Here is a 243313-nt window from a genome sequence, read left to right as displayed (position 1 = left end):
TTTTATAGCGCCACAATTACGTACCATTCGTTTCAGCCTTATCTTCTGAGTCCAACACACTTCAAGATGTGTTTCCAAATAAGGCTATACAATGAAATTCTACCTACATGCCTAACAATTACTTTGCAGGAAACAATAAAATGATGACGTGTTTGTTGATGAACGGTTTGCATTGGTCAATAATTTGTTAAAAAATAACCATGTGGAGACTGATCTATAGTTTCAAAGTATATAAATGTTTTTTGATTAAACATTTTGTTTCGGCCTCACACTAGTGACATACACATACACCACAATGTATGTGCTGCATATATTTAGGCGTAAGCATACAAACAACACCACCAAACACTTCCCTGCCCTGAGTCCCTCCTCTCCAGCATATGCTGGTTTCTGAACGAGCAGGATCAGTAACAAAACACAACAAATCCAGCAGAACCTTGCTGGATTTGTTGTGGTTTGGTACTGGGTTCGCGGGTACAGAAACCAGCACATGCTTGATTTCTTAGCAGGGATGTTTTTTTAAATTTTTTTTTATGTCTACTAATACAGTGATTGGTAGCGTCTATAATAAAGTGTTAGATGCTAAATAATAGATTTTTTTTTTTAAGTCACAAGAAGCACACAGTAGTCAAATAAGTACAATTTTGTGTTAACAGTGAGGAGGATATTTTCTTATAATCATGTATAATTGTAACCGGGTCGGGCAAGGCAAGCCCCTTGGTAACAAATAAAACAGGTCTGGCAAAATTAATGAGGCAGATGTGGTGGCAACAATGAACAATTTATTTTGGTTTGGTGAATTTCTTTTAACAAATCATTAATAAAAAAACACTTTAATTCAAACGTCATAAAAATCAGTGAATATTTGGAAAAATACAAAATCACTGCAAACAACTCAAGTGAAAATACCCCAAATCAAGAAAGGCAAAACAAAGGAAAATTCCAACTAAAGTTATACGCCGAGTTAAATTCTTTAAAACGATTTGATTGGCAAAAATGGAACTTAATTAAACAGAGAAAAAGGGAACTCAATTAAACACTGGGAAAAGGGAACTCAATTAAACAGCAGTTGACAAACTCCTCACTCCCGGTGGCAACTGCTCAGCACAGAAAAATGTTAATACATTCAACACAATTTAGCGCCAGAAATGTAAAAGTACCTCATCCTCGGCCAGCTCCCCTCACAAACTGGTTCTCAGCCGGTCTCAAGTCTTCCTGGACAAACGGCAAACAACCAGGCTCATGCACAGGTGCTGAGCATGAGCTAATTTATAGTGCCTGCTGGAGGAGTGGCAGTCAATTGATCATGATGCATTTGAGACTGAGGAAAATTGGGCACCCCAACTTTCCACCTTGTTACATCCCCCCCCCCCCCAAATAAATCGGTGTCCCACCGATTCGCAAACTACTTACGACCAGGGACGAAAGATGTCACTAACTGAGCTGCTAGTGCGCTGAATCCAAGAGGCCGCAGCCCCATTCCCCTCACTGTGGACGGATACAGGAAGGTGATGAGGATTGGAATGCTTGCCAGCGGTTTTGCGAGTTGATTTTCTTGGGGCAGGACCAGCACTCTCAGATGTGACTCTGGCAACAGGGGGAGTCTGTACGATGGAACGTTCTTGACTAGCAGGCTCTGTGGGTGTGGATGATACACTGGCCGCTTCCCTGACCAACAACAGAGCTCCACCACCCAACTCTTCTTCCTCATCATTATCATCAAGGTCACAGGGGTGATTGACTGATTCGCCATCAGGCCGAACAACCTGGTCCACTTCTGCAGCAGGAAGGACAGGTTTCAGGGCAGTTCGATGTACTTGCTTCACCTGATGGAGCCTGTCTGCTGGGGCAATGGAGTAGACTACACCGCCTGGACCAGGAACCTTCACCACCTTGTAGATGATTGAACTGTAGGCATCTTGAATTTTTCTGCGGCCGACACCTACGTCACGCAGATACACTTGTTGACCTTCCTTTAATGGTTCGCACAGGGGCTTGCTGTCATGCCTGTCCTTCCTCTGCTTGGCTGCAGCCTCCAATCGGTGCTGGGCGACACCCATGGCCAAGTGTAAGCGTCGTCGATGCTCTGCTACCCAGTCGGACACTCTCCCTGCTTCCAGTGGTGGTAGGCTCCCTAAAAGAAAGTCAACAGGTAAGTTGGGCTCTTGTCCAAACATGAGCAGATGGGGTGACTCGCCAGTCGACTGATGAGAGGTGGCATTATAATGAAACACCAACTGTGGAAGGTGATTGGGCCAATTCCTCTTCTCATCAGGCGGAAGGGTGCGCAGCAGATTGTGCAGGGTGCGGTTGAACCTTTCACATTGGCCGTTGCCCTCTGGGTGATAGGGTGTGGTGCGACTCTTCGCAATGCCATAGAGGGCACACAGCTGTTGGACCAATGCGCTCTCAAAGTTTCTCCCTTGGTCAGAGTGTATTCGTGCTGGGACGCCAAATCGATAGAACCACTCTCTGACCAATGTCTTTGCCACCGTGTGGGCTTTCTGATCACGGGTGGGCACCGCCTGTGTGAACTTTGAGAAGACGTCTGTCATGATCATCACCAGCTCCCGTCCATCATGGGCTGGTTCCAGCAATGTAAAGTCAATTGCGAGCACTTGATTTGGTCTGGCTGCCATTAGATGGCCCAGGGGAGCATGGATTTTGGGCTGGGTGTTCTTAGCCACTGCATAGCGCTCACAGTTCTGGCACCATTGCGTAATGGTGTGATCCATCCCTGGCCAATAGCAACGCTGCCGCACCACCTCGGTTGTCCGTTGAATCCCTTGATGGCCATGGTTCTGGTGCAGCTCCCGCAACACCTCTTCCTGCAGGCTGTCCGGTAACAACAGCTGGAAGACTTCTTCCCCTCCATCTGGCCTCAGCAGGCGACGATACAGCAGTCCCTCCCTCTGCACAATCCTCTGCCACTGCTTCACGAGACCCCGTGCTTGAGGAGTCAACTTCTCCTGCTCTGCTCGACTTGGCACTCTTTGCTGGCTCCAGTAAGTTAGGAACGCCGCAATGGAAGGGTCTGATTTCTGAAGCATGCTTAAGTCCTCTAGGCTGCGGGATGGGAGGGCAATGATGGCCAACTGGGTGGCCTCTGGTAGCTGCTGACCCACATGCTCTATGAGGGACTCCGGAAGCTGGGTGCCAGGTAGGTAGTGCTCTAGCTGGCTTTCGACTGGAAAAGCACTGCGTTGTCTGGAAAGAGCATCTGCGTTCTTATTAATACGGCCTGGACGGTACCTCACCGTGTAGTCAAAGATTGACAGTTCGGCAATCCAGCGCTGCTCAGTCGCTCCGAGTTTGGCAGTTTCTAAGTGGCTCAGAGGATTGTTATCGGTCCACACGATGCAGTGATGGCCCCAGAGGTAATCTTTAAACTTCTCTGCCATTGCCCACTTCATGGCAGCCATTTCCAATTTCATGGAGCTGTAGTTTTTCTCAGCATGATGGAGACTGCGACTTGCATAGGCCACAGGCCTTATTTTTCCTCCCTGTTCTTGTGAGAGGACTGCTCCAAATCCCCAGTGGCTGGCATCTACTTCAAGAATAAAGGGCAGAGAAAAGTCAGCAAAAGCAAGGATAGGTGCACTTACTAGACGAGACTTAAGTTCCTGGAAGCTCCTCTCACATTCCTCTGACCAGGCATCACTCAGCTCGAGCCTGGGTCTCCGTCTCCCCTGCCTGTTGGAGCCAGACAGCTCTGCGACCACTCTGTGGAGGGGGGCAGCCATCTTCGCAAAGCCATCCACAAACCGTCGGTAGTAGCTGGCAAAGCCAATGAAAGACCGCAGCTCTGTCACCGTGGTAGGGTGGGGCCAATTTGAAACTGCAGATATCTTTTCAGGGTCGGTTGACACACCTTTCCTTGAAATGCGATGTCCCAAATATTGCACTTCCTTTTTAAAGAACTCGCATTTTTCCAACTTTACTTTTAGTCTCTCTTGCTTCAGGCGGCTTAAAACAACCTCTAGCCGCTTTAAGTGTTCATCAACGGTGGAAGAGAAGACTATAATATCATCTAAATAAAGCAACAAGGACTGCCCGTGCTGTGCGCCAAACATTCGCTCCATGAGCCTCTGGAAAGTTCCGGGCGCATTACACAATCCAAAGGGCATTCGATTAAATTCGAATAAGCCAAAGGGGGTGCAGAAAGCAGTCTTTTGCTTATCGCTTTCTGTCACTGGCACTTGATTGTAGCCACAGGCCAAGTCCAGGGTGGTGAACCACTGAGCCCCTGATAGAGAGTCCAATGATTCCTCAATGCGGGGCAGCGGAAACGCATCCTTCCTTGTTTTTTTATTCAGCTGACGATAATCTACACACAAGCGCAGGCTGCCATCTTTCTTGCGTACGATGACAATGGGGGAAGCGTAGGGGCTGCTGCTCTCCCGGATCACCTGTGCATCTAGCAGCCGATTTATATGGGCTTTAACAGACTCATACTCAGATGGCGGAATTCGTCTTTAACGCTGACGCACGGGTACATTATCCAAAAGAGGGATATCATGAGATATAAGCCCAGTACAACCGAGGTCACCATCAAATGCGGAAAAGACTGATTCATACTTTGTCACTAATGACCTGACTTTTAACTGCTCTGCTGCTGGTAATACTGACAAATCGAGCCCCTCTATTTTCTCCCGTACTGAACCCTCTGCTGTATGCGATTGAACGGTAGCAACTACTGAAACGCGATCGTCGGGTACTTCTTGCAATCCTGAGGGTAAACTCACTACCTCCACTGGGCTTACTAAGGCCAGGGGACAACGAGATTTTAACGTAACAGGAAAGGCACCGATATTTACTACTGGAACATAAGCAGTCCCTCGGACAACATTTACCAAAGAGGGCGCCACCGCCAGCCCAGACGGAAGATTAAAACCATTGCCCAAGGGCTCAGCGAAAGTAGCTCCCGAAGAGGTCATCATGGGGCAAGTGGCTGCCACCATTTTAGTACTGCTAGGGGGAATTACAACCGATCGGCGACCACGAACTTTTACCAAAGCGTTTTTTGGACTTTTTACCTCAGCCTTTTGGCATAACTGAAAAGCAGGTAACCAGGGAGTCAGGGTGCCCAATATGCCTGTGTGAAACAAATGTAAACCATATTGTTGCAAAAGTTGCTCATACACTGCTTTTATCACGTTCATGCCTAATATACCTGGCGTGGAGGTTGTGTTGGCCTGTCCTTGCGGCTCTTTCACGACTAAAATTCCCCTTTTTGGGATTACTTTCCCACCCACTTCTATATCAGGCTCAAGGTAACCAAGATAAGGAATAGCTAGCCCATTAGCAGCCCTCAATGCTAACCAATGGCAATGCTTTAATTTGTCCTGGAAATGTTGCCTGAAGAAAGATTCTGAAATAGTTGACACCATTGACCCAGTATCTAAAAGACACTGAATAGGAACACCAGCCAATTTAACTAACACTTGAGGGCAAGGAGCTACCAAACTTTCGATTGCTTCATGCACCATGGGACCTATTGAGCCTGACCCCTGCCCTACTGTCTGGCTCATGACAATAGGGGGCGGTAGTTTTCCGATGGCTGCATGCTAGTGGTGGGTACGACCTGGGATGACTGAGCAGGTTTTGGCCTAGGCCGCAAACGGGTTTTACAATGGCGCGCAATATGGCCTGGTTGCTGACAGCGGTAGCAAACCTCAGAATCTGGGTGTGAAAGCTGCGGTGAGGGTGACTGCAAAGCGGCCAGGGCCTGTGTAATCTGTGCTAGCTGTTCCTGTTGTTTTTGTACTATAGCAGTGAGGGCTGCTAACTGGGTGGCCGTATCAGTAGGACATGTGCTCGTCAATGGTAAATTTGCGCTTTGAGTAGCACATAATGTAGGCACTGAATGGAAATTTGCCCTACTCTCCACACCTCCCTCACGTTCCCAGTTAATGGCTGCCGCCCGAACATCCAACAAAGTACAATTCGGGTCTTCTCGAACTAAACGTTTTAGCTCTCTTCTCAGGTTAGCATTGTACACATTTTCAACAAATTGATCTCGAAGTAACACAGGCGAATTTGTAACTCTATATGGAGCACTGGCAACAACTTTTTCCATTAAACAAAAAAGTGCATGTGAAAACTCTTGTAATGTTTCACCCTCTAATTGCTTTCTAGAAAAAAAGTCTTCCTGTAACAAAATATAAGGTTTTTGGCATCCATAAAGTTCTTTTAAAATAGTGAACACAGTCTCAGGGTCCTCACGTTCAGCAACAGTTCTGTATTTAATTTCATCCCGCGCTTCACCCTCCAAATGATCAAAGATAAACCCGGCCTGGTCTACTGGCCCAACATGTCTTACACGCATGCTTGCACGGATCTCCTCGACCCACTCATCAATGCCAATACCGTGCGTTCCTCGAAAGATGGGGCACTTCCTCTCTCGAGGCAGGTAGATGATGCGGTCAAGGGTCCCGGTGTGCTCTGCTCGTCCACCTCTGCTCGGTCCTGCTTGGGCTGCATCTCGCTCAGCCTCCAACTCGCGGACTCGTTCCCGCAGCTGCTGCAGTTCCTCTGCCATGGCCAGGATCGGGGTGGATACCGGAACTCAACGTGCCGCCAAAAGCCAGGGGTCTCGAGCGGTGTCCCACGGCGTGCCAACTACTGTTTAATAAAGCTCCCTTACACTACCACTGTCAACTCAAACTGTGCTAATAAAAAAAATAAATTGCGTTCTATCCTTAAATGAAGCCACACTCTGCTTTGTTTGCCGGTCCTGCCAACAACGCCACTTTGTAACCGGGTCGGGCAAGGCAAGCCCCTTGGTAACAAATAAAACAGGTCTGGCAAAATTAATGAGGCAGATGTGGTGGCAACAATGAACAATTTATTTTGGTTTGGTGAATTTCTTTTAACAAATCATTAATAAAAAAACACTTTAATTCAAACGTCATAAAAATCAGTGAATATTTGGAAAAAAACAAAATCACTGCAAACAACTCAAGTGAAAATACCCCAAATCAAGAAAGGCAAAACAAAGGAAAATTCCAACTAAAGTTATACGCCGAGTTAAATTCTTTAAAACGATTTGATTGGCAAAAATGGAACTTAATTAAACAGAGAAAAAGGGAACTCAATTAAACACTGGGAAAAGGGAACTCAATTAAACAGCAGTTGACAAACTCCTCACTCCCGGTGGCAACTGCTCAGCACAGAAAAATGTTAATACATTCAACACAATTTAGCGCCAGAAATGTAAAAGTACCTCATCCTCGGCCAGCTCCCCTCACAAACTGGTTCTCAGCCGGTCTCAAGTCTTCCTGGACAAACGGCAAACAACCAGGCTCATGCACAGGTGCTGAGCATGAGCTAATTTATAGTGCCTGCTGGAGGAGTGGCAGTCAATTGATCATGATGCATTTGAGACTGAGGAAAATTGGGCACCCCAACTTTCCACCTTGTTACATAATTATACGTCTTTATTCAATTTATTCATTGCTGTTCTTTTACTGTCTTCACAAATTGCCAGTTCTCCTTTCTGTAAACATTTGAAGTCTCCTCCTCAAAGATATGATCAAGGGGGACATAGGAATGTATTAATTACACTTTGTATCTTTCCACCGCGTATGACTCCATGGTTCAGATGAACATACTCATTTGCATAGGAATAATACAGGGTGGGGCAGAGCAACATGCTTATTTAAATGTGGCGCCCTGAAGCGATGGTTGCTCTGAGGGTGGTAAGGATGGACTTATTTGAGAGGGTGGGGCTTAAAGTTTGGTTCTTAACCTGCGTTATTTATTTTGTGTTTATTTTTCAGGAACCACAGTGAGCATCATGGAGTGGATGAAGTTGGAACACAGTTTCGCTGTTGAGGCATTTTTTTCAATTGGTCGCTCAACCGTCGCAACGCAACATGCATTCCGTAGATGTTTGTGTTCCTGGCCGGCAGTTGATTATTTCATGGGTAAACAAATTCAGGGAAACAGGTGACGTAAAGAAAAAGAAACCTGGCCTCCCACGAACAGCAAGGACACCCCAAGACACTGACGCGATGAGACAATCTGTTTTGAGATCTCCCCGACGGTCTGCCCGCAAACACTCATCTGCTCTTGGGTTATCTGCTCGTTCTGTGAGACGAATCCTCCATCAATTATTAAAATTTCATCCCTACAAATTAGCTATGGTGAAGGAACTTAATCCATGTAATTTTATTGCACGTGAAAATGCATGTGAGGTGCTTCTGGGCCAGCCTGGCAACACACTTATTTTCTTCAGTGCTGACGCTCACTTCCATCAATATTGAAATGTCTACGGACTGCACGTTGGGTTGCGATGATTGAGCGACCGCTTGAAAAAAATGCCTCAACAGCGAAAATGCGTTCCAACTTCGTCTTTTCCATGATCCTCACTGGGGTTCCTGAAAAATAAACACAAAATAAATAACGCATGTTAAGAACCAAAGCTTAAGCCCCACCCTCTCATAAAAGTCCATCCCTTCCTTCCTTCAGAGCAACCGTCACTTCAGGGCACCAAATTTAAATAAGCAAGTTGCTCTGCCCCACCATGTATTAACTCCCTGCCCCGCTCGTCGTTCTGGGCCCTCCCGTCCTCTGACCTCTGATTGGGGGCGAGTTCCGGGCTGCTTTACAATTGGACTTTCTAAAATGATTCTTTCCTGTCTTTTTGTCCTTAACAATTTTGAGACTTTATTGCATGTTTTATTTATTATTAGTATTGTTGCCATGGGCGTTGCCAGACATATTTCACTGGGGCACGTGCACTAGTATAAATTTCACTGGTTGAAAAAAAAAAAAAAAAAATTGAATAATTTAGAGTTTTAGGTCCACATAACATAATCTACAGAATGTGCCTATTTTATATGGTCATATTACTCTATTCACTCCATATACACAATCTGCACATGGCTCCTTAATATGGTTTATGCTCATAACTTTGGCTGTGGTAGGCATAGAAGTAACCACGTCCACGAAGCACCTTTGGGAGATATGCTGTGTTCATGTATGTCGGGAGATCTTAGCTCCCAAATTGGAAAATCATTCTGATGTGCTGTGAAGTCGTAATGTAGGATAAAAACATTGTTGCTACAAAGAAGGGTAGCCTATTTTAATGCTCAAACGATATATCACAAGTCGAGTGACTGTTTGGCACTCTTTATAAACCGTGTAATACAGAATCATTTTTACAATTACTCCAACAACATATGAATTTAGCATCAATATTACGGGGCATGTGGCAATCATACATTCTGCAGTTCAAATTACATCTTCCCACCTGCTTTAGAGGTTAGTGCCAGATAAACTGCCCATCCTTGTTGTTCGTTTTTGCCTCTGTGTTCATGTCTGTTTGGTCGCCTGTTCCCATGAATTGTGAATTCAAATGGTTCAACTTTCCTCTTTACGTATCAGGCAGTTAACTGCGGTAAACTAATCTGGTTGCGAATTGAAGTAACAGATTAGCTGCTGTGAATACATTGACGATTAAATGCGATTTGAGTGAGAGGCTGCCACTCAAGAGCTTTGTCTAATATTGTGCTAATATGACATGGAATTTGAACTGCATCAATACTGATACTATTTTTTGCTATTTGTTTAGATGACCAAAATGAATAGAATCAACCTATATTAATTAATTGCTTTGGGACATACATAACCTCTAACACTTTTGTATGTGTGCTCATCATCATTTCCAGCTGTTTCACAAGCATTTTATTTGTTACTGCAGTCCCTGTTTTCACCAAAAACTCTTTTTACTTGTAGTTGAGTACATTTTTTGGACGACTACTTTTACTTGAGTAATATTATTTTGAAGTAACGCTACTGTTACTTGAGTAAAATTTCTGGCTACTCTACCCACCTCTGTTGATGCTGAAAAAAAAAACTTAGTTTTTTACAGAAACTTGTATTTTGTTTTCATCATATATATTTTAAAGCGCTATTTCTGACTATTTATGATCAAAGCAGACCCGTGCCGCTCATAAGGCGATTTAGGCGACCGCCTATGGGCGCACCAGCGTCCATAAAGGCGTCAAGAAAAATATTTAAATAATATTTAATGATAGCAGTATTCAAAAAATTATATAAAACAATGAAACAAAAGAACAACAAAACCGTTCATAATAAGTCTTTAAATAGTAATGAAATCATTTTTCTAGTGTGCCTTCTGCCCGTTTCACTTTTTCCTGTGATGCGATAATTTCACTACAGACCCTTGTCTCACTCACCACCCAGCAGACCAGCGAGCTACCTGAACGTGCTATTTTTAGCCTCCGCAATTGAGCGACATGACGGTGACAAGTCAACTTCATGAAAAGACAAAAGCCCTCCGGGACCAAGAAGAAAAAGAAAGAAGACAGCAAAGACGTGAAGAAAAACAGAGGTTGTTTTGATTATTTTTTTCAACAGCATAAGCACGTAAATTTAGCGCAACTGCAAGCTAGCGGTTATTTACATAGAGCTTATACGGGTTAGTGCTAAAGCAAAATTATACTGTATCATTAGCCAGGCTGTTGTTTTAGAAATATTTTCAGTATTCAGCCAGCTGTGGATTAGTTTCAGTTAAATTTACTCCCCCTCCAATTTTAGAGAAATTTGAACAAAGTGTATGGGAGACTAAAATTGTCTTGCTTATTTTCATGTGATGTGAACCACTTTTACCTTGTGTTAAATTGTGCTTTTCAAATAAATTTGCCTTGCCTAAAAGTGCCAAGGTTAATTAAATAAATCCATTAAATATGGAATTAATAATTTCAAAGTTCTGTGGTATGAGGGACTAAAAGTGCCACGGACTTAAATACAAACATTGGTTATTAAATGTGTCATTAATTCATTAAAATGGTGATCACGTTCATGTAAAAACATATTCAATTTATTTATTTTTTTTGCTATCATATATTATTTAATTAATTATTATTGGATAGTCCTGTGTAGTTGACGTGCTTCAAGAATTTATTTTCTTTTAATTACGCCCATCAAAGATAGTGGCCGGATCCAATAGACAGGTACAGTAGGCTGCATGAATTTAGGCGCTATTATGGTTATGTCATGCTGGTTTCACAATCAACAGCTATTTGACTAATATAATGTAACATTCCACTTTCTTCTCTTTGTAGATGCTCTTCTGAAATATTTTCCTTCCACCCCTGTACATCCTGGGCCATCTTTTAAAGCAAACTTATCCACATCAGCACCAAGTCCAAGTCCAGGAAAAAAGTGCACCTTCCAAAACAACTGTCATGTGAAAGTGTAATAGATGCTTTTGCATCAGTGAAGCCAAGGTAAGGTTATAGGTCAAGGTGCAAAAAAAAGTTTCATTTTAAAGTGTTCCGTGTGTCTTTATATAGGTTTGTGTGGGTGGGTGTTAATCATATTGTAATAACAATTGTAATTTATTTAATGCATTTGTTTTTTAAGGGTTTTATTTGTGCTTTTGAATAGTTATTACAACATTTTTATTTTTATTTATGCACTTGTTCGTTTTCTTTTTTTATATAATAAATTACAAAGAGATAATGTGCTTTTTCAGTGTGAGTGTTTAAATATGTTGTGAAAATGGGGGGGGGGGGGGGGCAACAAATGTGTTGCCTAGGGCAGGGGTCCCCAACGACCGGGTCGCGGACCGGTACCGGTCCGTGGCGCATTTGGTACCGGGCCGCGCAGAAATAATAAATAATTTATTTACGACTGCATTCTGGCCAATTGACTTTGGCCTGTGCCGCTTAACACACCAATATCCCTGTCTACTCTACTACAACTACAGGATAGGAGGTCGTCATAGAAATGCATTGATTGGGCTGTTAGCACTAAATCTCGTTTTGTATATCTATGCGCGCTTGGACTCGATAATAACGTATGACGTAGGTCGTCGCCAATCACATTTCTTCCCGGAAATAATTAGCCCCCACACTAGAATGACTGAATAACAGACGTCTTTGGACAGACTTTTTATGAGGAAAAGGGAACCTGACGAGCCAGATTATGTGCCTACAACCTCGAAGAAAACAAAATTTATGCTACTTCCCAATCACTAAAGACCCACGAACTGCGAAGGAGTGAATTCGTGACCCGTATGTGAATAAACCGAGTGATTCGAGCATGTCTGTGGAACAGGAATATCAGCTTGTAGAGATCGCAAATCACGGTGACTTAAACGTACATTTGAGACAACAACTCTACCGAAGTTCTGGATTAAAGTCATTTCAGAATATCCTGACATCGCTAGGAGTGCGCTAAAAACTGTTTTCCACAATTCCACAACAATTTCCAACATTGTGTATTTGTGATGCTAGCTTCTCTCACTCTCCCATCTCGGGACCATCTCGTCTCAACGAAACAAACTCAGGCCTCCCACGGATTCAGCGGGTGAGTTGTATTTTTTTCCCCTTCACTTAACACGACGGGGCTAAAAACAAATGCTATTTTATATTTGCTGTATTTTCCTGCCGCACATTGCCGGTCTTCTGACAAAGTTGGCATGCGCTTAACGTTAAAAAGGACAGCGAATGCAGCGATTCCAAAGTACACACTACAAACTTTCTTTAAAGATAGGAATATTAACTTACGTTTGCCATGTTAGGTGCACACATCAACTGCACGTAGCCCACTCACTTAACAACATGTCGTTAAGCATTAATTTACTCCATTTCCGTGTTGCACATGTATGTTTATGATGTAAATAGTTTTTTAGCACCATTGGATAACATTGAGAGTCCAACTGAATATAAAAGAGGGCTTTTTTCACCGCCACAAAAGCTTTGGGTGCAAAATTTTATAAGGGTGCAAAATTTGACAGGATACCGGTCCGTGAAAAAAAGACTCAAATCACACCGGTCGGTGGTGCAAAAAAGGTTGGTTACCACTGGCCTAGGGCACCAAATTGGTCAGGAACGGCCCTGGAGTGCTATAAACTTTTTTTTGGGTCGCTCTCCAGTCCCCCAGAACTGTATTAGGTCTATTGACGCCCCTGCTCCAACAGTATCATTAGTGACAACATTGGAGTTAGTCTGGAGCCCAAAAACAACCGTGGAAAAATGTACTGCAGTTGAAATAACTTGGTACACTAGTCCGACACTGGTAAGACAGTCGTGCACTTACTAGTGTGCCCAAGTTGTTTTAAACAAGTGCGTTAAATGGTGTTATTTGTAGGGACAACGCATACTAGACTTGTACCTAGAGCAGCGGTCTCAAACCGACTCCACAAAGGGCCGCAGTGGGTCCTGGTTTTTGTTCCAACAGATCCAGCACAAACACTTCAACCAATGAGGTTTCTACTAACATAAGCAGCACCTGATTGCAATCAACTGATTACACTTGTAAGAAACCAGATTGGTGAAAAGGTATTTGTCTCGTTTGGTTGGAATGAAATCCAGTACCCCCTGCGGCCCTTTGAGGACCGGTTTGAGACCACTGACCTAGAGAATGTTCGTAGGTTACAAAATACAAGACGCCTACCGACACGCTTTTGCCTGACGACATCGTTTCAAAATAAACAATAGGAGTGTCGTGTTTTATGGCATTATGTCGCGCACCTTTATCTTGTTTTGAAAATTACTACAGGAAGTTGTATTGTACTGTGGTTACTAACTTGTACCTTGACAGTAGGGCACTAGCTTTTCTAGTCGCCTCGCCTCTTAAGGAAGTGGATGGAGCCCCGATGGAGGGGGCTGTCGGCTCGGGCTAGTTCCGATGCGTGATTAGGGAAAGAAGCCGCATACCGGAAGGCCGGGGGTAGTCTTCCTGACTGAAAACAAAAACACCATGGACTGCTAAAAATCACGGGACAGCCCCTGAAGAACATGGAGCCGACAGCGGGAGAGAGTAGCATTACAAGTAGCGTCGTCTAGTTCGGTTCCTCTACCATAAGTGGACCTGAATTGTTGAATATTAGTACGCGTCGGCACCGCGGAACCTTTGTTCGTGTATTTTTTTTCCTTTTTCATAGACAGAACAGGGCTTCTCCTGCTCTTCGTCGTAGTTTTTAAAACGTGACAGCACCCTCGCTGGCTCTTCTGGACTGGCAGCCGAAGACTTGGCCTCAAATGGACTCCCATCAACTGTTTTCCCTCTTCTCCTGAGTGCGTGGCGGCCGCAGCAATCATGTTTGCCGTACGCATCGTCACCGCAGACTACTACCTGGCAAGTCCCATTAAAGACCTGGATGTGTGTTATTCTGAGTTCAGGGAAAGAAACGTGAGCAAGGTGCCGGTGGTGCGGATATTCGGAGCAACACCCGCAGGTTAGTCAATGAATTGTGCAATCTTTTGTTGTTTGTCGATGAAGCCACGGTGCTGCTGCATTCGCTGTGCTCCACGCGGCGCGAGATCATGCTGTATGTTGCACGCCCGCTCGCTCACCGGACTGCCAACATCATAACGAGAGTTGCACAGTTAAACTGCTACAATATGACATAATGACATGGCAATGAGGGTGATTTAAGTGCGTGGTCACACGCGTGGAGCACCGTTGCTAACCCACGCATGCCGTTTCCTGCAGCGGAGAGAAACCCCCTCCCTTCCCCCTTTTAGACCAGACTGCTTTATGGAGGCTCCCACAGCACCAACATGGCGTGGCGATGGCGATCACCTTAGCTCCCGGGTATCGACGATATTCAGTCCCATTAGGAGCGTTGACAATCCATTTATGACGTTTGTGTATTTTCAAAACCTATCGAAATGCTCATGTATTCTAGTCTCGTACATAAAACTATTTAAATTGAATTAAGAATGTCAATTGTTGAATGGTGATCATGCAACTTGGATTAAATGGCAGTGCATTCAGAAAACATGAGAAAATGCTCATGAATGTATCTTCTACAAGTGCATTTCAGGTCGAGGAGTGGCAGCCACATCAAATAGAAATGCCCAATAAATATTGATACCTTTTCTTTCCTTGTTGCTAAACAATAGCGTTGTTTCCTGCTCAATTAGCTTCATCCCAAATGGATTTAATGTCTGCCGCACCCTCTCTGTAAGTGTAAAACCAGGTTTAACAGGCGGAGGACTGTATTTTGTTCTAGTCTGAGTCAGTTGGTTAATACAGGGCATCAATATGTATCTCAGCGCTCTTCCTCCCAGAATGATCCTACATGTTGGCTTCTTAGGGATTAGATATTAAGCAGGGCTCCACAACCCCCGGTGCGTGGGTCACAGGCCACAAAGGGAAATAACCTCGGTTGAGTGAGATTTATCACAACTGATGAATCAGAAGCGTTTCACTTCACTCAATTTGTGTAATATGCAGTGAGGTTAATGTGACATGAGAAAGGTTTGCGCCACAATTAAATGAGTCACCATGCATTATTTTTGAAAGGAAAAAAACATGTCAACATAGGCTATGTTCAGATCGCAGCTTGAAATGACCCCAATCCGATATGATGATGATTTTTTTGTCTTTAAGGGCTCCAGACTGCAACCAAATGGTAGCATTTAGCGACTGAAATTGGAGCCAGTGCGAGTATTTTTTTTTTTTTTACTCGCAACAGCGCGTCCAGTAACATTTTGTTGATTTTGTTGTTGTTGTTGTTGCTGACAAATTACTCAACGCATAGGCGGAGTTTGACTTTTGTGGCAGAAGAGGGGCAAAACATGTTGATGACATGTTAAAAAAAAATTTTTACTTACAAGATAAAGCAGTACTTCGACATACGATCACTTCGAAATACGATCTTTTCGACATCCAACGTAAAATTTGACTCGCCATATGTTTTTACATCCGACGACATGCTCGAAATACGACGACATGGCAGCACCGCAGACGCTTACCTTCTAAATGAAGATGCAAATTACAGAAAAATTTGAGCGTGGGGTGGGCATCTGTGAAATGCCTTAACAATACATCTCCACGGTCCTCCTCCGATGATCGTTCGCCAGTATAAGCCGACAATTCTTATTGTGGTAACATCTCCAAAGAAATCGCCAGCTTCGCCACGTTTTTATCATTTATTTCACAACTTATTCAACAAAAAACGCCTACTCTCTGCCGCAATTGACGGTGTTCTCAAAAAACATTGAATGTGAAAGTGAAACCCTCAAGCTCACCGCTCTGTTTTTTAGGGAAATTCTAAATCAGGCTTCTTAGGACAGCTATGCTTTTGGCCATCTTTGTCTTGGCCACTCCGATACGTGCATTTTGTTCTGCATGTTGTTGCAGCATCCATCCTCTTTTTAGCTTCAATTGTCTGACAGACGACCTCAGGTTTTCCTGCAAAACATCCTGATTAACTTTTGAATTCATTTGTCCATTAATGATTGCAAGTTCTCCAGGCCATGAGGTAGCAAAACGGCCCCAAATCATGATGCTCCCACCACCATGCTTCACGGTGGGGATGAGGTGTTGATGTTGGTAGCGGTGCAACGGTTTGCGGTTCAAAGCCGAACCGTTCGGTTCGCCCTGCACGGTTCAATACGCCTTTATGAACCGCGCCTTTTCGGTTTTGCAATTAATGTATTCCGAACGCTTATGGAATGAATTGATCAAGCTCTGTGTGCCTGTGTGTGACGTGAAGCACCGCTGTGGAGAAATTCCCGCCCCGCAAGTAAATGTCTGATCGCTGTCAAGCACCTGTGTAATAGAAGCCGAGTAACGCCCTCTCTCGCTTACGAGCGAAGTGAAAGTGAAACAAGAAAGAAAACAAATAGCTATGGCGAGCGGAGGAGTGGAGAAACCAAATTTTGAGGAAGCACCGGCTTCTTTCAAATCAGCGGTGTGGCAACATTTTAGTTTCCCCGTGGATTACAATGCGCAGGGAGAGAAAATAATGAAGAAAAAAATGCAAGCATTGCTCAGTGCTTGTTCCCCATGCTAATGGCAACACTTTTATAACATGACTCCGGCACCTCAGCCAGCATCACCAACAGCTATCACTTTCACAGGGTAGGACAACCCCGAAGATGACACCAGTGAAAACACACGGCGGGCTTCGTTAATTTATTTGCAACGCTTGACCGCATTACATTGTTCCCTCGCGGACATATTTCTCCAACAAGGTAATCCCCGACATTTATGAAATGGCACGCAAAGCCATCGAAGATGATTTCGCTTAAGCACATAGTTTCGCCCTGACCACTGATAGTTGGAAGTTGGACGTCCCGTGCTACAGAGTGCTACTACCTAACTGTGACCGTCCGCTATAGTTCATACCTGCCAAATTGTACGTCTCGTCGTAATTTGTACAAGTGAGCACTCATTTTTGAATGCGTACGCTGTACACTACGTTCAAAATCTGCACGTTTTTCGTGCATCACATTTTTTTTTTTTCATCCGTTCGGATTTGGTCACCATTTCTGCAATGAGACAACGCGTTGCTTGAATGACGCGAGAAAAGTCAGAGACTCGGAGAGGGAAGAGTGTTTGTTGAGACGCTGTAGCAAACCCGATGCTAGGCTAGGTGGCTCCAATATTATCTGACTTAGCCGACAACATACAATCTACGCCTAGATGTCTCATGCATATAGAACTACATGCGAAATGACAGACTCGGTAGCGTTAGTAAACAGCCGCCATTTTAGAGCAGTAAACTTCTCAGAAAGGCTCTGTTGTAGTAAACCTTACGAGTGAACCTAAGCAACTTTTTATCTAAAATACTCCTAAATCGGCAATTTCTTGACTTAATTCTATCTTTAAAGGATGAAACAGTTTTAAAATTTTCACTTGTCGAAAGTAGACCGAAGGGAACTAATGCAAAAACGGGAGCAATTTTATCAACTTTAACAGTTGATTCACAACATTAAATGACCTCCAAACATAGCAAAGGTTACTATGTTTTTGGTTTGCTTTTGTTTTGTTTTGTTTTTTATAAATGAAGAAAAAAAAAACATGAAAGGTATCACCAGTTACTTTGCCAAGTAACTTTTTTACTACTGTGTGTGTATTTCAGTAGTCAGTCACTACACTAGCCAAAGAGCTAACAGGCATTTTAACAGTCGAAAATGTTTACATTTTAAGTGTTTATTTCATTTTTTTAAAAGCAAAATAAAGGCAGTTAAAAAATAAGGAGAAAAAAAAAAAAAAAGGAATACGCAAACCAAAACCGAACCAAAACCGTGATCCCAAAACCGAGGTTCAAACCGAACCGTGGGCTAACTGAACCGTTGCACCCCTAGATGTTGGTGAGCTGTTCCATCTTTCCTCCACACATGACGTTGTGTGTTACTCCCAAACAATTCACCCTTGGTTTCATCAGTTATAGTTTTACATATATTTGATGTGTGCACAGAGATATTGGACTGTGCCAATGATTTCTGTAAGTCTTTAGCAAACACTCTCGGGTTCTTTTTTACCTCTCTGAGTATTCTGCACTGAACTCTAGTCATCATCGTTGGTGGACGGCCACTCCTTGGGAGTGAAGCAACAGTGCCAAACTATTTTCATTTGTAGACAACTTCTCTGACTGTCGAGTGATGAACATCCAGACTTTTAGAGATGGTTTTGTATACTTTCCCAGCTTTATACAAATAAACAATCCTTGATCGTAGGTCTTCAGACAGCTCTTTTGACTGAGCCATGATGCACATCAGACAATGCTTCTCATCATGACAATTCTTACCAGGTGTGTGTTTTATAGTGGGCAGGGCAGTCTTAAAACACTGATCAGTGATTTGGCACACACCTGACTTAAATTGTTTGGTAAAAAATGGTTTCAATTGCTCTTTCAGTCTCCTTAGGCTGAGGGTTCACTTTTCCCCACTTCTGTCATTGTTTGCATGCTATCCTAATTAAAATATGAAAACCGAAAAGTGTTTGGGTGGTTTTAGTTGAAGCAGACACTGTTTTTACATCTGTGTGATTTTGACAAAGATCAGATCACATTTGATGGTGATTTTATGCAGAAATATGAGACATTACAAAAGGTTCAAATACTTTTTCATTCCACTGTAAAAGGAATTAGGGCATCGTTTCTTGAAAATACTTAAGTTTATTTCTTTATTGTAAGTAGAAGTAGTGTGCAACTGCTCCAACTACATGGAACAGTGATCCATATTGTAGATGAAATCTGGCCATATCAACTCTGGCAAGTTTTGTTGCCTTTCATAGCCTATTTTATCTCATCATATCGTTTGTGAAGGACTGTTTTTGACATTGCTGCTTATTGCTTAAACCCCCCATAGTGCGTGACACTCTGATCCGGCCAGAATTACATTGTGGCACGTTTAAAATGAGTTCCAGTCCCACATGAGATGATTAAAGGCTTTCACTGATTAAACATAATGACAAATTGCACTAGTGTAAACAATTGACTGTTTTTTCTGTGTTTTCAATCAAACGTATGTTCTATGAAGTTGTTTTCATGTTGAAATAACACTGTGGTGTGCTGCATGATGTCATGGGTTATATATATATATATTTTTTTTTTCTTTAAATACGATTGGAGTCACTAAACGTGTTAACATTATTATACTGTTTGTCAGTTTTCCTTTTCTAAGGGGCCTGAAGCTATTTCCAAAACATAAGCGCTTGAATTTTATGTTAACTTTTATGTCATCTGTACTCTCTTTGTGGTGCATCTGCTCTGTACCACGTGGCTTTGGCTCCAATCCCAGACCTCGTACTCCCTGTCCTTCCATGACCTAAGCCATGAACACTCCCACCAGTCAGTCAGCTCTGTGTAATTCAATGCCTGCTTCCGTTTTTTCCTTTTTTTTGAGGTGTTTTTTTTTTTTTTTTTTTTTTTTAAACTAGCATTTAGTGTGTGTGGCCAGTCTGAACATGCTGACTTTATAGATGCTGGTCTGACATGAATGACAAATGAAAATAGTAATGGATCAGATGCATAGATAATCTCTCTCAACCTATGATAGCAGGAGGTAACCTGTTTTCGTTGTTAAAATGTGCAAAACAAGACAGTGAGAGGAAGTGAATGGCCAGCAGAGAAAGGAATGAAGTGGAGGGGCCCCCTTCACCCCAGGTTTAGTTCTCCCCCGGGGAACCACTAATGCCATCTAAAGGAATTCCTCTTGGATTCATTAATAGGATAAGTGGAAGTTTTAAAAGGACTCCTCTGCTCATTAGGAAGGCCATTAGAATTTTTAAACCTCAAATTTCAGTTTGCAGTCATCTTCTTCACACTGATATGTGTGCTCAAGGTAAGATTAAGAGGTAGGTAGCAAGTAGCTACCTATAGCATTTACTAAAGATAAACAATAATATCGGTAACTGATAATTATTGGCCGATAAGGGCAATTATGACGTCACACAGATAATCCAGATATGAAAAAATTCAACCGATAATGTAATCCGATAATTATATACTTGATTTAGCTTCCAAATGTGCACGATCGATGCAATTTTGTCCAATTCTGCGCAGGCGCATCAGTGCTTACTTCGTTGCAGTCATGAAGTTGTCGTCTATCTTGCCTACAATGCATTTACGTATCTTTCGTTCTTCACTCAGGGCTCACATATGTATTCGCTCGATTCCAGAGACAATTCACGAATGTCCAGATGTGTGTTGGTACTATGTGTAGCTTAACAATGTGAGTGTGAATGCTATGCTAACGCTAGGAGTTACATTTAGCATCTGATGATCACACAGCACAGACGTTTAACATGTAGCGCAGCCTAGCTTTAGACGCATCCTAAACTCCGGTGAGGGGAGTAAGGGAGAGTTGCAGTATATATCACATGAGTGACACGACCCAAACACTGCTACTATGCAAGCTGATGTATTCCACGTACAATGTGAAAATGTCACACATTGTGAACATATGACATAAACGATGTTGCATATTCGTCTCATTGTCGTCTCATCAGACGGAAACTGACATTTGACCCGTTGTATTCTAATCTCCCGAGCCACGTTTTTAGCTATGTCATCGTCATGAAAAAATGGTTCGTCGACAAAATATTTTCGTTATCGTCATTGTTGACAAAAACAGCAATGCTTTCTAATCATTTTAATCCTAGTATGATAAATATATATGCAATGTAAATATATGCTCAATTCAAAGTTCCAATTGGTCATTGTCAACGTAAAATGTATTTTAACATCATATACGTCGTACCTGAGTAGAACTCATAGACCCAGTCAAAAAAGCGCAATCTATAGTATGAAAAATACAGTAATTATGAATGTATATTAACATGCCGAAATTAATAGAAAACTTAATGTCCAGGCTGTGCAATGTTGTGCTCTCAGATGGTGCCTGGGCCATTTTTTTTAACAGGGTGCCATTTGGACGTAACAGAGTGAACATTTTGTGCTTAAGTTAGCCCTCAGCCTAGCTTTACTAGCACAATAGCTAACATGACTTTGGATGGATACTTGATGAGTAATCTATAATTTTACAAATAAACCTTTTGAAACGATTCAATTCAATTTTTGTTTTGCTGTACAACTTTAATACAGGGGACACATTATGAATAACCACACTGAATGTATTTTATAAAACTGCAAAATCTGATAAAAAATTTTTTTTTATTAAATAAAAAATAGAATTGCTTAGCACAGTTGAATTTCCCACCACTGGTGTAATGTTTATCGCAGGAGAGGGATGTCATTAATAAATGGGGAATTTTCTTTAAGGGACACTAACACAATTTGACAGTTAACAGTGACACTGGGGATTAACAGAAAACCTTTATTTATTAGTTTTTTTTTTTTTTTACTTTAAAACAGCACATAATTAAAGCTAGTTTATCCAGGAAAATAAAATCATAAATAATCTTTAAAAATTTTCTCCCTATATTAGTTTTTATATCGACTCAGTTTTAACGAAACATACTGTGGACATAGCAAAATTCCATAACAACCTTTTACCAGGAGTAAATTAAATAAAAAAATTAAAAAATAATGCTGCAAAGATTAATCGATTACCTCATGTTATTCAATTCACAAAAAGAAAAATCAGATTTTGCTGCTTTGAGGATTCGATTAATTAGAGTGGCGTTGTAATTGTTTGTTTTAAAAATGTTTTCATTTAGTTTTATTGATTTGGGTGGATACACTCCCCTCCAGTGGCAAGAGTGAATATGACATAAAATAGCTGGCTCCAGCTGCTCCCTGTTAAGACCATCATTGAGTTGTAAGTTTTTGTTTGACCTAATATTGTTGTGTATGCATTCGTAATTTAGTTTAGAAGTATATTTGGCTTTTTTTTTTTTTTTTTTTTTGTGGGAATATAAATTCAAACGATTTGTTAAGAGCATTGTAAAAAAAAAAAAGTTAGCATTTTATAGCATTAAATCTATCAGACTTTTGCTATGCAAGTTAGCCAATTGTTCTTTTGTTGTAATTCGACCCTCATTCGTTCATTTTTTTTATATTGTTTGAAGCTAAGTTCAGGTGTTTTAGTTTATTTGAAAATTCATTTATTGATTTTGTGAAATCAATATGCAGTTCCGCATGGTTTGAAAAAAACACTTGGAAATTTTATCTTGTATTTGTAACTAATACTCATTAATTAATGACTGATTTTTAAAGTGCAGTCTAAGCAAGCCTTTGTTTTACATCTCCTAAAATGTATTCTGCAACACATTAAATGTTCCTAATCCGATTACCCGAGTATTTGAATTAAATAATTGATAGATTAATCGATTTCTTAATTAATCGATAGATTCACCCCTAAAAAATATAATTAGGAGCCTTCAACCTTAAATTTTTTATAGACGACAATTGATAATGCACAAAATAATAAGTTCAATGAGTATTTGTCCAACTTTAGTGAAAATTTTATTTATACTGAGGACACAACTGGCACCATATAAAAAAATGACCTGCCTCTGATTGTCCAAATATGGTTGAAATATGGCCCTGTGTGGTTTAATGAGAGATGGACAGATTGGGTCATTTTTTTAGGGCCATCATCTTATTTCTGTGGCCTTCTTGCACCATTGTCAACACACACATAGATAGCACAGGCACCATCTTTTGTCCGCCAAGCCCATGACAGAGTGTGACTACTTATCCTGTGCTCCTTCACAAGAGTTCTGTGGCGTTTCAAGACAGATTAAGTCCTTGAATATAAGAGAATGAAGGACTCTAATGGACTGAGGAAAGCTTGAATCACTGCTGGAATAGGCTGAATACTTGGATGAAGCCTTGCTGTGTGATTTTGTGATGAGTAATGATGTGTTTGTGTTGTATATTCCCGTTAACTTAGACAAAAAAAACAAACACTTCCTCTCAAAGGGTTTGTGAATTTGTTATTATTTCTTAAAAATATAACTAGATTGGTCCCATTGACAGCTTTTATCCCAAAAGCGTAGTTTTGTCTTCCACCGCATCCTCATTATCTCGGAGTATGGTCATTACTTTTCCTTTAAAAATAAAAACTGCACGGCCAAACTTATGTCTGCAAATACCACATTTGGTCTGAGACTGCAGTGCAGACCTAAGGGTCTTTTTGATCAATTTTTAATTCCATTGCAGCATGCAGTCAGTGTGAGGTAGGCTTATTACAAACTAGGAGGGGAGGGGATTCTCTCTTCCAAAAATAGCATGGCTGTTCTGTGTTTCTGTGTATTCATTTATACATTAAATTCAGCTTGTATATGCACTGCATTGCTTGACAGGTCATATGCACTTGCCATTGGGAAGATGTATTGGAGACATTTGCCAGATTATAATCATTAGAATTAAAACCTTTTGAGTACATTCTCACAAAAAAATAACTAGTCTGCAATTTAGTGCCTTCCTGTTTTATGACTGTCCGTATATGCACTGGGTTTGGTGTACTGTAACTTCTTATGATTCTGACCTGACAATGCACCGACGGCATCATGTTTTTCACTCTCTGTCTGGTGTGTGTGTTTCTATTTGTCTTCATTCCGTCATGGGTACATTGATCTGTGGACTCTAAATATGAAGTTCCCATAAGGGAAGCCATTTTAAATTGATATACCAACTACGACTGAACAACAGGGTTGGGTCCGTTTTCTTGCATAGTACACTGTACACATGGTCCTTTAAAATTTCCTTAAAGGGATCCACGGATAGAAAGGCTTGTCGTTCTTAAACGTTATTATGAGTAATAATTTGATCTTGAAACTAGAGCTTTCCCGACTAGTCGACGTCATCGATGACGTAAATGCGTCAACGAGCACAACATCCCGTCGACTGTTATTGAGGGGTTAAAAAATATATGCGTGTAGAGTTGAGAATGTCGGACGCTCGGTATGCAAGCAGGGAAAGCGACACAAAGACAAAAATGCGCACCAGAGTGGCCAAAACATTGACTAATTTCAACTAAAAAAATGAGGGTACACTGTTGTGTCCTGTCTCTTCAATTCCAAGTTTGCATATCAGGCTGCACGTGGGCTGTGAATGAACACCTAAAGCACCGTCACTCAGTTGTAATTTTGGAAGACGTCAGGAGGCAACAAGCTGGCAGATCGTAAGTCCATCTAACTAGCTAACTAACTAACTAACTAACTAACTACATGTTTTATTGAAGTTGTTAAGCCTGTCACGAAATGCAGTGAGTCCATTTATTGCACGGTAAATAAAAATGAGGGCGGTAATTTTCACGGCTGCGTTTTATGGCCGCGTGCGTGCATACATTTCTGCGTGCGTGTTGATGGCATATGAGACTCCAGTTCCTTTCACAGATATTTATTGGTCATCAACATCATCATCATTGGTAGAATTAAAGCTCAGACAAACAAAATAAGGAAACACATCTATATTAAAGACTGTAAACGTTAGGATTGCTACATTGAGGCTAATGGGGAAAAAAAGACAACCTACTTTAGCCTGCTATAAAACATTGGCAGTCTTCTCCAAAATGCAAACTTGCGGTTAAAAGATTAAACTTCTAACATGAAAAATTGCTGGTTAACAACATTTGCAAAAGAAAAAATCTCTTATTGACACCACATCCAATGACAAAAAGTTCTTTTTTCGTGAAGTGTAAAGCTTACATTTAGCGGTTTAGTGAACGTGCGTCCGGTGCACATTTCAAAATAAAAGCAAGTTATGTTCGTCATATAAATAATGATTTCTGGAGTTAATCCCACATACTTCAGAATTCAGATTCTACATTAAGAACAGCTTTCATATGACACCCTTTATATATATATATATATATATAAAAAAAATCTGATTGGTATTGAGTATTATAATTATTATAATACTATTATATATATATTAGTATTAACATTAATGCTAGATGTTTTTTTAAAGAATTGTTTTGAATCATGTTGGAAAGGCGAAGTCAGTGTTTTGAATCTAGAGCAGGCCTGGGCTATATGACAAAAATTGTCATCACGATAAAAATTTTGAAGTCAGATTTTTCCCCTGAGTGAAAGTTGCCAAAACGAGATGCTGCTTTAACCAACATTTAATGTCAGAACAAAGATGCATGGTGACAAACTACGACGCAGCGTTTCACAAATATGAGGAACATTGCACAAAATTAAAAGTTAACAGAATGCAGAACATTGCACATGAGGTAATCATAATGCACAACATTGCACAAAATCTGAGGTAGACATGCGATCCCCCAAAATTAAATAACAATAGACACTCATTTCAAATTTCACTCAGCAACACGTTAAAGCCTTTTGTGCATGAAGTCTTAAGGTGTCTAAAAACATCAACAAAATAGGCAAAAGGAAATGTTCAGTTCAAAAAATGTTGCAAATAAATAAACATGATAGCCATTGCTTTAAAGGTTACAGGCCAGAAAAACAAGTCTGTTCACAGTATCAGGGTTTAATGTAATGTTATGCCATGTTCTGTCCTGTACTGAATACCCTCTTAGAGCTAGCGTTCACGTCGCATCAGCGCCCCCCCTTTCTCCGGTGTTCGGATGGTGTACTTACAGTTTAAATCGACATTTATCGAATGTTATTATTATTTATGTGGACAAAAATTATATGACGATAATTATCGTTTTATTGCCCAGGGTTAAATCCAAGTGATCATATGTCACTGATAGCTGATGTCATTTCAAAATGTTGAATTGGGAAATAATTGTGCCCTGAAGGCTTTTCTGCGTCTCGCTCCAGACAATGGTGCAAAGTAAACACACCTTGCCGATGTGGCTAACAGATAGTTAACCAAATTACACAGCTCCTGAAGCCAACTTGGTAGGTAAAGACCTCAAAGAATGTAAGAAAGTATGTTGCCAAAACCTTTATATTCTGCAAGTAGTCATCAGAACCTATTAACTCATTCACTCCCAGCCATTTTCACCAGAGCAAGGGCCTTCGCTCCCGGCCGTTTTTCTAGATTTTGACTGATTTTGCAAGGCCCACAGAAAATTCTGTTCTATTGCTATATAAACATGGAACCCACCAAAAGAAATATTAGAGTCTCTTCTTTCAGCAGAAAAAAAAGTAAGTTCATATCTTTTTCCATTCTTTAGAAATCATCATTAGAAAATAGCTTAATTTGAGCAATTTTCCAATTTCTGATGAAAAAACGGAGAAAATGAGCTTTTTGTAAACGCATACATTTCAAACATAACTTTGACTTTAACAAAGCTATTTTTTGCATTAGTTACATCCCAAACATCTGAATAATGTTTTCCTTTTACTAAATACCATGAACAACCAAACAAATAGAACCTTTGATAGCAAAGTAACAACTTATTCACACATGACTACTGAGAGATGACGGTTTGACGCCGAGATGACGCCGTTGTCGCCACGTCAGCCGTGGAAACTTTTCCCTCATCGTTGTCTGTCTCACAAAGATGGATTATTTTTGCGTTTATGCGGGGTCTGCTCGGCGAGCCGCTGCACTGGGGGTCCCACTCGTTTTGCTTGGTCGTCCAGCGCCTGGCCTCCCTGGCGTCCTCTCGGTTGTTTTGTTCGGTCGGGGCGCCGCCTGGCATCATGCCGCCAGCGCTCCGACCATACTGCCCGGCCATTCATTGCTGTTGAATCTGGTTGCCTGGTCTTACAAAATGCGCTACTGCCCTCCAGTGGCCAGTTTTATTGCTTTTAAAATGGGTTTGGAGCTTTTTTCTTTGTTTCTCAGATAGAGCGGAAGCTATATATGCTTCTTATTTAAAAAAAAAAACAAAAAAAAACGCAAAAGACGTATAAATACGTTTTTGGAACAATGAAGCATTTAAAAATAGAACGTATTTATACGTTTCTAAGAGCAAATGAGTGGTTCTAACTTTTATCACAATGCCATTTTAGTAATCACCGAAAGACGTGCTCTGTGCACCTTCTTCTGTCAAGACTTTATTTACAAGGAAGGTCTAGTGGTGACATGTGAGTGGTTGTAGGTTAAAACTGGGCTCAATACGCCTGCCACCAGGATAGAACTGTGGTCAGTCAATATGATTAGGCAGCCTTGGGGTGTTGTCAAGAGTTATGAATCCTGACCAGGGGTCGCGTTAACCGAATATTTTCCGTCGTTGACTGGTTTTTCAAAACGGTGACGGAAAAAACTGAAGTTCATCTGTCATTTTGACAGGTTGCAATTCACACCCCAGACCACAGGGTGGCGAGTGAGCATATTAATTTGCTATTGTCTCTCTTAATGCATGACGTCGTCGGCCTTACTCGGAAAAATGTCAAGGCAACTGAGTGTCCGAACTAAGTCGTCTGTCCGAGGCAGAAGTCCAAAACCTCATGACAATAGCCTCTGAAGGAATCCCACTTGAGATATTTGATTATGCACAAGCGGGCACGCAATTCAAGTCCATGCGCACCAGGAGGAAGACTGCGTTCAGGCCACAGCAGGTGAACTGTTAATTTCATTGTTCCATATGTAGCCTACCTACTGGGGCCACAGACAGCTGTTTTTGTCACTGCGGAGAAAAAAATTACATATTCATATGCTTGATGGCACGGTGTGGATTCTGTTAAGCTTGTTCGGACAGAATTTTGTAGCGTCACCGGGGTCTGGCGGCGGCACCGTGATTGACACATCAACGCGAGGTTCTTATTGGTGCACCCGGTGTGCGTCATCTGGACTAGATTGCCGCCTGTGTATATATTTGCCTCTTTTTCTTTGGGGGCGGAGTTATTGTTTTGTTGGTGTTGCTGGTGGTAAGCAGAGTAAAAAGAGGGAGAAAAATACCACGACTTCCGTGTCTTAATTTTTCGCCGCCAAGTAAGCATTACAATATTAACTAGGCCTGCAAGCAGGACTGAACGGGCCCTCGCAATCTAGCGCAACTCGGACGTCACGCAACTCGGACTGTGTGCAGGTCAGGGTGGTGGCAGATCCTCCTCTCTAATCATCTCATTAGAACCTAACATGCTCGAAAGTCGCCTATTTACATTCCCACACCCAAGAGATAAAAACCCCTATTGGAGAGAGTACTACAAAAAAGGAGCCACTACTGAGCTGTGCAGCCAAGCCCTTATTCAAAACCAAAATTAATCTTCTAACTGGGCCAATTCGACCAAGTGTGCCAACTATTGTGGCTCTATAAGCTCCCTGAGTCTCTGAAAAAAAATATTTCCTTTAAATGGCGAACAAAGGGTCGTCACGGCAACAGACAGAGACACGTGGACATGGGCCGTAAAAAAGTATTTTAATAGGTCTTGAAACTACAATGACCAACATGAAAAGAACTGGACATGTTTTGGAAAAACGAGTGACTTTCTATCGCCACTAGTTGGCGCTGTAGGGTTGATGCAAATGACCCCTACAAGGCCCTTCAGGGTATGACTCTCAACAAGCACGGGAAGTTTGGCGCAGATATCTTGTATATCTGCCGAGTTATGACTGTTTAAAGTTTTTGGAGAGAAAAATTGTTGACAGTCATTTTCACTTTCCTGTTTGGACCCCTCCGCTTCAACGAAACTTCAATATTTTTCATCAGGCACCTGAAGACAGGTCTTAAGGTTTCCCTTATGCAGGTTTGAGGTAGATTGATTTTTTCCCTTTAGAGGAGGAGTGTGTCCCGTAAAAAAGGGCATTTCCTGTTCCCACTAGGAGGCGCCAGGCACAAATGGTAAATTTTCAATCCAGTCCTGCTCAGGCTGGTATACCTCACACACATGCCAGATTTAAAATAGATTGAACGTTGTATGAGGGAGTTATCAGTCATTTTCCGAATTCGGTGTTTTGGCGAAAAAATGGAAGAATTTGGCGCCCCGCCCAGGTCAGGCCCATGAATGAAAACACACCATTTTTATAACTTAAGATTTCATATGCCTCATGAACAGTCTCACCAATTTTGAGAATGATCAAACTAATTCCCTAGGTGCCAAGGTGTAAAATGTGCACACTGTAAATCGATAAAAAGTTCACATTCAATCCAAAATACCCGATTTCCTGTAGGATTTGGAATGTGTGTGCAAGAGACTTTTTGGAGCAGTTTTGCACAAAGTTTTGACTCTCCAAATTTCATCACTCTATGTTAGAAAAACCTAAATGGAGAGACCTTTTTGAAAATTTCAAGGGGGCGCCACTGAGCCATTTTGTTAAATTTTTTCGTAACGTTGCAAGATTATCGAACGTTATCCAAAGCCGCATGTATGTGCAAATTTTGGTGAGTTTTTATGCATGTTCAAGCCTCCAAATGTAAACTCCTACTGTGAACCGATAAAAATTTCACATTCGATCAAAAATACCCGATTTCCTGTTGGATTTGGAATACGGGTGCAAGAGACTTTTTGGAGCAGTTTTGCACAAGGTATCGACTCCCCAAATTTCATCACTCTCTGTTAAAAAAACCTAATAGGAAACGCCTTTTTGAAAAATTCAAGGGGGCGCCACTGAGGCATTTTGCTACATTTTTTTCGTAACATTGCAAGATTATCGAACGTTATCTAAAGCCGCATGTATGTGCAAATTTTTACGAGTTTTTGTGAATATTCAAGCCTCCAAATGTAAACTCCTACTGTGAACCCATGAAAATTTCACATTCGATCCAAAATACCCGATTTCCTGTTGGATTTGGAATATGGGTGCAAGAGACTTTTTGGAGCAGTTTTGCATAAGGTATCTACTCCCCAAATTTCCTTGCTCTATGTTGAAAAAACCCAATAGGAAAGGCCTTTTTTAAAACTTCTTTCTGTCGCCACTAGTTGGCACTGTAGAGTTGATGCAAATGACCCCTACAAGAACCTTCAGGGTATGACTCTCAACAAACACGGGAAGTTTGGCGCAGATATGTTGTATATCTGCCGAGTTATGACTGTTCAAAGTTTTTTGCGTGACAAATTGTTGAAGTTCATTTTCACTTTCCTGTTTGGACCCCTCCGCCTCAACGAAACCTCAATATTTTTCATCAGGCATCTGAACACAGGTCTTAAGGCTCCCCTGATGCAGGTTTGAGGTCAACAGATTTTTTTCCCTTGGAGGAGGAACCTGTCTCGTAAAAAAAGGCATTTCCTGTTCTCACTAGGGGGCGCTAGACCTAATGGGTAATATTTCAATGCACTCGTGTTAAGGGTGGGATACCGCATATACATGGCAGATATGAAAAAGATTGAAAGTTGTGTCAAGGAATTATTAGCCATTTACTGAATTCGGTGTTTTGCCGAAAAAATGGCCGACTTTGGCACCACGCCCAGGTCAGACCCGTGAATGAAAACACACCATTTTAGAAACTTAAGATCTCATATGTCTCCTGAACAGTCTCACCAATTTTGAAGATGATCCAACTAACTCCCTCGGCGAAAAGGTCTCAAATGTGCACCCTGTAAATCGATAAAAATTTCATATTTGATCCAAAATAACCGATTTCCTGTTGGGTTTGGAATATGCGTGTAAATGCTTTTTTGGAGCGGTTTTGGACAAGGTATAGACCCCCCAAATTTCATTGCTCTACGCTGACAGACCCTAATGTTATAGGCCAATTTTAAAATTTCAAGGGGGCGCCACTGAGCCATTTTGTTATATTTTTTTGCAACGTTGCAAAATTATCGAAATTTACAATTTTCCGGACGTATGTGCAAATTTTGGTGACTTTTCGTGCATGTTCAGGCCTCCAAATTGGCCGTTTTCATTTGCCCTGAAAAAAAAAAATTAAAAAAAAAAAAAAAACTAGGCCTGCAAGCAGGACTGAACGGGCCCTCGCAATCTAGCGCAACTCGGACGTCACGCAACTCGGACTGTGTGCAGGTCAGGGTGGTGGCAGATGCTCCTCTCTAATCATCTCATTAGAACATAACATGCTCGAAAGTCGCCTATTTACATTCCCACACCCAAGAGATAAAAACCCCTATTGGAGAGAGTACTACAAAAAAGGAGCCACTACTGAGCTGTGCAGCCAAGCCCTTATTCAAAACCAAAATTAATCTTCTAACTGGGCCAATTCGACGAAGTGTGCCAAATATTGTGGCTATATAAGCTGCCTGAGTCTTTGAAAAAAAATATTTCCTTTAAATGGCGGATAAAGGGTCGTCACGGCAACAGACAGAGACACGTGGACATGGGCCGTAAATAAGTATTACAATAGGTCTTCAAATTACAATGACCAACATGAAAAGAACTGGACATGTATTGGAAAAACGAGTGACTTTCTATTGCCACTAGTTGGCGCTGTAGGGTTGATGCAAATGATCTCTACAAGGCCCTTCAGGGTATGACTCTCAACAAGCACGGGAAGTTTGGCGCAGATATGTTGTATATCTGCCGAGTTATGACTGTTCAAAGTTTTTGGAGAGAAAAATTGTTGACAGTCATTTTCACTTTCCTGTTTGGACCCCTCCGCTTCAACGAAACTTCAATATTTTTCATCAGGCACCTGAAGACAGGTCTTAAGCCTTCCCTTATGCAGGTTTGAGGTCAACAGATTTTTTTTCCTTGGAGGAGGAACCTGTCTCGTAAAAAAAGGCATTTCCTGTTCTCACTAGGGGGCGCTAGGCCTAATGGGTAATATTTCAATGCACTCGTGTTAAGGGTGGGATGTCGCACATACATGCCAGATATGAAAAAGATGGAACGTTGTGTGAAGGAACTATTAGTCATTTACTGAATTTGTCATTTTGCCGAAAAAATGGCCGACTTTGGCACCCCGCCCAGGTCAGGCCCGTGAATGAAAACACACCATTTTGATAACTTAAGATTTCATATGCCTCATGAACAGTCTCGCCAATTTTGAGAATGATCAAACTAATTCCCTAGGTGCCAAGGTGTAAAATGTGCACACTGTAAATCGATAAAAATTTCACATTCAATCCAAAATACCCGATTTCCTGTTGGGTTTGGAATATGCATGCAAGAGACTTTTTGGAGCAGTTTTGTACAAGGTATCGACTCTCCGAATTTCATCCCTTTACGTTGAAAAAACCTAAATGGAGAGGCCTTTTTGAAAATTTCAAGGGGGCGCCACTGAGCCATTTTGTTACATGTTTTCGTAACGTTGCAAGATTATTGAACGTTATGCAAAGCCACATGTATGTCCAAATTTTTGTGAGTTTTCGTGCATGTTCAAGCCTCCAAATGTAAACTCCTACTGTGAACCGATAAAAATTTCACATTCGATCCAAAATACCGGATTTCCTGTTGGATTTGGAATACGGGTGCAAGAGACTTTTTGGAGCAGTTTTGCACAAGGTATCGACTCCCCAAATTTCATCACTCTATGTTAAAAAAACCTAATAGGAAACGCCTTTTTGAAAAATTCAAGGGGGCGCCACTGAGGCATTTTGTTACATTTTTTCGTAACATTGCAAGATTATCGAACGTTATCCAAAGCCGCATGTATGTGCAAATTTTTACGAGTTTTTGTGCATATTCAAGCCTCCAAATGTAAACTCCTACTGTGAACCCATGAAAATTTCACATTCGATCCAAAATACCCGATTTCCTGTTGGATTTGGAATACGGGTGCAAGAGACTTTTTGGAGCAGTTTTGCATAAGGTATCTACTCCCCAAATTTCCTTGCTCTATGTTGAAAAAACCCAATAGGAAAGGCCTTTTTTAAAACTTCTTTCTGTCGCCACTAGTTGGCACTGTAGAGTTGATGCAAATGACCCCTACAAGAACCTTCAGGGTATGACTCTCAACAAACACGGAAAGTTTGGCGCAGATATGTTGTATATCTGCCGAGTTATGACTGTTCAAAGTTTTTTGCGTGACAAATTGTTGACGTTCATTTTCACTTTCCTGTTTGGACCCCTCCGCCTCAACGAAACCTCAATATTTTTCATCAGGCACCTGAACACAGGTCTTAAGGCTCCCCTGATGCAGGTTTGAGGTCAACAGATTTTTTTCCCTTGGAGGAGGAACCTGTCTCGTAAAAAAAGGCATTTCCTGTTCTCACTAGGGGGCGCTAGACCTAATGGGTAATATTTCAATGCACTCGTGTTAAGGGTGGGATACCACACATACATGCCAAATATGAAAAAGATTGAACGTTGTGTCAAGGAACTATTAGTCATTTACTGAATTTGTCATTTTGCCGAAAAAATGGTCGACTTTGGCACCACGCCCAGGTCAGACCCGTGAATGAAAACACACCATTTTCAAAACTTAAGATTTCATATGTCTCCTGAACAGTCTCACCAATTTTGAAGATGATCCAACTAACTCCCTCGGCGAAAAGGTCTCAAATGTGCACCCTGTGAATCGATAAAAATTTCATATTTGATCCAAAATAACCGATTTCCTGTTGGGTTTGGAATATGCGTGTAAATGCTTTTTTGGAGCGGTTTTGGACAAGGTATAGACCCCCCAAATTTCATTGCTCTACGCTGACATACCCTAATGTTATAGGCCAATTTTAAAATTTCAAGGGGGCGCCACTGAGCCATTTTGTTATATTTTTTTGCAACGTTGCAAAATTATCGAAATTTACAATTTTCCGGACGTATGTGCAAATTTTGGTGACTTTTCGTGCATGTTCAGGCCTCCAAATTGGCCGTTTTCATTTGCCCTGAAAAAAAAAAAAATAAATAAAAAAAATAAAAATAATCCTTTGCAAAACAATAGGGCCTTCGCACGTCTAGTGCTCGGGCCCTAATAATAATCCTTTGCAAAACAATAGGGCCTTCGCACGCTTAGTGCTCGGGCCCTAATTAAAAATGAATGAAAATTAAATACTATTGAATATGTCATTATTATCATTTTAAAAATTTAAGTGACAGGTAAAAATAGATTATGACCGGATTTTTATGACCCTGTCAGTCAAAATGACAGACAACGAAAAAGTCTAGCGCAACCTCTGATCCTGACAGAGTCACAAATAAGGGAAAAAAAAGACAAGTCATTATATTAATAGGACATCGCATGTTGAAAATAAGGTTACAAAAATCTACCACTTTACAAGTCTTATTCAAAATGCAAACAAAAGGCAAGGAACATCAATGTAGGGCTGCAGCTGTCAATTATTTAGGTATTCAATTAATCTATCATTTACTTAGTTCGAATAATCGAGTAATCGGATTATGAAAATTTAATGCGTTTCAGAATAAATTTTAGGACATGTAAAACAAAGAAATGTTTATACTTGTAATAGAATTTATTTTGGCTTGCTAAGATGATACTTTCAAAAGAGCATTAAATGTGACTACAAAATAAAATTCCTGTTTTTTCAAACTATGCAGAATGACTATGATTTCACGAGAGCAATAAATGCATTTACAAATAAAATACCTGAGCCTTGCCTCAAACAATATATATATTTAAAAAATGGGTATCTAAGTACAACAAAAGAACAAATGGCTTGCATGGCAAAAGTCTGTGCAAAGTTTTTTTTTTTTTTAATTTTTTTTTTTTTTTTTTACAATGCTCTTAACAAATTTTTCAAACATATTCCAGCAAAAACTGCTAAATATACTTCTAAACTAAATAACGAATGCATTAACAAACATATTAGCCCAAACAAAAACATATCTTATGTTGGTCTTAACATAGACAGCTGGATTCAGCCAGGTTAGCGAGTTATGGCATATTCACTGTTGCAACTAGAAACAGAGTATCCACCCAAATCAATAAAACTATATGCAACACTTTCAACACAAACCATTACAACGTCCCTCTCATTAAACAAATCCTCAAAGCAGCAAAATTTGATTCGAAGCTTTTTTTCAAATCGAATTACTTGAGTTAATCGATGTAGCACTACATCAGTGAGACTAATGAGATAATTTGAACAACATTTTGTAACTTATCCTAATTTATGCTAGCTCTTGCAATGCATACACACAAGCTTGATGGCTAAATGCACACAGATAGTGGTACTCAATTAAAAAAAAATCTCCTACAGTGCAGCTCAGATACATTATGGCTGGTCAGCTAGCTGTTTCGCAGTGTGTGATTGCACAAAGCCCAGATAGTAAGTTATGAACGCAGAAGTTGCGGTTGTGCCGAAAAGCTACTGTTGGAGCTTAGTGCATACACTGCAATTTATAACGTCTTAATACAAATATTTTTCTTAAATATAGTCCAAAAATTTCTCCATCTTGTTTTCAGTATTAAAGACTAGTTAACAGAATAATGTGTAAGATTATTCCACTTACTTTAAGTAATATTACTCTTTGTTCTTATTAAGCCCATACAGCTGAATTTTTTTTTCCACCTACAGCAAATCAAGAAAAAACTGCTTACAAATAATGTTTTGTACAATATCTGTTCTTGGATTTAGAACATTTCTGACATTTCATCTTTTTTAAGATTAGATGTTAGGGATGTCCTGATTGCATATTTCTGCACCTGAGTCACCTGATTTTGAGAATCTGCCGATACCGGGGAAAAAAAAAAGCGATCCCAGAACTGTGATCTGGACCTTCTAACTGTGAATTATTTTTAATCAAGAATAACACAGAAAAATGCTTGTCTTTATTATATGCATTCATTGAGTGACTCCACTCAAATCCACTCACGCTGCTGAGAACAGCCTCTCACTTGCACAATGAGTTGCCACAGCACACTTGTGCTAGTTTAACAATGACTGACACATTTGTGCCTTTGATCATTGAGCTACAAAGCTTCTCTGGCAAGATTAAAGCTACAAACCTGTCAATCATCGTTACCTTTAAGTACCAAACGGAAGCTGGACTACACAGTTTGGCTGCACTTTTCAGCAGGAGGTAGGTTGAGAAGCTGTGGCACTGTACGAGCATAAAGCAGAAAAACATAAATGTCATTTTTTAAATCAAAAACCCAGATTTTCAGAATAACAGCGCGATCAGCCCGATTTCCGATCACGTGATGTCATTGGGACATCCCTATTAGATGTACTAATTTATTGCTTAAAACAAGTCTGCTCAACATATTTTCAGATAGCTATTTTTCTGATTTCTAGAAATCTGAGTAAAATTTAATTGAAGCACTGGTAGATAATTTAGCTTATTTCTAGTAGATTTACACTAAGAACAAGGCAACTTAACAGATTTTAGGGAGGTGTGTTTTTGCTGTGTAATTGTCAGACAGGCGGTCAGAAACCAAAGGTTTTGCTGACATCAGCTAATCCCTTGCAGGATATTTCAGACAAGCTTAATTCTGATTATCAACAAAAGGACACAACACCTACAGTGAAACATGGTAGTGGCAGCAATGCATTTCAGGGCTGTTTTTCTTCTAGACAAGGTGGAGGGAGTTATTAACGGTTCAAAATAGCAGTATTGTTAGGAAAACCTTGGCAGAACATCTGAAATTTGTGTGGCGTTGTCTGGCATTTTGAAAGCTGAATTTATTAGAAGCTAACAAAAGATGTCGTCCATTTGCCCGTGGGCAGTGCTTGGCCTATATGGCTTAGTCTGATGCTTCATTTATGCCCAGTCCTCTGGATGAACAACGTTTTTGTCAATTTCCCTGCTTCTTTGTGTCTGCTCTGAGAAGTTCAGTTGAGGTAACAGAAACGATTTGTTCGAAGGGCACAGGGTTCTCCATGTAAACACTCTAATTTTCACTCTCACCGGCTGCTCATATCTTTTTACTGCTTGCACTTCCTCTCCCTCCAGCTAAATTCTTGTGCTCTTGTCTCTCATTTCCACTATAGTCACTGGTCTGTTACCGTCCATTCAGGGATATATCATTACTTTTCCCCTTTCTATTCTGGCCTATTTTGCTTTTCAGTCCTCTTATAGCCTCTCCATGGTATTGAAAGGTTCAGTTTTTTTGTCGGATAGACAATGTGTGCTTTTTGGAATTAGAAAAGGTATTTCATGGGGTCCTCTGGTGATTTCTCTTGGGAGATACAGTGCTTTAGCAGCACTGTGCTACAAACCCCGATTTTGACTGTTTTAACTACGGCAGCCGGTGACTATTATTTAGGTAATCGATTAATCTATCGATTAGTTGGTTTGAATAATCGAGTAATCGGTTTAGGAACATTTAATGAGTTGCAGAATAAATTTTAGAAGATGAAAAAAAGTGTTTATGCCCGCAATAACAATTGTTTTGGCTTGCTAAGATTGCACTTTCAAAAGAGCATTAAATGCAAATACAAATTAACATTTCCTGAGTTTCTTCAAACTATGCAGAATTACACTTTCATTTCAAAAGAGCAATATTGGTACATGCATTTAAAACTACCCCCCCCCCCCCCACACACACACACACACACACACAGATCTAACAAAAGAATGGGAACTTTGATGCTAAAGACAGGGGAACCATCAATGCTAAAGATCGAGCTAATGGGAAATAGATGAGTGTTGCGTAAAAGCATCATCCCCAATAAGATCAGGGATGAGGTGAGGTTCACCACTTGGTGAAAAACTGCATGAGCAAACATTGTTCTCTTTTCTACATACCATATTTCAATATTCAATGGTCAAATTGCCACATGACGGGAGATAATAGAATATGAATTGTTGGTTGGTTGAAGTAATTTGCTCCCTGCAACTCAATATTGTTCGACGAACAATTTTTTCATGACGGTGATGTCATGATGAGGAACGGAAAACAGTACAACAGAGTACAACATAACGAGACAAATGCCAGTTTTTGTCCTACGAGACGAAAACTGGACATAGTTTCTGTCATGTTCACAATGCATGACATTTTCATATCTACGTGGAGTACGTCAGCTTAGCAACGTAGCAGTGTTTGGGTCGTGTCACTCATGTGAGATGTCCTGTGCCTCTCACTCACTCTCCTCACCAGAGTTAACGATGTGTCTGAAGCTAGGCTGCGCTCCATCTTGCTTGTTTGGAAACACGGTACGATTTGTTTTCCTATCTTGGGAAGAGAGACTATGCAATGCTGCTTTAGCCTTTAAATGTCTGTGCTGAGAGATCATCAGACGCTAAATGTAAGGCCTAGCGAGCGTAGCATTCGCGTTCGCATTAGCTTCAGAATGTCGAGAGTCCTCTTAAAACACTGGCCAGTCTAAAGCAGAGCCACTTGGCTTTTCTGGTAGGTAAATCTAAGAGAGCCAATTGGTGAAATGGCATTAAGCGATTAGCCCACTTGAGCTGTTTTGTTTGATAAATGAGCCTAACCAAAACGAGCATTTGTAGGAGGAGATTCCGTCGACTTTCCGACGTTTGACATTTTCATCAGCAAAAGCTAGACGAAGACGAACACATTTTGAAATGACTAAAATATTACTTAGAACAAGTATTTGTGTCCAAAAAACTGACTAAAACAAAAAAGGGCTGCCAAAAACAAAACTGCTGCAATTCCTCTCGAATGAGGAAAAAAAACTGGAGAACAGCAGTGGAAGCATATATGCTTAAGCAGATACAATGTGTGTAGCCGATTTGGAAATATTTGAAAACACACCGAAATCCTTATCTTTGTTGACTTTTACGAGAGCAACTCAGCAGTGAAATGTGTATTCCGAAAAACCCTGCGCTTGTTGTTGTAAAATTTAATGTTCCTGTTGAGAATTTGAGCTGGCCACCTAGAAATTCCCCAACATCTGCATTTCTTTAGAAGAACAGCAAATTTGTATCCATCCTGTACACTCACACTTTCCTCTTTGTGATTTTCTCTATGATTGTAGTGTTTGAAGGTTTGTGCTTTCTGGGTCTTGCTTGAGTTTTCCATTTGTCACTTTGTCCTGTGTGGAATTTGACTCATACGGAATAAATAGTATAGCATCCGTAACAATTGGTGGCGAATTGAAAATACAATTTTCTTGGACCTCTTACACTTTTTGATTTTGAGAATAGTTAGAACATTTGTCACCCTAACTGACATTTACCAGGATGTGAAAATAGAATGGTCCTGGCTCGTAGATATTTTATAACTCCATGCTGGCACCATTGGAATTGTAGCAGCGGCTGAATGAATGGTGCCAGCATTGCTGACTCAGCCTGAGGGCAAACACATAATTTGTTGCCTCCTTGCTGTACAGTCAAATGTGTTTTGAACATTTAGAGGGGGAAAATGTCACACTGATTAAAAATCTTCTCACCAATGCAAAAATCCAATACTTGTAGTGTAATACATATTTTATCAGCCAGAAAGTCAATTGGCACAATGCTAATATGCATCATTTGCTAGCATAAGTAGTCCTACAAAGCTGAAGCTGCTTCTAATCCAATATGTATCGGATGCCTGCTGTTACAAGTGTGGCACTATAGTAAAAGGATTGGAAAGTAAATATGGTCTAAATAGGCTACATTTGAGGTAACGTATGCCAAATAATTGACCGGCTGTGTGGGCTTCCCTCATTTAAATCGATAGGTTGGACAGTAAGTTCCGGCTAACTAAACGTGACCTGGCAAAGCAAAATGTGTCAGTGTGACCCATTTTTTAAAATGAAGGTTTTAGTATTGTCAAAAAGAGAATTTTAGCTTTACAATGACCATGTGAACCATTTTGCTCCAATATTAATCTCCCTATCGTAATTTTCGGACTATAAGCCGTTTTTTTCTAGCAGATTTTTTTTTTTTTTTTAACTATGAATTTCTGTAAACAAACACATTTATAAATTAAAGTGTGATACTGGGCGCAAATGATGAATGATCAGTAATCATAATAGTTAATGGTTGATTTATTTTGTAAGACTCCCCCTTGTGATAATGCCTCCAAAATGATACTAGAATCCCTATTCAATGCTAGACCTTTTTACAAATCCCCACAAAGGGTGGTAGATCAGAAAACTGCATGCTCTAAATTTAAAACTCATTTCTTTTAAGTTCTGGTTCACTTCATCAATAAATCTGTGAATTCATGCTAATTACTATGAGGTTTGTTTGGGTTCCAAACTGGCCTTTTCAAATTGTTTTGTCCAGGGAAAACACTGACTTAAGTGAACCAATTACTTTTTTCTATAACTGAGGACTGAACATGTACAGACAAGTCTGGAAAAGAGTCAAATTGCTACTCAGCACTGCCTCCTACTGTATAACTCTCTGCCAGCTATCTAAGAACTGTGATCTGAGGAACCAATGGTTTCCTTTTCTTTGCACCTCCCCACGTCGAGCATATTGTTTTAATTTTGAGACTGGACTGGTGCTGTGTTAAACCACAGAGAACGTCATGTACCTCTGACTGTACAATGTACCAGGAATAGGATCAATAGTGCGGGGTCTGCAACAGAGCTCACCCCAGATGAGTTCTCAGCAATGTTTACGACGGAGTCATGTTGCGAATCCTCTCCTCTTTTGAACTAGCTAAAACCTCACTTCATTTGATTAACTGAGAAACTTTACTGTTGTTCCTCCTCTATAGCTACTGCTTTTAACTCTTAATATCGTATACTTGGTGAAAAGTGACTTTGTCACATTTTCTTTCTGCACAGTGTTTTATGACTCACCATATTATGTTTATTCTCGTCCACTGAGAATGGCCAATGGAAATATGAGCTTTGACGGTCTAATTGAAGATGAATAATGATAGCCTATTCCCAAAAGAAAGCCCAATTGAGCTATCTATGATTGTGCAAGACACATATTGATGTCTAAGCTATAATATTGTCAGGACTGTCATGCTCATAATGTATTAAAATTCAATAGAGGTCGACCGATAGGGGATTTTCAAATGCCGATACTGATATCTAAAAAAAAATTTCAGCCAATTGCCGATATATAAAGCAGATTTTGTAAACCGATAATTGAGGCTGATATATATATATTTTAAAAGCACATAGATTATGAGGAATTAAAAAATGCTTCAACAGCTTCAAATTTACAATGACCACAGACAAATTTGATCCAGTGCTACCAAACCAATGAATGCTGCACTTCTTTTTATGATACACACACAGCCAGAACAGTACGTTATTTTCAAATAATTACCGTATTTTTCGGACTATAAGTCGTTTTTTTTCATAGTTTGGCTGGGGGTGCGACTTACACTCAGGAGCGAGTTATGTGTTAAATTATTAACACATGATATCATTTCACATGTTATTTTGGTGTTTTGGAGTGATACTGATGGTTTGGTAAACTTGTTAGCATGTTCTTTATGCTATAGTTATCTGAATAACTTAATAGCTATGGCCACGTTCATGTTCTGCCTTAGGCAATGTGTGTTCAATTGTATTATTGACTTTTTTATATTGAAATGCATGCTTTTAGTTTGTGGCGCTTTCACGCCCACGTGGGGGCGCACTCGCACTTGTTTACGCGAAGAAGAGTGCTCACACGCCAGAAGAAGACAGACAGCTACGCCGCGTCTCTGGGCGAGAGAGAGAGCGAGAGAGACACGGCTGCGAACCTATGTTCATTGTTTATGCTTGTAAAATATCTCTACAGAGATACAGCCTGTGTGTGTCATCTTTCCTGTTGTTGTTGTGTGTTTTCCACCCGCGATCGGACACTTGGAGCCAGTTGTGTGGTTGTTTGAATGATGTGCTAATGCTAGCGAAAGCATACTAACCGCTTGTGTCATTGCTGTAATAGCACCTAATTATCATTTATTTACGTTGATGCAAACCTGTCTGGTGTCGAGGACAAAATTGATTCAGCAAATTATACGGACGTCCAGCGTCATCATTTGGGAGTTTACCTCGCTGTGTAGCCTGGACTGAGCCGTAGCGTCCTGGTGAGGACAGTATATTCGCGTTTCATTGTTCATGCATCTTGTAAAATCATACTGTACACTTATTCAGCATGTTGTTCTCTTTTGTATTTTTATATTAAATTGCCTTTCAAGATGACGTATCTGTTCTATGTGTTGGATTTTATCGAGTAAATTTCCCCCCAAAATGCGACTTATACTCCGGTGCGACTTATATATGTTTTTTTCCCTCTTCGTTGGGCATTTTATGGCTGGTGCGACTTATACTCAAGTGCGACTTATAGTCCGAAAAATACGGTAAACCCACCAGGACGTCCCATCGATATGTAAACAAGTGAGAGTTTCAGAGGACGCTTGCCATGATAAAGCTAACGCGAATGCTTCGCTAATGCTGCGAGTTACTACAGCTACAGGTAGTCCCCGGATTAAGAACAAGTTCCGTTCCTGCGCTGGCGATGTAAACCGGATTTCAGTGTAAGTCAGAATTAACCCCTTTAAATGCCTGGAATTAATAATAATAATATAAACTATCCAAAAACATGTATTATACGTCATTGTACTGTCCTCGCCAAGACGTTGGAGCTACAGTGGGGAGAACAAGTATTTGATACACTGCCGATTTTGCTGGTTTTCCCACTTGCAAAGCATGTAGAGGTCTGTAATTTGTATCATAAGTTCTCTTCAACTGTGAGGGACGGAATCTTACACAAAAAAACAGAAAATCACGTTGTATGATTTTTAAATAATAAATTTGCATTTAATTGCATGATATAAGTATTTGATACATCACAAAAATCGAACTGAATATTTGGTACAGAAACGTTTGTTTGCTATTACAGACGCCAAACGTTTCCTGTAGTCCTTGACAAGGTTTGCACACACTCCTCCATGCAGATCTTCTCCAGAGCCTTCAGGTTTTGGGGCTGCTGCCGGGCAACACTGACTTTCAGCTCCCTCCATAGATTTTCTATCGGGTTCAGATCTGGTGACTGGCTAGGCCACTCCAGGACCTTATAATGCTTCTTACGGAGCCACTCTTTAGTTACCTTGGCTGTGTGCTTTGTGTCGTTGTCATGCTGGAAGACCCAGCCACGACCCATCTTCAGGGCTCTCACTGAAGGAAGGAGGTTGTCAGCCAACATCTGGCGATAGATAGCCCCATCCATCCTCCCCTCAATACGGTGCAGTCGTCCTGTACCCTTGGCAGAGAAGCAGCCCCAAAAAATGATGTTTCCTCCTCCATGTTTCACGGTTGGGATGGTGTTCTTGGGGTTGTACTAAACCTTCTTTTTCCTCCAAACACGACAAGCCGAGTTTAGACCAAAAAGTTCAATTTTGGTCTCATCCGACCACATGACCTTCTCCCATTGCTCCTCTGGATCATCCAGATGGTCAGTGGCAAACTTCAGACGTGTCTAGACATGCACTGGCTTCAGCAGCGGGACCTTGCGTGCGCTGTAGAATTTTAATCTATGACGGCGTAATGTGTTTCTGATGGTTTTCTTCGAGACTGTGGTTCCAGCTCTCTTCAGGTCATTGACCCTGTCCTGCCGTGTAGTTCTGGGCTGATTCCTCACCTTCCTCATGATCAGTGATGCCCCACGAGGTGAGATCTTGCATGGAACCCCAGAACGAGGCAGATTGACCGTCAACTTGAACTTCTTCCATTTTCTAATAATCGCTCCAACAGTTGTTACTTTCTCACCAAGCTGCTTGCTTATTTTCCTGTAGCCCATACCAACCTTGTGTAGGTCTATTATTTTATCCCTGATGTCCTTACACAGCTCTTTGGTCTTGGCCATTGTGGAGAGGTTGGAGTTTGTTTGAGCATGTGAACAGGTGTCTTTTATACAGGTAACAAGTTCAAACAGGTGCAGTTACTTCCGGTAATGAGTGGAGAACAGTTATAATCATTTGTTTCGGATGTACTGTATATATGTTCTGTATAAAATTAATTTGGTGTTCAAAAAGTCTTTTTTTCAAACCTGAGCCTTGAAAAAGAGGGGGTCGTCTTATAATCAGGGCCGTGTTATATTCGGGCCAATACGGTATTTAGAATTACACTACTGTTCAAAAGTCACCCAGACAGTTTTGTGTTTTCCTTCAAAAGTCACACTTTTATTTTTCAAATCAGTATCAAAATGAATAGAAAATATAGTCAAGACATTGACAAGGTTAGAAATAAGAATTTTTACTTGAAATAATTTTCTCGTTCAAACTTCTTTTATCAAAGAATACTCCCTTATCAACAATTACAGCTTTGCAGACCAATGACATACTAGCTGTTAATTTGTTGAGGTAATCTGGAGAAACTTCACTCCACGCTTCCAGGAGCACTTCCCGCAAGTTGGATTGGCTTGATGGGCACTTCTTGCGTACAATACAATCAATCTGCTCCCATAATAGCTCAATGGGTTTGAGATCTGTTGGCTGTGTTGGCCACTCCATTACAGATAGAATACCAGCTGCCTGCTTCTTTCCTAAATAGTTCTTGCATAATTTGGAGGTGTGGTTTGGGTCATTGTCATGTTGTAGGATGAAATTGACTCCAATTGAGCGTTGTCCACAGGGTATGGCATGGCGTTGCAAAACGGAGTGATAGCCTTCCTTATTTAAAATCCTGCTGACCTTGTACAAATCTCCCACTTAACCAGCACCAAAGCAACCCCAGACATCACATTACCTTCACCATGGTTGACAGATGACATCAGGCACTCTTCCAGCATCTTTTCAGTCGTTCTGCATCTCACAATTTTCTTCTCTTTGAGCCAAAGTCCAAACACCTCAAACTTTGATTTGTTTTTTTGCCACGCTGCTCTGAAACCCAGCATCCCAGAGTCGTCTCTTCACTGTCGACATAGACACTGACGTTTTACGGGTACTATTTAATGAAGCTGCTAGATTAGGACCTGCGAGGCATTATTCATTATTTCTCAAACTAGAGACTCTTATGTACTTGTCTTCTTGCTCGGATGTGCAGCGTGGCCTCCCGCTTCGCTTTCTACTCTGGTTAGATCTTGTTTGTGCTGCTCTCTGAAGGGAGTGGTACACAGCATTATAGGAAATATTCTATTTCTCATATGGACTAACCTTAATTTCTAAGATTGTCAAGTTTCACGTGAAAGTTTTCCTTTTCTGGCCATTTTGAGAGTTTAATCAAACCCACAAACGTGATGCTCCAGATACCCAACTAGCTCAAAAGAAGATCAGTTTTATTGCTTTTATAACCACCTAAACTGTTTTGAACTTTGCCAACATAATTGCACAAGGTTTTCTAATCATCTATTATCCTTCTAAGGCAAGTACAATGTACCATTAGAACGCTGGAGTGATGTTTGCTGTAAATGGGCATCTTTACAAAACTACGTAGATATTGCATTAAAACCGGACGTTTCCAGCTAGAATAGTCATTTGCCACATTAATAATGTATAGAGTGTTTTTCTGATTAGTTTAATGTTATTTCCATTGAAAAAAAATGTGGTTTTCTTTCAAAAAGGAGGAAATATCTAAGTGACCCCAGACCCCAAACTTTTGAACGGTGGTGTACTTAGAATTACTGTAAATACCTGACGGTAGAAAAACCAGGAGCATATGTGAAATAATGCTAAGGTTTAAAGTACAAATGGATGTTCTGTTGACAAAATAATATGTTGCAACTGAAAGTGTGATGTCTAAACATGTAAATCTAATCGAATCAATATAATATTTTTAGTGTGCATGTTCAATCAGTTTGAATCTGAACAGATAAATAAAAAAGTCTATGTAATCGTAGCCACTGATAGATTCGAACATAGATTCATGCGACACTGAATATATTTGACATCTTGAGGAAGGTTTTTTTTCTATCTATGATACTGTCATTTGTTTGGCTAAAATAGTACCAACAGTGATAAAGTGGCTGCTCGCTCCAAGAGTGCCCACTTCCTGGAATTATTTGTTAATTTTTCTCCTTTATACCTCAGAAAAATTAAATTCTGTGTTTTTTTTTCCCAACAAGATTCTTCTTCCACTTGATAAAGATGTTTTATTTTCCCTTTAAAGAAACACGTAATTTTGGGAGTCATTTTAAAAAGAAAATTTACAGCAATGTTATCTGTTTATATTTGATCTGTGTGATTCTAATGACCTAATGCTGAACATTTTTTCATGTTGCAGGTCAAAAGACGTGTCTTCACCTTCATGGCGTGTTCCCGTACATCTATATTCCATATGATGGTCATGGACAGCAACCAGAATCATATCTGCGTCTGGTGGCCTTTAGCATCGACAGAGCAGTCAATGTTGCGATGGGAAACCCCGCCTCTGATGTCCAGCACATATTTAAGGTGGTGCTGGTGTCTGGCATGTAAGTGTCCATTTGCTTTGTTTAGTTGTCCTGAATAACATGGTGAAATAGAAATTTAGAGTCCTTAAAAGAAAATAATGATATATTTGGGATGGGCTGTCTTCCAGGCCGTTCTATGGCTACCATGCCAAGGAGAAACACTTTATGAAGATCTATTTGTACAATCCTCAGATGGTTAAACGGTAAGATGTGAGGCTATGTTGGGAATTGTGTGTTTGCATCGTAACGAAACCTTGTGAAATCGTACAAATTTTCTGAATGTTGAGAGCCTGTGACATGGCTGAACTGTATGAAAATACTGTAAATCTTGACACATTATCAATCACTGTTTGTATTTTAGGCTATTTTTTAGATTATAACGCGCACTAGAGTAAAAGGCGCATTATTGCATCAATGTACTGCATTTATCATTTCTTAATCTTTTAAAACTGGAATGATTGTTTTTAGTGCTGGAACGATTAATTGATTAACTCAAGTGATCCGTCTAGAAAAAAGCAAATTAAATTTTGCTGCTTCGAGTATTCGTTTAATTACAGTGGTGTTGCGATGGTTTGTTTTGAAAGTGTTTGCATTTAGTTTTATTGATTTGGATGGATACGCTGCCTTCTAGTAGCAACAGTGAGTATGACATAATTCATCTAACATCGCTGAATCCAGCTGCTCCCTGTTTAGACCAACATTAGATAAGTTTTTGTTTGCGCTTATGTTTCATTATACATTTGTAATTTTGTTCATAGGTATATTTAGCCCTTTTTTGTGGGAATATGTGTTTCAACGATTTGTTAAGAGCATTGTAAAAACAAAAAGGTTAGCATTTTATAGCAATTAAGCTAGTGGTCTTTTGCTATGCAAGTTTGCAAATTGGTCTTTTGTTGTATTTATAGCCTCATTTATTTAATTTTAATACCGTTTTAAGTCAAGCTCAGGTATTTTAATTTATTTTTAAATGAAAATACAATTCTGCATCGTTTGAAGAAACACTCAGGAATTTTATTTTGTATTCGCGTTGAATGCTCTTTTGAAAGTGCAATCTTAGCAAGCCTTTGTTTTACATCTCCTTAAATTCATTCTGCAACGCATTAAATGTTCCTAATCCGATTACTTGATTAGTCGAACTATCTAGTTGATAGATTAATCGACTACTTAAATAATCGATAGGTGCAGCCCTAACTGTGTTATTTATTGAATTATATATTGTTTTAGTTATGGGTTTAATTGTGTGTCTTGAGCACTTAACTGGAACAGCTATGCTCCAACAAAATAGGTTCAAGGGCATTAAGCACAACCCATAGACTTCATAATTATATTGATGGGTCACACCGGTCATACACTGTGCCACGCCTTCAAGTAGGGGGTCTGCCCACTTCAAGGGATCTAGTCTCAAACACATACACGCAGCGATCTAACGCCGGATTTAGGTTGAAAAAGTACGAAACATACAAACAGGAAGGCTTGTCTCAGGAGTTATTTGTTCGAGGATTTAAGGTAATTATTATATTTGTCGTACCATGCATGCATTTTGAAACGTGAAAAAAATCAACTGGAGAAATTAGCCGCGACAGCATTGGCGTCTTTGTTCGCAGTATTTACTTAAAAAAAAAATGCTAACTGCACAGTTTTTTTGCTTTTAACCAAGAATCGAGACGGTTTTACGTCCACGTCTAGAAAGAATTCAGGGATTTGAGCATTTATTCACAAAAATTTTCAACGGAAAAAGCGCTTTGTGGTGATAAGGCGGCACTACTTTGGCTTAAAGACTAGCAGCACATTCGACATATTTACGTAAAATAAATGCTAACTACCCGTTTTTGCTTTTAACTAAGAATCGAGCCTGTTTTAAGTCCACAGCTATAAAAAAAAAACTCAGGGATTTAAGCTGTTATTCACAAGAATTTAACGTAAAATGCTCTTTGTGGTGACGAGGCGGCACTACAATGGCTTAAAGACTAGCAGCACATTCGACATATTTACGTAAAATAAATGCTAACAGCCAGTTGTTTATTTTTTTATTTTTTTATTTTTTTGCTTTTAACCAAGAATCGAGAGTGTTTTACGTCCATATCTATAAAGGATTCAGGGATTTAAGCATTTATTCACAAACATTTTCAACGTAAAAAGCTCTTTGTGTTTCCACTCGGTCAGCTTTGACAGAGATAGGCCCCCTATTAATCGATGCTGCGTCCCGTGTTTCGTCAATATCATTATAAAGTCAATGCACCACTGTAATTCATATATAGAGCACATCAAATTACAAGGTATGCTGTTAATTGTTGGTTAAATTGAAGGGTTTTATGTCTGCTTTATAGTCCCAAAAATACAGTTTATTGATGAAGGAATAGGTATGATGATTAAGAACGGCTGTACAATACACTTCATGGTTCAAGTTACACTGAAATGCAGCATAAATGTGTAAAAAGAGAAAATAAATAAATCAAACACCGGAAATGTATATAAATATCAGATATCTACCAATGTGACAGTGCGAGGTACTGCTGGGGATGAGGCTGAGAATTTTTAATCCACTATATAACACGTCAATTAGTCAATATTTTAAGCTAACTTTAATTGTGTTTTTTTTTTTTTTTTTACTCACATAAGCAGATCAAATATTGTAACATCCCATTTCTTGCAGTGTGTGTGAGCTGTTGCAGAGCGGAGCAGTGATGAACAAGATTTACCAGCCCCACGAAGGCCATATCCCATACCTGCTTCAACTGTTCATCGACTACAACCTTTACGGCATGAACCTGCTAAACCTTGCAGCAGTCAAGTTCCGGAGGGGCAAATCAAGAGGTAGGGGGCATGGATTAGGATGTGTGTTGTGCATGTGTGTGGGTGTGTTTTTAATTTTATTTTCCAGATTACTGTTGCTTTATATGAAAGAAAATACTGCCCTCTTAACTACAGTATGTTTCAAAGCAACACATCTCATTGTCTAAAATTATTCCCAGGATTGAATAAATGTCATACTTTTCCTGACTCATTAGTTTTAGGACTCTTCTGGTGGAATTTTTCAGGAGAGTGAGAATCTTAATTTATGATTGTCTGTAAAGGACTACTACAATCAAAATAATTTCCATCTTTTTCTGTACAGTGCCTTGCAAAAGTATTCGGCCCCCTTGAATCTTGCAACCTTTCGCCACATTTCAGGCTTCAAACATAAAGATATGAAATTTAATTTTTTTGTCAAGAATCAACAACAAGTGGGACACAATCGTGAAGTGGAACAACATTTGTTGGATAATTTAAACTTTTTTAACAAATAAAAAACTGAAAAGTGGGGCGTGCAATATTATTCGGCCCCTTTACTTTCAGTGCAGCAAACTCACTCCAGAAGTTCAATGAGGATCTCTGAATGATCCAATGTTGTCCTAAATGACCGATGATGATAAATAGAATCCACCTGTGTGTAATCAAGTCTCCGTATAAATGCACCTCCTCTGTGATAGTCTCAGGGTTCTGTTTAAAGTGCAGAGAGCATTATGAAAACCAAGGAACACACCAGGCAGGTCCGAGATACTGTTGTGGAGAAGTTTAAAGCCGGATTTGGATACAAAAAGATTTCCCAAGCTTTAAACATCTCAAGGAGCACTGTGCAAGCTATCATATTGAAATGGAAGGAGCATCAGACCACTGCAAATCTACTAAGACTCGGCCGTCCTTCCAAACTTTCTTCTCAAACAAGGAGAAAAATGATCAGAGATGCAGCCAAGAGGCCCATGATCACTATGGATGAACTGCAGAGATGTACAGCTGAGGTGGGAGAGTCTGTCCATAGGACAACAATCAGTCGTACACTGCACAAATCTGGCCTTTATGGAAGAGTGGCAAGAAGAAAGCCATTTATCAAAGATATCCATAAAAAGTCTCGTTTAAAGTTTGCCACAAGCCACCTGGGAGACACACCAAACATGTGGAAGAAGGTGCTCTGGTCAGATGAAACCAAAATTGAACTTTTTGGCCACAATGCAAAACGATATGTTTGGCGTAAAAGCAACACAGCTCATCTTCCTGAACACACCATCCCCACTGTCAAACATGATGGTGGCAGCATCATGGTTTGGGTCTGCTTTTCTTCAGCAGGGACAGGGAAGATGGTTAAAATTGACGGGAAGATGGATGCAGCCAAATACAGGAACATTCTGGAAGAAAACCTGTTGGTATCTGCACAAGACCTGAGACTGGGACGGAGATTTATCTTCCAACAGGACAATGATCCAAAACATAAAGCCAAATCTACAATGGAATGGTTCAAAAATAAACGTATCCAGGTGTTAGAATGGCCAAGTCAAAGTCCAGACCTGAATCCAATCGAGAATCTGTGGAAAGAGCTGAAGACTGCTGTTCACAAACACTCTCCATCCAACCTCACTGAGCTCGAGCTGTTTTGCAAGGAAGAATGGGCAAGAATGTCAGTCTCTCGATGTGCAAAACTGATAGAAACATACCCCAAGCGACTTGCAGCTGTAATTGGAGCAAAGGTGGCGCTACAAAGTATTAACGCAAGGGGGCCGAATAATATTGCACGCCCCACTTTTCAGTTTTTTATTATTAAAAAAGTAAATTTTGTTCCACTTCACGATTGTGTCCCACTTGTTGTTGATTCTTGACAAAAAATTAAAATTTTATATCTTTATGTTTGAAGCCTGAAATGTGGCGGAAGGTTGCAAGGTTCAAGGGGGCCGAATACTTTTGCAAGGCACTGTATATGAGAAACTACATTCAGGGGTAGATATTTGTGCACCTAAAAAAATGGAGGACGGACCAGGATCCACACATTTGCTTACCAAGACATACTGAAGGTTTGCTACGAGCATGAATGTCAAGTCAGACTTTTCAGTGATGACACTCAAGAGCCAACTTCAAAATAAAAGCCAAACTAGGTATTGTAGCAAACTACAAAAGTTACTTGTGGGACTTTTAAATTTTTTTTACAATTAATCATGGAGACCCGAGTAAGACATAAAAAAAAAAAAAACCTCTACAGATTATAAAATCAATGGGATCTTCAGGAACGCAGACCCGCTCTTCAAATCTCACACCAGAGTTCCAATCAATCTAACTTTTGCACCATCCAGTGAGCACCTATCACAAACTATAGCATTCCACCCTTGGCTTTAATAAAGTTCTATCACGCTTGACTTGTCCCAGACAAAGGTAGGGTTCAAGGGCCACCCTAATCTCTGATGTAGTTTAGTGGAAAATGCTCTCAATAGGCCTAAGCCATGCGACAAAGAACCACAATAGGTACAACAGTTTATCTCCTTTGCATTTAAATTTCAAATCTGTGGTTCTTAATACAGGATGAAGTGAGGGGAAAAAAGAGGAAATGATGAAAGGGACTAGATTAGTATGTTCTTTGAATTTAAAGAAACGCACCTTAAAGGGCAACTGAAGAGCTTTTCGGATTTCGTTCTTGAGTGTTTTACTTGGTTGAATTGTATTTAATGCATCATTCGCTGTCTTAAAAAGTCACATGAAAAATAATAATAATTATAATTGACGAAGTGTGGAAAGGTACAAAAATAGTCTGCAAAATATCCTAGAGAAAATTATCTGTCTCATTGCATGGGTATTGCACATTATTATCAAGTAGTATGCCATGTATCAGCCTACGGTGAATCTACTTAATTAGTTGTGCATTCCACACAGTACACGTTTTTGTTGACGAATATTTTCCTGGGCTGAATTTTGTTCCACGTATTCATATGTTGTACTTTGGATTATTCAAAGGAGCTAATGAGAAGTATCTTGGAATTGGAGGTGGAGTGCCGTCCTCTTCACAAGGGGATGATTTCCCCAAATGTACAATTCAAGGTAATGCTTGGCAATATCGTGTACATAGTTAAGAGATCAAGAATCAAGTAAGATGCACATAAGGTTACAATTTTAATACATTTTTACAAAAATATGGGCCCCTTGGTATTATTTTGCTTAGGGCCCCCAAATGGCCTGGGCCGGCCCTGGTTGTAATTAACAATGAAGACAAAATGGATGACTAATTTCGTCAAAAATATTTAATTACAGCTTCCTGACTTAACTGTAGTCTACTGTTTTAAATACATGGAACTTTTTAGTTTTTAATAAAGGTTCTGAGTAGAAAACATAATTACATGACATTTCTCAATACACGAAATTACGGTGGCCCGGAAGTACAAAACACAACAACAAATTCAAAAACACAACGGCAAATCAGAAAAAACAACGGCAGATAATATAACAAAAATACAGATAAAAAAAACTATACGCCAAATCACATAACAAAAAAATAAATTCAAAAACATAACGGCAGATAACATAACAAAAATACATATTATAAAAACAAAACGCCAAATCACATAACAAAAAACAAAAAACACAGCAGCAAATTCAAAAACACAACAGCAAATCACATAAAAAATACAAATAAAAAACAAAACAAAATGGGAAATCACTTAACCCAAAAAATAAAAAAATAAAAAAACATCAAATTCAAAAACACAACCGCTAATCACATAACAAAAATACAAATTAAAAAACAAGACGGCAAATCACATAACAAAAATACTAATTAAAAAACAAGACGGCAAATCACATAACAAAAATACACATTAAAAAACAAGACGCCAAATAACATAACAATCAAAAAACAAATTCAAAAGGATAATGGCAAATTCAAAGACAACAATGGCAAATCACATAGCAAAAAAGCAAATATAAAAACACAACGACAAATCCAAAAACTAAATTACATTAAGGAACTGGAAGAGGTAGGTCCTAGTCAAAAAGTAGACTCATCGCTGATTGGAGGAATCTACCATCAATGGTAGGTACTGATAAACTAGGAACTTATTCCGTGTCTGGTGTAGTAGTTGGAAATGAGCGTTACCAAAGATGCGAATGTGGCTTCCGCCATAAATTCATCCACACATCTTCAATCGCTTTGAATATTTTTATTTGGGACATACCTATGAAGTAAAATACCGTATTGGCCCGAATATAAAACAGTGTTTTTTGCATTGAAATAAGCCTGAAAAAGAGTGGGTCGTCTTATATTCGGGGTCTAGACAATATACCCATTCACGACGCAAGATGGCGCCAGATATCATCAAAGCGATGTTCTGTCATGACAGATCTCAGCTACTCACCCCATTTACAACGCTAGATGGCGCCAGATATCATTGAAGTGATGTTCTGTCATTATAGATCTCAGCTCCTCTCATTATTTTATTGCAATGTTTTTCCTTATTCAGATTTGTTTCAAGACTACAGTTACAGTTAGACTTCAGTTTGATGGTTAATGCAGTTATTGCAATTTTATTGTTTTATCACAATAGATTGGTTTATTTACATTTCAAAAACAAAAAGCAATTCATTTACGAATGTGATTGCACTTTAGTTTACATATTTAAATGTTCATATATTAAGATTTGAATGAGGCAAAATAACATAGCTTTTTCTCTCAAATATATTGTTATAATCATTTGTTTCGGATGTACTGTAATTATGTTCCGTTTAAAAATTAATTTGGTGTTCAAAAAGTCTTTTATCAAACTTGAGTCTTGAAAAAGAGGGGGTCGTCTTATAATCAGGGCGGTCTTATATTCGGGCCAACAGGGTATGCTGGCGCTGCGATAGTGTGTCAGTGCAACTTTCCTATTGGTGTGTTCGATGTGCCAACGCGACGCTCCCATTGGCTGTAAATAGTGGTGTCAGTTAATACAGAGTGTGCCTGCGAATCCAACCAATGGGAGCGTCATGTTGTTGTGTACTGTGTGATGTCATGATTGCGCACTGAAGCTCTGCACGACAAGTTTCTAACGGAATCATGTTTTTTTAAGTTGATAATGAAAATCATATTTAAATAGAAAAAGACAAAACCCGTATGCGCTACCATTTTTGGATGTGTGTCCCCATAGCACCAGAGCGCTAACCCAAAATGCGATAACCCTTTGTCCACTTGTGATTGGTTGGTTCTAACCAGGAAACAGCCTGTACTTTCTGTCAGGGGTTCAAACTGTGGAAATAAGCCTTGTGGCTTGTAACAGAGGTGCATTTGCATTGTTTGTGGTGGTATCACGAGGTGGTTTAATTCACATAAGTTGGCTGTGAATTCCAGGTACCAAAAGTGTGGCCCACAATTGGTATAAGACTGGCATTAAATGTTTCTTTCAGAGGGTTTGCCAGTTAGCCTGGACAAGCAGACCCCGAGCAGCCATTCCAGCACTAGTCCCTGGAAGAGCCCGTGCACGTCCAAACTCAACGACAGCACCCTTGGAGGTACTTTTGTCCGCTGGGAAGAGAACGCCATTCCGTGGTGAGTCCTAACTGCGATGAAACCACTTCAGTAAAAAGTCATTGAGAGACTTACTAGTTCATTTGTTATATTTTCTGTTTTAGAACCATCCTGTGGTTGCATTTGTTTGTTACTGCAGTTATTGTTCTTTTTGCCACCCTTTTTTATTAGGTTGCATTTGCAAATTCAAATTAACATGTAAAAGGTTCATATAACAATGCCACCAATGGCATACCGCACGCATGCTATTTTTAGACAATGACGTCGGATCGTAAAGCGGAAGTCATGCAGAAGTGGGACATTATAGACCCGCCCTCGCATAGAAACCATGTTAATTCTGCTACTTTTCTCCGGTAATCTTTGAAAAACGAACATGCCGATCAGACATTGCGTTTTTGGAACTTGTAGAAACGACTCAAGACATTACAACATATGAAGGATGTTTTTTTCATACGTTTCCCGAAACCCAAAACTCGGAGGAAAAAATGTGAAGAATTAATCAACTTGTGCGGACTTTTAACGCAGCTCGGTGAATCAATTCATATTTCATATGAAGTAAACATTTTGTTGGGTTGGCATGGTCTTTCAGAGGAAAAAGAGGTAAGCCATTTTGATATTTTTAAACTTATTTTTTAGCGTGACGTTGTGCCGTGCTGCTTCTGTCTGACAATGAATGACCTGAAAATAATTAAAACTGTATCTGACTGCCGCTGTTGTTACCCTTTTCTGTCGTAAAAAACAACTTTAGTTGGGGGGAAGTGTAAATAAATGATAGAATTAGAAGATTTGCTATTAATTAAAAAAATTTTTAAAGTGTTCGTTGGCTGTCACCGAGTAGCATTTGCGGTCGCTACACAAATATAGCAATTTAAATTACCCACAAGAACGGTCAGACTTTGGACAACCAGAGGATATAATATATAAGAAAGACAGGGCTGGTGGTAAAGGATACCTTGTTGAAACAGGAGAATGTCATTGTCAGTTGCGTAAGAAAAAAGTGTTGATAAAAAAACTAACGCTATGCTTAGGTCGGCTTGTTTTTTTCGTTTTTTTCTGCCCTCGACACTCAAGCCATCTCTTTAACTGAACATTTTTATGTTCTTCCACATCTTTGCCATTGCATTTGGCACCAGGGACATCATTTTCGGATAGAATTGGTAGGTTTAGCTCTGTAAACATCTCCTTCGTACACAATTTCCATTCATTTCCTATTGGGGACAAGCTCCCGTTTGTCCCCCACTTAGCAACAGTAGCTAACATCATGAATATTAATGAGCGTAAGTTATGTGTTGCTTGCGGTACGCCATTGTTAAACACAGGCTTAAAATTTTTTGTTCTTGTTATTTTATTTATTAGTAATCTTGGCTTTTTTTCCTATGTAGATTTAATTAATTGTTCCCTTGAGGGATTGCTGGTTTAGTCACCAACTAATTTTTGTGTGATGCACCAGTTTATTCCGCGGGCATCTATCGTGTTTGGAATGCTGCAACCCTTTGGAAAGTGGCTTAGCTGAGCCAGTTACACCTTTGGGCAGTGTTGCTTCTTAAATAATCCTCTTTTGGGAATGTGGGAGAAAGCCAAAGTACTTGAAGAAAACCTCAACAGCTCGGGTAGAATATGTGAGAAGCCTTAAGGATTCAAACATAGAACCTATCAACAGTGATGCCAATCTGATTACCAATATTACTCCTGACTACAACTCCAATGAAAAACAATTAGATCTTTGTTTGTTGTAATCCGAAATCAGGATGTCAAGATGCCGATTTTTTTTGACAACCAATTCGATTTTATTTTTCTTTCGAGATCTGTTTTGCTGATACCAGTCCGATACATATTGGATGCCGATACTCACTGTATATTATCCTAGTATCGGATCAGGGAATCTCCAATTTGAAACAATGAAAACTGATTGCTGTTTCTCGTGTTCTGCCTGTTTTTCTGCAGCTCCCTTGTCCTAGATGAGGTGGAGAGGAAAAGCACCTGTGAGCTGGAGGTTGATGCTGTTTCTGTAGATGTTCTCAACCGTCTCGAGATTGAAAGTAAGATGCTCAGAAAACTCCAAATTGCTCTTAGTCATTCAGAATACCCATGAAAGCATTAGATAGGTACATATCTTCTCAAGCACATATGTCCTGACCGATGAGCGAGACAGAGCTTATATTGTTCCTGTGCAAATGAGAAAGTTCATCCTAGTAAGCCTGAACGATATTGGAAAAAAACTATCATTGCGATTTTTGGGGGGTATGCGATATATTACGATACTATATTGCGATATTAAAACTACAATTTTCACCAGATAACTTGAATAGATTGATTAGATTGAATTGAAGGATTATAAATGATTATATGAAAATATATTCCTCTAAAATGTATAACCGTCCACAGGTGTCTAATGTAAGCCTTGTTATCACCAGTTTTTTGGTCATCATGCTGCAGTCAGCAGCAGGAACTTTCATTTTATCATTACCTTGTAGTAAATTGTGTGCACCCTCTTCAGACAGACATGCTATTTGTCTGCTTTGTGCTGCACATTTCAGACATTTTGTTCTGTTGTCATTTTCTCAGATCAGATTGGAAGGAACCCCGGCCTACAAGCAATCTGGGAGGATGAGAAGCAGCGGAGGAGAGAACAAAACAAAGACTCTCAGATTGAAACCCCGGAGTCTCAAGGTCAACAATTGTTAATATCAAGGTTTTGTTATAAAAATGCCTGACTCTTAATTTCTAGCATTTGACCAACATTGATTTTGCATGTACAGTATTTAAGCGTATGACCTCTGGAAAAGTAAGCACTTGTTTTCTTGCGATTTCCAGACCGTGAATTTGTCTCTTCAACTGAGAGTGAGCAGTTCTTCATGAAACGATTCAAGGAGATTTTGAAGGATAATGAGTTTGATGTGTAAGTTGCACACTTGGATGAAAAGCAATATTTTGGGATTTATTTTTAACACTACTGTAGGTACGTCATTATTTTCCATCTAACCTAAATTATGCCTTGTAATTGACTGGCAACCAGTGTATGAAAAAACTCACTTCTTCACCAAAATATTCAGGATAGGCTTAAAGTTATCGATGACAAAATGTGTAGCCTTTCCTAAAATGTAGTGTTATATATTTTTAATCCGAATGCATTTTCTGTTACCCCATGCCTTCAAGTTTCTTGAGACAACATAAAAACATCGATAACAAAATCCTGGAAAGTGATGACAAATGTCTTGTAAATTTCCTAGATTACACAGAGTAATGCGGTACCTCTATTTACGAACATCTCTACTAGGGATGTCCCGATCCAGGTTTTTGCACTTTCGATCCGATACCGATATTATTTTGCACTTCCAATCAGATACCGATACTGGCCGATACCGGCCTATCTAAGCATGTGTTAAAGTTTAAAGTTATTTAGCCTTTTTACTTAGTTGTCAGACTCATGTTGAAAAAGTTTTTAGTACTCTTGATAACAACTCGCCAGCTGAATTAGGTGAGTTTGAATAACACACAACGGTTGGTAACAAGAAAGTGACCTGTTTATTCAGTGACAAACACAAAACATTATAAATAACAAACAGAAATAGCATAGTCAGTCAGTAAAACGTGCAAATAATATTGTAAACTGTCTTAAAAAAGCAAAACACACAAACAACCTCAGTGGACAATCCCACAAACCCCCCAAGCTATTAGATGCTTTTAATGTTTCGTGCATTATTTACAAAAATTGTATAAAAAGCCTCTCAGGTTTAAATAAACGACTATTTCAGTATCAAGTTAACATTTTAAAACAGTAAATAAAATACGTAAGGCCCCATTCTGTATCAACCGCTTTAAACTACATTCAATTGATTTAATTTTGCGAATCAACTGTTAAAGTTGTTAAAATCCCGTTATTCCATAATTTCCCTTCTGTCTACTTTCCACATGTGAAAGTTTTAAAACTGTTTTGAAGATAGATTCAAGTCATGATTTTGCCGATTTAGGAGTATTTTAGATAAAAAGTCAATTAGGTTCGCTTGGAAGGTTCACAACAGCCTACTAGGGAAGTCTCCTGCTTTAAGATGGCGGCTGTTTACTAACGCAACTAGTTTTCACTACTTCAATGTTGCTAACGCTGTCGAGTCTGTCATTTTGCATCTAGTTCTATATACATATGATATCTATTATCTACAGTAAAACGATGTTGACGTAGTTTGTAGCGGCTGTCAGCAGCAGTCAGGTATTCTTGTGTTTTTTATCCAGCGGCATGAGTTGATCTAAAGCCATGAGTTGAGCATTGGCATTACCCGGGTCTATGACAAGCATGTTTACTCTCGGGACGCAATGCGGTCAGTTTCTCATTGCGTCCCAAAGAATATTGTATATTACATACATCACATTATTATATTGTATATAGTGTGCGCTTTACTTGACATATTTCAATAATCGGAATTTGGATGTTTGTGAATCGTTCTCGAATCTTCCACGGCCGAATCGCTCAAGGATGTAATGACGGCTGAGCATGTTGTACCTTGGTTCTAAGTGTTGGATGGTGCGTCTTTACTCACGAGAGATAATGGCTCGTCATCCAGAATTAATTCTTCGGCAATGACTCTTGTTATTCCCTGGGCTTTGGGACTGTCGAGTGCCAGTTTGTCACGCATAGCAAAAGTTTCTGCCAGTGTTAGTTGCGTAGGATCTTTCTTTTTGTCTTCGGTTTTCTTAACATACTCCTCATATTGTTTGTGGTGGTATTTCGCTAAATGCTTGATTAGGTTGGTTGTATTAAAACTTCTTACAGCTTTACCACCACGCTTGACTTTATTGTGGCATATGTTGCACTGTTCCTCTTCGTCTTTGTCGTCCTTTAAGGTGAAATGATCCCACACAGCTGACATTTTTACCGATAAAGTCTCTCGGTAAATTGGGAGACGGTAATGTAAATGTAGTGAGTTGAAGGTGTGCCATAAAATGAGGAATTTTTTAGGTTAAGACACGCCTCAACGGGAAAATATTTCCTCTTGTTATGAAATAATTTTCTGGATACGAAAGGCAAAAAATACAGCATGGGCTGCTACTCTCAGCTCCGAGTTTACTGTACATAACATACTTATAGCTGCTCTGCCATTGACTATTGCCTAGCATCTTCCTGGCATACATTTGGATAAGAGGGACTTCTACCGTATGTGTATACATGTATCCCAGCGTCCTCTTCATTCGCCCCTCGTGTTCCGACAACTTTGTATTAACTTTTATTCTTTCTTCGTTTTTTTACATTATGCACAACTCTTATTTTATCATTATTGTATGTACATTAACCTAATTGGAACATGTATTTGTTACGTGTTTTGATTTATTTTTATGCTTTATGAAAGATTTATGTCTGAATTTTGGGGTGCTTGGAACTGATTAGGGCATTTACATGGAAAACGCGTCTCTACTTACGGAATTTTCGCTTTATGAAACCAACTAATTTCGTAAGCAGAGGTACCACTGTAAAGCCCTTGTTGAATTTAAATGGATATAAATACAATAATAATCCAAAATAATGAAAAATGGAGCCTAACGTTCGATTGCAAGATTTTGTGGGTGCTCGGTTATTAGCCCTCTAGCTGTCAAACACGTACATCCCTCGCCCCTCCCCCGCTCCTCGTCAGCAATGCTAAGCTTACCGGCCGATAGAGGCAGTCTGTTTGGTGGCCAGGCACACTCCACTCAGAACAATATATATCTGTTATATAATTCGGTGGGCTATCAGTGTAGTACCCGACTGATGCACCCAGTGTCAGCCACTGCTGCATTCCTCTTCTATTACAGGGTTTATGAAGGTCATTAAAAAGCATTTAATGGAAGTCATTTAATGGATTTTGTCAAAATGTAGGCCTTAAAAAGCATTCAACCAAATTTTCGAGGCATTAGAAATTATTTAAACTTGACGGTTAAAAAAACTTCTTTGAACACAATTTGAGTTGTCCGGTATTAACAGGTAGCAGATAATATCGGCCGATAAAAGCATTTTAAAATGATTTCGGATAATATCAACATCGGTTTTGGGCCAATAAGCGTGTTGCCTTCAAAGTAAATGTAGAAACATTCTGCCTTTGTACAAGGGCTGGTCACAGCTTAGCACAACAGTTATGCTTATTGATCATTAGATGTCTCCAAACCAAGATGCTTGAAATTTGTTATGTGAGCAGACCATTTGCATGCATGGTGCAAAAAATAAATGAACACTAAATGATTGAAAAATAATGAATTATAAACGCAATACCAGTGTTGTGTTTGGCAGCCCTTTTCATTTTCGTGTTAGTCTTTTGGATGTAAATACTTATTAGTCTTAGTCATATTTTAGTCATTTGAGAATGTGTTCGTCTTCGTCTAGTTTTAGTCAACAAAAACGCAAAATGTTTTCGTCCATGAATAAATAAATAAATGGTTTCCAACATTTTTGAATGCGCATTGACTGGCTACCACATAATTGTAGAGTGTACAAGGACTTCACCATCTTCGTGATGATATTGCACACTAAGCAAGAAAACTGGACGTTATTTTCAATTAATTAAACTTACCTGGACGCTATAAATTGTATGTAAAAAGTTTTCCTAGAGTTTAAGATGACACTCACCACACAAAATGCTAATGCTAACGCGAAAGCTATGCTAATGTTACAAGTTACATTTAGTGTGTGATGACACAACATGGCATATCTAGCCTAGATAAGACAACAAAACTTAGCAAGCAGCACCTGACACGTTTCACAAAAAGAACCTGGAGTGGACACAAGCTTACTCACCGGTCGGTGCAAGTCATATAAGTGACACGACCAAACACTGCTACGTTGTGTGCCAACTACTCATACGATAGGAAAATATCACACATTTGTGAACTTTTGACTGACACTAAGGCAAATTTTCGTCTCGTTCTTGTCTCGTCAGACGAAAACTGGCATCCATCTCTTTATGTTTTAGTCCCCCAAGACATGTTTTTAGCTCGTCATCGACATGGGGAAAACAAATGTTCGCTGACGAAATATTTTCTTTATCGTCATTGTTGACAAAAACAACATTGCTCAGTACATACTTTATTCACTGTACTGAAAGCTGTGTGCCTTTGTTGTTATCTTGAGCCAGAAACACTGTGTCAGCCGTATGTAATATGGCAGTGCCTTATTGGCACTTTGCACTTGCATTGATAAAAAAAAAACCAAAAAAAACTGATGTTTGCACTATTTTGAGTTTAACAATAAATATTGTGATGCAATATACTGTAGGCATGTTTTCCCATAACTTTTAAACTTGTTCTCTTATTTTTCACAGAATGTTTATTGGAAAACATTGAAGTTGTTGTCATAATATGTTAAGTCCACGACCATATATATCGGTATCTGTTTGATATAGGTATCAGATTTTTGGATTTGGGCAATACCGGTTATTAGTTAAAAAGTAATTATCAGACAACTGCTTACAATTTGTGTGTGTGAAAATAACTGCAGTTGGGCATGGACATTAAATTAGTAAAGTGGTATTAAAAAAAAGTATTTAAAAAGCATTATATGAGATTTGCTGATACCTGTGTAAACCTTGTACTATGTGTTGCATATTTTCGTGTTTGCAAAATGAAGCCTGGAAAGCCATAGAAATGGGCAAGGCTTAATAGCAGTACATGTTAATCACTCAAGTAATCTCTTGACACCTAGCAGTCTTCCTCCCTTGACATTTTTCTCGTCACTAAGCAGTCTAATTAAGAGACAGCCAGACAGCGGCACGTGCACTAACTCTCTGGAGCCCTTCCTCATAAGGCTTGGCAGTATTTTGAATGACAATGAGGCTTAAGTACAATTTCACTATTAAATTTCATCAAATGTATTTATTTCCCTGTTTTTCGTTGCACAAAATAATCCCTGGTACCAAATTATTAAATTTGGTACCAGGGAGCTTCATAGACTAATGTAGTCTGAAATGTCTCAGGCTAATTGGAAAACAAAGTGCAAAATATACTGTATATTTCACTTTTACAAAGGCATTGGGTTTTTTCCACACATTTGCAGTTTTTTATTCACACAATTATTATCAGTGTCTGTATTCTCTATTTATAGCTTATGTGTTCCTCTTCTATTTAGGACGCAGGACTCCCCTGTTGGTGATGTAGAGGATTTCAGTGATCTCACCATCCATTCATCTCTTCATTTAACACCAGAGGAATTGCCGTGCACGCCTGCTTCAGCTGTAGAGGTGCACAGGGACTCCGAGCCAGGTCAAGATTGATGAGAATTTCAATTTTTGCTAAAAAAAAAAACAAAAAACATTGATTTTAATGACAAAGCCATATGCACAGTAGAGGCATAGACTTCGTAATGTATTGACGGGACACGGGGTATGGGGCCGATAAATAGGGGGCCTGCATTGTTGGCGAGGCCGTCAAAGCTGACCGAGTGGAATCATAGACAAATAGCTTTTTTCGTTGAAAATTCTTGTGAATAAATGCTTAAATCCCTGAACTCTTTATACATATTGACGTAAAACGGTCTCGATTCTTGGTTAAAAGCAAAAAAAAACGTGCAGTTAGCATTTATTTTACATAAGTATGAAAAAGTACAATGCTAGTCTGTTAGTAAATGTAGCTACCGGCCACTATATGTAAACAGAGCTTTTCCGGTGAAATTCATGTGAATAAATGCTTAAATAATTAAATTCTTCATAGATATGGACGTAAAACTGTCTCGGTTCTTGGTTAAAAGCAAAATGGACAGTTAGCCTTTACTTTACGAAAATATATTGAAGAATGATGCGAGTCCGTAGCGGTTAATTTCTCCCATTGATTTTTTTCACAATGGTTCAAAATGCATGCATGTTACGAAAAATATAACAATGACCTTGAATCCTCGAACAAATCACTCCTGACACGATCTTTCCTGTTTGTATGCGGTAGAGCTTTCATACTTTTTCAATCCTAAATCAAGCGTTGGATACATGCATGTGTTGACTCTGCGACCGACTGCGAATAACTGACGCGGACTGTAGGGCGGCCCCCAACTTAAAGGCATTGCTTAGTGCAGGTGGAATCTGACCGGTCAATCATTATGAAGTCTATGGTAGAGGTACAGTGTGAAAGAAAAAGTCTTAAGAGTCGTTTCTTTTCAACGTTATTTATGACCTTTAGTTTAACAAGTGCTAGTGTTCTACTACAGGCTGAAGGCTGTGATGAAGAGGGTTCATGTCCTCTACTGGCTAACTCCTAACCTAATGCAACAATTGGCCCGCAATGAATTAATTAGCACTGATACATAAAATAATAAATCTGGTTTCAAAGACCAATGCATATAAAATCCCTAGAATATACCTACAAAATTTTTGTGTGATCCATCCATGAGTAGCAAAGGGGTAAAAAAAGATAGTGTACATACCCCCAACAACATCATAAGCAGCGAATTTACAGAACTTTAGCCTGTAAAAATGTAGTTGCATAACAGCTATTGTGGTTCCTTTTGATGTATAAGTTTGCCTTATGTAAACGTCTTCTAAAACTTCATGTATGAGACGAGATGTTTTAACTCGAAAATATCATTTGTAAGATTTAAGATATAAATCTCCCATTCTTCAGAATCTCAATTGTATTTTATATTATGGAGGCCTCATTGCAACCTTATACCAGCATAGCATATAACTAGGTCAGAGCTCGCCGTCCTTTGTAATGTTTTATGCCTCTGAGATGCTAACTATGACTTTCCTCTGTTTCCTTAGAATTTGTGACTAGTAGATGTAAAACCCCAGATGAGGCTGTTGTTGATGAGGAGGCCATTTTGTGTGTCCTGGAAAACAGTCAGAACTTCCTGCCACCCTCACAGACATCCAAACACTCACCATTATTAGGTAAGTAAAGTAGTCATGGATTGTTACAAAATAATATTTACTTGTTGTATAAACCCATTAAATGTTGTACTCCAGCGTGTTTTTCTAAATAAAGTGTTTGTGTTGAACAGCAAAATGTTACAATTGCTTATAATAATAAATATACTTTTTAAGAAAAAAAAATTGTTTTTGATAAACACTTAGGCTTACTAAATTTATGTATTTGGTCAGTCATTGTGGTGTTACATGCAGAGGAGCAATAAGTATTAGGGATGTACCGAAAGCAAAATTCTTGCCCGAAACCAAAAACCGAATATCGAAACAAAACCAAAAGGCTGAAAAATACACATCCATATTATGGGTGTGTCATCTTAGGCACCCCACGATTTGATTTGATTACAATTCAGGGTGTTACAATTCGATTATTGAATGATGATCGATGCATCGTACATTAATAATTAATAAAGAAGCCAATCAAATTTATGTCCATTATTTATTTAAAATATGCTAATGATTCAACTGGAACAATGGAAAAATGTCCATACAACAAACACCTGCCCATAAACTGCATTTTTTTTTTTTTTTAATAAACAGAAGAAAGTGCAAAAACATTGGCTATTTTAAAGGCAGTACTTATTTCTCTCAACAATACAATAAAATTTACATTGGTGGAGTGAATTCCACATTTTATGGAAACAAAGTGTCTTTAGAAATAAGACTTCTTTTAACCAATATACAGTACTTTGCTTTCACAGATTTCTGTACTATTTTGCGTGTTTGTAGTGTTATCGCTGTACTTAATGCTGGTTTTAAACGTTCTGGATCTGGAGTATTTTATGTACACCACCAAACAACTCACAACTTGACAAGTCGCTAATTAGCATAGCACTCGGCGCTAGCTAGTAGCAGCTCAAAAACAACAACAATAAAGGCCAAATAGTACAAGAGGGTTGGTGTATTCACCCTCTGATAGACGGACATGGGACTAATCAAAACACTAGGGACTTTCCAGTTAACACGACTTGAACCTACTGCTGGACAAATGAAAGACAAGGAGCAACGAACTATCTCTCTTCCCCTCTCGCTCTAAAAAATAACTTGCGCACAGAAGAGCGACCGCCGGGTCCCTGCCTGTCTCATACAAAATTTATTTTCCAGTCTTTTGGGAAGGAGTAAATCTCTCGCTCAGTAACCGACAGCATCCATCATAACGTTGGCGTGCGTCCGTTAAAGGTGTCTGGGCGGCAGACGTGCCTTGAATTTCTTTCCGCTATGAGCGACTGTTATAAATGTATTAGGGAAAATATTCGTTTTTGAACATTTATGAATGATAATAGAATCGTCACGTGTCGAATTGTGATGCATCTAATAATCTATTTTTTTGGGCACTCACTTAATGCATATAATTCATTATTTATTTTTAATTATTATTTTATTTCATTATTTTCCGATTAATTCACTTTGCCTTGGCATTGGTTCTACAACCCCGGAGGCTCGAGGAATTTAGTTTGAAAGATGCCCATTCTGAAACCCTATGTGAGGGTGTGTTCCCGGCGGCAGCGAGTGTTTTGTGGCAAACTCTGAATGCACCCTATAGCAGAGGTGCTGGCGTCGTCATAGCATTCAAAGACACAGGCGTCATGGCCAATGAAACCATGATAAATGCGATTTCTTGGGAGTTTGTGACACTCGAAAATTGGGTCTCACTCCTCCAACTGCTAAGCTAAGTGAGATATCGATGGTAAATGGTGTTATACTTGTTTAGCACCTCTCCACCTTTTAACCCTTTCACTACAGATTTTTTTTCCCTGAAAAAAAATTGATATAAATAAAAATATTATGAACAAAATTAAAATGCTACGATTCCTATATCCACTGCGATTTTTTTTTAAAATCTGTGGGACGCATTGTCCCAGCGGGAGTTTAGAGAGTTAACCCTATAATTAAGGCACTTAAATGCGCTTTAATCACTATATCATCAATTACCTACTGGTGACGCAGCACCCGGAGCAACATAGGGTTTAGTATCTTGCTCAGTGATACTTAGATGAGTTCTTGAGGGCGTATAATCAAACCCACAACCTCTGGGAAGGGGAAAGACTGAGCCACGCTGCCCCTGCAGCCGCGCCAGTCATGCCGCCCCTGTACGTACAGTGTAGATTTGTGTGGAACTGTAGCTCAAAACAACAAGAAAAAAAACTATTCTGTTCTCGTCGGTTTCGGTAGTGAACGGTCTTTTAACCGAAAATGCAATTTTAGCTATTTTCTGCTGAACTTTCAGGTTCATCTCTAATAAGTGGTCGAGGTGGGACTTGGTGTAAACGGTTTCAGCATATGTTACTAAAAGAATATGCTTCAATGTGTTTAAGGTAATTGTCTTTTTATTCCATGCAGACAGCAGCCAAGACTGCTCCATGATTAATCTTCTGGCAGGTTTGGCAGATGAGTGCAGGACTCCTGGTTTGCACAGCTCACAGTCCCAGTCCCTACCAGGTACACAGAACTGCCCCTATAACAGTGACGATGAGGAGGCAAGGCCAGAGTTAGACAAGGAAGAAGCGGCGCTCAGTATGACGATGTCACAACGATGGGACAGTGAGCCCCTTGAAAACTTGAGGTCATTTTTTTTTTGTATTTTTTTCTCTTTCACAATGACAGTATTGATTTGTATAAGTGATCTCCGAAGTTTGTCCAGCTTGCCATATCTGTTCTTGATATATAGTCCGGTTGCGTGCAGATCTGGTGTGAAGGAAACACAGGAGAGCTTTAGTGACGGACATCAGGACTCCTCTGATGACGACATGGAGTGGAGCGGAAACAATTCTTTATTTGCTAACATGTCCATACCCCAGCTTGATGGGGCAGCAGATGAGAGCAGCGGTAAGACTTAAAGATCCCCTAAACACATTTTCATGATTTGATTCTAAATACATGAAATATGTTTGACGACAAGTGCTGAAAACATATGTAGGCCAAGAACAATTTAGTGCTGAATTGCTAATTTAACTTTTTTTTTTTTTTAAACTCCTCAGCCAATTTTATGGGGTGGGTCTAAAGCCTAGGTTATGCTTCTGCGTTGCGGTGACGGAGTAGCGACTGAGTACACCGTACGTCGTCATGGGCATTCTAAGTTCTGCGTCAAGCGAGCGTGTTGCTCTGCGTTCACCGCCAAGCCACTAGCCGGTTAGACAACAATGACAACGGAATGGAATACTTAAATGTGGAGCTTCAGCTCATCAACATTGAACAGCAAATGTTGATCATGCAAAAGTTGAGGCGCAGGCGACGCATAAGACTGCTGCGGAGGTGGTCTGTCCGACTGTTGATGCCGCTCAGAGACTGGCAGTCACATTATGAATTCTAGCATCGGCTGGAAGCCAGCAAGCTGCGTTGTCCAGCAGTTTCTCAGATTTCTTTGCCGTGTCTTACAACCAGCCAGTGGGAAGCCATAGCAGATTTCTGGCGGCTATTGAACTTCCCAGACTGCATTGGAAGCCTTGATGGTAAACAGGTTATCGTAAAAGCACCGAGGGACTCTCAATCAGTGAGGATGTATCAAGTGTGTGAACTGTATATTATAGAAAATTAAACATCAAAACAACTTTTGACACCAAACCTGTGATTTATTCTTCATATACTTGAAGTGTAAAATGTAAATAAGTCCCAGACTTACATCAAACATATGTACAAAATAAATGATAAAGTGCACCAACCAAAAATATGACATAAAGTGATAAAATGCTGGCAGTTTTTGGCCAGCTGGGTCAACGCTTCGAGTGGCTATTCGCTTCCGAACACATACATACTTCCGTCTACACGTCTCGGAGGTTCTTCCATTTTTTATGCATTCGCTGACCTCCTTCCACGAATTGCTTGCCTTTTGGCAATGTTTATAATGCCTTGACGAAACATTGTACAGGTGGTCGTTCTTGCGGGCCTTTATAATGATCCTCTCGTCAGCTTGGTCCATTTTTGAGTGTAGCGCAAGTATGTTTGTAAATGGCGGTGATTTTGTGCTGAAGCTGAAACAACAGTCTGAGTGGACGAATCACAGTCCATTTGCGTCACGTCAGCACGCGTTGATGTGACGTGTAGTCAGGATTTTGTGAAGGTGCACTTTAGGCAACGGCGGAGGGTCGTAAATTGGGTCTGCCTTGACGGCTTAGGTCCGCCGCAGAAGCATAAACCAGCCTTAAAGAGGATATCTACTGATATCAGTCAAAACCTAGAATTCTGACTAGCCCCTTCAGCTATATATTCATCAGGCGCCTTCAGGGGCTATTTGCGGCAATTGCAACTTCCTCATTCACTTGGCCATTAAACTATGCCAACAAGTCAGAATATCCTTTGCCAGAATATACTATAATCATCCCTCAGTTGTTGTATTCTATGCTATTTGGGCTTTGTGAAATAACAGGAGCCTGTGCAGTAGATGAACTACCATCAACTGCAATTTTGCCAAGGGCCTGCTGAATTTCTATAGTTAAATCCAGAAGTTGAAGAGTGCGTGAATTGTGGCCAGGGAGAGACTATGTTGAAGTTGGCTCCACCTTTGATGAGAGCATGACTGTAGAGCCAACCTCAATGTCATCCGACTGGTGGTTCTCCTAGAGCACGCGCTGGCATGGAGGTTCGAGCGATGTGTGCCGGAAATGTGTTTAACAGATACCTCTCCCAGCGTAACCCCTCAAAAAGGCTTACTGGCATGGTAGATAATTTGTGTACTGTAGACCTAGGAAATAAGCTAGACAAACTAGCATCCATTATCCACATTGTAACAAGTAGTGGTAGTTGAGTGACTGTTGGCACTTGAGCAGGGTGTGGTTTAAGTACAGTCAGCAGAAAGGCCTGAAATAACAGCACTTTGTCATTTTAAAACTCATTTATAAATAATTTTTTAAAATTTTGAACTCACTAAAAATTCTTGGGAGTTTTTTTTTTTAATTTTTTAAATTGACAACCCCCCCCCCCCTTTTTTTTTTTTTTTTAATTTATTTTTTTTTGTTTGTATTCCTAGACTCATCTTTAACAGACAGTGGTTCCAGAACACAGTCCTCCCTCATCGTCACTGAGAAGATTATAATGAAAACAAATCATTTCCCTGGAGAGACTATCCACCTTGAACCCCCATCCTCAGCGAAGATCTTTCTGGAGTGTAAGCACCCAGAGCACAGTCCAGTTCATGTGATGGACACGGAACAACCTCTTGACAAACAATTTCAGTCGAAGAGCAGTCAGGACAGCAGTTGTGAATGTTCGACAGGTTTAAAGGTCAATAAAAAGATTCCTTACATTCCACCAGTAAAACACCCTATTCCCTGCAAAACAGTCAGTCAGTCGGAGGTATCTGCCATCTGTGTGGACAAAGAAGACATCTGCCCAATATACAGCTATGACAAGAAAACATCTTTAGCATTGGATAGGACCGATCTTGAAAGTTTTCAATTTAACAACAGTAAGGTCACAAAAAGAAGAAAGAGCCTGAAGAACGTAGAAACAAACTGTCTGTCCATCCTTCAGAACCACAGGGCCTTCTCCCTCTGTTACTCGGAGCTGAGGAACTGCTCAACCAAGAAAGACTTGAGCCAGATGGATAGACATAGCCCCCTCTTGAGGAATATTTCATCCTCAGCACCTCCAACTCTTGAAAGTGGGGCATTTCTTAACCCTCAGGAGGGTGAGATGAGTAAAGATGGAGATGAGGGAGATGTTGGTGAGCTCAAAATCAGGTATGAGGACTATCAGGAAAACAAGACCGAAAAGACGATTGTAGCGCAACAGGAAGCACACTACAAGTTTTTCCCTAGTGTAATTCTGTCCAACTGCCTAAACCGGAAGAAAACAGTTTGCAAAAAACTGCCAGAATCATGCAGCAAGCTAGAACAAACTCAGAATCGGCGGTTGAGACTAAAAGTAAATAAGAAAAAATTGTCAGGACCAAAAAACAAATTAAACATGGATGAAAGCTGTTCCTCTGACAGCCAGGTTAGCATTGGTTGCACCTCTGTAACTCCTGATCATCCAGGAATTGGGGACACAGAAATGCTAGTTTGTGATGACAACTCAGTGAAGACGGAGTCCATCTTAGATGAGTCTCCCGAAAAGGGAGTGTCACCTACAATAGAAGAACCAGAAAAGACATCTATTAAAGAAGAGCCAAAATTAATTCCCGTAGTCACTGCCATTACACCCTGTAGTTCAGAAGAAACTCAAGATACACCAGATGACAATATAAGCCTCTTGCAAGATTTAGCCACTAAAGTAACATGTACAAAAGCCTCATCCCTGCCTGGTAGTAAATACACTCTGAGGACCAAACGGAAGATGCTGTATGACAGTGATGGAGAATACTCATGTTCTACGCGGTCTAAAAACCCACCTAAAGGCAAGGAACATCTCAAAGACTCCAATGCGCACAGTGGACAGGAGCTAAAATCCCAGAAACGACGCAAGAAGGAACCTCCAATCATCATCAAGTACATTATCATCAACAGGTTCAAAGGAGAGAAAAACATGTTGGTGAAAATGGGGAAAGTCGATGCAGAGGAGCAACGGGTAACACTGACAAAAGAGAAGTTGAATCAGTACAATAAACTCGCCCCACTAAAGGATTTCTGGCCTAAAGTGCCAGAGTCTGCTGCCACTGAGTTTCCTGTCACTGAGTCAAAGGCTAAAAAACAAAACAAACGGAAATCTAAAGTCAACCCGTTGAATAAAAAAACAATTGACAGTGTCTCTAAACATCAAGTTGGACATGGTGAAAGGGTCAAACGAACTAAGGGCTGTGAAAGGCGACGATGTTTACCCTCTCTACCACCTCCTCGGCCATGTTACTGTGAGTTGGCAGATGACCGAAACAGTGACTATAATGATGTTATGTTCGATTTAGGCTATCTCTCTGATAGAGCGCAGAGCCCAATAGACTCAACACCCCCTCGCTGTTGGTCGCCAACAGAGCCTGTTATGAATAGGAGTGTTTCAAAACACTTAAAAAACAAATTAAGTGACCCAAATCTTAATTTTGCACAAAAAAATCCACAGTCTTCGACCAAAGGAGCTCAAAATGGGCGTAAAGCAAACAGAAGTAGGAAACCAAAAGACGCTAAAAGGACAGATACAACGACTACTTTGATTGAGCCTCCTGATCTGAAAAAACAAAATTTATTTCAAAGCAGCAAAGCTCCTCCAAGACAAAGGAAAAAAGCTGTGGGTACAGCTGAACAAATCAAAACCTCAACACTCATGTCTAAACCTGGCCGGTCATACAAAAAGAAGGCCGTAGACACTGAAAATATTGGTTCAGAAAAGCTGACAAATATGGAAAACAATCAAGACCAGACTACATCTAAACCAGCATTCCAGTCACTTCAAACAAAGTGTGAAGATGGAGAGATTTCTATCATGGAAGCCAACCGAACCATGTCGCCACGAGTTCAGATGAAACAGCAAGGTTGTCAGACGACAGTTGTAAAGGAAGAACTCTGTACGGAGGAGTTAAAAATTTCAACACCTTTTCTATCGCAGACGTCTTCACAGGAACATACAAAAGTCAATGCCTTAGTAAAACCCTCCCGTCAGCGGGGCCTTAAGAAAAATGTTGATCCCAGTCTCTCTCAGACGCCATGCAGCTTGTCTGTCCTCAAGAAACTTTATCAAAAGAGTAAGCATGGCCAGACACAAGTGGGTGCTCCCAACGATTCAATTCCTGTAGCTATGTCTAGAGTGTCACTTGATCCTGCAGCTAAACAAGCCAAATCCAGAAAAACCTCAACTACACCAAGGAAACCTAGGGCCCCCAAATCTACCAACCTTAAAGATACGAAATGCGGGATCAGAAAAAGCAAATCAAAAAACACTCAGCCTTGTTTGTCAGAAAAGCAGGAGGCCAACATGTCGAATGACTTACTTTTTCCAACTGACACAGACATGGACAGTTGCAACTTCATAGAAGATGGCTTATCCCCAGAGCTCCCAAATAACTATTCCTTTGATATAAATGCCATTGATCAGACTCAGTTCTCCAGCCCATACAGTGGCAATCAGTTTGTCTTGACTGATCAAATTTTACCAGCCAAGTTCTTGAGTGATGCTAGTCAGGAAGCAATCCCTAGTCAGACATTGCTCTTTGAGAAGAAACTAGATAGACTATCAGGTTACGGAGAGGAGCTGAAACAGGTCTCTGACTGGCATAAAGTGAAGCCTGCCAGGCCTGATCTCTTCGACAGACCTGAGCATGGCGCATCGACATCAAACCATCTCACATTAATTGACTCTGACAAATTCCAGAACAGAGATTCTGACTCTTCAGGCAATGTTCATACACTCAGTCCCTTTCAAGACTTTCACTGCGAAGGAAAAGACCTCTTATTTTCAGCCTATGAACCTGTTCTACCATTGCCTTTGAGCTCTACTTGTTTTATCAGCCACGAGGGCTCGCCATCAGGCGAGCTCCTGGAAGGCATCGATGCAATGACGTCCACTACTCCGAGCAGCTCTCCTTGCTCAGTCAGCTCACTCTCTCAGGTGAGAGCAAGCCAGATGCTTCGCGGACCAGGTGGAGGAGCCCACATTTTGAAGCCCCTCATGTGCCCTCCAAGCAGGGAGGAGATCCTCAGCACTCTGCAGGACTTGGAGATATCAGAGGCCACGTTCCAGGAACCCTTCTGCAGTGACCCCTCTGATGCTCCAGGAAAACCAATGTGAGAATATAATGACCGACTGCATGCACCGACACAATAACTTGCTTTCTCTATAATAGGAACCAATATGAGAATGTTTTATTGGATCTAGGGTGCTTTCAGACCTGTGGTCCGTTTGTTTTTTCCGATTCATGGGCTTAATTGACACAGTTGTCTCCTTTTCCTTTGGGGGCGTTTGTGTTCTCAAGGCAACAGTCTGTACTGTCTTAAAGGGAACAAATATCCGCGAAACAACTGTAGTCCTATTGGTCAGGAGTTATTCCAGAAGTTGTTCCCTACCCTAGTTCCTTGGTTATACCATGAACTGTCAAAAAAAAAAAAAAAAAAAAGTAATTCTAAACTAGGAAGTAAGCCTGCATCTGATGCATCAATTCTGATCTCACTGAACGAACCTTTCCCGAACTCTAGTGGAAGTGAGCCGAGACCATTTTATCTAAACAATCTCGGTTTAGTAGTTTTGTTCCACATCCGAGCACTGTTGCAATGTTCACATGCCAAACAAACTGACCCTAGGTACAAGGGCGTAGGTTTGCATAGGGACTAAGGGACATAACACTATCAACTTTTTAGGATGCTCAAATTGTCACCACCAATTTTTAAGGAACCTTATTTGCATTATATAATGAGTTCATTTATATAGGTCATTTATATGATCTTCCCATATGCTGTAAGGATAGAATTGAGCCTACCATTATTAAGTGAATTATTTTCATTATGTTCAGACTTACATTAACCCCCTGTTACTTGCTAAATGTGCTGGTTCGTATTCCCCCCCTAAAACGCACGTTTGATTGGCTGATGAATAGCCTCCCCCCACACCCCCACACATGCGCACACTCACAAAACCCTGACTGAAATGCATGTCAACATGCCTCCTCCTCCACCCCCTTCGAATAGGAGGGATATTAGAAGGTTTTTTTTCCGCCAGCAGAAGCAGCCATTGTAAGTTATGTAAAAAGTAGGGCTGTCAAACCATTAAAATTTTTAATCAAGTTGATCGCAGCTTATAAATTAATTAATCGTAATTAATCGCAATTCAAACCATCGCTAAAATATGCCATATTTTTCTGTAAATTGTTGTTGGAATGGAAAGATAAGACACAAGACGGACATAAACATCCAACATACTGTACGTAAGTACTGTATTTGTTTATTATAACAATAAATCCACAAGATGGCATTAACATTATTAACATTCTTTCTGTTAAAGGGATCCACCGATAGAAAGACGTAGTTCTTAAAAGATAAATTTGAGTACGTTATAGTAATTTTATATTAAAACCCCTCTTAATGTTTTCGTTTTAATAACATTTGTAAAATTTTCAATCAAAAAACTAATAGCTCGCCATTGTTGATGTCGGCGAGTGTTGACGTCACATCGGGCTCTCTGCCGTTCTTCCACAGAGTCTTTGATAACGTAAGGTAGCTTACAATACACCAAAAGGTGTCAATGGCGAGTTTTAAAGTAGAGATCTAGCCAAGGCAAAGTCTGTGTAAGTTTTATGTGTATTCTGCATAGCGATTTTGATTGGGAATGCCAGTTCTCTTTGAGTGCTTTTCTTTTCGTGAACATTATTTTTTTTCGAGAGATAGGAATATTATTTTTGTTTTGCTTTCACCAAATGATACTGTAGCGACTTAACTATTCCGCCCAAATGCATGATGGGAAGTTGGGCAACCATGACTGTCGGTGGTGGCTGCAAATGGTATACAGTACGTTCTGTGTTGTGTTCAATTAGGCGTGTTTAGGAAAAGAACTTATTCTGCTCTGTCCAAATGCATGATTGGAAGTTGGGCAACCATGACTGTCAGTGGTGGCTGCAAATGGTATACAGTATGATCTGTATTGTGTTCAATTAAGCGTGTTAAGAAAAAGATCGTCTCTTGCTCCGCCCAATGCATGATGGGACGTTGGGCAACCATGACTGTTAGAAGTAGCTGCCAAAGTTTAAGCCAATAAAAGGCACGGTCCAATGAACGCCTGTGTTCACTCGCATTTCTCTGCCTTTTTGCTCTCAATGTGCTAAAACGGCGTCATTGTAAACAGTTTGAGGCAATGCATGAACGGGTCATTCCGTGCATGCGTTAATTGCGTCAAGTATTTTAATGTGACTAAGAAAATTAATTACCGCCCAATAACGCGATAAATTTGACAGCCTTAGTAAAAAGATGTCAATGGAATGGAGGGAGGGGACACGCCACTAATTTTGCTACTGAAAGTCCGACCTGCATCAGAGTTGGCAAGTGTTCACATGGTTTAATGTTATGCTAACCTGCAAAACTCGAATGGGAAGCTGCTTAGAAGTGTCTTCCTGTATGTTTCTACTGTTAACATTAATTAAACTGTAAGAAATGTAGTGAACTATGCTCGAATCTATAGAACTAGCATAACGTGAGCAAGAAGCTGTTTAAAGAGAAAGCTCCCAGTCTGTGGTTCACAGGACAGTGTTGACAGTCAAAAAAAAAAACAAATGCTGCTGCTTTTCTTTTTGTAAACTGCCTGATTTAGAAGGAAAGAAGGGTAGAGCGTGTTGTGACTTTATACTTTTGAAACCAAATACCCTGACCCCTGTTCCCGTATTTGTTTGGTTTTATTAACATCTTGTCCCCAGTAAAAAGTATGTTATGCTGGTATAACGTCCGTACCAATGTTGATACCAACGTACGCCCTTGCGTAGGTATGTTTCAGAACGAATCTCAACAAAGGAGACAGGTCTGAACGCACCCTAAAACCCACCTGTGAATATGCTAAGTATTTGTGAAAATAGGTACAAACTATTATAGTACATTAGCCTCCTGCTGGATTCGTCCTAAGGATGGGTATTCGCCTGAAATGTTTACATCAATGTTCATGGAAATTGATTAATTTGTTGTTGTTTTGTTTTTCTTTTTTTCTCTGGGACAAAGAGATTCTCTTTGGATGGTTTATAATTTTTGCAGTCAATAACCAAAGCTGCTAGTAGTTTAACCCTTTAACACCTAAGCCTATTTTGGCCGAATTTGCATGCATTTGATGTTGCCTTTATATTTCAAAGAAAAAAATGTTTAGAATGGCCAAGTTGGGTCCCTTTTTTCAGGACACCTTGAACTTCATGTCCAAACTGTCGTTTTCTTCACTGACCAATTATAATCCACATTTTGGACCCAAAAAGACAAAAAAAAATCCCAAAATCTTTTTTCAAAATTTGTAATGTTGATGTCCCATTGACAACCAAACATGCTCGACCAACCGTTTTGAAGCTTGATAATATTGATTCAACTTGTTAGGATAAACATTCAATAGAAAAAAATAAGATTGAATAGTTTTATGTTTGACAATTCGACACAAACAGCAGGTATGGTCATATGCGTTTTTGGCCTTTACACATACTATGGTCAAAACAGGTTATATACAGTGCAAAATAGTGAGAAAAAATATTATATATATCATCTAACACACAAAGGGTTTGGATGATATCCCTTTTTGAAGTTAGGTGTACCCATCACCTTATCAAAAGTATATAGCCTTCGTACATGCAATCAAGCTTCTCGAACACACATCTACATACAATTGCAAAGATTATAATGAAGAAAAAATATATATAACATTGAAAAAAAGTATTTTAAAAAATATTGTCAAGTAGTTCAGTTCAATTCAAATTTTTAAGGCATACGACCCAATAAAGTTTTTGTTTTTTTTCCTGCGCACTCAATAAGGCTGCTTCTTGAACACGTCACGGAGCTGCGTCACACACAATGTCACACAGCCTACTCTTTCGCCGTTTGCGCGCTGCTGTCACTTCTACTCGCCGAGACGGCGACTCATCCAAAGAAAACAAGTATAAATACGGCTCATCTTCTTCCTTGAGTTAATGAAATAATGCATTAGCTTGCGCTAAATGTAGTTTTAGATTCATTCTGCACGTTTCAAAGTCGCTCGTTCAAACCAACCGGCCGTTGCTCGCTTCGCATGCCTCCCTTTCATTAGTTGGCGCCTCGCTCGGAAATTAAAAATGATCACATTCGGTTCGTCCTTCTTGACATCACAACGGCTCTTGGGATATGTAGTCTTTAGTGCAGCTTTTGGGTTTGAAAAAGGACAAGAAATGATGCAAATATGGAGATCGATACATGGTCCATGCAGCGTTTTAATGCATATTTATGAGTGCAATAAAAATATAAAATTCAAATGACATTATCTCCCGTTTTTCTTGATCGATTGACTTCAAATAAAAACTGGTGTGGACATCAACTTCCGCACTTTCAAATGAGACCAACCAGCGGCACGTGGGAGATGTAATTACAGCGTGACGATGCTTCAAAGACGATATGCGTAAACGCGTCGCTGCCGACACGTTCGGTGTTAAAGGGTTAATCTACATGTGTTGGTGAATAAAACCATTTGGTTAGGTATTTATTTGCTATAGTTACCAAAACTTTGAATATGAAACTAGTTGTGTTACTGACACTAGTTTGAGGTAGTGGTTGTACAATGCTATCTTGTTGTCTTCAACTAACTGAGTTTGTATTTTTCCCACATCTCTTTAGGGAGGTTGGTGGCCGTAAGCTCGCGGTGGAAACAAGACTAGTCAAGGAGTTGAAGGAGTTCAGTGGAGGACTGTCTTTAGAGGGACTGCATTTGTGGAAGACAGCCTTCTCAGCCATGACACATTATTCCACCACCCCGATACCGTCTGTGCCAGCCCAGGGAGCACAAACGAGTCAAGATCAGGCTTTGACTGACCCGTGTTCGACCAGTGACAAGCAGGTAGTCCTTCTGCCCTGCAAAAGTGCACCAACCCGGGAACGTGTGCAGCTATGGTTGGAAGCCAGGAGGCAGTATGAGACTTTACAAAAGGGGATTAGAGATGCAGAGTTGCTAAAGAAGGACGAGCTGAATGTACACAAGGAGAGCAACCGGGATACTACCGAGACAGCTGGTCCCAGCTGTTCCAGTTCAAACGTCAACATGTATGGGAAAATTGGCATCAGAACTCAAAGGAGAGGAAAGCGTAACCTGTCACCAATATCATCTCTTGCAAAGAGTCCAGGCAATCAGTGTGACTCGACAGAAACAAGTCCAATTTCAGATGAAGGTTCTGTTCGGCTTGAAGATGATAAAAGAACAGAGGATGATAAAACTAGCCCTCCGGGTTCTCCAGAGCTGCCTTCATGGCAGCAGCCTAGCAGCGTCTTAGCTATTGAGGAGTTGAACCAAACAAGACGGAGTGAAAACTCTCCTGAAGCTCTATCCCCTGGACTCTCCTTTGAAAGAGTTTGTGGAAATCGTAGCCCCCGTGTCAGTAACAAAGAAGAGATGAGTCCTCACCACCTTCAGAGCACACCCTTTTTAAAGAGACATCTAAGAAGCACTGAAAATTTGGAACCTGTGTGCAGCACGCCCATATCTAAAGGTAAGAAGCCATTTCGTTGTATACATTTTTTGGTCTAAATTGTTCATTTTTCACATTGGTGTTGGAATCGCCACTGCAGGAGACCCAGTTGCGCAGAGAATCCAGCATAGGCGGGGAAGCCAAGCAGAACCCCTAAGAAGAGTGTTACTTAACACACAGATGAAGGTTAGACCATAGATTGTCCTTTAAAACTTAAAAAAATTAAATTTATATTTTAAGAATAAACCTCCATTCATTCAAATATAATTACCTATACAAGTAGTTATGACGTACCCGACTGCATAACAGTTGCCCCTTTCAGACCTATATCCCGCTAAATTCATGTTTGTTGTCTGCATTGCTGCAGAGATTGAAGAGGTGGGGGTTCAGCCTATTAGTGCTCAGACCACACGCCGCACTCTACATCAAATTGGTGTGCATGGCTGTCACCCCAGGAGGAAGCCTCTTTTGAAGATGGTACACAAGAAAGCCCGCCCGTCTCATGTGACCATAGGACATGGTTCCAGTAATCCACGTGCTTTGTTGACATGTCTTCGCAAACTGTTTGCGGGCTTTCTTGTGTACCGTCTTCAGAAGAGGCTTCCCGCTGGGGTGACAGCCATGCACACCAATTTGATGTAGAGTACGGCCTCTTCAACCACCTTTTCAATCTCTGCAGCAATGCTGACAGGACTCCTGTAATGAGTCACATGACATTTTGGAGGGAAAATGACAAGCAGTACTCAATTTGGAAATTTAGGGATGTATGTATTTACTAAGGGGTGTACTCACTTTTGTTGTCAGGGGTTTAGATATTAATGGCTATATTTTTAGTTATTTTGAGGGGAAAATAAATTAATTCTATTATAGAAACTGCACACATACAGTGGGGAGAACAAGTTTGATACATATTGGCAGTGTATCAAATACTTGTTCTCCCCACTGCACTACCTTTCATTGTGTCAAAGTGTCATTTCTTCAGTGTTGTCCCATGAAAAGATATAGTTAAATATCTGTAAAAATGCGAAGGGTTTACTCACTTTTGTGATACACTGTAAATATAATTCTTGTCCTCGTTGCTCTGGGATCGTGTATCATCATCTAATTGTTCTTCCTCCGACTATCTTTGCCCTGACTTTTTTTCTTCAATATCAATTATCCAGAAGGTTTTGCCCACTTCATTTTCATATATGCAATGTTATGATACGATGTACAGTACTTGTATTTGTCTTCCACAGAACCATTTTGCTGCTTTGAACACTCCAAAGAGAGAGAATTCTCAGATAGAAGGTCCCAGCATAGCCAACTCCTACGGGTTTAAAGTAAGCATGCATAACCTGCAAGATGCCAAAGCTATGCACGAGGTAAGGAAGGCCTTCTCGTCACCCACAAATAACTAAATGTACTTTTTTTTGTATTTTACTGTAAATGTAATTTAATCAAAACTATATTTTCAGCTCTATAAGGCGCACCGTCAATGAATGGGTTATTTAAAAATTGTTTTCATATACAGGTAGTTACGAATGAGTTCCGTTCCTACGCTGGCGACGTAACCCGGATTTCCGTGTAATGATGAGTGTTAAATACCCCTACAAAATAACTATTCAAAAAGTCTAAAAGTATTGTATTTTGTTGAATGATGGATGCCCTCTGGTGTCAGAGTTGTGTCTGGCTGGACTGTGACCGACGAGCAGACTCCTCTGACATCCTCTGACATGGATAAAGTATAACTGCACTTGGCCCACGTAAGGCTGTAAGTTGTTTCAGCTAACATATTGAATGCAGTGTGTGCATTTATTAAGTTTAGAGCTACAGTTTGTGGAGTTATGTGTGAGCAATTTGCTAAGAGAATTGTAAATACGTTAGCATTCGTAGCATTTAAGCAAGTGAACTTTTGTTAGGCAAATTAGGCTAATTTAATCGACTAAATTTACATATACATCAGACTAGATGGACGTTTGAACACCAATTGTTTTGTGTCAACTGTTTAATCGTTAAAATGTGTGTCTTTTTTAACATAACTGTACATACAGAGGTATGAAAAATTATGCATAAAATCTCCATCAAATGTGACCTAACCTTTGTCAAAAAAAACTGTCTGCTTTAACTAAGATCACCCAAACATTTATAGGTTTTCATATTTTAATGAGGATAGTATGCAAACAATGACAGAAGGGGGGAAAAGAAGTAAGTGAATCATCACATTTAATACTTTGTTCCCCCTCCGTAGCTGCAGATCAGTCTGGCACATCGATCAGGACTAATCTTGGCCCATTCTTCTCTACAAAACTGCTGTAGTTCAGTCAGATTCCTGGGATGTCTGGCATGACACATCATCTCAATGTGTTTTAAGTCTGGATTTTGACTTGGCTACTCCAGAACCCGTATTTTGTTCTTCTGAACGAGACTCCTGCGTCGTAAAGTCGAAATCGCGCAAGTCAAGTATGTCGTAACCCGGGGACTACCTGTATAGGGCACACAGCATTATAAGATGCAATAGTAGTAGTTGTGGTAGTGGTAGTAGTTGTGGTAGTGGTTGCGTTATGCATCCACTAGATGGAGCTGCGCTAAAGGGAATATCATGCCATGATTAACCAATATTGATGCAACTATAAATCGTCTCAGATTACAGGCCGCACTGTCGGTTTTTGAGAAAATTTTAAGCTTTTAGGTGCGGTTTATAGTGCGGAAAATATGGTAGATATTTTCTGTTTGTGCAGTTGTTGAAAACTTTGCTTCTGAACATTTTGAATACTTCTATCCAGAAAGTTTAAAGTTGTATTCAGTATAATAGAGCTAGTTAGCCTTAGCTTAGCTTAAAAGCTAATAGGATCAAAACATGGCTGTCACTATGGAACTTGTCTTAACTGTCTTAACCAAAATAGACATTCTTTCATTATAGACGAAATGCTATTCATGTGTTTGCCTTACTGATGTTTAACTGATCTCATTGTCTTTTTGTGTCAGGTTCAGCACCTTACATTAATGGGGATGGAGCTTCATGCACGAACCCGACGCGACCTCGAAGCCGACCCTGAGTTTGACCCCATATGTGCCTTATTCTACTGCTTGACTTCTGATTCTCCTTTGTCGAATGTAGACAGCCGCCAGTTGACAGGTGCCATTGTGGTGCATCAAGACCACGAGAGTTGTAACCAAGGTAAAGCTCAATTACAGTATGTATTGCTTTGTTCCTGAAAACCCATTTGGTTATTGCTAATATGCAATGAATAATTTAATTCATGTGCTCCAAAAACTGGCATCACATTGTGGTATATAACTGTTAAACTACCGTATAAATGTTAAGATTTATATTTACAAAAGAAAAAATATAAACACTTAGTCATATGGTTTTTGTATGCTGCGGAAAAACAAGTCAAGTTACATTAATGACGATCTATTACAGTTGGATCACTAAACCCTGTGCTGAAAATGCTTTGTTTTTATCACACTCAGCAGGCCAAAGAGGAACAGCGCCCCTGCTGGTCAGGTCTGGTATTTCTGGGCTGCAGGTGAAGTACACTACAGATGAGAAGATGCTGTTTCAAGAACTGGTTGCCATCATGAGAAAGTTTGTGACAAAATAATCACTATTTTAATTTTAAAAAATAGTACGCCTGTTATGTTCAACAAAGTTGTATTTCTGCGATTTGGCAGGTTTGACCCGGATATTCTGTTTGGGTATGAGGTTCAGATGCACTCGTGGGGATACCTTCTCCAAAGGGCTGCAGTTGTTGGGGTAGATCTCTGTCAAGAACTGTCACGCATACCAGGTAAGACGAACTTCATTTAGTACTAATATAGGGCTGCAACTAATGACTATTTTCATAATCATAGTCATCTGTCAATTTTCTCAAAAAGAGTCCAATGTTGTTGGTTGTGAAGATGTTTATTATTACACTTCCGGTGATTGTGAAGCTAAACACGCATAACAAAGAAAATTCTACATATTGCCCTAAAATACAGAATACAGGGTGTCTTCGGGTTACAGGTCCTCGACCTACAACGTTTCGACTTTACGACACTCGTGCCTCATCTGCCATTAAGCCTAGCAAGTAGAGGAGTTCCAAAAAAATCGATTATTACATGCATCGCGAATCGACACCTGACTATTCAGTTACTATTCATATAGGTTCAAAAACGATGATTTTCGCTCGCAGCGGAACGAAATTCAAGACACGTCTGCCGCCCGGAGACCGTTAACGGACGCACGCACAACGTTATTGTTGTCCCGGTTTCTGGGAGAGAGATTTACTCCTTTTTAAAAGACTGGAAAATAAATTTGTGTATGAGACAGGCGGCAACAGGAGCGTGACCCGGCGGTCGCGCTTTTGTGCGCAAGTTATTTTTTAGAGCGAGAGGGGAAGAGAGAGAGTTCGTTGCTCCTTGACTTTCAGATGTCCAGCAGTAGTTTTAAGGCATTTCAATTGAAAAATGTCCTGAGTGTGTTGCTAAGACCTGTGTGTGTCTATAAGAGGTGAGTACACGAACCCTCTTGTACTGTTTAGCGTTTATTGTTGTTGTTTTTGAGATGTTAATAGTTAGCGCTGAGTACTAAGCTAATTCGCTAACGTGGATTCCATATGCAGAACGTGTAAAACCATGATTAAGTACAGCGGTAACATTACAAACAATCTGTTGTTGCAAGTGCTGCCTGGGAGCAGACAGGCGTGTGTGCGCGTGGGCGGGCAGGGAGAGAAGAAAGTGCGCGCGCTGTAATGAGTGTGTGCTGGTGATGTTGGAGGCTGCCGGACTTTTTTATGTGCTCGGCAATAAACGCCACAAGTTAAAAGTGATGAAGAGCAGTTGTGATTTCCACCTGTTACACAAGGGAGGTAACACTGTGAAAACAAAGTATATTGGTTAAAAAAAAAAAAAGTCTTCTTTCTAAAGACACTTTGTTTGTGTCCAGAAAATGTGGAATTCATTCCACCAGTGTAAATTTTAATGTATTGTTGAGAGAAATAAGTACTCCCTTTAAAGTGGTTAATGTTTTTGCACTTTCTTGTAAAAAATAAATAAATAAAAAAGCAGCTTAAGGGCATATTTTTGTTGTATGGGCATGTCTCCATCATTCCTGTTGAATCATAAAAATATTTTAAATAAATAATGGACATAAATTTGTTTGGACCCCGGACTAAGCGGAAGATAATGGATGGATGGATAATGTGTGATGCATCGATAATCGTGATAATCACGATAACAGTGATCATCGTCAATACCATAATCATCGTTCAAAAATCGAATCGTAGCACCCTGAATCGTAATCGAATCGAATCGTGGGGTGCCTAAGATAGCACATCCCTACTAGCTAGTGCATAGTACTCGCCTATGTTTGTGCGCTGGGAGGATCGTTGCCTTTTTCGCCCTCCTGTTTTCACATTATGGCCCCAAAGAAGAAATCTGGGTCGTCTAGGGTCAGCCAAATGAATAGCAATTATCATGGAAACAAAGATTAACACCATAAAAAGAACTGAGAAAGGAGAGACACAACAATGCACATTGGTAAAGATATCCTGCTTCCAGACCAAAATTAAACTGTCGTGCGAAAACGTCTTGTTCATCACCAAATGCAGTTTTGTGTTGACAGAGACTTTATTTCACCAACATCAAATCAAACAACTTCTGGTTCACGTAACCTAAAAATATGGACAGTAATGTAACTAATCTGATTGCATGCATGCCTCCTGTTGGAATGTTGATGTGTTGAGTGTGGTGTTTTCTGGGCTATCCCCAAATGCACCGCGTGTCTGTCTGGAGTGAGGGAGGGCGGGGTGGATGAGTTGGCAAGATGGTTTTGTTGGCGTTGGATACGGTCTACAGAAGTCGTGTTCCATGCTATCAGTTGCAAATAAACCATTGAAAAGCCTAACTCTCCATCCACCTTTCAGTAATGGTAAGTACTAGGGTTGTAACAAAAACCGACACTTCGGTACCAAGTCAGTACTAAGATTCTGAAAATGTGACGGTATTGCCTTTGTTGCAATACTCAAAGTATCATCGGCACTGTGGCGGCAGACCTGTGGCCTATACTATGTAGCCGGTTTTCTGGCTTAGCAGGGTAACTTCGAGAGTAACTTTATCACGTGCGACGTAAGTTCGCGACTATGCGAGACTACGAAAGGTGGATATGTTGGAACCGAGAAGTGTTGCCATGGCAACACACGCCAAACCTGGTCGTGTCAGAGTTAGATCTTGCTTAACATCAGGATTCCAATTAACCACGCTCTATTTAAACACCACTCCTCCGCGGACGTGTCCTCCTGACAATGACAGCGTACTTGGACGACCCATACGACATTGGCGCGCGGATTGTGAGGGGCTCTCTCCGGAGGGCACGGGTATTTCGAGACCGCCAGAATCCGCTGGCGTACCCGGAAGATGTTCTCCATGAAAGACATATTTTCAACTGAGGGAATTCTTTACCTATGCCAACTGATCGAGGCGGACGTCACTAATGTAACCCGCCGAGTCAGGCCCTCACAACCGCGCAGCTTGTGTGCCTGTCCGTGTGCTCTTTTGCCAGGGGACAATATATGTATTCCATGATTCCATCGGTGATGCTGAATATCTGCGTAAGAACACTGTATGCCGTGCGATTTGGAGTGGGGTATGGAAACGCTTCAAATTGATTGTTGAAATCGCTGAATGTAAACGAATGCGGAGCTTTGCTCTCATACAAGAAATATATTTAACGGACTTTCCAGCGTTATTTCGTTGTGTAAATGTATTTATAATAATCATAGAAATATGTAGACTATTTAAACATTGAGAAAACTTGCGTTTTTTTCTGCCAACTCGAAGAGATTAAATTGTCAAATCCACTGATAGGACAGACGCACAAATATAAAAGATATAAATGTTTATTGAATATGCATCTTACAGTCTTGTTTGTCAGCGAAAATTCGTTGCTTTAATTTACGCAACAACGCATGGCATCCCCGCATTTTCTTCTTCTCCTGAGTCCTCACAAATATAACATAAAATTTTGGGAGGGGGGGTCGGGCTTGGGCCTGAAAATCAAGTTGATTGATCGGACTCGGGTCGGGTCGAGCTGGATTTTTTAGGCCCAAACTAAAAAAAAGAACATACGTATTCATACAGTCAAGGAGACTAAACATACAATCATCCTGCTTCATGTGGTGATGCGCGATAAATTATTTCTTACTGTTAACGTACCAAATCTTCTTTTATTGTCCTGACAGCAGGCTTTATTTCTTTTCATGGACATAAGTAAACTGGCATATTGACGCATTCACAAATCACACGATCTGTAAATTCGCTGTCAACAGACCCGTCGCGCTCAACTCGCCGAATCGGTGTTTGATTTCGCGGTGAGGGTGGATTTTAATCATCGCGCATTCCTCCTCTGTGAAGTAAGGTGCCCGTGCCATCGTCACAAGTAGTGTTTGACTCTGCTCTCCGCCCCCTTTTATGTGAACGCGCAGTAACTCTGACTGGGTTGACACAGGTTCGACTAATCAACCTCATAATCAGCGTCGTAGTACCGATTGATCACAAACTAGACAACCAGGTTTTGTCAACTCCGGTTACCCGCTGGTAAACTGGATTACTTCTGGGGAGGTTGAACTCGGTTCGTAGTATAGGCCACTGGCCGCCACCTTTGTGTTGTTTTGTTTGTTGTACTGGGTGACACAAGTTGCCAGATAATGTCATTTACACCGGTTTTAAATGAGCGGTTTAGAGGTGCATCGATTAATCGACAACTAATCGATTAGCAAATTAATCGACAACTATTTTTTTAACCAATTAATCGTTTAGGACCTTGTTCACCTTAAACTTGTCTAAGTTCTTGAAATTATAACATATATATATATATATAACTTTTCATTCTTAGTTGTAAATATCCGATTTCTTAGTTATATTTTTGTTAAGTCATAGTAGCACATGAACTAAAATCTGGTTTTCCTCTGGAAAACAACAATTCACATTTTTGCCAATTTTCGGACATCTTGTGGTCCAAACTAGCTTAATAAGGCTGCAACAGCTAATCAATTAAAATCGAATAATAAATTAGTTGCCAATGAATTAGATAATTGATTTTTGCCAGCAGCTATGAGCAGTCTCGATTGGGTCCTTGTTTGTGTGTAATGTGAGGTTGGGTGCACATGTCGGTGATTAAAGCAAGAGAGAGAGAGTTCACTGCTTCACTCAGGTTGGGTTGCTGAATTAATAATATTACTAAGTGTCAAGCGTTCGATTGTCTTTAGTGTGGTTAGATCCAGTGTGCTTTTGTTAGAAGTGAGTCAATGAAGCTAATTGTATTAATTGTATTCTTTGTTGATGAGACGTTACTACTTAGCATTGAGCACTAAGCTAAGCTAGTTAGCGATTCGGCTAATCAGTGTCTTTATTGTCTGTTTGTATTGTGTAATGGAGAAGCATATTAGCACCCGAGTTGTTAGACTACTAAATTTCTGGTATCGTGACATCCCTAGTAAGTACAGCATTTTATTTTTAATTTGAATGTATTTTACTGTTTCTATATCAGTATTTTAATGTAAATTTAGACTTTAACAGAGAAATTCGGGTTACGCCGCCAGCTTAGGAACAGAACTGGTTCATAATTCGAGGACTCTGGGCATTTATTCATTTGAGCGCCTGCTAGCCTAATGCTAAAATACCGTAAACACCAGGGGTCCTCAAATACAAATCTTGAAGGTCCGCTATTATTTTTTTCATACAAGCATGGGTCCATTTATTAATGTTGGTCAAGTACAAGGCAGGTCGAAGGTGGTAAAGTTGGTTTTCTTTTGACAAACAAAAATACTAAATAATTGACAAGATCTGTCATTGAGGTGCAAACAATAACTATTGACAGTACATTTTGTAACTGTAAAACCCTTGCTGTCATCACTTCATACACTCTTTTATTATTTCTCCATCAGAGAACGGCTTCTTATGTTTGTCATTCCATTCTTCATTGAAAGGGCAATTTTCATTGTCCAGTTTTCTTCACTTGGTCAACGTTGAGCATGCCATTTTGTTAGATTCAGTCTTCTACTGGTGGCACGAGTGGTGTTAGTGAACATTGATTAAACGTTGTGATCTTCGACTGGTGGCATGTGTGGTGTTAGCGAACGTTGCTTAACGTTGTGGTCTTGAACCTTGCCCGCATGCAGCGAGAGTGCCGGGGTAACACGGGGAAATAAATAAATAAATCATGTTTGCTCACAGTATGACTCACGTTCTTGAATGAAAAATAAAGTACACGTCAGCATGTACAAACACATTGCAAACTGCCGGGTGCGACTCGTGTTTGAGGTTGCAGACACTGCTGCGGTCCGTCCACGCTAGCTAGTAGCATGCAGGGTCTCTCAGCCAATCAGCGCATCCATGCACGCTCTCTCAGCCAATCAGTGCATCCACGCAGGCTCTCTCAGCCAACCAGCACATCGTTGTCATAGCGATGACAACAGAAGTGAAAACATGTAAGATATTTGACTGAAAATCAAACACAATTTAGCGATGAATAGTAGCGCATAGCGATAGATCGGCGATTCATACAAATGATGTATGTTGAAAAAAAGTTGGGTTTTTATCTTTCGTTTTTTCGTACGTCCGTGGGTCCGCAGAGAGGTGTGCCACGGTCCGGTTGCGTACCGCGGTCCGCTAATTGAGGACCACAGGTATACACCATAGACCAGGGGTGTCCAAACGTTTTGCAAAGAGGGCCAGATTTGGTGTGGTAAAAATGTGGGGGGCCGACCTTGGGTGACCTCCTTTACGTAGAACAATATATTAGTTTATTATACTCTTGGTCCGTTCCTCATTGCGTCCCGAAGACCGCGCTGACTGTGTTTTATTTCCGCTTTGCCTGGTATAATTCAATAATCGGAATTTGGATGTTTGTGAATCCTTCTCGAATCTTTCACGGCCAAATCGCGAATAATCTAAGAATCGGAAATTTTGCACGCCTCTAATCGGCTCACATTGAACTCTTTAAAAACAGCGACTGTCTCTTTGCAAATGAGGCAGACACAGTTGTTGCGTATTTTAGTGAAGAAATAGTCCAATTTCCACCTATCCTTGAAGCGTCGGCCGTCGCAGTCAACTTTTGTTGTTGTTGATTGTCGCCATTTTAGAAAATTGGAAGTAAAAGGTCACACGGGGTAATGTTGCTTAGAGTGCTGCTGCCTTTCAGTGGGTAAATGAGGAGCACCATTTAGTGTATAGGTTAGTTCATATGCTGGTAGCAGTACTGCTAACCAATTTATTAAGTCTGTGTGCCGGCCAGACGTTATTGATTTTATGACGGAGGCTGGGGGCCGGATGAAGTTTGACCACGGGCCGCATTTGGCCCCCGGGCCGGACTTTGGACATATTTGCCATAGACCATATACAGTACCTAATAGCCTACTACCGTACCTACTACCATAGACCATAGCCTAATGCTGACATATACAACATATACCATAGAGACCGTCGTATAAAAACTAAGTTATTATATTTTTGGGGAGGTTGGGGGGGGCTCTGTTGTAGGACCACCTTAATTTTCCTAATTTTTCCCCTCACAGTGCATTTTTTTTAAAGTTAATTTTACAATTATACATTCAGGTTTAAGGAAATTTAAAACCACAATTCATATATGATTTTGCTTGTTTGTTTAGCTAAAGTGCAAATGGCTTCACCCACTATATGTTGATTTGGTATGCACATGACTATCGGAATGTTTTATTGCTAGAGAAAATAAATGTAATGCAGTATGAGGGAGTACCCGTATATTTTCTAGCATCACTCCTCAGTGTCCGTGACTGAATGAGCTATTGGTATTCAGTACTAGTTATGTCAAATCAAGTCCTGGTATCACAATGCCACAGTGTTTTAGTGAGTGCATGATAGTAAAGATGTGAGTCAAAGCAAGTGAAATGGTGTCTTACTTCACAAGCCCAATGCAAAGCCTCTAGTAATTGAATGCCTTATGTGGCTCTGTGCGTGTCCTCAGATGACTCAAGAGACAACCGCTTTGCTGCAGAAAGGGATGAGTATGGAGCAGACACAATGACTGAGATCAACATCGTTGGACGCATATTACTCAACCTGTGGAGGGTGATGAAAACAGAGGTAGATGTCCCAAGATGACCTCCCTTTCTACCTTGCCTTAAGTTATAATTTGCTTCCTTTTCAAAACTCACCACCTGAGCAATTGTTTGATCTCATTCATATTCCCTCTTGGCCTCCTCCCAGGTGACACTGAACAACTACAGTTTTGAGAATGTGGCCTTTCATGTTCTCCACCAGCGCTTCCCATTGTACAGCCCACGCACGTTGTCTGACTGGTTTGATCACAACACTGACCTCTACAGGTTTGTTTTCAGCATTGCACATGCTGCATATACAATTTTTGCAAATCCATGTGACATGACAAAAAAAATAGCATTATTATTCGAATTAAAATCATATTTTGAGATGATTTGACTATATACAACAATTTGGCAAAGAGCAGATGACGAGAAATGTGCCTTTAAATCTGCCGTTTAGTTCCGCCTTTCATTATAGCACTCTGGGGCCTCCATTTTGGTGATGATGTCAGGGAATGATTGATTTCAGCGGATTTGGCATTGAGCCCAATGGAGGAGGAAGCATTTTTCAGCGATTCTGGTTCAAGTGTGGATTTTTTTTTTAACGCTATTGTCGATCCAGAGGAAGTATGTGACATACTATCATATATGTTTGAGTCGTATTTGGAGGAGGAGGAAGATTCAGAATGAGAAAAAGGCGACAGAGGCAATAAATACGAGGCTGATGACTAGAGCAGACTGCAAAATGTCATCATTGTTCATGCCAGGGCCCCAAGCAACTGCCTGGTTTGCCTGTGCGCTAACCCCGCCTCTGCATATTCAATGTTGTTTTCATAATTTTCTGCGGGATCTAAAGTGGGCCGCAATATGGACACTCCTGCATCAGAGATTGTGTGGGATAACACTTATCTGATGTATACTTATGTCAGGTGGAAAATGGTGGACCATTATGTGAGCAGAGTGCGGGGTACCATGCAGCTTCTACAGCAGCATGACATTATCGGCAGAACCAGTGAGCTGGCCAGAGTGTTTGGGATCCAGTTCTTCCACGTTCTCACTCGAGGGTCACAGGTATTTCATCTCGATTATAAAATGAGATGGTCTATATTCATTGAAGTTAAGTATTTTATGGTTCTTCTAAGACTCTGATTATTCATGATTTGGAAGAAAACTCATGAAGCAGACAAATTGGATGGTGCTAAACCTATGCAATGAAAATGTTCTTTTTGCAGTACCGTGTCGAGTCCATGATGTTGCGTGTAGCCAAGCCACTCAACTACATCCCAGTAACACCCAGCATCCAGCAGCGAGCGCAGCAGAGAGCACCTCAGTGTCTGCCGCTAGTGATGGAACCGGAGTCGCGCTTTTACAGCAACTCTGTTGTCGTCCTGGACTTCCAGTCGCTCTATCCCTCCATCGTCATCGCGTACAATTACTGCTACTCCACTTGCCTCGGTCATGTGGACAGCCTGGGAACGTAAGAAAAAAACAAGCTTGCCTATGACATGTCCTTATTAGAATTAACGGGGGAAGGAGTTGATTTTGCTATTGACTTTTAAAGTGTATAAATGTGGATGTTTTGAATAGGGATGTCCCAGATCACGTCATTTTTAAAAGATCGGAATCTGGTGAAAAAGATAGTGTTCTTAAATTGTATTTATTTTTTTTATTTTTCAGTATTAACTCATTGGTTGCCATTGATTACAATAAACGTCCAATCCCTTTTGATTGGGACGAGTTGGCAACGATTGTTCGAAACATGATCACTCAATGCTAGTCTTCCCAGTTCAAATAAACTTAACGTCAGTCGCAAAGAAATAATCCTAAGGTATAAAAGATTAGGTATGTTCTCGATCCGATCACGTGATCGGAAATTGGACCTGAGCACCTTATTTCTAAAAGATCGGAATTGGGTGGGAAAAGATGTTTTCTGCCACCTCCGGCCTAAAGCGTAACAGCACGAACATAAAGCAACGATCATTTGGCCCATAAAATCTGCACCAGAAACGTAAAAACGGCAAACGTGATTGTTTACTGTTTGTAGAAAGTCTTAAGTGGGTTAGAAAAGTGTTTGTGCCAAGCAGAGACTACACTCAGAACTCTGAACACTCTATTGAAGGGAAGAAATAGGGCTTTTGGGGCAGTCTCAGTTATAATGTCAGGACTCTGTGCACTCATCATGGTATAAAAAAGTTAAATTAACACTTTAACTTAACACATTTAAAGGGCTACAAAGCAACAAAAGATGCACAAGGATAATGTCAAAAGAAACAAAGTATGTTTTGTACTACGGAACATTTTTAGAAGATCGGCATCAGGTGGAAAAAGATTGTGTTTTTAAGGTTTCTTTTTTTAAAGGCCACAAAGCATACTGTCAAGAGACAAAAATATCTTTTAATAAATTAATGAATAAATTAATAAATTCCCGAGGTATCTAATCTGTACTCGGTATCAGCAGATCCCAAAAATCGAGTGACTCGGACATGAACTTGGGTGCAAAAATACATGATTGGGACAACTCTAGTTTTGAAACAGTTCTTCTTTATTTTTAGAAGGTTAAGAGAATGTGTCTCCACATGTGTGTTTTTTAGGACAGATGAGTTTAAGTTTGGCTGCACCTCCCTGCGGGTTCCCCCGGAGCTCCTCTATCAGCTCCGAAATGATATCACTGTGTCACCGAATGGCATCGCCTTCGTCAAGGTAGGCCAACAATATGTATTGAAAACAATAGCAATTACTGTAAATACATGACATACATTACATAAAAATGGTCATTGCAGCTGAAGTATGAATAACATATTGTACAGGTAGTTAAACCTGAATCAGCCTTAAGTGACTATTGAAGAAGGAAAAAAGTAAAAAAAGATTGTCAACTTTCTCCTTTTACAGGTTTACGACGCACAATTCAGGAGCAAAAAGAAAGCAATAAACACTAAAGCTAAATACATTTAGTCCTAAATCAGTGCTTCTCAATTATTTTCTGTCACGAGTTATATTCAAGGTGTGGTCATCACGAAGCACAGACCTTTAAAGGCTAAAGCAACATTGCATATTCTTTCCGGCCAAGATAAGAAAACAAATCTTACCGTGTGTACAAGCCTGCATGGAGAATGGAGACAACACACTGGTGAGTCGGGGAGGGTGGTGCGCAGCACGTCACATGAGCGACGAGAAACAGACAATGCTTCGATGCAGGCTAACTACACAAATAATGTCATACATTGTGAACATGTGACGGAAACTGGAGCATTTTCATCGCGTCTCGTTATGTTTTTGTCTCCCAAAACTGTTTTTAGCTCGTTATCGTCTCGTCGTCGTCATGAAAGTGTTTGTTGACAAAATATTTTCGCTAGCTTCATCGTTGATGAAAACAATGCACCTCTGCATAACATTGTTTACTTGTTAACATAAAAAAAAATATATATATATATATCAGCTTACAATAAAGTATAACTTTATTGACATTGTTTTTGAAAAGACAAAGCGCATCAATTTGCCTGATTAGAAACACTCGAGGCACATTTTTTTACTATTTGATACTGAAAAATAAAATTTAACTAAATCAATGTATAATAATAAATTCAAATGGATTAGCAACATTGACTCAGAAAACAATATGCCAAACAAAAATTAATAAAACAAAAACAAGGGTCATTGCACAGAGGGACCGTTTCTATTTTTGCAAGTACTTATATCGTTCAGCATGAACGAGATCATGTCTAATGCTGCAGGCGGTATCAGCTCCTCTGCTATGGTATGGTTTTTTCTTTTTTTTTTCTTCACTGAGCAACTAGTTATGCCACCTTGTATGATGCTAACAGTGCTTGTGAGTTTACTGATGTACCACTCACAAATCGGGATGATTGTTGGCAATATTCAGCAAGTTTTCAATGAAAAAAATTCAAACGGTTTATCGATGTAATTGGGGTCTCATATCTTTAGGTGACGTCCTTATTGATTTCGCTTCATGCTGTCCGCTGCCAACATTTTTGGGGACGGTTAACATACCGGTCTTTCCTCGTCTCCCACTGTATTAAAAGTGAAGCTAAACGCTACGTACGCTTTGGCGTATTTCCTCATCTTAGCTTTCAGGAGACTTGTGATATCCTGTTTTTTGCTGTGTGCGCTTGTTTAATGCAAAAATACTGCGCAAACTCTGAAAACGAGAGCGACACTGCCAACCACTGAGTGGATGTGCAATTACACGTTATTCTACTACGGCAAAAAAAAAAGGATTTTTTGCAAGGTCACATGCGCCCGGCATTGTTTTGCACCGCCCAGGGTGGCGTACCCCACTATTTGAGAAGTACTGATTTAGAGTAACAATAAGTTTTAAAAACAATAACAATGTATTCCAAAAAACTAATTGCAGCTGTAGTATGAATAACATGTAACAATAAGTTTTAAAAACAATAACAATGTATTCCAAAAAACTAATTGCAGCTGTAGTATGAATAACATGTAATGGACAAGTATTTAAACCTAAAGCAACCTTAAATGAATATCAAATACCAGCCGCGTCAAGTGTAAAACCGCGAAGTAGTGTCACCCCTCCATTTTTTTACATACATTTTTTGTGTGTCTATACAGTATCAATAAGTGTATATAAAACCTTATAGATGCATATGTTATCATTAGAACATTGAATAATAGTTTAGACCATGTAAATAAAATATTAATAGTATTAATAATATTGATGAACTGAGGGCACAAAAGTTGAGCTGCGAAGTAGCGAGGTATCGTTGTAGTGGTCTTCTCTTTTTATACGTTTTTTAAAATTCTCTTAAATGATCAGATGACAACAGACAATTCATGAACAAAAGAAAGCAATAAACACTAAAGCTAAATACATTTAGACATTAATCATCATTAATTAATTAGTCAATGAGCTATTAAAAGTACGCCGCCCTAGACCTCGGTTCTTGAGTGCACCATGATGTCTTCGAGAAGATTCGGTCCTGGCCTTCCTCCATCATACTTTTGCATGTGTCTGCTCACAAATTAACCCCCTCGAGGTCATTCTGTCAGCCTCACCAGTGGAAATTCTTAGCTGCACGATGGAAAAATACAAAGTATAAGCAATAAATTCCTATCCCTTATAATATCTTAGAGGAGGAGAGTTCAATTTGTTTACAAATTACTTATGCATAAGTTGAAGCACAGCAATAGAAAAGCAATGAACAAATACGTATAATTCAATATATTCCTTCAATATCACTTTAGCATACAGTATATAAGCATGATACTGCTTTCACGTCCGATTCAGATCCACATCTTCTAAACTATGTTGTTTTTGTAGTCCTCAGTGCGTAAAGGTGTCCTCCCCAACATGCTTGAGCAAATCCTCAACACGCGCATTATGGTGAAGCAGTCAATGAAAGCCTACAAGCAGGAAAAAACCCTGATGAAACTGCTGGACGCGCGTCAGCTGGGACTCAAGCTCATCGCCAACGTCACCTTTGGCTACACCGCGGCCAACTACTCTGGACGCATGCCAAGTGTGGAGGTGAGCTACTCCGGAGTTCCGACTGTGACGGTGAGAACGTGTGAAATATCGGATATTCTACAGTTGAAATTGCTCGCTATTTTGTCGCGTATGCAGGTTGGTGACAGCATTGTCCACAAAGCCCGAGAAACATTGGAGAGAGCCATCAAGCTGGTTAATGACACCAAAAAATGGGGAGCTCGTGTTGTGTATGGAGACACGGACAGGTAGTATCATTTCTTCACCTTTGTTTTGGCTCATTTTATGTGAGCAGTGTAGTAGAGTAACAGTTTTGTATATGAGGTTAATGGTTGGTGAGAGACTGAGACAAGAGTCAGATTTACAAATCATTTTCCAGACTATAAGTCGCACAGGCCTTAAAATATATAATTACAAAGAAAAAAAAAACATAAAAGTCACACAGGAGTATGACTAGCATTTTTATAGAGAAATTTAATTTATAATATCCAACCACAGGATTAGTCATTTCATCTTGAAGTGCAAGTGATGTGGGCACTGACCTTGGAGCCGGGCCTTTTTTTCACTGGCTGCTCTTGTGTCTCATACACCGCACGACTCCAAGCAACAACGCGCTCTATTGAACACAACACACAGACAGGTCATTATTGAAGAATCCTCAGTAACTGTGCTGTAACAAATTACCTATCAACCTTTCCGGGTGGAACAGACCAATTAGAACAGTCACTACAGTCATTACAATAAAAATAGAAAAGAACATAAGGCTGACTTAAGCCCCTTTCACACACACCGAAATACCGTGAAAAAATCACGGGATTTAAACTGGTATCCCTTACGTGTGCAAACAATTTCCCGGGTCGACTGACACAGAGATTACGCGTACATTTCAAGGGTCGCGTCTTAGTGTAATGTCCGGGACTTTCTGGGAAGCGGTGTGTGTGAAAGCAGGTGTTAAATTCCCGGGTCACAACACGATGGCTGATAAAATATCATGGCGGGCCGATTGTCACTTCCTCTTTTTTCGTAGTAAGACGAAAAGCATTAAACATGGCAATTATCTCATTTGCTCCCAAAAACGTATAATTACGTTATATTTTTAATTGTTTCAGTGTCCCAAAGACGTATTTATACGTATTTTATGTTTTTGTTTTGTTTTTTTTTTTTTGTTGTTTTTTTGTTTTTTTTTTACAAGAGACATCTCTGGGTTCTGATTCAATTTAGCTCTAAAGCACAAAGTTGAAAATCCATTTTAAAGCAATATAACTGGCCACTGGAGGGCAGTAGCGCATTTGGTAAGACCCGCAACCCGATTCTATGGCAACGAATGCCGGCGGAAGACGACCGAATGGAAAACAACCTAGAGGACGCCCGAGAAGCCAGGCGCTGGACGTCCGAGCAGAACGACCGGGACCACCAGTGCAGCGGACGATGCCGTTGAGTCTGTGCTGCTCGCTGAGCAGACCCCACAGACTAAAAAAAAAAACATCTTTATGAGACAGGCGATGAGGGAAAAGTATACCCGGCTGTCGTGGCCACGACAGCGTCATCCCTCAGTTAGTTACGTGTAAATAAATAGTTACTTTGCTATCAAAAGCTCTATTTGTCTTGTTGTTTGTTATTTTTAGGGCTGTCAAACGATTAAATTTTTTTATCGGGTTAATCACAGCTTAAAAATTAATTAAATGTAATTAATCTCAATTCAAACCATCTATAAAATATGCCATATTTTTGTAAATTATTGTTGGAATAGAAAGATAAGACACAAGACGGATATATACATACAACATACTGTACTTAAGTACTGTATTTGTTTATTATAACAATAAATCAACAAGATGGCATTAACATTAACATTCTATTAAAGCGATCCATAGATAGAAAGACTTGTAGTTCTTAAAAGATAAATGTTAGTACAAGTTATATAATTTTTATATTAAAACCCCTCCTTAATGTTTGTGTTTTAATAAAATTTGTAAAATTTTTAATCAAAAAATAAACTAGTAACTCGCCATTGTTGATGTCAATAATTACACAATGCTCATGGTGCTTAAACCCATAAAATCAGTCGCACCCAAGCGCCAGCAGAGGGCGACAAAACTCCAAAAAACACAAGTAACAAGTGGCCATGACTTGTGCTGTCATTTTAATCTGTTTGTGCGGGGCATGTGCGTTATTTTGCGTCAAATATTTTAACGTGATTAATTGAAAAAATTAACTACCGCCCGTTAACGCAATAATTTTGACAGCCCTAGTTATTTTGTAAAAGTAAAACATTATTCAGATGTTTGGGATGTACCTAAAGCAAAAAAATAGCTGTGTTAAAGTCAAAGTTATGTTTGAAAAGTATGCTTTCACAAAAGCTCAATTTCTCTGTTTTTTTCATCAGAAATTGGAAAATTCTTCAAACTAAGCTATTTTCTAATGCTGATTTCTAAAGAATGGAAAAAGATTATGAACTTACTTTTTTTCCTGCTGAAAGAAGAGTCTAATCTTTTGGTGGGTTACATGTTTATATAGCAATAGAACAGAATTTACTGTGGGCCTTGCAAAATCAGTCATAATCCAGTAAAACGGCCGGTAGCGAAGGGGGCTGCACCGGTGAAAATGGCTGGGAGTGAATAAGTTAAACTGAAAACATAACAAAATTAAATTGCTACGGCATCGTAGAGCTGAGGAAGAGAGTCCAACGTCATCTTTGGAAATGTGTGGTTTATTTTGTTGCCGATGTTCGTGTCCGCTACTGCGGAAACAAGGTTGTGCTTCAAAGCAGAAAACAACGGAGGGACGCGTTCAAGGGTTTATTAAATACAAACAAAAGTACACACGATCGCGGAAAAGGGGGAATAACACAATGGGTCTGTGACAGTAGGTCGACGGGGATCAATAATACTAACCTAAGCGGTAGGCAGTGAGTCGATTAGACAACAAAACAAATACAGTGCTCTCAAATACCAGCACAACGCAGAGGATTTCAAAACAAGGCCGTCAGAGGTGTCGAATGGCGCCAGCACGTAATATCTCGATATTCTTCTCTTGAATCGCCTGGGCTTAAATACAGTCTTGATTAGCTTGAATTGGCTGCAGTTACGACATTGGGAATGCTCACTGTGGAGCAAACACGATTTAACCAACATTGTGACAGCCAATGACGACTAAAAATAACGTAATGTCCAGGTGATAAAATTGCGCCAGCAACCCTCCCCGCGCAGAGAGCGCCAGTGGGCAACACAGGACAAGTCCTGTGAAAGTGTCCAACGCACGTGATTCTCGGGACATCTCTACATGTGTGAAAGCAATGATGCGATTAAATCCCACGTCACCTTACACAAGAATTTCCCTTGATATTTGTGTGAAAAGGGCTTATGTGAGCAGCGTAAGCGGGTTTGAGTGGACTCACTCAGTGAAACATTTAATATCCCATTTTTGGTGGGACAGTAACATTTTTAAAACTTAACATAATTATTACATTTGAAGTGCCTAAAAACCATTTATTAAAGTACTGTAATTTTCGGACTCTAAGCCGCTACTTTTTTCCTTCATTTTGAATCCTGCGGCTTATAGTCCAGTGCGACTTATTTGTTGATTTTTTGGGGGTTTATCGGTAACACTTTATTTGACAGCGGCGTTATAAGACTGTCATAAGGCTGTCATAATTATGACATGACACTATCATGGGCATTACTGAATTCTTTTGACTGATGTCATTCAGTGTCATCTGGCAAATTATGTCACTAACTCCATTTATGTCCAGGTTGGATATTTTACATGCATTCAAAAGTGAGATAATTTGCTGGATAACACTAAATGACATATGTTATAAGCATTCATTAATGCTAATGACAGTGTCATGTCATAATTATGATTGTCTAATGACAGTCTTATGGCACCACTGTCAATTTAAGTGTTACTAAATACGATAACAAGCAATTAATGAAACAACTGGAACAGTAAGTGAAGAAATAATTAGCACAGAACATGAATTTTGATTGTTATTTACATCTGTAGTGCTGCAATGCATGCAAGGATTCATGTTGGACAACAACAGTGTTGAAAGCAGGTGGCAGCAGAGGTTGACTGTCTCCCACAAGGGAGGAGTGATGGCCAAATGAAGCATTTTACAGCATGAATGAATGGTGGTTAATTTGGTCTTATGACAGTTGTATGATGCCGCTGTCAAATAAAGTGTTACCGGTTAATATTTTTCGGTGTAAATATCCCATAATACAGTGAGGACAGCTGTGGCTTATAGTCCAGTGCGGCATATCTATTAACAAATGCCTTTTTCGTGCCAAATTTGGTGGGTGGCGGCTTATAGTGAGGTGCGTCTTATAGTGCAAAAATTACGGTGTATATATATATATATATATATATATATATATATATATATATATATATATATATATATATACACATGCATAAAAGTTGAAAAAAGGGAGAAAATTGGGGGGGGGGGGGGGGACATGTCTTATATGTATCTCTTTCCAATGCTAAAGCTAAATAAATACATTGAACACACAAAAAACAATTTTTTTTTTTAAATTGGTTTGTGCTTTTCACTTATCACGGCAGGTTCTGGTCCCCGTTAACCGCAAAAAACGAGGGATCACTGTACTTTATTTTAACAATATATAAGGTAGCACCTGAGTAAAAATCACACACACAGCCAAATTTTACAAAAAAAAAAAAGTGTGACTTGTAGTCCAGAAAATTTGGTGATTAATTTTAAACTTTAGGACATAAATACTCTATATAGTCATTAGAAATATATGTTTATAGACATTTTTCACAATGGGATCTTTTCTTTCAGCCCAATCTAAATAAATATACAGTATGTAGAGCTTTAATTTTGGTATTGTGATACTGAAATATTTCTGCTCTAATTTATCATATGTCAGAATATGGTGATCATGATGTTGTGAAAAGATTATAATCTTTTGCAGTTTCTTAGCTAGGGGTGTGACAAAATATCGAAATGGTGATATATCGTGATACTTTGTATCCCAAAAGGTTATCGATATGCTCCTGCCAAGAATCGAGATATCTTTTTAAAAAGGTGTCAATGTCTTTTAAAAAAAAAAAAAAAATGAACCAACAAGTTGCTACCTAAATCTTCCACCATAATAGTGTTTCAGTTAACTTTAAAGCTACATTGACGGTGCTCCACGTCCAATCCATTTTGACTGGGAACGTTCGTTCATTCGAAACCAGAGCATTCACAGTCATTCTGTCCGATTTTCAGGGCATGTACAGGTCACTTGCTGTTCATTTCAGGGCATTTACAGGTCATTTTCTGTTGAGTTTTAGTCACTGCCTATTCATTTGGGTGATTCCCAGGTCATTTCCTGTTCTGTAACTCAAGGTAAACAGGAACAGACCCATAAAATACCCCAAAATGAACAGGAAGTAACTCAAAATGAACAGGTAAATTACCTTAAATGGTCCAAAATTACCTCATTGCCTGGCATTGACTGCCACTACCGGCCATAGACGTTCAATCCATTTGAAGTGGATGGCAGCGAATGAACCCTCCACCCTCCCAGTTCAAATGGATTGGACGTCTACTAGTGATAAACTCATTCCAATTCACAGCAGAAGCTTGTTTTTCTGTTTATTAGTTGTTTGTAGACTATCCTAGAATGATTTACCCATAATCGTTGTATCGCCATATCGTCAGATCATCGTTATCGTGAGCTCTGTATTGCAAATCGTATCGTATCGTGAGGTACCAAGAGGTTCCCACTCCTATTCTTAGCAAGATGCTTTCTGTTTTGCAGCATGTTCGTTTTGTTGAAAGGAGCCACCAAAGAGCAGGCCTTTAAGATCGGCAATGAGATCGCAGAGGCCGTGACGGCGACCAACCCAAAGCCAGTGAAGCTCAAATTTGAGAAGGTAATTGTGAAGAAAGAACCGACAGGACACACTAGATCCATACCTCCATGAAGTTACCCTCCCCATTAGACACGCATTTATACTGTATAAAAATGATGTCAATCGTTTGTGGTACATTTATGCAGAAAGAAATACAGTATTTACAGTTTTTAGATAGGTCAATCTGAGGTCGACTGGCCCCCCATTTTGATCTAAAACGGCTAAAAATAGTGTCAGTCATTGTGCTTTGTTCGTAATGTAAAAATGTTCATTTTTGCTACAACGGTTTTTTAGATATTCTGCTTTTAATTTGCAGCGTTGACGTCACTAAGCCCCTTATCTAAGGTGGAATGAAACTACAATGGTGCCGTTTGTTTGTGCTATGTTTGTGCTGCTAAAAGTTTTGTTTGTGCTGCAATGGTTTTGCAGTTATTACAAATAATCACTTTTACGTCATTCAGAGTTCACTCAGCACCCTATAGCAGTGCTTCTCAGTTATTTTTCTTATGCCCCCTCTCCAGGAAGAGGTAAACGTTTCGCGCCCCCCCAACTCTCTGCCGCCACTGTAAATAGTATCATTTGTCTATAAAATTGTTATTAGAACTACACCTCTGCATAACATGGTGTTCTTTTTAATATTAAAGAAAAAAGATAATATAGATCAACTTAGAATAAAATGTAACTTTATTAACTCATTTGCTCCCAAAAATGTATGAATACCTTCTATTTTTAATTGTTTCAGTGTCCCAAAGACGTATTTATACGTCTTTTACATTTTTTTTTCCAAAAAAGACATCTCTGGGCCGTGATTCAATTTAGTTCCAAAGCACAAAGCTGAAAATCCATTTTAAAGCAACAAAACTGGCCACTGGAGGGCAGTAGCGCATTTGGTAAGACCCGCAACCCGATTCAACGGCGACGAACGGCCAAGCTGCACGGCCAGGGGCCGGCGGAAGACGACCAAATGGATGCCAAGCGGCAGATGACCGAGCAGAACAACTGGTAGGACACCCGGGATGCCAGGCGATGGACGACCGAGCACAACGACCGGGACCACTAGATGCTGTACAGTCCGTGCTGGTCGCGAGCAGAGCCCGCAGAGAATCGAAAAAATTCATCTTTATGAGACAGACGGCGATAAGGGAAAAATTTACCCGGCTGTCGCGGCCAGAACACAGTCATCTTTCAGTTATGTGTAAATAATTGTTACTTTGCTATCAAAAGCTCTATTTGTCTTGTTGATTATCATATTTTGTGAAAGCAAAACATTATTAAGGTGTTTGGGATGTAACGAAAGCAAAAAATAGCTGTGTATAAGTCAAAGTTATGTTTGAAATGTATGCTTTCACGAAAAGCTCAATTTCTCAGTTTTTTTTATCAGAAATTGGAAAATTGCTCAAACTAAGCTATTTTCTAATGCTGATTTCTAAAGAATTGATAAAGATATGAACAAACTTTTTTTTCTGCTGAAAGAAGAGAGTCTAATCTTTCTTTTGGTGGGTTCCATATTTATATAACAATAGAACAGAATTTTCTGTGGGCCTTGCAAAATCAGTCAAAATCCAGTAAAACGGCCGGGAACGAAGGGCCTTGCTCCGGTGAAAATGGCTGGGAGTGAATGGGTTAACAATGCTTGTAATAGAAAAGACAAAGCACATCAATTTACCGGAATTAAACAAAAAAGGCACATTCAAACTATAAAAAAATACACTCAAGGTACTTTTTTTTTTTTTTTAACTCATAAGGATAATATGCCAAACAATTTGACAAAAAAACACAAATAATTAGAACAAAAGGACAGAGTCATTGAACAGGACAGTTTTTATTTTGCTGCAGGCACTATCAGCTCCTTTGCTATGGTGTGGGGTTATTTTGCACAGAGCAACTTTGTATGACACCTTTTATGATGTTAACAGTGCTCGTTAGTTTACTGATGTAACACTGACGAAGCAGGACGATTATTGGCAATAATCTGCATGTTTTCGCTGAAAAAAAATTAAGAGGCTCATCAATGGTCTAATATCTTTAAGTGACGTCTGAATCGATTTGGCTTCCTGCTGTCTGCTGCAAACATTTTTAGCCACAGTAAACAGACTGGTCTTTCCTCCTCTCACACTGTACTAAAAGTCAAAGCCACACGCTAGATACGCTTCGTCATATTTCCTCATATTAGCTCTTCTCACACTGTATTAAAAGTCAGTCAAATGCCAGATATGCTTCGTCATATTTCCTCATCTTAGCTTTTCATACTGTATCTCCAGTGCTCGTTGCTGTGTGCTCTTGTTTGGTTCAAAAATACTCCACATGCTCTGAAAATGAGGGCACCCCTGCCACCCGCTGAGTGGATGTGCATTTACACTTTATTCTAGTACGGCAAAAAAAGGATGTTCCCCGAGGTCACATGCGCCACACCCGGCATCGCACTGCGGGGGGGGGTCGGTCCCCAGTTGTGCCCCACTATTTGAGAAGTACTGCCCTATACACTGGATTGAAAACCTTGTTTTTGGTGGTCACAGCATCAGTAAAAAAAAAAAAAGTACCATATTGGCCCGAATATGAGACGGCCCTGATTATAAGACGACCCCCTCTTTTTCAAGACTCAAGTTTGAAAAAAGACTTTTTGAACACCAAATTAATTTTTATAAAGAAAATAATTACAGTGCATCTAAAACGAATGATTATAACAATATATTTGTGAGAAAAAGCATGTTATTTTGCCTCATTCAAATCATAATAACTGAACATTTAAATATGTAAACTAAAGTTCACATTCGTAAATGAATGGCTTCTGGTTTTTGAAATGTAAATAAACCAATCTATTGTGATAAAACAACAAAATTGCATTAACCATCAAAGTGAAGTCTAACTGTAACTGATTTTGAAACAAATCGGAATACAGAAAAACGTTGCAATAAAATAATGCAAACTGGTTAAACTTGAGAGAAGCTGAGATCTGTCATGACAGAACATCGCTTCAGTGATATCTGGTGCCATCTAGCGTCGTGAATGGGTATAATGTCTAGACCGCGAATATAAGACGACCCCCACTTTTTCAGTCTTATTCCGATGCAAAAAACACCGTCTTATATTCGGGCCAATACGGTATATCTGTAAAACCGTAGCAGCACAAACGACTGTAAAAGTACCTGTTCCAGGTCAATATCAGTGTGTGTGTGTGTGGGGGGGGGGGCTCTATGTGGACTCTAGATGACCTTAAAAAAAAAAAGCATTATTTTCCATCATTATAACTAAAACCTTAGAAGTACAAACAAAAGTTTTTACAGCACAAACCTACACAAACATAGGGCACAATTGTAGTACCATTGTGCTGTAGATCGGCGGCAATGTGATGTCATTTTTACAAGTTAAAAGTTACAAAACTGTTGTAAGCACATATGATTGAAAACGTTTTTACCCAGTTTAGATCAGAATAGGGGGCTGATTGACCTCAGATTGACCTATAAAATAATTGTACATTTCGCAAAAACAATAGCAGCACAAACAAAACGTTTTACAGCACAAAAGTATCACAAATGATTGACATCATTTTAATATAAATTTGCGTCTGATGGGGAAACTTCACGGAGGTTGTAATCATCGCTCTCCAATGTACATGTAGTTAGACAATGGAACTATGTGTATCTCAGGTGTACCTGCCCTGCGTTCTCCAGACAAAGAAGCGTTATGTAGGTTACATGTACGAAAGCCTCGACCAAAAGGAGCCTGTTTTTGACGCCAAAGGTATTGAGACAGTGCGGCGTGATGGCTGCCCTGCTGTTTCCAAGGTAACGGGCAAACTGTTTCTACGACGCACCCCTTCCAAACTCAATAATGTGCGTCTTCCTTAGATTTTGGAACGCTCAATCAAGCTTCTCTTTGAGACGCGGGACATCAGCCAGGTGAAGCTGTTTGTTCAGCGTCAGTGCGTGAAGGTCCTGGACGGCAGGGCCAGCATGCAAGATCTCACCTTCGCAAAGGAATACAGAGGCGGCTCCTCGTACCGGCCCGGAGCCTGCGTCCCTGCGCTGGAGCTCACCAGGTGTGTTTGGGTGCACGTCTGGAGAACGAATAACATTTTGTAGTTTGTACTACTAGAGTTTCAACAATTAATCGATTAACTCGAGTAATTCAGTTGGAAATAAGCTTCAAATCAAATTTCGCTACTTCTAGGACTCGTTTAATTAGAATGGTGTACTAATGGTTTGTTTTGAAAGTTTTTTTTTTATTAAGTTTTATTGATTTGGGTGGATACACTGCACTTCCAGTGGCAACAGTGACATAACTCATTTAACATGGCTGAATTCAGCTGCTCCATGTTAAGACCAACATAAGTTAAGGTGTTTTATTTCTTTTAATGCATTCACAATTTAGATTATAGGTCTGTCTTTGTATATTTAGATTACTATTATAGGAATATTTTGCGTTTTTTTGTGGGATTATGTGTTCAAGCAATTTGTTAAGAGCACTGTAAAAAAATAAATAAATAAAATGTTTGCATTTTATAGCATTATTTAAGCTAGCAGACTTTTTGCCATGCAAGTTAGCCAATTGTTTTTTTGTTGTACTTAGGTCCTCATTTAATGATTTTTTTTTTTTTTATATCGTTTGAGGCTAATCTCAGGTATTTTAACTTATTTTGAAAGGCATTTATTGCTCTTGTAAAATGCAAGTGCAATTCTCCATAGTTTGAAGAAACACTGAGGAATTTTATTTTGTATTCGCAATTAATGTTCTTTTGAAAGTGCAGTCTTAGCAAGCCTTTGTTTTACATCTTGAATCACGCCAGCCGAACTGCAAGAACCTAGCCCAATTCCAACGACCCAGGCCGGCGTAATCCTGACCTTAGTCTTAACCCCTTGTACTGACTCCATTTTAAAAGCTGGAAAAAGGCTTCAAAACACATATTGACAATTTATTCCAAGTCTGCAGCAATCATACAGCTCAAAGAGACCCAGGCGAGGAGGCAAACTGAATCCAGGGTCACCATATCACAATTCAACAAAAGATTCCCGAGAAAAGGCAACGATAGTTAAACATTCAGTCTTTTAAAGGCTCTGTTGAAGCGGGCTGTGGTCCGGAAGAGGGGGGTGTTTGGGCATTGTTTAGGATTATTGTCTGCTGTGGATTGGACAGGAGAATTTGGGCGTGACTGTTGTCAGGGCAATGAGACAGCGCCACGTGAGTGCTGAGTGTTCACTTTTCGGTCGCGGGTTCCTCCGTAGCAGACCTTCCTTGTGGCAAGACAAGATGTCCCGCCATTTGTTCTGGATTGTCCAGATAAGCTGATTACGGGATTTGGTGGTGCAGACGTGGGCTTTTAGATGTCATGCCTATCACCTGGTTGTCACCGTCACTCTTGCTCAGTCACCTGCATGACGTTCACGTTGGGCTTCCGTGGTCAGGACTCAGAAGGCGTCCTGTATCTGTTCTGCCCTTATCCGCCCGTTGTCTTGGCGCTGCAAATTCTAATCATTTCAAGTCAAACTGTTCATAATATCAAATATATTCTGCTTGCTTTTCCTAAACTATGATATGAATATTTATTTTATATTGGGAGTGTTAGAGTAATATAAACAGTCAAACATTAAATATGAGAAAAAATACTATTCCCTTTCATTTCCTAAAATTTATTCTCCAATGCGTTATTAGTTCCTAATCTGATGACTCGATTATTCGAACGAACTACTGGTAGTTGATGGATTAATCGATGACTTAAATAATTGATTGCTGCAGCCGTATACTGTACGTTGTTGTCTGATGCTGCTTCACTCAATCCTCCTGCTGCTCATCGTCTGGCTGAACATGTACAGTAGACGAGGCTGTTGCCTAGCAACCTGGTTTATAAGGGCTAAAGCAATTCACGTGCAAGGCTCAAATTACACTGCAGTGTCCAATTAAATCCAGACTGTAAAAATGGTGCTTTTCACCCTCTAATGCAGATGTGTCCAAATCACATCGTAGTTCTAAATGCCAATTACCGGTAAGCCTGCTATGAAAAATTAAAAACTAATTGATTATTAAATGAGTGGATGCCAGTTGAGTAGACTTTGTTGAGTTAAAAATGGTGTTAAAAAAAAAATTTTTTTTTTTTTGGGTGTAGAGTTGGTAACCTCTGATACCTCATGGTACGATTTGCGATGGAAGGCTTACAATAACAATAGTATAGCGATACAACAGTTATTGATGCACGGGTCAGGAAATCATTCTACAACTTAAACGGCAATTTCTTGAGAAATTACTATAGGGCTTTCCTGTGGGGAGATACAGATCTTAGCTCCGCCCAGGGGACAATATCAGGGCACTTCCTGTTGATTTGGACAATATCAGGGAACTTCCTGTTGATTTGGAGATATTTAGAGGACATGTCCTGGTCATATCTGGTTCTTCCTGTTGATTTGGGGAAATTTGGGGGACGTGTCCTATTGATATCAGGTCTCTTCCTGTTGGTTTGGTGACATTTCAGGGACACGTCTTATTGATATCTGGTCATTTTCTGTTGATTTGGGGACATTGTTTTTTGTTTTTTGCCATTGAAAATGAATGGGAAATTTGGACGTCCATGGCCATCAATGGCATCGTCTTACATATGCATCGGTGGAATGCAAGTACATTGGCATAAATAGAATCGACATACACGGGCATCAATGGCATTAACCGAAGTAAATGCCATTGGAAATGAATGGGAAATTTGGACGTTCATGGCCGTCAATGGCATCAACTTCCATATGTGTCAATGGAATCCAAGTACATTGGCATCGATTGAATTGACATACATGGATTCAATGGCATCTGTGTACATGGGCTTCAATGCAATGCAAATGCCATTGAAAATGAATGGGAAATTTGGACGTACATGGTTGTCAGTGGCATCCACTTACAGATGCGTCAATGGAATCCAATTACATTGGCATCAATAGAATCGATATACATGGCTGTCAATGGCACTGACGTGCATCGTCCTCATTGGCATCTGTTTACATGGGCGTCAGTGCAAAATAAATGGCATTGCAAATGAATGGGAAATTTGGACTCAAAAGTCTTTTAATGGCAACCCATTAGAAATTAATGGGACAGTTTTTGGCGAATTTCTCTGGAACCGTAAGGTTTTTTTTTGTTTTGTTTTTTTATCGTTGAGGCACTTACTGTTCAGTTTTTGTTCATTTAGGTCAATTTCTGTTGAGTTTGAGTCACTGCCTATTCATTTGGGGTTAGGTTGAGTGACTAAAAATCAACAGCCAATGGCCTATAATGCGCCCAAATTAAACTCATTGGCTGCCATTGACCGCCATAGACGCCCAATCCATTTGAAGTGGGATTCGCTGCCACCCTTCCAGCTCAAACGGATTGGACGTCTACCAGTCATAAACTCATTCCAATTCAAAGCAGAAGGATGAAAATAGCTTGCTTTGTTTGTTAATTAGTTGTTTTCTAGAATATCTTAGAATGATTTCCTGACCAATGTATCGATAATCGTCGTACCGTGTATCGTGAGTAGGCATGTGCCGTGTATGATATTCTGAATGTATGATAACCTTAAGCCAAAATATCATGGTATTGCATTACAGCTCTAAAATGTGTTACTTTAAGATATCTGATCACTTTTTTCCAATGAAGAGGATTTTTATTTTTCAAAACGTATTAGCAAATTTAAACATAAGTATAATGTTAAGTTCAGATAAATAAAAAATTAAAAAACTAAATTTTTTTATTTATTTATTTATTTTTTAAATGCAGTCCTTTAGATGAGCTTAAACCCACAGTTCAACATGAAGGAATCTGACCTTTTAGCCAGACTGCCGGAATCGCGCCAGCTGAACCGCCGGACCTGCGTTGGTGCAGCTCCAACGACCTGGGCAGGCGGGATGCCGACAGCCCGGCCAAAAGGCCAAACTCTGTGCATTCATCTAAGTCTTAACTAGGGGTGTGACAAAATAACGAAATGGTGATATATCGTGATACTTTGTATCCCAAAAGGTTATCGATATGCTCCTGCCAAGAATCAAGACGTTTTAAAAAGGTGTCAATGTCGAAAAAATAAAACAGAACCAAGTTGCTACCAAAATCTTCCACCATAATAGTGTCTCAGTTAACTCTAAGGGTGCATCGATGGTGCACGACGCCTAATACATTTAGACTGGGAACGTTCGTTCATTCGAAACTAGAGCATTCAGTCATTCTGTCCGATTTTCAGGGCATTTACAGGTCACTTAGGGTTCATTTTAGGGCATTTACAGGTCATTTCCTGTTGAGTTTGAGTCACTGCCTATTCATTTGGGTGATTCCCAGGTCGCTTCCTGTTCTGTAACTCAAACTAAACATGAAGTGACCCATAAAATACCCCAAAATCAACAGGAAGTAACTGAAAATCAACAGGTAAATGGCCCAAAATTACCTCATTGCTTGGCATTGGCTGCCACTGACAGCCATAGACGTTCAATCCGTTAGAAGTGGGAGGGATGGCAGCGAATGAACATTCGTTCATTCGCTGCCACCCTCCCAGTTCAAATGGATTGGACGTCTACTAGTGATAAACTCATTCCAATTCACAGCAGAAGCTTGGTTTTCTGTTTATTAGTTGCTTGTGGAATATCCTAGAATGATTTCCTGACCAATGTATTGATATTCGTTGTATCACGATATCGCCAGATCGTTATCGTGAGCTTTCTATCGCAAGTCGTATCGTATCGTGATGTACCAAGAGGTTCTAACTCCTAGTCTTAACCCTTTGTACTGACTCCATTTTGAAAGGTTTAAAGAAGGCTCACCGAAAACAAGTTGACAATTTATTCAGGTCGAGAGTAATCAAACAGCAAGGCGAAACAGAAACAGACTCAGGCGGGGAGACAAGGTCACCCTATCACAAGTCAACAAAAGGTTCCCGAGAAAAATGACCACACTTAGTAAAACATTCAGTCTTTTGAAGGCTGCGGGGAGACAAGGTCACCCTATCACCCTTCAAGTCTTTTGAAGTCTGCGGTGGGGTGGGCCAGGCGAAGGGTGTTGTTTTAGGATAATTCTTCTGTTGCGGGTTTGGGCGGTCAAGTTCGTGTGTCACCTTTGGTTGCTGGGACGTGGTTGCTAAGGCAACTGAGGTGGGAGGTTGGGCCTGCCTTGACGTCTGAGAGGCGCCGAGCTCTCAAACTTAGTTCTTTCTGTTCTCGGGTGTTGCTTTGGTAGGCCGGGGTGTCTTGGCCCCATCGAAGAGATGACGATGGCGTCATTTTCCTTTGCTTATCTACAGCCCTGGCCTCCTGCTTTGTGAGGAGTGCGTCTGTATATTATAATTTCTATTATAATTCTTATAATATTAAACTATGGTTAAATGTCTTTTCTATTATATTGAGTGTGTTAGAATAATTGAAACAGATGGTGCCTACGAGAAAAGGTACTATCTACCTCAAACATTATTACAATTAGAACAAAAATAATTGAATTATTTTTCAATCAAAGCACATATGTATGACTCGTATCATGTTTACATTATACACACATTCTCTTCTAAACACAGACAGTTGCCAGAGAGAAAAAAAAACACGTTTTACAACCGCTAGACCCACTAAACACACTGGAGTTAACTCTCGTAGCTGGTGGGAAACGTTCATGACAGTGTTTACAAACCTTTAATTTTGTATAGATGTGAAATCACATTGGAGGTATTGCCTCCTAAGCGGCCACCCTCCGCAAACATGTCTTACATGTCGGTTGGCCCTCCTCTAAGCCGTGGCCGTCTGTAACTTTTCTGTAGCTTAAGTATTCCCATACCAGCAATTTCGTTTTTTTAAAGGGGGGGAAAAGTTCAGGAGTTTCACTTCCCTCAGTCATCATGTAGCACAGCTGACACAGTGACACTAAGCAACAACCAGTGGGGGAGGGTTGAGCCTGGCAGCTGCAAGCAAGGGATTTCTCGATGCATTTTTGAGACATAAAAAATGACTAATACCTTAAGGACGGTATGAAGGAAAATTTTTGCGGTTTTGAAACCTTAATGTTTTAATACCATGGTATACCTTGAAACCGGTACATGTCTAATCGTGAGGTACCAAGAGGTTCCCACCCCTAATGTCTGTGGCGGTCAAAGGCAGCCATTGAGTTCATTTCAGGACATTTCAAGTCATTTGGTGTCATTGACGGTGCTAGACGTCCAATCCATTTTGACTGGGAGGGTTGAATTAACTACTGTTCGTTCGGGAAGTTACGCGTCACGTGTTAATTTTGGAGCATATATGGATGTCCAATCCATTTTGACTGGGAGGGGAAAATGAACGAGAGTTTGTTGTAACATTTACGGGTCATTTACTCTTGATTTTTGGTCACTTCATGTTGATTTTGGGGCATTTCAGGGTCACTTGCTATTAATTTGGGGGGATTTACAGGTCATTTGCTGTTAATTTTGGGTTTTGAACAGGAAGACTGTGAATGGTCTGGTTTTAGGGCAGCTATCGATTATTTTAGTAGTCGATTAATCGAGCAACTAGTTAGTTCGAGTAATCGGATTAGGAACATTTAATGCATTGCAGAATAAATTTTAGGCTGTAAAACAAAGGCTTGCTGGGATTGCACTTCCAAAATTCCTGAGTGTTTCTTCAAACTGTGCAAAATTGCCTTTTCATTTAAAAATAAATGAAAATACCTGAGCTCAGCCACAAATGGTTTAAAAAAAAAAAAAAAAAAAAAAAAAAAGGATCTAAGTCCAACAAAAGGACAATTGGCTAACTTGCATAGCAAAAGTCCGCTAGCTTAAATGCTATAAATTGCTAACGTTTTTTTAACCATGCTCTCAACAAATTGTTCAAACACATATTCCCACAAAAAAACAGCTAAATATAAACTAAATTACAAATGCATTAAAAAAAAAAATAGCTCAAACTAACTCTTATCTTATGTTGGTCTTAACAGGGAGCAGCTGTATTCAGCCATGTTAAATGAGTTGTCATATTCACTGCCAAATCAATAAAACTAATTGCAAACACTTTCAAAACTAATCATTATAATGCTAGTCTAATTAAATGAATACTCAAAGAAGCAAAATTTGATTCTAAGCTTTTTTCTAATCGAATTACTGGAGTTATTCAATTAATCGTTGCTGCACTACCTGGTGAAAGTGCTATTGCCTGCACACGATGTCCAGTCCGTTTTGACTGGGAGGTGCAAATGAACGAATGTTCATTGTGGCATTTACGGGTTATTTCCTGTTGATTTTAGGGCATTCGTGGGTCATTTCTAGTTGACGTTGGGTTATTTAGCAGGAAGTGACCCAGGAATGTCCCCCAATGAAACGGAATTACCTCAAAATTGACAGGAAGTGACCTGTAAATGCCCTAAAATGAACCAAAAGTGACCCAAAAATGCCCCCAAATCAGGAAGACTAGCTTTCAATGCTCTGGTTTCAGTGCTACTGGTGGCACAAGATGCCCAATTCATTTTAACTGGGTGAGGCAAATGAGCGAATGTTCTTTGGGGCATTTACAGGTCTTTTTCTGTTGATTTTGGGTCACTCTTTGTTGGTTTTGGGGCATTTACAGGTATTTTTCTGTTGATTTTAGGTTAATGAACAGGAAATGACCCAGGAAAGTCTCCAAATTAATGCAAAGTGTCTCAGAATTTGAATGAATTTATTACGATTTGGACCATTGGTCGTCACCCTCGTTGCATCAAATGTGATTGAGTGGTTGCTCCTCATCCCGCAGGCGTATGATGTCATACGACCGTCGCTTGGAACCCCGCGTAGGCGAACGCGTGCCCTACGTGGTGGTGTACGGATCGCCCGGGGTGCCCCTCATCCAGCTGGTCCGCCGGCCCTTGGAAGTGTTGCGGGATCCCGGTCTCCGCCTCAACGCCACCTATTACATCACCAAGCAGATCCTGCCTCCCCTAGGCCGCATGTTCCAGTTAATTGGAGTCGACGTGCTCAGCTGGTACCAGGAGCTTCCCAGGGTGAGCGTTTGACGTCTTTTCGCCGTCAGTGATATGAAAATGAGTTATCGGTGATGAAGAACAAAGGAGGGCTGCTGTTTAATGAAGAGCATACACGCCCTCTGCTGGTGAAGCTGCACGGCACTATGCATTACTATTAATTTCAATGAACATAATGATAAATAAAATCAACGATAACAAATGAGAGAGAATTCCATGTAGTGGATGCCCATCCTGGCACAGCAAGTGAGCGGGAATCGAACCCTGATCAACACAAACACAAAACCACAGTGCTAACACCATGATACCCACTTATGAATCATCACGGAATAAATAAAAATGGAATTAAATATGTACTGAAATAAAGAATTCAAAAAAGTCAATAAATAAATACCCAAAGGTTCCCACTCCTAATCTATATATTTTTCTAATTCTGGTAATCCTAGCCCTCTACAATAAAGATTATGTGCGTGTATAAAGTGTGTTTGTGTACACACATACACAAATTTGCTGATAAAGTCCCTTTTGCAGATCCAGAAGGCCACCGGTTCCACGGGCACAGGCGGCGACGACGTGGCCAGGAAAGGCACCATTTCGCAGTACTTCACCACGCTCCACTGCCCCGTCTGCGACGAGCTCACCCAGCTTGGTGTGTGCGCGCGATGCCGTGCTTCACCACAGCGCGTGGCCGTCACCCTCCACCAGGACATGAGGCAGCTGGAGCGAGAACAAGAACAGCTTCTCAAGGTAATACCATAGCGTCGCACCCAGGGGCATCACTAGACCATATACGACGCTGGGGCACTACTGTGTGAGCAAACTTTTTTTAATCATTTATCTACAGCGCCTTGCAAAAGTATTCGGCCCCCTTGAATCTTGCAAGCTTTTGCCACATTTCAGGCTTCAAACATAGAGATATGAAATTTAATTTTTTTGTCAAGAATCAACAACAAGTGGGACACAATCGTGAAGTGGAACAACATTTATTGGATAATTTCAACTTTTTTAACAAATAAAAAACTGAAAAGTGGGGCGTGCAATATTATTCGGCCCCTTTACTTTCAGTGCAGCAAACTCACTCCAGAAGTTCAGTGAGGATCTCTGAATGATCCAATGTTGTCCTAAATGACCGATGATGATAAATAGAATCCACCTGTGTGTAATCAAGTCTCCGTATAAATGCACCTGCTCTGTGATAGTCTCAGGGTTCTGTTTCAAGTGCAGAGAGCATTATGAAAACCAAGGAACACACCAGGCAGGTCTGAGATACTGTTGTGGAGAAGTTTAAAGCTGGATTTGGATGCAAAAAGATTTCCCAAGCTTTAAACATCTCAAGGAGCACTGTGCAAGACATCATATTGAAATGGAAGGAGCATCAGACCACTGAAAATCTACCAAGACCCGGCCGTCCTTCCAAACTTTCTTCTCAAACAAGGAGAAAACTGATCAGAGATGCAGCCAAGAGGCCCATGATCACTCTGGATGAACTGCAGAGATCTACAGCTGAGGTGGGAGAGTCTGTCCAAAGGACACTGCACAAATCTGGCCTTTATGGAAGAGTGGCAAGAAGAAAGCCATTTCTCAAAGATATCCATAAAAAGTCTCGTTGAAAGTTTGCCACAAGCCACCTGGGAGACACCCCAAACATGTGGAAGAAGGTGCTGTGGTCAGATGAAACCAAAATTGAACTTTTTGGCCACAATGCAAAACAATATGTTTGGCGTAAAAGCAACACAGCTCATCACCCTGAACACACTATCCCCACTGTCAAACATGGTGGTGGGCCTGCTTTTCTTCAGCAGGGACAGGGAAGATGGTTAAAATTGACAGGAAGATGGATGCAGCCAAATACAGGAACATTCTGGAAGAAAACCTGTTGGTATCTGCACAAGACCTGAGACTGGGACGGAGATTTATCTTCCAACAGGACAATGATCCAAAACATAAAGCCAAATCTACAATGGAATGGTTCAAAAATAAACGTATCCAGGTGTTAGAATGGCCAAGTCAAAGTCCAGACCTGAATCCAATCGAGAATCTGTGGAAAGAGCTGAAGACTGCTGTTCACAAACACTCTCCATCCAACCTCACTGAGCTCGAGCTGTTTTGCAAGGAAGAATGGGCAAGAATGTCAGTCTCTCGATGTGCAAAACTGATAGAAACATACCCCAAGCGACTTGCAGCTGTAATTGGAGCAAAAGGTGGCGCTACAAAGTATTAACGCAAGGGGGCCGAATAATATTGCACGCCCCACTTTTCAGTTTTTTATTTTTTAAAAAAGTTTAAATTATCCAATAAATTTTGTTCCACTTCACGATTGTGTCCCACTTGTTGTTGATTCGTGACAAAAAAATTTAAATTTTATATCTTTATGTTTGAAGCCTGAAATGTGGCGAAAGGTTGGAAGGTTCAAGGGGGCCGAATACTTTTGCAAGGCACTGTATAATAAAATGTCAGGAATAGCGCTTTAAACCATGTATATGGCGGAAAACACAGATAAGACTGAAAAAGTAGTTTGTGCTCTTGCACTCCTCTTTAAAAGAAACTGTTGTATTTCAAGCCAAAACAACTATTGTGTTTGATAGAACAATGTCTATATGCTGCCATAGCAGAGTCATGGCGCATTAAGCCCCCGAACTATTTTTAATTTGTCCGTTTTACCCTGAAAACCTCCATTTACAAACGTCGCGCAACCGCTTTTGTTTCAACCCAGCCATAAAACGAAGGTAATTAATTAGATTTATTATTCAAAATGTCTGTCATTTTTAGGTTTGAATCATTCATTGATGTCTCATATTTCGTAAAAAAAAAAAAAAGACTTTTAAAAATTATTCACTCACATATTTTAAACAAATTATGTCACAATAAAAAAAATGGCGTCTGTAAAAAAGTCACGGATATCTACCTCATACCTGTCGCTTAATTTTATTTTTTTTGTTACTGTCACATTTGCTCCGATATGTTAGATGAAAAATAATCGATCGAAACAAAGAAAAATTGAGGAAAAAAAACATTTAAAAGGGTAAATATATGAAAATGAAAATCTCGACCACTCCTTGATGTCTGCGATTTCTGCATCATGACCCTTGTTATATTACCATGTTTCACCCATAAAATTCCCCCAAAAATCCAGCTGTGGCCATTCACAGCTGTGTCTTGACACTCAGTGATACATGCTACATGGAATTTTTGGATCGAAACAAGGCGATAATATCTCGTTAAAGTCATGGCGTCTGTAATTCTGCTCTCGCGTGCTCTCACCTCCAGATAGGGTTTTGCTCTTTACAAAACATATATATATATTTTTAAATGCCCTTCTGTTCAAAATTTTTCTTCCCCCAGAAAATGGAGATTTTATGCTTTCCAATGATGTATCACACATGCATATCGGACAATTTTGAAATTTGGCCAAATTGGGGGAAAAAAAGTGCCATGTTTTGTTTTTCAGCCATCAGTATTCCAAAACAAAATTGGGACATCCTTTCTTGATAGTCAATTCACCTCTGCTCATGCTCATCAACTTCCATCTGTCCTTCGCCTCTTCCTACACTGTGCTGCTCTACAGTCCCTGACAAAAGTCTTGTCGCTTATCCATTTTGCAGAAACAATTGCTAATAACCTGGCTTTTAATTATTCAATTGGTTTGAGAAATGGCTCATATGAAAGCTAAGACCCTCCCAATTGATGTTGAATGTACAAAAATATATTTGTTTGACTGAAAAAAGATTTATCATTTAATGAAGACATAAAGGTCAAATTTTGGCTAGATAAAAGTTTTGTCGCCTACAGAAAGTAGTGTGAAAATTGAACAAAAAATGTACTTGAAATAGAAAAATGTTACATAGCATAAGTGAATTAAAGTGATCCTCGATCTGTAAGACAAGTAATTCTTAAAAGATAAATGTCGGTATGAGTTGTAATAATTTGATATAAAAACTAGGGCTGTCAAACGATTAAAATTTTTAATCGAGTTAATTACAGCTTAAAAATTAATTAATTCAATTCAAACCATCTATAAAATATGCCATATTTTTCTGTAAATTATATATATATTCTGTAAAATAAATTGTTGGAATGGAAAGATAAGACACAAGATGGATATATACATTCAACATACAGTACATAAGGACTGTATTTGTTTATTATAACAATAAATCAAGATGGCACTAACATTATTAACACAATAATGAAGTAAATCAAGTTTATTTGAGACGCCATGTATTTTTTTCTCATACAGTGAATTATCTTTGTTGTGCTATGTTTTTATATTGACGATCAGCAAAGGATGTAACTAAAAAAAGGCAGTTTACAGTGTGGTCAATAACGCAGCCGTTGTTTTTCTACTATTTGATCGCTTATAGGAAGGTAGGTTCGCTGGAGGTCAAAATGTCTTTGGATGGCCAAAATAAAAAACACCTCGTTGCAATCAGCCATCTTTGTTGTTTACATTTGCTTGGAACGCTTTGAGGTCGGAACTGGTACCATCCGAGTGGGATAAATCCGACTTACCACTTCTCTGGAATGCAGCATAAAAGTGTTGGATGGTGCATCTTTACTCATGAGAGATAATGGCTCGTCATCCAGAATGAATTCTTCGGCAATGACTCTTGTTATTCCCTGGGCTTTGGGACTGTCAAGTGCCAGTTTGTCACGCATAGCAAGTTTCTGCCAGTGTTCGTTGCGTTGGACCTTTGTTTTTGTCTTCGGTTTTCTTAACATACTGCTTATACTGTTTGTGGTGGTATGTCGCTAAATGCTTGATTAGGTTGGTTGTATTAAAACTTCTTACAGCTTTACCACCACGCTTGACTTTATTGTAGCATATGTTGCACTCTGCCTCTTCGTCTTTTTCGTCCTTTAAGGTGAAATGATCCCACACAGCTGACATTTTTACCGATAAAGTCTCTCGGTAAATTGGGAGACGGTAATGTAGTGTGTTGAAGGAGTGCGGTAAAATGCGGACCGGATTATAGGGAAACCGAAGCAAAAACTGGAATGGATTATGTATATCAGTGCGCTGAAAAACCCGGACCGGATTTAAAAAAAAAAAAAAAACTGGATCAGAAGTCTGGATCGGAATTTTCCCGTGTTGGCCGATCAGATACCGATGCGCATTTTTTTGCCCATATCGGCGTCCGATCCGATCCAAATATCGGATCGGGACATCTCTAAGCTGAATTGCAGCCATTAAAAGAGATGATAGAAATTGCCAAAAGTGCTACATACAATTATAACAAAAGTCACTGTTGAATTTTAGTTATCATGATGTAGCTGAAGATATTGAGTCCACCAGGTTATATGAGACAATATTACCAATAAATTCATATTATTTTAAGAATTGTTTTATTTTTGTTTCATATTGCAAACTACGTATATAAAACGTAAGATTAGTCACCAATTTGTAAGGGCATATGTCACTATTTGTAAGATTGCCAACGGCCTTGGGTTGACAGGTATGAAACTGCCCATTGTTGTTGTTCGTTTTTACCTCTGTGTTGATGTTTCTTTGTTCGCCTATTGAAGTAGCAGATAAGCTGCCATCTTTTAGCTAACTGGCTATGAATTCAATGACAATAAATGCGATTTGAGTGAAAGGCTCTCAAGAGCTTAGTCAAATATTGTTATAATATGATATGTGGCATTCATCTGTATCAATACTGGTGCTATTGATTGCTATTTGTTTATATGACCAAAATGAATGGAATCAATCTGTATTAATTCATTGCCTACCTTTGGGCTATAACCTTCTAACTATTTTGCATATGTGCTCATCCTCATTTCCAGTTGTTTTACAAGCATTTTGTCCCAGTAATCTGTAAGAAGATGTAGTTCTATTTGACTCAAAACACCATTACTCTTGCAAATGGATATTAGAAAGTTACTTGCTTGCAGCAAGGAATGAGAGAGGTAAGCTAGGTAACCCACCTAAGCAACATAAACCACTTTTAGGTCACAACTAGAGATGTCCCAATTGATGGGCATCCCGATCGATCGGGTCCAGTCACGTCATTTTCAAAGTATCGGAATCGGCAAAAAAATATCGGACATGCCTTTTTTAAAAAAAAATTTTTTTTGGGGGGGGGGGGGGGGGGAATAAATCGTTTTCTTATTGTATTTAACGTTACAGACATAATATGTTACACTCATCCAGAGTCTTTATTATAGGCTTAAGGTAGGGATATCAAATTTATCCCGTTAACGGCAGTAATTAAATTTTTTTTTTTAATTTATCACGTATATTTTAACGCAATTAATGCATGCGCTGCACGGCCCACTCACGCATTGTCGCGTTGAATCTGTAATGGCACCGTTTTACCTATACATAGCGCTAAAAGGCAGCTTAAAATGAGTAGAGTGAATTTTGGCAGCCTTTGGAGCCTTTTTTTAATTGGCCTTACAATTGCCGTACAATCCCTCTCCCTACGATTAGAAACATCGTAGGAAGCAATGTGGGGAAGAAAGGTAGTAATTGATCTTTTTCTTAACACCCTATGTTATTTCCCAACACAGAGAAGATATATCAATTGGTACCACTACGCACAGTCATGGGTGCACTTCCCATCATGCATTTGGGCAGAACAGATGGCTACATCATTTACTGAAAGCTCAACAAATACACTAGATGACAATATTTAGTCACAATATACAAAGTCACATTTATCCTTTAAGAATTACAAGTCTTTCTATCCATGGATCCCTTTCACAGAAAGAATGTTAATAATGTAAATGCCATCTTGAGGATTTATTGTCATAATAAACAAATACAGTACTTATGTACGGTATGTTGAATGTATATATTCGTCCGAGTTTTATTCATTTTTTTCTTAATGCATTGCCAAAATGTATATGATCGGGAAAAATGATCGGGAATGATTGGAATTGAATCGGGAGCAAAAAAAAAGCAATCGGATCGGGAAATATCGGGATCGGCAGATACTCAAACTAAAACGATCGGGATCGGATCGGGAGCAAAAAAACATGATCGGAACAACCCTAGTCACAACCTACCTCTTTAGAAAAACTAACTAATTGCAGATAAGTGCTTAAAAATTGTTGCTCGCTTGCCAGTGCTCTAGTATTGTTAGGTCTGGGTTACACCTATGGTCACGCAGACTTCGCGATGGCATACGTAACGCTTACAGTTGTCGTTTTGTCGTACAGATCTGCAAGAACTGCAGCGGCTGTGCCGAACGCCACGTTCCGTGCATCTCGCTGGACTGTCCCGTTCTCTACAAGCTGAATCGAGTGAGCGGCCGGCTCTCCAAGGCGCCGTACCTACGAAAACTGCTCGACGACTTGTAATCGACGTCGCGGCTCCTCCGGTGCTAACGGCCGCCGTCGTCTCGGGTTTGAAATATTTCAAAGGTGCTTCGCCTGAACCCTGTTGGGTTGTCATCGTGTCTCATTAACTAATAGTATTTGTTATACAAGTATCGTCCGCTTCAGCCTCCCTCATAGGGCATGTGTATGTCTTTTCATGCTTATTTTTTACGGCTGCTGCGGCCAGACTGAAAAAAAATACAACCTCATAATTAAAAGGTACTCATCTGGTTAAGTTTTCTGTACGACATCATCAGACTTGGGATTTCTCGTTTCATGTAAATAAAGCATCAGTACACGATGACGTATTAGCATAAAGCCAATTGCATTTCCGGCCGTGAATGCCGTTTTTTTTTTCTTTTTCTATACATTCTATTGAGGGATGTCATTTTAACCTTGATTGTATTCATGACCGTTCGAGCTTTTACCGCTCATCCAGTGTGCAAATGGGTCTTTGTTTTTTGTTTTTTTAAACCTGGGACTGTTGCAATACTGTGTTTTGATAACTCGTGTGTATTATTTGTTCGTTGCTGGTTTGGTGTACGTTTTAAAACTATGCTGTTATCGCACCGTGTCGAGATTTCAATCTGTGCTTTGTAAAGATGTCAAAGAAAAAAATAAAAAGTTGGTTCATTTCTTTGCATTCAATGGATATTGCTGTGGGTTGAAATTGCTTTAATAAAAAGTCAAATGTATTGTAATGGTTTTCTAATCAGTGATATTTAAGACAAAACATTGCACACAATCGGTTCACAAAAAAGTGCAAATTAACCATTTTTACAGCAAGATGCTTATTTAAACTCATTGGCTGCCATTGACGGTGCTAGACGTCCAATCCATTTTTGACTGGAAAATGAATTGGACATCTACTGCCGTCAACGGCTTTGAAACGAGCTTTCACAGTCCAGTTTTAAAAATATTTGATTGTTACATTTATTCATAAAAATCATCTAAATTACAATAACGATTAAAATATCCTAAGCGAGACATGGAATCCACATATTTGGAGATCACATTTTGGGTAGGCCACACTTGTATACCAAAGGATGCAAAATAAGTCATTTGCTGCAGGTACTTGTGATTTGACAAACATCAATCTGCTGAATTTTTTTTGTGCAAGGCACTGATTTTTCCATCAGCCAAAGTTGCCTTCAATGGTTCACTGCCTGGCCCCAAAAAGCCCCAAATTTGATCAATTTTAGCAAAATCTTTGTTTTCCTTCCATTATATTGTAATCAAATATTGAGAAGGGAGGAAACAAATTATGAAAAGTATCTCTACAAAAGCATTAGAAATGCTTAGATTGGCAGGATTAGTCGTTGGGTTGCTTGTTCTTTTGAATGTTTATATTGATAAGCTAGCACGAAGATTGTATTTCTCTAGCTAGTCGATGTTATCAATGGTAACATTAAGTTCAGAAGTCAACAAATCAAACATCGCATTGTCAGATTTGAATCAATTGTCATGTATAGTAAAAAATGATTTATAGGTCAGCTGACACCAGCTATACAAGGGGTTAGCAACACACAGCTCCTGTGAACTATGCGGCTGTTTTATATTAAATAAATTTGAATTATTTGATTTTCCTTCAGTAGGCAGATCAAATCAGGCTCACTGTATTGTGGATCTGTTTATTAACTGAACTCTCACCATCCATCCATCCATCTTCAACTTTCGGGCAACAGATTTTGATTTATAATGTCCTGGTATTTCAAAGCGTTCATGATGCCATGCACCCTAACAAGGTTCCCAGGGCCTTTGGAAGCGAAACAGCCCCACAGCATCACTGACCCACCCCCATACTTCACAGTGGGTATGAGGTGCTTTTCAGCATGCGCATCTTGGTCTCATCTGACCAAAGCATACGGTCCCAGTTGAAGCCCAAATACCGCTTGCCGAACTCCAGACGTTTATGATTGTGAGTGAGGAAAGGTTTTCTCCGTGCATGCCTCCCAAACAGCTTGTTGGCGTGTAGACAGCACCTCATACCCACTGTGAAGTATTGGGGTGGGTCAGTTTTGCTTCCAAAAGCCCTGGGAACCTTGTTAGGGTGCATGGCATCATGAATGCTTTGAAATACCAGGACATTTTAAATCAAAATCTGTTGCCCTCTGCCCGAAAGCCGAAGATGGGTCGTATTGAAGGTTGGATTTTTTTTTCCATTAAGGTCCCATATTATTTAGGGGGAAAAAATTATTAGAAGCTAAAAAACACATAATTATTATAAATCCAATAATTATGGAGGGCACTGTATATATACATATTAATATACAGTCTGGCTGATAGAGTAATTACAAACTTTACCATTTGCATCCAGCTCCGAGTGTGGGCCTTTCTGTGGAAACTGATTTCAAATCGCTCCATGAGTGATACAAGTTGCCCGCCCCTAGGGTGACCATATTTTGATTTCCAAAAAAGAGGACATTTTGCCCGGCCTCGAGATACTTGAATTTTACTCGAAGTTCACTCAAAGATGCCTGTATCACTTTAATAAATTTAAAGTGTGCCTCCTCCGTCTGGACAGAAAAATTCAGTTTTATTTAAAAATAAAAAAGCCAAATAGTATATATTATATACTATATTGAAATAAGTTTTTTTGCTCTACAGGCTTAATTTTTACTAAAACATAAACAAAACAAAACAAAAATTAAATAGTGACCAAAAAAAATATCATGCAGACCCGTGGAAATATAGTACAGGCAATACAGCCCCACGGTAGGCTTGTGCTACATAAATATTTTTATAAATTATTATCACTACAATTGTCATTGAAAAATTGTTATTCCCACTCAATTTTTATTCTCATTCAATGTTCTAGATTGCACGCAAACAATAACTAAAATAAACTGACAAACTATTCAACTGGCATGTTTCCAAACGCAGCAGTTCAAAACTACGTTTCCCATAATGCGTAGTGCGGCTTAGTTAGCTCACTGATAGCTACCCTATTAGCGAGTACCGGGAGACGAGGCAAAATCAAACTTTGCTATATAAATTCACAATCATCTGTAGCACAACGATGCGACATCAAACGGGATTTTACAGATCACGCTAGTACAAAACTCCAACAGAAGTCAACCGTTGTCATTATATACGTATTTATCGTGAAAAACTTAACAACTGTGCAGGTGCTCCCACTTAGAATATAATACTAACATTCAACCAAATACACGAATGCAGAACAATTAATACAAGACTCATACAACATACTGCATCTCTTTGTACCCATATATTGTATAGTATATAACAGAAGACACATGAGCGACATTAACAGAAGATAAACTTACAGAAAGGTGTACGGAGCACTATAAACGTCTCTTACAACTACTCCTTAGTGTAGTCTGTAACTGCCTGTTTTCTTGCCAAACCGTCAACCCAGTAGATGGCGGTAATGCCCCATAATACAAGGGGTAAACTGTACTCCTTCTCCCTCCCCTACTAGTAGGAGCCACGACGACGCAGGCAAGCGCTGCGATTCTCTTCAAACTGGTGCCGTGGAAGATCATAAAAACCGGACATTTTCATGAATTTATAAAACCCGGCCGGATGAAGAGGACACGACGTGAAAAGTGGACATGTCCGGGCAAAAGAGGACGTTTGGTCACCCTACCCACCCCTGCACTATAACTGCTAGCCTTGAGGCAGCCGTTTTAGCTAATGCAAGCTATCCTCACATCAAAATAGTATCTCTTCACATGTTCACCCCTCATGTTAAATGGTGCTTTTAAATGGGACACCATTACGTGTGTCAAAGTGGAATCTTGCTCAATAAACTAAAAGAGAAAGTAAATTTTGCTCGTGTAATGTAAAGTGTAATGCAAGTGTAATAGTACAGACAGTATTTACCAGAAATGACCATTTTTTAAAGTGTTTTGCAGACATTTTTAAATTCCGGTATTATTTCAACCCAGTCAAATACAAGTTTCGCAGATTGTCCAACCTACTTGAGATGTCAGTAACACCCATTGTTTTATGCGCATACATTAGGGTGACCAAACGTCCTCTTTTGCCCGGACAAGTCCTACTTTCACGTAGTATCCTCGTCGTCCGGGCGGGTTTTATAATTTCATAAAAATGTCTGGTTTTTATGATTTTTCACGGGACCAATTTAAAGAGAATCCCTCCAGCCCCTGGGTGGCAACAGTTGACATGGATCCTACTAGAAGGGAGGGAAAGAGTAGTTCTTGTTTTTGTTGGCAGTTTACCCCTATCATGAGGCATTACCGCCATCTACTGGGTTGACGTTTTGGCCACAACGCCTGCCCCATTGTTAAGTTTTTTACGATAAATACGTATATAATGGGAACTGTAGACTTCTGTCGTTGCTTTGACTGTAAAATCCCATTTGGTGTCGCATCGTTACGCTGCCGATGATTGTAAACTTTTATAGCAAAGTTTGATTTTTACCTCAGCTAACTATTAGTAAGCTAAACCACGCTAGGCAACATGGGAAACGTAGTTTTGAACTGCAACGTTTGGAAACATGCTGGTTGAATAGTTTGTCAGTTTTTTTCGGTTATTGTTTGTGTGCAATCTAGAACATTAAATGAGAATATCAATTGAATGGGAATAACAATTTGTCAAGGACAATAGTCTCTATAGTAATTTATAAAAATGTTTAGTTGACACATAGCCTACTGTGTGTATGTGTATTGACTGGACTACATTTCAATGGGTCTGCATTATATATATATATATATATATATATATATATATATATTTTCCCCCCCAAAATGTATTTTTCCATCCAGAGTGAGGGGGCACACTTTAAATTAGGGCTGTCAAAATTATCGCGTTAACGCGCGGTAATTTTTTTTAATTAATCACGTTAAAATATTTGACGCAATTAACGCACATGTCCCGCTCAGAAGGTATTCTGCCTTTTGGTAAGTTTTACAGCAAGGCTTTTTATGCTGTCCAACAGCGAAGTCTTGTGGTCGCTTTGCGACATGGTTTATTGTTTTCTTACCAGTTCATTATGGCTGCACGACGTCTCGGGCTGATAATGCTGTGCTTATATGATCCTTGGACAAGATTTGTCCGTAAGTATGGTTGATGTAAAGAATGTACATATTATGTTAGTAAGCCAAATGTTATATTTTTTGTATGAGACGCTTTTTGTTTATGTTTAGTGAACCTGTATAGCGTGCTAAGCTAACGTTGTTGCTAATGCAATGCTTGTGTACTTTTATTTTGTAGTTTTACGACGGTCTAAAGAGGACAATGGTTTGAGGCCATTTTATCAATAAATCAGATGAAAAAGGAAGAAGAATTATTAAGGCGTCGTTCACTAGCTGTCTAGCTTTGGAAAAAGTAGACGCTTCGGAGTGAGGACAGCATAGACAGATTTAAATGACAGTAGAGTGAAATGCCCACTACAGTCCTTATGTACCGTATGTTGAATGTATATATCCATCTTGTGTCTTATCTTTCCATTCCAACAATTTATTTTACAGAATATATATATAATTTACAGAAAAATATGGCATATTTTATAGACGGTTTGAATTGCGATTAACTGCGATTAATTACGATTAATTAATTTTTAAGCTGTAATTAACTCGATTAAAAATTTTAATCGTTTGACAGCCCTACTTTAAATATATTAAAGTGATATAGGCATCTTGAGTGAACTTCGTGTAAAATTCAAGTATCTTAAGGCCGGGCTGAGTGTCCTCTTTTTTGGAAATCAAAATATGGTCACCCTAGCATACATACAGAACAGTTTACATGCGAGTCTTCATTTCAATATCCGTTTTTCAAGCAAAATCCGTCTATAAAACAAAAGCAGAATTCAGTGTCAGTATGCCACGAGGCATAATTGATGTGCAGAGAACTAAGATGTGAAATGAGCTTCGACTGTTCCTCACCTGGAGAAAAAGACAGTGACAGATTGAACATTTACAGTTAACTTTAGTGTGTACCAATTTTTTTTTTAGCTACTTTGTACACGTGTGTGTAACTGATGGCAAAGCAATGTTTGTACTAATAATTTCATTTTTGTGTGTGTTTAACTAAACTTTTCCCCCTCCAAGAAATTCTTGATTTGCATACATAAGTATTTTGAGCAATCGTCTTTCACGTGAATTGTCATTTATGCTAGCTGCGGTCTTCCTTTGAAAGCAAGATTTAAAGCCAGGCAGTGAATTACCTTCTTGTGCAAATCAGCATTTAAAGCAGGGGTACCCAAACCGGTCAAGGGCAGCTGAGTGTCCTGGTTTTTGTTCCTACTGATCGAGCACAGGCCACTGAGGGATCTGCTAAAACAAGCAGCGTCTGACTGCAATCAACTGATAACATTTATAAGACACCAGATTGGTGAAAAGGTGTCATCCTGTTTTGTTGGAAATAAATTCTGCACCCACTGCAGCCCGATGTGGAATAGTTTGGGGACCCCTGATTTCAAGGGACAGACAACACCTTGAACATGTGCATTCCAATGGAAAAAAAAAAAAAATTCATAAATAGTCAAATTTCGCTTTTCCTGACATGTAATAATTAAGAAAACGTAAATAACAGTAAACATCTTAAGTAGTGGCAAACATTTTTAAATGTATTGTTTAAAGCAGGGGTGTCCAAACTTTTTGCAAAGGGGGCCAGATTTGGTGTGGTAAAAATGTGGGGGGCCGACCTTGGCTGACAACCTTTACATAGAACAATGTATTTACGCAAATTTTAGCAAGCCATTCTGTGTGTCACATACCTCATTATCTTTTTTAATTACAGTATTGGCCCTAATATAAGACGGTGTTTTTTGCATTGAAATAAGACTGAAAAAGTGGGGGTCGTCTTATATTCGCGGGCTAGACGTTATACCCATTCACGATGCTAGATGGCGCCAGCTATCATTGAAGCGCTGTTCTGTCATGATAGATCTAAGCAACTCTCAAGTTTAACCAGTTTGCATTATTTTTTTTCCAATGTTTTTCCTTTCAGTTTCAAGCAGTGGCACCTCCAGAAATGTTTCATAGGGGTGGCCAGATGGGGCCAGTTAAAATCTTGGGGTGGCACACCAAAACTAAAAGCCATAATTTCAGGTTTTCATTATATTATTGCAGTAAAAAGGTCAGGGGAAAACTATCAGAAAGACTTAAGGACTACTGATATACTTTGGTGTATTGTGTAATATTTGATGTTACTAATGATTTAATGTGCATAGTCCATAACTGTCCAGTCAACATTTTAAGTTACACAACAATTCTGTTTTATTGTGTTATGTATATATTAGGCATAAGGTGTACATTTAACTAGGGCTGTCAAACGATTAAAAATTTTAATCGAGTTAATCAAAGCTTAAAAATTAATTAAACGTAAATAATCACAATTCAAACCATCTCTAAAATATGCCATATTTTTCTGTAAATTATTGTTGGAATGGAAAGATAAGACGGATATATACATTCAACATACTGTACATAAGTACTGTATTTGTTTATTATAACAATAAATCCACAAGATGGCATTAACATTATTAACATTCTTTCTGTGAAACGGATCCACGAATAGAAAGACTTGTAATTCTTAAAGGATAAATGTGAGTTTGTATATTGTGACTAAATATTGCCATCTAGTGTGTTTGTTGAGCTTTCAGTAAATGATACTGTAGCGACTTAACTGTTCTGCCCAAAGCATGATGGGAAGTGGTGCAACCATGAGTGTGTGTGGTGGCTGCAAATGCTACATCTTCTCTGCGTTGGGTACACTACAGGGTGTTAAGAAAAAGATCAACTCCTGTCATTCTTCCCCACGTCGCTTCCCACAATATTTATAGTTGCTGTGGGAGAGATGACAAAGCTTTTGCCAATTAAAAGCACGGCCCCAATGAATGCTTGTATCTACTCCACTCACTTGACACTGCCACTTATCTCTGTAAATGAGTAAAACGGCGCCATTGTAGGCTGTTGGTGGCAATGCGTGAATGAGTCGTACTGCGAATGCATTAATTGTGATATTTTCACGTGATTAATTTTTTTTTTTTAATTACCGCCCGTTAACGCAATAAATTTTACAGCCCTACATTTAACAAAACAAAATAAATGCATTCATTTGGGATGAAATCCATAACTGATGCTACAACAATCTAACGATATACTGGCGAGCGGGGTGGCCAACCAATTTATAGGGGTGGCCGTGGCCACCCCTGGCCACCAAAGTTACAGTTAAGACTTCACTTTGATGGTTAATGCAGTTATTGCAATTTTGTTGTTTTATCACAATAGATTGGTTTATTTACATTTCAAAAACCAGAAGCCATTCATTTACGAATGTGATTGCACTTTAGAGTACATATTTAAATGTTCAGATATTAAGATTTGAATGGGGCAAAATAACATGCTTTTTCTCTCAAATTTGTTATAATCATTTGTTTCAGATGTACTGTAATTATTTTCTGTATAAAAATTAATTTGGTGTTCAAAAAGTTTTTATTCAAACTTGAGTCTTGAAAAAGCGGGGGTCGTCTTATAATCAGGGCTGTCTTATATTCGGGCCAAGACGGTAATAATTTCTCGCAACTAGCCTTGTGGCTTTCTCTCTCGGGCTCTTGCGAAATACTGCTGCTGTGAAATTAAACTAGCTTCAAGTTGCTTCAATTTCTCGCTGCCTGTAATGTCGTCGTACAAGTCAGCGTGTCTTGTTTGGTAATATCGCCTCACATTGAACTCTTTAAAAACAGAGACTGTCTCTTTGCAAATGAGGCAGACACGGTTGTTGCGTATTTTAGTTAACGAATAGTCCAATTTTCACCTACCCTTGAAGCGTCGGCCGTCGCAGTCAACTTTTTTTGTTGATTGTCGCCATTTTAGAAAATTGGGAGTAAAGGGTCACACGGGGTAATGTTGCTTAGAGTGCTGCTGCCTTTTAGTGGGTAAATGAGGAGCAGCATTTAGTGTGTAAGCTACTTCATATGCTGGTGGCAGTACTGCTGACCAATTTATTAAGTCTGTGTGCGGTCCAGATGTTATTGATTTTATGACAGAGGCTGGGGGCCGGATGAAATTTGACCACGGGCTGCATTTGGCCCCCGGGCCGGACTTTGGACATGTATGGTTTAAGCCGATCAAATGCGAGTATCCCTGATTGCCCGCACTTTTCGGTGACATCAGTATTACCCATTGTTCAATGCACCAATGCTCTAGTCTTTTTGAGCTTAACGGATGTCACAAAATGGCTTTTGGGTTCACATAGTTTTGTCCATTATCGGAGGGCAATAAAATTTGCGATTTATATATTTAATCTCCGAGTAACCACGTATGTAGACTTCACATTTTGGGTCATGCAGGCCACACAAGAATACGAAAAGTTAGTGTTAGGGGTGGGAAACTCCGGGTTGCTCGATGCGATACAAGGCTCACGATACTTATCTATTGAATTTGCGATACAGCAATTGTCAAGACACGGGTCAGGAAATCATTCTACAATGTTCTACAATACGACTAATAAACCGAATAGAAAACAAGCTCTTTTAATGTTTCTGCCGTGAATTGAAATGAGTTTATTACTAGTAGATGTCCAATCCGTTTGAACTGGAAGGGTGGCAGAAAATGAACAAATTCGTTCATTCACTGCCACTAGGGTTTGGCATCGTTTGAATTTGAACAGTTCCGATTCTCAATTCCGATTCTTAATAGACAGGGTCAAAAATTTACATGGTTTATATCAATTTCTTAACTTCTCATATTATTCTTTAAAATTATATGAACTTTGAATTAACTTTGCTATGAATTTCTCACAGGGCTATTTTTAACTTGTACATAAATATCAGTCTTTGAATTTGAATATGATGAAGTTTGTTTCCACAAGAGTGCACTTCCACAAAGATGTTTTTCAAAAGCTCACGGAGAAAACATTTACACATATTATTTTGCCTATGTTTTAGAGTGTCTTATGCTGCAGGCATTTATTGTATTGCATCGTTTGTTTTAGGTGGTATTTCTAGAAGTTAGTTAAGGGCTGGCATCTTGCAGATGTGACGCGGGGAGTGTTCTGTCCCTTGATCTTGACTACTTTTTAAGTTTGATTTTTTTTCTAAACTAATATATTGTTCATCGTTCACAAGATGTCACTATTGTAACTCCGGACTCTACAGTTTTTTTGTTTTGTTTTGTTTTGCTATGTGCGCTTGGCTTCCCCTAGTGGTGACTTAATAAAAGGAGCAGGCAAAAAGAACTGACTACTCTAGTTGGAAAAGAATCCTTGAGGTGTACAGACACAACACACCTCACCCTAAACCCAAACCCTACCCCAAACGCTAACCTGAGACATAAAACAACCAGAGGATATAACATATAAGAAAGACAGGGTATACGATGGTAAGGATAGCTTGTTGAAACAGGAGAATGTAATTATCAGTGGCGTAAGGCAATGCACACAAGAAAAAGGTGTTGATAAAAAAAGCTACCTCTGGAACAGGTCGGCTCTTTTTCCCCGTCTTTTTCAGCCCTCGCCACTGAAGCCGTCTCTTGAATTAAACATTTGTATGCTCTTCCACATCTTTACCAGTGAATTTGGCAACAGGGACTTCACTTTCGGACAGAATTGTAGGGTTTAGCTCAGTAAACATCTCGTTCGTACACCATTTACATCCATCTAGCATGAGTGACAAACAAGAGTTTGACCCCCCTAGCAACAGTTGCCAATGTCATGAATATTAATGAGCAAAGGTGACATGTTACGTGCCGTACGCTATTGGATGTCTAAAGCCACAAATAGCAGCCAGTGAGCTAACGTAGGCACTATTCTAAGTCGGTTCCTTTATTTATTTTTTTTTAACTAACACCTTTTTCAAACGGTATATTGATTCTTGGTGGGAGCATATCGATAACCTTTTGGGCGACAAAGTATTGTGAAATACTTTGAGCAACTTTCTTCTACGTGATGGTTTATTCGAAGTGCTGTCTGTCCCTTTAAATCATTAGACAGTAGTTACAGGCTCTGGACAAATCAAGGTTCTTCGGATGTTGAGAAAATGAAAAATGACGTTTTAGTCTCTCTTAACTCTGTCAGGGAAAAGCAGCAGTTTGCGTTTAGGTGAATCTCCCACTAGGGAGATGGTGTCTGACGATGAGGAACCCTTTGCAGGTTCCGTCAGCTGGGCGCCGGAGGTCAATAAGCCGCTATCGCTACCGATATCCGGCGGAGAACCGTCTTTACCGGGTGAACTTATAAGGCTTGCGGCGTCGTCCATTTCAATGACTTCAAAGTCTGCGTCGTTCCACTGATCCGCCTCGTTCTCCTCCTCTTCTTCCTCGTCCAGCTCTCCGGAATCCAGCAGCGCCTGTCGGTATTCGCTGTCGTCAGCATTAAGCCGCCCGATCCCGTGTCGTTTCCTAATCGGACCGGCGGATACAGAAGCTAACTTGTACATGACTGGGAAAATGATTGCGGTGAAGGTAGCAGTGATCAGCGCCAGGTACATGAGCAGGGGGTGTCCGTGAATTTTCCCGAGTAGGAACCCGACGAGACCGGGCAACACCATCTCGCCCAGAGCGGCGCCCACCACAAACACGGCCGCTGAACGGCCCGTCACGGTGGTGTATTGCTCCAACCAGGAAATTCCGCTAGGGAAGGTGGAGGACATGGAAGCGCCGTATAGAGCGGTACACACCCACAGCATGATTTTATCCTTGCTGAAGAGGCAGAGAAAGAGTGAGGACAACGTGGTGCCAACCAGGCTGAGTAGTATCATGGTACCCGGGTACATGCAGGAAGCGAAGAAGATAGCCAAGCCCCGACAAGCGGCAAACGTCGCCCAGAATAAGGAATTGAGCCCTGCCGCTTGCGCCTGATTCATTTGAGCATAATCCTTGGCGAAGGTGAAAATAAAGGAGCCGTAGGCCACTTCGGCGCCGACGTAGGCGAAGAAGAAGAAGAAGAGCAGGACGACCAGCGCCGTGTGGTGTCTGGCCACCGGGTGCTTCGCCGATGACGCGCGGGCTTTGTCGTGTGACGTGCCGCCGCGAACGCAAAGAACGAAGAACGGGAAGGAAGTGAGGAGGACAAACAATCCGATTACAATGTAAGCCCACATGGATTTGAGGTTGTCGCCGCTGCCGTGGATGAACTGGATGAGGGTGTGGTCGTCGGTGGCGATAGGCAACGCCACGGGGGAGTTCGTAGAGTTTTTTGGCATGATGTCCACGCCGTGGCCGCCGGCCGTGTTGTGCCCGAACAGAAGTTTGGCTATGATTGGTGACACAAAGGCACCCGCTGCAAAGCTGAAGTGGAGAGCCTGCATGTGAGGTCCAGCCTGAGCTCCCCACGTATTCAGTATGAGGACATTCCCACCTGCCACATAAAACAAAGTCTTTTATTCACTCACTCGTACAACTTTTTTAACAATTATATCTAACATTTTTTTTTACTTTGGTAACACTACAGGTGGGTAGAGGAGCCAAAAATTAGAGTAGTGTTATGTCAAAATAATATTACTCAATTAAAAGTAGTCATCCAAAAATATTACTCAAGTACAAGTAAAAAATATATTCCGTGACAAAATACTCAAGGACAGTTACTCCCCGGGTTACGACGTACTCGACTGACGTGATTTCGACTTTACGAAGCCGGAACGTCGCCCGCCATTTTGTCTCCAATCGTTTTTTTTTTTTTTTTTTTTTTTTTATTTTAGTGCCATAAACAGTACCTTATTGTACCTCACAGTATCTAATATTTTTTATTAATATGACGTGATCTGTCTTCACTAAACGTGAAGTTGTTCAGCTTGACAAACAAGGCAATTGTGCTTTTAGGAGCTTTTAACTTCCTCCACTTTTGACAATTTTTTTTTTTTTTTCTTTTAAACCGTCCCTGTTCGGCTCTTTGACACGGAGAATGGAATTCTAAGTGTTTGGTTGGTCTGAACAGTTTTAATGTTTCACATTGAGAGTATGACATACTCCCACTGTGATCATTCAACATACCTCATTTATTATGACAAAGCAGCGAACAGGAAGAGGTTATGGGGGAACAGAAAAAAAGAAACACAAGAAAAGAAAGAAGAGAAAAGCAACAACAGGAAATACATTGAACGCCCATACTAACTATTAATATGTTGGTGCTATCGTCAGCTAGATGTATTTCCGGTTGACACCATGTAGGGGGGAGGGGCTGTTGACCAGGGAAAGAAGGGGAGGAGGGGTGGGGGACACTATAAGCTAAGTGATTGGGAGGGGTAGATTGTACACAAATCAGCACTGCGATCTAGAACCCAGTAATCGTGTGAATCCTTTGAGTGTAATCCAGTTGGCAACTGACCCTAAGCCGCCCCACCGCCAATCCCAGCACCTGGACCCACCACCCGAGCGCGCCGAATCACAACAAGCCACACGCGGGCCCAACCAAACACGCGACAGCCAAGCAGACGAGGGGAAACGCCGTGCCAATTTGTAAAGCTGTAACACACATAACACATGTTCAAAACGACACGCATTTTAAAAATTAAACACTTGACACAAATTGGTGTTCAAACATCCAACTAGTCTGATAAATATGTAAATTTAGTGGTTTAAATTAGCCCAATTTGCCGAACAAAGATCCGCTTGCTTAAATGCTACGAATGCTAACGTATTTACAATTCTCATAATAAATCGTGAATAAATCGTAATAAATCACACGTAAATCCGCAAACTGTAGCTGTTAACTTAATTACAAATGCATACACAAACATATTAGCTGAAACAACTTAGCTTATGTAGGCGAGCGTCTGCACCTCAGTCATAAGGCAACACTCCAGCCAGACCAAACGTTGCCATGAGAGGGCAGTGTATCCTCCGCCATGAAACAAAATACAATACTTTTGGACTTTTTGGATAGTTATTTTGGGTTAGTTGAAGGGTTAATTCTGACTTCCGCGGAAATTCGGTTTATGTCGTAGAAACGGAACTCGTTCCTCATAACCCGGGGATTACCTGAAATGAGTTACAATTGTAACAGTTACAGTAACAAAAGTGCTTAGACTTGCAGATTTTTTGCAGGGTTTCTACATCAGCAAATCTCATTAAATACCTTTTAATGCCACTTTAAACGATTTTAATGCCCATGCCCAGCTGCAGATAGTTTCACACACACACATTGTAAGTAGAGTTGTCCAATAATGACTTTTTAACCGATATTGTCCAACTCCAAAAATCCGAAACAGATATCAAACAGATATTATATATATACATGGCTAATTGTATTGTGATGCCCCACTGGATACTTTAATAATGATAAATGTAACAACTTCAAGGTTTTCCAATAAACATTTCATGAAAAATAATGGAACAACTGAAATGATGGGAAAAGTGCCTATATTGTACCACTATTTATTGTTTATTGTTGTCACCAAAATAGTGCAAAACATCAGTTTTTTTTTAGATCAAGTACAAGTGCAAAGTGCCAAAAATAAGGCACTTCCATATCACATATGGCTCAAACAGTGGTTCAGGCTCAAAATAACACTTAAGTCAAACAGTTTCAGTACAGTGAATGTGGTATGTAATGAGTTCATAATTTATTATTTTCAATCATTTATTGTTCATTTAATTTTTGCACCATGAATGCAAATGGTCTGCTCACATAACAAATCCCAAGTATCTTAGTTTAGAGACATCTAATGGTCAATAAGCATAACTGCTGTGCTTGTCAATCGGAAACCATCAGTCAGAACGAACCAAATTCACGTGTGGAGTTCCTCAAGGGTCAATTCTTGGACCACTCTTATTTAACATCTATATGCTTCCTTTAGCTCAGATAATGGAACAGTATGACATCTCCTATCACGCCTTTGCAGATGACACACAACTGTACATTTCTGTGTCCCCACATGATTATAGTCCCTTAGTCTCCCTGAGCAAATGCATTCATCAAATCAATGAATGGATGTGCCAGAATTTTCTCCAGTTAAATGTGGAGAAGACAGAGGTGATCATTTTTGGGCCAAAAAAGGAAAGGTCAAAAATAAGCAGGCAACTTAGCTCAATGTCACTTACAGCTACAAATCAAGTCAGAAACCTTGGCGTAATTATTGACTCAGACCTAAAATGTGATAGCCATCTAAAGTCCGTCACTAAATCCGCTTATTACCACCTAAAAAATATAACCAGAATTAAGGGGCTTCTGACTAAACAAGACATGGAAAAACTTATGCATGCATTCATTTTCAGCAGATTGGACTATTGCAACGGTATATTTACGGGTCTTGATAAAAAATCAGTCAGGAAGCTGCAGCTAGTACAGAATGCTGCAGCCAGAGTCCTCACAAATACAAGGAAGCTGGACCACATTACACCGGTTTTGAAATCGCTACACTGGCTTCCAGTGAGTCAAAGGTTAGACTATAAAATACTACTGCTTGTGTACAAAACACTTAATGGCCTTGGACCAAAATACATGCTTGATTTGTTAGATTCCTATGAGACATCTAGACCCCTAAGGTCGTCTGGAACTGGTCTTCTGCATGTTCCAAGAACAAGAACCAAGCAGGGTGAGGCAGCATTTAGTTATTATGCTCCTCACCTCTGGAACAAGTTACCTGAACGTCTGAAGTATGTTCAAACTGTTAGCTCTTTGAAATCAGGGCTAAAAACGCTTTTGTTTAGCACTGCATATCCATACCTGTCTATATATTTCAATCTACTTGCTTTCTATTCCTCTTGTGCTTATCTCCATTGCTGATTTCAATTATTATTATTAGTTGTAGTTTTTGTTTTATTTTTATTTATTTATTTATATTCTTTTTGTTATTAAATGCGATTTTTATGTATAATTTTATTTCCGATTTTGATTGTCTTGGTTTTTACGTTGAATTGATTTAAATGTGATTTTTATGATCTTCATGTGATGTAAAGCACTTTGAATTGCCTTGTGTTGAATTGTGCTATATAAATAAATTTGCCTTGCCTTGCCTTACGCTGTGACCAGCCCTTGTACAAAGGCAGAAGCTTTCTACGTTCACTTTGAAGGCAACATGCATATCGGCCCAAAACCGATAATGAAAAACAGATGTCAATATTATCCACCATCATTTTAAAATGATTGTATCACCATTGGAATTGGGATTTGTACAGGATGGACAAAGGTTGTCATACCTGTATCCAGAATCCCCATGGAGATACCAATGCTGGACATAAAGCCGGTGAGGAGCAGAGCATGTTTGCAGAAAGGGATAGCACACATTCCACAGGCCGTGATCAGCATAGAAAACCCTAGAGGGTGAGATCGTCCGAAAGAAAACAATTGGTTTCAGAAAACCCCATTCTGGAGTAGACTGATAAAGGCACATGATAGAACACTTACCGAGCAGCAGATTTGGGTTCATGCAGTCAAAAAGGACACCTCCTAAGAGTGAGCCGCCAATATAGCCCGCAGATCGGCCAATGAAGATGTAGGAGATATTGCTTATGTCCGTATTTACGTTCAAAGCCAGGTCCTCGAACGTAGGTCCAACCACTGAGATGCCCATCCCCTAAACAAAGTAGGAGTGCACGATATCCATTTTTTGAAACTGATACCGATAACTTCCTGCTCCTCAAGGCCGATACCGATACGATAACCGATAATATTGGCCCGAATAGAAGACTGTGTTTTTTGCATTAAAATAAGACTGAAAAAGAGGGGGTCGTCTTATATTCGCGGTCTAGACGTTATACCCATTCACGACGCTAGAAGGCGCCAGATTGAAGCAATTTTCTGTCATGACAGATCTCAGCTCCTCCCAAATTTAATCAGTTTGCATAATTTTATTGCAATGTTTGTCCTTATTTAGCTTTGTTTCAAGACTACAATTACAGTTAAACTTCCCTTGATGGTTAATGCAGTTATTGCAATTTTGTTGTTTTATCACAATACATTGGTTTATTTACATTTTAAAAACCAGAAGCCATTTATTTACGAATGTGATTGCACTTTAGTTTACATATTTAAATGTTCAGATATTAAGATTTGAATGAGGCAAAATAACATGCTTTTTCTCTCAAATATATTGTTATAATCAGGGGTGCACATAATTTTTTTTGCCCAGGTTCTCAGAGGAGGACCTGGAGATGTGACTTGGTCCTCATTGAGCTTGAGAGCCGACCCGCCTGATGCGATAAATTTATCAGCCATCGGTACGCAAAAGCGTATGGAAACCGTTGAGGGCCAGCGCGTTTGTCTACGCATGCGGACCACTTATGTGCACCCCTGGTTATAATCATTTGTTTCTGATGTTATTTTCTGTATAAAAATTAATTTGGTGTTCAAAAAGTCTTTTTTTCAAACTTGAGTCTTGAAAAAGAGGGGGTCGTCTTATAATCAGGGCCGTCTTATATTCGGGCCAATACGGTACACTGTATTCTTATGTGTAATGTGTAAATTGGTTTAAAAAAATTTTTGGGGGGTGGGGGTGCAAAAATATCGCATATCGCAATAATTTATGAGAGAGTTTATCGCCAACTAAAATTTGTTATCGCGACAGGCCTAATTGTACTTTGACATATTTATGTAAAATAAATGCTAACTTTATTCACAAGAATTTTCAATGGAAAAAGCTCTTTGTTTACATATGGCGGCGGCTAATTTCCTTACGGACTAGCCTCATAGTTCTCAATATTTACGTAAAATAACTGCTAACTGCTCCTTTTTCTTGCTTTTAACCAAGAATCGAGACTGTTTTACGTCCATATCTGTAAAGATAAGGATTTAAGCATTTCTTTGTTTACATATGGCGGCCGCTAATTTCCTTACTGACTAGCCTCATAGTTCGCAATATGTACTATTTCTTTCTATTTATTTGCTATTACAACCAACTCTGCTTTCCCCTGCCAAATATTGCAGTGCTGAGCTTTGGAGCTATTTGAGGGTGATGGAGCCTTCAATATGCGTACTTTGTTACTTCCCAAGCCTACTAGTTACCTAGCTACAACAATATATTCACATCATTTTTTAAAATTAGTAACAGGTGTCTTACCAGGCCGAGAAAGGATGCGCAGAGAGTGAGGCTGACCATCCAGCGGCCGCAAGCTGTGTATCCGCCCCCTCGCCCACCGTCGACCACTTTCACCCGCTCGCCGCTTCCCGGTTTCGTCCTCCTCTTGGCCGCCTTCAGCGCACTCTTGAGACCGCCTCGCTCCGCATCCTTCCTTTTGTCAAACAAGGTGTCTTCTTCCTGCTCCTCGTGGTCGTCGTCGTCGTCGTCCATGCTAGCAAAGCGAACGTGCTTCTTCTTCACCGCGGCGGCTTGCGCGGCGGGCGAAGACAGAGCTGACATCAGTGCTACGGTGTCGCCACTTGCCGGGGAAAGGGGGGTTATGGCACAAACAATTTGAAGGCCATTTAATTCGACAAAACCGAGTTTCGTTCGTCGCCTTTGCCATTCACTCCACAGGTAACCCTCCCTCCTCTGCCCAATCAAAGGCTCAAAGCTCGTCCCTCATCATGTCAACAGTGGGGCGGTTCAGAGGTGACGACGGAACACTGCGCCCCCTGGCGTTAGCCAGCTGTGACGAATCTTATGCAAAGATCGCCTATTGCAGAGATCATGAATTAAAAATTCTCTGGGTCCGAAATTAAAAAATTACAACAATCTCGGGTCCGGAAATTCTTTTAATGCTTCTTTTTTTCCAAAAAATACAAAACGTGGCCATGCTGATAATTACAACATTCAAAAATGTAAATAAAATATAAAATATAAGTTTATAGTAAGTAATAAATAATAATTAATTAGTAATAAATAATAAAGCGATCATATTGAGCCCTTAATTCAGCTTTTTTTGGAGAACGGATGGCAGAGTTCATAGGGAAACTCGTCTCATAGTGCCTTTTCAAATTGCTGCTTTTTACAAGCGCTACCGTTGTTCGGCCATTCCTTACTACGCGGCGAAACGTCTACACAACGCTCAGCGCGCTTGCGCAAGCATCCGCACGCATGCGCACATCGGTCAGAAGCGGCGAGTACTCACTATTTTTGTTTATATTTAGTTTTTTAGAACCTTTTCATCGCCTCAAAAATACTTTATGCATTAATTGCCCTCTCATACTTTTAACCATTGTGGTTTTTTGTGTTAGCTTTGAAGCAGTTGACCACATTAGTCACGTAGCATATTTAAACCGTCCTTATTTGGTATAACTGCATTTAAGTATTTTCTTAGGGCAATTTTAGCACGTTCTGCCTGTATGCATCCAAACAAAACAAGTTTAGCGCGCACGGTGTTACGTTGGGTGTCAAATTCGACTAATGTTGGACCGTTGTTTCGCCGATGTAGCAGATTTTGGCAGAGCACAGTCTCTGAACAGATGAGGCATGATAGCGGTCTTGTGCTGCCGCCAGGTAAAATGAACAAAAATGTGTTGGTCTACTCCTCCTTAAACACTCTGTTTTCTGCATCATTCTCGTGTAGTTTTGAGCACGCCATTTGCCGTACCTTTTCGCCTCTTCCTCCAACTTTATTCGGCTCAGTTTTTGGCTGTCACTTCGCGGAGTCTGGAAAGCGAGTGTGAGACATGCTGTTCTAAAAATAACTTTCAAATGCTTCACTCCCATTGGCTGGCTCACACGCGTCACCGCTAAGGTTTTTGTTTGTTGCCCAACTCCGCTCTGCAAACCCGCAAAAAAAATGATTTTTGTCGTTGCAACGTGTATTAGTCTGGACAGCTTGAGATCCGGTCCAGACGGCTGGGGGGTCCGGAACCGGACCGAAGTCCGCGGTTCCATGACCTCTGTCCTATTGTATCGTGAGCTTGGGAGACGTGGCCAGGTGTTGGGAACCTTTTTGGTTGAGAGAGCCATGAACACCACATATTTCTAAATTAGGGCTGTCAAACGATTATAATTTTTAATCGAGTTAATCACAGCTTAAAAATGAATTAATCGTAATTAATCGCAATTCAAACCATCTCTAAAATATGCCATATTTTTCTGTAAATCATTGTTGGAATGGAAAGATAAGACACAAGACGGATATATACATTCAACATACTGTACATAAGTACTGTATTTGTTTATTATAACAATAAATCAACAAGATGGCATTAACATTATTAATATTCTGTTAAAGCGATCCATGGATAGAAAGACTTGTAGTTCTTAAAAGATGAATGTTAGTACAAGTTATAGAAATTTTATATTAAAACCCCTCTCTTTTAGTTTTAATAAAGTGTGTAAAATTTTCAATCAAAAAATAAACTGGTAGCTCGCCATTGTTGATGTCAATAATAATTATGGTGCTAAAACCCATAAAATCAGTCGCACCCAAGTGCCAGCAGAGGGCAAAAAAACACCAAAAAACACAAGTAACAAGTGGAAATGAGTCTTTGCTGTCATTTTAATCTGTTTGAGCGGGGCATGTGCGTTAAATGCGCCAAATATTTTAACGTGATTAATTTTTTAAAAATTAATTACCGCCCGTTAACACGATAATTTTGACAGCCTTATTTTAAATGTAATGCTGTGAGAGCCATTAAATATGTTTAAAACTAAAAATACAGGTAATATGTGCATTTTATGTAATTTCAACACTTTTAAAGTACAGTAAGTCTCTGAATTCTTTTTTAATAACTTATATAAATAATAATTTAATTTAATAATAAATGATATTAAAAGTTATTTTAATATTTTGTTGTGTCCATAGATAGATTCACCCTGTGTTTAAAATGTTTCATCTTATTTAGTTGTTTTTGTGGAAAATATACACACACGTTTCAGCCTGGAAAGGCTGTTGTACTTATGGTTTTAAACCAGCAGAGGGAAGCATTCGCTTCTTGGCGTGCATGGGCAATAAATGTTCGCATTTTAGAGCGAATAAGAAATGAGCTGTCTTCGCAACAATGCGAGACGGACGTTGTAAACTAGTTTTTTTTTTCTTGTTTCAGGTGAGAAAAAGAGTATAATTTGACAGTGTAGATTAGCGGATTGCTTTATTTTAGGATTATTGTGATGTGTACTGTGTGTTAATATACAGTCACTGACTAAAGTCTTGTTGCTTATCCATTTTGTAGAAACAATTGCTAATAACCTGACTTTTAATCATTCAGTTGGTTTCAGAAATGGCTCATATGAAAGCTAAGACCCTCCCAAATGATGTTGAATGTACAAAAATATATTTGTTTCACTGAAAAAAGATCATGTAAGATCTCTCGCACACCCCCATACCCGTCAACCTCCAAGGCTCCATGGCCTTACAAACTGCCGTATTTTTCCTTACAAAATACAAAAAAACCTCACACCATATTTTTTTTTCAAATTGGTTTATTTATGTACATGGTTGGACATTATTAATTATAACCAGATTAACATTTTTCTATTTTACACTAATTTAAATATAATGAAAGAATAGAATATAGTCTTCTATACACACAAATTACTTGCTTAACTTGCTTACGTAAACAAGTGTTGCTTTAACTACTACTGTGCTCTTTGTTGTATGTTACTGTTGCCTTCTTTGCTGAAACTAGTATATTTTTTGATGGAGGAAAGTCACAACATTTGCCATCATAGTTCATCTTCACTTGCAAATATGCATCAAGTGTATCTTCTGGCATGCTCTTTCTGTATTCTGTGTTGATTTTTCTCACGAGTGAAAACACCCTCTCACTATCTGCGTTGCTATGTGGGAGGCACAGCAAAATGGAAAAGAGTTTCCATAACTCAGGAAATCTCTGCACTCCCAGTGATGTGGTCTGCTTTAGAATACCTGTCCAGTAGCTATCAGTTTGCGTGGAATTTGGTTTGGTCATAAACTGCGGACCATGCCATGGGGAAAAACCCAGGCGGCACACGCATGCGCACAGTAGCATGAAACCACTCGCTTCGTTTGCGCCCAAAAAATAATTAGGCTCATGTGTATGATGTAGCAATCCGCGAGATTTCCGCCCCTCTCGCCATTTTGGAAGCAGGAAGTTCGGTATCAGAACCCCGGGAAACATAAACAGTGAGGCATTTCGACACAGGTCGCTCTTTAAAAATGGTTGGAAATTATTGTGCGGTAAAGAATTGCAACAACCGATCGAATAGAAAGGAGAATGTACAGATCGACGGAACCCCATTGAGCTTCTTCCGGATCCCTACATGGAGAAAAGGCGAGAGAAAGCTCATATCTGAACTTACCAAACATCGAAGAATGGCATGGGTTGCCTCGATCAGAAGAAAGGACATAACGTTTAATTCTACAGTTACACACAGAGTTTGCTCTATGCACTTCCACTCCGGTAAGTTAATTTCATTTGTCTACACAAATTTCTGAAGTGAGTTTGCTTGCAGTAGGCCAACTGAGAAACATTTAGCAAGGTAAATCAGTTTTCTAAAACACAGCATTGATTTGTCACTTAACAATCACAGCTCAGGACAGCACAGCACAAATTCAGATGTTCAATTGCAATGAAAATAGTAAACACTCATAGCCTACCTTTGCAAGAACGATGGTGTTGCTGTTTGATACGGTCATAATGTGCAGGTCCTGCACCCATCCGCAGCAAAACTGTTCGTAGCTTTGTAGCGATTTGTAATTTCGGAATTGCTGATGAGTGTAGTAACTTACACCAAACACTAAATACAGCAGAATGTCCATTTCACGTAATGGTGGAAGCTTGTCGACGTCTTTACTCCATTTGTCTTCGGCTTGCTCGTAAGGGTCAACATTGTTCACATCCTTAAGTTTGATCAGATATCAGTCCTTCGCCTTATTAACGAGTTTGTCTCTGTATCGAACTGGCAAGTTTTCCATCTTGTGGCACTCGTAGTTGAATTGTATTTGCCATTTAAATGTCCCACGACCCATGTCCTGCTTCCAATATGGCTGCGTTGTTGTCAAATCTCACGAAATCTCTCTAAATCGCCCATTGCTGTGACGTAAATGCTCGAGCCTAATAGGGAATGGAGGCTACCGCGGCGAACTCTTTTGATTTACCGTTACTTGATATTCGGTGCATACTGGCTGGTACCAATAATTAGCAAATTTGCGATTTTCCGTACAGATTTTCTTGTACGCCGTACACATCTTAAATTGCATAAAAAACGTACTTTGTAGGGCAAAAACGTACAGGATGACAGGTATGCACCCACATACTGGATGTAACCCCAGACCATGATTTCGCCACCACCAAACTTCACTGTTTTCTGAGTGAATCTCAGATCCATGCCGGCTACAGTAGATCTCCTGCAATATTTGCGGCAACTGTGATGTAATTCAATGGAAGATTCACCTGAAAAATCCACCTTTTGCCACTTTTCCAGTGTCCATCCTTTTGACAGGCTGTGGGCCTTGGCAAATGCCACACGTTTTTTTAATTGTCTGCACCCTGAGAGATCTGCAGGGTGGAAGGTAACATACAGTGGGGCGCTGCCAGGGACTCAAATCCTGCACTGCCACACGTGTCCCCCTGCTGAAGAAAGTACACGTCCAGGCCCATCTGCGGTTCACTAGAGAGCATTTGGATGATATAGAAGAGGACTGGGACAATGTGTTATGGTCAGATGAAACATAAATACAACTTTTTGGTAGAAACACAGGTTCTCGTGTTTGGAGGAGAAAGAATACTGAATTGCATCCGAAGAACACCATACCCACTGTGAAGCATGGGGGTGGAAACATCATGCTTTGGGGCTGTTTTTCTGCAAAGGGACCAGGACGACTGATCGATGTAAAGGAAAGAATGAATGGGGCCATGTATCGAGAAATTTTGATTGAAAATCTCCTTCCATCAGCAAGGGCATTGAAAATGAGACAGGCTGGGTCTTTTAGCATGACAATGATCCAAAACACACAGCCAGGGCAACAAAGGAGTGGCTTCATAAGAAGCATTTCAAGGTCCTGGAGTGGCCTAGCCACTCTCCAGATCTCAGCCACATAGAAAATCTGTGGAGGGAGTTGAAAGTCCGTGTTGCCCAACGACAGCCCCAAAACATCACTGCTCTAGAGGAGATTTGCATGGAGGAATGGGCCAAAATACCAGCAACAGTGTGTGAAAAGCTTGTGAAGAGTTACAGAAAACGTTTGGCCTCCATTATTGCCAACAAAGGGTACATAACAAAGTATTGAGATGAACTTTTGGTATTGACCAAACACTTATTTTCCACCATGATTTGAAAATAAATTCTTTATAAATCAAACAATGTGATTTTCTGTTTTTTTTTTTTTTTTCACATTCTGTCTCTCATGGTTGAGGTTTACCGATGTTGACAATTAGATATAAATAAATATTATATCTAATATTTTCAAGTGGGAGAACTTGCACAATTAGTGGTTGACTAAATACTTATTCGCCCCACTGTAAATAGTCTGAAATATCAACAAATCTTAGCTGCCTCTTACATTCCTAACCATAAAAAGGGACCAATTCTGCAGCAGGATGGTGCTCCATCGCATACTTCAATCTCTACCTCAAAGTTCCTCAAGGCAAAGAAGATCAAGATCCTCCAGGACTGGCCAGCCCAGTCACCAGACATGAGCATCATTGAGCATGTCTGAGGTAGGATGAAACAGGAAGCATGGAAGACGAAACCCAAGAATGTTGATGAACTCTGGGAGGCATGCAAGACTGCTTTCTTTGATGTTCCTTATGACTTCGTCAATAAACTGAATGAATCCTTGCCGAACCGCATGGATGCAGTCCTTCAAGCCCATGGAAGTGATACAAAATATTAAATGTGGAATTCAAAGCACCACTACTTAATTCGCTTATGTCAGGGGTGCTCAAGTCCAGTCCTCGAGAGCCCCTATCCAGCTTGTTTTCCATTTCTCCCTCCTCCAACACACCTGACTCAAATAATCAGGATATTATCAGGCTCCTGCAGAGCTTGCTGATGAGCTGATCATTTGATTTAGGTGTGTTCAAGGAGGGAGACATGGAAAACAAGCTGGATAGGGGCTCTCGAGGATCGGACTTGGGCACCCCTGGCTTATGTTATGTCAGGCAAGGCAAGGCGAATTTATTTATATAGCACAATTCAACACAAGGCAATTCAAAGTGCTTTACATCACATGAAGATCATAAAAATCACATTTAAATCAATACAACGTAAAAACCAAGACAAAAGATCGCATTTAATCACAAATAGAATAAAAATAAATAAATAAAAATAAAACAAAAATATAACAAAAACTACTACTACTAATAATAATTGAAATCAGCAATGGAGATAAGCACAAGAGGAATAGAAAGCAGGTAGATTGAAATTTATAGTCAGTTATGGATATGCAGTGCTAAACAAAAGCGTTTTTAGCCCTGATTTAAAAGAGCTAACAGTTTGAGCATACTTCAGACGTTCAGGTAACTTGTTCCGGACGGGAGGAGCATAATAACTAAATGCTGCCTCACCCTGCTTGGTTCTTGTTCTTGGAATATGCAGAAGACCCGTTCCAGACGACCTTAGGGGTCTAGATGTCTCATAGGAATCTAACAAGTCAAGCATGTATTTTGGTCCAAGGCCATTAAGTGTTTTGTAGACGAGCTTTATAGTCTATCCTTTGACTCACTGGAAGCCAGTGTAGCGATTTCAAAACCGGTGTAATGTGGTCCAGCTTCCTTGTATTTGTGAGGACTCTGGCTGCAGCATTCTGTACTAGCTGCAACTTCCTGACTGATTTTTTATCAAGACCCGTAAATATGCCGTTGCAATAGTCCAATCTGCTGAAAATGAATGCATGCATAAGTTTTTCCATGTCTTGTTGAGTCAGAAGCCCCTTAATTGTGGTTATATTTTTTAGGTGGTAATAAGCGGATTTAGTGACGGACTTTAGATGGCTATCAAATTTTAGGTCTGAGTCAATAATTACGCCAAGGTTTCTGACTTGATTTGTAGCTGTAAGTGACATTGTTTGTAACATATTTTTGTATTTGAAGCATATATTTTTTCCACACTATTTTCTGTAGGCAACAAAACTTTTGTCTTGCCAAAATTTGACCTTTATGTCTTCATTAAATGATAAATCTTTTTTTCAGTGAAACAAATATATTTTTGTACTTTCAACATCATTTGGGAGGGTCTTAGCGTTCGTGTGAGCCATTTCTGAAAACAATCTAATAATTAAAAGTCAGGTCATTAGCAATTGTTTCTACAAAATGGATAAGCGACAAGACTTTTGTCAGGGACTGTAGTTCAAAAAATATGTTAATTGTAAAGTATGTGTATGTATGACTGCAGATGTGTTCGTAATGGCGAGTGGACGACGAGTGAATGCTAGTAGTGTCTAAAACGCAGACGTTAAATGTTTTGTCACAAAAACTTGTATTTGTTTATTAATATAATTATATAAGAATTCACATTTCAGAGCAAATAAGAAATGAGCCGTCTGTGTGCAGCAATGCGAGACGGACGTTTTTTTTTGTTTTTTGTTTGTTTCAGCTGTACAAGAAAAATGAACCCCCTGTGAGTCATCACCGTATCGTGGTGGAGGGGTTTGCGTGTCTCAATGATCCTAGGAACTATGTTGTCTGGGGCTTTAAGCACCTGGTAGGGTCACCCATGGCAAACAGGTCCTAGGTGAGGGGCCAGACAAAGTATGGCTCAAAAAGACCCCTTATGATGAGCAACATAAATGAACCCCAGTTTCCCTTGCCCGGACGCGGGTTACCGGGGCCCCCTTCTGGAGCCAGGCCTGGAGGTGGGGCTCGAAGGCAAGCGTCTGGTGGCCGGGCCTGTCCCCATGGGGCCCGGCCGGGCTCAGCCCGAAAAAGCAACGTGGGTTCCCCTTCCCATGGGCTCACCACCTGTGGGAGGGGCCAAAGGGGTCGGGTGCGTAGGGAGTTGGGCGGCAGCCAAAGGCGGGGGCCTTGGCGGTCCGACCCCCGGCTGCAGAAGCTAACTCTTGGGACATGGAATGTCACCTCTCTGGCAGGGAAGGAGCCTGAGCTGGTGTGTGAGGCAGAGAAGTTCCGACTAGATATAGTCGGACTCTCCTCCACACACAGCTTGGGTTCTGGTACCAATCCTCTCGAGAGGGGTTGGACTCTCTTCCACTCTGGAGTTGCCCATGGTGAGAGGCGCCGGGCAGGTGTGGGCATGCTTATTGCTTGGTGCCTGTACGTTGGGGTTTACCCCGGTAGACGAGAGGGTAGCCTCCCTCTGCCTTCGGGTGGGGGGACGGGTTCTAACTGTTGTTTGCGCTTATGCACCTAACAGCAGTTCAGAATACCCACCCTTTTTGGAGTCCTTGGGGGGGGGGGGTGCTAGAGAGCGCCCCCTCTGGGGACTCCCTCGTTCTCCTGGGGGACTTCAACGCTCACGTGGGCAACGACAGTGAGACCTGGAGGGGCGTGATTGGGAGGAACGGCCCCCCCGATCAGAACCCGAGTGGCGTTCTGTTATTGGACTTCTGTGCTCGTCACGGTTTGTCTATAACGAACACCATGTTCAAACATAGGGGTGTCCATATGTGCACTTGGCACCAGGACACCCTAGGCCACAGTTCGATGATCGACTTCGTAATCGTGTCATCGGACTTGCGGCCGCATGTTTTGGACACTCGGGTGAAGAGAGGGGCGGAGCTGTCAACTGATCACCACCTGGTGGTGTGTTGGCTCCGATGGCGGGGGAAGATGCTGGCCAGACCTGGCAGGCCCAAACGTATTGTGAGGGTCTGCTGGGAACGTCTGGCAGAATCCCCTGTCAGAAAGAGTTTCAACACCCACCTCCGGCAGAACTTCTCCCTTGTCCCGGGGGAGGTGGGGGACATTGAGTCCGAGTGGGCCATGTTCCGCACCTCCATTGTTGAGGCGGCCGATCAGAGCTGTGGCCGTAAGGTGGTTGGTGCCTGTCGTGGCGGCAATTGCCGAACCCGCTGGTGGACACCAGCGGTAAGGGATGCCGTCAAGCTGAAGAAGGAGGCCTATCGGGCCTTTTTGGCCTGTGGGACTCCGGAGGCAGCTGACAGGTACCGGCTGGCCAAGCGGACTGCGGCTTCTGCGGTCGCCGAGGCAAAAACCCGGACATGGGAGGAGTTCGGCGAGGCCATGGAAAACGACTTCCGGACGGCTTCAAGAAAATTCTGGTCCACCATCCGGCGCCTGAGGAGAGGAAAGCAGTGCACCATTAACACTGTGTATAGTGAAGATGGTGTGCTGCTGACCTCGACTCGGGACGTTGTGAGCCGGTGGGGAGAATACTTCGAGGCCCTCCTCAATTCCACCGACACGCCTTCCTTTGAGGAAGCAGAGTCTGGGGACTCCGAGGTGGGCTCTTCGATCTCTGGGGTTGAAGTCACTGAGGCGGTTGGAAAGCTCCTCGGTGGCAAGGCTCCAGGGGTAGATGAGATCCGCCCGGAGTTCCTAAAGGCTCTGGATGTTGTGGGGGTGTCGTGGCTGACACGTCTCTACAACATCGCGTGGACATCGGGGACAGTGCCTCTGGATTGGCAGACCGGGGTGGTGGTCCCCCTTTTTAAGAAGGGGGACCGGAGGGTGTGTTCCAATTATAGAGGGATCACACTCCTCAGCCTCCCTGGTAAAGTCTATTCTGGGGTGCTGGAGAGGAGAGTCCGCTGAGAAGTCGAATCTCGGATTCAGGAGGAGCAGTGTGGTTTTCGTCCCGGCCGTGGAACAGTAGACCAGCTCTACACCCTCGGCAGGGTCCTCGAGGGTGCATGGGAGTTCGCCCGATCAGTCTATATGTGTTTTGTGGATCTGGAGAAGGCGTTCAACCGTGTGCCTCGGGGAGTTCTGTGGGGGGTGCTCCGGGAGTACGGGGTACCGAGCCCCTCGGTAAGGGCTGTTCGGTCCCTGTACGACCGGTGTCAGAGTTTGGTCCGCATTGCCGGCAGTAAGTCGACTTCGTTCCCAGTGAGGGTTGGACTCCGCCAAGGCTGCCCTTTGTCACCGATTTTGTTCACAATTTTTATGGACAGAATTTCTAGGCGCAGCCGAAGCGTTGAGGGGGTCCGGTTTGGTGACCTCAGCATTGAATCTCTGCTTTTTGCAGATGATTTAGTGCTGTTGGCTTCATCAAGCCGTGACCTCCAACTCTCAATGGAGCGGTTCGCAGCTGAGTGTGAAGCGGTTGGGATGAAGATCAGCACCTCCAAATCCGAGACCGTGGTCCTCAGTCGGAAAAGGGTGGAGTGCCCTCTCCGGGTCGGGGATGAGATCCTGCCCCAAGTGGAGGAGTTCAAGTATCTTGGGGTCTTGTTCACGAGTGACGGTAGGAGGGAGCGGGAGATCGACAGGCGAATCGGTGCAGTGTCTGCAGTGATGCGGACTCTGCACCGGTCCGTAGTGGTGAGGAAGGAGCTGAGCCGAAAGGCGAAGCTCTCGATTTACCAGTCGATCTACGTTCCTACCCTCACCTATGGTCACGAGCTTTGGGTCGTGACCGAAAGAACAAGATCCCGGATACAAGCGGCCAAAATGACTTACCTCCGCAGGGTGTCCGGGCTCTCCCTTAGAGATAGGGTGAGAAGCTCGGTCATCCGGGAGGGACTCGGCGTCGAGCCGCTACTCCTCCGCGTAGAGAGGAGCCAGCTGAGGTGGCTCGGGCATCTGGTTCGGATGCCTCCCGGACGCCTCCCTGGAGCAGTGTTCCAGGCATGTCCCACCGGCGGGAGGCCCCGGGGACGACCCAGGACACGCTGGAGAGACTATGTCTCTCGGCTGGCCTGGGAACGCCTTGGGATCCCGCCGGAGGAGCTGGTTGAAGTGGCTGGGGAGAGGGAAGTCTGGGCTTCCCTGTTAAAGCTGCTGCCCCCGCGACCCGACCCCGGAACAAGCGGAAGATAATGGATGGATGGATGGATGGAAGAAAAATGAAAATTAAATGTGTAGCAGCAGACTGAAGCATTTAATCTCTCTGCATCATGCTACAGATGCATTGCTATTATTTCAACTGACTGCCACACCGCACGCATCATCAGACTTTTCAGATGTTCACTGCCGCACCAGTCCTGAATGTCGCCTAATCACTGGCTTGCCAATTGGAAAAATGTGAGCGCCCCTTACTGGTTGCTGTTTTTAACGCTTCTCCTGTGGCCCTTACGCCCGCCTGGTTTTCCCCTAGGTCCTAGCGTCCTTCCCATTATATAACAAAACTTTTTTTTTTTTTTTTTTTTTTTTTTGGATAATTGAAGATTTGTCTGCAAGCTAGATGCAGCCGTAAAAAGAGCCATATCTGGCTCGCGAGCCATAGGTTCCCGACCCCTGTTTTAGGGAATACCAACCTTTTCAAAAATAACCTGAACAATTATGAGCCAGTATTTAAGGTAAAAAGGCAAGCATTTTGTAGAAACATGATTAAGGCTAACATCGTAAGAAATTCGGTGAGTTTCAAAGAAGAAGAAACGTAATGACACCTACACTGACTCACTCATAAAAAGTTTTGATAGCAACTTAGCGACCTCTAGTGTTAGGAAGAAAGCTTGACCTCTGTACGTATTTGCCTCGTGAAATCTTGCTTTGAATAACAATAGGCTATTTTTAAATTTATGTTCTACCCAAGGGCGTAGGTTTGCATAGGGACGGTAGGGACATTAGCGACTTTTCAGGATGCTCAAATTGTCCCCACCAACTTTTAAGCAACCTTATTTGCATTATATAAATAGTTCAGTTATATAGGTAATTTAGATTGTCTTCCCATATGTTGACCCTACCTTTATTAAGTCAGTTATTTTCATTATATGCAGACTTACATTTATCCCTTTTCAATTGCTGAATGTGCCGGTCCATTTTTTGCCCCCTTAAACGTTTTGTTGGCTGATGACTTGAAGCCCCCCGTCCCACCACAGAGACACACACAAATACTCACACTGCCCCGACAGATTCATGTCGACACCATGCCGCCTCCTCCGCCCCTTAAGGGAGGAAAGATATTACTTTTTTTTTCTGGCTAGCAGCAGCCACTGTAAGTCATGTAAAACATGGCAATGTTGTGTGGAAGTGGGGGAAACACCACTAATATTGCTACTGAAAGTCAGACCTGCATCAGAGTTATAAATAACATTAAACTTGCTAACCTGCAAAACTACTGCGGTCAGGCCAGCTTCCACAAGGAACAACGAAGTCAAGCTAGCCGTCCTTTATTTAGATGATTATTTGCATTATGTGCATTACTGTAATATCGTCCCAATGAATGTTGAGACAAAACCTACGCCCTAGGTTCTACCAATTAAATTTTAAGTAACCCACTTCCAAATTCAAACACATATTTTGAGTAAAGTGTCTTGTCACCTAAAAACTAAGAAAATAATGATTTGAAATATTTTTTTAAATTGAAAATAAGCATGGAATACCCCTTAAAATGCTATTTTTGTGTTTTACCCCTCCAAATGAAAAAATATATCTGTTTAGATACAAATTAGATCATGGGGGTAGTATTACTGTATTTGTTATGATTGTTGTCTAGTAACTGTGTGAACATTAGTTTTAACACACCTAATATTTTGTATATTGTGATTCACCAAAATTTGTATTCCGCAACATGCACGTAACCCTGTTAGAGTACTTTTTATCCAGAAAGAAAGCAGTGAAGCACGATATGTTGGACTGTACATCAAACCGTTTCCCAAAACAACAGATAATTTCACAGTATGTCCTCTCTTGTATTTTTACAATCATTAGTCTTCATAATGTAATCTGTAATTTTAAAAAGTGTTTTTTGTCCTCTTAGTTAGCAGTAACAGCTAGCTAAATGGTTAGCTTATGTTCTGAGAGAACGATAACATGTATGATTTGCAACCTGTACTTACCAACGTCTCTACATACAGAACTTTTCAGGTTAACACACCTCAACGGGAAAATATTGCCTCTTGTTACAAAAGACATTTCAAGATACAAGAGGCAAAAATGTATTACTGCTGATACTCGCAGCTCCCAGAGTTTACTGAACGTAACCCACTTATAGCTGCTCTGCCATTGGCTATTGCCGAGCATTCCTGGCATCCAATTGGCTAAGAGCTTTACTGTATGTGTATGTGTGCATCCCAGCGTCCTCTTCATTCACCCCTCGTGTTCCGACAGCTTTACATCAGTGTATTACAGACCCGGCTGCAGAAAGAAATTACGTGGGGGCATTACATTTTCAGGGGGGGAGTTGTCACACTTCTTCAATGTAAATTTAGCCTGAACAGTGGCGTTATTACCCGTACATTACTACATCAGAGCTGCAACCCTAGAAGAAAATGCATACCACCTGATTATTACTATGCAGAATACTACAGTGCTAGCAAAAATGCTGAGTACACCCTTCAAATTTTAATGCAAAATAGGCAACTAATGTTCACAACTATATAACATAACTATCAATGCATACCAAGTGCTGACTGTACACTGAGTAAAAATCAGATTATTAATTTTTGAAAAAAAATGTGTTTTTTTATAAAGTGTTGCTGCATGGAAAAGACAGAAAACACAATGATTTTTTTAGCAAGTTGATGAAATTTAAAACCTTTAGAATTGACTAAAATCACCTAAAAATTGGTCATTTTAAAATCAAATTGCTCTTACTGAATCAGAACTACAGTTGATGATGTACTGTATATTTTAACTTACCTTTAATAATACCTTAAATACGAGTTGATAAACTTGTAAAGGCGTTTTTATTATTGATTATGTAGCAGATAATCAAAAAGGGTTATTTGTCACGAATTCTGAAGCCAAAATGCCCTCTAATTCTGACATGTGCAAACAAACGAATCAAGAGTTTGCCGAATATTTTTTCAATTCCTTGCTTTTTCAGGTTAAAATTACCTACTCCGTTACATTTACTTGAGTAACTTTGTGAAAGCTGTAATTTTAAGAGTAGTTCTACTAAGCCATTCCAAAAGAAACGCAACCCTTATTCTGCTACTTTGGGCAACACTAGTCGTTACATTTTTCCTCTTTACTCTACATATTAGATTGTACTTCTTTTTTTTTTTTTTCCAGCGATGCCAACAGTAGCTCTACCGGTTTCACCAATGAGACGTCGCAGCGATAATCACTCCACTTTAGCAATCAGACTCAAGCATGCCGTTAGATGATCACGCAGGCCTGTTCAATCGCGTGGCGTCCTTAAAGCACCGGAAAAAATATAAGTATTTGACATAGAGCACAGCTGTAAACATGACCCGAAAGCTCTGATTTTAACCCCTTTCCCTGTTTTTATGTGGCACCGATTTACCACAGAAAACCAGAAATATGATGCTTTTAGTTTCATAATAGGAAATGTTTTCTCCGATAGAGGGCACTCATGTTCTTTCAACAAATGAGCCTTCATTTCAGTGTTTTTTTTCTCTCACGCAGGAATTCAATATTTTTTTTTTCATCTCTTTGGCTTAATGTGGTTGTGTAATAGGTTATACTAGTCTTCTTCTTCAAAGTATAATAATAAGTTCAGATTTAAAAGAATAAAAAAAAAAAAAAAATCAAACATCATAAGCAGTCACTCACAATGTTACTAATTACTTGAGTATACCTTTCACCAAATACTTTTTTTCCTCGTACTCGAGTACATTTTTTGGATGACTACTTTTACTTGAGTGTTTTTATTTTAAACACTACTAGAGGTGCAACAATTAATCAAATAATCGACAACTAATCAATCAGCAAATTAATTGATAACTATTTTGATAAACGATTAATTGTGTAGGACCTTTAGCACTTAAAATTTTAACATACATATAACTTCTCAGTTGCAAATATCAGATTTTTTCATTATATTTTTGTAAAGTCAAAGTAGGATATCAACAAAAATCTTTTACGTTGGAAAACTATTCACGTTTTTGCCAATTTTCGGACATCTGTCTAAACTAGTTTTTTTAAAAATTTTTTTATAAGGATGCAACAACTAATTGATTAAACCGATTAATAAATTTGTTGCCAACGAATTTTATAATCGATACATTTGTAGACTACAGTTAGGAAGCTGTAATAAATTACTTTTGAACAAAAGTCATCCATTTTATCTTATGCCTAAAACAACTTCCAAGATAAATTGTGAAGGTAATTGAAAAACATGACATTTATCTGATTACCGTAATTTTCGGACTATAAAGCGCACCTGACTATGAAAGCCGCCATCAGCCAAATTTGACACTAAGACGGCATTTTTTCATAAATAAGCCGCACTGGACTAGAAGCCGCAGCTGTCCTCACTGTATTATGGACTATTTACACAAAAAGATAAGAAACCAGTAACACTTTATTTGAAAGCAGCATCATAAGACCAAATGAACCACCATGAAGCTTTGAACCAATTGGCTGCAAAGCTTAATTGCTTCAAGGAGCTTCCTTTGACTATCACTGCTCCCTTGGAGGAGACAGTCAACCACTGCTGCCACCTGCTGTCAACACTGTTGTCGTACAACATGCCTCCTAGTATGCACTGCAGTGTTACAGATGTAAATAACAATCAAAATTCATCTTCTGTGCTATTTATTTCTTCAGTTACTGTTCCAGTTGTTTAATTAACTGCTAGTTATGGTATTTGGTAACACATTGACAGTGGTGTTGTGAGCTAGTACCATAATTTGCCGGATGTCACTTAATGACATCTGTCATAAGCATTCAGTAATGCCCATGATAGTGTCATGTCATAATTATTACGGTCTTATGACAGTCTAATGTCAAATAAAATGTTTCCTATTAACCCAAATAAATCAACAAATAAGCAACACTGGACTATAAGCTTCAGGATTCAAAATGGGGGTTAAAAAGTAGCGGCTTATAGTCCGAAAATTACGGTAATCGTTTAATTAATCGGCTGAGTAATAGATTATGAAAATAATCGTTAGTTGAAGCCCTACACGCTACTCTTACTTGTAGTGCTGCAACGATTAATCGATTAACTCGAGCATTCAATTGGAAAAAAATATTCAAATTAAAGGCGGCACGGTGGCTGAGTGGTTAGCACGTCTGCCTCACAGTTCTAAGATCAAGGGTTCAATCCCGGGCTTCGGCCTTCCTGTGTGGAGTTTGCATGTTCTCCCCGTGCCTGCGTGGGTTTCCTCCGGGAACTCCGGTTTCCTCCCACATCCCAAAAACATGCTTGGTAGGCTGATTGAACACTCTAAATTGTCCGTAGGTATGAGTGTGTGCGTGAATGGTTGTATGTCTCCTTGTGCCCTGCAATTGGCTGGCAACCAGTTCAGGGTGTCCCCTGCCTACTGCCCCGAGTTAGCTGGGATAGGCTCCAGCACCTCCGCGACCCTCGTGAGGAAAAGCGGCATGGAAAATGAATGAATGAATGAATATTCAAATTAAATTTTGTTGCTTCGAGTATCCGTTTAATTAAAGTGGTGTTGTAATGGTTTATTTTGAAAGTTTTTGCATTTAGTGTTATTGATTAGGGTGGATACACTGCTCTCTGGTCTGCCTCTTTTCACATGGCTAAATCCAACTGCTCCCTGTTAAGACAAACGTTAAGTTTTTGTTCGAGCTAATGTCATTCATAATTTAGTTTATTGGTATATTTAAGTTTTCATGTGGGAATATCTGTCTGAACCATTTGTTAAGAGCATTGTAAAAAAAACTTTAGCATTTTATAGCATTTAAGCTAGCAGAATTTTTCTATGTAAGATAGCCTATTGTTCTTTTGTTGTACATAGATCCTTATTTTTAGAAAAAATATATACCGTTTAAGACTCAGCTCAGGTATTTAAATTTTTCATGTTCCTTATCCGATTATTCGAACTAACTAGTCCATCGATTAATCGACTACTAAAATATTCGATAGCTGCAGCCCTACTTACTTGACTAACACTTTTAGCTACTCGACCCACCTCTGGAAATTGCTGACACAAACTGGCCACGGCCGTCAATGTAGAGAAACACCTAAACTGTACAAATAAGGAGAAAGTCAAAGAAAATACTGAACTCTTTTATAACAGTTCTCATGAAATACATTTCATTGTGACATCCTTCAGCAGATATGACGTTACAATTGTACTTGGAATCTGGAGGCACATAACCTAGCAGAGCCAACAACCGTCAAATCTGACCGCTTTAGGACAAGTTGGACTCGATAAAAGGGACGGAAGTAGCGGTCTTCGCTTAGATCAATGCAGCTAGTCCAACGAGAAATAATACATAAGCAATAAAATGTATAAAGCTCATCAGAAATGCTTCAAAACATTGAGCAGCAAAGCATAACATGTCTCAGGACATCTTTCAAAACACAAAAATTGCTTGAAAAGTTAAGGCTTTAATATATATAAGGCACTTTGTAAGTAATTACTGCAAAGAAACACAAAATATATACATTTTACACTCATGTCGTCTCTTTGGGTGGCATGGATCATATGTCAAGAAGATTTGTAAAAGTACGCACACTTTGCGCAAGCGAGTATGGCATAGCAAAAGCAAATATGTACATTCAGCAATTAAACAAGTTGTCCCATTGGTTTACACGATAGTCAACACGACGGAAATGACTGACCTGAATAGAGGCAACTACCATGATAAAATGATAAGACAGCAAAATGTTCATAATAGGCAAACACTACAGATGTAAAGGATTCAGACAATTTGTCAGATTCATTTCTACGAGACCGAAACATATACAATGACTTTGATGTATGGACGGACGTGTCAGGATGTGTGGCTCTATTTTTCACATCTGAGGTAATTGTGCCACATGCTTGTTAAGCAAAAACATACAAATAATCAAGCGATTTCTTTGATTGGTACATCATGCGGTCATTAGCGTTGTTCAGTCATTAAAGCACAAATGGTCTAGTAAATAAGCAAATGCCTACAAATTACAGCATTTTGCACAAGAACACAGAAATAAATAAAACTGAATCCCACTGACGTTTAGTAAACTGCGCACTGAGCTAATGATTCATTTGACTTAACCTGACCTTTGAGTCGAAAAGGGTCACTCTCCCAATCGTGCGAAAGTCCTTTGAAAGCGCACTTTTAATACACTTACACAAATAAACATGAACACACCAAAGAGGCACGTTTCATTGAAAACAGAGGTAATCTGAAAATACCTCATTGCAATTTTTAAAAACTTATCAGCCGGAGGTTTGCTCCTCATTTGTCTTTTCAAAAACTCTGTAGGCTTGTCTGTTAATTAGGGGTGTGACAATATTATAAAACATGGGATATATCGCGATACTCTGGAGCCCAAAAGGTTAACGATATACTCCCACCAAGAATCGATGTACAGTGGTAAGAAAAAAGTGTCTGATTCTTTTGGAATTTCTCCCATTTCTGCATAAAATCATCATGAAATGTGAGCTGATCTTTGTCATAATCACACAGATGAAAAAACAGTGTCTGCTTTGACTAAAACCACCCAAACATTTATGGGTTTTCATATTTTAATGAGTATAGTATGTAAACAATGACAGAAGGGGGAAAATAAGGAAGTGAACCATCACATTTAATATTTTGTGCCCCCCCTTTGGCAACAATAACTTCAACCAGACCCTTCCTGTAACTGCAGATCAGTCCTTCACATCGATCAGGACTAATCTTGGCCCACTCTTCTCTACAAAACTGCTGTACTTCAGTCAGATTCCTGGGATGTCTGGCATGAATCGCTGTCTTTAGGTCATGCCACAGCATCTCAATGGGGTTCAAATCTGGACTTCAACTTGACCACTCCAGAACGTGTATTTTGTTGTTCAGAAACCATTCTGAAGTTGATTTACTTCTGTGTTTTGGATCATGTCTTGTTGCAGCATCAAAATGGATTGGACATCTATCGCCTCCAATAACAGCCAATGAGCTAACACAGCCACTATTCTAGTGGAATATTCTGGCAGCAATTTGTTGGTTCCCATTTCTCCAAACAGTGACACATTTCTAAAACGATATATCGATTCTTGGCTGGAGCATATCGATAACCTTTTGGGATACAAAGTATTATGATTGATTTACATGTCAGTATATTGTCACACACAATGTGTTAAATATGACAAAGTTGACATTGCATTTAAAAGCAGCTACCTTGTTGCGATGTGTTTTTAAAGTCCAACAATCTAATGATAAGAACCTTAATGAGTAAAAGCAGGGTTTCCCAGACCGAGTAAACATGGGCGGAGTTTGACTTTGGGGCAGGGGGGGGCACAACATGTTGATGACCCCGAAACGCAGTGTCAGCAATAAAATTAACTTACAAGAATATACAGTATATAACAGTAGTTACCCCTATCAAAGAAAAAAAAAAAGCCACTGCGCTGTACTGATTTGCATGAATTCTGTGTTTTGGTGATGTAGTTATGTACGAAGTTTTAAAACATGGCCCATCCATGGCTAAGCAAAGCAAATGACTATCTAAGTGACTATCTATGTCAAGAAAGAAGAGGTCACCCTGGAGAAATGCCATACTAGCTATAAAACAAAAGCAAGTTTGTAGACGAGCAGAACGCAGATGGCGAAAAAACAAACTCCTAGTTTTTATGATATCTACAAAGAGAGTCTTCGCAAATACAACCAGGAACTGGAAAATGCTAGACAGTCATATTTTTCAGAGATCATTAGTAGAAACACCAACAATACTCGCACACTATTTTCTGTTGTTGACAAACTGACAAACCCACAAGCATCAATACCTCAGGAATTGGCATCTGAGGTGTCCTGTAATAATTTCGCAGCATTCTTTACACACAAAGTACTAAAGATTAGACAGACTGTGTGCAACTCCAGATTAACAAATGTTACACTAAATGCCTCCCAAAATGTCCCCCACGTCAATCTTAGACAGTTTAGCCTCTTGGACTATGCCACTTTAACAGAAATTGTGTCGAAATTAAAGCCCACAACATGCTGCCTTGACATCCTTACTTCGAACTTTTTCAAAACTGTTTTTCATTGCATAGCCCCAGACATACTTCAGATTATAAATACTTCTCTCCAAACAGGAGAGTTTCCTCAAACTTTAAAAACTGCAGTAATAAAACCTCTCCTAAAAAAACCTAATCTGGATTTGACAAGGTTGATCACAACATACTACTCAGCAGATTGGAACAGTGGGTAGGGCTTGCTGACACTATTCTTCAGTGGTTCACATCCTATTTACATGATAGGGATTTCTTTGTGTCAATCGGAAACTATCAGTCAGAACGAACCAAATTCACGTGTGGAGTCCCTCAAGGGTCAATTCTTGGACCACTCTTATTTAACATCTATATGCTTCCGTTAGCTCAGATAATGGAACAGAATGACATCTATCACGCCTATGCAGATGACACACAACTGTACATTTCTGTGTCCCCACATGATTATAGTCCCTTAGTCTCCCTGAGCAAATGCATTCATCAAATCAATGAATGGATGTGCCAGAATTTTCTCCAGTTAAATGTGGAGAAGAAAGAGGTGATCATTTTTGGGCCACAAAAGGAAAGGTCAAAGATAAGCAGCCAACTTAGCACAATGTCACTTACAGCTACAAATCAAGTCAGAAACCTTGGCATAATTATTGACTCAGACCTAAAATTTGATAGCCATCTAAAGTCCGTCACTAAATTCGCTTATTACCACCTAAAAAATATAACCAGAATTAAGGGGCTTCTGACTCAACAAGACATGGAAAAACTTGCATGCATTCATTTTCAGCAGATTGGACTATTGCAACGGTATATTTACAGGTCTTGATAAAAAATCAGTCAGGAAGTTGCAGCTAGTACAGAATGCTGCAGCCAGAGTCTTCACAAATACAAGGAAGCTGGACCACATTACACCGGTTTTGAAATCGCTACACTGACTTCTAGTGAGTCAAAGGATAGACTATAAAATACTACTGCTCGTCTACAAAACACTTAATGGCCTTGGACCAAAATACATGCTTGACTTGAGACATCTAGACCCCTAAGGTCGTCTGGAACCGGTCTTCTGCATGTTCCAAGAACAAGAACCAAGCAGGGTGCGGCAGCATTTAGTTATTATGCTCCTCACCTCTGGAACAAGTTACCCGAACGTCTGAAGTATGCTCAAACTGTTAGCTCTTTTAAATCAGGGCTAAAAACGCTTTTGTTTAGCACTGCATATCCATAACTGTCTATATATTTCAATCTACCTGCTTTCTATTCCTCTTGTGCTTATCTCCATTGCTGATTTCAATTATTATTATTAGTAGTAGTTTTTGTTTTATTTTTGTTTTATTTTTATTTATTTATTTTTATTCTGTGATTAAATGCGATCTTCTGTCTTGGTTTTTACATTGTGTTGATTTAAATGTGATTTTTATGATCTTCATGTGATGTAAAACACTTTGAATTGCCTCGTGTTGAATTGTGCTATATAAATAAATTTGCCTTGCCTTGCCTAAGGTACTAGTCACATGATCTTTCGAAAAATAATTTTGAACCATTATAGAAATGTTTTTTCATTCATTTTTGTTGTTTTATTGCTTTACAACTTTTATAGACAACATTTTACCGGAAAACTCTTAATTTTAAAATCATATATAGGCGAGTCAATTACATGCAATGACTTTTCGGCCACCAGTGGGGGCCTGGCCCCCTCAGCCCCCCCCTTTAACTCCACGTATGCTAGTAAACCATTTTAGTGATCAATTAGGCAATTAGTCATGTTGTCTGTGTGGTACATTGTCAGATACATAGGGAGGAAAATTAGTATTTGAACACCCTGCAATTTTGCAAGCTCTTCTAGTTAGAAATGAGGAGTCACATTTTCATCGTATGTGCTCGTCCAGTGGGAAATCACAGTGTATGATTTTTTTTTTTTTTTTGGACAGTTTAGTTGTATGATACTGCTTTAAAAAATATTTGAACATCTGCCCATTAGCTAGAATTGTGAGCCGCAAAAACCTGGGTCATTCAACATGAGAATGGCTCGAAGCGTACAGCCAGGATAAACAAGGAGTGGCTTTGTAAGAGCGTTGTTTTTGTCAACGAAAATATTTCTTCAACAAACAACTTTTTCATGACAATGATGTGACGAGCTAAAAACGTGTCTTGAGAGACTAAAACATAACAAGACGGATGCCAGGTTTTGTCGGACGAGACGTGAAGCAGATGAAAATTGGCTATAGTTTCAGTCATATGTTCACAATGTGTGACATTTTCTTATTGTATGTGTAGTTAGCTCGCAGTGTTTGGTCAGTTCACTCGTGTGACGTGCCCCCCCGCCCCACACACTTACTAACCAGCCGGTGAATAAGCGTGTGTCCTCTCCAGGGTCCAGACTTTTGTGAAACACATGGCATGTGCTGCTTGGTAAGTTTTGTTTTCTTATCTTGGCTAGATATGCCATGTTGCTTTAGCCTTTAAAGGTCTGTGCCGAGTTATCATCACACATTAAATGTAACTTGTAGCGTTAGCGTGGTGAATATCGTCTTAAACTCTTGGAAACCTTTTTACATAAAGTTTGTGGCATCCAGGTGAGTTTAATTCAGTGAAAATAATGTACTGTTTTCCTGCTGAGTGTGTATTATCACCAACTCAAATTCAGTGTTTCTCAGCAACTAGCCAGAAACCTGACTGATCTAAAGAAAATCTGTGTAAAGGAGTGAGGCAAAAGCTCTGCTGCAATGTGTGCAAACCTGGTGGAAAATTTACAGGAAACGTATGACCGCTGTAATTGCAAACAAAGGCTACTGTAATACATATTAACATTGATTTTCTCAGGTGTTCAAATACTTATTTGCAGCAGTATCATACAAATAAAATTGTTTTTTAAAAAATCATACACTAAGTTGTGATGTTTTTTTTTTTTTTTTTTTTTTTTTTAAGATTATGTCTCTCCTAGTGGACAAGCACCTCGCGTGAAAATTTCAGACCCCCCTATGATTTCAAATAAGGAGAGTGTTCAAATACTTATTTTCCTCTCTGAAAATGTAAAGGCCGTACATGATATAGGAAAAATTATTGGGAAACCCTGTGTAATATTACGTTAATGACTCCATGTTGAGAGCAAGATTGAGGCAAGCCAAACTATCTTCTCACAAACCTCGCTTTGCAATATTGTAAAATCCTGCATGTACTCAAAAAAGGTGATTGTGATCACACTAAGGATCACACCTTGGGTGTGTCATCCATCTTTAACTACAACGGAAAATGGATGGCAAAAACTGGCAGCTATCACACTGCTTCTTTTTGGTTTCCCTTCAAGACGAAAGCAGTTTTCCAGAATTCAAGACTTCCTATTGCATAGTTCATTGTGATCACATTCATGTTTAAATCTTTCTTCCCTTTGGCATTTTCAGATCTCCTATTCAAGGCAACTCATTAGGATCGTTACTCATTGCACACATACTGTGTCTCAACCACATCCCTGCTGTGTGAGAATTAGAGGATGGATTCTCCGGTTTTTAGTTGTGCATCTTCCTTCGGCTTCCCTTGATTCAACATCGTCTGGTTGACGTCTTTGAGCGCTTCTTCTTTCGCTCTCTTGCTTCTGGCCTCCACCCAGGGGATCAGGCACAGCATAGCTCCTCCAATGAGCGGTGGGATGCCTGCCAGGTAGAAAGCCAGGTCGTAGTTTCCCAGTCGATCCCTGAGGAAACCTAGGTCAAGGAAAGGAAAAAATGTTGTGATAGCTTAAAGGGATCCACGGATAGAAAGACTTCCAGTTCTTAAAAGATGAACGTTATTATGAGCTAAAATAATTTGATATTGAAACCCCTCTTGATGTTTTGGTTTTTATACAATTTGTAAAATTTGTTTAACTAGTGGGTCGCCATTGTTGTTGACGTCACATGGTTACACTGGGCTTCCAGAGTATGACTCTAGCGACATAAACATGTCATCTGTTCAACCCTCTCAATTTGAACCCGAGAGGAACATTAAAGAGCATGACAGCACTGTCCATATTTCACAACACTAGTACAGCCCACCTCTGCCGATCAACCATTAAAAAAGTACCATAAGTGCCTGACGATGTCGACAACGAAAATATTTCGTTGACCAACATTTTTTTAATGACAATGACGAGATGATAACAAGCTAAAAACATGTCTTAGGAAACTAAAACATAACGAGACCAGGGGTGAAAGTGGACCGGAACAAGCTGGAACGGAGTTCCGCTACGAGTTTATTAGGCGGAACGCCGCTTTGATCCCACAAATATGACGACAACTGTCCAAACACCTGTCACACACGCATCTCCAATAAGAATCTACTAACATCAGATTTACATACACAAGTGTTAAAAACAAGCCTAATAAAGAGCTTCATCCAGAAAGGAAATAATTGAAGAGGCTTATTTTATTTTAAGCTTCCATGTTAACCCATTCACTCCCAGCCATTTTCACCGGAGCAACCCCCTTTGCTCCCGGCCGTTTTACTGGATTTTGCCTGATTTTGCAAGGACCACAGAAAATTCTGTTCTATTGCTATATAAACTTGGAACCCACAAAAAGAAAGATTAGACTTTCTTCTTTCAGCAGTAAAAAAAGTAAGCTCATATCTTTTTCCATTCTTTAGATATCAGCATTAGAAAATGGCTTAGTTTGAGCAATTTTCCAATTTCTGATGAAAAAACAGAGAAATTGAGCTTTTTGTAAAAGCATACATTTCAAGCATAACTTTGACTTTAACAGCTATTTTTTGCTTTTTGAAATCCCAAACATCTGAATAATGTTTGCCTTCTACAAAATAACATAAACAACAAGACAAATAGAGCTTTTGATAGCAAAGTAAAAATTTATTTACACATAAATAAACTATTGAACTGAGAGATGACGTAGTTGTGGCGCGGCTGAATCGGAGACGGGGTAAATTTTTTCCCTCATCACCGCGTGTCTGTTTCATCAAGATAGATTTTTTAAAATCTTTCTTTGTAGTGACCACTACCTCATAACAGAATTCACCTAGGGAACTTGTGTGGGGCATTTGTCTTGTGTTTACATCGTTCTCCACATTTTTCTCACGCTTCTTCCAACTTCCGTTTCCTGACTAGTTATCTTCATTCATTTCCTTTCACGGTCCGATATGAGTTCTTACCAAATGCGCTACTGCCCTCCAGTGGCCAGTTTTATTGCTTTAAAATGGATTTTGAGCGTTGTGCTTTGGAGCGAACTTGCATCGGAACCTAGAGATGTCTCTTGTGGAAAAAAAAAAACGTAAAAGACATAGATACGTTTTTTGGGACACTGAAACAATTACAAATAGAACATTTTTATATTTTTTGGGAGCAAATGAGTTAATGTGCACTTTGGACTTATTTTTGTTCCTTTATGTAAGGCTAACAATGGGCAATATGCGGGGTACACCCTGAATCGGTTGCCAGCCAATCGCAGGGCACATTCGCACACATACGAGTCATACTTAGGGACAATTCAGAGCGTTCGGTCAGCCTACCATGCATGTTTTTGTGATGTGGGGGGAAACCGGAGTACCCGGAGAAAGCCCACGCAGGCACAGGAAGAACATGCAAACTCCACACAGGAAGGCCGGAGCCCGAGATTGCAACCTTGATTTTTTTGCATTTCGTAGTTTTAGGAGGTTTGACAAAGTTTAAAAAAAAAAAAAAAAAAAAAAATGGAGTCAGGGAGTTCCGGCAAGAAATTCAAGCCATTTTCATAACTGAACGAGACCAATTTCATCTGACGAGACGAAAATGCGACGTAGTTTTTTTTAATGTTCAAAATGTGTGACATTTGCTTATTTTAAATGTAATGCAGTTCAGTGTTGTTTTTGGCAACCTTTTTAATTTTCGTCTTAGTCTTTTGGACGTTAATACTTATTAGTCTGTCATATTGTAGTCAAATGTGTTTGACATCATCTAGTTTTTGTTGACGACAACTCAAGACTAATTTCGTCTAAATTTAGTCTACGTTACATAAAAATGTTTTCGTCTATTCAAGGCAGGGGTCGGCAACCCAAAATGTTGAAAGAGCCATATCGGACCAAAAAAAAAACAAAAACAAAAAACAATTATTTCTGGAGCCGCAAAAATATTGAAAGCCTTATATATTAGCCTACTATCAAAAATGAGTAAATTGGCTACAAATACAGCCTTCATGGTTACCATATTTTCCGCACTATAAGGCTCACCTGAAAGTCTTTAATTTTCTCAATAGCCGACAGTGCACCTATAATCCAATCTGCCTTATGTATGGATCAATATTAATTAATCATGGCATGACATTGTGTTTAGCTCAGCTCCATCTTGTGGACGCATAACACAACGCCAACCACTATTACTACTACTACTACTGCACCTTATAATGCAGTGCGCCCTATACATGAGAACGGTTTTAAAATAGGCCATTCATTGAAGGTGCGCTTCATATGCCGATGTGCCTTACAGAGCAAAAAATATGGTACATTTTTATTTTCTCTGCAGTGAATTCTTCAGAGAATGACGCACCATGTGACTACTCTGTTCTACGATGCCGCCTCAAGTTTAACTTCATTGCAATATAAATGAATAAGAAGAATGTGTGTCATTTTTGTCCTCCAACAGAAACCATTTTAAAACAAAAAATGTTTCCCTCCAACATCTTATTCCATTTTAAAATATTTTTTGTAAAAGCTCCAGGGAGCCACTAGGGTTGTGCTAAAGAGCCACATGTGGCTTTAGAGCCGAGGGTTGCTGACCCCCGGTATAAGGTTTCCAATTATCTCGAATGAACAATAACAGAGAACATATTGTAGCGTCTATCTACAAGGACGTCAACTTTGTGATAGAATTAGCAAGAAAACAGTACATGATTTTCAATTAATTATACCCACAAAAGAGTTACGCCACACAAACTACGTAAAAAAAGTTGTCTGCGAGTTTAAGAGGATGCTTGCCGTTAGCATTAGCATAATGCTAACGCAAAGGCTATGCTAACGCTACAAGTTACATTTAGTGCAGTACTTCTCAAATAGCGGGGCACATACTTTTTTGCTGTACTAGAATAAAGTGTAATTGGGTAATAGTAATAGTGTAATTGTCCGGTGTGGCGTATCAATGAACAAATGCAATTTTCGTGTCAAATTTGTTGGGTGGAGCCTTATAGTCAAGTGCGACTTATAGTCCAAAAATTACTGTAAGTATTTTCATGCAAAAGACTAAGACAAAAATTAAAAGGGCTTTCAAAAACAACACTGAGTGGAAGTTTGTTCAATTCTACAATATGGAAATGACCAAAAGATCTGCTCACTGAACTAACAGTTTCCATTTTACCTGCGATTGGGGGTCCCACAGTCATGGGCACTGACATCAGGCCCAGGAGACAGCCAATGGCCTGGGATACATCCTCGGCTCCGACAAGCTCAAAGGCGATGGGAGCCATGATGCAGATAAAGCAGCCGTCGAACATTCCCATAAGCAGACACACAGCGATCAGCCCTCCGAAGATGTTGCAAAGTGGGATCATCATAGACATGAGGCCAATAACGAGGAAGGACGACACCTGGTTGGATGGAGAGAGACTCTGATCATACGTTAAATTTATAAAATCCTCTCGTATCAGTACTTCACCAGCCGAAAACCCACCTCTGATAGGACAATTACTGACTAATGGGGTTGAGAGTGCTTGTGATTGGAAAGTCCCTGTTTCGGTCTTCACATTTCAAATACAATATTCCAGAAACCTTTACTAAAATAGTCAATGTTGTTTTCGTCAAAAATGATGAGAACGAAAATATTTAGTCAACAAACAATTTTTTTATGGCGATGACGTGACAATGACAGCCCAAAAACGTGGCTTAGGAGACCTGACGTATAACATATTATATGAGATACAAACCTTACCTACCATTCAAAATTGCAACGTAAATAAATGACTAATTTGTCAGTTAGGGCGGGGAAAATACCTGCAGGTAGACTTTGTTGACCCCATGAATATAGTCAGCAACTCTTCCAAAGATGAGACGTCCGAAACCGGATGTGATGCCAATGCACATGAGCAGAACCTCTTTATTGGAGTCCACCCCGAAGCGCTCCTCGACATGCTTCATCTGTGCACCAGAAACAAAACATGCAAATTTGTCAGTCTCATGATTTAAAACTAGGCAAACAAGCGAGACAGAATTGAGAATATACACCAAAAACAAATTACATACACACTAAAGTCTTCAGAGTACATTTATAAAATTCATTTTTACAGGGTGGCAATAGAGGAGTCTGTAAGGCTGATAAGACTGACTATGAGCCAAGTTTTACAAGATTATCAGTAATAAGTCAGGCAATAACTATCGAACACATATTACAATTGTCTTTGTACATGACTACTATCAACGAATGAAGATTCTTCTTAGCTGTCCCTTTATTACTGAGACGTCAGAAAATTTGGTGAATTAAAATCAGTTCAGGATTTATCAACCTGTTTTTAAACAATGGAGATACTAAGAATTTCCACACTTCCACATAAGTAGTCAAGAAAACGTCCCGGTTTTGAGTCATTAAAATTTTTGCTGACGTCAACATCAGTGTATTGTGAGATTTTTACAGTACAGTACCTATCAATCACTTACAATTGCTTTTAACACAATAACCCTGTTCAGGTGTTAAATCTGTGTTATTGATCACATACTACATGCTAATAGGGTGGGAGCATGATAATGTACTGTAGTGCTAATCAAGATTAAAGGGGAAAGTGAGAATTGTTGACATTAGGCTTAATTTTTGAGTTTGCGGTGGATTTAATTAGTCAGTGGAGTTGGTTTCAACAAATTTAGTTTGTTAGTTGCAGGGCTCAAGAGTGGCTAATCTAGCGCGAATCAATGGTGCTTGCTAGCATGCCAATGTTTTACAACTTGTCTAAACAAAAAAAAACAAATGCACCTTAGTGGAGGGAACAGAATGATCCCTTCATCTTTACAAAAGATGTCAGGTCAAACAGATTAATGGGCCAATGAACAATGTGCATATAGATTCAATTTTCAAATGTAGACCTACAATGCCAGCCAAAAGTATTGGCACCCCTGCAATTCTGTCAGATAATGCTCAATTTCTCCCAGAAAATGATTGCAATTACAAATGCTTTGGTAGTAATATCGTCATTAATTTTGCTTGCAATTAAAAAACACAAAAGAGAATGAAAAAAAAAAATCATTATCATTTAACACAAAACTCCAACAAAACCGAACATAAGTATTGGCACCCTCAGCCTAATACTTAGTACCACAACCTTTAGACAAAATAACTGCGAACAACCGCTTCCGGTATCCATCAATGAGTTTCTTACAATGCTCTGCTGAAATTTTAGACCATTCTTCTCTGTCCAACTGCTCCAGGCCGCTGAGATTTGAAGGGGGCCTTCTCTTCACTGCCATTTTCAGATCTCTCCACAGGGGGTTCTATGTGATTAAGGTCCAGACTCATTGCTGGCCACTTTAGAAGTCTCCAGTACTTTCTCTCAAACCGTTTTCTAGTGCTTTTTGAAGTGTGTTTTGGGTCATTGTCCTGCTGAAAGACCCATGGCCTCTGAGGGAGACCCAGCTTTCTCACATTATGCTGCAAAATTCATTGGTAGTCTTCAGACTTCATAATGCCATGTACACGGTCAAGCAGTCCAGTGCCAGAGGCAGCAAAGCAACCCCAAAACATCAGGGAACCTCCGCCATGTTTGACTGTTGTTTTCTTTGAAAGCCTCGTTTTTTTGCCCTGTAAATTATATGTTGATGCCTTTTCCCAAAAAGCTCTACTTTTGTCTCATCTGACCAGAGAACATTCTTCCAAAACGTTTTTGGCTTTCTCAGCAGGTAAGTTTTGGCAAACTCCAGCCTGGCTTTTGTATGCCTCTGGGTCAGAAGTGGGGTCTTCTTGGGCATCCTACCATAGAGTCCCTTTTCATTCAGAAGCCAACGGATAGTACGGGTTGACACTGTTGTACCCTGGACTGCAGGACAGCTTGAACTTGTTTGGAAGTTGGTCGAGGTTGTTTATCCACCATCTGCACGCTCTTTCGTTGAAATCTCAATAACTCTCTAGTCAATTTTTCTTTACCGTCCACATCTAGGGAGGTTAGCCACAGTGCCGTGGGCTTTACACTTATTGATGACACTGCACGCGGTAGACACATGAACATTCAAGTCTTTGGAGATGGACTTTTAGCCTTGAGATTGCCCATGCTTCCTCACAATTTTGCTTCTCAAGTCCTCAGACAGTTTTTTGGTCTTCTTTCTTTTCTCCATGCTCAATGTGGTACACAGAAGGACACAGGACAGAGGTTGAGTCAACTTTAATCCATTTTAACTGGCTGCAGGTGTGATTTAGTTATTGCCACCACCTGTTGTGTGCCACAGGTAAGTAACAGGTGCTGTTAATTACACAAATTAGAGAAGCATCACATGATTTTTCAAAGGGTGCTTTTGTCCGGCCCATTTTAGGAGTTTTGTGTCATTGTCTCTAGTGTGTGTGTTTTTTTTAAAGATATTACTACTACTTGCATTTGTAATTGCAATCATTTTCTGGGAGAAATTGAGCCTCATCTGGCAAAATTGCAGGGGTGCCAAAACTTATGCCAGCACTGTATACAACAATACTTTAAGGACATCATGAGATAATAGACTGATTCATGGCGTTATGAAAATTGTGTACAAAGTTGGCTGGGCAAAAGCAACAGTATAGGTTGTTGTTGTTCTTGTTGTTAAGACTGCGCGCTCCCATGGCAAGGAAGTGTAAATGCAGAGGAAACAATGGCGGCTTAGATAAAAAATGGTCCGTTTTTTTTTTTAAACCGAACGTACCGATTTGAACGTTTTTAACATCGTTTTAACCAAAAAAGCCATTTTCGGTTCAAAATCAATTAATCGAACAGCCTTAGCATGACATTTGAAAACTGGAAGTGAATACTTATCTTCTACTGTATTGTATAGAATTTTTGCCTCTCGTAACCTAAAATTTTTTTTTTAACAAGAGGCTATGTTTTCCCATTTAAACGTGTCATAACCTGAAAATAACGTTTGTAGAGACGCTCGTGAGAAGAGATACCACTGTATTGCGATATATCACCTTTTCCATATTTTGTCACACTCATACACATCAGTCATCCAAGTTATTAAAACATGTTCAAGTGAAAGGCACTGGATAGCATTACTGATAAACTTACAAGTAACAATAAACAAACAACAACGTGACTTCAAAACAATATCAGTACATTTGTCAGACCAGACCAGACAGGCAGTACTTCAGTACCAGCAGGCTGGTCCATTACTCAATACACCACAAAAGCAGGTGATCTCGAATTACTATCGTGAAGAAAGAAAGTCAGCACTTATGTACAAGCCAGTGCACCAATTTTGAAGCTCTTATGTAAAATTACTAGATAATGCTTGTGTTTGAGGTTGTGCTTGTGCTGTTTTCCTGCAAAATAGAACAATGTGTTATTTGACACTGGTTTCATCCTTCCTTTTCCTGTGTACTGCCACACCACCAAAGCCTATTGTTTTCCTGACTAGCAAAGGAGTGCACCCGGAGGTTGTAGCCTCCCCCTTATGAGACAAGTCTAAGTAGCGGATATTGGAGAAGAAAAATACACTGACTGGGACCTTCAGGACAAGACTATCGACTAAAAACAGTCAAATTGTTCCAATAAAGCAAGTCATCTTGTTAGTAAGCAAAGTCTCGCACAGCAGCACTGCCAAGATGTTTTCGTTGTGTCGATGTTTTCCTATTTTGTTGCCCGAAACAACGGTGAATCAATGAAACTGACACATGTTCCGGGTTGAAATGAGAGCTGCAAATTGAGGATACTATTTTGGTCAAAGTGAGAAAACAGGTTGTCTGTCTTTCAAAGCAAATCTAGGTTTAGTGTTTCAAGAAAAAAAAAAGAATATATGTCATCTAAAACTGCTGTTTCATGAAAATGTAACTTTGTGTGGACATTCAGAAATAGGGAGGGACATTATGCTTTTTCATTTAGGTTTGAGTAACAGTTTTCCAGAAAGTTGGCCCACTATCATGGTTGCATCTTGTGCGAGGAACGAAACCTCAGCATACCTCACTAAACCCCAATTCAGGAAGTATTAAAGAGTTAACCATTCATGTGTTTATATATATATATATACTGTATATATATTTTGGAATCTATTTAAACAAACCTGTCTTATTAAAAGTTGTTAAGAGAACTAGAAGTTCCATTAAATGAAGTATGCACTAATAATGTCAACACATTACGACATTATAACCATGCACACAGTCATTTGTACAGGACTATATGTATTGGTGTCGGTGTGATAATATATCGAAAAGGTGATATATCGCAATATTTTGTAGCCCAGATGGTTATCGATATGCTCCTACCAAGAATCAATATTGGGGCCATATGTCATTATACTGTGAAACACCGCCCACTTCTGGTCGAGTTGTGTGGAAGTGCGCCAATATCCCCAGTCACTATTATTAAAATAAAGAAAGTGACAGGCCAGGATTTGGCTCACCTTTGCCATACTACAAACCCATACCTTGACATTAGAGTACGGGAGACTGGGCAATGCGAGACATTTTTTACATTTGCTCTTCTCCAAGCAAGCAGCAACAACAAAACTTTACATATTTCCCATTAATTTAGGACATTTCCTAGCAATGGAAATGATCAGAATGTACTCAGGATGAATAGTATTGAAAATACAACTACTTTAAAATATTGTGTCTTACTTTACCCCATCTAGAGTGCAAAATGAGACAGACTAGAAAAAATAAAGGGGTAAAGTGAAGCAAGGTGGGGTATACTGATTCAGTTACTTTTTCCATCTTAATACCAGAAATCCTAATTGCAAACGTTGTGAAAGTTAGAGTCCTAACAGGTAGCTTGACAATAGGACAATTCAGAATGAAGGTCATTGTAGTAACGGCACCTCAGGTTTGGTCGATTAAAAACTTTTTTCAAACACCTCAAAGCTCAAGATCCACTACAGCAGTGGACTCCAACTCTGTCTTCGAAGGCCCACTGTGGGTGCAGGACTTCATTCCAACCAGACAGGATGATGACACTTTTTAACCAATCTGGTGTTTTATAAGTGCAATAAGTTGATTCAGGTCGAGTCAGGTGTTGCTTATTTAAGCAGAATTCTCATTGGTTCAACTATCTGTGCTGGATCGACAGGAACAAAAACCACGACCCACAGCCGGCCTTTGAGGACCGGGTTGGAGACCACTGCACTACACTAGAATGTCATCATACATCATAACATAATATGACAAAATTAACAATGGCCAGATCAATGTTTCTTGGATCACTTCTTTCATCTTCAAAACTCTCTTCATCGGGCAAGTGGGACAAGGATATCAATCTCATCAGAGCTGCTAACTACAATTTCTAAGTTGTTTTCAATTTTGGGTTCTTTGCAACTTTGCCTTTTCCCAAACAATTTCTGACTGGGACCATGTGGTACATCGGAGTCAGCTGACCAGGCTTATTCAGGTGAACCATGTGCAATGGATGGATTAGTAGCAGATACGGAATTGTCTGAAGAGAGTAGTTCATCTGCAGGTGGATCATTTGCATGGGTGGGCCATCCAGATCTTTTGCAGCTCAGGGTTTGGTCTGTCTGATACCATGGATGGTGCAAATTCTTCATCAGAGAAAATTCAGTAGATCTAAATCCAGATGTGATGTTGTGTAGTGTCCCTGCTGACATGAGGGAGTGAAGTGAGAGATCTCACTTTATACCCCACCGCCAGAATTTTGTAGAAAAACAACCTCTCCAACCAACACTAGCTAATCTTAAGTTAGCATCATCACATGGTTTTATATGTTGTTAATTCATCAACATGTGTGATAAAATATTTTCAAGCTAAATCAATTTTCTATGGCGCAATAGCTGATTAAGTTGACCGAAAGAAAATTTACTTTTACATGCAAAACATTTGTGGGAAAAAACTTGTTTACCACAGAAGGAGGAGGATCTGTTCTTCATGGACAAGGTGAATTGGTAGGGGCTTGAAAACATGATGGTTGCATGATCACAAATGTGCTCCCTCACAGGGGGTGTCTCAAATTACCCTATGTCTCACATTACTCCAGTCTCCCCTACTCGGAAATCTTAAAATTCATCCACAGTCCAAGACAAAGACATAGTCGACTGTCCAAGAAATAATGATAACCAGCAGACGGTAGCATGTGGGATTTGTAAATGGTCAGTAAATGTAAAATGATTCATATCATCAAAGTAGGAGATAAGTAGAAACAATAAACTTACCAGATGAACATAAGGCACAAAGTATCCATAAAGGGCTGCTGGAATCCCGAAAGCCCATATGCGATATCCCACTGATTTCCAAATGTTGACGTTGAAGATCTGGCTAAGGGGCGGACAACCACTTGTGCTTCTTGGCTTGACTGGCAGCAGAGGCTTATAGGTGAATCCGGCCAACATGAGCACAAACATGAAGATACAGAGAACACGCATGGTGTTCTGAAGCCCCACTCTTTCCAGGAGGCCAGAGAGCAAAAAGGGAAGGGTGATGGTGAAGATGCTGCTGCCAGCAGTCACAATGCCGTTCACCAAGCCGAGGCGCTTCTTAAAGTAGTGGCCTAAGATGACCAGGCTGGGCTGGTAGGCAAAGGAACAGCCGCAGGAAAACACAATGCCGTAGGTGAAATACATGGGGCCTAGAGACCTGCAGGGAGGATTAAAAACACACATATTACCGTATTAGCCCGAATATAAGACAGCCCTGGTTATAAGACGACTCCTTCTTTTTCCAAGACTCAAGTTTGAAGAAAGACTTTTTAAACACAAATTTAATTTTTATACAGAAAATAATTACAGTACATCTGAAAAATTATTATAGCAATATATTTGAGAGAAAAAGCATGTTACTTTACCTCATTCAAATCTTAATATCTGAACATTTAAATATGTAAACTAAAGTGCAATCACATTCGTAAATGAATGGGTTCTGTTTTTTGAAATGTAAAAAAACCCAAAAACTATCTATTGTGATAAAACAAAACTGCATTAGCCATCAAAGTGAAGTCTAACTGTAACTGTAGTCTTAAAACAAATCTGAATAAGGAAAAACATTGCAAAAAAAAAAAAAAAAATTGCTGGTTAAACTTGAGAGTAGCTGAGATCTGTCATGACAGAACATTGCTTCAATGATATCTGGCGCCATCTAGCGTCGTGAATGGGTATAATGTCTAGATCGCGAATATAAGACGACCCCAACTTTTTCAGTCTTATTTCAATGCAAAAAACACAGTCTTATATTCGGGCCAATACGGTAGTTCGTATTTAGCGTTTTTAATCAGCCTGTCATTACATTTTTACACAGCACCTAGGATCAACAAGGCTCTGCACGACTTGCTTTTGTTGTGACAGTCAAAAACTAATAACCATGTCCCATTAAAATTCAAGGTAGAAGACATGATAAACACTGGAAGAGATCGAAGGTTGTCTGTATTTACAGTACTTCTCAGCAATTGGCCGCTGTTCAATGTTTATCAAGAGTCGATTAAGGGCAAGCTAAAAAACAGATCGCTGCAGCAAAGTGGAGAGTATAATAGCGTCTAACATGGTAGTTTTCAGCAAAATTTTAAGTTGCAATTTGGTAATTTAATTGCTTTGACAAGATTATACTTAATTATTATCCATTTCCCCCACTGCCAAATCGAGCTGCAGCTATCGATTATTTTAGTCGTAGAATGATCTATGAACTAGTTAGTTTGACTAATCGAACTAAAAAAAAAAAAGCAAAATCCCTGAGCTTAGCCTCAAATTGTATAAAAATAAATAAATAAATGAGGTTCTGAGTACATCAAAAGAACAAGTTGCTAACTTGCATAGTAAAAGTCTGCTAGCTCAAATGCTATAAAATGCTAAGTTTTTTTTTTTTTTTTTAAGCAATGCTCTTAACAAATTGTTCAAACACTTATTCCTACAAAAAACAGCTAAATATACCTATAAACTAAATTACGAAAACAGCTCAAACAAAATCCTAGCTTATGTTGGTCTTAACAGGGAGCAGCTGGATTTAGCCATGTGAAATGAATTATGTCATATTCACTGTTGCCACTAGAGGGCAGTGTATCCACCCAAATCAAAAAGTAAATGCAAACACTTTCAAAACAAACTATCACAACGCCACTTTAATTAAACGAATACTCAAAGCAGCAAAATTTAATTTGAATCTTTTTCTAATCAAATTACTCAAGTTAAATCGATTAATCATTGCACCACTACTGCCAAACCATTAGGGTATATTTAGGCTGAAATGTTGAACCTTTGTCACAAACCAAAATACCATTATATGCATGTTATTTCTTGAATTTTCTGATCCCATCCAATGAATGCCATGTAAGTTTTAGTTATTTTATTCCTACCATTCTTTATCTGAGATTCTGTTATTTCTCAGAAGCAGAGAAAAAGCGGTTACCCATTTGCACATACTTTAGGATGTATACATTTTTTAAATATTTGTCTCTTTTATAATTGATGGTAAGATTAAAAAAAAAAAATTGTATCAGTTTTTTTCACGTCGCTTTGTTTCCCCATACCATATCGAATCGTATCGCTACTTAACTGAAAAAAATCGTAATCGAACCATAATGGCTTGAAAGATATCGGTTTTGTATCAAATCGAAACCCATCTATCTAGATCAGTGTTTTTCAACTGGTGTGCTGTGGCATTATAGTGTGCCGTGAGAGATCGTCAAGTGTTTATAAATTTGTAACATTATTAGGGTGGCAGTATTTTGAAGGACACCCAGCCTCAGGTACAGGCAAGCGAGTTATTGCTCGTGTCCCGTTCAAAAACTGCTCGGATTTCTAGCCATCAGCCACCTTGCTGTCAACGACGATGTATTGCAATAAAACACAAGGGGGAATTGACGGTCGTATGGTTAAAATGGAAAGGATACTTTGTGTACAACCCCTAGCAAAAAGTATGGAATCACCAGTCTCAGACAAGCACTCACTCAGACATTTTATCACGTAGAACAAACTCAGATAAAAAGCTTGAAAAAAATAAAGAATTAGTTCAAAAGTGCAACTCTTTAGCATACCAATATCAAACCGATAACGACACATGCGGTCATGTACTTAACGTATTATGGCAAACTGTATTGTGTTGCCCCACTGGATACTTCAATAATGATAAATGTAACAACTTCAAGGTTTTTCAATAAACATTCTGTGAGAAATAAGAACTTCAACTAAGGTTTTGGGAAAAAGCGCCTATATTGCACCATTTTATTTATTGCTAAAATCAAAATAATGCTAACATATTATTGGAGGATCAGGTGCAAAGTGCCAATAAGTCACTGTAGTATCACATACAGCTCACACAGTACTTCTGACTCAAAAAAACAACAAAGCCACACAACTTCAGTTCAGTAAATGAAGTATGCAATGAGTTTATAATTCATTATTTTTCAATCATTTATTGTTCACTTAATTTTTGCACCATGAATACAAATGGTCTGCTCACATAACAAATCCCAAGCATCTTAGTTTGGAGAATTCAAATAGTCAATAGGCATAACTGCTGTGCTAAGCTGTGACCAACCCTAGTACAAAGGCTTCTACATTCACTTTGAAGGCAAAATGCATATTGGCTCAAAACCGATTTCGATATTATCCGATATTATTTTAAAATACTTTTATCAGTCGATATTATCGGCTACCCGACAATATCAGATAACTGTAATAATTTTTTTTTTTTTAAACCATCAGGTTTAATAATTTTGAATGCCGTGAACATTTAGTTTAATGCTTTTTAAGGCCTGAATTTTTACAAAATCTATTTAATGACTTTAATGCATTTTAATGACCCGAATAAACACTGTAAATAACTAATAAAACTCAAGATTGTTATGTTTTTGTGGTCCAAATTGTTTTTTGTCTTGTTTTATAGATAAAGGCATAAACATGGCGAAGGTATATACACTTTACTGATATTAGAGGGATTTCAGGAGATGAACCGAATCGTGTGAACGCCCACATAAATACAGATTGGTGCCTCTGGATAATTCCAAAGTCCTGGCAGGGTCAACAGATTGCAACTGTAAAGTTATACGACCAGGTAATTCTGCACCTTGCACTTTTCGGCTAAAGAAAGCAATACAAAACACTCATATCATTTATGAAACAATGTTCAACAGTCACTTGATAAGCAGAGGTGTTAAACAACTTAATTAGAAAAACATGAAAGGTTTGAAGGTGCTGGAGAGGCTGCTTTATAAGTATCAAGACATTTCTACATGTTGGTGTGAGTGTTTACTTGTGCGTACATAATTATGAAATTCCAAAATACGATTAACAACAGTGTGCTACAGACACGGCATCATATAAGCTGAGGAATCACGCAACCATACATTCCATTTTGGAGTGTCATGTGTTCGCGCATATGGATCAAATATTTTTCAAAGGGAGTACTTCAAAAGGTTGAAAACCATTCATTCCAGGAAACCTTAGCATTTTTTTCAAAGGAAACGGTGACAATCGAAACAAGACCATAAAGTGCCTATGACAGGATAAGAAAAGTCTTAAATGCATTATTATGTGAATTAGAATCATATTTTGAGAGCGTAAACAAACCAGGAGATGTGACAGCTAGCCGACATGCTAATCCGAACAGAGTGATGTTTCAAAGTCTTCGAAGCAAAAAAAAAAAAAAAAAAATGACACAAAACTACCCTGGATCATGTCACACGGCAGCGGGGTCGCGATTGTCTTTGCCGTTCAGCAACCCGCCTGGCAGCACGTTACAGCTCGTTATTCCCTGCTGCGGGCAGGAGAGCTCGTTTGCAGCTGGAGAATGACCGCCAGACAAACTGGCCGACGTCAGAGGAGCGCGTAGCTGGCAGATGGTCACCACGAATATGGCGTAAATTAATGCTTAACTACACGGCGAGATGTAAACAGTGAGAGCGGCGTGCAGTTGTTGTGCAGCTAACATGGCAGGATGTGTCTGAGGAGAACTTTTCTTGGTTGGACTATTGTAACGCACTCCTCATCGGGATCCCTGGCAAGAGCCTACAAAGGCTTCAGTATGTCCAAAACAGCGCTGCCAGGGTCCTGATGAGGGTGCGTAAACACGAGCACATCACCCCCATCCTTCACACCCTACACTGGCTCCCTGTTCACCTCCGTATTGAATTCAAAATCCTCCTTCACACCCATCACTGTCTACACGGTGTAGCCCCCACCTACCTCACCGAACTCCTCACATCACATAATTCAGCTAGAACCCGGTCAGGCCAACAGCACAGTCTACTCCCGCCCAGGACTCGGCTCAAGACTATGGGCGACAGGGCCTTTGCAGCTGCTGCTCCCCGTCTGTGGAACGCCCTCCCAGACCACCTCAGAGCCCCGCAGACGGTGGATGCATTTAAAAAAGGACTAAAAACTCACCTTTTTAAAAAAGCTTATTCTAGCTAATTTTATTTGACTATCTTACTTTTATCTGATTTTATCTGTGCTTCTGCCTGTTTTGCTTTTCCTCTTTTATTCTTAGTCTTTTTATTTTTTTATTTTTTTTTTCTGGCGATGTGCACTTTGAGATTTGTTTTCAAATGTAAAGTGCGTTATAAATAAAATGTATTATTATTATTATTATTTTCTACATGTCCGTCAATGAGGTAAATAATCCTTTATTTAAGGAAAGTTTGTAGTGTTTACTTTGTAATCGCTTTATTGGCAGGCATTTTTAACACAAAGTTGCAATTTCTGATGGGGTGGAAAATTTGACAGAACACCGGCCACATGAAGAGGGCAATAAGCCGAGTATAGCGCTCTCCCGGCAGGCACACGAACGACCGAGGGGTGTGTGCGACAAGCCGCCGGTCATCAACATTCTCGGTGGGCAAGGAGCATTGGCAGCCACAAAATGCAAGCCAACTCTGTAATAAAACGTGTGCCATGATTCCAGTATTTGACATAATACAAAATACGATGTTTACTCACTTCCTCGTAAGTCCAATGGTCCCACAGCAGTGGCGCCACCATGGGGTGGCCACGGCCCCCCCAATAAATTTGTTGGCCACCCCGCTCGCCAGTATATCGTCAGATTGTTGTAGCATCAGTTATGCATTTCATCCCAAATGAATGCATTTATTTTGTTTTGTTAAATGTACACCTTATGCCTAATATATACATAACACAATAAAACAGAATTGTTGTGGAACTCAAAATGTTGACTGGACAGTTATGGACTATGCTTATTAAATCATTAGTAACATCAAATATACAATACACCAAAGTATATCAGTAGCCGTGTCCTTAAGTCTTTCTGATAGTTTTCCCCTGACCTTTTTTCTGCAATGATATAATGAAAACCTGAAATTATGGCTTTTAGTTTTGGTGTGCCACCCCAAGATTTTATGTAGCCCCATCTGGCCACCCCTATGAAAAATTTCTGGAGGCGCCACTGTCCCACAGCAGTTTTGACTTGTTTTGGCCATTCGCCGAGGGTGAACAAGAACTTTTTGAAACCCAAAAAGGCTCACACGCCTCTCCCTGGTGCAGCAACAAATCCCTGCAGCACATTTGGCTGGCGTGATACAAAAAATAAACGAATTAATCCGCAAAATCTGTTGGATCCACAGTCCATCTGCATGCTATAAACCCGTGTGACGTCACATTCGCATTCCTTCTCAAAACAGGAAGTTATTCATTTTCATGGCGCGGGATTAAAAAAATTGAATATAACAATCGCTTCCACACACATTCAAGCGGTCCATTTCTTTCAGGAGCATAAAATACCACGTGAAATATGAAATAAACATGCTTTTTGGTGTCATAGGCACTTTAATAGTAAAACCTCAGATCACGGCAATTTTAGAAAATCTGAATCGGGTGAAAAGAATTGGGTTTTTAAAATGTATTTATTTCTAAGTTTTAACTTGTGTGATTCAATAAACATGCTTTAGGCATTTCAGTTAAGTTCAGTGTTTACATTATTCAATTTTTTTACGCCAAGCTTACACTTACTGTAAATGAATATAATACTCAGAGGTTGCGCTAGACTTTTTCGTTGTCTGTCATTTTGACTGACAGGGTCATAAAATCCGGTCATAATCTATTTTTACCCATCACTTAAATTTTTAAAATGATAATAATGACATATTCAATAGTATTTAGTTTTCATTCATTTTTAATTAATATTCTGTCCGAACAAGCTTAACAGAGAATCCACACCGTGCCGTCACACATCAAGCAGATGAATATGTAACTTTTTCTCCGCATTGACAAAAACAGCTGACTGTGGCCCCACTGTGGAAAAATGAAATTAACAGTTCACCTGCTGTGGCCAGAATGCAGTCTCATACCTTCCTCCTGGTGCGCATGGACTTGAATTGCGTGCCCGCTTGTGCATAATCAAATGTCTCAAGTGGGATTGCTGCAGAGGTTTTGGACTTTTGCCTCGGACAAACGACTTCTCATGGCCGTTTTGATGTTGTTCTGGAGGCTGAATCCGCGCTCTGCGGCCACACTCTTTTTTCACCTCCTTTATCAACACCATCGTCGTTTTGGGGCTTTTTGAAGAAACTTCGGACACTCAGTTGCCTTGACATTTTTCCGAGTAAGGCCAACGACGTCATGCATCAAGAGAGACAATAGCTAATTAATATGCTCACTCGCCACCCTGTGGTCTGGGGTGTGAATTGCAACCTGTCAGAATGACAGATGGACTTCAGTTTTTTCCGTCACCGTTTTAAAAAACCGGTCAACGACGGAAAATATTCGGTTAACGCGACCCTTGATAATACTACAACTAATAATCGGTCCCGAAAAACTCATATCGGTGCATCTTGTGGGACACATTCCATGAATAGTACCGGTAAATAATATTTTAAATATGTTTATGAAAAACAAATGTTATGATGCTATGTACAAGTGTGGCTAATAAAACTAGTAAGACCCAAAAATGTCAAGAGTCGCAAGAGTTAAACGGCATTTTAGGGGATATTTGAGACTTATTTAGAATATGTACAGACATTTTCAAGGATTCTTTTCGATTGTTTTTTTTTTTTTAAACAGATTTAGTCTCAATCTAAACAGTGGGTACAAAACATTCCATATTGATCAATGACACTTGAAAGTGACAGTGTTCACGGCTACCAATGAAAACGTGCATTGGTTTCAAAACAATTTAATTTGTCATGGGGCAAACCATGTGCATCTGCTAGTTGGCTTTGGGCGTCAGTTTTTGGAGTCTTTAGGAAACCGAATTGAGGACTAGTTTTTGGGTCATTGCTAAACTGCGGGTACAGATTACTAAACTGTATCTAGTGTTTAGTAATCTTTGGGTACACTTTAGTAATCTGAGGGTACAGATTAGATTTCCGCGCTTTAGTATTTTGTATGTGGATTATTTAAAATTTGAAAAAATTTTTCCTTCAATTCTGGAATGAGCCAAAAAAAACCACAAAAGTAAAAAAAAAAAAAAAAAAAAAGTGCTAATAGAAGAAATTTAATGACTTAATGTTATTGGTAAATGACAGTGATGATAATCTTATACTGTATATATTTATTTGTTGCATTTAGGCATGTGCCGATTACCAGTTTCAAGGTTTACCGTGGTATGAAAACATCACGGTTTCAAAACCACTAAAAATTTCTGTCATATCGTAGTCCGGTGTAAGCTATTTTTTTATGTCCCGAAAATTCAGTGGGGAATCCGTGGCTTGGAGCGGCAGAGCTCATCCCTCCCCCTCTGATTGTGACTCTGTCCTGTGTCTGTCGGTGACATTACACCTGATCCCCTCCCCCTCAAAAAAGATAAAGTCGCTAGCATGGGAGTACTTCAGCCGACATGCTTGCGGAGGGTGGTTGCCAGGGGGAAGCAACACCTCCAACATGATTTCAATGTTCACATTTACGTGACCGTCATCCATCATTTTACACAAAATTTAAGTAAACACTGTCATGAACGTTTTCCACAAGCTACAAGAGTTCACTCCAGTGTGTTTAGTGTGTCTAGCGATGGTAAAACAAATACTATAACATAAGCTTGTTAAGGAAGCATATACCGTGGCTAGTTAGCATGCCAAGACGGCTAACCAGTTTCCTTTCTACCATTAGCCTACTTTTCATAATACAGCCTGTGGTGTTTTTTTATCTGTGGCGGCTTTCTGTGTTGAGACAGGGTGTGTGTTTATAATGTGAAAATAATGACACGAGTCATACACACGAGCTCTGTCTCTTACTCTCGCTCTCTATTAACATTCAAATAATTAATATTAATAGTTGTAGTGGTTTTACATAAAATCAATTTGATCATATATTGTTTCAGTCCAGTCCTATATTACAAAGAGGTGTTGTTCTAATGTTGAGCAACTTGAGCTGTGGCTGTTCCATTTATTTAAATTGTATTTTAATATTTCAGTTATTAATTTTCTTTTTTATATTATTGATTTATTTTAACATTAGATTCATGTTGATGTTCCAATTTACATAATAATTGCAGTACTGTGAAACCGTATCATACCGTCAAAATCTCATACCGTCACATAACTAGCTACATTCATCTCAGAACTCTGTTTTTGAATAGATAATGTATATATTTCTTGAATTTTCTTCTTTACGAGACCAGCTTCAACTCTTGCTAAATTTACACAACTGTTTTACATTTTCTTTTTCAAATACGAAGTTGTAAGATCTCAGGGGTTTTTATAACTTAGAGGTCAAAATGATGTGAATGACCGGAATGTCCCCCACATGCAAGCACTGAATTTTTATACTTGCCAAGTTTTTATTTTCCTTACTTGACAAAAGAGCTGGCCAAGAGGCCAACCAAGCCAACAGCGGCCCCACCAACAGCGGTAATTCTGCATCCGAGAATATCAGTGAAGACGCTCACAATCGGAGAGCAGAAGAAGATCATCCCCATGGAGAGTGAGCCCACCCATGCTGTAAGACAGATAAAAACACACTTTATCTTTTCAAATTCACCACATACTGTACATCTGGGGATTTATTTAAACAAAATGCTGTCAACACAACGGTATCCTTTCCATTTGATCTGCAAATGACTTTACTATGCTAGTGTTTCAATCATAGGCAGATTGTTTATATTTAATCCCTGTAATTTACTGAAATTTGTCAAAAGGGCCAACAGGAAGAATCACTTAGAGACAGGAAAGGGTCATCAGGAAAAGAAGAAGGCCTGCTTCGAAAGCATTGTTAGGGAAACAATGTAGATGCCTTGCAGTACTTCAGTACAATTTTGGTGTCAATGTGAATCAAAAACACCTTAAAATACTTTCAAAATAGCACAACTGTACTGTAGGTTGAGAAGGTCAATAAAGATGGATGCGCTGTCACAGACCGGACATAGTTATAATGAGTGGTTAAAGAGGGATTTGAAAGGTGGGGGAGCCCTAAAATTAGAATACGGAAATTTTGTTTTCATGAAGGCAGATGTGGAACCATGGCAGTGACACCACAAAGCAATAACAGGTACAATTATGTTCAATTTGACAACAGTTTTGTGTGTTGCGTCATGGCTGAGACATCATTAGCTTCAACGATAAAGAAAGGGAAAACAAACACTCATCTACTACAAGTCATACAAAAGCTTTTTACTTTAAATGCAAGTGTTAAACGTTTTTTGTTCATTTGTTTACAGGTGGAAATCGCTGTTAGGCAAGGGAAGACAACTCGATGTGCCTCACAACAACACTTACAGGGCTGGCCAATCGTATTGGCACCCCTGCAATTCTGTCAGATAATGCTCAATTTCTCCCAGAAAATGATTGCAATTACAAATGCTTTGGTAGTATTGTATTCATTTATTTTGCTTGCAAAGGGGGAAAAAAAAATCACTGTCATTTTACACATATCTCCAAAAATGAGCCAGACAAAAAGTATTGGCACCCTCAGTCTAATACTTTCTAGCACAACTTTTAGACAAAATAACTGCAAACAACCGCTTCCAGTATCCATTAATGAGTTTCTTACAATGCGCTGCTGGAACTTTAGACCACTCTTCTTTAGCCAAATGCTCCAAGTCTCTGAGATCTGAAGGGTTCCTTCTCCAAACCGCCATTTTCAGATCTCTCCACAGGTGTTCTATGGGATTCAGGTCTGGACTCATTACTGGCCACTTTAGAAAACTCCAGTGCTTTCTCTCAAACCATTTTCTAGTGCTTTTTTGGAGTGTGTTTTGAGTCATTGTCCTGCTTAAAGACCCATGACCTCTGAGGGAGACCCAGCTTTCTCACACTGGGCCCTACTTTTGTAGTTTGTTGGTAGTCTTCAGACTTCATAAATCCATGCACGCGGTCAAGCGGTCCAGTGCCAGAGGCAGCAAAGCAACCTCAAAACATCAGGGAACCTTCGCCATGATTGACTGTTGGGACATTGTTCTTTTCTTTGAAGGCATCGTTTTTTCCCCTGTAAACGATGTTAATTCCTTTTTCCAAAAAGCTGTATATTTGTCTCATCTGGACAGAGAACATTCTTACAAAACGTTTTTGGCTTTCTCAGGTAAGTTTTGGCAAACTCCAGCCTGGCTTTTTTATGTCTCTGGGTCAGAAGTGGGTATCCTATTATAGAGTTACTTTTCATTCAGACGTCAACGGATAGTACGGGTTGACACTATTCTACTCTTGGACTGCAGGACAGCTTGAACTTGTTTGGATGTTAGTTGAGGTTCTTTATCCACCATCCGCACAATCTTTCGTTGAAATCTCTCGTCAATTTTTCTTGTTTGTTCACATCTAGGGAGGTTAGCCAAAGTGCCATGGGCTTTACACTTATTGATGACACTTTACAGTGTACACGGTAGACACAGGTACATTCAGGTCTTTGGAGATGGACCTTAAGACATGATATCGCCCATGCTTCCTCACAATTTTGCTTCTCAAGTCCTCAGACAGTTCTTTTGTCGTCTTTCTTTTATCAATGTGGTACACACAAGGACACAGGACAGAGGTTGACTCCACTTTAATCCATTTTGACTGGCTGCAAGTGGGATTTAGTTATTGCCACCACCTGTTATGTGTCACAGGTAAGTAACAGGTGCTCTTAATTACAAATTACAGAAGGATCGCATGATTTTTCAACAAGTGCCAAGACTTTTGTCCGGCCCATTTTTGTAGTTTTGTGTAAAACGATAATGATTTTTTTCCCCATTTCCTTTTGTGTTTTTTCATTGCAAGCAAAATAAATGAATGAATATTACTACCAAAGCATTTCTAATAGCAATCATTTTCTGGGAGAAATTGAGCGTTATCTGACAGAATAGCAGGGCTGCAAATACTTTATTTGGCCAGCAGTGTACAGTACATGTGTGATGAGCTCATAATACCATAACTATAAACAGTACACTTGGTACTTAAGGGTATTTATTATATGGGTTTTGCACTTTACCAACTTAGTTGTATGGATGCTCCAAACAAAGTTTCGTTGTGCTTTTTGCAACAATGAGAATAAATATTCTGAATCTGAATCAGATGAAAAATACATTGTAGTATTTCCTTGTAACAACAAAGCCCCTGTCAGTCCTTTTGCATTCGGCAACTGTAATATTATTTGTAATTTCGCCTCATTTTGGTCACTCAAGTGGCCGGCGTATTAATATACATCTCATGTTAACACAGTTTGTTAGAATTTTCTCCACTTACATTCAGCGAAACAATCTTTTCGGTGGTTTACGTTTAAAACACATCCATAACTTATTGTCTGCTGGTGGTTTCGATTTAAGGTGTATGCTGAGGTAGATCCACACTGGCGCTTTGTAGCTACTAGCTGGTTGCTGATCAAAGCCTTCCACTTCCAACCACATATATAGGCAATTCCAGGAGTTCACACACAGCACAGAAAGTCCCAGAGCCTCATTTACGTCATGCTGAATCCATTTTTGAAGATTCCGTGGGTTCCTCTAGTTTGAGTTTGCAGTTGGCCTACACACTTGCTTACTTCAACCGCACTTCAAGTTGTTCTGTCTAAACCTGAAGTCCATAGCAGAAAATGTCAAAGATGGCGCTGCCTAATTTTCGCTCAGAAAACTAGTATGTTCCACTCTGGTTTGGTAAGTGATAAGAATTTGTCCCTCATTTAGATTCATAACAAATTTAGAATGTTGGCGCATTGTTATCTACAGTAACGGAGTATTGGCACTTGATCAACTAAAGACAGTGAAAGATTCTGTTGTTGCTACAGCTTCAGGGATATGTGTATTTCGCCAGAGAGGATGTCATAATTTATAGTGTCTGGTCACACACAGAGAAAATGATTTTCACATTCACACTCTAATTTTCACTTGCATCCAAGAGTGAAATGCTACACCAGGGGTGTTGAAACAGACACAGGGGGAGTCTGTTAACACCAGACTAAGGGTTACCTTTGCAGGTTTTCTAGGAAAACAAATGCCTACCATACCTTAATGTTTTCCCATCAGTCAAATTATCTCCCAGTGCCTCTAAGCAAACATCACTTGGACTTAAAACTGAACGAAAGAACCAATACCGGTACAGGAAACTGTTACTTCTCTTTTTAACGCATGATCAGCACGTTCCAGGGGAAAATACTGCTGTTATATGCAGCATTGGCCAAAAAAACTAAAAGTCTAGCAAAAAAAAAAAAAAAAACGCAAACGGACATGTTCTGAAATGATGATGGTCATTGCTTTATAATATAATAGCCTTTAACTCATTGCTACAATTAAAGTTGACATTATGACTGTCAGCCTTCCCAGTAAAAATAGATTGGACCTCTGGCGCTGTTATAGGCACTAAAAGACGAGCATTCATAGCTAGTCCTCCCTGTTTAAATGAATTGCTCATCTATCATTGTCAATGGCACGCAATGAGTTAGTGTAGACAAATATGATTGAAAATGGACATTTAGCTGCAGTCTGAGCACAGCCTTCCTACTCAAATCTGATTTTCAGGGCTGACTTTTCACACTATTTCTAGCAAGTGTCCAAATCAGATCTGGACTTGTTCAGACTGGACCACATTAGTGATGCACCTGACCAATGTTCCCTCTTAGCTGCATGCTTGTGCAATCGCGCACTGCTTGCACATACTCAGTGCACAAGAAAATATGCAGCGCACAAAATAAAAGTAAACAGAAACGTATTGTGGCGTCACTAGGAATTACTGTCGGCGCCGCAGTGATGTGTCAGTGCAACACTCCTATTGTTGCGTTCAATGTGGTAACGCGACGCTCCACTTGGTGGGGCACACTGGGATTCTATGTAGTTGTGATGTGCAACCTGGGTGGGTGCAGGGAAAAAAAAAAAACCCACATTTTCGGACTATAAGCTGCTACTTTTTTCCCTTCATTTTGTATCCTGCAGTTTATAGTCCAGTGCAGCTTATTTGTTAATTTATTTGGGTTAATAGGTAACACTTTATTTGACAGCAGTCTCATAAACCTGTCATATGACATTCATAATTATGACATGACACTATCGTGGGCATTACTGAATGCTTATGACAGATGCCGTTAAGTGTCATCCGGCAAATTATGTCACTCCATTTATGCCCTTTTCCATTGTAATGATGTAAAAGATCATACTTTTACATCCATTCAAAAGTGAGATAATTTGCCAGATAACACAAAATAACACCTGTCATAAGAATTCATTAATGCTCATGACAGTCTTAAGGCGCCACTGTCAAATAAAGTGTTACCACACACCACAACAAGCAAGTGGTGAAACAACTGGAACAGTAACTGAAGATATAATTAGTACAGAACATGAATTTTGATTGTTATTTATATTTATAGCGCTGCAATGCATGCTAGGAGGCATGTTGGACAACAACAGTGTTGACAGCAGGTGGCAGCAAAGGTTGACTGTCTCCCCCAAGGGAACAGTGATGGACAAATGAAGCTCCTTGAAGTAATCATGGTGGTTCATTTGGTATTATGACAGTTGTATGATGCCGCTGTCAATTAAAGTGTTACCAGTTAGTATCTTTAGGTGTAAATATCCCATAATACAGTGAGGGCAACTCTGGCTTATAGTTCAGTGCGGCGTATCTATGAATAAATGCCGTTTTCGTGTCAAAATTTGGTGGGTGGCGGCTTATAGTCAGGTGCGCCTTATAGTCCAAAAATGACGGTACTTAAATAAACAATTAATCAGTCAATTAGTAAGTTTGAATAATCGAGTAATCAGATTACATTTAAAGCCTTGCAGAATAATTTTTAGGAGATGCAAAACAGAAAACAAGTGTTTATGCTTGTAATAATATGGATTTTGGCTTGCTAAGATTGCACTTTCAAAACAGCATGAAAAGCATTTAAAAGTAAATTAATATACATGAATTTAGTCTCAAACGGTGTTAAAAAAAAAAAAAAAAAAAAAGAATCGGATTAACCCAAAAGAAAAAATGGCTAACTTGCATAGCAAACGTCAGCTACATTAAGTTCTATAAAATGCTTTTTTTTTTTTTTTTTTTTTTTTTTTACAAAGCTCTTAGCAAAATGTTCAAAAACATATTCCCACAAAAAACTGCTAAATATACTTCTAAACTAAATAAAGAATGCATAAACAAACATATTAGCTCAAATTAAAATATACCTTATGTGGGTTTTAACAGGGAGCAGAGAGTGATTGGAACAGATACTTCTTTGTCACAAAAAACATTCATGAAGTTTGGTTCTTTTATGACTTTATTATGGGTGAACAGAAAAAAGTGATCAAATCTGCTGGGTCAAAAATATACATACAGCAGCGCTAATATTTGGTAACATGTCCCTTGGCCATTTTCACTTCAATTAGGCGCTTTTGGTAGCCATCCACAAGTTTCTGGCAAGCTTCTGGTTGAATCTTTGACCACTCCTTTTGACAGAATTGGTGCAGTTCAGTTAAATTTCATGGCTTTCTGACATGGACTTGTTTCTTCAGCATTGTCCACAAGTTCTCAATGGGGTTTAGGTCAGGACTTTGGGAAGGCCATTCGAAAACCTTAATTCTAGCCTGATTTGGCCATTCCATTACCACTTTTGATGTGTGTTTGGGGTCATTGTCCTGTTGGAACACCCAACTGCGCCCAAGACCCAATCTTCGGGCAGATGACGTTAGGTTATGTTGAAGAATTTGAAGGTAATCCTCCTTCTTCATTATCCCATTTACTCTCTGTAAAGCACCAGTTCCATTGGCAGAAAAACAGCCCCACAGCATAATACTACCACCACCGTGCTTGACGGTAGGCATGGTGTACTTGGGGTTAAAGGCCTCACCTTTTCTCCTCCAAACATATTGCTGGGCATTGTGGCCAAACAGCTCGATTTTTGTTTCGTCTGGCCACAGAACTTTCCTCCAGAAGGTCTTATCTTTGTCCTTGTGATCAGCAGCAAACTTCAGTCGAGCCTTAAGGTGCCACTTTTGGAGCAAGGGCTTCCTTCTTGCACGGCAGCCTCTCAGTCCATGGAGATGCAAAACACGCTTGACTGTGGACACTGACACCTGTGTTCCAGCAGCTTCTAATTCTTGGCAGATCTGCTTTTTGGTGATTCTCGGTTGAATCTTCACCCTCCTGACCAATTTTCTCTCACCAGCAGGTGATAGCTTGCATTTTCTTCCTGATCGTGGCAGTGACAAAACAGTGCCATGCACTGTATACTTACAAACAACTGTTTGCACTGTTGCTCTTGGGACCTGCAGCTGCTTTGAAATGGCTCCAAGTGACTTTCCTGACTTGTTCAAGTTAATGATTCGCTTTTTCAGATCCATGTATGTATATTTTTGACCCAGCAGATTTGATCACTTTTTCTGTTAACCCATAATAAAGTCATAAAAGAACCAAACTTCATGAATGTTTTTTGTGACAAAGAAGTATCTGTTCCAATCACTCTATCGGAGAAAAATCTGAGTTGTAGAAATAACTGGAAACTCAAGAGAGCCATTACATTATGTTCTTCACAAGTGTATGTAAACTTTTGACCACAACTGTAGATTCAGCGATGTTAGACGAATAATGATTTGTAACCACCCAAATCAATAGAACTCAATGCAACACTTTCTAAACAAATCATTAAAACATAACTTTAAATAAACGAGTACTCGAAGCAGCGAAATTTGATTCGAAGCTTTTTCCTAATCGAATTACTCGAGTTAATCGTTGCAAGACTTTTTGAATTTTAGAACTGATATAATCTAGTTAATTAGACCAACAAAATTGTTTTCTGTACCATTTAGCAACGTAACTCAATGAGCAACAGCCGTCTAGTCAAAAATACAATACAGTTCACTTCACTTACACTACGCAACCAATCATAGAATTGACAGTGTTACGCATACGCGCCCTGCCCAGACGCAGAAGTTAGCTAGCTAACAACAGTGCAGCGGACTAAACAGATGTAAATGCTAACCCCTTATCATGGCGAAAGGAACGGGCTCGAGACTACCTCCCGTATTTTGTATTAGTCTCACAAATATCTGATTTTCTGTGCTTTGTGACTGCTCAGACTACAAAATTCATCATCATCATTCAATCTTAATGGGCTAAACTGATTTTTGGTGCCAGTCTGAACAAGGCCGAAGAAAAGAGCATGGAAGTGACGAATTCCCAAAGCATTTTTTGCCTTTATCACTTTTTAGATCCTCCTGATTACATGCCATTCTGTACCAGACAATAGCAGAGGTATTAGGAAAAACTAAAAAGTGACGTATACAAGCCTGCACATGCAAACAGGAGGGATCGAAGAAAAAAACATGTTTTCCGACATTCTGAGACTAGGTCAGGGGAAACCTGTGAGAAAAAGGGAGCAGCTGTAGTCAGAATGTGTTGGCCTGTCTGAGTTTTTCTTAAGTAATACAAGAGCAGTGTGTCAGGTTACTGTGTTATTATTGAGGGAAGCTGTCCACACTCACAGTGAAAATTGGGCTGAATAGGGTAAAATCTGCTCAAATTTAACATTGAAATGAGATATTTTAAAATAATTTGATCACACTGTCACGACAGTGGTAATTGGTACATAAATATAATCAATTGATTCCCAATGGAAAGTTAGCCAGCTAACCTCCAGTAAGCTAGCTAATTGATAAAAATCTTTTGTTTACATTAAAGGTGGAGGGTAACGTGTTAAAGACAACTATAACGTTTTAATCAAGTCCATCCCAACAGAAAGAACTTTGTTTAACAATTTGGGGGGAAAAAAACGGATTTTCCGATTTTATAGTGTGTAATGGTGGAGAAATACATCAATAAAACCCAATTTCCAGGATGTACACATAATTGCTATGAGTTTTAGCCAATGAAATGGGAGCATTTCAGACAGCCCGCCATGATGTCAGTTATGCCCACAATTTCTTCCAAAGTTCTTTTTATTGCGGTTTTATGAAATTTACAACTTAAAACAGACAAAAAAAATATTACCCCACCCTGAATCCTTTGCCCCTGTTTCGCGCCAAAATTTCCATTGTCCATTGTCCTCAACAAAACTCCTTGGGCCTCTGCCCCACCCCCCTGAGACCTGGCCCACCTTGGCAGTGTGCATGTTTTTATCTAATTACAGGTTGGACATCAGACAGGTGGAACAGCCACATGTACACGCAATCTCTATTATCCACCTTCAAAAGTCAGTAGATCACCCCCCAGGACGGGACCTGGACCAGGTGTTTTCCCTGAGTGTCGTCCGCTTCTAGCCTGCTCGAATACCCTTAGCTGATACCTTATCGCAGCACCACCCCTTGGCCTGCTCAGCCTATTGCCAGCTCACTTCATTAAAAGCTTTTAGAAATCACAACTATCGGGCCGTTATGTGTCTGCGCTGGGATCCCCTCCATTCCGCGACACCTGGGACTACGTAACGGTCACTTCTGTGATCCTATTTGTTCCTTAGGACAACCACCACACGGTGGCGCCTCTTTATGTTCACTTTCTTCTTCAGTTGCTACATACTTTTTGGGGATTCAAGTGTTATCGTGAGTGCATGGTTCGTTGCACTCCCGAGTGACGAGTGGATGAGCTGGATTTTTTTTTTGTGTGAGTGTGTATTAAAAGTGCATAATTGGAAGTCTGCACCCACCCCAATCCCAATGTATTCAAACCAGAAGTGAGCAATTAATTTTACTCATTATCAGGGAACAGTAAGAACTACACACTAAACATGATCACCCCTGACTAGGGATGTCCCGATCCGATCACTGATCGGAAAACGGGCCGATCGCGCTATTTTTCAGAAAATCAGAATCGGGTGAAAAGGACCGTGTTTTTACCTAAAAAAATATATTTGTGCTTTTCTGCTTCATGCTTTTACAGCCTCTCTCTCTCTCTCCTGCGGCTTTCATTGGTCAGCAGTGCAGCTGGAGTTTTTTTTCTTAAAGTTAACGATGATTGACAGTAGGGGTGGGAACTTGGCAGCGTGAGCGTCAAATTGTGAGTGAATTTGAATGGACTCATATGAATGTTATGGAGAGTGTATGCAGAAAAAAGTCACTACTTTCTTTTACATTCCCTTATCTCCCGTAGACTCTGACTTTCCATCTTTACACTCTGATGCCAATTGCACGTCACGTTGTCTAAACACTACACACAATGTTCAGTTGTTGCACACACCTCCCATGTAAAAGCTCAAAGCTTCAACCTACAACATACTGCAGTCAATTGAAGAATAACCTGTTAAAACACCACACACAATGTTCTGCTGTTACACACACTTCTCACGTACCATGTCAATCGTATCAACCTACAACATATATGTGTTCAATGGGCGTAGCCGGCCCTGGAGTCAACAGCCCAGTTGCTTATTCACGGTTTAACCAGCGAACATGGACGAAGAACACTCCATCATGGAGGTGGAAAGTCACAAAGTGATTTATGATGTAGCTGATCATCATTATAAGGACAACATTAAAAAGGAATCTGTATGGTGTCCTATTATGTGTGTTTTTTTGGCAATGATATCAAACACACGACATGCTGACACCTTTGTTTTTTACCAACACACGGCTAGGCATGTGCCAGTTACCGGTTTCACGGTTTACAGTGGTGTGAAAACGTCGCGGTTTCAAAACCACTAAAATTTTCCGTCAGACCGTAGTACGGTATTCACTATTTTTCTTGTGTCAAAAATGGAGCCAGAAGCGGCTTGGCACAGCAGCGCTCACCCCCTCCCGTTTGTTACTGTGTGTGAAAGTGACGCTATCGGCTAGCCAGCCAGCTAACCCAAAAACAAATACTCCAAACATAAGGCGTACTGTTCTTCAATTTATTGAGCTCTCAAATCGTGGTAAGTGTAATATACAAAATGAATACTTTTAAAATGTTGTACAATTAGATTTTTCCATGTGAGTAGCTTCAACAGATTAGCACCATGGAAAAAGTTCGCCAAAAACAAAACACACATTTTCCTTTCAAATTCATAATACAAACTAACTAAAAGCTTACAAAGATGAATGTTAGCCTAGGCTTAGCTGGGAGAGCAACTTCGTTGAGTCTGACAGCCGCAGAGTGAGAAAACAAGCTTGATTCGCTTGAATGAAGGGGAAAAAGTGATAGCGTCAAAGATCGCTAATTGCGAAAGATGATCTTGCCCTAAGCACAAATCAACGTTTGCTGGATCAAGGAGAGGTCTCACTTCCAATGTTTTTTTTTTGATGAAACCTTTCCACAACAATATTGACATTTTAACTAACTTATACATATTTAACTAACTTATGAATTCTTTGTTCTTTTTAACACAAAGGCATGACATCATGTAGACTAGAGTTGACACAGTGGAAGCTTTTCCACCCTCGAAAAAAAAAAAGTCATGCAGTATAAACTTTTAAAAAATTTTATTTAGAAGTGGTTTTACTTTTTTATAGAAATCATTTTGTTCTTGCTCTAATCTTGAGCAACTTGAGCTGTGGCTGTGAGTATAGTCTATAAGTTATATTTAGTTTAATTTTTTTTTTTTTTAAATTATTGATAATTTATTTATTTTAGCAATATATTCATGTTCCAATTTGCAGCTATGGTCTGAAAAACAAAATCCTGTTTAATGGAAAAAAGTTATTTTTTTAACCCATACATCTCAAATTATTTTGAAGCTATAATTGCAATACCGTGATTCCGTGAAACCGTGGTATTTTTGCTCACTGTTATCGTACCGTCAAAATATCATACCGGCACATGCCTACACACGGCGCTTACAACACTTCAACCTGTGGCTCTCGGCAGGCTGTGTAGAGACACTGCTTCTCTCATTGGCGCGTCACATGAACAAAACAACAACACCGTTGCGTGCGCTTCATGGTGCCTCGGAAAACATCCAATCACAATATTACACATGGAACGCCACAGCAGAAGCTATGAGGGGAAATGTTTTCATTTGCCTAGACGCCCAAGTTATTAAGTGCAATTTTATTTTTTTCTTGAAAAAGACATTTTATTTATTATGTGTTTCTATGTGGTATTAATATTGTTGTCTTTTACTTAAAAGAGGCATAGTCTATTGTTTTTAGCTGTGATTTCTTAAAAAGTATTTTTGTGTTTAAGAGTAAACATTTATTACTTTTAAATGGGTGTACTTGATATATTAATTCATACAGTATTCTCACAGTGTTATTGTAAATGTGTTTTTTTGTTTGTTTATTTGGGGGGGGCGCAATAATATCGCATATCGCAAAAATGTATTAAATAAATTATCGCACACTAAAATTTGTTATTGCTACAGGCCTAATTTGTGTACTGTGTATTTGTGTACTATATACATTGTGTATTGCATATACTGTGTACTGTAATGCAATACTGCATTTCAATGTCCAGTAATACAGTGTGCTCACAGTAGGTCTAATTTGCAGGACCGAAAAACATCCTCACAGCAGGGCCAAAAGACGTGTTTTCAGACCAGACCAGGAGACTCTAATTGTGAACATGGTTCATTAAAACAATGCAATTACCCAAAGACAAATTAAACAGAATATCCTAGGAGATAATGCAGCTTTCAATACGATCCACACAAGGCGGTTCTTTCAGAGATGTCTAGATTGGCAGAACATCGCCTGTGATGTGGACAAGGTTTTCTGGCCTGACAGAAATCAATGGCATGATGATGCTTCATCATGATGAATCTTCAATCATCATCAAAATAAAAAAACTAAGAAAAATTTTTCGGTATTGGATCGGGATCGGCAGATTTCCAAAATCAGGCTCAGACTCTGACTCGGGTGTAAAAATATGCGATCGGGAAATCATCCCTACCCCAGACACATTTCAACAGTATGGTAACAATGAATCACACTGAAATGAAAAGTCCAACAATGAAATCTTCCAAAAGAAGCAGCGTGGTCAGCGGCCGAAATACAAAAAGCCCCCCCACACACGCACACACAAAACATTCTTTGGCTTAACCAAAAATAGGATAAAAATGGTACATTAATAATTCTCAAAAAAGTAGCCTTTTTTTTTTCTCAACAAACCGAAATTTTAATATTTTGTTGAACATAAGAAGATTAACTCCCCATGTGGTTTCTCTTCATTCTTGGGTTTCATTTTTTTTTTTTTTTTCTAAAGCGATGCCATCATAGAATGTTGCCTCCAGTTGCCTCTCAGGAGGAGGATGAAGATAATGACCACAGAACAGGAAATGAAACTTGTTGCCATATAGCCATAACAAAACTTGTAGAAGTACATTACATGTGACGTGTACATGTTTCTATCCATGCTGTACAGAGACAAATTGACAAAATATCTTCCAGACTATAAGTCGCAATTTATCACAGTTTGGCTGGGCCTGCGACTTACAGCATATGCAGGTGTGACTCACATGTACGTATACATATATTTGTTGTTGTTTTTTTGCTTTGTGTTTTTTTTTTTTACACTGACCGCGGGGAGAATGGTGCTCTAGGTATGCCCTCTCCTTCCAGAGTTGTTCAGAAGTGATTCAAGATGAAGACTAATAGATTGGGTAGTGATTCGGCGTATGATCAAGAGTTATGTTGAGTTGTTTAGGCTATATTTATCTGACCGACTGTTACATTAACAGAACCCTATTTCCCTATGCTTTCTCTACTCTTTATTGTGCATTTTTTGGCTGTTACAGTGCTGACCAAAAGTATTGGCACCCCTGCAATTCTGTCAGTTAATGCTCAATTTCTCCCAGAAAATGATTGCAATTACAAATGCTTTGGTAGTAATATCTTCATTTATTTTGCTTGCAATGAAAAAACACAAAAGAAAATGGGGAAAAAATTACATCATTATCATTTTACACAAAACTCCAAAATGGGCTGGACAAAAGTATTGGCACCCTTTGAAAAATCATGTGATGCTTCTCTAATTTGTGTAATTAACAGCACCTGTTACTTACCTGTGGCACACAACAGGTGGTGGCAATAACTAAATCACACTTGCAGCCAGTCAAAATGGATTAAAGTTGACTCAAATCCTGTCCTGTGTCCTTGTATGTACTACATCGAGCATGGAGAAAAGAAAGAAGACCAAAGAACTGTCTGAGGACTTGAGAAGCAAAATTGTGACGAAGCATGGGCAATCTCAAGGCTACAAGTCCATCTCCAAAGACCTGAATGTTCCCGTGTCTATCGTGCGCAGTGCCATCAATTAGTGTAAAGCCCATGGCACTGTGGCTAACCTCCCTAGATGTGGACGGAAAAGAAAAATTGACGAGAGATTTCAACGAAAGATTATGCGGATGGTGGATAAAGAACCTCGACTAACATCCAAACAAGTTCAAACTGTCCTGCAGTCCAAGGGCACAACAGTGTCAACCCGGACTATCCGTTGGCGTCTGAATGAAAAGGGACTCTATGGTAGGATACCAAGGAAGACCCCACTTCTGACCTAGAGACATAAATGGTCTAAAATTCCAGCAGAGCATTGTACGAAACTCATTGATGGATACCGGAAGCGGTTGTTCGCAGTTATTTTGTCTTAAGGTTGTGCTACCAAGTATTAGGCTGAGGGTGCCAATGCTTTTGTCCGGCCCATTTTGTGAGTTTTGTGCAAAATGGTAATGATTTTTTTTTTTTTTTCCCATTCTCTTTTGTGTTTTTTCATTGCAAGCAAAATAAATAAAGATATTATGACCAAAGCATTTGTAATTGCAATAGTTTTCTGGGAGAAATTGAGCATTATCTGACAGAATTGCAGGGGTGCCAATACTTGTTGCTAGCACTGTATAGGGGATGGGAGTATTGAGCGTCAGTCATTGGTTTTCATTCTCAAAGTACTCTGGTTTTCTCCTACATTCTAGACATATGCATGTTTGAATGAATGAAGACTACATTGTCGATAGGTGTGAGTGAGAATAAGTCTTCCATTTTATGCCCTGCAAGTTGCTGGCAAAGTTATTAGTATACCCCACCTTTTACCTAAAGTCAGAATACCTGAAGGAGATCGGAGAAATCTTTGTACAAAACGATCACAAAAGCTAGAGAGATTTACTTAATGCAAACAGTGATCAAACAGCCTAAACCTGTACAACTGTGTTCGTAACCTAGACTTTTCAGTCATTTTGTTCACTGCCCTGCTTATGGTTTTGCTTCAGTCAAGTCAAATTGAATGGGGTACACGTCTCATGTGGGGATCCCACTTTAAGCTATGTACAGTAATGTAATAAATATGAAGACTCCATGAAAGACAACAGGAAATTGCTGTTATTGCTTCATCTGCTTTACTCCTGCAAAATCATTTACAATTCAGACAAAATGGAACTCTAAATTGAAAAATGTAATACAAGGATTCCCTCAGTCTAAATGACATCCACCATTCACTCTGAGCCGTACTTACCTGGTTGACAAACAAGGAAGTTGGCCTCAGACTTTGTCTACTTGAAATAGCTGGAAGCACTTCGGCTCTGAACCCAATGACCCCACACAAAGACTGACCTGAAAATCTCAACCACAGGTAGTCCCCGGGTTACGAATGAGTTCCGTTCCTACGCTGGCAATGTAAACCGAATTTTGGCGTAAATCAGAATTAACCCTTTAAGTACCCCAAAATAACTATCCAAATGGTCCAAAAGTATTGTACAATGATCTCTCGCTACATCGGGCTTCAAAAAAATAAAAAAAAATTAAAAAAAAAAAAAAAATACAGATGAGCTGTCCCGAGCCGATCACTTAGTCTCACTCTCGCTCCCTCTCTCCCTCTGCTCTTTGTTCCCCAGGCAGGCAGTGCACGTGTACTGGAGTTGCTTATTCAAGTTAACGATGTTGACAGATGTTTGTGTTTGTTTCTTGCCAGGGTTACGGGCTTCAAAAGCGTCACTTGCGTCATTCATTGTTTAACTTGTTAAACAGTAGCTGTGGCAACTCGTTGTGTGTAAGTGAGAGCATTTGAGTAGACTCACTCAAAAAACTCAATAATGCACAGGCGGGGTATAAGGAAGCGTGCGCTGGAATGAATGTGTGTCTGTGGCGACGTTCAAGGCAGCTGGACGTGTTGTGTTCGCGGCAATAAACGCCACATTAAAAGTGATCCTGAGCAGTTTGTAATTTCCACATGTCACTCCACATGTCAATCGGTTAAGATTCGGAAGGGCGAATGAACGTTGGCATTTACAGATTACTTTCTGGTCATTTTAGGGCATTTACAGGTCACTTTCTGTTGAGTTTGAGTCACTGCCTATTCGTTCCCGGGTCACTTCCTGTTATGTAACCCAAAAGTCAAAGAAGTGACTACAAATCAACAGGAAATGACCTGAAATGGCTCAAAATTACCTCATTGCCTGGCATTAGCTGCCACTGACAGCCATAGAAGAGGGAGGGGGCCGTTTGAAGAGGGAGGGGTTCATTCACTGTCACCCTCCCAGTTCAAATGGATTGGACATCTACTAGTGATGTAGACTAGACTCACAGCAGAAGGATGAACAGAGCTTGTTTTTCTGTTTATTAGTTGTTTTGTAAAATATCCTGGGATGATTTCCTGACCATTCATTCATTCATTCATTTTCCATGCCACTTTTCCTCACCAATGTATTGATAATCGTTGTATCGCCATATTGTGAGATTGTCGTTATCATGAGCTTTGTATCGCATATCGTATCGTATAATGAGGTACCAAGAGGTTCCCACCCCTACTATACATTGAAAATAAAGGTTTTTTATTCTATTGTAATGATAACATGCCCAGTGGATAATTGACTTCTGATTTCAATACTTGTCATTGCTAAAAAATGGAACTGCAGGGGAAAAAAGGACAGTAAACATTTGCTTGTCCTTGCATTATTATTCATACTTCTAATGATTTAATAGCATAAAGTAATTCCATGTCAGGTTTGTAAAGATAACCTTGTGAATTTTGCACTGAAGAAAACTTATTTGAATTAGAATCACAGTATTGACCAGAAAATTTGCAGTCATATTTTTCTCTGAAATCTTTCAGCCAGGAATTAGTTACCATAACATAGTATATGGTCAACGCAGCCCTCCCTTAAAACCCTGAAAGGCCTCTGTGATGATGAAGCTTTTTTATTTCAAGCATGCACAAGAAACAGAAATACATTATAATTCAACTAATTATTTGCACTCAAAAGGGAGTGGGAAGAAGAAAATACTTATTTTATCCCACCCCTGATTACATTGTCCAACATCTTTACTTTGTGGGATACTACTGTCCAATCACTAAAAGAGAAGACAAAAAAAAAAAAGACAGACAACTAAACCAATAGACAACCAACTAAGGTTAGCTCATTAACAATAATTCACTATATACACCAATTGACAAGAACAGCAACACACATTGTCAGCAAATGTCATTATACTGTGACCAGACCATATTTTTATGCAACAGTTTAAATTCTGGGATATTTTGACAATGCTTGAAGTGGTTGTCTAAATTGTTCCAAAGTTTTACTCCACATACAGACACACGAAAACGTTTGCAAGTAGTTCGAAATCTAGGTAACATAAAATCTAAAGAGCTTTGCAAAATATGCATACTCTCACGAACCTTAAAAAGGTTTTGTATATTATATGAAGTTTTGAACGGCCATCCTTTCACTTCCCTGTAATACATTCAGCTCAAGATAATATGAGGCTGGAACCTCTCTCCGCTACTGTATGTCAGGGAGAAGAAAAACTTGGATAGACGACCAGTCAATACTAAATCAAACAAATTATTGGGGATCCATCCCACAAATTAGCTTTGCTTTGCAGCAAAAATGAAACGTGTTGTTAGTTGCTCTACTACTTGTAGTTAAACTGAGATTTCGTCATACAGTGCCAGCCAAAAGTATTGCCCTCCCCCCTGCAATTCTGTCAGATAATGCTCAATTTATCCCAGAAAATGATTGCAATTACAAATGCTTTGGTAGTAATATCTTCATTTATTTTGCTTACAATGAAAAAACACAAAAGAGAAATGAAAAATTAAATCAATATCATTTTATACAAAACTCCAAAAATTAGCCAGACAAAAGAATTGGCATCCTTTAAAAAAAGATTATGTGATGCTTCCCTAATTTGTGTAATTAACAGGACCTGCTTGTGTCAACCCGTACAGTCCGTCAGCGTCTGAATGAAAAGGGACACTATGGTAGGATACCTAGGAAGACCCCACTTCTGACCCAGAGACATAAAAAAGCCAGGTATGAGTTTGCCAAAACTTACCTGTGGAAGCCAAAAACCTTTTGGAAGAATGTTCTCTAGTCAGATGAGACAAAAGTGGAGCTTTTTGGGGAAAAGGCACCAACAGAGTTTTCAGGACCGTGTGCATGGCATTATGAAGTCTGAAGACTACAAACATATTTTGCAGCATAATGTGAGAAAGCTGGGTCTCCCTCAGAGGTCATGGGTCTTCCAGCAGGACAATGACCCAAAACACATTTCAAAAAGCACTAGAAAATGGTTTGAGAGAAAGCACTGGAGACTTCTAAAGTGGCCAGCAATGAGTCCAGACCTGAATCCCATTGAACATCTGTGGAGAAATCTGAAAATGGCAGTTTGGAGAAGGCGCCTGGAGCAGTTGGCCAAAGACGAATGGTCTAAAATTCCAGCAGAGCATTGTGAGAAACTCATTGATGGATACCGGAAGCGGTTGTTCGAAGTTATTTTGTCTAAAGGTTGTGCTACCAAGTATTAGGCTGAAGGTACCAATACTTTTGTCCAGCCCATTTTGGAGTTTTGTGTAAAATGATAATGAATCAATTTTTTTCATCCTCTTTTGTGTTTTTTCATTGCAAGCTAAATAAATAAAGATGTTACTACCAAAGCATTTGTAATTGCAATCATTTTCTGGGAGAAATTCAGCATTATCTGACAGAAGTGCAGGGGTGCCAATACTTTTGGCCAGCAGTGTATAACCCGCTAAAAACAATATATCAGACAAGGTTTGCCAACCACTAATAGGAACTCATGATGTCCTGATGACCTAGCTTCACTTTGTGAATTAATCCACAGTTGTCGTGAGCATCTGCTCGCCGAGCTATCTATTAACTAAAGTAAATGGAAAAAACTAATGGACAGGCATTAATTGCCTCATATTGAGAGAGAGTAAATAAGCTTTTTTCTGCTCGAACAGATAAACAGCTAGACCCTGACATGAAATATTCATGTAATCAGTAAACTTAGGATAAATCAATTGAATGAAGACTGCGCTTTGTATGATTTCAAAGTACTTAAATTTCATAAAATTTCTTCTATAGACATGCTGCGATGAACACAGAGTGAGGTGTTGATAAATTGTGCTGTGGTTTGGAGTATCTGACAGTATCAGATTTGGTCATGTTTTCAGCACCGTCACTCTTTTTGGCCACTTTAAATCAAACCACTATGCGTGTCCACTGTGTGGAACTATTTCCATATAAAGTTTGTAAATGTATTCGATTATTTTCAGAAATAGTGCTTTTTAAAGACCGTTCTCAGCCTTTTGGACTGTTTTCGCTGTGACGTCACATCGGTAACACATTACGGCAGCAGTTAGCCCAGTCGCATTGTTTAACATGGTAGTCGTTTCACTCTAGTGGTGTTTTAATAGTTTTTTTTTTTTAATGATGAGATTTTGTGCCAATGATGGATATAGTAACGTCACATCTGACGAAGTGCGCGTTCTCTTTACTACGATCAAAACACAGCAGATTCTTATAATAACTTTGCTGTGTTTACGAGTGGACTCCGGTCAAAAAGAATTGCGTTAGCATAGCACAATTAGCAATCACTGCTTGCCGAAGACAAACAGCAGATGAAAAACAGAACAGGTTGGGAGTAAGTTAACAAAGTTTTGTCATGTTGTATGGATAAATGTTTCATTTTATTTGGTTTAGCCGGAGTGACCAGATGTTTGCCAGCCATGTATAATAATAAGCTGTACTTGTACTCTCGTATGCTCTACTTATAGCATGTGCGTTGTATAGCCTACATCTGTTCACAAATTACTGTGCGCAAACTTGATCATGTAATTACTTGAAAAAAAAAAAAACTTTAGAAATTTATTAATGTGCAAACAATAGCCAAGTCAATGCTGTGGTGCAACCCTTTGCCGGTTAACGAACAGTGGTGTTTCGTCAAAAAGGATGATCACGAAAATATATCATCAACGAAAAATGTTTTCATGATGATTGAGAGCTTAAAACATGGCTTGGGAGACTCGAACATAGTGAGACGAATGCCAGTTTTCGTCTGATGAGACAGCAACGAGTATGTTCACAATGCGTGACATTTTCATATTGTAAGTGAAGTACTGTACGTAAGCTTGCATCTTAGCAGTGTCACTCATGTGAGATGTGCTGTGCCTCTCAGTCACTCTTCTCACCGGACTTTAGGTTGCGTCTAAAGCTAGGCTGCGCTCTATTTTGCTTGTTTGGAAACACGTTAAGATTTGTTTTTCTCATCTTGGAAAGAGAATATGCAATGCTGCTTTAGCCTTAAAAGGTCTGTGCTGAGAGATCATCAGACGCTAAATGTAACTCCTAGCTTTAGCGTAGCATTCGCGTTAGGATTAGCTTCAGAATGGCGAGCGTCTTCTTAAAACCCTGTTAAGTCTTAAGCAGAGCCACTTGGCTTATCTGGTCAGTAGGTCTGGAGGAAAGCCAGTTGGCGAAAAGGTATTTAGCCAATAGCCCACTTTAGCTGTTTTGTATGGTAAATGAGCAATTACTTGGAAATACTGATTGCTTGGAACTTCTGGCTAGACTCTAAGAATAGCAAAAAAAACTTTCAGACTTCCCAGTGTTAAAAACTTGGACATTACTTTTTTTTTTTTTTTTTTTTTTTTTACATACAGTTCATGGCTTACAGGTGGGTTTAAATGAAAATGATTTAGTGCTTTTCCTTCTGAGTATGTACAGTATTACCATCACCAAGTTGGCATTGTCCTTGTAGACGCTACAATATGTGCTCGTCTGTCTATGTTCATTAAAATCGTTGGAAAACTTTGATTTTTGGAGAAAAACATTTGAATTTTCCAAACGAAAACATTATGAGTAACTTGACTAAAACTTGACGAAATTTGTATGAGATTTCATCAACTAAAACCAGAGGTGGGTAGAGTAGCCAAAATTGTAAAAACGGAAAAGTAGTCGTCCAAAAAATGTACTCAAGTACAAGTAAAAAAGTATTTGGTGAAAACAATACTCAAGTAATGAGTAACTGGTTATATTTTTGTTGGATTTTTTTTTTTTTAAACAATGGTTTTTTTCTGAGTACAAAGTTATCAAGATGGACTGTTTTTATAATGATATTGTACAATAACCATTACATAACCACATTAACCCAAAGAAATCATGGAAATTCCGGTGAGAGATAAAAATTACATAAATGAAGTAGTATTTGTCCAAAGACCATGACTGCCTTCTGGTGGAGAAAATCGTTTCTAGTTTGAATAATGAAGAGTTCCTTCATAATTACTATTTTGAAATTAATAGGATCATATCTCCGGCTTTCCGTGGTCAATTGGTGCCAAATAAAAACTGGGAGACAGGCTAAAATCCACGCTTTCGAGTCATGTTGAGGTCAGCGCTTTATATGAAATACTTCATTTTTTACGGTGCTTTAAAGACACCACATGATTGAACAGGCTGGCGTGAAGATAGAACGGCAAGCTTGCGCCCGATTGGTATAATGGAGTCATGTGATTACTGTTGCAACGTTTCATTGGTGGAATTAGGAGTGCTACTCTTGGCAATGGCATCGCTAGCAAAAAAATAAAAATAAATCTAATATGTAGAAAAAAAGAGGTCAAATTTAACAGCTCTTGTGTAGCCCAAAGTAGTGGGGTAAGAGTAGTGTTTTTTTCTTCACAAATCTACTCAAGTAAAAAGTATGGCTTAGTAAAACTACTATTAGAAATACATTTTTCTCAAAAAGTTACTAAGTAAATGTAACGGAGTACATGTAACGCTTTACTACCCACCTCTGACTAAAACTAGACAAAGACGAACACATTTTGAAATGACTAAAATATGACTAAGACTAATAAGTATTTTCGTCCAAAAGACTAAGACTAAAACAGAAAAATAAAAGGGCTTCCAAAAACAACACTGCTAACGAGTACATTGCACGGCCACGCAGTCAAAACCACCACTGGGTATGAAAAATACTCAATTAGATGTAAATTAGCATAACTACAAATATAAATCTGTTATGGGGCTTCTGAAGCCTGGTGCCTTCCATTTACCCAAGTATTTTAAGTACAAACCATGCAATTGGCTAACTTCCTAGAAAAAAAGTCGAGAAAATATTGCATCTTTTTGCACTTCACTCAATTGCTTGAGCTGTTTTTGCAACTCCTAGAACACAAATCTGTTTTCAGGGTTTTAAGTGGTTCCAGAGAACCAGATGGAGCCTGTTTGTTTCAAACAGAATAATATACAATACGGTACTTTACCAAGGTACATTCTCTATCTCATTTCCTATCAGTTTGAACTTGCAGTCTTTTATTCATTTACAGCAGTATTCACTAAATCACTAAAATCCCAGTCATTACCCCCATCAGGGCGTCTTCGTGTTACAGACAACATCTGGCATTTAATGGATCATGCAGTTCGGCAATCTTTCTTGCATCAAATTCTTACAAAATCTGAAGTCACTTATAGTGTGGTCCGTTTCTTTGGAGTCAATTGTCAGTGCTAAGAAAGAGAACCTATTTCCATAAACTCACTGCATGTTTCAATATAGTTCCCTCGTGTGTGTTTTGGCCTCACAAAGCAGGAAGTGAAAACCTATGAGAGGAACTGTGATTTATGTCTGCAAAAAAGTTGAAAAAACAGATCAATTGCATTCTTGTTCTTGGCTCTGGCTGCACGCGGCTACTAAATGTCCATATGTGAAACGTTAAATGGGAATGCATTGGCCTGTGTTAGGAGGGAACGGAAGGGGGTGGGAGGCTTGAACATGTCATTGATTGGGGCAGTACTTCTCAAATGGTGGGGCGCGCCCCCCCAGGGGGGCGCAGAGCGATGCCAGGGGGGGCGCGAGTGACCTCGGGGAACATGCTTTTTTTTTCTTCTTTTTTTTTTGCCGTACTAGAATAAAGTGTACTTGCACATCCACTCCGTGGGTGGCAGTGGCGCTCTCATTTTCAAAGTGCGTGCAGTATTTTTGAAGTAAGCAAGAGCACACGGAAGAGACTCATGCAGAGCTGGACTCACGCAGCGACCCGCTGTCTTCTTCGGTTCTCACGTGTCCGGCCGAGAAGTGCCGTTTTCGGCTTGGGATCGTCACGACCACCGCCCTCACCTACGGTTCTCCCTCGGCCGCCGAGAATGCGCTTTTTTCGGGCCGTTTGCCTTTGACTTTTAATATAGTGGGAAATGAGGAAAGACCACTGTTTACTGAGTCTAAAAATGATTATAGCGGAGAAGCCAAATCAGTTAAGATGCCACTTAAAGACAGTAGACCTCAATCTCATTGATAAGCCGCTTGATTGTTTTTCAGCGAAAACGTGCCGAATATTGCCAATTGTCACAATCGTCCTGCTTTGTCAGTGTTATATCAGTAAACCAGTGAGCACTGTGGTGAATCAGCGAAAATAAAAACTTTCCTTCTGTCCAAAGACCTTTTTCCCCCCTTCTATTCAGTTTTGTTTTTTTTCGGTCAAATTTTTTGGCATGTTGTCCTGAAGAGTAAATGTTTCTAATCAATTTGAATTTGTTATTATTTACTGATTTTATTACATTTTATTTTTCAGTATCAAATGGTCAAAAATGTACCTTGAGTGTATTTTTACAGTTTGGATGTGACTTTTTTTTCATTTTTTATTTTTTTTTAACTTCAGGCAAATTGATGCGCGTTAAGTCTTTTCTGTTACAAGCAACACAATGTTAAAAAAGTTATACTTTATTATAAGTTGATCTATGTTACTTTTTTTCTTTAATAGAAAAAAAAGGACACAATGTTAGGCCGAGGCGTACTTATAATAGTAATATAGACGAATGATACTATTTACAGTGGCGGCAGAGAGTTGGGGGGGCGCGAAACATTTACGTCTTCCTTGGGGGGCGTAACAGAAAATAATTGAGAAGCACTGGATTGGGGGGTTACTGTGCAACCCTGTTTTCGACATGGTTAGGTTAAAATAGCCCATGTCAGATATGCAGTTGGATTATTATCATGCAATATAAATTTTACTGTATACATTTGTTACTGTAAATTTATACTGCACTAAAAAAAACTGGTTGGTATGTTTTTTTTTTTGGGGGGGGGGGTGTTGAGGCTAACACTAACCCTAATGTTATAGAACTAACTCAGGGGTGGCCAACCCTGGTCCTCGAGAGCCGCAATCCAGCTGGTTTTCCATGTCTCCCTCCTTTAACACACCTGAATCAAATGATCAGCTCATCAGCAAGCTCTGCAGTTGCCTGATAACGATCCTGATAATTTGATTCAGGTGTGTTGGAGGAGGGAGACATGGAAAACAAGCTGGATTGCGGCTCTCGGGGATCAGGCTCTGGCACCCCTGAACTAACTTCTAATGAATTTCAGAATGTTGTATAAAACCAGTTTTAAAAAAATTATGCTAATCCTATTCAACTGAATACGCCACAAGGGCATAACATTGTATATTTAAACTTATCAATAGTATCTTACTAAATATTCACTCAGTCATTTGATACTTGCAACATGTTTAAAAAAAGCTGGGATAGGAAATGTGAAACAATAAAGACAGTAATGTTTGAAGTGCTGTTGGTGGGACTCTTTCCCATTCTTGCTTGATGCACAACTTCAGCTGTTAGGCAGCTGTGCTCAGCATTCCGGGGTCTCTTTTGTCGTTATTGCATTTTACAATGTGAAAATACACGACACATTTTCAAAAGAAGACGGGTTGGAACTTCTGACAGACTAGTCTAGTACTCACATTTTTGGCTACATTCAGACCCTACATTTAAGTGACCCAAACTGGATATTTTGGCTAATACTGACTTGAGTGATATTTCATCACGACAGTCTGAATATGGCGGAAAACACAGACAAGGCTAAAAAAGTAGTTTCTCATTTTGCACCCCTCTTGAAAATAACTGCTGTATTTTAATCGAAAAAAAATGTTGTTTTTGATAGAACAATATTTCTATATGCTGCCATAGCAGTTTCATGGTGCATTAAGCCCCCAAACTATTTTTAATTTGTCTGTTTTACCCTGGAGACCCCAGTTTACAGACACCAAGGAACAGTTTTTGTTTCAACCCAGCCATAAAAAGAAATTATATTATTCGAAATGTCTATCATTTTTAGAATCACTAATTGAGGTCTAATATTTAGTTTTAAAAAATGACTTTATGAAATTATTCACTAACATATTTTAAACTTTTAAACAAATTACGTCACAATGAAAAAAATTGTGTCTTTAAAGAGGTCACAGATACTGTATCTACCTTGTAATTATTGTTTAATTGTATTATTTTTGTTACTGTTGCATTTTCCCCAATATCTTAGATGTTTGTAGCGTTAGCACTGAAGTGGCAGCCTCCCTCCAACATGTTTACCTTTTCAGTGCTTTAGCTCTCCAAAGCCTTCACGTAACAGCTCATTCGATCAATCATTAACCAGACTTAATCCAACTTTTTTTTTCTTCTTCAAATAAAGCGAGGTTCAGCTGACCAGCTGTTAAGAATCCCATAGAATTTTACTGTCTGTCTTTATAGACAGACTACGTTTTTACAAATTCAAAAACAACATTTTTAGGGGGAAAAAAATGTATGATTTGGACATTCCAGGAAATACACATTATTTTTCCATATCTACAATGGCTTTTAAAAAAAGACAGCAGTGACAAGACTAGAATGTCAGAATTTTATCAGTAGCTAATTGGAGGCATTTTTAAATGTGTGCTGAGTCAGTTCAATGACTTTTCTAAACTTATCTGAAATAATCAGTTATAAGAATGTGTTGACACTTTTGCACTCACATTTCAATATTTTACTTCCCCACTACAAAAGGATTGTTACTTTTTCAATTGAAGTTGTACTGTACATTATGCGCTGTACTGTATGTCATTTCTGTATGTACAGTGGGGGATACAAGTATTTAGTCAACCACTAATTGTGCAAGTTCTCCCATTTGAAAATATTAGAGAGGCCTGTAATTGTCAACATGGGTAAACCTCAACCATGAGAGACAGAATGTGGAAAAAAAAAAACAGAAAATCACATTGTTTGATTTTTAAAGAATTTATTTGCAAATCATGGTGGAAAATAAGTATTTGGTCAATACCAAAAGTTCATCTCAATACTTTGTTATGTACCCTTTGTTGGCAATAACAGAGGTCAAACGTTTTCTGTATTTCTACACAAGCTTTTCACACACTATTGCTGGTATTTCTGCCCATTCCTCCTTGCAGATCTCCTCTAGAGCAGTGATGTTTTGGGGCTGTCATTGGGCAACGCGGACTTTCAACTTCCTCCACAGATTTTCTATGGGGTTGAGATCTGGAGACTGGCTAGGCCACTCCAGGACCTTGAAATGCTTCTTACGAAGCCACTCCTTGGTTGCCCTGGCTGTGTGTTTGGGATCATTGTCATGCTGAAAGACCCAGCCACGTCTCATCTTCAATGCCCTTGCTGATGGAAGGAGATTTTCACTCAAAATTTCTCGATACATGACCCCATTCATTCTTTCCATTACACAGATCAGTTGTCCTGGTCCCTTTGCAGAAAAAACAGCCCCAAAGCATGATGTTTCCACCCCCATGCTTCACAGTGGGTATGGTGTTCTTCGGATGCAATTCAGTATTCTTTCTCCTCCAAACACGAGAACCTGTGTTTCTACCAAAAAGTTCTATTTTGGTTTCATCTGACCATAACACATTGTCCCAGTCCTCTTCTGGATCATCCAAATGCTCTTTAGCGAACCGCAGATGGGCCTGGACGTGTACTTTCTTCAGCAGGGGGACACGTCTGGCAGTGCAGGATTTGAGTCCCTGGCGGCGCATTGTGTTACTAATTGTAGCCTTTGTTACTGTGGCCCCAGCTCTCTGTAGCTCATTCACTAGGTCCCCCCGTGTGGTTCTGGGATTTGTCCCACTGTATATACAGTGAGGAAAATAAGTATTTGAACACCCTGCGATTTTGCAAGTTCTCCCACTTCGAAATGATGGACAGGTTTGAAATTTTCATGGTCGGTGCTTGTCCACTGTGAGAGACAATCTAAAAAAAAATCCGGAGAGCACAGTGTATGATTTTTTTTAACAATTTATTTGTATTATACAGCTGCAAATAAGTATTTGAACACCTGAGAAAATCAATGTTAATATTTGATACAGTAGCCTTGAATTACAATTACAGAGGCCAAACATTTCCTGTAACTTTTCACCAGGTTTGCACAGACTGCAGCAGGGATTATGCACCACACAGATCTTTTCTAGATCAATCAAGTTTCTGGGTTGTCCCTGAGAAACACTGAGTTTGAGTTTCCGCCAAAGATTTTCTACTGGACTTAGGTCTGGAGACTGGCTTGGCCCCCCCTGTACCTTGATATGCTTTTTACGAAGCCACTCCCTGGTTATTCTGGCTGTCTGCTTCAGGCCATTGCCATGTTGTAAGACCCAGTCACAACCTATTTTCAATGCTCTAAACGAGGGAAGGAGGTTATTCCCCAAAATCTCACAATACATAGCCATGTCATCCTCCCTTTAATACAGTGCAGTCGTCTAGTCCCATGTGCAGAAAAACACTCCTAAAGTATAATGCTACCACCCCCATGCTTTGCAGTAGGGATGGTGTTCTTGGGATGGTACTCTGCATTCTTCTTCCTCCAAAAACTATGAGTGGAAATAGGACCAAAAACATCACTCCTCTGTATCATCCAAATGGACATTGGTAAACTTAAAACAGGCCTGGACATGTGCTGGTTTAAGCAGGGGAACCTTCCGTAAAATGCATGATTTTAAACCATGACGACTTACTGTATTACCAACAGTAACCTTGGAAATGGTGGTCCCAGCTCCTTCCAGGTCATTGACCACCCCCTCCTGTGAAGTTCTTGGCTGATTCCCCACCATTCGTAGGATCACTGAGACCCTACGAAGAAGATCTTGCACAAAGCCCCAGTCCGAGGGAGATTGACAGTCATGTTCAGCTTCATTTTCTAATAATTGCTCAAATGGTGGATCGTACATCACCAAGCTGCTTGGAAATTGCCCCGTAACTCTGTCCAGCCTTGTAGTGGTCTACAATTCTGTCTCTGGTGTCTTTGGGCAGCTCTTTGGTCTTGACCATGTTAGGAATTGAAGTGTTCCGGATTGTATGGGGTGGACAGGTGTTTATATGCAGCATAACCGCCTCAAACAGGTTAAAAAGTCAGACTAAAAAAGTCCACCTCCACTCCACTTATTCGTTGGACTTTTCAAAGGCGACTAACAGGTCTTTGAGGCTCACAATTCTCGCTAATAAACAGATATTCAAATACTTATTTGCAGTAGTATAATACAAATAAATTATTAAAAATATCAAACACTGTGATTTCAGATTTTTTTTCTTTGGATTGTCTCTCGCAGTGGACAGGCACCTACTATGAAGATTTCAAACCTGCTCATCATTTCTAAGTGGGGAACTTGCAAAATCGCAGGGTGTTCAAATACTTATTTTCCTTAACGTAAGTCTTGTTTGTGCATTTTCGAAGATTTTATTTCTCATTTTTAAGGCTTCTGTCAGATATAAACTGTCAAATGTTCAGCAAACATATTCAGGCAGGAATTTATCTGCAACAAAGGAAAAAAAATCCACTCTCCCTTCGATCTCAAATATTTACCTTCGATATTTGAAGGACAGTGCATGCCAGGTCAGGACTAACAGTCAAAGATACATGATTTTGCCCAAAGGACAATACTGAGTCCCATTTAAAAAAGGTATTGTCTTGCCTTCGACCTGGCACAGGTTTATATTTTTACCTCATAGTATGAATGCAGCATTGAAACTACATGTTTAATTAGGTATGTCAAATGCTGGCCAAGTACTGTTTGTTTCTTCTAAGCGACGATCAGTCTATTGGCCAATCAAGTGATCTTCAAAAACATCCTGGCTACCTCACACACACACACACACACCCACACATAACAGAGGTGGTGATACTAAAATAATATTTTCAACATCTCAGTCCTGTCAGTGTGCCAATTTCCCGTCCGGCAAAACAAAACAAAACAAAACAAAACACGAACTGCACGTAACTCGCCTGCCCTTGTGTTTTGGAAATGAAGGTAATACTCAAACAAATAGTATATGACGTCTTGAACTGATCGTGACTGTCAGTGAGACACATCAGAGTTACTGGAAAATTACTCAAACAGTGCAAGCTGTGACCATCAAGCCTCGTTTCGGTACAAAGGTCTTTGGGCTTTGCTGACATTAGAAGTCAGACCTTTTATTATCAAAAGCAGCTCACATATTCCCACGGGGGGGATCCACAGTCCCCTGCACGAATACGTAGGCTGATCCTGACCTTGGTCAACCGCATCTATGGATTGAGCCACTCCACCCCAGTGTGACCAAATGCCATTGGTTGATTAGGAGTTCAGGTTTTGGGAACATAGTTTTGGAAAGATTATTCACTAGGTGAAGACAGCACATAATCCACTTGGTGTCAAAGTGCAACGAATGTTTAAATTAATCGGTATAGCACAGTAATTAAACGATTAAATCTTGTCAATAGGTATTCATAGATCAAGACTCACACTATGGCCGCAGCTATCAGTTATTTAAGTAATCAATTAATCTATCAATTAGTCACTTCAAATAATCTACTAGGAACATTTAATGTGTTGCAGAGTAAATTTTAGGAGATGTACAACAAAGGTTTGCTAAGATTGCACATTCAAAAGAGCATTAAATATGAATACAAAATAAAATTCCCTAGTGTTTTTTCAAACCATGCAAAAACAATAAATGCATTTAAAAATTAAAATACCGGAGCCTAGCCTCAAACGGTATAAAAAATTAATAAATTAGAATCGAAGTGAAACAAAAGAACGATTGGCTAACTTGCATAGCAAAAGTCCGCTAGGTTAAATGCTAGAAAATGCTAACATTTAAAAAAAAATTTTTTTTACAATGCTCTTAACAAATCGTTCAAACACATATTCCCACAACAACAACAAAAAAACTGCTAAATATACAGCGGTGTAAAAAAGTATCTGAACTTTTAGGAATTTCTCACATTTCTGCATAAATCACCATCAGATGTGAGCTGTCTTTGTCAAAATCACACAGATGGGAAAAAAAAGTGTCTGCTTTAACTTAAACCACCCAAACATTTTTAGGTTTTCATAATTTAATGAGGATAGTATGCAAACAATGACAGCCGGGGGAAAAATAAGTAAGTGAACCTTCTGCCTAAGGAGACTTCAAGAGCAACTGAAACCAAATTTTACCAAACAATTTAAGTCAGGTGTGTGCCTAATCACTGATCAGTGGTTTAAAGCTGCCCTGCCCACTATAAAACACACACCTGGTAAGAATTGTTTTGATGAGAAGCATTGTCCGATGTGCATGATGGCTCGGTCAAAAGAGCTCTTTGAAGACCTGCGATCAAGGATTGTTGATTGGTATAAAGCTGGGAAAGGATACAAAACCATCTCTAAAAGTCTGGATGTTCATCAATCGACAGTCAGAGAAGTTGTTTACAAATGGAGAGAGTTTGGCACTGTTGCTTCTCTCCCAAGGAGTGGCCGTCCACCAAAGATGACAACAAAAGTTCAGCGCAGAATACTCAGAGGTTAAAAAAAAAAAAGAACCCTGTTGCTCGTTTAATGTTCACAAAAAGGCACTTGGACACTCCACAGTTGTTAAAATATTTTGTGGACTGATGAAACCAAAGTTGAATTGTTTTGGGAGTAATGTTTTGCAGGAAAACCTGAGGCCGTCTGTCAGACACTTGAAGCTAAAAATAGAGGATGGATCCTGCAATACGTTAATGATCCAAAACACAGAATCAACTTCAAAATGGTTTGAGAAGAACAAAATACACGTTCTGAGTGGCCACGTCAAAGTCCAGACTTAAACCCCATTGAGATGCTGTGGCATGACCTAAAGACAGCAATTCATGCCAGAAATCCCAGGAGTCTGACTAAACTACAGCAGTTTTGTACAAGAATGGGCCAAGATTAGTCCTGATCGATCTGCCAGACTGATCTGCAGCAACAGGAAGCATCTTTTTGAAGTTATTGCTGCCAAAGGGGGGGGCCACAAAATAGTAAATGTGATGGTTCACTTACTTATTTTCCCCCCGTCTGTTATTGTTCGCATACTATCCTCATTAAAACATGAAAATCTATAAATGCTGAAAGCACTCCTGCGACGATCTTTCAAAAAAAGCATTTGGATGTGACGCTCAGTACGTGCGCTCAGCTTCTTGGGACGACCGACCCAAGGCCTATTCTGAGTGGACCCTGCTGTTTTAAAATGCTGGATGATCTTGGCCATTGTGCTGCAGCTCAGTTTCAGGGTGTTGGCAATCTTCTTGTAGCCTTGGCCATCTTCATGTAGCGCAAAAATACGCCTTTAAGATCCTCAGAGAGTTCTTTGCCATATGGTGCCATGTTGGAACTTTTAGTGACCAGTATGAGAGAGTGTGAGAGCGTCACTACAAATTTGAACACACCTGCTCCCTATGCACACCTAGCCCTAGTAACACTAATGAGTCACATGACATTTTGGAGGGAAAATGACAAGCAGTACTCAATTTGGACATTTAGGGATGTAGTTTCTAAGGGGTGTACTCACTTTTGTTGCCAGGGGTTTAGATATTAATGACAATATTTTGAGCTTTTTTGAGGGGAAAATAAATTTATTTTATTTTATAAGCTGCACACAGACTACTTTTCATTGTGTCAAAGTCTCATTTTTTTCCAGTGTTGTCCCATGAAAAGATATACTTAAATATCTGCAGGAATGCGAGGGGTGTACTCACTTTTGTGGTACACTGTATATTTTTTTAATTAAATACCCGGTCCTTTGCACCCGATTCCGATCCTCTGAAAAATGGCACAATTGGCCCGATTTCCGATCATGTGATCGGGACATCTCTAATGAATACGATACGGTCATAGTAAGTCAACCAAAGTCTTCCTAAACAGAGCTATTTGAGTCAACTAATGAAAATTCTTCTAGTTTCATATCGCAATATATATCGCAACCCCCCCAAAATCGCGATGTCAGTTTTTTTCCAATATCGTTCAGCCCTAATATACATACAGTTGAACAACCCCTAGTCTACACTAGGGGTTGCCAACCCCTAGTGTAGACTAATTATTAATTACATTTACATGGCAAATCAGTCTAAGCAGATTTTGATTGCACATTACTGTGTCTTTCCAAGTGAATGTCCAGCGAAGCAATGAAGCGGAGACATAAAACCCAAAAGGATAGAAACAAAGTAACTCCAAGGTGTAATAATCAAAGATACAGAAGTGCATGTCTGACAAACTGGGGTGGTAGTAACATAAACAAGTACAAATAGAGTTTATTTGTATTGAGACATGTGTCAACAACGAAATGAAGTGTTCCGGTAAGGGGATCTGCTCTCTTCAGATAAAGAATGGAAAGACAGGTGAGGTCATGTCCTAAGGATATGGTGGGTAGTGCCTATTCCAAAACAGTCTATAAGCCTGTGGTATGCGCATCTAATTTTAAACCTGTCATTCTTCAACATCAGAGTAGTACGAAAATGTAGTTTCGTAGTTATCTACGGTCAAACTGTCCCTGTCATCAAGGGCATATATATATACACTAAAAAACACAATCAAATTGCGGTTCTAGTTGGCCAAAATCCAACTGCTGTTCATTTTTATGTCTGTCATTTTTAGGTATAGTGTATGTATGCGTACCCTTTCAAAGGCGAAAATTCCAATGTCAGAAGGATAAAAATGTCCTTGGTAGGATTTATGATGTTTAGGCCCACATTGGCTCTCAACTGGATCGTCAAAACAGCAACTGGCTCCCTCTCAACATTTCTCTACCCATGAAACTTTCTGAATGACGTACCCTGAAACCTCCTTAAAAGAGGAGACCTAAAAAATGTTAACATTTAAAGATGCAGTAACTTAAAAAGTACGGTAATCAGTTTCCTCTGCAAATAAACATTACACAATCAATATTAGGATGGCAACTCAACGATACTCATAGGTGCTTTACTGTAACTTAATACTGCAATGTGTAATGCCCACTCCCACAACGGCAGGGCCAAAATTGGATGCATATGTTCAAAATTCCACTAAGATGAATGCCGTAGGAATGACTAGTGTGACAATTTTGTTGCTGAACCCTGTCATAGATTCGAATCAAAAACATTCTTTTTAACCAAAATATGACAATGTCGATTGATGTTATGAGTTCTGATTGATTTTGAATTGATTGTCTTTTCTTTTTTTAACCTGTCCTGTTTAGCTGCTTAGACTAGGCCAGTGCTTCTCAATTATTTTCTATTACGCCCTCCCAAGGAAGACGTAAACCCCAAAACACACACGCATCCCAAAACTCTCTGCTGCCACTGTAAATAGTATCATTAGTCTATAATATTACTATCATAAGTACGCATCTGCCTAACATTGTGTTCTTTTTTTTCTATTAAAGAAAAAAAGTAACATAGATCAGCTTATAATAAAATATAACTTTATTAACATTGTTTTGTTTGTAACAGAAAAGACTTAATGCGCATCAATTTGCCTGAATTAAAAAAAAAAAAAAAGTCACATCCAAACTGTAAAAATACACTCGTTACATTTTCGACCATTTGATACTGAAAAATAAAATGTATTAAAATCAGTAAATAATAACAAATTCATATTGATTACAAACATTAACTCATGAGGATAATATGCCAAAAAATTTGACTGAAAAAACAAAAGTGAATAGGGGAGGAAAAAAAAAAAAAAAAAAAAAAAAAATGGAACACAAATGGAAATTCAATTGAAACACGTGGGGAAAACACAACTGATGTGTGTTATCAAGCGTAATGGCATTTTTAGGTAAGAAATATATATATTTTTTATAAGATCTAAAAGTTTTTGGAGTGAAAGCAGTGAATTGGTCTTTTTTTTATTCTAGTCACATCTGAGAGGCAATTGTTGGCTGTTTTCAACAATGTACATCGAAAAATAAAGACACTGATTGACTGAAAATGGTTCAATATTAGATGAAATGTCTTTTTTTTCTCATGTATATTTATAATTGCTCTTTACCAAAAAAATATGTTTTATCCGATTACTCGATTAATCGATAAGATTTTCAGTCCATTACACGATTACTAAAATATTCGATAGCTGCAGCCCTAATTATGATGCCAACTGAAATTTAACTTCATTACAATATTAATGAATTGTTTCATTGCTTTTTTGAAATTATAGAAATGCAATAAAAAAAAAATCAGATTTTTGATGTCTTTCTTATTTTGAGATTTCGAAAAGGAACGTGCAACACATGCCCCTTATCTGGGCATGTCTTTGAGTTTCTTTATTATCTCGGTTTTGTTTTTGAAGTCTGCAAATAGGTGTTCTGATATGTTGATGAATGTCTCCTTCATGTACTCACCATCTGTGAACGGTTTTCAACGCTTTATTTTCTCCCGGGTTGCAAAAAAAACATGCAGCAGTAGTGGAATTTGGCGATACAATCCACTTCTTGAATCTATTTTTGCGCTCCTCTAAGTTCTTCAGAAGTAATGGAATCGCACTTTTACTCTCACTCTCAACTGGGTACTCTGCTGCCGGTTCGTTTACAATAGCCACCTGCCTGGCATCCCGCCCTGATGATAAAAACGTGTGTCGCAGGCTATGACGCAAACCTTCGTTGACAGAAATGTTGAAATTTAATATTTATTCTACACATTGGAAAACCTTAAGAATGTTTCTGTCATTTCTGTCCTCTTACTGAAACTGTATCAAAACCAAAAATATATTTCCCTCAACCTTTTTCCATTTTCAAACATTTTTGAAAATGCTCCAGGGAGCCACCAGGGCAGCACTAAAGCGCTGCATGCGGCTTTCAAAACACTGGGTGCCGACCCCTGGACTAGGCTTATTTATTATTTTATTTTATCTCATTTATTATTAGGCTTGCACAAATGCACACACAGTAAAATTTGTTTTCTTATCTTGGCCAGAGAGAATATGCAATGCTGCTTTAGCCTTTAAATGTCTGTGCTGAGTGATCATCACACACTAAATGTAACTCGTAGCGTTAGTATAGCATTCGCATCAGCATTAGGCAATGCCTGGTGTCACGCCAGCAAGTGAAAGCCAGGCCAATGTTTATTCTGTATATCCTGGTAGCCTCCCTTTTTTTATTCCTCAGACAAAACTTTTTGTGTCTTTTGTTGCTGTGCCGTATTTGCAGAATTCGCGCGAAACCATTCGTATCGACTTCAGTCTTTATAATGAATGGGGAAAGAGGGAAGTGACGTATGCCGTATGTTATTTAGATTAGTTTTAACCTTAAAATATGGGTATTTTTAAGGCATGTTCCTTATTGTTGTCAGAAGCAGAATGTATCAAGTGTGTATTTTTGATTTTTATTATTTTTATCAGTCATTGTAAGGTCACAGGTTAAGTAATACGCCATTATATTTAATGAATACAATATGGATGTCAAAGAAGATGATTTAACACAAAAAATGTGGACCTATTTGTGAACCTCTATTTTGATTGGTTAAAAGGTGGAGGGTTGTGCCTACTTAAGTCAAAGGCCAAGTTGTCGGGTCAAATGTCAAGCATAAACATTATGCACTGAAAATTTGATTTAAAAAAAAAAAATAAAAATTGACTGAGATATAGCTTAAAACAGGGGTGTCCAAACTTTTTGCAAAGGGGGCCAGATTTCGTGTGGTAAAAATGGGGGGGGGCCGACCTTGGCTGACGTCCTTTACGTAGAACAATATATTTAAGCAAATTTTAGCAAGCCATTCTGTGTGTCACATTTGCTTTATATATATTTTTTAATTAATAATTTCAATCATCTCGCAACTCGCCTTTGTGGCGTTTTCTTTCGACTCTCGGGCTCTTGCGAAATACTGCTGCTGTAAAATTAAACTAGCTTCAAGTTGCTTCAGTTTATCGCTACGTATTTTCCCTGTAATCTTGTCGTACATGTCAGTGTGTCTTGTTAGGTAATATCGCCTCACATTGAACTCTTTAAAAACAGCGACTGTCTCTTTGGAAATGAGGCAGACACAGTTGTCGCTAATTTTAGCGAAGAAATAGTCCAATTTCCATCTATCCTTGAAACGTCGGCCATCTTTTTTTTGTTGATCGTCGCCATTTTAGAAAATTGGGAGTAAAGGGTCACACGGGGTAATGTTGCTTAATGTATTGCTGCCTTTTAGTGGGTAAATGAGGAGCAGCATTTAGTGTGTAAGCTACTTCATATGCGGGTGGCGGTACTGCTGACCAATTTGTTAAGTCTGTGTGCGGGCCTGACGTTATTGATTTTATGACAGAGGCTGGGGGCCGGATGAAATTTGACCACGGGGCGCATTTGGCCCCCGGGCCGGACTTTGAACATGTCTGGCTTAAAACATTCAGAGTCCACTATAATTCATCCTTATTTGGATCATAAAATGTAATGGGGTTCATCATTGTGTCAATGGGACACAAATGTAGACGCTACACTATGTGCTCGTCTGTCAACGTTAATTTGAAATAGTTGGAAGCCTTTATTTGTTTAACTTTTTACCAATCTATTTTTGGTGTAAAATTTTTTTATTTTACCGCCGAAAACATTTTTAGTACACGTCAACTAAAACGAGACGAAATTACTTTTGAGTTTTCGTTAACGAAAACTAGACGAAGACGAACACATTTTGAGATGACTAAAATATGAAGACTAATAAGTATTGACGTCTAAAAGACAGACGAAAATTAAAAGGGCTGCCAAAAATGACACTGTATCCTAAGTATGATGCTGCTGCATAGTTTTAGCAAATGCACTAAAAATTAAATCACACCACCGTTCTGTAAAGTTTACATTTTTGATACAACATTTGTATTTGTATTTTGTTAAGCTTGTACTACTGTACACGTCAGACAACTGTTCCATGAGTGTTAATAACATGGAAACGTTTCGAAGGCCTTTGTCAGTTACATAAGCGCGGTTTAAGTCCAACTTTTCACATTCCCACAGTCCCTCTGCCCAAGCTCAACTTGAGGGAAGACACCAATCATTATGACAGCAAGCCGGTGAACTCTGGCCATTCGGGGAAAGGCACTGTGTGTGCACTCAAGAACTGCACGTGTACGGGCGTGTGCTCCCAAAGATTAAATTTACAGGGTCAGCCAGTAGAACAGTTCAGCGGTATCGAAGTTTAAGGACCTCATTTCCGCTAAAAGTGCGCTCCGCTCTTTCAGAAACTACTCTAATTAATAGCCACTTTAGCAAATAGTGCATCCTCAGTGGCCACAAATGAGCTATTAATGAATAAATAAGGCCAAGTCACAATTGATGTTAGGAGCATTCAAGGCATCCGTAAAGCTTAAGTTTACAGGGAGCTGAAGTGCTCTTAACTGCTAACGGTAATGAGTTGCTGATTGAAAAGATGGTGGGGGGTGCAAAGAAAGTTAATAAAGAGTTGAACAGAATGCATCTTGAGATTTTAGATGGAACCAGACAAAAGCAACCAAGTAATTACTCTTCAATACAAATCAATGAAAATGGATGTTATGGTAAAAGGAAATACGTACTTAAAGACTTATTATAACTGATACAAACATTTATCTTTTAAGAATTACAAGTCCTCATAGCCGAGGTTCCTTTTATGGAGCATCGGGCTCCAAAGATGTCTCAGCATATCATCTTCTGATCAAAACAGTCTGGAATATGACATCAAAGCAACTTGATCTGACACCCAGTATGCCAATGACCTTGTATTCCAGGATATCCGTGACACGTCATTGTTTTCACATGCATCATCACCTTTGACCTTCTTCAGTAAGAAGTCCAATATTTTGGAACATACTACGTTTGCTCTGCAAATAAATAGGTCAAATATTCTAAAGGGCAACAGATGGTTTTCTTTCCAGGAGCACAAATTCTGCAGATATGATTTGTAAATGTCGGTGACAAAAAAAATAAGGGAGTAGGAGCTGGGATGACATAATAATGACTACAATTAGTAGAGCTGTGCGAAATTTCCGATTCTTAGATTATTCGCGATTCGGCTGTGGAAGATTAAAGAACGATTCACAAACATCCAAATTCCGATTTATGAAATATGCCAAGTAAAGCGGAACTAAAACACAGTCAGCGCGGTCGCAATGAGGAACGGACTAAGAGTAAGCATCATGCTCAACTCCTGCCGCTAGATAAAAAAACAATAATACCTCACTGCTGCAGACAGCCGCTACAAACTACACCCACATAATGCTCTAGTAGATATCACATGTATATAGAACTAGATGCGACATGACAGACTCGCCGTCATAGTAAACAGCCGCCATCTTAAAGCAGTAGACTTCTCTGGAAGGCTGTTGTAGCGAACCTAATTAGCTTTTTATCTAAAATACTCCTAAATCGGCAAAATCTTGACTTGAATCTTTAAATGATGAACCAGTTTTAAAACTTTTAAAACACATGTCGAAAGTAGACCAAAAGGAAATTATGTTCTCACGGGAGCAATTTTAACAACTTTAACAGTTGATTCACAACATTAAATTAATTGAATGGAGTTTAAAGCTACTGATACAGAATGGGAACTTGAGTATTTCATTTTTGTTAATTTTTTGTAACTAATGTACGAAACATTAAAAGCAGCTAATAGCTGGGGGGCGGGGGGGGGGTGCATCAATAATCGATTTATAATTGAATCGTAGCCTCTGAATCAAAATCGAATCGTCATGTGCCCCAAGATTCCCACCACTAACAATTAGCATAATCAGGGTTTCTACAGGTATCAGCAAATCTCATTTAATACTTTTTAATGTCACATTACTAATTTAATGCCCCTGCCCGACTGCAGATAGTTTCATGCATACAAATTGTATGTACAGTTGTCCGATAATGACTTTTTAACCGATATTGTCAAACTCCAAAAATCTGAAACATATCAGATGGATACCGATATATGCTGTCATGGACTTAACGTATTATGGCTAATTGTATTGTGATGCCTCACTGGATACTTTAATCATGATAAATGTAACCACTTCAAGGTTTTCCAATAAACATTCTGTGAAAAATTAGAACAACTTTTACTGAACCTATGAGAAAAAATGTCTATATTGCACCACTATATTTATTGTTGAAATCAAAAAATTGCAAACATCGGGGTTTTTGGGGGGGGGGGGGGGGGGTCAAGTGCCAAATAAGGCACTGCCATATCACATACGGCTCACACAGTTATTCTGGCTCAAAATAACAAAGGCACACAACTTCAGTACAGTGAATGAGGTATGTAATGAGTTTATAATTCATTTTTCAATCAATTATTGTTCATTTCTTGCACCATGAATGCAAATTGTTTGCTCAGATAACAAATCCCAAGCATCTTAGTTTGGAGACATCTAATGGTCACTAAGCATAACTGCTGCGCTAAACAGTGACCAGTCCTTGTACAAAGGCAGAAGGCTTCTACATTCACTTTGAAGGCAACATGCATATTGGCCCAAAACCGATGTCGATATTATCTGATATAACTTTAAAATGCTTTTATCGGCCGATATTATTGGCTGCCCGATAATATCAGACAACTTAAATAAATTAACCATGAAGTTTACAATATTTTTAATGCCTCAAACATTTTAATTACTTTTAATGCTTTTTAATGACCCGCATAAACCTTGATAATTGCGTTTGAATGTACTGAATAAATGCACAATAAAATGTTTACACTGTTGCAGTCTAATTTCCGAGTATTTGATGTTGCACCATGGACGTTGTTTTCACACAGTCTTTGAATCTCTGCTCTCTCTTTGTGCACAACAGCATTGTATATCTTAACCATGTTATCAACAATAGGTGGGTAGAGTAGCCCAAAATTTTACTCAAATTAGAAGAGCGTTACTTCGAAATAATATCAGTTAAGTAAAATTAGTCACCCCAAAAATTTACACACATAGAAGTAAAGTATTTGGTGAAAGGAACACTTGTGTATTGAGTAACATTGTGAGTACCTGCTTACAATTATAGATTTTATTTATTTTTTTTATTTTTTTCAACAAAATTATTTTCTTTCGCACAATGTCATCTGTATGAACTGGTATTTTTACACAGTACTATAACCTATTACATGACCGTATTAGGCCGAAGAAATACATAAAAATAATTTAATTCTGACAAGAAAAAATTACAGAAATGAATCATCACCCATGTTCAAGAAAATTAGTGCCCTCAAGTGGAGAATACATTTTCCTACAATGAAAACGATCAAATCTCCGGTTTTCCGTGATCTATCTGTGCCAAATAAAAACTGGGAGGGAGGTTGAAATCCGTACTTTCAAGTAATGTTGCTTTCAGTGCTCCTCGATCTTAAAGACACGTAGGCTCTAATAAACCACAATGGTTCTCTTGTACAAAAACATGTTGTTAGAAACACATAAAATGTTAAATCAATGGCAATATTCTATAATTTTTAGTACATATTTTGACAGATAGTTGGCGCCATGTTTTGCGGGCTCGGAGTAATGACGTAATTGGGATGTTTCAATTGTGTACAACAATTGTGTATTGCTGCCTAAACTCGCTAATTAAAATGCCACGATGTGCTGCTTTTGGATGCAATTTCCAGTCAAATAGAAACAAGGGGAGTGATGAGAGTCCCCACAGATTTCCTATTGACAAGAAGAGGAGAAAGGTTTGGGAAAATGCCTGACAGAAAAAACTTCCAAAAAACCCAAGGCTTTGTTCTCGCCATTTTTCTACTACCGCGTTCAAGGCTTTTAGTCAACAACAACTTATGAAAGAGCTCACCGGAGCGGCTGGATATAAGCAGAGACTAAAATCAAATGCTGTTCCAACTATTTTCCCCTCACAAGAAGCCTCAACGTGCTCGGATAACAAGTGAAATTCGCGCAATAAAGCACTAAAGACAAGAAACTGCTGGCCGCTATCTTAAGCAGGCAAGCCGCTCCTGTCGCTGCAGCGGTAGGCGAATGTTCGGGCGTACCGCTTGTCACAGAGGAAGCTAATAATTCACCTCTACTGTCAGTTCATCAGGCAGTAAGCGTGTCTGTTCAGTATTCACCTAATATGAGTGATGCTGCCACGCAAACTGATCCAGACACGTCCGATGCAGCGGTCCAGTGGCCACCCTTACGTAGCTAAACATGAGTTGGATGTACAAGACATGGTGGACACTCGATCCCAGGATTTGTTCCCATCAGATGATGAATTTAATGACGACAGTCAGCCACGACATAATTCCAACCCTGACATCACACGTGTGCATTCCTAGTTTTATTACTTCACTGAGCGTTTATAATGTCAATAGTCATGAAAATAAAAATGCACGAAAGACAAGGTGTGTTCAAACTTTTGGCCTGTACTGTATGTAAAGCACACGACAGCTCTGGATGCTAACAATCTACATAATTATATTGGAATGAGTTTGACCACGCAATAGCTCACCTTGAAGATCTGCTAACAAAAACCGGAGTTCTCAACAGCATACACTCTCTCGCTCTGTTGTCACTGAGACACACTTGCTGCAAGTACATCACCAGTTTTGCCCAACTTTTGTCTTATCAGGTATTTCCTGCTCTGCATTTTGCCTTTGCTACCTGTCTTGTAAATGACCGACAATGCTGTCCTGCGCTTTACTTTTCCGCTCTGGTTCAAATTGGAAGAGCAGAACCGACGACATGCTGGAGTAGCTAACGAGTGACACGTTGGAAGTTCGGCAGCGGGCCATGTGACGTCATCGCACTGCGACGTCAACAAGAATGGCGACCTATCAGTTAAAATAATTTTACAAATTTTATTAAAACGAAAACATTAAGAGGGATTTTAATATCAATTACAACTCATACTAACATTTATCTTTTAAGAATTACTTGTCTTTAAGATCGAGGATCCCTTTAAAGACGTTGCATGATTGAACAGACCGGCGTAATCATAGGACTTCCGACTGCAAGCTTGTGTGTGGACATGTGACTGTAAAAGTCTGATTAGTATAATGGAGTCTTGTGATTTTGGTATTTTGGTATTGATGAAACCGGTAGAGCCACTGTGGGCATCTCTGGCAAAAAAAAAAAAAAAAAAAGTAAATCTAAGTAGAATAATGAAGAGGGAAAATGTAAGAGTAAGTGGAGCCTTTCTGCTTCACAAATCTACTCAAGTAAAAGTAAAAAGTATGCCGTGGTATAATTATACAAGCACATTTTTCTCAAAAAGTTGCTCAAGTAAATGTAACACATTACTACCCACCTGTGCAATTTCCCTACTCCACTACATGCTGCTTGCTACATTTAGTTTGTTTTGAACAAGCATGAATGTAGTAGCATGGCACTATATTAAATTTCAGATCGGCAACATGAAAGCCAAGATCCATTCAAAAGAATGAGTTAAAATTATAATATGATTGACTACGATGATGTTTAGGGTCTGATTGGATTTGTTTATATAGTTTGGGGACTTGAATTGGCTGACGGCCAGTCCAGGGTGTACCCCACCTCTCAATCTGAATAAGCTCCAGCGTTTTAAGGATAAATTGAGAAGCAGGGCTAGCAGACAGGCAAGACATGCAGTTGCTTGAGTCTCCTAGTAATAAACGGGGCCCTCGGAGGGCTTTCCAAAATGTACTCCACAGAAACAACAAGAATTGGCCATTTGAAATGACACCGCAGTAGAAAACCCTCCTTGTGGGGGCACCTGACCATAAACTTCATCATGTATTGACACGATACATTCCCCATTCACTGCCGAAGGGGGCCGTCCAATACTCCGCTTCATTTATTAGCAGTCGGTCACATGCATCGATCTCAACGCCGGATTTAAGTTGAAAAACTACAAAAGCTGTACTGCATACAAACAGGAAGGATTGTCTCTAGAGTGATTTGTTCGAGGATTCAAGGTAATTATTATATTTTTCGTACCATGCATGCATTTTCAAACGTTGTGAAAAAAAAAACAATCTGAGAAATTAGCCGCTACAGCAATGGCATTATAGTTCGCAATATTTACGTAAAATAAATGCTACCTGCACGTTTTTTCTAACCAAGAATCTAGACTGTTTTACGTCCATATCTCTATAGCACAGGTGTCAAACAGATTCCAGAAAGGGCCAAGTGGGTGCAGGTTTGCTTTCCAACCAATGAAGAGGACACCTTTTCACCAATCAGATCTTTTACATGTGTAATCAGTTAAACTTTGTCAGGTGCTGCTTGTTTCAGTAGGACGTTCATTGGTTAAACTCACTGCACGGTATCGGTTGGAACAAAAGCCAGCACCCACTTGGCCCTTTCTGGAATCGGTTTGATACCTGTGCTCTATAGAATTCAGAAATGTAAGCATTTATTCTGAAAAATTTTCAATGGAAAAAGCTTTCTTTACATATCGCGGCCACCAATTTCCTTACTGACTAGCCTTATATTCGCAATATTAAGTAAAATAAATGCTACCTGCACGTTTTTTTTTTTTAACCAAGAATCTAGACTGTTTTACGTCCATATCTATGAAGAATTCAGGGATTTAAGCATTTATTTAGAAATAATTTTCAATGGTAAAAGCTCTTTGTCTGCGTTTCCACTCGGTTAGCTTTTACAGAGATAGGCCCCCTATGTATCAGCCCCGCGCCCCGTCAATACATTATGAAGTCTTTGACTTGACCCTGTCATTGAACCCCGCGAATTTCGTGAAAAGTGAAACTTAAGTGTGTAATTTGTCAGTGTGTAAGTTTGACTTTATTTATATTATTACCGTATTTTCCACACTATAACAACGCACCTAAAAGCCTTCAATCCTCTCAAAAGCAGACAGTCCGATGCGCCCTATAAATGGATCAATATGGGTAATCATGTCAAGACATTCTCTTTAGCACAGCACCATCTAGTGGCTGTATAATGCAACACCAACCACTACTACTACTACTACTACTGCACCTTATAATGAGGTGTGCCCTACATATGAAATAAGTTTCAAAATAGGCGGTTCATTGAAGGTGCACCTTATACTCCGTTGCGCTTTATAGTGCGGAAAATACGGTGCGGTAAATGTTTTTCTATGACAGTGCTTTATGTATACTGTCTGCCAACTTTATTTTTCTTTTAATTTGTCCTTATTCGTTGTTTACGTTTTCTTGTGCACTTTAATGTGCGAAAATTAAATTTTTGTGGCATGCACAGATGGGGTGGGGACCCGAGGGATTCCTTACCTGGAGCCCCAATAGATGCAGAAAGTGGATGAATGTGGGCTACTAAACAAATATCAATGGAAGAAAAAGAGGAAGCATAACATGTTGAGTATTACCACATTGGTTTCATCATCACTGCAAGTCTGAGTGAATGCTAAAATAAGTTCACTCAAGCACTCAAATCATTGTGCTGTCAGATGTCGCTACTAATAATTTGAGCAAAATAAAACTTGACCTGAAGAGAAAAGAACTTTCTTGGTGGAATACACCATAACAGATGGTAATTCAAACAACAGTTTTTCTCAAAGATACTATTAAATGGTATGCAATGATGATGCCAAAATAATGGTTGAATTTCACTTCTTCATTGCTAGCTAATGGAAAAATAGGCCGGCCTCTATATGATCCTATTAAACGTCCCATGCCATACCTTTTATATGTGACTTTTATACCGTTGTAGTTAGTTTGTCAGTAAATTCTGAGTTGGAAATACCATTTTTCTAGGTATTAAAACTGGCAGATGTGAGAGCTGTAGCACTCTTTAATGTTCGACAGCTAAATAAGCTTTGGACCTTATTTTACACCAAATACTCAATGTATTTTCATCAACTGAATTTGAGTCGAGTGTGTTGAAATCACTTCAGTTTGCAAGAACACGCTGTAATTTGCTCGAATCTCTCTGGCTGTCGGTCTTGAGGCTTTTCACTCATTTTCACGTATAGTACTTTATGTGTGAAAAGAGTAGGGATTTTGATTGCATGGGACCTTTAATAATGTCTAAACTTCAGATCTTTCTGTTTTTGAATCAACTTAACTGTTGACACTCCCAAACGCTCTGTTTTAGTCAAACGACATGGAAGAGTTTATTTATTACCGGCAACATCAGAGAACACTTTGTCATTTGCCACTCAGAAGAATGTGTGATGCCATTGTGAATTAATACAAAATCAGACTGACATAACTGCCACATCATAGCTCCTCTCAAAGTGCAGAGAGCATTCAGATGAGGTGAATAGTGCAATTTCTTACGCGGGGTTTAAGGGAGGACATGGCCCCCCAGGTGGCCGAAAAGTGTCATTGAATGTAATTGACTTTTCTAGATATGATTTTTAAATTAAGAGTTTTCACGTAAAATTGTGTCGATAAAAGTTGTAAAGCAATAAAACAGACAAGAAAAAAATGAATGAAATGAAATATATATATGTATGTATATTAGTTCAGAATTATTTTTCGAACAGATCATGTGACTAGCACCTTAGACCAGGGGTCTCCAAACCGGTCCTCGAGGGCCGCTGTGGGTCCTGGTTTTTGTTAATAATGATCAAGTAAAGACCATTAAACCAATGTGGTTTCTACTAAAACAAGCAGCACCTGACTGCAATCAACTGATTACACTTATAAAACACCAGATTGGTGAAAAGATGTTGTCATGTTTTGTGAGAATGAAAACCTGCACCCACTAGGGCATGTGGAATAGTTTGGAGACCACTGCCTTGGATGGTCATTTGCTTTGCTTAGCCAAAACCACCCGAGGACCGAAGAGGCAAGATGGATATACGTAATTTTTTCAAACCTAAGCTTTCAAAAGGGACAACAACTACTGAGAAAGAACCAAGGATTGAAAATGTGGACCATGAAACACCAGAGAGCACCGCCAAAATGGTGAGCGGAGTTTCAATTTGCCCCACTAAAGATGCTAATTGTACAACAGAGCCACCACCGGCAGGTGTACGATATTCAATGGGTGACGATCTTGGCTAAAATTATAGCAGCCCTAAGCAGCCTGATTTAGAATTCCCCTCAAAAATGATGGGAAAACAAACAATAAAAGCTCATTTTCAATTTATTACAATAAATAGTCTTGTATGTTAATTTTATTGCTGACACTGCGTTTCTGGGTCATCAACATGTTGTGCCCCTCCCCCTTCCGCCCCAAAAGTCAAACTCCACCTCTGGATGCCTGTATTTACGAGCTTGGGCTAAGATACTAACCGAGGATATATCTTTTGTGTTAATTTTATTACCGAAACTGCGCTTTGGGGTCTTTAATATAGTTTGCCCCCTCTGCCAAAAAAAATTCAAACTCCGCCTATGTGTAATTTGTGTTCATTGACTTGAAATCTTCTCTTTCATTCATTATGAAACATATCAGGTGCTGAAAGAACCGGTTTGTAGTTTAATTATACTCACTAAATTATAATTTACTCACACTACTGAATACATTAACACACCTTCAGTACTGCCTGGGGTACTAGGCAACCGCATGATGCAAAAATTGGATGTTGGACAAAGAAATGATGATCATTCTTTTTGTGGCAAGCAAAGTATTCCATCTGGAGAGGTTTATGCACGCGAATATGAAGGCTCCGAATTAAGAAAAAAAAAAAAGCTACATTTAAACGTGGCGAGTTCTCGTGGACACGCTGCGTTTATGGTACAATTCACAAGCTAAAGGGTGCCGAACACACGACACTGTCACATTACATCAAGAAACGAACGGATTTCTTGCTGGCTAGTCGTTAGCTAGTAAACACAAACAAACAAAAAAACAATATTTCATTGCTTTCAGAGAATTCATGTTCAGTGTTATTCATTCCGATGTTCATAAACGAGACATTCACTGCCACTTAAATGTTAAGTAAAGCAAGAGCTCTTCCAATGTGAACTAAAACTAGCTAAAACCACATTCTGTTTGGTTCATGAGATATAACTCAACCAGTTTTTTTTAGCGCCAAATCTGAGTGGGCTCACCTGTCCGAAAGCGCAGGTCATCATCGTGCTCGGAGCCAAACTCCCGTAGCAGGGAGAGGAAGAGGATACCAAAGGCATTCTGGATCCCGAACACCGAGCCATTGCACCACATGGCAGCGAGCATGACCAACCATCCCCAGCCGCCTTCTGGGTGTACAAACGTGCACTCGGGGCTTTGCTCGGCGACGGTCACCTTACTGTCCCCGTTCTCCTTCTTCACCGGCTCCCCCTCGGCTTGTTTCTCCTCGACTGGCGCGCCAGCCAGAACCTGGACCTGAGTCGCCTCATCACCATCCGTGACGGTAGTCTCTTGTGCCATTGTTTACGTGATAACTTTTGGATTGGAGTTGAACGAAGAGCAAGAGTGATGTGAAAATGTGGCTCCGGGTTGTGGTGTGAAATGTGCTTTTCCTGTGTTTGAGGGGGAGGGCAGCATCCACGGGTGACGCTGCAGCTGCCGCTGTCTGGGTAATCTAGCATCTACTCTTAACTGTCAAGAGTCAAGAGTGCCGCTGTGGTAATATTATAAATAGCGAGCATGAGGGGGCGGGGCTTCAGGGTATCCTGCTTCTGATTGGACAAGCGATGTCTGCGATACAGTGTGCTCAGGGCAGCCTCCAGTCGAAATGATTAATCCATTCTTGCAAAGTTTTGTTTATCGTCTGCATTACGATAATACATATAGCTTCAAAGTAGTGCCAAAATTAAAATAAATAAATAAATAAATATAAAGAGAAATAAATGAAGAAAATAAAAGTACAGAGTATCACAAAAGTGAGTACACCCCTCGCTTTTCTGCAGATATTTAAGCACAGGCGGTTTTTGCTGTGGGCAATGTGGGCGACCGCCCAGGGCGCAATCTATTTGGGGGTGCACAAGCGCCCTCGAGAAAAAAGAGAAGAAAAAAAAATCCGCTAGTTTTCCCCAGAGGGCCAATAGATTTGGCACACAAAGATTTAGCACACTCAGCTTCCCCGCACAGTCAAAGCTAAAAGTATTGGGTGTGATCAAATACCATGGAATTATTTAGCAGATTATCAGTTCTATTTTCAGTCCCAAAGAGTATTCATACGTAATCTCGGCCAGTCAGTTTTGGCACTGTAAATATGTGCAAAGAGTGATTCACCAAGATCTTTAAGCAAAGTCTTTACTGTAATATTCAATGGTGGTTTTCACAGGCCACCTCATTATTCATGAGACTATTTAAAGAAATGGTGATTTTTCCAGGAAAGTCTATTAATGGGTCTATCGTATTCCTCGTTGAATACTCTATAAGAAAAATATACCATATATGCATCTAAAATTATCCGAAACGATTTTATTAGCAATTTTAATACTCCTTTTAGCAAGGTTCCTTGGGTATGCGGTATGCCGCTGCGTACGTTCCCATAGCAACCAGTCCTGTTACGTGACAAGTGCTGCATATTCTGAGAACGAGAATAGGCGTAAATCAAAAAGTAAATCCGAATTTTAAGATTTTTTTTGGGGTTGAATTTGAATCAGATTTTACATCACTTAATAAGATACAAAATAATAAATGCAAGTCTAGTATAGAAGCTCATGCAAAATTGTTTAGTACTTAATTAATTTCCTCTTGAGTTATTATTTTTATTTATTTACTATTTTTTTGTATGTCTAATGATGTAAATATGTTGAGATGGTTATATTCTATGTGAACTAGTTGTTTGTATTATTTGTTATTTGTATGTAAGAGGGAAGGTGTTAGTTTAGCATCTTAAAATGATGTTGTACAACCATATGAGTGTAAAGTGCTTAGTTTTCGCCACTTTTATGGCCAAGATGACCGCACGCAGCGCGCACTCGAACCCCCCTCCCCCACCTTCGTGTTCATTTTACTCCGCAAATATGTATGTCTGTCACGTGACTCAGAGTGAGAGTGGATGGCGATCGGGCCTTTCTTTAATTGGCAAAATGAAGAGAAGTTATCCGTCTGGAAATGAAAAAAGGAAAAAAAAGCAGAAGAGGAGAAAAGGAAGCAAGACAGCGGTGAGTGTACTATGTTACTGTAGTTTTATGTCCTTATGAGTGTCCTAAAAAGCACTCTATGAGACTGAGGCGTTATTATACTTTTATGAAACATGCTATTGCTCCAAGTCCAACTGTCCCCCTTACTTGCACACACGCTCAAAGGGCCCCATGTTGCTTGTTGCCTGGGGCCCCCTGGGACCCTTGCTACGCCTCTGCCCTTATTATCATGTCAACTGCTGCTGAGAGTCGTGTGTGTCAGAAGAAAAGGCAGGGGGAGACGGTAGGGGGATCAGCTGCTCGCAACTGCAGAGTGAGTCTCACTCACTCTCAGAGGAAAGGCAAGGAGGGGGGCAGGGGATAGACTATTTTAATAAAATAACGTAAAAAACGTAACACATTCTTGTGTTTGATGTCGGCGGGGGGGGGGGGGGGGGTTGGGTAGTTTGGATGTCGGTGGGGGGGGGCTGATGGGGTGGTTCGCCCAGGGCGCGAAAGTAGCCAGGACCGCTACTTAAATCATTTAAGTATATCTTTTCATGGGACAACACTGACAAAATGACTTTGACACAATGAAAAGTAGTCTGTGTGAAGTTTATATAATAGAGAATTCATTTTCCCCTCAAAATAATTTAAAATATAGCCATTAATATCTAAACCCCTGGCAACAAAAGTGAGTACACCCCTTAGAAACTACATCCCTAAATGTCCAAATTGAGTACTGCTTGTCATATTCCCTCCAAAATGTCATGTGACTCGTTAGTGTTATTAGGTCCAGGTGTGCATAGGGAGCAGGTGTGTTCAAATTTGTAGTGCAGCTCTCACACTCTCTCTGCGACCATGGCGCAGTTGGTAGCTTGAGTTGTCCTAGGACCGAAGGGTCAGCGGTTCGATTCCCGGCTATGACAGCCCACTGTCGAAGTGCCCTTGGGCAAGGCACTGAACCCTAACTTGTCCCCAATGGGTTGGCATTGCATGGCAGCAGCACCATTGGTGTGTGACTGTGTGCGTGAAAGGGTAAGGGAGTGCTAATGTAAAGCCCTTTGGGTATTGTAACAATGTTGTTAAAGCGCTATATAAGTACACTCCACTTACCATTCTGGTCACTGAAAGTTCCACTCATGTGAGAGGCAAATCACATACCAAAAAAACAATTTAAAAAACAATGACAAATAAAGAAACAAAACGGCGAATCACATAAGAAAAAAAAACACATACCGAAAAATAAAAAAAATTAAATTACACTAGATACTGCAATTTCTGAAGAAATTACAATGGGGCGTTGATGTGTGTGTATATACAGATCTTAGTTTGGTCCAGGTTGGTCTGCAGACATTTCGGGGACGATATCAGGTCACTTCCTGTTGATTTGGGTACATATCAGGTCATGTGGGGACATGTCCTGGTCATATCACGTCATTTGGGGACATTTGGGGGGACATGTCCTGGTCATATCAGGTCATTTGGGGGACATGTCCTGGTCATATCAAGTCATTTGGGGACATTTGGTGGACATGTCCTGGTCATATCAGGTCATTCGGGTACATTTGAGGGACATGTCTTGGTCATATCAGGTCATTTAGGGACATTTGGGGGGCATGTCCTGGTCATATCAGATCATTTGGGGACATTAAAGGGAGATGTTCTAGTCATATCGGGTCATTTGGGGGACATGTCTTGGTCATATCAGATGATTTGGGAACATTTGGGGGACATGTGCTGGTCATATTAGGTCATTTATGGACATTAAGGGGACATGTTCTTGTCATATTGGGTCATTTGGGGGACATGTCGTGGTCACATCAGGTCATTTAGTGACATTTGGGGGGCATGTCCTGGTCATATCAGGTCACTTGGGGAAATTTGGGGAGCATGTCCTGGTCATATCAGGTCATTCTCGGGACATTTGGAGGACACGTCATGCTCATAACAGGTCACCTCCTGTTGATTTGTGGACATTTCAGGGACATGTCCTGGTCATATCAGGTCATTTGGGGGACATGGCCTGGTCATATCAGGTCATTTGGGGACATTTGTGCGACATGTCCTGGTCATATCGGGTCATTTGGCGACATTTGGGGGACATGTCCTGGTCATATCGGGTCATTTGGGGGACATGTCCTGGTCCTATCAGGTCATGTGGGGACATATCCTGGTGATTTGGGGAACATGTCCTGGTCGTATCAGGGCATTTGGGAACATGTCCTCGTCATATCAGGTCATTCGGGTGGTGGGTGGGGAGATACAGATCTTAGCCCTGCCCAGGTTGGTCTGGGGATATTTCGGGGACACGTCATGCTCATAACAGGTCACTTCCTGTTGATTTGGGGACATTTGGGGGACACGTCATGCTGATAACAGGTCACTTTCTGTTGATTTGGGGACATTTCGGGGACATGTCCTAGTCATATCAGGCCATTTGGCGACATTTGGGGGACATGTCCTAGTCATATCGGGTCATTTGGTGGACATGTCTTGGTCTTATCAGGTCATTTGGGGACATGTCTTGGTCATATCAGGTCATTTAGGGACATTTGGGGAACATGTCCTGGTCATATCAGGTCACTTGGGGACATTTTGGGGGACATGTGCTGGTCATATTAGGTCATTTGGGGACATTTGGGGAACACGTCCTATTACTGTGTGGTCATTTCCTGTTGATTTGGGGACGTTGTTTTTTTGCCATTGAAAATGAGTAGGAAATTTGGACGTCCATGGCCGTGGCATCCAATAGCATCGATTTACATATGCGTTAATGGAATCCAAGTACATTGAATACAAAAGAATCGACATAGGGGCAAGCGGAAAATTTTTCGAGGTCGTTTGAAAACCATCTATGTTAAGTCATGGTTGACACTTGGAAGATGTACCCCATCATGAAATATGTAAAGCAGGGGTATCTAACTCCGGTCCTTGAGAGCCCCTATCCAGTTTGTTTTCCATATCTCCCTCCTCCAACACACCTGACTCAAATAATCAGCAGTGTTGTCAGTAACGCGTTACTGTAATCTGATTACTTTCTTTCAGTAACGAGCAATCTAACGAGTTAGTTTTTCCAAGCCAGTAATCTGATTAAAGTTAGTTTCCTCAGTAACTGTGCCTTACTATTTTGTTTTTGCCTCATACTGTATGTAGAATGAAGAATACTGTAGTCATGTACGAAGAGCATTTGAATAGAAAATACCGCATTTGAGTTTGGGAGTGACATCACATCTCACGTTTTCTCATCGGAAAAAAACGGGTCACGTGCAGTACCATGCTGTATGCGCGCCGTCTGCCACATAGCCTGGCTACCTATCAGGATGCTAACAGTAAAGGAGCTGGAGAGATACAACAAACGGCTGCATTTGCTCACTGGAGATACAGCCATTACTTCACATATCCGTCCAGTAAAGATGACAAAAATATCTCCGTGCGTTGCAAACTCTGCGCTGGCTCAGATGGACTGTCGACCGCTATATACTCGACATCCAATTCAACAAGGAAGCACCTGGAATTACAGAACAACACGTCGCGAAAAAAACTCAAAACAAGACGACAGGTAACGAGACAGCCAGCAACTAGCCTTTATAATATGTGTAATATGTACATTTTATAGTTAGAGTTTGTAATCGTAGGCGGAGTTTTACATTTGTGGGACTGCGGGGAGAACCATGTTGAAGACTGAAACGAAAGTCAAAAGTTTGGACACAATTCATAATTTTTGCGTTTTATATATTTTCACTGCTATTGTAAATTCTCACTGAAGACATCAAAACTATGAACGAACATGTTGAGTGGCAAAAAAAGTGAAATAACTGAAAACCAGTTTTGTATTCTACATTCTTCAAAGTATCCACCTTTGAGGTGTCTCCAAACTTTTGGCCAGTACTGTACAGTGGGGAGAACAAGTATTTGATACACTCACAATGGGAAAACCCATTGGCAGTGTATCAAATACACACATCTTGATACCGTTCGAGTTCAATCAGCTGTTGAAGTTGTTGTTGGTAGCGTTTGAAAGCTTAGGTTTAATGAAATTCTAAATATCCATCTTGCCTCCTCTGGTGTAGTTTTGGCTAAGCAAAGTAAAGGATAGTCTCAAGGTGCTAGTCACATGATCTGTTCGAAAAATGATTTTGACCCATTATGAAAACTGTACGTTGTAGGATTTTTGTTCATTTCATAAATTTCTATTGTTTTATTGCTTTACAACTTTTATAGACAACATTTTAATGGCTAGGTCTTTATTTCAAAGGGGAAGTTCAGAATTTTTTACATTGGGCTTCATCTTGGAGTTAGCGGGGATTTAATTAGTCGTTCAACTTTATTTAAACAAATTTCGTGCAGTTTGTCAGTTATTTGTTAGTTTCAAGGCTCCGGGATGGCTAAGCTAGGGCGAGTCAATGGTGTTTGAAATCAACTCCATCGACTAATTAAACCCCCGCTAACTCAAAGATTAAGCCTTATGTGAAAAACTCAATTACACGTGATGAAATTTTTCTGTTATTTTTATGTTGAGGCAGCAAAAGGAGAAAAATTGGTAAAAAGTAACTGATAAGTTACTTTTAAAGTAACTTAGTTACTTTGATAATAAAGTAATCAGTAAAGTAACTAGATTACTTTTTGAGGTGTAATCAGTAATCAGTAATTAAATTACTTTTTTAAGTAATCCGTGACAACACTGATAATCAGGATCGTTATCGGGCTCCTGCAGACTGTGCAGATGAGCTGATCCTTTGAATCAGGTGTGTTAAAGGAGGGAGACATGGAAAACAAGATGGATAGGGCCTCTCGAGGATCGGAGTTGGATACCCCTGTTGTAAAGTCACGGCTGCTACTCGAACAGTGTACGTCTTTGTGCCTGTCAATGGCGCAAAGACTTGTGGGTACAAAAGTTTAATCAAATATTTGTTTATATAATATAAAACTGAGCCGCAGGGTTTCTGACCCCTGGGCCAGACGAAGAAGAGGTGGGAGCCTTGCAATACAGAAAAGTGTGGGATCCACCTACCACCCTATTATTGTGGTTGCCTGGTCTCCGACTGGCAGCCACTACCTTCCCCAGAGAGTCCGGCTGAGAGGGCAGTGGAACTGCTACTGGGGACTTCTTCCCGTCTGTACATCCGACACCGTCGTCGTCGTAGCTCCCCGATGGAGTATAATGTGCACTACCGTTCAAAAGTTTGGTGTCACCCAGACAATTTTGTGTTTTCCTTCAAAAGTCACACTTATTTTTGAAATGAGTTTCAAAATGAATAGAAAATATAGTCAAGACATTGACAAGGTTGGAAATAAGGATTTTTATTTTAGATAATTATTTTCTCCTTTAAACTTTGCTTTTATCATAGAATGCTAATTTTGCAACAATTACAGCTTTGCAGACCTATGGTGTACGAGGTGTTAATTTGTTGAGAAGAGAAAGAAGATAAGAGAAACTTCACTCCACGCTTCCAGAAGCACCTCCCACAAATTGGATTGGCTTGATGGGCACTTCTTGAGTACCGTACGGTCAAGCTGCTCCCACAACAGCTCAATTGGTTTGAGATCTGTTGACTGTACTGGCCTTTCCTTTACAGATAGAATACCAGCTGCCTGCTTCTTTGCTAAATAGTTCTTGCATAATTTGGAGGTGTGCTTTGGGTCATTGTGATGTTGTAGGATGAAATTGACTCCAATCAAGCGTTGTCCACAGGGTATGGCATGGTGTTGCAAAATGGAGTGATTGTACAAATCTCCCACTTTACCAGCACCAAAGCAACCCCAGTCCATCACATTACCGTCACCATTGTTGACAGATGACATCAGGCATTCTTCCAGCATCTTTTTAGTTGTTTTGTGTGTCACAAATGTTCTTTTCTCTGATCCAAAGTCCTCTCACACTTTACCAGCACCAAAGCAACCCCAGTCCATCACATTACTGTCACCATTGTTGACAGATGACATCAGGCATTCTTCCAGCATCTTTTTAGTTGTTTTGTGTGTCACAAATGTTCTTTTCTCTGATCCAAAGTCCAAACACCTCAAACTTTGATTCATCTGTCCATAACACTTTTCCAATCTTCCTCTCTCCAATGTCTGTGTTCTTTTGCCCATATTATTCGTTTCCTTTTATTAGCCTGTCTCAGATATGGCTTTTTTTTTTTTTTTTGCCACGCTGCCCTGAAAGCCAGCATCCCAGAGTCGTCTCTTCACTGTCGACATTGACACTGGCGTTTTACGGGTACTATTTAATGAAGCTGCAAGATAAGGATCTGCGAGGCATCTATTTCTCAAACTAGAGACTCTTACAGTGGGGAACACAAGTATTTGATACACTGCCGATTTTGCTGGTTTTCCCACTTGCAAGCCATGAAGAGGTCTGTAATTTGTATCATAAGTTCTCTGCAACTGTGAGGGACGGAATCTAATACAAAAATCCAGAAAATCTCATTGTGTAATTTTTAAATAATAAATTTGTATTTAACTGCATGAAATACGTATTTGATACATTCGAAACTAGTAAATATTTCGGCTCTTAATTCTTTTTTAAGAACCCCTCCTGTTCTCCAAACAAGTGCAGTTACTTCCGGTAATGAGTGAACTTGTTACCTGTATAAAAGACACCTGTTCACATGCTCAAACAAACAAACTCCAACTTCTCCACAATGGCCAAGACCAAAGAGCTGTGTAAGGACATCAGGGATAAAATAATAGACCTGCACAAGGCTGGGATGGGCTACAGGAAAATAAGCAAGCAGCTTGGTGAGAAGGTAACAACTGTTGGAGCGATTATTAGAAAAAGGAAGAAGTTCAAGTTGATGACCAATCTGCCTCGTTCTGGGGCTCCATGCAAGATCTCACCTCGTGGGGCATCACTGATCATGAGGAAGGTGAGGGATCAGCCCAGAACTACACGGCAGGACCTGGTCAATGACCTGAAGAGAGCTGGGACCACAGTCTCAAAGAAAACCATCGGAAACACATTACACCATCATGGATTAAAATCCTACAGCGCACGCAAGGTCCCGCTGCTGAAGCCAGTGCATGTCCAGACATGTCTGAAGTTTGCCACTGACCATCTGGATGATCCAGAGGAGCAATGGGAGAAGCTCATGTGGTCGGATGAGACCAAAATTGAACTTTTTGGTCTAAACTCGGCTCGTCGTGTTTGGAGGAAAAAGAAGGATGAGTACAAGCCCAAGAACACCATCCCAACCTTGAAACATGGAGGAGGAAACATTTTTTGGGGCTGCTTCTCTGCCTAGGGTACAGGACGACTGCACCGTATTGAGGGGAGGATGGATGGGGCTATGTATCGCCAGATCTTGGCTGACAACCTCCTTCCTTCAGTGAGAGCCCTGAAGATGGGTCGTGGCTGGGTCTTCCAGCATGACAACAACCCAAAGCACACAGCCAAGGCAACTAAAGAGTGGCTCCGTAAGAAGCATCTTTAGGTCCTGGAGTGGCCTAGCCAGTCACCAGATCTGAACCCGATAGTAAATCTATGGAGGGAGCTGAAAGTCCGTGTTGCCCGGCAGCAGCCCCAAAACCTAAAGGCTCTGGAGAAGATCTGCATGGAGGAGTGGGCCAAAATCCCTGCTGCAGTGTGTGCAACCCTTGTCAAGGACTACAGGAAACGTTTGGTATCTGTAATAGCAAAGAAAGGTTTCTGTACCAAATATTAAGTTCGATTTTTGTGATGTATCAAATACTTATTTCAAGCAATTAAAAGCAAATTTATAATATAAAAATCATATAACATAATTATCTGGGTTTTTGTATTAGATTCCGTCCCTCACAGTTGAAGAGAACTTATGACACAAATTACAGACCTCTACATGCTTTGCAAGTGGGAAAACCAGCAACTGATTGATCTGACCAGCAGAAGTATTTGATACACTGCCGATTTTGCTGGTTTTCCCACTTGCAAAGCATGTAGAGGTCTGTAATTTGTATCATTGTATTACAGATACCAAACGTTTCCTGTAGTCCTTGACAAGGTTTGCACACACTGCAGCAGGGATTTTGGCCCACTCCCCCATGCAGATCTTCTCCAGAGCCTTCAGGTTTCGGGGCTGCTGCCGGGCAACACCGACTTTCAGCTCCCTCCATAGATTTTCTATCGGGTTCAGATCTGGTGACTGGCTAGGCCACTCCAGGACCTTAAGATTCTTCTTACGGAGCCACTCTTTAGTTCCCTTAGCTGTGTACTTTGGGTCGTTGTCATGCTGGAAGACCCAGCCACGACCCATCTTCAGGGCTCTCACTTAAGGAAGGAGGTTGTCAGCCAAGATCTGGCGATACATAGCCCCATCCATCCTCCCCTCGATACGGTGCAGTCGTCCTGTACCCTTGGCAGAGAAGCAACCCCTAAAAAATGATGTTTCCTCCTCCATGTTTCACGGTTGGGATGGTGTTCTTGGGGTTGTTGTACTCATCCTTCTTTTTCCTCCAAACACGACGAGCCGAGTTTAGACCAAAAAGTTCAGTTTTGGTCTCATCCAACCACATGACCTTCTCCCATTGCTCCTCTGGACCATCCAGATGGTCAGTGGCAAACTTCAGACGTGTCTGGGCATGCACTGGCTTCAGCAGCGGGACCTTACGTGCGCTGTAGAATTTTAATCCATGACGGCGTAATGTGTTTCCGATGGTTTTCTTCGAGACTGTGGTTCCAGCTCTCTTCAGGTCATTGACCAGGTCCTGCCGTGTAGTTCTGGGCTGATCCCTCACCTTCCTCATGATCAGTGATGCTCCACGAGGTGAGATCTTGCATGGAGCCCCAGAACGAGGCAGATTGACCGTCAACTTGAACTTCTTCCATTTTCTAATAATCGCTCAACAGTTGTGACCTTCTCACCAAGCTGCTTGCTTATTTTCCTGTAGCCCATCCCAGCCTTGTGCAGGTCTATTATTTTATCCCTGATGTCCTTACACAGCTCTTTGGTCTTGGCCAATGTGGAGAGGTTGGAGTTTGTTTGTTTGAGCATGTGAACAGGTGTCTTTTATACAGGTAACAAGTTCAAACAGGTGCAGTTACTTCCGGTCATGAGTGGAGAACAGGAGGGGTTCTTAAAAAAGAACTAAGAGGCGAAATATTTGCTAGTTGGTAATGTATCAACTACTTATTTCATGCAGTTAAACACAAATGTATTATTTAAAAATTATACAATGTGATTTTCTGGATTTTTGTATTAGATTCCGTCCCTCACAGTTGAAGAGAACTTATGATACAAATTACAGACCTCTACATGGCTTGCAAAGTGGGAAAACCAGCAAAATCAGCAGTGTATCAAGTACTTCTTCTCCCCACTGTAGCAGTTGCAAATAGTGACAAACTCCATATAGTCTCTTTCAGTCTTCCTGTACTACATGAATAACTATTCTAAGACACGTTGATGAGAATATATCCATGAAATTCTGAACTCTGATCCAGTGTTGTTTTCATCAATGAAAATTTTTTTTCAACTTTTGGAGTATGTTTTTTTTAATTTTTTTTATTTTACAGATGAAAGCCATCCAAACATCCATCATCTACCATTTAGTCCGGGGTCGGGTCACGGAGGCAGCAGCTTCAGCAGGGAAGCCCAAACTTCCCTCTCCTCAGCCACCTCAGCCAGCTCCGCCGGCGGGATCCCAAGGTGTTTGCAGACCAGCCAAGAGTCATAGTCTCTCCAGCGTGTCCCGGGTCGTCCCCGGGGCCTCACGCCGGTGGGACATGCCCCGAACACCTCTCCAGGGAGGCATCCAGGAGGCATCTGAACCAGATGCCCGAGCCGCCTCAGCTGGCTCTTCCCAACGCGGAGGAGTGGCGGCTAGGCACCGAGTCCATCCTGGATGACCGAGCTTCTCACCCTACTTCTAAGGGAGAGCCCGGACACCATGCAGCCACTTGCAACTGGGATCTTGTCCTTTCGGTCGCGATCCACAGCTCATGACCATAGGTGAAGGTAGGAACGTAGATTGACTGGTAAATCGAGAGCTGAGCCGAAAGGCGAAGCTCCTTCTTCACCACTACGGACCGGTGCAGAGTCCGCATCATTGCAAACGCTGCACCAATCCACCTGTCGATCTCCCGTTACAGATGAAAACTTTTTTAGTAAACGTTGACGACATTAGTCTTGAATTTTCGTCATCAAAAACCAGACTAGGATAAACACATTTTGAGGTGACTAAAATATTACTAAAACTAATAAGTAGTATCGTCCAAAATACTAAGACCAGACGTGGGTAGAGTAGCCAAAGATTTTACTCCAGTAAGAGTAGCGTTACTTCAGAATAATATTACTCAAGTAAATGTAAAAGTAGTGGTCCAAAAAATGTACTCAACTACAAGTAAAAAGTATTTGGTGTAAAGAATACTCAAGTCATGAGTAACATTGTGAGTAACTTGATATGTTTTTGTTGGATTTTTTTTTCAACAATGGTATTTTTTTTTCTGAGCACAAAGTTACATATATGCAATGTAGTTATAATGATACTGTACAATAACCCATTACATAACCACATTAAGCCAAAGAAAAAAAAAATTTGAAGTCCGACGAGAAAAAAAAAAAAAACATAAATGAAGCATCATTCATCCAAAGAGCATGACTGCCCTCTGATGGAGAAAATAGTTCCTAGTTTGAATAGTGAAGAGTTCCTTCATAATTACTATTTTGAAATCAAAAGGATCATATCTCCGGTTTTCCGTGGTCAATCGGCGCCAAATAAAAACTGGGAGAGAGGTAATAATCTGCACTTTCAAGTCATGTTGAAGGCAGCATTCTATAACAAATTCTTCATTTTCTACGGTGCTTTAAAGACACTACATGTTTGAACAGGCTGGCGTGAAGATAGAACGGAAAGCTTGTGATTATTGTAGCGACGGCAAATCTACTCAAGTAAAACTAAAAAGTATAGGTTAATAAAACTACTCAAAGTACATTTTTCTCAAAAAGTTATCAAGTAAATGTAACGAAGTACATGTTTCGCGTTACTACATACCTCTGACTAAGACTAAGACGAAAATTAAAAGGGCTGCCAAAAACAACACTGCCCTGAACTGAACTTTCAGGAGCTCCCACCATACACACGTTTGCACTGAAATGTCACTGTCATGGCACTGCTAATGCCAACACATTGTCACATGCATGTCACGAAGTAATATGATCACAGACATCTGTCTCAATCTGGGTACAGCATATGCAATATTTTCATTAGGGTTGTTCCGATCATGTTTTTTTGCTCCCATTCGATCCTGATTGTTTTAGTTTGAGTTAGGGCTGTCAAACGATTAAAATTTTTAATCGAGTTAATCACAGCTTAAAAATTAATTAATCGTAATTAATCGTAATTAATCACAATTCAAACCATCTGGAAAATATGCCATATTTTTCTGTAAATTATTGTTGGAATGGAAAGATAAGACACAAGGCGGATATATACATACAACATACTGTACATAAGTACTGTATTTGTTTATTGTAACAATAAATCCACAAATGGCATTATTAACATTCTTTCTGTTAATGTGATCCACGGATAGAAAGACTTGTAGTTCTTAAAAGATCAATGTTATAGTTACAAGTTATAGTAATTTTATATTAAAATCCCTCTTCATGTTTTCGTTTTTATAAAATGTGTAAAATTTTCAATCAAAAGTAGAGTTAATATAATAATAATAAGAATAAAAATAACAATAATAAGAATAGAGTGACCAAAGTCTGAGTAAGTTTTACATGTATTTTGCATAGCTATTTTGATATGGAATGCCAGTTCATTTTGCATTGTTGTTTAACTGTGAGAATAGGGCCTCATTACTATAGACCAGAGGTTGCGCTAGACATTTTTGTTGTCTGTCATTTTGACTGACAGGGTCATAAAAATACATAGTCTGTGGTGATCGTTTGGTGCCCAGATTTCTTGTCGAATTACAGCAGTCCATCTTGCTCTCCTCTTCGGGTCTCTCAGAATACGGTAGAATTTGAAGTCTCTCCGTCTATCTTCTCTGTTACTGCAACCAACCGCCACACACGCCTTCACCATTTTGATTATTAATGTTAACGAGCAGAAAAACACGCTGTAATAGGAGGCGTGTACGTAGCGGTAATGTGTAAACATGACGAGCTGACACACAATATGGCGGCTCCAGTCAGGGGGGCAGAGTTGTGACGTCATGTGATTGGGGTCTATACACAGGCGGCAATCTAGTCCACCAATTGGATGACGCGCTGGCACACCGGGTGCACCAATAAGAACCTCGCGTTGATGTGTCAATCACGGTGCCGCCGCCAGACCCCGGTGACACTACAATATTCTGACAGAATAGCCAACGACGTCATGCATTAAGAGAGACAATAGCTAATATGCTCACTCGCCACCCTGTAGTCTGGGGTATGAATTGCAAAATGACGGACGGACTTCAGTTTTTTCCGTCACCGTTTTAAAAAACCGGTCAACGACGGAAAATATTCGGTTAACGCGACCCCTGCTATAGACTGAAGTGCTTTTCTTTTTGTGAACATTATTTTTTTGGAGAGGGATAGGAATATTATTTTTGTTGTGCT

General features: G+C 39.8%; 3 protein-coding genes across 5 annotated transcripts; 1 reads left to right on the top strand and 2 right to left on the bottom strand.

Moving 5' to 3' along the window:
• Positions 1 to 13574: 13574 nt before the first annotated feature.
• On the top strand, positions 13575 to 120692 carry rev3l (REV3 like, DNA directed polymerase zeta catalytic subunit). Of its 2 annotated transcripts, none has more exons than XM_057822074.1 (32): positions 13575 to 14215; positions 45856 to 46045; positions 46153 to 46227; positions 48678 to 48838; positions 54200 to 54341; positions 56265 to 56359; positions 56886 to 56990; positions 57135 to 57219; positions 62407 to 62540; positions 64028 to 64156; positions 66530 to 66752; positions 66858 to 67015; positions 69153 to 72834; positions 77362 to 78227; positions 78307 to 78392; positions 79445 to 79570; positions 81174 to 81366; positions 81663 to 81777; positions 81864 to 81979; positions 89173 to 89291; positions 89415 to 89533; positions 90178 to 90319; positions 90481 to 90725; positions 91840 to 91948; positions 94548 to 94754; positions 94851 to 94960; positions 100487 to 100601; positions 104228 to 104365; positions 104429 to 104619; positions 112268 to 112514; positions 113025 to 113240; positions 119655 to 120692. In XM_057822074.1, exons 1-32 carry the CDS (start codon positions 14077 to 14079, stop codon positions 119793 to 119795), a joined length of 8919 nt encoding a protein of 2972 aa, XP_057678057.1. In that variant the 5' UTR covers positions 13575 to 14076; the 3' UTR covers positions 119796 to 120692. The 2 variants fall into 2 exon arrangements, with proteins under 2 accessions (XP_057678057.1, XP_057678058.1); XM_057822075.1 differs by having other exon boundaries at positions 66873 to 67015; positions 119655 to 120691.
• On the bottom strand, positions 120267 to 138228 carry mfsd4b (major facilitator superfamily domain containing 4B). Its single transcript, XM_057822076.1, has 4 exons — positions 137737 to 138228; positions 136086 to 136254; positions 135878 to 135994; positions 120267 to 132098 (listed from the first exon to the last, which is right to left on the bottom strand). The coding sequence occupies exons 1-4, from the start codon at positions 138034 to 138036 to the stop codon at positions 130795 to 130797; spliced, it is 1890 nt and encodes a 629-aa protein (XP_057678059.1). The 5' UTR covers positions 138037 to 138228; the 3' UTR covers positions 120267 to 130794.
• A 17297-nt stretch (positions 138229 to 155525) lies between these two features.
• Positions 155526 to 229303, bottom strand: slc16a10 (solute carrier family 16 member 10). 2 transcript variants are annotated; one of them, XM_057822278.1, is made up of 7 exons: positions 228819 to 229303; positions 182227 to 182371; positions 172715 to 173135; positions 166385 to 166528; positions 165753 to 165981; positions 163580 to 163679; positions 161998 to 162141 (listed from the first exon to the last, which is right to left on the bottom strand). In XM_057822278.1, exons 1-6 carry the CDS (start codon positions 229135 to 229137, stop codon positions 163588 to 163590), a joined length of 1350 nt encoding a protein of 449 aa, XP_057678261.1. In that variant the 5' UTR covers positions 229138 to 229303; the 3' UTR covers positions 161998 to 162141; positions 163580 to 163587. The 2 variants fall into 2 exon arrangements, with proteins under 2 accessions (XP_057678260.1, XP_057678261.1); XM_057822277.1 differs by lacking the exon at positions 163580 to 163679 and having other exon boundaries at positions 155526 to 162141.
• Between the last annotated feature and the right edge of the window lie 14010 nt (positions 229304 to 243313).

Source organism: Corythoichthys intestinalis, chromosome 19, assembly GCF_030265065.1.
Source record: "Corythoichthys intestinalis isolate RoL2023-P3 chromosome 19, ASM3026506v1, whole genome shotgun sequence".
Lineage (NCBI taxonomy): Eukaryota > Metazoa > Chordata > Actinopteri > Syngnathiformes > Syngnathidae > Corythoichthys > Corythoichthys intestinalis.
Note: the sequence above shows the minus strand (reverse complement) of the source record. Positions and strands in the feature narration are given on the sequence as shown.

Coding starts and splice junctions, on each gene's coding strand:
- slc16a10 (XM_057822277.1), bottom strand. CDS start 229,137: ATGGCACAAGAGACTACCGTCACGGATGGTGATGAGGCGACTCAGGTC. Junction 173,136..182,226: donor TTGGCCAGCTCTTTTGTCAA/GTAAGGAAAATA, acceptor TCCTCCCTGCAG/GTCTCTAGGCCCCATGTATT. Junction 162,142..165,752: donor TGTGGGACCCCCAATCGCAG/GTAAAATGGAAA, acceptor TCCTTGACCTAG/GTTTCCTCAGGGATCGACTG.
- rev3l (XM_057822074.1), top strand. CDS start 14,077: ATGTTTGCCGTACGCATCGTCACCGCAGACTACTACCTGGCAAGTCCC. Junction 46,046..46,152: donor GTGGTGCTGGTGTCTGGCAT/GTAAGTGTCCAT, acceptor GCTGTCTTCCAG/GCCGTTCTATGGCTACCATG. Junction 89,534..90,177: donor CACAACACTGACCTCTACAG/GTTTGTTTTCAG, acceptor TACTTATGTCAG/GTGGAAAATGGTGGACCATT.
- mfsd4b (XM_057822076.1), bottom strand. CDS start 138,036: ATGTCAGCTCTGTCTTCGCCCGCCGCGCAAGCCGCCGCGGTGAAGAAG. Junction 136,255..137,736: donor GCGCATCCTTTCTCGGCCTG/GTAAGACACCTG, acceptor TACTTTGTTTAG/GGGATGGGCATCTCAGTGGT. Junction 135,995..136,085: donor GAACCCAAATCTGCTGCTCG/GTAAGTGTTCTA, acceptor CTCACCCTCTAG/GGTTTTCTATGCTGATCACG.